The sequence below is a fragment of the Python bivittatus genome, unplaced genomic scaffold (assembly GCF_059951505.1).
Source record: "Python bivittatus isolate LINGU-HERP-01145 unplaced genomic scaffold, Pbiv_v1 ctg000480_np1212, whole genome shotgun sequence".
In the NCBI taxonomy this organism is placed as follows: domain Eukaryota; kingdom Metazoa; phylum Chordata; class Lepidosauria; order Squamata; family Pythonidae; genus Python; species Python bivittatus.
In genome coordinates, this window is record NW_028277075.1 from 29,309,452 (window position 1) to 29,579,582 (window position 270,131).

General features: G+C 39.6%; 6 protein-coding genes across 10 annotated transcripts; 2 read left to right on the plus strand and 4 right to left on the minus strand.

The window, feature by feature from the left end:
* Nucleotides 1–30,601: 30,601 nt before the first annotated feature.
* SRSF5 (serine and arginine rich splicing factor 5) lies at nucleotides 30,602–34,601 on the minus strand. 4 transcript variants are annotated; one of them, XM_025172222.2, is made up of 9 exons: nucleotides 34,461–34,562; nucleotides 33,997–34,299; nucleotides 33,705–33,852; nucleotides 33,273–33,343; nucleotides 32,921–33,019; nucleotides 32,765–32,834; nucleotides 31,575–31,648; nucleotides 31,332–31,442; nucleotides 30,602–31,246 (listed from the first exon to the last, which is right to left on the minus strand). In XM_025172222.2, exons 2-9 carry the CDS (start codon nucleotides 34,026–34,028, stop codon nucleotides 30,997–30,999), a joined length of 855 nt encoding a protein of 284 aa, XP_025027990.1. In that variant the 5' UTR covers nucleotides 34,029–34,299; nucleotides 34,461–34,562; the 3' UTR covers nucleotides 30,602–30,996. The 4 variants fall into 4 exon arrangements, with proteins under 4 accessions (XP_025027990.1, XP_007436791.1, XP_007436790.1 ...); XM_007436729.3 differs by lacking the exon at nucleotides 33,997–34,299 and having other exon boundaries at nucleotides 34,461–34,601; XM_007436728.4 differs by lacking the exon at nucleotides 34,461–34,562 and having other exon boundaries at nucleotides 33,997–34,451.
* Nucleotides 34,602–61,655: 27,054 nt separating this feature from the next.
* SUSD6 (sushi domain containing 6) lies at nucleotides 61,656–133,992 on the minus strand. 2 transcript variants are annotated; one of them, XM_007436726.3, is made up of 6 exons: nucleotides 133,641–133,992; nucleotides 104,913–105,089; nucleotides 84,613–84,810; nucleotides 77,006–77,144; nucleotides 69,378–69,805; nucleotides 61,656–67,523 (listed from the first exon to the last, which is right to left on the minus strand). In XM_007436726.3, exons 2-6 carry the CDS (start codon nucleotides 105,031–105,033, stop codon nucleotides 67,498–67,500), a joined length of 912 nt encoding a protein of 303 aa, XP_007436788.2. In that variant the 5' UTR covers nucleotides 105,034–105,089; nucleotides 133,641–133,992; the 3' UTR covers nucleotides 61,656–67,497. The 2 variants fall into 2 exon arrangements, with proteins under 2 accessions (XP_007436788.2, XP_007436787.2); XM_007436725.4 differs by lacking the exon at nucleotides 133,641–133,992 and adding an exon at nucleotides 133,307–133,517.
* An 18,691-nt stretch (nucleotides 133,993–152,683) lies between these two features.
* On the plus strand, nucleotides 152,684–154,866 carry CCDC177 (coiled-coil domain containing 177). The gene has a single exon (XM_007441599.2). The coding sequence runs from the start codon at nucleotides 152,684–152,686 to the stop codon at nucleotides 154,694–154,696; it is 2,013 nt and encodes a 670-aa protein (XP_007441661.2). The 3' UTR covers nucleotides 154,697–154,866.
* A 17,242-nt stretch (nucleotides 154,867–172,108) lies between these two features.
* On the minus strand, nucleotides 172,109–204,975 carry PLEKHD1 (pleckstrin homology and coiled-coil domain containing D1). Its single transcript, XM_007441598.4, has 13 exons — nucleotides 204,827–204,975; nucleotides 196,200–196,293; nucleotides 192,702–192,791; nucleotides 192,094–192,170; nucleotides 186,321–186,412; nucleotides 184,195–184,247; nucleotides 181,058–181,152; nucleotides 179,153–179,246; nucleotides 177,525–177,703; nucleotides 177,050–177,182; nucleotides 175,374–175,518; nucleotides 173,160–173,309; nucleotides 172,109–172,360 (listed from the first exon to the last, which is right to left on the minus strand). The coding sequence occupies exons 1-13, from the start codon at nucleotides 204,973–204,975 to the stop codon at nucleotides 172,206–172,208; spliced, it is 1,506 nt and encodes a 501-aa protein (XP_007441660.1). The 3' UTR covers nucleotides 172,109–172,205.
* Nucleotides 204,976–216,998: 12,023 nt separating this feature from the next.
* SLC39A9 (solute carrier family 39 member 9) lies at nucleotides 216,999–237,978 on the minus strand. Its single transcript, XM_007442446.4, has 7 exons — nucleotides 237,342–237,978; nucleotides 232,412–232,520; nucleotides 227,109–227,303; nucleotides 225,059–225,127; nucleotides 223,549–223,634; nucleotides 220,997–221,131; nucleotides 216,999–220,523 (listed from the first exon to the last, which is right to left on the minus strand). Exons 1-7 carry the CDS (start codon nucleotides 237,435–237,437, stop codon nucleotides 220,293–220,295), a joined length of 921 nt encoding a protein of 306 aa, XP_007442508.1. The 5' UTR covers nucleotides 237,438–237,978; the 3' UTR covers nucleotides 216,999–220,292.
* A 255-nt stretch (nucleotides 237,979–238,233) lies between these two features.
* On the plus strand, nucleotides 238,234–243,324 carry ERH (ERH mRNA splicing and mitosis factor). Its single transcript, XM_007442445.4, has 4 exons — nucleotides 238,234–238,361; nucleotides 239,177–239,264; nucleotides 239,974–240,094; nucleotides 242,897–243,324. The coding sequence occupies exons 1-4, from the start codon at nucleotides 238,359–238,361 to the stop codon at nucleotides 242,997–242,999; spliced, it is 315 nt and encodes a 104-aa protein (XP_007442507.1). The 5' UTR covers nucleotides 238,234–238,358; the 3' UTR covers nucleotides 243,000–243,324.
* Nucleotides 243,325–270,131: the final 26,807 nt, after the last annotated feature.

Sequence of the window (270,131 nt, forward strand, 5' to 3'; positions counted from 1 at the left end):
AAAGACTGCAAATTGGAAAATAAGAGGAGGGAATGGTAAAAGACATGAATTAACAAATGATATGAAAGAAAATAAGTATGTTGTCTGAGACTATATATGGAACAGATCATTATTTTGGTAGTGTCAAGAGTATATCTTGGGAAAAAATGGACATAAAAAAAGGAAAGAAATGAAACATGTAGAGTAAAAGTAGAATAACTGCAAGAAGAGAGTATCTTCCTATCCCAGGCAAAGAGGAGAATGGAAAAAAATAACAAAATTTGTCATACAACTTCAAAAGCATTCTTACATACAAGAGTTGCAATACTAATGGATTCAGGGAGGAAATTCTATTTATTTATTTATTTATTTTTATATATGAAATTTGTCACTGCCCATCTCGCTGTGGGGTGACTCTGGGCGGTTAAAAAATTTTTTTTTTAAAAAAGTTAAAAATTAAAAAATTTTAAAGTTAAAAACGTTCAAAAAATTATTTTTTAAAAAAATGTTTTATTTATTTATTTATTTTGTTCAATGTAGGTGCCACTAGAAAGAGTCCAAACCAACTCTTGGCAGCTCACAATATCATAAGCAATAAAAACACAATGCAAGACAAAACAGGATGGGATCTGGTTGCTCAAGTCCACAACAGACCAAATCCAACAAGGGGTGCCATCCACCTTAAGCCAAGGCCTGGGAGAACAACCAGGTCTTCAAGGCCTTATGGAACATCAACAGGGTGAGAGCCACACAGGAGGAACCTCATTCCAGAGGGTGGGCACTGTGACAGAGAAGGCACGCTTCCTGGGTCCTGACAGATGGGACTGTTTTGTTGAAGGAATCCAAAGTGTGCCGACGTTTACAAGGAAACTACAGTTAACAAAACTGTTTGCTAAAAAGTATAACATTGAGAAAAATAGTATAGAGATGGAGAATTAGCATCAGTAGAACAAAGGGCTACACAAGGGATCAACCTTTGCAGTACCACGACCATGACCCTAGTCTTGCTGGGCTTTTTCTGCCAGGCAGCCTGAAGGAAATAGGCTCCTAGAGTTGGAAAGGGCCATTTAGGCCAACCTCTTACTTACTACAAGAATCAAAACTAAAATATCCCTGGCAAATCTTTATTCAGCTTCTGCTTGAAGACATCCAGAATATTACTCATTCCACTGGCCCAACTGTTTCTATTGTTAGGAATTTTTTCCTAACATTTAACTGGAATCTTCTCTCTGTATAACTTAAGACCAATTTTCTGCATCTGGCAGACTGGGGAGATAGAGAACAGGTCTTGGTGTTCTGCTGTATGATATCTCTGGATATTTTCAGAAGTGTTATTATATCCCATCTCTGTCTTCTCTTCTTGAGGCTAAATGAACCCAGTTCCTTTCATTCCTTGTCTTAAAACTTAGTTTCCAGATTCTTTATCACCTTGTTACATTTCTCTGAATCTGCTCTAGAACTGAACATAATAAATAACATAAGCCTAATAAGTAGAATCCTATCTATCCCAAAGGAACTAGATGTATTACTTTCTCTGTGTTAGAAACCATGCTTTCATTAATGCAGCCTAAAATGATCATTTGGCCTTTTTTGCAGCTATATCACACTGATGAATGTCCATTTGCAATTAACTAGCCTTTCAAGATCCTTTTCACATGTATTGTACAACCTAGGTCATCTCATCTTATATATCTTGCATTTAATTTCTGTTTCCCACAAGAAGAACTTTGCACTTATTTTCTCTAAATTATGTTATCTATATTTTCAGCCTACTTTTCTAGCCTATTAATATCGTTTTGATTTTTAAAATGTCTTCCACTGTATTAGCTAGAGGTGTCACCTGTAAACGTGATGTTCTGCCCTCTTCTTTGCCTAGGTCATTAATAAGAAGTATTGAAAAGTACCAGATCCCAAACCAAGCCTGCAGCATCCCACTTAATAAAAGCTGTAAGTCATTTAAAGGCTCTTGATCCAGTAGTATCTTTACCAGCATTCACATATTTTATTTATTTATTGTTTCATTTCAGTGTATATGGCCGCCTGCCTTAAATTCATGACTGGGTGGCTAGCAACAATTAAAAACCATATAAAATATTTAATAATATAATATAATTTATTAATATAATATTTATTTAATATCTTATTCACGTTGGATGGAAAAGTGTTGCTGAGTCCACTCTGAGTTTGGTTTCGAAACCAGTTGTAAATTCACCTAATAGACAAGCCATCCAGCCAGTGTTCAATTAGTTTCCTGATCAAAACATTATGGGATATTTATCAAAAATTTTGCTGAAAACAAGATATATCCATAGTATTCCCCAAAAAACATTAAGAAAATTATCTACTTAAAAATGAATTAAAATTAATCTGATAAAATATTCTTGGCAAATCCAAGGTGATGCTTAGTAATCACCATGCTGTTTTCTAGAAGCTTAGTGAGCAATCTCTGTTTATTATTGGCCTCAGCTTCCTCTTCTATTTAGCTGTGCTGGAAAATTGTGCACAACATTGGCTGATGTTCCTTGAAAATTAACAGCTATATATATAATTATGATTCTAACAGTGAATCATTGATAAGTCCTAACTCACGTAGGACATGCTAGAAAATATCAATATTGCTATTTTCACTTGCCTTTGTTATAGCTAAATTAAGCTTAGAAGAACAGGTAGACAGTACTTGCGACCACAAACATCACTACACATTTGTCAGATTTGATTGATTATGTGCCATCAAGTTGGTGTTGACTCTTAGTGACCACATAAATAGATTTTCTGCATGACAATCTGCCCCTAACCTGGTCCCTCAGGTCTTCCAATAGTGCACCAATTGCCACTGTAACTGAGTCCATCCACCTTGCTGCTCTCATCCTCTTCTCTTTCCTTCCTCCTTACCCAGCATTAGAGCCTTTTCCAGAGAGCTGGGTCTTCACATAATGTGTCTGAAATAAGATAATTTGAGCCTGGTCATTTGTGCCTTAAGTGAGAATTCTAGATTGATTTGTTTACTTAGCTGGCCATGGTATTTTCACGAGTCTTCTCCAACACTAAAGTTGAAAAGTGTCAATACTCTTCCTATCCTGCTTCTTCAAAGTCCAACTTTTACTTGCATAGAGTGTCATAAGGAATACTAGTGCTTGCACAGTTCTGATCTTTATAGGTATAGACACTTCATAGTATCTGAATATCTTTTCCAAGGCCTTCATGGCTATTCTGTCAAGTGCTACTTTATGGGATGTTTTTTGGCTGCCTGTTCCTTTACTGTTGATGATCTTAAAGGGCAGAAGCTATCCACCACTTCAATATGTTCATTGTCAATTCTTAGGCCGCTTGCTGTACCTGTTGTCATTAGTTTGGTCTTCTTTATATTTAATTTTAGTCCTCCTTCTGACCTCGGAGTTCTTTGGAAAGATTGTCCTTGTTTTTCTATGCTCGTTTTCATCTTAAGTGTCTTTAGAGGTGTAATTCTAATACTGCTTCTTGTCTCTTCTAAAAGCTCTCTGAAAACCTTTGTTAAGTCTCTTCCTGAAATCTTTCTCTTTCTTGGTTTTGGCTCCTCTTCTCCACTTGGCAATTTCCACCATTTGTTCTGACATTCAATTTGCTTTATTTTGTTTCTTGTTCTTGGACAGGTTTGTTTGTTTGTTTGTTTATTAAATTTATGTGGCCACCCATCTCACAAAAGTGCTTTGGATGGCATACAATAAAATCAGCAATTAAAGACATTCTACAAAAACAACTTAAAACAATTAAATATAAATAAAAACAAGATCATGAGAGGGAATGCATCAGAATATTACATGTGATACAGCCAGCACATGGGCTCCCTATTACCAGGGGATCCTCAGGCCTGTTGAAAAAGCCACATTTTGAGGGATTTCCAGAAGGTCAAAAGTGTTGGGGCTGACTTCAGTTTTCACATTCTGGTTCCCTATCAATGAGGTTCAGGACTTCATAGGGATTTCTGATGTTCTCCATGAAAATATTGGGTATATGGTCAAGATCATATCATGGAAATTGGTTGGCTTTCTTCTGCTGCTTGAGTTTAACTTGGAACTTGCACATGAGCAGTTAATGATCTGTTCCACAGTCAGTCCCTGGCCATGTCTTTACTGTTATAACTGAGCTGTTCCATCTCCTTGTATTAATAATATAATCAATTTGATTTCTGTGTACTCCATCTGGTGTTCTCCATGTATTCAGGTATTGTTTTGTTGATGGAAACCTGAGTTGGAAATGAAGAAATCAGTGGATTGACAGAAACTGGTAAGATGTTCTCCTGCTTCATTTCTGTTTCTTAAGCCATGTAGTCCAACTACATTTTCCTCCTTTATGTTTCCAACTTTGGCTTTCTAGTCTTCAATCACAAGCAGCATGTCTTGCTTGCATGTTCTGTTGATTTCAAACTGAACTTGATCATAAAACTCATCAACCTCCTCTTCTTCTGCATCAGTGGTTGGAGAATAAACTTGGATGATCATCATAGTAAAGGGTTAATATGAAGTCTAATTTATATTATTTAGTCATTGATTGCATTGTAGCAAGCACTGTTCTTGCTATACCCTTCCTGACTATGAAAGCAACACCATTCCTTCTTTGCTTTTTGTGTCCTGAATAGTAAACATTGTTATCATCTGACTGAAAGTGATCATCTCAATTTTCTGATGCCTAGGATGTCAATGTGTAGTCAATTTGTTTCATTTTTCTTTGTGCTGATTTTTCCCATGCTTCTTACGTTCCATCTTCCCACCATAATTCTCTTTCTGCTGTGGATTTTTTTTCCCTTGTGTCAACGTTAGCACCATTAGACATCCTGCAGCCTTTAATATAGCCAAGTCATAATAACCATTAGTATTCCAAAAGATCCTCAGCTCTTCCTCAATGGCAATTGAATGTCATTCAACCTGAGGGCCCATTGTCCAGCATATATCACCAATCACTTTATATTGTCTTTCCATGTGGTTTTCTTGGTAAAATACAGGAATAATTTACCACTGCTTTCTCCTGCACAATATGAAATGATGCCTTTACCACTGTTACTAAAATGATATTCTGTCTCCAGGATCTTCCTATATTACTGCTGCCCAATATAGGTCCCTGCTTGCCCTCACTGAGCAGCTGGGATGACCTTCAAGCCTTGGGTAACCCTGCTGGGATTGTGTACTTTTGCCATGCACTCCTGGCATTCTTCACTCATCCCTCTCAGGAACACCCATCACCACTACAATGAGGCAGCCCAGCAGGACTTGAGAGGGTTACTATAGGACTTAAATTTTAATTTATTGAGTTGGTAAACTGTCCTCAATTAGAGAGCAAATCAATTTGCTGGTATTCTATGTTTCTCATGTTACTGCATTTTGAAATCCACAGGTTTGGAGTCAGGACAGTCATCTTAGATACTTAGCCTCTCCAGCTGGAAACCAAATGCTGGGAAGCATGCATGTTTATGTGCATTCCTCTTGAAGTAGAGGCATCACAGAATTCTTGTTTCTGGCATGTGTTCAGCAGCAACCAGTTTCACTATTGGATTGTACACAGTAGCATGAGAGCACCAGGGGTGTCTCCAAGGCCAGGAATGAAGTTTCCATGCACAAGGTAGGCCACCAAATAAGTGTTCACACTGTTGTAGGACAACATCATTCTATTTTAATACAACTTGGAGCTATCCAAGGTTCTGTTTCCTTTGCTGTTGCCTTTTCTCTCTTCTCGGAAGGCCTCATTAAGATCTTTCCTGACTTCCTTTGTGAACCTCAAGTAGCCATAAAAACATAGGATTCCCTACAGTCAAACTCAACTCCTGGTGACTGCATGGACATGACCATGTTTTTTAGTAGCAATAATATACAAGTGGTTTGTCTTCTAGGATGCTTTCCAACATTTTTGTCTAGCTTACAGCTTGGGAATCCTTGGTGGATTCCCATCCAAGTAATGACAGAGTCCAGTTCTCCTTAGCTGCTGAGCCCAGGGGAGGTTGGCCAGATGCTGTCACATGCTGAGAACACCAAGTAGTAGATCACACCAATAAGAAGTTTTCTACATTGTTGCTAAATTGTCTTTCTGCATTTACTAATGTACTCTCTTTTCATACTTTAGTTAATGAATGAATGAGAAATTTGGGCATTTGCATTGCTTGACATTACAGATGGGACTGAAGTGACCTAGCTATTCCAGTTGAGAAAGGAATATATTTGTGAATATATGGTGTGTTGACTCCCTGCACAGATCCTGTGATTGTAGGTGTTGGGGAAATTATAGGAAAGAATGTCACTTCTGGAAAAGTGTCTGCTGGGTGTGAATTATTTAAAAACAAAATGTGCTAATTTCTTCAAAAGAAATATTAACATATGAAACATGAATCAATTAACAGTAAAAAATATGAATTTAAATAAATAAAAGTATAAGACTGATTAATCCACATAAACCATGGCAGCAGCAATGTGAGAATATCCATATTGTACATGCAATGGAGATTTTACATTTCATGGATAAAAGCTCATTCCTGAAACTGATCCCATGACCTAACCCTGCAAGCAATATTGCAAACAAACTAAGCCTTGAATGAACTCCAGAGTTTTCATAAAAACAGATCTACAACCAAAATCTCTGAATCAAATATTGTGGTAGTATGAACAAGGATGAAGAAAAAAAATATGACTTTAAAATGAATACACAATTAAAAAAAAAAACTAAAGCTAGTCACACCTTTAGCTTTAGTGTTAATTTAAAAACATTTCAGTAAGCTTTACCAACCTCCTTTTTCCTACTGTCACTAACACAATGCAAGGAAAAGTACTCATCAAGCAAAAAATGATTATAATCAGCTTTCTGGAGTATCACCCTGTGGTATATATTAACCTTTATCTTTTGGTTGATAGACATCATCCCAAAAAATGTAACAGAATATATGTGTTTGCACAGGGGTATTGTCAAAGGAATTGAGGTGCTGTTCTCCTTTCCTTGAACCCTTCATTTACAAAATTATTTCCAAAAGTGGGGGGTGGGGAGTTTGGGAATTAGAAGACATCTGAGAAAAGCAGGATAAAGTTGCACTGAAGAAAAGGGGAGAGGAAGAACCTATAACCTTTCCTCCTACTTACTCCAGTGTCAACAAATATGTAACCAATTAATATAATCACAGACTAATTATGGTATATAGAGAAATAGTCAAGGATTTCAAGAAGTAAGGTTATGAAAATAGACGGACTTCCCCATTCCACTTTTGCAGAGCCTCACTGGTTGCATCCATGTCTCTTATAATTGGAGATAGGTATTTTGCAGGTGTGATTTTCCACAGGGAAGTGAGGCAGAGAAAGTTGAAGAGGAGAGAACAAAAGGATCATTTTCAAACTGTGACCAGATTATATAATTTGTTTTTCAGTTATTTCCCAATAACAGTTCCAAATAACACCTCCTAACGAAAGGTAAAACAAGCCATGGCTTATAGCACAAACATGAAAATGGGCCCCATTATTAAAATGGCACTGACTGTCAAGAAAGTATGCCTTAGACCCAAAACAAAGTCTTCTACAGTCCCTAAATTAAAAGCACCCAATATATTTGAGAAGAGTAACTACATCACAGCCTGAACAAAACCTCCCTGGACATCTTAAAAGTTTAACAGATTTCTTCTGATGTTCTTATGCTCTGTCCTTTTTAAAAAGACTTTCTCCTTTCCTAGTCACTTTCCACGCTCGCCACTTCTCCTCCCTCCAAGTGATTAATATCTACAAACTCCTGACCCCCTGAATGGTTTCCCAGTGCCAACACTAATCACATTTTAAGGAGCAGGTCAGCAGTGAAGGAACTAAAATTCATGTGAAAAAGTTTCAGGGATGGCCCTGGTGGCTCACACCTGCACTTCCTATTCATTGGCACTGTTTACATATTGTCACCCACAATTAATTCTTTCCCTGGACACTTGGCTGATTGCCCTCCCCTTGCACAGGGACCCCTTCTGAGCCGTTGTGGCTGTTAAATTGAGCATGGGGCACCATGATTGAATTAAGTTTTGTGGCAGCCCCTTTCTCCTTTTCTCTGTCCCTTCAATAATGGTGCCTATTGGAAAGTGATGGGCACTGAGGACCAAAGGTAATTATAGGCACGACATGTGTGAGGATTGTATTTTGAAGTGTGAACCAGGACCGCAAGGGGAGAAAGGAGCAATATATTTCTTGAACTACAGCCTTGAATTTAAATTGGAGGAGTAGAAGAAGAAAGCGTCAGAACCAGATCTGATAAAGAAGAGAAGCTGTATAAAGCACAGGACAGCAGGCACATGGACATGCTGGTTGTAATAAATGACATTTTCCCCCTTATGGTGATTGGGATTTTTTTTTTTAGTTATTTTTAGTTATATAGTGGATATATTTATATATATATATTTATTTCATGCTTTTCAGCCCAAAGGTTCCAAGAACTGCTAAAACGTAGCATTTAAACAACTAAGAACATTAGAAAATATACCTCATATCCCCAGAGTTGTTATGGGCTGGGCAGCCTTATAAATGTCATTAATTAATTCAAGGAAGGGTTATCTTATCTTATCTTATCTATCTTATCTTATCTTATCTTATCTTATCTTATCTTATCTTATCTTATCTTATCTTATCTTTGAAGAAAGAAAGAACATAAGTAATCATTGAGGTGATCTGATCACTTTTGGTGAGTGAATATAGGGGATGGGAATGGAAAAAGGGAGTATAAAACAGGATTTCTTTGTTCAGAAAGGACATACAAGAGTATGGTATGTAAGTGGACAAGAAGTGCAGAAGTCAGAACAGGTACAGAAAATTCTTTCTGAAAGTTTCAAGGAGAGAAATACAACTGCATTAGTATATGAGTATACTTATTTCAGCCTCTCTCAGTAATGGGTTATTTTGACTACACTGAGAATCTTTAGAAAGTTTCCTATCCAAGACTTTGGTAGTAGTTTATGATTTGGAAAATCTTTGCCAAGAGTTGGAAATGTAACTCATAGTCCCACCTAGTAACAGATCTTGCATGTTCCTAGTCACGTGTCTGCAAGCAGTGCACTAGCCAATTTAACCCAAATCCTTCTTGGTATGCCTTTTTTCCTGCCATTGTAGGTGTTTCCAGACAAGGCTTCTATTGTGAGTTGCCCTGCTTGTTACAGAATTTTATAGAAAGGGGGGGCAGATGATATGTCCCCTCCACTTCTTTTTTCTTCTTATCAGAAAATCTGTTATAGTAATAGCAAAAACATTGGCATAGGCTTCAGTGCCTTGAGACTGGGAGTGCCTTTCCAGACAGAAGGGTAGTTCAAGAGATTGCCCCCAGCTGATCACAGGATGCCATAACTGGGTACCTACCCAAGTCTTGAATCATAGCGTAATGCCTATCATTTGACTAGTACCAAATTTGGGGCAGCTTTATTGAGTATAAATTTCCCTTCCTGGGCCCTTTTAGGAATATTCACACATGGCACCTTTAGCTAACTGGACTATTTGGGGCTCAAAATATAATAGAGTAGACAGATCTCCTGTTTGACATTAGGGAGTGATCTGGAACAACAACAAAAAATGATTTTAAAACGTTATGTGGAAAATTTGGATGGATGCTGAAATTTTTTGTTGTTGTTTTTTTACTTTAGATCAGTTATTGGATTATAATAATGCATTTTTATCATTTCCTATAATAAAGAATATATATCATTTCTCTGTTGCTATCCACTAGCAGTATTTACAACTATAGAATCTCTTGATATCTGGATTTGGATCAGTATCATTTTCTGCTTCAGAGGCACTGAATTTATTAGAAGTGGTCAGTAACATTTATGAGACAAAAAACCTCTATTAGTTTTTACAAATACTTGTTACTGATAAATCAATTCTATATGCAAAATCTAACAACTGAATGGAACATGGAATTGGAGATCCCCATTTTGTCTAAACAATGAGAAACTCTCTTAACATTAGTATCAAAAATTTTAATAGATCATAGACTACAACTGGCTCAGTGAAAAGAATGTTTTGGACTTAATAGTCCCCAGTATTTTTGTCTAGAAAAGGAATGAGTAAATTACTATGTTTTTGGAGTTGTAATAATAGTTCATTATTTATATATATATATATATATATATATATATATATATACATACATACATACATACACACACACACACACACATGTATGTGTATGTATGTATGTATGTATTTTCGTAATGTCCTAAATCTTATATTCCGAGAAGAATTCATTACACATATTAATTTGACTTTGATACAAAGTTTAATGTTTTTGGACATCCATATTATTTTGAATTACATACCTATTACATGGAAATTGACGAGTGGACAATGGAAATGGATTCTTCACGCCCTTCTTATTTGTCCTTCAACAACAGAAAGATAAATTTATAGCCCTGGTTACTCAGTGACTGATGTTATTTGTAATTTATGAATGATTTGGTTACTGCCTATTATACATGGATGATAATAATGAAATATGGTCATCTGTTGTGTAAAACACTTTAGACCTATAGGCATGTGTAAGAAGCCCCTATATATATATATATATACCTTTGTTGCTGTTTTGCTTTCATCTTTCTTTTTTCTGATGAATTAAATAACTAAAGGCAAACAGAGTACTTCTATTGCCATAAGGGCATAATTATTTCTGTGCCAGTGGCATCCATGCAGAGACAAGGGCCTTGCATTTTCATGCAGTGCATATCAACCCAGAAGCAGCACTGGATCACTGCCTTATTTTCAAGGGGTGCCATGTGTACCATCAGTGGCAGCCCTGTCATCAGAGAGCACGTTTGACTTGGCTTGGCTCCCAGTTCCTGTAATCCTGCTGTGGTGGCATAAATGGTGCGGGCTCCAAATAAAAAATAGCTGTCAAATCACCCAAAGGAGCTTGAACAGCAAAGGATTTTTTTCCACAGAAATGCAAACGATTTTTTTTTTTTTTGCTCTTTTTTTAAGGGAAAGGAAGTGTGTCTTTAGCTGCACAATGAAAAGGAGGATGAGGCACTTAGTAACTGGCATCACATAAGCACTGATTGGCTGATTGTTCTGGTGCTCAGTGATTGGCTAGGAAGTTGAAATGCTGATTGGCTGTGGGTTTTCCAGGAGCTGTATAGACTTGGAAGCATGTGAACTCTCATGTTCATAGCATTGCAAGATTCATAAACTTTCCCAATCAATCTGACTTTAAATTTAAATTAGAATCTGAGCAGCTGGGAGACAGAAAGGTGGAGTATTTGGTGCTAGATTATATACGCACAGGACACTTATGTAAATTCAGATATATAAATTGCAGGAACAGTCTTCCCTCAATTTCACATGTTCAAGCTCCCGCTGTTCCCAGCTAACATTCTTCTAACCAGCATGTTGGGAACTATAGCTCAATGCATTTGGTGGACGCCCCTTTGAAGAAAGCTGACTAACTGGGTACAGCACCCAAAGAACTCTTATCAGTGAGCATTATAAATACGCATAACTAGTCTCAAAAAGCCAAAGAAATAAGACGCATGAATGTTGCAATTAATGTTAAAATCTGTCTTTTTCTGTGATTTTCAAGTGCCCAAGTATTTACACATTTGAATCTGCTCACAAACAAAATTACTTGCGTTGCTATTTCTGCAAAGTAGCCATGTTCCTCCATTCATATTTTTGTTTGTTGAAGAAGCTGAAAATGATGAAGAGCTTTTGCCTTTCTCCTCATTATCTCATTCAGAAAGTAAATAAATCCCACCACCAGTAAATAATCCAGCCACTTTCTTTTACCCTATTGGAGGATAATGTTTCACAACCAGAGGGGTGCACAAGTTGCTCCTTTACAGACCTGTAGCTTCCCACATGTATTCCCTCACATGGTGCTTAACGTGATTGTGGCCTCCTTGCCCTTGGCAGCAGATACTGTACACCTTTATTTTGACCCCTTTCATTCAAAGGAAAGGGAAAGCAGATCATGGTGTTTTTAATGTCATTGACAGCAAGAAGACAACAAATCTGACTCTCCTTTGGGGAGTCGTTTGATGACAGGCTACTGAACTTTGAGCGGCAATTTGATAGGGAGTATGAAGTGAACACCGAGGCATTATATAGCTTATACATGTCCAAAAGGCAGTGTATAGCCCATAGGCAATAAACTGACTACTACTGTTTAATACTTTTAGGCTGCAATTCTACATAAATATATTAGAAAAGATACCTCACTGAATGTACTAGAGCAGTGTTGTCCAAACTTGGCCACTTTAAGATGAGTGGACTTCAACTCCCAGAATTCCCCAGCCGGCTGGCTGGGCAATTCTGGGAGTTGAAGTCCACTCATCTTAAAGTGGCCAAGTTTGGACAACACTGTACTAGAGGTATTTCAGCCACTTCTGAAGTATCAGTTGGTAGAGGACTAAGTGAGATGTTACTATTATGTTTTGTGGGCTTCCCAGTGTTTCTGGTTGGCCACTGAGGACACTGAATGATGGACTGGATATGGCTTTGGTCTGATCTTCCAGGCTCTTGTGGTCTTAGTCTGCTGAGCAAATATGGATAGGATGGCACCGTCACATTCCTCTGCTCATTTCATGTTCTTCCTTTTTTCCTAGTGAAGAATAATGGACAGAGCTCTGTGCAACAAGCATCAACATTTATGGTATAAAAGCAGCCCTGGGAATGAAGAGCAATGAAATAATAAATCTACAATTGTGCTATAAAATAATCCATGTAAAACAAACAAACAAAAAAGGAACTGGAAGCTGAGATCAGGGAGAATCATAATTCTGTCACCACTGCTATTAAATCAACCCATATTTTCTAACAATGTTCATTTAGATCCAGAATATTTTTGTACGCAGCCTTTTAAAATTAATGCTGTTCTGGTATTTAAGCATCATGATTTTCCAAATTGGCAAGCTTTGGTCTGCACAAGAAAGAGGATAGAAATATCTAGTTTTCACGCAGCCATTGGGGATTTACTGCTGCCTCTGGTACTCTGGAGGACTGAAATCTAAAACCTGATGTGGTTACTCTTGACAGTCTTATAGCCTGAAATACTGTCAACTGAATGCTGCCATTGCCATTTCCACCCACCTAATCTCTTTGATTATCACAATGACGTAGAGTCCTCTGGCTCGAGAATACTGCAGAATCAATCAGCCAGGAATGAACCTGTTTGCCAGCATAAGCTATAAACAAAGAGCCCTTGGGCTTTTGAACTTAGCAATTGCTGAGGTCTCTTTTCTTATCACCTGATTTGAAAAGCCCACCAATCAGTTAGTTAACTATGTACCACAAAATAATAAATCCCACAGCCCTGTTTCTGTGACGGTGCATTAAGAGGAGAGAAAAACAGTAGGGACATTCACTTAAAGCAGTGTTTCTCAACCTTGGCAACTTTAAGATGTGTGGACTTCAACTCCCAGAATTCCCCAGCCAGCATGCTGGCTGGGGAATTCTGGGAGTTGAAGTCCACACATCTTAAAGTTGCCAAGGTTGAGAAACACTGACTTAAAGTATCAAATGAAGATGCCCTCTGCAAGTCTCATCACACTTAGCGTAGAAGTTCCATATTCCTTGAGATTTCTATATCTCTACTGCTATCTAATGGTTGGCCAGAATTTAGCAGACCGGATGTGGTAAGCCTAATATCCCTGATGACTTTGAAATTTACCTATGTAATCATTTCATCCCTTTGAAAGGGATTTAAAAAATTCAACAGCAGCAATAAAATGGAATGTGCTATGTTCAAATGCTGAAATTAAATAAAAATATTTAACCTACCATCAAAAAGACAAAAACCTGTCTGATTCATTTCCAAACCAGGTTCCATTATGAAAAGATCCATACTTGCACCCAACGATACCTCAGTCCAAATCTCTGCTGGAGATTTAAAAAGCCCTTTAAAACGCCTTACTATAAATGCCAGCAGCTGTCTTAACAGTCCCTTATTACTACTGTCTGAAACCGGCCTGCTAAGTAGGAATGAAACCAGCAAAGACAACACAACCCATCCCTAACCAGCAAGGTTGTCAAAAGGCTTCTGTGACTGATGGCATCCAAGGTCAATGAAAATTGAAATAGAATTAGCAGGTAGCATCTCAGCTATCTTTCTCTCAGTGAAAACCATTCATACAAGCACCCAAAAGAAGTTTCGATAGTAGATCTCACCTGAGACTAAAAATGGAAGACGCTGAATAATCCATTAAAAAGTGCCTGGACTTCACTGTTTCCCCAATCCCATTGCCAGGAAGGGGATATAGGTGACCATATAAGAGGTAACATCCATGTATCATCCTCTGGGACCAACAATGGTTTCTTGAGGAGCAGCTACATGAGGATATTAGGAACAATTACATGGGGGTGGGAGTGGATTACTTCTGAATTTCATTACATGATTAGAACCAACCAAAAACTCACAACCCCATTGACCCATCCATGTCCATCACTAACCATCCTAACAGGCCGATCATTTCTTCAGAGGAAGCATTCTAGTTACCCACCACTTCCTGAAAAAGATTTTAATCATGAAAACAAGCCAGTAAAAATTCCTCCAATTTCAAATCACCATCCATCCTACTGAGAAAAAATAGCAGGCTTTCAGAGCATCTTGCCATTGGCCAGGTGGGCTAATGACTAGTTGGAACAGATCATGGTTGTGATGTTGACCATAAAATCTAGAAGTGTACCAAGTAATGAAGGCTTCACCTGTATGTTAGTTTCCTAGAACAATGAGCTTCTTGGCTCTTCATAGTTAAATCCAACCCAATCTTTTCCAGCTCTCACAGCAAGACTGCTAGGCAAAATTTGCAAAATCTCTGAGAAAAATGGCAGAAAGAAATTGGTTGACTGTGCTGTTGGGGCATCATGGGAATTGTAGTCCAACACAACTAGAGGGCACTAAATTGAGGAAGACTCTTCTGTAACATTTTGAATGACAAGAAGCAATACATTCAAATTTATTTAAGGAAATAAATAGAAGATACCCAAACTATTCTAATTTGTATATTTATTTCAAACGTCTATTAATTAAGTTGCTGCCCGAAAAATGTGAAAAATTCACACAGGATACATATGGAAATGCTGTGTACTTCCCCTCCCAAAAGGTACAAAAAGAATTCTATCAGGTGTATAGGTATTCCATGCATAGGTATCAAATCTGGACAGGAAATTGCTGGTCATATTATTGACTGACTGTAAACAGTTTGATAGACATTTTTAGGAGGGGCTCTTGCTTTCTATCTCTTTATATATACATATACATATACATATACATATACATATACATATACATATATAATTTTTATTGAAAAAATTTATTATAATAGAAAAAGCAAATACAATCTAAACTCAGAGAAAGAAAGAGTAATAGAGAGAAAGAATAAAAAGTGCAAAGGAAGAAAAAAAGAAAAAAGAAAAAGAAGAAAGTAAGATAAAGAAAAAGAAAAGAAATATATAAAGAAGTGACTTCCAATCTTCAACACCACAAGTATAAACAAATTTGATAACTCTTCACTCCCTATAAGTTTACAAACAAATATCTCTTCTTCCCATAACTCATCCCTTATCTATTTGCAAATGCATAAATCATCAACTTTTCAGTCCTGGTGTCAGTAAAAAGTCCATAAAGGGTTACCAGAGCTTTAGAGAAACATGTCGCATTTTAACCTTGGTCAAACAAACCAACTTTGTATTCCTTTCTTTTATTTCTAACAATCTTGATCTTTAATTTATTGAGATATTGTCATAGGATTTGTTCTGTCTTCAATTTTTGTTTTTCCCATCCCAAAGGCTTCATTGAAGCTTTAGCAAACGTCTTTTGTAAATCCAATAAAAAGTCATTATCAAGTCATTCTCTTGGTTTATCATTTGATTTTCAAAGCTTTAAGCAACTTTTTGTGTGTATCCAGTAGAAAGTCCTTATCACAGTCATTCTCTTAGCTTGTCATTTGTATTTCCACTTTAGCTGCCTTCTCTATCTTGTAATCCACACTTTTTTTGTTATTCAGATTTCTGGTTCTACTATCTCTGCATCAGGTAAAATTTATTTCGCATCTGTCACTCCTTCATTAGCATATTTTGAATATTATCTGTCCATGGAAGCAGATATCATTGTTGACACTGCTGACATTGTAGCTACTAATTTCTGTTCCCATTCTTAGAAAATCTCCTGAAGTATTTCAAATGTTATAGCATTTTGTGTCATTTTTAAAATCACCATACTCACCAAAAACCAAAGGCAAGTTTTCACTTTTTTCCTTTTCCTTTTCTTCCTGGAATCTTTAGTCCCCTCTAGTGTCCAATTTCTGAAATCATAAAGTCTCAAATCTCTGTTATGACTTAAGATAGACAAAACAATTTGGTTCTCGTGAAAAGCCGTTTAATTATATAATTATTTCCAAAAACTTATAATAAAAGTCTCAATATTCCAAATTGGTCTGGACCCTTAATTCATTTATAACTTTCTCGGATCAAAGTCTTATTTAGCTTTTTGCTGTTTATTTCCAATTCTTTAAATTCTTTTCTGTTAAATTTAACTTATGGTTAAATTTTCTTTTGCTCAAGAAGGAAGATAAACTCACCAGGTAGCTTTTCAGACTTGTTGTTCCAAAGACTTCTAATAGCCTTAGAATATTTTAATAAGCAATTTCTGAAAGTGAGGTTAGCAAACTCAGTGTCCTTTAAAAGGCTCTGCTGTGGCTGTGAGCATGATGGCTGATCCTTTCACCTCCCAGTGCTCAAACCCGTGGAAGACCACTTTCCTGTGGTCTCCTTGTGAGGAGCAGCCATCCAGAGCACATGTGGGTGGTCTCTTGTCCTCTCCTTGTCTGGAGAAGTTCCAAAGAACCGGTCTACTTGCCAGTACTTTGGTCTTTGCAGCAGTCATCGTCTCTGCTCTTTCAGAGATGTGTTCAGTTCACCACTCCACCCCTGGAAATCACTTTCTATCTCTTCAAATAAGAATGTCAAACTATATGGATGAAGCCATACACATTTATTTTATGGCTCTGAAAATAGACATCCTTTCCCTTTTGGAAGTATATTATGAATTCATTAACAGCCATCGGTGCTGGATGCAAGGCTCATTCCCCATCTGCCCCCATCCTGCAAAAAGGTTAATAGAGATTTTAGACAAGAGAGGTGGATACTATTATTCTGTATCCTCTCCTGAATATACAGGATATTATATATACTGTATTATCAAATATAGTAGGAAAGGCATGCTTTCAGCTGTGTTTTTTTAATGTGCAAGGAAGAAAGACATGGATCAGAGGGACTCACAAATCCTGTTACGTGTTGTTTGGTATAAGAGCCACACCCTATTAGGGTTCACCTTTTTAGAGAACATGGCAGATATGTTTCACTTGGTATGCATTCTTAGCTGGTAGTCTTAAGTCTTTCAGAGATGGCAGAACTCTGCCATCTTTCAGATCCCATGTGACAATACAATCATTGCAGTGATGTGTTAGAAACAAGAACCAGAACAAATAATGTGGGCTTTACTGAGGATTATCTCTTCCCATTACTGAAACCTGAGATGTTGATCCAAAGAATAACACTGCTGAGATGAGTATAGCAACCTTTCCCCGCCCAGGAATCTTCAAAGATGCCAGATTGAGCAAAGCTGTGTGGAAGTGGATTCCTGTATATTACTGGAGAGTTTTCTGCTCAGTTTGCAGGCATTTTTCTAATCATCATGGGATAAAAACTGTTTGTAAGGATATGTTCTCCATAATGCCACTCTGAAGGCCCTAACTGGCTAAGATATGTCTCTGCAGTGGACAGAATATGCCATCCCCAATTTGTGCTAATCTTGTTCGTTCTGTTTACAATAACATTTCCCCAAAGACTCCTTTGAACGAATAATGACTTCCTTTGTCACCCCTTGCTGTCAGAATGAACAGATGGGTATAAAACAATAAACTCTTTTTGTTTCTAATGATGGTGGCCTTCAAGTGTAATTAAAACAAGTCAATTTTTCCCCCAAGTGACAGCCACTCTGGGGACTGGAGTGCACAGGCTGGATTCTCCTGAATGCCTTGACAGTTTCTATTCCAAGGCATCTCTCTCTCAAGCATTTAAATTAAGTTTACTGCTGAGGTTTATAACCTGAGGCCTAGGGCCACATGAAGCTCATGAAAGCCCCCTCTAAAAATTGCCACTAATTGTTGCTTTTAATGTGACAATTCGGAGAAATTAGTATATACATGATTGGAGTGTATTCAAATGGAATACATTTAATTTTAATTCAATTTAAGTGTAAACGGTATCCAATTTAATTTTTCTCCTAGCCACTCCAAGCATTTTTGGAGCATAATTCCCTTGAACTAAATGCAGCCCTTATCCTGGAAAAGGTTGCATAACAAACATTTTCCCCATCCTCCTTCCAGTAGCCCCAGAAGGCCAACCCATTCAGCTGTCAATTGATATGAAAAACATGCAAATAATAAAGCTTGATCATTGGTTTTACATCAACATACACTGTCTCAAACTAGATTTGTTTCCTAGATCCACACACTTTATTAGTCACTGTTTGCTGAATAAACCCCAATTGGCTGAGTTCACATAACACCCAGTTGTAAACTCTAACTTGCAAACTACAATGATTGGAGCCATATAACCCACTAATTGAAAATCAAATGAATCACGTTATGGCTTGGAGGCATGTGTGACTTCAGCAACTGCCCTTGGGTATAATGGAAGAATAAAGTGCAAAAAAGCTAGCATGGACATCGGCTGGGGTGGTGGGAGCATCATGTGGGTCCTGTTGCCCAGATAATTACTCTTTTGTTACTATAATCAAAATTATAGATTCTGATGCAAAGCCAAGAGCTTTTGGCTTCAGACCAAATTTGGGATCTTTCTTTCCCTTAGCAATAAAGTTTAAGATGAGAGACTCATTTATTCTACCCAGTTCTCCTGCCAGTGGGAATCACTGTTCTGCCTTTATCAAAAGTCACAATGGCACAGTTAATCCATAGAACCAATCTGTGCACCAGGAAACCAGCTTCTTCCCTTCACCAGAGAATTACAGGTTTACTCAGGAGATGCAGGGTGGGCAAAGTGACAGACATTGCTCTTCCATAGTTTCTGCTTGCATCCACTATTCTCTACATTTTTATTTATTATTTATTTATTTATCTATCTATCAAATTTGTCACCACCCATCTTGTTGAAATGGCTCTGGGTGGTTTACAGAACAATTAAAATCAATAAAATTTACAATATACAATCATCTTAAGTAAATAGAAAATAAATAGATCCAAGGATAGATGTTAAAATACTGGTAGAACTATCTGTTTTCTGAGCTTGCTTTGAATTTAATGTAACCATTTCTAGGAAGCCTCAGCAGGTAGCAGCACTCAGCCAATCTTGTCTGGCCTTGGAAGCTAACCATGGTTGCGCCAGGTTAATACTTGGATGGAAGACCACTAAGGAACCCCTGGGCTGTATGCTAGACTGGAAGTTGAAAAAAAATATCCTGGAAGGCCTTGGCAAACTACTTCCATACTGTTGCTATGGTCCAAGCAGTTACCAGGACCAACTCAACAGCATCTTTACTGTTAGCCATCTTAAATTTTGGTCTGTTTAACTAAATTTGCTCATTTCCCATGCTTTAAATATGTGTCTGGGAATCAAGATTGGGGAGAAATTTGTTTGCTTGCTTGTTTATTTATTTATTTATAAGACTTGTATGGATCTTTGAATCACAACCCTGGGCAATTCACAGAAGTTATATAAAACCAAGCATCGTTAAAAAAGATAAATGCAAAAAAACGATAAAACAGAAATAGAGAAACCTGATGCCACAACTAATTTCCCTTGACGCAACCAACGGCACTATCTTCCAGCTCTGACTTCACCCCCTCCCAGCACTTGGAGGAAGTGCCGGCCTTTCTGGGAGGTTAAGAGGGTGGGGGCCTCCCGGATCTCAAGGGGAAGGATGTTCCATGGGGCAGGGGCTGCCACAGGAAAGGCACACTTCCTAAGTCCCACTAGATGGCAACATTTAAAAGAAGGAACCCGGAGTGTGCCTACTGTATTTGATCTGGTGGAATAGGCAGATACCCTCAGGGAGAGGCAGTCCCACTAATAACCTGGCCCCATGCCATGGAGGGCTTTAAAGGTAATAACCAGCACCTTGAATTGCATCTGGAAGAAAACTGGGAGCCAATGCAGCTCACACAACAGAAACGTAACAGGGGCAAACCTAGGGGCGCCAAACACCGCACGCACCACCGCATTCTGGACCAATTGTAACTTTTGGGTAGATTTAGGGGCAACCCCATGTAAAGCCCACTGCAGTAGTCCAACCGGGAAGTGACCAAGACATGAGTGACCATGAGCAAAGCCTCCCAGTCCAGGAAATGGTACATTTGAAACACAAGATGAATCTCTGCAAAGGCCCCTCTAGCCACAGCTGCCCCCTGCTCCTCAGGCAGGAGCCACAAGCCCAGGAGGACCCCCAAGTTGCACACGAGCTGAGGTCGGGGCAGTGCCACCCCATTTAGAGGTGACATATAACCAGATCCTGGGAAGCCAAACCCAAAGCCATTCTGTCTTGCCAGGGTTGAGTTCCTCCCCATCCAGATCCTCACAGTCTGCAGGCACCAGGTGAACAGGGCAAAAGCATCATCTGCCTGGCCCAGGGTGCAGATGTACAACTGGGTATCAGCATATGGATGATACTGCACTCCAGTTAAAAACAACGAATATTTTTAGTTAAAATTATCATTTTAAAATTATCCTTTTATTTCCATTTATCATTTTGGTGATTCCAAATGAACATAGTGAGTATTGAGTTTGATTATCCATGCCCATCTTTAATTTATTAAAATAAATAAATAAAACTGTACATAAAGGAAGGATTTAGATTATTAAATGAAGAAGCTTCCTTATATAATTGACTCAGAGAGAAATTGTTTGGATGGGATGCTCTTTCTGGATCTTACTAATTCAGTCTGTCCCAATCTGGTGTCAGACTGGGGATTATGGAAGTCATAACACCACACATATGTAGGGAATTTGGTTGGAAAGATGTTCTAAACTTCCACAGATTGATACAAAAATGTCCATTCTTGACCATATTATAAATTATAAATGCAAATGTTCATTTTACAAATGTTCTGAAAGTTGGAAGTAAAGCCTTAACCGAAACTATTAAGAGATCCAGGATGATTCTGCAGATATTCTGCAGATATGTGTAATATCCAAGAGTGTGAGTTATGAAGCAGAAACCCCCTGGTTCAAATCTGAGTGCAATCATGAAATGTTTGGTTGGTCAAGAGACAAGCAAGAATATTCTAACTTCAACGGCTTGAAAATTGAGGAAAAATAGTCCCACACTGCCATCTGGTGGCTGCTGTGGTCCATCCCTTGGAGACTGACAGTAAGTTCAGCAGCTGAAATGAGTCTAATAGAAGAGAATATATGTAGCTCGGGGTTGAACTGTGGAGTCCTTGTGGTTCTCTGAACTTGGTTGTTTGCTTGCAAATGTTTCATTACCTGACTAAGTAACATCTCCTGTGCTAGAATGGAGTGATAACATAGAGATAAACAGCATCTACACACTATTCAAAAGAAACAATAAAAAAGAAACAAAAGACCAGAACATCCCCTCACCAGCAATCATCACCCAGATAAACACAAGATTATCACCAGACATACAATCAAGCAGTAAACAATACCCTAATCAAGGAACTACCAGGAAAAAAAATCCCCACCCACACTCACAGGGCAAGCCACTGCATATAAACAGAGAGCAAACCCCACTCCCTTCTAGCACTGAAGATGTCACCTAGCCAGGTAATGAAATGTTTGCAAGAAAACAACCAAGCTCTGAAATGAATCTGGCAAAAACTTATTTGAGCTAATCATTTGGTCTGGGATTTGCAATGGAGGCCCTCCCACAAAACAAGTTTGTGAAACAAATAGGTAGGGTAATTTTCACAATTGGAAGACATAAGTATTGTCACAAAAGGTGTCAATCTCCACAGCAGGTCAAGAGGAGACAGCTGTGCCTTGCTCTGTCAAGACATTTATTTCTCAGCATTCAAAAGCATTCAAGGGGGCTGAAAAGAATGAGCAACTATAAAGCCAAATAACCAGAATTTATTTCACTTAGCTCGGTCATGCATTGAGATCCTTTAAAAGGGAAAGGTTTGGAGACCAGTCAGAAATGGGGCTGTGGTATGGAGGGAGAGGAATGTAACTATCTATCCTATTCTGAATCAGATTTCAGGGCAAGCCATTTCCATTGGTGCCAAACCAAGAGGAGGGTGTACGCAAGTCGAGGCAGAAACAAGCATTCTGCCTCGTGCCGCTCGACAGCCAAGCACGTCTGACAGCAAAGGATGGGATGGAATTGTTCAGAGAAGAACGCAGGGTCTTCATCCACTGTCCTTTCAGGAAAAGGAAGGGAGGCTAGCAATGAACAGGAGATGAAAAGCAAAAATCTAGTAAGTGAGAAAGGATCGCTCAGAAGAAGCTTAGGATGGAGCAACCATGTAAAGTTTCCTTACCCTTTTGGGAGAAAACTGTAGGCAGCTGAAAGTGCATTGCCAATGGTTCTGAAGTGGTGAAGTCCCAGAGCTTTGCACTAAGGAGACTGCCGATGCGTGTTGTCAAGCAAAAACTTCTTTGGGTTGACCTCAGTTCCTGGGGCCTTCAAGGGCACAGGCTGTTTGTAACAATACGGAAATGATTTGCTATGTTCTACTGCATGATAGTATGAATTTCCAGGTCTAATCTACAACCATGAGAGTTCCTGATGGTTCCCCACTGAAGTACCAACTAGGTCTGATCCTGCTTAGTTTCCAGTACAAGGTCAGCCAGGTGCTGCTACGTATAAGGTATGTGTGCGCTGGGGCAATTTAGCATACCTTCTTATGTTGTCCCCAACTCTGAGGAGTGTCTGCATTTATTGCACAATTAAAGCTTTCTCTCCGTTTGTGTATCCTCTGATCCAATCCAAACCTTTCTACACAGTGGCTGAGCTTGTACAGTAGCTGAACTTTTGGCTTAACCCTGTTACCTTTCTTAAAGCTCAGAAGACTTGGCTGTTTCCACAGGCATTTGGGCCAGGAGGTTAGGTGAGCTCTGCTGGTGATATATGTTGTTGTTGTTGTTGTTGGTTTTGGGGGTTGTTGTTTCAGCCAGGGCATCATGGGTTATATGGTGTTGTAGTAATATCTATATGCCATCCAGAGTCACTGCTCTATAAATCATTTAAATAAATCGTGTTCAGCCGTAGCACAGTTTGGTTTAACTCAGTGTTGGACAAGCCCAACCAGTTGTGATTTATTTGGGAAACATGGTTAAGGAAATAATAGCTTGGCATGATTGGTGATCATAGCATAATCCCTGTCCCAGTGAATTTTTCCCACTCTAAATCAGCAGCTGCATTATTAGCATTTTTCTATTTTTCCCTTTTCTTTGTCATATTTTGTTTAGCGACTCCTGAAGGCAGTTGTCTCCAACGTGCAGTCTCCCACTGAGCTAAACTACAATTCCCACCATCCCCATATACCATGATTTAGTTGTCACAAGCCACAGCAATATAATCCTAAAATGGCTTTGCTCCTCTTTTTAACCTACCTTGATGAAAAGGAACAACTTACACATGCAAGTTGTGGCTATGAGAATGGAGCGGTAAGTTCTAGACTTCCAAGGAAGCAATGGCGGACTGAAGACAGCTCCGCAGAGAGTGGAGCTGATAGCCATGGAGGAAGAGGAGCTGGTGAATGGTTTGGTTCCTTGGAACTTCTCTCCAGATCAAGGAGGGGACTAGGATCACCCACAAGTTTGCTCCATACAGAGGCTCCCCGCAAAGGGATCATAAAATAGTGGCTTGCAGAGGGTTTTAATGCTCTGGGAACTGGGGAAAAAATCATCTTGCCTAAGCCACGGTTTGGCACCTTGAAAATGACGCTGAGTTCGCCCACTTCCACTTTTAATCACCTTGGGAAACTGCTTGTTATTGACTTTTTGGATGTTAAGAACCTTCAGAAGGGCAAATTTCACTATGCTGGGAGAGTTTCGTTCTATCCTTGAATGAAAGAAGTTTCATGTAAGTTTAAGGACTAAAAAGATTTTTTTTATTTTTGGAAAACAGCAAAAGGGGAACTAGAATGTTGATTTTGGAAAGTTAAGGGGCCAGATGGACTTGAAAAAAATATGTCCTGTGGGTTGTTTAAAATTTTATAAAAATATATACATGAAGACTGTGAAATTAACTGTAAGAAATCCTCCCATGGGAAAGTTTTGTTGATTGGAAAATAAACATATGATAAGAGGAGACTTTGAAGGTTGTCTAGAGGGAACCAGAGAGAACTGAAGATTACAATGAAAGGAGAAGAGTCCCGTTAATACAATGGAGCAATATTATTTGACTATGGAAGAAATCAAGACTTTTTGGGAGCAATGTACCCAGAAATTACTCTTAAGGCTGTCTGCTACTATAAAAATGGATTTAACAGAGGTTACAGAAGAGGAACAGATTTTATTGACAGAAGAGACTGAGGCTGATTTTAAAATGCCAGACTACAAGACTGATATGGAAAAAGATGGATTTACAAATGAAACTGATTGATGTCTTAATAATTAAAGGGGACATATGAATAATAAATCAGAAAAGTGACTTGGAGAGCTTTCTTATCTTGAATTTACAAAAGAGACTTGTTAAACTAGTGAAGGAGTTTCTGAGAGGAGACAAAGAGAAAATGATAAATCAACTTGTGGGACATTGTTTGAAGGAATTAAAGATCAAACTTTTATAAAGTAAACAGAACGAATATAATGTGGATTTATTCGATCAGGGTTAAGTATATATAAGTTGTCATTTCTGGTAGCTCTTAATGGAACTTTTTTTGACCAGAACTGAATGATGAGGCTTTAAAGATTTGTTTATAGATAACATAAAATATGGGGACTGATTTATATTTTAGAGAAAGTGATAAGTTGGAATATAAAATGGATTTATTTGATTAAGGTTAAAATATATATGTTATTATTTCTGGCAGCTGTTAATGGACTTTTGCTGATTAAGACTGAATGATAAGTTTTTACCATTTGTATATTGACAAGAGATGAGATATGAAGTTTTTTTTATTGAAATATTAGAGAAGGTGTTAAGTTACTGAAATTGTTTATACTTGTTTGGAGGGAGGGAGGAGTCATTTCTTTATATATCTTTTTTTCTCTTTTCTTTTCCTTATTATTTTTTTCTGTGCACTTTTTTTAAAATATATTTTTCTTTGTATTAGTTTCTTTATCTTTGCATTGGTAAACTTTAATACAATTATTATTAAGAAAAAGAGAATGGACTGGTAAGTTCGTATGCTGAATCGTATGCTGAATGGTTAGGCATTCAAAGGCCACCCAATAGAAAGTGATGCTGGACGTAACGTTTCCAACATAGGTGCTGCCAACGATCTTCCTTCAGTCTGAATCCCCAAAGGTACAGCTCTGCTTTGCCGTTCTGAAGATGGTCTTCACCCCCAAGATGCTGGGTCTCTCTTATTTACTTTCCCTTCTCTGAATCTCATGTGCTATCAGGAAATATGACAGAAATCAAATGGCAAGAACATTTTTTGAAAGGAAACCTTCTCAGGCACCAGGCTAGGATCCAGGAGATGGAGAGTTCTAGTCCTGCCTTAGGCCTGAAAGCCGGCTGGGTGACTTTCAGCCAGTCACTCTCTTTCTCAGCCCAACTTACCTCACAGGGTTGTTGTGGGGAAAATAGGAGGAGGGAGGAGTATTAGGTATGTTCATTGCCTTGAGTTAGTTATTAAAATAATAAAAGTGGGATAAAAAAAAAAAGGATGCCACATTTTGTTCTACAGATTTCTGTGGAGTTTTCTAAAAAGTTTATATAACACAAAGGCTGCCTGATAAATAAATTCCACCAGCGAAAACTTCACACAGAACTAAAATGTGTTGGGCATGGCATTGAGTCTCTAATTTAAGGGAGGGGAAAATAAATGGGTCTGCTGCTGGCTTTAACAGTAACCTGATGTGAAGCTTCTGACAGAAGTAAAATAAGCATCTGTAGGACAAGTTTCTGATAAGAGCACAGCTGTAGCGGCTGAGAATTGGAGAGGTGGGTAATTTACATTAACTTTGGTTTATTTTAACAACTCAAGTTGCTTAACAATTTCGAACCTGCTTTCTCTCATTTGAAACAAGCTCTCTTTTATATATATATATAACTGTGGAGTGATTACTGGAATTGTGCCAACAAAGTCTGCAAAAATGATTTTATGGTTAGGGAATAGAACTGAGGTGCCCTTACTACCTATTGCTCCATTAGAATTTCTATCCACATTGTCCCAATATTGTTCTTTAAGTCTTTTAATTATTTTGGTTTTAGTTTTTGCTTTTACACTGTAACTTGATTCAGAGCAGTAAGAAACAGAAAGATTAAAAATTCATGTCACTGTGTCCTTTAAAATCTGTGGTGAGTTTATTATATTGCTTTAATGACATAAAAGCAAAATCATTTATTTTTAATGACATAAATAATAGACCACTGCTTCATCACCTTCATCACTGAATGAGTAATCAACCTTCCACTAGAGCAGTGTTTCTCAACCTCAGCAGCTTTAAGATGTGCGAACTTCAGCTCCCAGAATTCCCCAGCTAGCATGCTAGGGGATTCTGGAAGTTGAACTCCACACATCTTAAAGCTGCTGAGGTTGAGAAACACTGCTCTAGAGTATCTTATGGTGGAAAAAAATAAACCTAACAAATAAAATGGAGATTGTACTTGTTCCCCCTCACTTATCTTTTGGATATGACCAAGGTCAAACGCTCCAGTAGTAATGTATGGCTGTGAGAGCTGGACCATAAAGAAGGCTGAGCGCCGAAGAATTGATGCCTTTGAACTGTGGTGCTGGAGAAGACTCTTGAGAGTCCCCTGGACTGCTAGGAGGTCAAACCAGAGCTCAGAGACAGGATTATTGCAAGGCACAGATCTGGGGAAGGCTACAAAAAAATTTCTGCTGCGCTGAAGGTTCCCAAGAGCACAGCAGCCTCCATAATTCTCAAATGGAAGAAGTTTGGCACAACCAGGACTCTTCCAAGAGCTGGTTGCCCAGCCAAACAGCAATCGGGGGAGAAGAGCCATAGTAAGAGAGGTGGCCAAGAACCCAATGGTCACTCTGACTGAGCTCCAGAGATCCTGTGTGGAGATGGGACAAAGTTCCAGAAGGACAACCATCACTGCAGCCCTCTACCGATCTGGGCTTCATGGCAGAGTGGCTAGACGGAAGCCTCTCCTCAGTGCAAAACACATGAAAGCCCACTTGCAGTTTGCAAAAAAGCACCTGAAGGACTCTCAGACTGTGAGGAAGAAGATTCTCTGGTCTGATGAAACCAAGAATAAAATGTTTGGCCTCAGTTCTAAATGTTATGTCTGGAGGAAACCAGGCACTGCTCATCACCTGCCCAATACCATTCCAACAGTGAAGCATGGTGGTGGCAGCATCATGCTGTGGGGTGTTTTTCAGCAGCAGGGACTGGGAGACTGGTCAGGGTTGAGGGAAGGCTGAATGGAGCAAAGGACAGAGATCTCCTCAATGAAAACCTGTTCCACAGCGCTCAGGACCTCAGACTGGGCTGAAGGTTCACTTTCCAGCATAACAACGATCCTAAGCATGCAGCCAAGACAACACAGGAATGGCTTAGGGACAAGTCTGTGAATGTCCTAGAGTGGCCCAGCCAGAGGGCTACTGACCTGAACCCTATTGAACATCTCTGGAGAGACCTGAAAATGGCTGTCCACTGACGGTCCCCATCCAACCTGATTGAGCTTGAGAGGATTTGCAAAGAATGGCAGAAAATCCCCCAGTCCAGGTGTGCAAAGCTTGTCACATCATACCAAAAAAGACTGGAGGCTGTAATTGCTGCCAAAGGTGCTTCAACAAAGTACTGACTAAAGGGTCTGAATACTTAAGTACATGTGACATTTCAGTTGTTTTTTTTTAATAAATTTACAGACATTTCTAAATTTGTTTTCATTTTGTCATTATGAGGTATTGAGTATAGATTGAGGGAAAAAAATGAATTTGAACGATTGTGGTATCAGGCTGCAACATGGTAAAATTGAAAAAAGTGAAGGGGGTCTGAATACTTTCCAAATGCACTGTATGTTACCGTGTTGGGCCTTGATAAAAGAACAATTTCTTAAGAATAGCACAAGTGATATAATCCTGATTTCAGATCTATTTTTTCATTCTTTATCCCAACTTTTTTTTTTAGATTTTTTTTGTCCTGCCTTTATTATAATTCAAGGTGGTGAACATACCTAATACTGCTTCCTCCTCCTATTTTTCCCACAACAACCCTGTGAGGTGAGTTGGGCTGAGAAAGAGTGACCAGCCCAAAGACACCCAGCCGGATTTCGTGCCTAAGGCAGGACTAAAACTCACCCTCTCCTGGATTCTAGCCTGGTGCCTGGACCAAATTGGCCCTCCTTAGCCTCTCCTAACTTTGCAGCTATTTTTGTATGTTTTGTTCCCGGTTTAAAAAATAGAGTATAGGAATTTCAAAGATTCTCAACAAAATTCATTTTGTTGGCAGCAGATCCCAAAAAGCCAGCTCTTTCTTGCTTTCTAGAGGCCGTTCGAATTTGCTCGGCTCCAACCTACTATCCTCAAAGTTGCAGCAAATACCAATACTGTACTTTTATTCAGCAGGTAGAAGGACATTGCTTACAACTCCTGCTCAAATACTTCAGGAGCGTGATTGATTTTCCAGCCATGTTCATTGTGCGTAGTTAACAATCATACTGAATCCTCCACTGCTGGGTCCCCTTCTTGTTTTTATATACCTGGATAGGGTAACCATAGTACCCACCCTTACACATTAGGCTCATAGCCATGCCTGACCTTGTCCTTCAATGCTAGGCAGATAGCACGTAGCCAGCCCTGATAAGGAGTATCAAGACCTGGGTCCCAGAGCATTAGGTACTGCCAAGAGACTCGCAGTGGCAAGGTTACCTCTGTTCATACAGTGGTTTACTGAATACACTGCAATTGGCTGGGCTAATGCACTGAACATCTTACAAATCACAAAAACTCAGTGTGGGTGAGTCCAGTTGAAGCCAGCAGTTGAAATGAGGTATCCAAAGAACCGTGTTCTACTTCTTTAAACATCTGCTTTATTTGCAAGCTCATAATGCTCCATTAATTTGTTGTTAGGCACAATCTTTTAAGTAATGTACAATAAACCACTGCAGCCCAAATGCAAATTTGGCTGGCAGTCACTTTGAAAGTCACTCCTATATTAGAAACTTATTTCTGAACTTGTGCTTTGTTGCAAAACCATTTGACTAAGTGCCAGTGAAAAGTTCATTTGGAAGAAAGGGGTAACACACCTAACTAGTCCTTTTTAAAAAAGGGCATGTTTTTAATGGTTTGCCACTTTTAAAAGTGCAACCAGCCCCCCCCCCAAAGGGAGGAGATAAAGAGCTCTATATCATCTATTGATTGCTCATCCCTTGCAACGGACTAGTAGTGCCATACATATTCCTTAAGAGTAGGCAGATTACAAGGCAATTCAGTTAACATTTAATTATTTAGTTTACCATAAAAGATAAATGGTAATTTACACAATGCCCTTGGAAAAAGTGGGCTTTGCATCTTTAAGGGTCCTCTGATAATGATTGGAGTGGCTTCTGATATGGAAAGTTACTAAGAGTTTGGATGACAGAACATGTTCAAGATACCATACTCCTTTTGACCCTGTAAAACATTTGCATTTAGCACAGTGCACTGTCAGCTAGTTTATTATATGAATACTAATCTTGAAAAAGCCTGGCAGAAGTATTTCTCACTGTAGCTATATTCGGAGCACATTAAACCAGAAGCCAAGGTTAGCAAACTACACCTCCTCAAACATGCCAAAACCAACTATACAATATTAGATTGTGTGACTGTGTGTGATCACTTGTTCACACAACTGAGCCACTTGAATCAATTAATTGAAATGACCTCAGTTGTCTGAATTTGTACAAGAGTACTCTAAATTAGCTAGGCAGGCTTTATCCTAGTTATGTCCTGCAAACTGGCCATAATAGTTTCTATTGTGGTTTGTAAATGCTGTTTTGCTGAGTTGTTCAAATATACCCTGTAATTATAATAATTACACTAAAACACCAGTAATTTGCCTAAAGATGCCTTAATCCTCACTCAGGGCTATCTGCAGCAAGCCAAGAAGCACCTAAGTTACATGTACATGTTGACATCAAGACATTTTTATGCCATTACTTCATGAACTTCTCATCACCTGCCCATCCTTTACTATTCCACCGCAGAGTACCAAATATAAGCAGAAACCTCTAGAGTGCACTACAGTAGAATGTACCACAAAATATGTCACTATAGGCAAGGAACATCTGGAAATATGCTGCATTTAGGTTACTATACCATCTCTAGTAGATTAAGAAGTGGCACAGCTTTCCAACTGTGTCTCTTCATGGGGAACTTATGGGGGACTTATAATCAATTACTGAAAGTCAGGATAACATCTTCTAAGTGGAAATAATGTAAAAGCAGCTCTCCCACAGCTTTGAAAAGGAAAACACAGTGTTTTTTTTTAAAATAGTTTTATTGTGAGTTTTGACCAGTATGTTTGGAAATATGGCCAAGGCAGCAAACAAATACTTGGGATTCATTCCCAAAACCTGAAATAAAGCTTTATTTACAGCTGGTGTAAAGCTCAATTAACCAATTTAAAACATTTAACATCCCAAATTCCAATTACTAGAGTATACTGAGAACAAAATGTTCAGTAGGATTCTCTTTAAATACAAAAAAATTAGTTTTTTTCAAAGAGCTCTAGCAATATACATAAAGCTATGCACTTCTGACTTAATGAAGTGAGCAGGAAAAAGATTTATCAAAAAGAGAATACAATTAGTTCAGTAACTTTTCTGATGGTCCACATTTACAAAGCTGTAACAACCCTCCCCCTCCCCTGGTTCAGTCCCTCTTTCCCAAAAGTCACATACTTACCACAACTATTAGCAAGTATGGTTTTAAAGTTCCAAGGCAAGCTGCACAATTCAGTTGCCACTATCTACAGATCTTGACCTTGAGCGCGATCTCTGGCGATCCACAGAAGCAGGAGACTTTGATCTACTTGAGGAAGCACGTTTCTGGCTCTTTTCAGGGGCAGGAGATCGACTAACTGAGCGTGATTTGCTACGGCTTCGGCTTCTGGACCTGGTGTAAGACTTGCGGCTTCTGGACCGAGAACGGCTACGAGATCTTGAAGAGCTCCTGCTACGGGAGCGAGACCTGCTTCTAGACCTACTAGAGAAGTTAAATATCCATTTTAGATTAGGTTTACACTGACTACAAATGTGCATACATAGCATTTCTAAGCTGGAATTCTTACCTGTGTCTTTTGCTGCCTTCAATTAGTTTGATTTTCCTTCCATTGATTTCCTTGCCAGAAAGTTTTTCAATAGCATTCTTTAGATCACTGTAAGAGGCAAACTCAACCACCCTAATTAAAAAAAACATAATACAATTTATATATTAAAACTAGCAACTCTTAAACTTTCAAAAAATCTACTTTAGAGATTCCTTCCCCCAAATTATCCATTACAATATGTTATGATTGCTCCAAAATACTTACCCTTCATTTAATTTGGGCCTGTGTGCATCTGCAAATGTTACTTCCCCAGCTTGTCTCATGAAGTCTTTGAGATCCTATCACAAGATTAAATATGTTAGATAAAGGAGCCAGACAATGTTTATGAATAATAAAAATTACTACTGCAAAAAAAGATGTTAACAATTAAAACGCGGCAGATGCCACACTTGTAGATAAATCTGTATTTGATAGAATATATCAGGGCACGAAATAAATGAAATCAGCATATTGCTTTAAGCAAAATGCTCAAACCTTAAGTTATTTGTCTATACATTTTATGCAACTGAATGCAAGACAGTTTACTTGTATGAAAGCATTCTGAAATGTCTTACGATTAAACAGTACATTTACAAAACAAAAACCAGTTATTTTGTGCCCCATATGTCATTAAAAATATAGTTTACTTTACCTTCATTAACATTTCCCTAGGCTAGCCAAGCAGCAAACTGCATTAAGCGATCGAAGATACCATCATGGTACATGCCCGACTGGCTCTTCGCCAACCATTTGAAGAGAACTACCCAGTCGATGGAAGCCTTTAATCGCACAGCCCTCCCTATTAGCAGACTACTGACGGATCCAGACATTCTCTAATCTTGTGAAGTTACACCAAGGACCACTTTACTGCGATCAGGATTCCAACGACCACCTAATGCGTATCTTTCAACTCTCTCGATCACGATCTCTTATTTCGAAGCGTTACAGGAGGTACAGTTCTCAACTTAGGAATCAGATCTCGTTAACTTTCGGGGATCGCTGCAACCCGGCACTTTAAGGAAGTGCATCGATTACGTCTAGACCGGCAAACACAGATCTAGAGGTGGCCAACTGATACACTGGAGGAGCTGACTGGAAAAGTCAACCAGGCCCAACCAAGAGTGACCAAGACAGAACGATTAGGATAACCCACAGGCACTCCTCGTCATAAGGCCAACGACACAGATAGGCTGGCAAATAAAATGGATTTTTAAAGTGGTTAAAATGGATTTTTAAAACAAGATAAAATTACATTAAAAATACTACTATTAAACTACTTTTGAACAATGCATTTAAACATTAAGTATTAATAATTTTGATAATGTTTTAAGCTTAAGATAAAAATTAGTCTTAGTAAAAAAAATACATATTACATACCCATTAAATGAAGTCTAAGATAATCATGTTTAACAAACCTGCCAGCTGACTCGAGAAGACAAGTTTTCTACAATGAGACGATTTTCTGTTCTTACAGGTGGTGCATTTCTAGTGAAAACAAAATATTCAGTTCATTAGTTTTGCCTACAAAAAGTTAAACTGAGCATCAGCTATGTTCGTTACACAGTATTTACCTTCTATCATTTCGTGGGCGGCGGCTACTAAATCGGTCAGAATAACGTCCTCTGCCTCTTCCACCTCTAGAGCGGGCTCTGGCATGTTCAATTGTGACTCTAGAAAGCAAAATAATATATCTGTTTATAACACAATAAGCCATTATTCCATCTATGTAACACTAATATGAGAATAATTAATTATGACTCCTTCCAAGGTTTCAGAAAAATTAGGCCTACCTGAAGAAACTGGAGTCCAATGTACTATTTGCAAAGGATGTGCTTTAGCACCGGCTACTATTGTCAAACATGCCATAAAACACATATGCAGCATCCAAATAACTATTGCTATCAACGGGATATGAAATACTACCTTTCACTGCAGAGCTCTTTTCCATCCAATTCATAGACTGCATCATCAGCATCTCTGGGATCTTCAAACTCCTGTTAAATAGTAAAATAATGCATCAGCAATTTACTGAACAGTATTGCTGGTTACTGTTTTCTGCATAATAAACTGTGAGTTTCTTAAGGACACTAAACAGCCAATTGATTTGTATTTCGGTCCTCTGAATTTATACCCAAATCCCGAGGAAAATCATTATGGATTACACTGCAATATTTCCTGACTTGGTATCAGTTATACACACTGTAGAGGGTATTACCACCACAAAAATCAGTCTTACATACTTAAGGACTGAAGTGGCTGCACACAAAACCACCTTAGGTTCTTTTCCCCATAGGAAGGAATCAACTTCATTGCTGTCAGGGGCTGCTTGTATTGAAGCATTTCTTTACTGCTTACCACAAATCCAAAACCTCTCTTCAGATCAATATCTCGGATGCGTCCATATCCCTTAAAGAATCTCTCCACATCCTTCTCTCTGGCGGCTGGATTCAACCTTCCGATGAATACACGACAACCACTCATGGTATCGCTTAAGGTAGAGTAGCTGTAGAAGAAAAAAGAATTAGAACAGAACAAAAATCAACGAAGAAACTCAAGTCCTCGGCAAATCAAGTCTAAAGAAAGATGGCCGCCACCCAAAAGGATCAGCAGCTGCTGGCATCGCCGGCTCGATTCACTGCCGCAGTACCTCCTCCACCCTTGGTTGCCGCAGTCTGACATCAAGAAAGGCAGAACCCCACGCAAGTCACACCGCTCGCTCCAACACGTCGCCGAGTTCCGCCTCCCCCTCGTCCAATTGGAAAACGCCACCTCGATTCCACCTTTCACGACGCAGCATCAACAGCCAACGCGAACTTGCCAGCGAGCTGCGCATGCGCCTTGCACACGATCGCCCGTCAATCCTAGCCCTCCTGATCGCTTTCACGAAATGGCGGCGCGGCCGCACCCAATGTTCCAGGCCAACGTTACCGCTCACGGCTTTCTTCCTTTACTTAAGAGGAAATTTAGTCACTCACACACACCACCCACGTTTTAAAGTAAGTTAAGCTTCTCTCCCACTTAACCACCAGACTTATTACAACGCGACTGTCTCTTTCTGAATTTGCTCTCCTGGCTGATCGCTGTACTAAATCTGAATAAACCGGCACTTACGATCGTCTGTTCTCGGTAAAAAAAAAAGGCGCAGGTGTCAACGGACACTGACACACTGCCAACCACCTCCAACGACGTCCTAACCTCGACTGGGCAGGTCGAACGTTAACTGCGCCACAAAATGGAACCTCATGCCACGTGACCGCAGAGGCACGTGATGTACTTGCAGTTCAGTGATAGGTGGAAAGCGATGGAAAAATGAGGTCAGTGGAGGGGGAAGGGCTTTCGGCTGGACTGAGACACTGGAGGAAAAGAAGCCAGATGCGTCAGAGCAGATGGGCGCGGGCGCAATAGAGTCTGTTTGCCCCTCCTATTTTGATGTATTTTTATAGTCCACCCAAACTTGAAAGAGGGTAGTAAGGCATTTTTCGGTCTTCCCGCAGAATCTTGTTCTTCACTTTGAAAATACACCCTGGCAGAGAAAGGGTGCGGGTACGAAACTATTAGTCCAGAACAAGCAACAACCATATTATGCAAGGGACGATGCCAAGTCGGGGCTGCAGCCATCCGGACGGCCGCGAGATGGCAGCAAAGTAGCGGCCGTCCGGATGGTTGCAGCTCATAACCAGTGGCCCCGCGGGGGGCGGGAAGTGGAGGGGAGGAAGTCGCGTAGATACCTACATACGAAACACCTTTCTGGCGCAATTTTGCCTTTACCTAAAAATCGGTCCTTCGAGATTCAGCGGAGGTTAACCGCGGGTGAGTGCGCGCCGCTGCAGCCTTCTGGCTGAGCGTCCTCCGGAGCTGCCCAGAGTCACCTAGTGAGTCGGGCCGCTCTCCTTATGAACCGAACAAACCAACACGCGGCTGCCGTTTTGTTGCGTGAAACGAAGGCGCCCCTTCGTGCTCTCTCCCTCGCCCTCCTTTCCCACGTTTTCCCAGCCGTGCAAGTCGCCGCTTGGCCGTCCGTCTCCGATGCGTCTCTTCCTGGCTCGACCTCTCCGGGTCCTTTCCTACAACCGCAGCTCCTTTCCCAGGCTGCGCGGGACATTTGGTGAAGGATCCTGGAGCTGCGGGGTCCTCTCGGGGGCTGAGAAACCTGGCGCTCCGGGCGGGGAGGGCCGCGCGGGCGAGATAATTCGCCTCATGGCTTTTCTTGGGTCTTCACGCGCGAGGCGCCAATATTAGGGCTTCATCGGTTTCCCACCTCAACAGGGCCGTCTTTTTCAGCCCTCGGGATCGGAGGCGGTGTCGAGGGGCGAAGTGGGGGGACTCCAGGGCCACAGGCTGCTTATGCCACCCTTCCTCGCCAACTCTTTTCAACCAGTATTTTTCCAATTTGTTTTAATATTCTGGGGGTGCACGTACATACTAGCGCATTCACACTAAGGAAAGAAGTTTGCGGCCATACTTACAGTAGGGCTGTAAACGACAAACTTCTCTACTCAGGTTCACAACTCGGCTAAGAAAGTTGCCGGGCAGCTTTTTCTAATTAATTTTGAACTTGCCTTTTGATTGTCTGATTAGATTCACAGTCAGACAAGGGAACTGCAGGATACATCCTCAGTATTCTCAGTATGCAGTACTGTACAGTATTGTACTGGAAAAGACTTAGTTGTGCTACTGTTTTCAAGTGCTGCTTCTCTCCGTATTTGTTTCATTTTCTTGTCTCCTTTCATTTTTAATTTTAAAAAGCAGGCAGCTTGTATGAAAATGCAGAAAGACATTATTCCAGTATATGTTTTTAATTTTTAAAAATTAGCACCAGTAAGATTGCAGCCATACAGCCATCTTAGCATCACTATGTAGTCTTAGCATCAGTATATATACAGTGATCTTGATTCACATATGTTGCTAAACTACAATGAGATTTGATTTTAGATTAGCATGTGTAAAATCTCCAGTTATAATCTGTGAACCAGGCCACTATCACTTCCTTAAATATGCCTACTTTAATACTATGAACAAAGTCATGGCTGTTTAGAGAGAGGTATAAATGAAATGAGACCCCTATCCTATGGAATTTACAAATTAATTTTTCAACTTACTTCTACATGTGAGAGTACTGTACTACATTTATTAGTAAATAATTTGAATGTGTTTTTGCAATATTGTCCATCACTTCCACATTTTGTCTTGTCTCTCACTATGTCAATGGTTTAATTTTCACCTCCATAATTTTAAATTTTAGCAACCTGAGCCAGACAGTGATTAAAGCAAACTAAGGTCTCTTTTAAGCATAGTGCTTTGAAGATAAACACATTATTTGGGATGAGAGAGAAATCAACATGTTTAGAAAGGAAGAGAAAGTTTTCATCACAAAACTCCTAGGCTCTAAAATCTTTTTATTTCTGGGTTTGCTGGCACTATATAGCCACTCCCACAGTTTTGCTCCTGCTTCAGACAGGAAAAGATCAACATTGGCTGAAGACTTGTATAGCACAAACCACAGGGGTTACAGCCCTGTGGATTCTACTGTATTGATGCAAAAAGGACCCAGAAAACCTGCATTAACTTTCAGTTTGTCAAAAAATACTTCATTTGTTATAGTCACAATCCAGCCATAATTCTGTAAGTTTTCTAGGAATAAGTCTTCCTGATTGCAGGGATATTTAGTAAATGCTTGAAATTGGAGATAAATGTATTTAAATTTGGCACCATAGTTTCAACTGGGAAACTCTCAGCATCTTAGACCAAGCTAAATCCAAAAACATGAGGGAATTTCTGGAAGCTTGGTATTGAGACAAGGCAGCCATCAACAGGCACATAGAGATAAACATCTACACGCTATTCAAACGAGATAATAAGGACCTCCTCACCACCAATCAACATCCAGATAAGCAGAGATTAACACCAGGATTAACCCCAGAAAAACAAGCAGTAAACAATACCCTAATCAAGGAACTTCCACCTCACAGATAATCAAGCAGTAAGCAATAGCCTAATCTAGGAACTACCAAGAAAAAAAAAAAACACCCCCTCCAGCACTGACAGGGCAAGTTACTGTATATAAACAGAGAGTAAACCCCACTCCCTTCTAGCACTGAAGATGTTACTTATCTGGGTAATGAAACGTCTGCAAGAAAACAACCAAGCTCAGAGAATCCCAAAGGCTTCACAGTTCAAGTTAAATTCCTGGTGACATCATGGATATATCCATGTAGTTTTGGAAACTATATAAAATTGGCTTGCTATTGTCTTTTTCCAGTTTGTTTTAAATTCCCACCTAGCTTGTAGCCATCCAGATACTAACCAAGTCCAACCCTGTTTAAGTTAAATATCACTTCCCACCTGATAATTCTCCACTGCAATTTCCTCTAGTGTGTTTGTATTAATCTTGTATAGCAAAATCCTGAGTTGGAAATCTATATTTACAGTGTAAGTTATACATTGGGGCAAAAAAGTATTTAGTCAGCCACCAATTGTGCAAGTTCTCCCACTTAAAAAGATGAGAGAGGCCTGTAATTTTCATCATAGGTATACCTCAACTATGAGAGACAAAATGGGGAAAAAAATCCAGAAAATCACATTGTCTGATTTTTAAAGAATTTATTTGCAAATCATGGTGGAAAATAAGTATTTGGTCAATATCAAAAGTTCATCTCAATACTTTGTTATATATCCTTTGTTGGCAATGACAGAGGTCAAACGTTTTCTGTAAGTCTTCACAAGGTTTTCACACACTGTTGCTGGTATTTTGGCCCATTCCTCCATGCAGATCTCCTCTAGAGCAGTGATGTTTTGGGGCTGTCGCTGGGCAACATGGACTTTCAACTCCCTCCAAAGGTTTTCCATGGGGTTGAGATCTGGAGACTGGCTAGGCCACTCCAGGACCTTGAAATGCTTCTTACGAAGCCACTCCTTCGTTGCCCGGGCGGTGTGTTTGGGATCATTGTCATGCTGAAAGACCCAGCCACGTTTCATCTTCAATGCCCTTGCTGATGGAAGGAGGTGTTCACTCAAAATCTCACGATACATGGCCCCATTCATTCTTTCCTTTACACGGATCAGCCGTCCTGGTCCCTTTGCAGAAAAACAGCCCCAAAGCATGATGTTTCCACCCCCATGCTTCACAGTAGGTATGGTGTTCTTTGGATGCAACGCAGCATTCTCTCTCCTCCAAACACGACGAGTTGAGTTTAGACCAAAACGTTCTACTTTGGTTTCATCTGACCATATGACATTCTCCCAATCCTCTTCTGCATCCTCCAAATGCTATCTAGCAAACTTCAGACGGGCCCGGACATGTACTGGCTTAAGCAGGGGGACACGTCTGGCACTGCAGGATTTGAGTCCCTGGCGGCATAGTGTGTTACTGATGGTAGCCTTTGTTACTTTGGTCCCAGCTCTCTGCAGGTCACTCACTAGGTCCCCCCGTGTGGTTCTGGGATTTTTGCTCACCGTTCTTGTGATCATTTTGACCCCACAGGGTGAGATCTCGCGTGGAGGCCCAGATCGAGGGAGATTATCAGTGGTCTTGTATGTCTTCCATTTTCTAATTATTGCTCCCACAATTGATTTCTTCACACCAAGCTGCTTGCCTATTGCAGATTCAGTCTTCCCAGCCTGGTGCAGGTCTACAATTTTGTTTCTGGTGTCCTTCGACAGCTCTTTGGTCTTGGCCATAGTGGAGTTTGGAGTGTGACTGTTTGAGGTTGTGGACAGGGGTCTTTTATACTGATAACAAGGTCAAACAGGTGCCATTACTACAGGTAACGAGTGGAGGACAGAGGAGCCTCTTAAAGAAGTAGTTACAGGTCTGTGAGAGCCAGACATCTTGCTTGTTTGTAGGTGACCAAATGCTTATTTTCCACCATGATTTGCAAATAAATTCTTTAAAAATCAGACAATGTGATTTTCTGGATTTTTTTTCTCATTTTGTCTCTCATAGTTGAGGTATATCTATGATGAAAATTACAGGCCTCTCTCATCTTTTTAAGTGGGAGAACTTGCACAATTGGTGGGTGACTAAATAATTTTTTGCCCCACTGTAATTCTGACCAGTGTAGTTATATAAGCTTTATGTTATAAACTGATGATAATCTTCATATCTGGAAGCACTTAAGAGGCTTTTTTTAATCCACAAAAATATATGCAGTGGTAAATGTGTTAGTCTTTTAAGATTTTTTGTTGGTTTTGCTGCAAGAGAATAACACAGTAGAAGTTTGGATATCTGGTTACAAATATAAGATACCTGGGATAAAACTCTTGTTGTGAGTGTGATAAGCACATAAATAGTTGTCTGTTGGGGAGTGGTTTGGATCCAACTGCTAAGAACTTGTCAAAAACAACTGGAGTTTAAATGTACATTTGGCACTCAGAAAGTTTTCATTTTTAATTCAGTCAAATATAAAAAGAATTGCAAGTAGCAGACTCTTAAATGTGGACTGCTCCACCAGAGATGCTAGACTAGACTGATTTGCTGTTCAAACCAAAAACAGAATAACATCACATGACAAGGAATATCAAACATTGACATTCTGATGGCTAATAGAATAAAGAAAGGAGAAATTATTCTACCCCCCCGGCAAAAAAACCAAACAAACAAACCCTGGAGGAGCAAAGGTAGACTGCCTCAAACAGATGACTTACTTTTTAAACTTAGTTTTAGTTACGCATTTGTCCTTTCAGGCCTTGAATTTTTGTTGTAACCTGGCTAAAGTGATTACAAACACTGTCCAACTTATATAACGGTTCCATTTGGGTACTTGTATAATTTCAATAGAGGTGAACCCCAAGGACTCCACAGTTGTATAACTTCGCGTGAGTTGGAATTGGACCAATTACCCTCCCCCAACAGTGAAGTTAAGAGTGAAATAACACTAAAAATTATGAGAGAAATAAATGTCTATTCACAAGGCATATTCACAAGGTAACTACCCCAATATGAGAAAGCCTTACCTTGTGAAAATGCAGCTCATGGTGCAATCTCACTTCACAGTATTCACCACATATCATATTACTTTGTATTGCATAAATAGCATAAATTGTTGTACATCTTGAAATTTTTAGATATGAGTTATGGAAACATTTGCATCAAGTCAAGTGTATGTAAGTCAGCTTTTATGTACCCCAGGGAGTGTCCATACTGGATAACAAAAAAATGTTTGAATGAAAAAACCCTCTGCCTAAAAAAAAAAATGATGCCCCAAATTCAGTGACATGCAGTTCAAGAAACTAATGATACGAAAACACCTCCATGTAAGAGAATGCTTTTGTGGAAGTACCTTTAGATTTTAATCCCTAGTGTAGCAAAGACCTATCTTTTTTCCTTGTGTTGTTTTATAAAACAACATGCATATTGATCATGAAATAAATAATATATTGTGACAGAATTATGATTACAAGCTGTTTGTTTACAAGATAGGAAGGATGTTTTGGATCCAGCACAGGGGTGCTTTCCATAACAATTAAAGGTCTGCTTATATTGGTCTACGACCATAATAAATTGAATTGAATTACCAATTAAAGGTATTGACACCTTAACTCAAACACATGTTTTCCTGGGACCTTATGGTTACCATGCAAACCCAGCAAAAGGTGCAGCTTTAAAGAATCACAGCTACAGCAAATACATACACACTGGATTTGAAGCAACTTTCCTGTTTTAGATCCAGATAGTTGCACATCAAATGTAGAATGCCTAAATGTACAGACCTTAAGTATCAGTGAGGAATTAGTGGGCCGTAAAGCCAGATTATTTCTTAGAATACTCTTGTCATGTTGTTACACTTGATGTTTGCACAACATTGATCTTCTTGTCTTCCCTCCTTGTGCAGTCTTTTTCAGTTCTTTCCTCTGGTTAATTGCTATCTGCCTATCTTTGATTCAGCATAAAAAAATAGTGATGTGAATTTTGGTATCTCCATTGCCAGCCCCAATCCTCCCTCTATTTGTTGCCTGACTTCTTGCCTATGTAATGAATGACAACTAATAGATTTTATATACCTTCAAGCTGCTTTGGACAGTGTCCAAATAAGGAGGTAGGAGTGTGTGAAATGCTACCTTAAAATTGGAATAGCTAAGAATGACTTAAGCTGCCTCATTCATGGGCTGGATTTTTATTTTTTTTTATTAAATTTATATGCCGCCCATCTCCCCCAGAGATGGGCTAGGTATGAAATGAAGGCAGCATCGTGGGGCATGGCAGAGAAATGATGCTACCAGGACATGCTTATATCTTAATCGAGTGAAATGGGGAAATATCCATAAAGTTAGAGGGGATATTTTGTTGTGTTTCTCTGTTTTATAGGTCGTACCATCAGGAAACTCCCAATAGTGAGCCTGAACCTCCATTTGTTTAATTTCAACTCTTTGGTCCTTCTCTCACTTTCAAAAGAAGACAGGCCCACCTCCTCTTGCACATGGCAGCCTTTTAGATATTTATAAACTGCTATCATATTTCTCCTTAGTCTTCTTTGCAAGCTAAATATGCTCAGCTCGTTAATCATTCCTCTTCTCCTAGGGCAGTTGAAGACGTGTGGACTTCAGCTCCCAGAATTCCCCAGCCAGGAGGGGAATTGCTGCCCTATGCCTTGGTTTCCAGGTCCTTTTTAAATCCTGATAGCTATCCAAGCCCTCTATGCCCACAGCTGGGCAGAGTCCTTCAAATGCAGTTTAGGTAATGCAAAGAACAATGGAACTGTAACTTCCCTGATGTGGACAGAGCCCAACACTGCATGGTCCTTTTTAGAAGTTGTATCATATGCTTGCTCACTTTCAGTTGGTAGCCCACTAGGACTCCTTTTCACATGCATTAAAACCAAGCCAAGTCTCCCCAGTCTTGCAGCTGGGGAGGACATCACCATAGCCACAGCCCTACATCCCTCGAACTAGATTGGCCCAATGTTAAAACTTGTCTAGGTCATTTTGAATTGTGATTTTGTCCTCTAAAGCAGTGTTTCTCAACCTTGGCAGCTTTCAGATGTGTGGCAAAGCTGGCTGGGAAATTCTGGGAGTTGAAGTCCATACATCTGAAAGCTGCCAAGGTTGAGAAACACTGCTCTAAAGTGTTTCCCAATTTCCTTAGCATAATGCCATCTGTGAATTTGTTAAGCATCCTTTCTTCTAGGCTCTTTATAAACGTGTTGAATAACACTGGGCCAAAAGAGATCCCATACCTCTCTTTAGAACAATGCAGAACTGTTTATGAGTATCCTTTGGGTGTGGTTTTTCAGCCAGCTGCAAATCCACTAGAATCCCTAGAAATAAATATATGTTTTGGCAAAGTGAGCGATACATAGTCTCAAACGTGTTGGCAAAAGAACGGTTTGTTCTGTAAAGCATTTGGTCCTGACAGACAATACTGCAACCTCTTTCTCACAGTTTGTACTGCTAAGGGACAATTAGATTGTTTCAGTCCATGTTGCTATGTTCCCTTGGGCCTAACCAGCTGGAGGGAAGCAATGGCTGATATAGATGTGTTTATCCACAGGCTGCAAGGGCATCTGTACCTTTTTAAGGAAAGATTCACTTTCCTGTAATATGCTTGGAAATGGATCCCAAATGAGGGATACCATTCTGAGGCAGGCTGGAGTACCAGCTGCTCCTGGGTCTAGCCTGGAAAAGTATCTGAGAGGTCTGCACCCCAAGGGTTTTTCTACAATATACATTTATTGCACAATGTATGTATGCTTGTTTCACAGGACATCTGGTTTTCCTTTGAGCTGATTTATGGTGTGGTGAAATTGCAATTTGCAACATTTTGTAGCTGGAGGAAAAGAGCATGTGATCCTTCCACACTGAAGTTATTTCAATAGGAGAGTTGCCTATAAGTTTCCTTTTCCCATGGTAGCTGTGTGTGTTAATGTGCAGCTGGAGCACTCACTGAAGTTCAAAGATCAGATAGGTTAGCTCACTACTGCAACACTTCAATATTTGTTATCCCTTTCTTTGCTTGCTGTGTCACCATCTGTTGTACACAAAGCTACTGAAGAAAGTATCATGTACTTGCTTACATTTACCCCCTAATACCATATATGGAGATAATATATTTTAAGGTCAGATCAAGGCTAATACCATATAAAAGAGGCGTTAAAAGTGTTAGAACGTGTTCAAAAACTAATCTGCGAGGATTCTGGTGCTTTCTGGCAAATTTTAATAAAAAGACTGAATATGGACATTTGGAGAATTACTGACATTTTCACTTCTAAAATTCATTGGGAAATGCTGAATGTTTGCCCACTTCCTAAAGTTGGACTCCGCTGAATTCAATGGGGCAGACATCTATAGGTTTGAAACAAGACAATTTCATTGTACAGTATTCTAAACAGATTGCAGATTGAGATGGAGAATATTTTAGACTTCAACTGAAAGGTTCAGTTTCAGAGAAAGCAAATATAAATGCAGAAATAGCATGCAGACCTTTCTAGCCCAGGCCAAGCTACAAGACAAAGATATCCTCAATTCTAAACAGTATAATCTGAATAAATAATGTTAAGTGAGTTTTCCTTGACCTGGTGCCCTGCTTATATTTGACTAAAGGCTCCATCAACCCTAGAGTGAATGACTACTGTAATGACACTGTTCTCTGGGGATTATGGAAATTATAGTTAGGCTTAGGCACATCTGGATAATGCCAGGTTGGGGCAAGTTGCCTTAGAATTTGGAGTGCTCTGTTGTGCCACAGCCCTGGACACAGAAGGGTAAGCCTACCCAAGGGGAAGGACTACTCTCCCCTCAGGTCTACAGCTCTTATCTCCTGTCCAAAGAATAGGTAGAGAGTTGGGAACACCCATTTGTCATCTGCAATTCTTCCTTGAAGCCGTTGACATCAACAACCCTTTTTAATTACGGATTATTGCAAAATTAATGTCAGTACCAAACCCAGGAAATAGGACAGAAGTCTTGGTTCTTGTTTGGTAAACTTGTACTGACTTGTTTTGAACTATCAGCTGCAGGTGTAGCAAATGTTGCAAATCTGAGAAGGCAGAATTTACTAAAGGCATGTGTACGGAATCCTTCATAACAAATAGATGGTTCCTTATTTAGGCTCATAGGCTGGGATCAGACTCTTGCTTCATCTCACCTGGCCTATGGGGAAAGCCTGGAGGAGGTGAGCAGTAATGAGGCCAATCTACCTACAGTTCCAAAGCTGTCTAGCAAGGAGAGTGCCCATGATTGGGCAGTCTCTTGTCTGTGGAGAATTTTGAAGGAGGACATTGACTAATAGCAGATCCGATCCCCATTTTCAAAGGTATCAAACTTTGGATGACCTATCTGAAAGCTGCTCCCAATCGGTGCTTTTGGAGGGCGTTGACCTATAGATAAAAATCTGTTTGGTGCTCCCAATTGACTTTTCTTTCCTCTTATAGGTCAGTGACCCATGATAAAAGTAAAAGTGTTAGGAAGTAGTATTCACTGTGTTGCCTGAATTCTACAACAATTCATTTCACTCAGCTTTGGGGGGTTGTTTTGAAGCAGTTTTTTCTTTAAACTTGGCTTCTTGGAGGCTAACTTTCATCAGTTAAGAGCAGCAAATCTAAAATGACAAAACCAAATTAATGCAAACGCTGTTGCATAGTATTGCAAAATTCTGAACTTGTCATTCTTAAAGCTGCTAACTTCTACTAGACAGGATAATTGGAATAAAAGATGGTACATGAAAACTAGTGGGTCATGATTAATTTGCCTTTTTTAATTTAAACCATTTTGTCTATTGCATAGTCAGTCCAGAGCTGGTGAACAACAAGAAGTCCATTTCAAGAAGGGAATTGGTCATTTAAATTCTAGAAATGAATGTTAATAATTATATGTGTCCATGGAAGGAAGGCAAAAGAGGGCAGGTCATGAAATATGCATCATGACACAAACCCCATAACTTGTGTCAGGCATTAGGATATAACTATGCATGGAATTTGCATCATGAAGTCAACATGTGTGTCATCATTTTGAAATAAACACAGTTTGCTGCAGATGCCTATAATCATTGAATTAATATATTTTCCTCTTAATATTTTTCACCCATATGCTCTCAATGTAGCTTAAAAATAGTTAGTGTGATAATTAAAAGGCAAATGTGCTTGAATTAGTTCCATGAACTAATAAAATGAGTTTGGATAAGTGATTATAATCTTACTGTTTCCTGCTTTGTGTGATTTTTAGGAGAAACTAATATCCAGGTGTTCTGTACAACCAAGACTACTAAAAGCAAACTTTTAAAAATGAAAACTGATAAGTATTGTGATGTAAAAGAGAGTCTCTTGGGAATTCCATGCCATGGGGACTACTGGCCATCTGTTGCCTTGTCAGTCATGTAGTAAATGACTGAATAATGACATTTTGTGTACTAGGACCAAGAATGTGTGTGACCCAATACATCTTCACATAGAAATGACAAAATTCCTGTAATATTACTGCATTTTAAGCATAAATACACAATGTTTGACAGAGATTAATCTTTGATTTTTTAGTAAATATTATCTTTGATACTGAAAATTTAAAAACCACATAAAGGCATTAAATGAGGTTGCTTTTACTGGAAACTGCAGTGATGTTAGATTCATATTATGCTTAGGTTCTGTCAGAGAATCCATTTCTAGGGTAATTCAAAGAGTTTGTAAGTCCTGTCCAGATTTAGAACTAGGTTATATGAAGGACTACTTGTCATCATAGATAATAATTTCTTACACCAACATCTTCAGTGGGAACGTCTGAGCTGATGTAGGTGAGAAATGGAGGAAAATATAGTAATCCATGTTAACTCCAGACCAAGAGCAATTTTCCACACCCTAGGACCATGTCAGGAAAACATACAATAACCAACATGGCATAAGCCTTCATGAGCTAGTGCTCGAGCCTCTAATGGTTTCTGATTCAGTAAAAGTCCTAGTTTTAGGAATCTACAGGATTCTTGTTTGAAAAATCCTTAAAGGCCACACTATGATGACTGTCTCCTTTATTAGGCAAGAGAATAGTAGTCTGTTCCTACCTGTATGGAAGGTAAACAGTAGATAAGTATGTATGAAGTTTATGGCACTCAGTCTTACTGCAAATGCAAGTTGTAGGAAGAGCAGACCCACCTTTATATTGGCCCAAATCTAAAGGAAAGTGCAGGATGATATTGCCTGAAGTTATCTATTTGGAAAATTTATTTATTTATTTGCTTTAATCTGCAGTGTATATACAGTATTCTGTCCAATTAGGTCTTTTGATTTGGGAAATTTGATTTTTTGCTTATGTAACCCGAACTATACTCTCAGCTCCGTGTTGGTTTACACAACCTCCTATCTCACTTTCAGGTTTTCAACAGACTGGTTCTTGGGTTGCAGCCTGCAGATGTTCCTGTTGATCTCTTGATTGACAAAAAGAAAGCTTTACTGAATTCTGTACTTTCCTTCTTGCAGTACTAATTTGCAACGCTAGATGGTGACATTTAATCATAATTGCCTTGATACATTTGCATAGCTATGCTTATAAATACATCAGCCACAATGTACTGCATAGTGTTCTTAGTTAGAGGATTCCAGCGGTATCCAAAATACAAACACGGTCAAGCAGAGGCAAGCTTGTATGCCTGGTGGTAAGGTTTATACATCAAAAACAAGGGTCTTATTACAAGACTGTAGCTGCAATTATACTTGGGGAAGATGAACAGGTACTAGAGTGCTTCATGTATAACAAGCCACTAGTGGTAACAGACCACTTATTTCCAGAAATGAGAAAAACAAACAAAATGATGTGCATATTTCAAGCTGTAGTTATGCAGCTAAGCATTATGGATAAGCTAACTTTGAACAAGACTAAGAAAAAACAACCAGACAAGATTAGTGGCAAGAAAACAGGAAAAACCAGCAGTGCTTTGGCTGTAGAGATCAAAGGAGACGTTCCCAAGAATCACAGTACCGCAAACACACCATAAGCATTGCAGTTAGCTGCAGAGAGTGTGTTCACCTTTCTGTTCTTAAGGCATTAGTAGAAAGCTTTTATATCTTCTTTTCCTTTCTCAAATTTCTTTTAGTCAGTTACATGGTCTTTTCAACTTCATGTTCTTTACTGACTGTGATGTTGGCTTCTGAGATAATGTTGCTATTTAGTTGGATTGCTCTTCCATCTCCACAATATTTCCTGTGCTTCTGGTTGTCATACAACTCCAAAGCCTAAGAGAGAGATGCCAGTGCTCTGTTGAAAAAATACTGAATATTTCAGCAAGAAAATGTTCCAACCATACCTCCAAATTAATTATGAAGTAGTTAAGGAAAGAAAGATAGAGACTTTGAAAGGGACATCACAATTCCTGGACTTGAATATTATTGAAAATGCCTGGGGAAATCTCAGACATGCAATGCATATAAGGATATTTCTGAGCTCCGAGTGTTCTATACAGAAGACTAAGTGGGAAAAAAACCAAAGACAAAAATAGGAAGACCCTTGGCTAGCTAAGAAATGTTTGGAAGCTGTTAGAGGAGATGTGAATGAAAGAATGTTCAAATGTCTGCACCTGTCATTGTCACTGTTTTCTTATTTTAAATCTGTAAACAGCTATACATTAAGCATGTATTCAAATGTGCAGAAAGGTGTCATTTAATTTTGTACCCTGGAAAGGTGGTGTCACCGTCTGTTCAGTTAGGGATTTATTGAAACGCACACTTTGACCAGGGGCTTCTAAACCTTTGCATATAACTGAATGGAGGAGACGAAGCATAAGCCACCAAGAAAAAGCTTTCCACTCTTTTTCCAGGTGGCCTGGATGTGTAAAGATGTCAGGAAGGCTGAAGCTCAGCATGAGTTGAGGTTAGTAAAGGAAACCAAGAAGAAAAAAGGCTTCTCCATGCTGCCTGGGTAATTCTGGGAGTTGAAGTCCAAACATCTTAAAGTTGTTGAGGTTGAGAAGCACCGCAGTATACTGTACCCACTTCTCAGTGAAAATTGCAAAGCTGTAACAAAAGGAAGAACTACTCCAATTTTGAGTTAGTGCTTTACCAGATAATTTGAAGAGAAGTTTGAAAAATCAGGATTCAGCCTGAGCTAGAATTTGCTCAGTGGAGAGACAAGACGTTGTATAGATTGCAAGATGTTATTGTTGTAGGACAAAACAAAGATCTTTTGAATCTCTTACTACACAGTGCTCTTCTACACTTAATTGGTTCCGGTATTTTCAAATAAGCTGCACAACTATAAAAAAATTACAGAAACATTGAGAAATTTATCTGAATTTGAAAATCTTATAACACATAATACCAAACATTTGTTAGGCACAATCTATAACTTACTAGTGAAATACAAATCAGAATCTGAACAAGTTAAAGATATGATTAAATGAATGGAGAATATAGAGATGCAGCAGTGGGAATTTCAGTGGAAAAGGAATTAAATTTACTTCAAATATTAGAACTGGGACAAGTTGTTTTACTGCTGGTATTGTTTATCACTCCAGTTTTGACTGCTAAATGAGTCATTCCTTTTCTGAAAAATGCTAGAAATGTAATGAGCAGGTTGGATCCTTTTTCCATATGTGGCGGCAATGTTTTAAAGTTGAGTATTACTGGAAAATTATTAATTGTTGAACAAATTCTGAAAGTTGTAGTCCCATTCCATCCTGAGAAATTTTTATTAAATTTCACCAAACCATATATTCCTTCAAAAGATAATGAATTGGCATGGTATATGTTAATGGCTGCAAGGATTCTATATGCCTATCTTTGATCCCCACTTTGGAAGAATGCCTAAATTGTGGGAGTATGCCTAGATGTCTAGAATAACTTTATATTTAAAAAGTAAATCTGATGTAGAATTCAGTTCTTTTCAATGACTTGAATTGTGTTAACCAAATACCTTTCGTTTAAAGTTTTATAACGACATGTTTTGATTAGAAAGTGGATATGAAATGTCTTTATCATTATAAGCTTTGAATGATGTGTTAAAATATATTAGTTGTGTGATATTTCAGATATTTCACTGCTTATATTTGGTTATCTGTATTATCTATTATTTATATTCTTTTAAATTTGTATTTTCTATTTCTTATTTATTTATTATTCAATAATAAAATAGCAACAAAAAGAGTCATCATTCAGTCAGGGCCCTGTCCTTTGAGCTAAAGTAACAAAAATCCATTTCTAGAGTTTCCCCACCATTTTCTTCTTCAATGCCACAAGTAAAATAGTATCAGCTGAATATTATCTTCCCCAGTGGAATGCCTGACCCTTTGTAGATGAAGCAGTTGCGATTCTCATTTGTCAACTGCATACCTGAGGAACCAGGAAAACTAGCTGGCCTCTTCAGACCTAGAAAGCATTTTCATAATCTCCAGTTGTATGGATGAAAGAAAACTTTATAACAAACTCATTACTCCCCTTTATCTAATTTCTAAAACACTCTACAGATGAAAGCATCCATCTCTGACCTTTAGTTCCTGAATATGAAGGCTGTAGTTCTGATGTCTGTAGCTCCATACTCAGTTCCTCAGCATTTTCCCCTTTCCCTTTAAAACACTGATTACTGTACACTCTTAACTGCACCCTGACTTTGTTCTGATGCTTTTCTTCTGAGCCCCATTTCTCTGTTCTTTGCCTTTCATCCAGCCTTCTGAGTACCCATCTATTTTCTGCAATTTTCTGCCTTAGCATCACCACTACCACCACAGCCACGACTTACCATTTTTCTCGTCAAGAATTCAGAAGTGGATTGATTGGAGTAATAGTCATAGGTTTCCTCATGTAGCAGAATTAAATAACCAGTTTCTCTCACTCACACTCTCACACACACATACACCTATGCCAATTTACTTTTTGCTTTTGGAAAAATAGACCCACTTTCTAAATCAGGGGTGCACAATTTCTTTTGACTCTAGGACTACAGCACAATTTGTGTGGCAAGCTGAGGGATGAACTCCAAAAGTAGGCCCATTTGGGGAATTACAGTGGGGCAAAAAAGTATTTAGTCAGCCACCAATTGTGCAAGTTCTCCCACTTAAAAAGATGAGAGAGGCCTGTAATTTTCATCATAGGTATACCTCAACTATGAGAGACAAAATGGGGGCGAATCCAGAAAATCACATTGTCTGATTTTTAAGGAATTTATTTGCAAATCATGGTGGAAAATAAGTATTTGGTCACCTACAAACAAGATGTCTGGCTCTCACAGACCTGTAACTACTTCTTTAAGAGGCTCCTCTGTCCTCCACTCGTTACCTGTAGTAATGGCACCTGTTTGACCTTGTTATCAGTATAAAAGACACCTGTCCACAACCTCAAACAGTTACACTCCAAGCTCCACTATGGCCAAGACCAAAGAGCTGTTGAAGGACACCAGAAACAAAATTGTAGACCTGCACCAGGCTGGGAAGACTGAATCTGCAATAGGCAAGCAGCTTGGTGTGAAGAAATCAACTGTGGGAGCAATAATTAGAAAATGGAAGACATACAAGACCACTGATAATCTCCCTCGATCTGGGCCTCCACGCAAGATCTCACCCCGTGGGATCAAAATGATCACAAGAACGGTGAGCAAGAATCCCAGAACCACACGGAGGGACCTAGTGAATGACCTGCAGAGAGCTGGGACCAAAGTAACAAAGGCTACCATCAGTAACACACTATGCCGCCAGGGACTCAAATCCTGCAGTGCCAGACGTGTCCCCCCGCTTAAGCCAGTACATGTCCGGGCCCGTCTACAGTTTGCTAGAGAGCATTTGGATGATCCAGAAGAGGATTGGGAGAATGTCATATGGTCAGATGAAACCAAAGTAGAACGTTTTGGTCTAAACTCGTGTTTGGAGGAGAGAGAATGCTGAGTTGCATCCAAAGAACACCATACCTACTGTGAAGCATGGGGGTGGAAACATCATGCTTTGGGGCTGTTTTTCTGCAAAGAGACCAGGACGACTGATCCATGTAAAGGAAAGAATGAATGGGGCCATGTATCGTGAGATTTTGAGTGAACACCACCTTCCATCGGCAAGGGCATTGAAGATGAAGCGTGGCTGGATCTTTCAGCACGACAATGATCCCAAACACACCGCCCGGGCAACGAAGGAGTGGCTTCGTAAGAAGCATTTCAAGGTCCTGGAGTGGCCTAGTCAGTCTCCAGATCTCAACCCCATGGAAAACCTTTGGAGGGAGTTGAAAGTCCGTGTTGCCCAGCGACAGCCCCAAAACATCACTGCTCTAGAGGAGATCTGCATGGAGGAATGGGCCAAAATACCAGCAACAGTGTGTGAAAACTTTGTGAAGACTTACAGAAAACGTTTGACCTCTGTCAGTGCCAACAAAGGATATATAACAAAGTATTGAGATGAACTTTTGATATTGACCAAATACTTATTTTCCACCATGATTTGCAAATAAATTCTTTAAAAATCAGACAATGTGATTTTCTGGATTTTTTCCCCCATTTTGTCTCTCATAGTTGAGGTATACCTATGATGAAAATTACAGGCCTCTCTCATCTTTTTAAGTGGGAGAACTTGCACAATTGGTGGCTGACTAAATACTTTTTTGCCCCACTGTAGTTGCAGGAGATTGAAGGGGTGAAATACATGTTTTCAGCATCTTCAAGGCTTCTGTCCCTTAAACCCACCAGCATGCCAACAGTGCCCAAACTGTTGGCTCAGTCGATAGCACTGTTTCTCAACCCTGGCGACTTTAAGACATGTGGACTTCAACTTCCAGAATTCCCCAGCCAGCTCTATAGTGTTGCTGTAGGAAGGAGGCTCTATTGGCCACAAAAAAGACGCTGACAAGCCCCATTCAGCTCCCAGGCGCAATGCACATAAAAAGGGCAATCAAAAGGTATTTGTTTATGCTTAATTAATGGTCAGCTCTTTCCTTTCTCCAACTTGATTTAAGCTGTCACTTTTTCTAAAATCATATTGTATGTTAAATCCCAATAATCAACACTGATGGTACAATAATCTACCCTATTATTTATTTTACATTTCCTTAACTAGGTAAAATTATCATTTACTGATATGCCTCAGAGCAGCCTTTTAATCACATCAACAGCAGCAGACAAGCAACTGCAGGCTCCCCTGCCTATCATGTTACCGTAGCAACACATGCAGTAATCATAGAGGGACATTTTGTTAATACTAAGGAATAAACCCCTCTGTTCTTTTTACTGCTTAAAGAGGATTCTCTATAGAAAAAGTGCAACCTTGACTTTGGGGAGATGCTTAAGTGCCATCCAGAAATGTTCAGATGTCAGTTCCCAGGATTCTCAACTGCTAGGAAACACTGGAAGTTGTAGCTGAAGCACATCATCAGGCCATCAGATTGGAGATGGCTGGGCTGGATATTTAAAGCACTGTAGAGAGCATGGCTTAAAATGGAAATAACATTTTTACGAACTGGACCCTCTAAGTATTATAAATGTAGTGGACAAAAGAATTGGACTGCTTTGTTTAATCAGCTTGACCATCAGCATAAAGGGGAGCTTTAGGAAATCCATTATCATTCTAATTTATATTAGAGGGACTCTATTCTTAGGAATTTTGTGAAGTGTTGCTAAATAGCATGACCTGGTTTTTTGTTTTTTGCTTTTTTTGTGTGATGTCTTTTGTGATGCCTAATGCTCTGACTGAGAAGTGTGTAGCTCTGTTTGGATAGCAACTGCAGTAGAAAAGAGTGATACGCTTTGAAAATAATCTCATCTCCGTATAAGGTGAATATAATTTACTCTGTGCATGTTCAGCCAGCTGTGCCCTGACTATAAAATGTGTTTTAAAAATAAAAAGAGGATGTTATGATGAGCAGTATCAGTCTCATGGGCTAGAGTACGCCTAGGACCTGATGTTGGGCCTCTGCTTCCGCTGGTCTCAGAAAACTATAAACCTCATGTTTCCTTGGTGGAAACTCTATCATACCTCTTCAAAACACAAACAAAACCAATTTTAATAGACAACTGAGATGCTTCTAAATAGGACTCCTGGCCTGATAAAAAAAAAACTTAGGAGAAATTAATGAACAGGGTTCCAATGAGGGTTCATAGATGAAGGACAAAACCAAGAGAAGATGCCCCTTCCAATAGGCTGACTGCAGACACCATGGAACAAATTAAGAGATTACATTAAAATTTAATATATATGACATAACACTTTAACAAGCAACCTGAAACATGGAGATTCACCGTATTGAAGCTTGATGCTGAAGACATACACTTAGAATTGAAGAATTCTGACTTCTGGAGGAGGTATGGTGAACTAGCACGTCTCTGAATGAGCAGAGATGACGACTGCAGCAAAGACCAAAGAACTGGAGAGTAGACCGGTTCTACAGAATCTCTCCAGCTAAGGAGAGGATGGGAGATTACCTACATGTGCTCTGGACAACTGGTTCTCACAAGGAGACCGCAGAACAGGAGTCTCCCATGGGTTTGAGTGCCAAGAGACGAAGGAAAGCCATCATGTTCTCAACCATAGCGGAGCCTTTTAAAGGACACTGGGTTCACTAACCTCACTTTCTAATCACTTTCAAAAATTATCTATTTAATTACCTTAAGGCTATTAGAGATCTTCGAACCGACAAGTTTGAAAAGCCACATGGTGAATCTACCTTTCTTCTTGAATAAAAAAGAAATTAACTACAAGCTTAAGAATGTAAAGAATTGGAAATAAATGGCAAAAAGCTAAATAAGACTCTGATCCAAGAAAGTTATAAATTAAGGGACCAGACGAAGTTGTTCCCTATATATTACATATTACACAGCAAGGCATATTCAAGCACCCGGAGTATGGTTTTTAAGGGAAAAAAGAATTTGACCAAAGAACTGAAATCAGAAAAACATGATAATTTTAAATGTTTATAAATTTTATATATCAGTTGGAGCATAACAAAGGGGAAGTTAGAAACTAAATATTTACCTGTAATGTTTTTAGTGGATTTTCTTCTTTCTTTTTTTTTTTTTTGTATTCTTAAATAACAAAATAGTGGAGATTCTGGCACTTAGCTCAGAGATTCAAAAAGTTCTTAAAATCTTTTTTCTTATTGTAAAAATAACTTAATGTATACTGTTTTTATGATTAATTTTCCATCACTGATAAACTGAGCAGTAACTTTATAATCTCCCTAAGTTCTTTGTCCATTCACTGATACTATATCTCTGCATCAATTATATTTTCTTTTTTCCTTTGTTTTTTTTTCTTTTTTCTTTTCTTAACCTTGGAGAAACCTTTTTTTTTTTTTTTGGTTTTAAATATCAAAAGTGCTGGAAAGGATAAATTGCAGTTCTACTAATTTCAGTTTAGGGGAGAGGGGAAGAATCCCACAGAATATATAAAAGTGAATAAAGAATTCTGGGAGACCACAAGATGGCACTGATCTGCTATTGCTGGCTTTGTAAAATGGGAGATGCCCCAATTTAGTAACACAGATTATAAATTAAATAATTTAAAGGCAAATTATTGTATTTATGCCTAGATAAGAGGAGCTGACCTTAAGCATCCTTTTCCAATTTAATCCAGGGACAAATAGAGGAACTGAAGCAGCACACAGACAAAGCGAGTCAAAAGATTTCAGTGAAGTTCTAAGTTAAAAGCTTTTTCTTATTCTTATAAAAAAATAACGATTATGGAAACAGACACTACTTCTGTTCCAGGAGTTACCCGGAAATTTCTTCTTCCTGGAAATTCCTCTGTGAATAGGGGCTGGAGGAGAATAGTCTTGTTTTTTTCCTTCTTCCCCAACACACACACGCTTGCTTCTCTCCATTTCCCCAGAGATCTGCCTGCAGTGCCCCAAAGAACAAAGCCTCTTCCTAACTAGGAGGGGAGAGCTGGGGGATTTGATTCTGCATACAACAAAGTCCATGTCACCTCAGAGTCAATGTTGACTGAAACTCCCCTGCTCTCCATCTGTCACTGAGGCTGATCAGCTGCGATGTCAGGCTCGGAGCCTGCCTTTCACAACAGACCGCTTCTGCGGCATACTAGGCTGCTTGGCAAACTGCTGGGGGATGGAGGGAGCGGCTGTCCTACCTTCTACTTCCTTTCCTCCCAGGACAAGGTTGGAGAATAGGGACAGGCCATGCTAGGGGCCCAGTTCCATGCTTTGAATTCTGCTTTAAGTCAAACCAGTCCATTCTGGTTTCAAAAGTGTAATAATTGCTTTATCTGAGATGCTGATACTTCCTGCCTACAAGCTTACTCAAGTAGCACTCCACTCCCTCTTCCAGGCATGAAACTAAAGTGACAGACACTTTGCAATTCAAGATTTTATAGATAAAATGCTGGAGGGGAAAAAAATCAGCAGCAATCGATGCAGGAAAGTCTGACCTGGTACATGTGGCAAAGGACAATTAAAAAGCTGTGTGATTGAAGTTGCGGTAGCCACCTACACTCTCTGCATGAAGCCCACCTACACAGAAAACAGGATCTTAAAAGCTCTGTCTTTGTTTGCAAGGTTTTCAAACAACTGCAGAAATGATGTCATAGCACCTTAAGATGTTTGAGGGAAGAGACTAAGCAAAAGAACAATAAAGATAACTAAGATTGGATTCTGTACTCTTTCAGGCACAACTGACAAAGCACCTTTGGCATTTTATTTGGCATATTAAACCAAGTGTCATAGCAGCTTCATTAATAAATCAGCTTAACCCAACTTGGCCTTCCAGATATACCAAGCAAAATTCCCATTCTGGCCCTTGGCTGTGGTGGCTGGGGATGATATAAGCTACATGAGGAATCCCTGGAAGACACCATGTTAGGAAAGGCTGATTTGTGCCACCAAACATCACTTTCTGAGTTGGGTAGGATGGTAACAATAAGTCTTCTCCATTGGAACAGGCCTGCTTTGTAATTTCTTCCCAGAGACTTTGGTTTGTTCCTTTAGTCTTCCCAGTGGCAAGAGAAAAGCTGATTTGGTTCCCCCAAGTTTTAAAGCTTTAGAACTTTAGTCTCATAAAGATAGATGGAGCCTTGTGGGCCATTTTGTTCCATCTTCTTTCTCTTACAGGGAAACCGGGCCTTGACATCCCTAATCATAGGCTGTGCTTGAAAACCAAAGTAGCAGCCACCACCATTCTTCTAAAGCAGGGGTCCTCAAACTTTTTAAACGGGGGGCCAGTTCACGGTCCCTCAGAATGTTGGGGGGCCGGACTATAGTTTGAAAAAAACATGAGGGTCCCTCCCGCGGAGTATGAGGAGAGGAGGAGAGCCGCCAGACCCGGCATCTCTGTCATGTAGAATAGTCCGGCTCTGCGATCTCCCTCCTCATGCATTGCCTGCAGCTCCCGACACAGCCCCGACACTTCTGCTTCTGACAGACAGCAACGGCGGCCAATCAGGCAGGCGGGCTGGATAAATGACCCTGGCAGGCCGTATCCAGCCCGTGGGCCATACTTTGAGAACCCCTGCTCTAAAGCAGTGTTTCTCAACCTTAGCAACTTGAAGATGTGTGGACTTCAACTCCCAGAATTCTCCAGCCAGCCTTGCTGGCTGGCTGGGGAATTCTGGGAGTTGAAGTCCACATATCTTCAAACTGCCAAGGTTGAGAAACACTGCTTTAAAGGAATTGCTTTAACTGACAAGACAGTTCTTCCACTATTTACCCAGAATCTACCTTCTGAAATGTTCAGCTCATTAGAAGTAATCCTGACTTTAAGAGCAGCTGAGAATAGCAACTTGTCCTTTTCTGAGTGACAGCATCTTCAGATATCTAAAGAATTTCCCTAGAATACTTTCTTCTTCCTCATTATGTTTATTGACTGTGATACTGACATTTATCATTGATGGTATGATTCATCTTTTGTCAGGAGCTTTAAAGGTATGCATTCAAAGCTGTAGTTTTAGTTGAGACCAAGCAGGCAAGCAAACAAATGGAATTAGTTTTATAATCCCACATTTTAACTAATAATAGCTCTCAGTAGGATCTATGAATGAAACTAGTGATAATGTATAACATAAGGAAATGGGTGTGTAGCTATAAAGTGAAGAGGAAGGGGAGGAAAGGTGAAATGAGTAGCTTACCTGTCCAAGCTCCATGTCTTGTATTTCAAGTTCCACCTGTTTTAGTGCCGGCTTGGGTAGGTGGTTTAACTTAGTTTACTGCAAGTTGTAGAAGCAGAGCAACTTGGTTTGATGTTGCTTGAATGTTGTAATTAACATAATATGAACACAACCATTATTGTGGAGTCCTTGGGGTTCTCTGAGCTTGGCTGTTTTCTTGCAGACGTTTTGTTACCTATCTAGGTAATATCTTCAGTGCTAGAATGGAGTGGGGGTTGCTCTCTGTTTATATACAGTGGCTTGCCCTGCCTCTGTGTGTGTGTGTGTGTGTGTGTGTGTGTATTTTCCCCCTCTGGTAATTCCTTCATTAGGGTATTGTTTACTGTTTGATTGTATGTCTGGTGATAATCTTGGTGTTAATCTCTGCTTATCTGGGTGATGATTGCTGGCGAGGAGATGTTCTGGTCTTTTGTTTTCCTTTTTATTGTCTCTTTTGAATAGTGTGTAGATGTTGTTTCTCTCTATGTGCCTGTTGATGGCTGCTTTGTCTGAATACCAAGCTTCCAGGAATTCCCTCGCATTTTTGGATTTAGCTTGGTCTAAGATGCTGAGAGTTTCTCAGTTGAAACCATGGTGAAGTCTGTCCATGTGTTGTGAGATTAAGGAGTTTTCATCATGTCTTCTGACTGCTAGTTGGTGTTCATGGATGCGCTCTGGAAGCCTTCTGCCTGTCTGTCCTCCATAGTGTTGTTGCAGTCCTTACACTGTATGTTGTAGATGACTCCTCTTTTTTCGTCTTGGGCTACTGGGTCTTTTGGTTTACTTATGATGTTTTGGAGGGCTTTAGTTACTAGTTACTTTAGTTTACATCTTAAGTAAACCAAAAGAACACACACACACACACACACAGAGGCAGGGCATGCCACTGTATATAAACAGAGAGCAAACCCCACTCCATTCTAGCACTGAAGATGTTACCTAGATGGGTAACGAAACGTCTGCAAGAAAACAGCCAAGCTCAGAGAACCCCAAGGACTCCACAGTTCAACCCTGAGCTACACATATTCTCTTCTATTGGTATAACCATCATTGTTTTGCTGTGCTTTTTCTAAATATTCGATGCTAGCCAGTCACTCTACAGTACAACAAAATATTAGGCTTTATGAAGGTCCATTGGCATTCTATCACTGGGATGCCCAAGTAATCTTTTCAGATCAAGGTGATTTGTCCCAATTGACATTTGGCATACAGCAACTATAACTACAGCAGAGGCACAGTAGCAGAGGACTGAATTGAACTGGAGAACACTCCTTGAAGTACATATTTCTCCTTCATCCAGTAATGTTCTGTACAAATATAGTATCTTTTTTCTTCATGTTTAGATTCTCACAAAAGTTAAAAGCAATGTTGACTTCTTATCCTGTCAATTTGGTATTTATTATACACAAGTTTTATAAGCACTCAAGTGTCTCATTTAATTTGCTCCTCTAAGGGCAGACTGCATTGCAAGGGAAGTTCAGCATGGCTGAAATCAGTGGGTTAGGGAGGGAAGGGAGGCAGAAACATGTATGTGAAAGGTTTAGAAGGGAATGTATTTATTTAAATTTATATGCCACCCATCTCACTACGTCTCTAGGCGTAGAGTCTAGGAATAGATTCTTTATGTAGGAAGAGCTTGTATGCAGACTTCTTAAAAGTTATCAGGCTGGCTTAGCATCTCTGGGACCAGATCTTTCAGAGAATTTTTGCCTGCTAAGGCTGAACAAGTGCTGTTTGTTTCCCTGGTTAACATATCTGTGTGATACCCTTCTGCACTGAAGCTTGAATGATAAAATATTTGGTCAGATTCTGTTTATTGTGAAATTACCTTTGTACTGAACTCAATTTCTGATGAGTTATGTGGACACATCTATAGAGTTTTCTTGGCACAACACAGAAGTGTTTTGTCGTGCCCATCTTCCAGGATGTTTTTTTCAACTTTACAGTCCTGAACTTTCACACTGATACATTAGTTTTCTAGATAAGCCAAAGTTAGCTATGCTCTCTGATTTTTAAAAACTTCTTTGCAATTCAACTTCCTCCCCAGCTGCTTTACTGATGCTTTTTTTTGTTTTACTGTTGGATTGTAACGTAAGAGTCCAACCAACCATGGAACCAGAGAGCCACGTATTATCACCCTGTGGGCCACTGGCACATTGAAATAATGATTTTCAGGATATACTGGAACACAAGGGAAGTTAGAGCCAAGCATACCTCTGGGGGCAGCATGATCCACACTTTGTGGGATCTTTCTTATGGCTATTCCATCCTTTGCCTTACATTTTGCTTGCAAAGGGCTTCATGTCCTTTTTAGGTTTCCTTGCCTGGATTCATTCTGCTCATTAACAATGCAAATGATTTCTCAGACCTGGTGGTAGGTTTCCTGACCTGCTGTGCCCATTTTGGCACAGAGATGGTTATAGTTTCAGTCAACCAAAATATTCTAGCATTGTGTCTTCTTACTCTTTTAATTTTTAATTGTCTTTTTTTTTTTTTTTTAAAGAAATTTCCTTTCTTGGGCCCTAATGCAATTGTGTTGTATTTCCTTGGCAATTTTTCTGCTCACATATAGATTAACCTTGACTATATCATGGATATATTTCCAGCTGACTAATACCATTCACAACTTGGAGTAAGTCCTGGACACCAGTTAAAGCCATATCCAGCATTGTATCCCATCTGGGCAGTTCCATCTGACCATTTAGAACTCTGGTAAGCACCTGCTGCTTCAGAGAGAGAAAATAAGGTATGAGAAAGACATATTTGACATGGGGAAGGGGTGTCCACTAGTTTCAGCCCCATCCACTAACTCTGAAGGATATTTGTAGAAAAACATTTGCTCACTCCTGTTCTAAAGCAGTTATTCAGGATTTCTAGAAACATTTATTAGTTAATTTATATACAGTCATTTGACCAGGAGCTCAAGGTGGCGTACATAGCACGTCATTCAATTTTTCCCCACAAATGTCTGAGAAGATTGGGTTACGAGTAATTCATGGCTGAGGGCGCACTTAAATCTGGGTCTCCCAAGTTAGTCTATTACTTTAACCATTACACCATGAATACACATCTAGCCAGTCCCCTTGAGGATCAGTTTGTTATTTAACACCTTCTCATTTGGATGCATCTCTGATTTTATTCTGTTTGAAAATTGTATGAGGACTTTAGTCAAATGAAAGGCACATTACCGTTTGTTTAGGACTTTGTATTGTCATTCCTTCTTTTGAAGTTTCTACTTTGATGTATAGAGAAAATCCCTGAATGCTCACTTTTATCCTCTGCAGAGTTTTATGCAATAATGCTACACACCACCTATTTTTTCCAGTCTGTTTTTCTAATGCTTACTGTATCTATGCTTTCTTCTCAAGCTCCAACAATCAGAATAAGCATAACAAAATATCAGCTCTTTTTTCATGTCTCTTTATCAAACTGAGTCAAGAGGCTATTCCCAGACTTTGCCCAGAGACTAATATTTTTCTCTTAAAGCTCTATTCTCAGCTATTTAGCTTCTCATCCTTGGCCACCCACTCATCAAGGAAGAGGGAAGTGCAAAGATTTTCTCCCAATCTGTGTCCAAGTGAGATGAGAAAATAAATAGATATAACCTCCATAGCAGTTGGTGGCTGCTTCCTAATTCCAGTCTCTTTGGATTGAAATACCTATAGACAGAAGAAACATGTAAAAGTGAAGGAAAATCACTTCAAGCTGTTTTTAAATACCAAACCAAGGACACATCATCAACTAAATCTACCAGGAAGAAGTTAAAGGGAAATCCTAAATTATTACTCAAAAGAGTTGGGGAAATCTAAGGAAAGATACCGAGTTTTCTGTCACATGCTCTTATTCTTTCTGTAATCTAGATTCATGCCAAGAAGGGAATACTTGAAGGGACTCTATCAGAATTAACAGAACTCTGGTAATGAACAAAGGCTGCAGGCAGCAAAGGCAATGGTTTCAGATTTTGTATATGTTATTTAAAATAGCCAAGTTCACAAAAGATGTTGAGATCATTGATATGAGGTTTGTCTGGAGGCAAACAAACCTCATATCAATCCTCCCCCTCCCCCTCCTCCTAGCGTAAGCTACCCAAAGTCATTCTGGAATTGGGCAGCCTCCAAATCAAATAAATAAAAAATAGTTGTTGCCTTGAACCTAAACGATTGCCTTGAATGAAACGTGACATGTCTATTTCACAGAATGGAGCAACAGTTTTTCTGTTCTATGAATCTCAGTAAAATGCCCATTATCCAGGTGTTCTTTCAAGAAATAACTTGAAAGCATCTACTCAAAATATTGCTTTGTATATGAACAGGAAAAAAAAGACACACCATGAACAATTCACTTCAAAAGGTGTTTTAATTTAGAAATGCAGTTATATACATAGAATTGAAATTAAATTAAATTTTGTACAAATATTAAAATACTATCATCACACCCACTGTAATGTACAGGATGTGTATATATATATATATATATATATATATACACACACACATATATCCATCCTGCACAGCATTAATCATAGAATCTTTGAAACCCCATATATATATATATATATGAGTACCATTCTGTAAATAAATTCCTTAGTGATGCAGTTCAGATTACAAACAAATAAAAAGCACTGAAGGCAACCAGGTTTTCCCCTTGTGTATCTCCAGCTACCTACAGCCTGTCATCTGCATTACAGTGTAAATGTGTGTCTGAATGTTTGTTCTAACAGGATGTTTGGTCTGAACTCTGTGAGCTTCCATGAAAAATCAAGTGCAACAGTCAAATTTCCAGCAGAAATTGACAGCTACGCTCCTTAGCTCACCGGCTGGAAAAAGCAGTATTCCATGATGTTAACACAGAGGTTTTTCATATCCAGCTGCATTTCTTCTGGTGTAAGCATTGGGATCTTAACAACATGACAGAGGTGATCAAATTCAAAAGCAATTAAAAGCATCTAGGAAACAAACCAGACATGGATTTGAGATTCATAAAATACCACTAAATGTGGTGTGCCAATTAAAGGTTTCCAACTTGCCCCTCTCAAAAGCACACGCTACTCCTTTTGGGAGTGTGTGTGATACATATACAATAGTAATAATGGAAACTGAAAACTGATTCACAGCATTGCAGTTGCAGCTACTGTATACAGTAGTTAGCATTAAAATGTTAAGGAAATGCATGTACTTCTCAGGGATTTGCAGAACACAAACCCTGGGACCTGAGGCTGACCACAGATTATTAGTTTATGTCTGTATGTTTACTGGCATATGATGCAGTAGTTGCTGCAAATCCAGACATCATCTGTCATGTAAAGTATGAGTCAGATTTGACTCATGGCCTGTTTCTATACTTCTGAACAATATCTGAAAATTGTATGCATTACACCATATTTGAAAACAATGTGAGGACACAGTAGTACTAATTTTTTGCACTGCAGACACTCTTACCTCACAATAATGAGGATATAGGATCACATACCACAGTTGTGTATGCACTATTACTCAACCTAGCACAATTAACAAAAACATCTTTGGTTCTGGAACCCCTTTCCACACACACACCTCTTGTAAGTATTCTAATTAGCATCATGGTTATTCTTGTGTTAGTACACTTGACATGAGTAAGCATTACAGGTAGCAAACAAAGAAAGAAAGCGTACATAGGTGAGATTGCTGGATACTAAAAGAAAAGCATTTCGTAGCAAGGAAGTAGAAACTACTAACCAAAGTTTGTGCAATTAGATTTTTCAAGCTGCAGGTCTAGCTGCCCACGTATCCAGTGTCTGAGGGCCAATAACACTCATGTAACCTTTTAATCAGGAAATGGACTTGCAGACCCCTCACATCTGCCACAAGTAGCAGGAAGTGATTATTATAAACTATTTACTTATAATAAGTAAAAACTGAATCATTAAAAAGTGCTCCAGTGTTTAAAAAAAAAAGTTTTGTGGGAAGAGGACTCAGAAGAGTGCTTAACAGGTGCAGTCTGCACTTAAGCATCTAGTATTGTTCAGTACTCTTCTGTACTTTCCTCTATATATTTTCTAGTCTTACTGTATTCATGCCTTAAATGTGCAAGTTTAAAATATTAAAAAAAACAAAAACAGATTCATTCTCCATCAAGCTTCTTCCTCCACTTCTTATTTTATATGAAACTTCAAAAGCAAGGGCATGAGAATAAAAAAGGAATCTGGTAATCCTGTTTGTTTTAACATGCATGGATTCTCAAGCTTTAGTTTTTCCTTCAAAAGAGGAAACACTAAGAAATATGTCTATTCTAGAGTGGCAGCTGTTTTAAGACACTGATGTTATGCTGACCATTAATGAAGGAGAAAAATGGGGTGCTCAGGCCCTACACCTTGTTAAATGGCAGCTTTCTATAGTGTACATCAATCCACTTGATGTGTATTCACCACAGAAAAGCAGCACTGCATTTTAACTTAAATATCTTGCTTTTAGCATGCAGCAGGTAGAAGAGTAAGGAAAAAGCTTTTCTCAGTGGAAGAGAAAAATATCCTGTGGTTAAGTTCTACACCTGACATAAGATGTGTATGTTCACCAACTCAGCCCAGCAATGACTACTGGAGTGAGAAAAACCTCTGTAATCAAAGAAAAATCTATTGAACTAGATGGACCAGTCTAAGTCACTTTAAGGCAGCTTCATGGGTTCATCTCCCAACCAGGATTTGTAATAAAATGGGGGATGGAATGGCAAGCATTCATTCATCAGAACAAGATTAACCAGGAGACTCAAGTTTCAGAAAAGGCTTACATTTTAAAAACCAGAACCACATTTTATTCCTGCAAGGCACAAATTGTGCTCTTGCAGCATCTGGTTCTCCCTATACAAGGCTGCAAGAAGTTAAATGAATAATTAGGCACCCAAGAACTGCACAGTGTTGGAGTAGCAGCCCTTCCAACCTAATTAATGCTCTTTGATGCTTCAGAATTTTAATGTCAATTAAAAAAATATTCTATTCATTTACATCTTAAGCTTTAGAACAGATACCCCAGCATATACTTAACAGCTATTGGTACCTTTGCTTTCTATGAATTTGCCAATCAGTTCAAGAACCTGAGAATGTAAGATTTTAAAGGGGAAAGAAACCTACAATTTTGAAGATGGTATCATTTTTATTGTTGATCTTCAAAATTCAGTTTCCCAGAAAGGAAAAGCTATTTAATTCTTGCCCTGAAAAATCACAAGATCCAACTATAAATTATTCAGGTAAAATATTAAGTTCCAAATTCTTTATAAAGGTTATTTATACGAAAGGTTTCCAGAGACTTAAGGATGCAGTACATGGAACATGCTGGCTACACATTAAAAAGGGAGGGTGCTAATGCTTTTATGCCCTCCTTGTGTGGTTCCCATTGGCATCGAAGCTGGCAACTGTGGGAACAGTGCATGACCTGCTCCACCAAAACCCTTCCTTCTGCATGTAAAGACTGGATTATAAATTCTGCCTGATGAAATGCAAATATGTTATTTCAGAGTTCTTACATAAAACACAATGGTTTAAAAAACTGCACAGCTGAGTGAGAAAGAAGACTGATATTCAAGGCCAATCCAGTCATATGAATCCAGAAAAGAAACCAGCATTAAACGTCACTCTATACTTTGCGACATCTCCATCCTGACCAAAATATTTACCACTGTACTAAGCCACAATTTACTTAATCTTGGTTTCTTGAATAAGTTCACAGACCATGGTAAACCACTTGTCAAGATTTACAAACCACAAGAGCTGGGTCTATACAGCATGATAAACATTATTATGGTTATTAGGTTGAGGAAATTATATGCCCCTAGCCATTAGGATTGTAAAACTCCTTCAAAAGAAGTGCTTCTAAATTTGTGGGGCCTCATTCAAAGCTCCTCTTTTCAAATTGGTAAAGCAGCTATAAGGGAAAAACAGGCAGAGATAGCTGGAAGCATCTTCCGAAGCAGCAGCACAAGCTTGGGAAAAAGGCTGTTTTAGCATGGAAAAAGTGTTTTGTGCACAGCCTTGTGTCTGGAAGCAGCTTTTTCAAAGGATTTGCACAGCCTTATTAGCCCCTGTATAATATTAGTTAAGGCTAGTTCTTCCTGAATAACTTTTGCTTGCTAATTGCTATTGGAACCTCTTCTGTGTAACAAGACCTCAAATATAACTGATACTTATCTGTTTACTTACAAGAGAGCAGAATCAAAGCCAAGGCAATATATATTGCTACCAATATCAGCTCCAGGAAAATCCAGAATTGTTTGCCTCTGTCATATTATTAAAAGCAAGCAAATTATTGGTTTACTCAGTACTTCTGCACATCCTGAAGGAGGATAAAGAACCATGCAGATTGCTAAAGTTTTGTCACATTGCCACAGCAAATTCTACTATATACCTTAAGATTGTCATATACATCACCCTACAAATTTGCAAGGCTATATTCACAAAGACTTTGTTTTTATTATTTGATAAAATGCAAGCTGTGGTTTTCTGAGTATTTGTTTTCAATACTAAACTTTTGTTGGAATACTCATAGGAATGCTCATAGTTCTGAGCTTGTGCAGACCATCTAAAGTCAGCGATTATGGGCAGTCGTCCAAAGAGGCAGAAGCTATTTCCCAGTCCCAGTTCTGGGACAAAATGGAGAACTGGTACTTAAGCTGCCTACTTCTGTTGTACAAATCTTTGGGAAATCACACAAAAAGTCTTGTTTTGGGAGGTTCACTTGGAAAAAAGCTATGGAATCAGTACTTCCATAATGTCATCAAGAAATGTTGTTCACAGATAGCTAGAAAAACAAGAGCAAAAGCAGGCTTGTGCGAGAGGATGTGAGGTAAACAAGCATGTTCCCTGCATAGTAAGAAGTTTCTAAGTGGAAGTAGCATGCAGAAGGCAACATAAAAAATAAAGTGTGTCGAGGAGGGGAGGATCTTGCATCTGGATAAGACAGCAGCATGGCTCTTTTTTAAGGCAGGCTATCACTAATTCATTCAAGGCAAATTGGACATACCAATTTAAAAAGCTAAATACTTGCTAACCATGATCAATACTTTAAATTGATAGTTGCTAGCTGAGGAAAGGGTTAAAAAGCAGGCCCTGGCAATACCTCCACAAGGACAGAAATCAACCACAGCAAGAAAATAAAGCAGCTATGCCAAAATTACTCTGTGGTGGACTGACACAGAAATGCAGTGACATGTGATAATGCTGCTCAAACACAACAATTGACACTCTACTGATATTTGAAAGAGACTAAACCAATCATATACTCAAAGACGGAAGGCTCTGGACCAACTGTCATTTGGCCAATGTATTGCTGACAGGGTGAGAACGTGGGCTTAGCTATGCAAGTGTTCTTAAATCTGGCTACATACAAGGGAATTACTCAAAGCTTTCTGCAGCAAGACAGCCCTAGATGTATGCCACAGCACGTTCAAAAAGATAAGGAAAGTCCTAGTGGGTGTGGTGGGAACGAATAAAGGAAAGAATGAATGCATATATATATGAGAGACTTCACCCTTGGGGAAAACAAAAAAACATGTAGCAGCCTAAGCTTTTTTTCTAAAATGGCCAGTAGCAATTCCCTTTAACACAGCCAGCACTGCTTATTAATGTGTTGATGTGCAGTTACATTATGGATTATACGATTTTCAACACCTGAGGTCTACAACCAGTATGTATGACTCCTACAAACACCCTCCTGCTCAGACCATCTCGAGGCATTCCATCTTGCCTTCATAATGTAGTTAATAAATAGAACAAAACTATCTGCACCAAACAAAGCAAGCTGTGGTTTGACCCTGCTTTCTGAGAAGTCCAGAAGCTAGCAAGGCCTATGAGAAGTTGCAACAAGCCAGTGTAAGAAGGAGCAAGGCACAAGTAAATAGCAACTCTCCAGAGACTGTACTCAAAATCATCTGGCTGGGAAAGAGGAGAGGCTGGAGGAACTTGAGTCTATAAACATCTCTGAAGCCCCCCCCTTTAATGCTTATAGAATGAGATGGAGAAGATGGCTGGCATTCTGTGCACCCCACTGATGCACTGAAGGAGGTGTCTTGGTAGCATCCTTTGGAACTTCAACTAAGGGATATTTTCTGGAAATATTCAGGGTGCAGCACTTCGGGGAAGGGGAAGCCAGCATGGAGTGCTCATCATCCCGAGAAGGAAAGTAGAGAGTGTAGACTAGATGAATGCCGTAAGGCTCATGCCTCTTTCAACAATGGAATATCTGAATCGAGAGAGAAGCAAAAAAAAAAAAAAAAAGAACGTTAAATAACCTTTGTGTTCAATTACAAGTTTCAAAAGCAACCCAGCACAGCCCTGATAAAGAGTCTGAGAAGTCTATGAAGTCCATTCACTTTACCAAAGTTCTTATTTAACCAGGCCAAGTTTCTATAACAGTTTGGCATTCTTTAAAACTTTCACTGGCTATGTTTTTGCAAGGCCTTTTCCTCAGAAAAGCCCTAAAGTCTCTAATATTAAGAGCTTCTTTGGATTGACTCAGACAAGAGAACAAAGCTTATTCATTCTTCCTAATCTTGGGATCAGACTAAGACTCAGAAGGAACAGCGAGCACTGTACCAGTCAGAGACTGATCTTGCTCTATGTCAATTAACTTCTGCTCTAGAGGAAACACTGTAAAATAATTGTGCAATATGTCACATGGAGCTGTAGAATAGGCAAATTTCCACTGGAGGAATTTCCCCCTTCTGTCACCTCCTGGGATTCCTTCTGCCACCCTCCTTGCTCGATGGAAGATACCATGCCACCTTGCCATCACCATCCAGTCATTCTGTGCGGTGGCTTTGCCACTCTCTTATACAGTGGCTGGCCGAAAAACAAAATTGTTTTTCCCCCCTCACTTTAAAAAGAAAATGAACCAAGGAAGAAAAAGAGCACAACTGAGGCGGCAGGTGGCTGCAGGTTTTTGTGCTTGAAGAAACACTGTCCAGCTCAACAAGCAGAAATGGCTCAGCGGTGAGGAGACACCCAGTAATGCAGAAGTGCTGCAGAGGGTAAGGGAGGAAGGCCTAAATAAAGCAAGCTGCCTTCTTCAACAGGTAGCAAAATATCCTTGAATTTAAAATGCATGGAAGTTCAGTTTTGCATTCCCAAACTTCTGTACCAAAATACATCACAAGAACTACAGCTGAAATCCAATTATGTACCTTTAGAACCCTGTATGACTGAACCCAAGATTAGGGTTTCTGTTTGGTTTGTGCGCTTATGTGAAATGCAGATAAAACTATAATTAAATCTATTAATGGGCAACCCTATTGGGTCGTTAGGGAGAGTATGTAATGAAGTAGATCACTGCATGGGGTGCTGCAGAGCTTGATACTTTCTCTGCTTCTGTCTACATGAAGCCCCTGGGTGAGATTATCCAACGGCACGGGGTGAGGAACCATCGGTATGCTGACGGCCCCTAGCTTTACATCTCCACCCCAGGCCAATTAAGTGATGTTGTGAAGGTCCTGTGTCAGTGTCTGGAGGCTGCAGGGGGTTGGATGGGGAACAACAGGCTGCAGCTCAATCCAAGCAAGACTGGGCGGCTTTGGATCTTGGGGCCCCCTGGCTCTGGGGACTTTCCATCTCGTTCTGGGTGGAGTTGCATTACCCTAAATAGAACCTCTGTGGGTCTTGCTCGCTTTTCACAAGGTCCTGAAAACATGGGTTTGCCAATGGGCGTGGGGACCCAGGAGTGTGGTAGAGCCTGTGTAATGGCTGTATTGATAGTTATGGATGGATGTGACTACTTCAGCTATGAATTTTATTATATGGTTTATATATGGTTTTATATTGTTTTTAACTTGCTGTATTGTTTTGGTGTTTATATTGTTTTTAATTGTTTGTGAGCCGCCCAGAGTCATATACTGAGATGGGTGGCTATATAAATTGGAAAAATAGCTAGATAGCTAGATAGATAAGACAGCAAAAAGGTTCTTAACAGTTTTTTTTTCTGAAGACAATGCTACTCTTTGTAATTTCTCAATTGAAGGAATAAATGGAAATAGCAGGATTTATCGACATTTTTATTCCAGTTATAGGAATCCAGATGCAAGACTTATTTCACATTACTTACCATCCATATACTCCTCTGAAGAAGCCAGCGATAAAAGGCTTTGTACATCACTGTTTTCTGAGTCTGAAGTCTCTTTGTGCCTGGGTTTACTACTAGATGTGCCAGCCACCCAGGAAGACGTGGTAGCCTGATGCACTAGAACAGTTTCTGAGTGGTGAGAGCTGCCAGCTTCACACAATCCAGAACGTCCAGGGATTTCATCCTCCCTAATAAAGCAGCTGGGACCCATTTGGTCTGGTGGTGGCTGTTGCATTTCCCTTGCCTCACTCTGTCCAGCTCCTTCTGAAAGGACAATCTGTATCCGCGTATCTGAGGATGGTATGCAGTTTCCAGCACTGCCATAGACAGCTTCTTCGTAAGATGGCAAAGCTACCTGAACTCCATCCACCATAATAGAAACCTGGTCCCCAGAAACACCTTGATCACGCCTGTGTTTGGATTTTAAAGAAATATTTAAGCACGATGACATAAGCAGCATTTTACAGAGCAATAAAATCTACAGGATTAGCAATCCTATTTGTTTTACTGTTCATTCAGAGGTAAAGGCACTAGTAATAAACCACTTCTTCACTTTGGTTTTGTCCAAATATATTAAGACCGCAATTTTCAGAATTCTTGAGCACCATTTCAAACCAGTAGCACCACTGGATATTTAGCAAACTGTAATGCCAGTGTGAGAGCCAGTTTGGTGTAGTGGTTAAGGGACCAGGCTAGAAACCAGGAGACCATGAGTTCTAGTCCCATGTTAGGCATGAAGCCAGCTGGGTGACCTTGGGCCAGTCACTCTCTCTTAGTCCTAGAAAGGAGGCAATGGCAAACCACTCTTGAAACCTTGCCAAGAAAACTGCAGGGACTTGTCTAGGCAGTCGCCAGGAGTCAACAATAACTCAAAGGCACGCACACACACACATAAGCCAGTGTATCTGTAGGATATCAGATAGGAGAAGGCTTTAACAAGCCTAAGGTAGATCAGGATATGGTTGATCTCAGGATTATTTTCAATAAGGTAAGCCGATTCTTTAATGAGCAGCACAGACTTTCCCTCTTAACGTGGATGTGCTTGTGAAATTACTGTTAACTGAGGTCTGGAACTAAAAGCAAATTCCTGCTGAGATGAACCCTTATTGTTTAATACTGAGGGGCTAGGCTCTTCTCTCTAATTCTGGTTGATATATCCCTAATATACAGTCAGGTCCAGAAATATTGGGACATCGACACAATTCTAACATCTTTGGCTCTATACACCACCACAATGGATCTGGAATGAAACAAACACAATGTGCGTTAACTGCAGACTGTCAGCTTTAATTTAAGGGTATGTACATCCAACACAGGTGAACGGTGTAGGAATTACAAGAGTTTGCATATGTGCCTCCCACTTGTTAAGTGACCAAAAGTAATGGGACAATTGGCTTCTCAGCTGTTCCATGGCCAGGTGTGTGATATCCCCTCAGTAGCCCAATTATAATGTGCAGATAAAAGGCCCAGAGTTCATTTCAAGTGTGCTATTTGCATTTGGAATCTGTTGCTGTCAACTCTCAAGATGAGATCCAAAGAGCTGTCACTATCAGTGAAGCAAGCCATCATTAGGCTGAAGAAACAAAACAAACCCATCAGAGAGATAGCAAGAACATTAGGCGTGGCCAAAACAACTGTTTGGAACATTCTCAAAAAGAAGGAACGCACCGGTGAGCTCAGCAACACCAAAAGACCCGGGAGACAACGGAAAACAACTGTGGTGGATGACCGAAGAATTCGTTCCCTGGTGAAGAAAACACCCTTCACAACAGTTGGCCAGATCAAGAACACTCTCCAGGAGGTAGGTGTATGTGTGTCAAAGTCAACAATCAAAAGAAGACTTCACCAGAGTGAATACAGAGGGTTCACCACAAGATGTAAACCATTGGTGAGCCTCAAAAACAGGAAGGCCAGATTGGAGTTTGCCAAACGACATCTAAAAAAGCCTTCAGAGTTCTGGAACAACATCCTATGGACAGATGAGACCAAGATGTAACAGAGTGATGGGAAGAGAAGAGTATGGAGAAGGAAAGGAACTGCTCATGATCCTAAGCATACCACCTCATCAGTGAAGCGTGGTGGTGGTAGTGTCATGGCGTGGGCATGTATGGCTGCCAATGGAAGTGGTTCTCTTGTATTTATTGATGATGTGACTGCTGACAAAAGCAGCAGGATGAATTCTGCAGTGTTTCGGGCAATATTATCTGCTCACATTCAGCCAAATGCTGCAGAACTCATTGGACGGCACTTCACAGTACAGATGGACAATGACCCAAAGCATACTGCAAAAGCAACCAAAGAGTTTTTGAAGGGACAGAAGTGGAATGTTATGCAATGGCCAAGTCAATCACCTGACCTGAATCCCACTGAGCATGCATTTCACTTGCTGAAGACAAAACTGAGGGAAAATGCCCCAAGAACAAGCAGGAACTGAAGACAGTTGCAGTAGAGGCCTGGCAGAGCATCACCAGGGATGAAACCCAGCGTCTGGTGATGTCTATGCGTTCCAGACTTCAGGCTGTGATTGACTGCAACAGATTTGCAACCAAGTATTAAAAAGGGAAAGTTTGATGTATGATTATTATTCTGTCCCATTACTTTTGGTCCCTTAACAAGTGGGAGGCACATGTGCAAACTCTTGTAATTCCTACACCGTTCACCTGAGTTGGATGTACATACCCTCAAATTAAAGCTGACAGTCTGCAGTTAACGCACATTGTGTTTGTTTCATTCCAAATCCATTGTGGTGGTGTATAGAGCCAAAGATGTTAGAATTGTGTCGATGTCCCAATATTTCTGGACCTGACTGTATGCTTCCAGATGCCCTTTGTGCATTTAACATCACGTTAAGTTTGATGAATGTGTTACTTTAGAACTTTACATCCCCATTGTTTCATTACAATTTTCCCCTCAGTATTAGGCTTTAAAAGCACTTTCCATGGTCAATATGCCACTATTAGCTGGTGAGCATGAGGAGACCCAGCCTTGTTTCCAGGTTGAAGCTGCAGAAATAGGTCGGGATCATTATAGTCACTGTATGGTGAGATATGTCCCATCCCAACTCTAAGTTCTGGAGGAAAAAAGGGAGTGGGTTGGCTGCTATCTTGTCAAACCAACTACAGTGCCATGGCAATGCCAGGCCAATCTGGGAGCCAAGAACCCCTTTGGGATATTTCAGACTTGTAGTGGGCAGATGAATAAACCCCATGCCTCTCTTTTCCTGAGAAAAAGGGAAATACAACAATATAACATGTAATACATTTCATCCTAAAAGCACCTCTTCTTTTCTTAGTAATTTTTATCCCAACAATGTAATATAGGAATAAAGGAGGAAATAAGAGACCATGTAAAATTTATCTATAACTACTGGCAAATTCATAACTGAGCTGGGGCAGAATTACAAGACTTCTACCTCATAGCTCGTAGCTAATAATCACTGCACTATGGCTAAAATACTGGACACAGATAAAAATACAAGTTATGGAAGAGAGGTTAGTTATGGTATGGGAATTACATTTCAATGGCAAATTACGCTAGTCTTAAATAGAGAGAGAAACAGAACGGCTTTATTGATAATTGATTTCCTCGTGCTATCATGAGGCCACAGCCAATGAAGGAGGCATCCGTTCTTTTATATCATTATAAATCGTTACATTTGTACAGATTAGCCATTTCTGCTGGAGTCAGAACAATGGGCTAACTTGACAGATACTATCTGCCAGGTAAACTGTGAGTCACAGATCTAATTCTGCTTAGACAGACTTCTTGACCAGAAATATTTAGGATTTTATCTTGCATCCAAGATAAATGGATGTATGTACCAAGCAGCTATTTAACAACAGCTAGAATGACTGGCAACCCTATCACTATATGCAGCCTATGTTTTTTGTCAAACAGTACAGAAAAAAGAATTCTAAAAATCTCCAGGCACTGATCTTCATTTCGTGGAGTCCTTGGGGTTCTCTGAGCTTGTTTCTTTTCTTGCAAACGTTTCATTATCCAGCTAGGTAACATCTTCAGCACTGAAGATGTTACCTAGCCGGATAATGAAACGTTTGCAAGAAAAGAAACAAGCTCAGAGAACCCCAAGGACTCCACAGTGCAACCCTGAGCTACACATATTCACCTCCATTGATCTTGATTTCCTACAACCAAACACATTTCACAAAATTGGGCAAGATTTGAAAATTGAATACAATTTATAAAAGTCTACTTCAAACAGGGTCATTTGATTTATGACATAGTGAAGTGTGTAGTGTCAGACATTTTGGAAAGTGAAGTTAAATGGGCCCTAGAAAATGTTGCTATCAACAAAGCTGCAGGAATTTATGAAATACCTGCACAACTGTTTCATATCTTGCAAGGATGACATTGTTAAAATGCTGCTGACAGTTCATAAGCAGATATGGCAAACACAGCAGGAGCCAGAGAACTGTAAAGATGAATCTGTATTTAAAACCAAAAAATGACAGTGCCAAAAGATGTTCAAACTACCAAAGAATTGCATGTGTTGCAAACATTTGATGGATAATTGAAAAGGAAAGGAAGTCCCCCAAAGTCACTGATTTTTGTTTTATTGATTATACTAAGAGCTTTGACTATGTGGACTACAGCAAACTGCACATAGCCATTACACACAAGTGTATTCTGGACCACTTTATCTGAATATTTAAGAATTCTTATGATGGCTAGGAAGCAAAATAGAATATGGAACAACACACTGGTTCAAAATTGGGAAAGGAGTGTAGTAAGGTTGTATACTATCATCCTATCTAATTTATATGAGGAACATAAAATGAAAAGTGCTGGACTGGAAAAAACAGAAGTTGGAATTAAATTTGCTGGAAGAAATACTGACAACCTCGAATAGGACAAAGTGACACCACTTGGCGGCTAGAAGTAAGAAAAGCTTAAGGAATTCCTTGGTAAAGTTTTAAAAATAGGAATGCAAAAGTCAATCTGATACACAATACCCAAATATGTCAACTGTCCATGACCACCTAATGCAAACAGGTGAGGGAGCAGCAGCAGCAGCAGCAGCAGCAAAAGACTATCTTCCAGGGCTCAAATATCTACAGGGTTGGTTATTATAACCATGAAGTAAAGGGGAACCAGCTTCTTGGGAGAGAGGCTATGACAAACCTAGACAAAATTTTAAAATATAGAGACATCACACTGCCAACAAAATTACCTACTGTCAAAGCCATATCTTTCCAGTCCTAATGTATGGCTGTAAAAGCTGGACAATCAGAAAGGCTGAACAAGAAAAACCAATGGCATTGTACTGTAGGGCTAGAAAAACTAGTTATTTGACATGGTGGAAGCTGAACCAGTCAGCACACTGGAAGGACTAAATAAATATTTTGGCCACATAACATGTAAGCAGGACTTGTTGGAGAAGACCCTAATGCTTGAAAAATCAAAGGTAATAGAAAAAGAGGCTAGCACAAGGCATGATGGCTAGAGACCATCACTAATATTGCAAGCACGAGCTCATGAGAACTCAAAGAAGCAGTTATGGATAAACAATCCCACTGGATCATGAAAAATTGGAAGTGACTGAACAACAGTCTAAATTTCATAGTTTCTTATGCAAGAGACTGAAAGAGAGCAAAGACTGCCTGGATTAAACATAAACATTACTTCTCTGTTATACTAGCTTAAGACAGCATACAAGACAGAACAGATGGGGCATACCTTCCATGGGAATGAGCCATCAAGAAACAAAGGAGTGCTGTTACCACAGTCTTACCCACCCACCCAAGGAAAAAACCAAAGAAGTTTTGATAATTTTATTCAATGAATAATTTCTGTGTGATATGATGGGCATGCCACCTTGAAGTTGTATGGAGAAGGGCATTACCTTCTTCACTGAGAGACACTTCTATCCTGAATCAATTTTTTTCCAGCTTCAGGTATAGACATAGGAGACAAAAAATACTATGTGTGTCTATTCTGTTTGAAATTCTCTTGTTTAAAAAATTAGACAAGTAGGATTGCAGGAAATTATTCCCTTTATCTCAGTGAATAATACACAAGTAAGGGAACCGAGGACTTGACCCAAAGCCCACAGTGTGTCACCTGGACTACAAAAATACCTATTTTCAGTGGTGATAACTGTTCATTTTAAATAACATCAATGAAATCTCCAGGCTAATTAAGTCTGTTTATGAAACTCCGTCATTCTTCAAAGTGCAATTTCCACATTTTGCTTGCCAGAGTAAACATACTGACAACAGTCTGTGAGTTCAAGAATTCCAGGCTTCTTCCCAGCCTTGGAACTATGAAGCAGGCAGGGAGCAAACAATGCACAGATCCCTTCTCCTAGCTCCAAGAATGAAAGGAAGGCTAGAGGTTCTTTTGGCTACTGAGTAACAGAGGTGACTCTGGTGGTGGTGCTTGGCTTGACCACACAGGAACCCTGGAAAACACAATCTTTTAGTTTGGATAATTTGAAACCCTCCAATAAGCCCTAGGTAAAATTCCTACTAGAAGAGACCTCCATAACTAGGATCTATTAAGAGCAATGCACTTTTATTTTTTATTCCACCTTTATTATTTTTATAAATAACTCAAGGTGGCAAATATACTAATACTCTTTCCCCCTCCTATTTTCCCCAGAACAGCAGCCCTGTGAGGTGAGTTGGGCTGAGAGAGTGTGACTGCCCCAAAGTCACCCAGCTGGTTTTCACGCCTAAGGTGGACTAGAACTCAGTCTCCCGCTTTCTATCCTGGAGCCTTAACCACTAGACCAAACTGTTTTTAAAAACCTAATGGTTCCACAAGGCCAATAAAAACAGAATATGATGAAATCTGTATTAGACCATAACATCCAGTTATTCCATCGCAATAGGATCCAAGATTATTTTCTTCAACATCAACAAGTTTTCCCAAGGAAATAAATGGATTCTTTGCCTAACAAAATTAGTTCCTGAAATGTAAAAAAGAGACTAGAGGAAAAACCTGAAAGAAAATAGCAAGGAGCAACCAGGAAAAGAATGCATGGCTCTGGGTCAACAAATTAATGAGACACATGCCACCATACTTGTAAACATTTACATCAAGAGAGAGGAATCTGAAGCTTTCTAGCTGTTACTGAACAACAACTTCTAGCATTCTTCATCTTTGGCTAGCATAGCTGGGGATGCTGGGACCTAGCAACATCTGAACCAGTTCTCCATTCAATTTACATGCACAAACATCTGCCCCTCAAAAAGCAGCTGATGATTGTATCATCTTCCCAAATACTATAGCTTCTACCACCAACACTAGGGTCTATTCCATTCTTTTAGCTGTTTGCAGCACAGTTGGTATAACTCTTATGCTATCTCTTAGCTGTATTGTGTAGTGTGTGAACGCTGGCCGTTAATGTTGCATGGGTTATGCTACTTTGGACGTAAGAGCTGAGTGTACACACTACTCTAATCCTAGCAGTTTACTAAAGCGAGCAGCGGCATTCACCCCAGCAGCTAACTTTGACTTTACCTGATACGCAAGTAGTCACAATAGCCTCTTCTGCTTAGCATCAAGCAAAGGGGGGAAAAAAACCCAAAGAAAAAAATCCCTCTAACCCTAACTGAAGAGATCCCCACAAATTCTGAAGAGCTCACCTGCTATGATGAAACGACTTCAGTTTTGGTTGTAGCAAAACAAACAATACAACTAGGAGAAGGATGAGAGCGACCGAACTTGCTGTAGTAGCCACTATGGATAAGGTGGGTACTCCTACGCTTGGAGGAGAACCTTTATCTGTAAAACCAACCAAACAAACAAAAAGCAGTCAATGGTTTCTCTTCAGGAAGCAGCTGTTTCCCATCACTAAGGCAGGATTCCTGAATAAACTCAGCCCTGGCAGTAAGCAGTTGGCACAGGCAGCTTTCTTCTCAGAGAAGCCTGGTTTGGCTGATGCCTGCTGCAAATACATTCAGAGAGAAGGATTCTCAGAAGAGACTGTACCTGGTAGTCAAGGCATTTGTCTCTTTATTTTTGTTTATTAAACAAATTAATATAGCCACTCATCTCAGAAGAAGTGACTCTGGGCAGTGTACAATAATCAAATAAAAAAAAATACATATATAAAAACAAGCATTTAATAATATTTAAAAAATCAACATTAAAGTAGAGATGAATTAAGACTAAAATATATACAAACCCCATGCAGAGACAGTGTACATCCACCTCAATAGTGGAGCCATTTAGACATGTCTCCGGTTCCCTGGGACCCCCAGGCCTGGTAACATAGGTCTTGAGGGATTTCTGAAACATCCAAAGGAATGGAGAGAACCTAACGTTGGGGGGCGGAGAATATTCCACAAGGCGGGTGCCACCAAATGTAGGTCCCTGGTAGATAGTATCCGCAGCATGCCCCCTCTGCCAGATCTAATAGGGCAGGCTGATATAATCAGGGATAGGTGGCCCCTCAGATAACCTGATCCCATGCCATGAAGGGCTTTAAAGGTTAAAACCAGCACCTTGAATTGGACCCAGAAGCAAACTGGCAACTCGCGAAGCAGAGGTGTAACGTGTTCGCAGAGTAGAGGTGTAACATGTGCTGTCCTAGGAGCACAACATAACTACTCACACCACTGCATTCTGCACCAGCTGAAGCTTCCAAATATTTTTCAAGGGCAGCCCCATGTAGAGTGGATTACAATAATCCAATCTGGAGGTGACTAGGGCATGACTGACTGTGAGCAGAGCTTCCTGATCCAGAAATGGGTGCAACTGGCACACAACCCGAAGCTATGCAAAGACCCTCTTAGCCACGAATGCCACCTGCTCTTTGAGCAGGAGTCATGGGTCTAGGAGGTCTCCCAGATTGCACACTGGGTCTGACTGGGGCAGTGCAATCCAGGACCAAAGATGGCATAGTCCTAGAACTAGTAAGCCACAAAACCCAGCACCACTCAGTCTTGCCAGGGTTCAGCTGATTCCTCCATAAACCACAGGGAGTGATGGGATCCCTGAGAGGGGAGAGGTCACATAGGTGCGATCTGATCCAACATCTCAGCCACCCCCTTATTCCAAGTGGCAACTAAGGCTTTGGATGGACCATGCAGCAGACCAACAGGAATAATGCCCAGTTCCCTTTGAAACCCATCTGGGTCCATCAGTCACCAGGGGTGGACCAATCAAATGGGTCCCGCTTCCCTGCAGTGGATAGTGGCAGAGAATCCCATGGAAATCAGGGCATGATCTGACCGTGACAAAGGAGACACCATAAGCTCCCCCAAGTTCAGATCACATAGCCACTGCTCCAACAGGAACATCAAATCTGGAGTGTGACCACTGTTCTGCATCAGGCTCTGGATATCTTCGGATAGGCCCATGGCTGTCATGGTGGCCATGAACTCCCAAGCCACCTCAGGCCCCATTCCTAGAGAAGGCAGATTGAAGTCCCCCAGAACCATAAGCCTGGGGAGCTCCACTGCCAATTGAGAAATGGAGTCAAAGAGCTCAGGCAGGGAGGTTACTATGGAGCAGGGAATACAACAGCAACAATCCCAACTGATCCCTAGAGCCCAGTTTAATGAACAGAGTCTCACATCTGAAAATGTGTTGTAGTGCTCCTGAAGACTGTAAGGGTTTCCCAGATCACAACTGCCATACCCCCAACCCTGCCCTGAAGTCTCGGCTGATGCCACACTTAAAACCCAGCTGGGCATATTTCCAAAAGGGCAACTCCCTCTTCTGGATCCAGCCAGGTTTCAGTGATACATGCCAGGTCAGTCCTCTCATCAATGATTAGATCAGGGTTTCTCAACCAGGGTTCCGTGGAACCCTAAGGTTCCGAGAGAGGTCACTAGGGGTTCCCTAGGAGATCATGATTTATTTTAAAAAATATTTCAAGTGCCCTTGCAATGATGAACAGAGACCAAACAAAAATCTAGTTACAACTCTTTCTGAGCTCTCTGGTGTTGCACTGTAGAACTGTGTTTATTTTGTTGAATCCATTCTTAATTTTTGACACAAGATAGGGGAGACCATTGATAACAGGTGAATACTATAATTGCAGGAAGGAAGGAATGTATTGCAGGAAGGGAGGAATATAGTGAAGGAAGGGGAGGGAGAAGTGTATTTTTTCAAGAAATTAATAGACTAGTTCAACTTAGCCTGTGACGTCAGTCTCCCTCTCCTGCATCTTTTCCCTGAGGTTTTCTTGTAATTATTTTATCCTGTTATTTTAAATAAATTTCATACATATTTATTCAGTCATGTCTGAAGGTCCGATGTGGCAATTTTTGAAGAGGAGGTGTGAGAGAGAAGTGGAGGATTCTAGAACTGGCAATACTGATAAATTTAATGATGATAATGAAGAATTTAAACCTTCTCAGGCATTTCCCTGCATTGGTACATCAATGGACTCAAAAAAAAAGTCCATCTTTACAATGAAAGCTATTTATCAATGGGTTTTACATGGACTGGTGATCCAAGTTGTCCTATTCCGTTGTGCCTCCTCTGTGGCAAACAACTTACAAATGCAGCAATGGCTCCAGCAAAATTAAAAAGACAGTTAACTACAAATCACAGCCATATGACAAGTAAAAGTTCCAATTATTTTAAACAGCTATTGGAATCACAGAACAAACAGAGTAAAGCTTTTGTTAATAAAATGATAGTCAATAAAAAAAGCCCAAGAAGCGCGTTATCTAGTAGCAGAATTTATTACACAGCAAAGTAAAAGTCACACTTTGGGTAAGAAAGTAATCATGCCAGCACATAAAATAATTGTGGGAAAATGCTAGGACCAGATACAGTACAAGAAATTGAAAAGGTTCCACTGTCAAACAGTACAGTAAGTCAGCATACTGATGACATCACATGATGCTGTTTTGTATGATAAACTGAAGAACAGCAGCTTTTCTATCCAAGTTGATGAGTCAACAGATTTCACCAATAAATGTCATGTTATGGCATTTGTAAGATTTGTAAACGATGGTGAAATTGAAGAAAACTTTTTCTGCTGCAAAGAACTACATGAAACATGCAAAGGCCAAGATGTATTTAATGTTTTGTCTTCAGATCTGGAAACAAAAAGTCTGTCTTGGAGGAACTGTGTTGGCATTTGTACTGATGGTGCTCCATCAATGGTTGGCTCCATAAGAGGCTTTGTTTCTCTTGTAAGAAAAGAAAATCCTGATGTTGTCACAACACACTGCTTTGTTCAGAGAGGTGTTGGTGTCAAAAACTCTTGGAGATGAAATGAAAAAAATTCTGAATGATGCCACAAAAATGGTTAACTTTATTAAAGAAAGACCAGTTCACTCAACAATATTTAAAAAACTGTGTGAAAACCTGGACAAACTGCACCTAAGTCTCCTGTTACAAAGAGAAATAAGGTGGCGCAGCAGAGGAAGAGTTCTCAACAGGATGTTTGAGCTGAAGGCAGAACTGCAAGAGTATTTTTGAGAAAACAGTATTCCACATTTTGTTGAATGCTTTGAAGATAGAGAATGATTGCAGAAACTAGCATACTTGGTAGACATCTTTCATCACATGAACCAGCTGAACAAGTCTCTTCAAGGCACTGGAGAAAATGTTTTGACTTCAAGTGACAAGGTTCTTGGATTTAAAAGAAAATTGAATGTTTGAAAATATGTTGCAAAAGGAAATATTGAAATGTTTCCACTGCTGCTTGGGCTTGAGAGTGAGAAAGGATACCAGAAAGTCTCAAATCTAATTGAAAACCACCTGTTAGTACTGCAGAATAAAACTGATCAGTACTTTCCCTCCCTTTCAACACAAATATATGACTGGGTGAGGGATCCTTTTTCTGCATCTTCTGCTCGGAAGGAAGGAAGGACGGACGGACTTTGTGAGCTGCAGACTGATTGTACACTCAAGATGAGATTTCCTGATCTGTCCCCAAGGACAAGTTCTGGATTTCTGTGAAAGAAGAGTATCCTGCCATTTATAGGAAGGCATTGAATGTTTTGCTGCAGTTTTCAACTTCTTACACGTGTGAGCAAGCTTTCTTATTTAACAAGCATCAAAAGCAAAGACAAAAATTGTCTTATTTCAGCTGAAGATGAAATCTGTGTGTGCTTATCTCAAGTTCAGCCCAGAATTGAGTATTTGTGCAGCAAGAAACAAGCACAGGTTTCATATTAAAGAGCTAAGTTTTATTCTTTAGTTTAAGAATACTGTTCATGCATCTCTGTGTGTGTGTGTGTGTATGTGTGTGTGTGTGTGTATAGATATAGATATATATAGGCCTACACATGAAATGAATATAATAATTGTGTAACTTCTGGCCTCTATTTGAGCCTGAATATGCAGAGGTTCCCCAAGACCTGCAAAATATTTCAAGGGTTCATCTAGGGTCAAAAGATTGAGAAAGGCTGGATTAGATCATGAATGAGGGAGGCCTTATTGCAAGCTGACCTGGCATTCAGTAGCAGCAGCCGGAGGCCAGGGTAGCTGAAGGTCTGCTGACAGGGCATTGGAGCTGAGATCAAGGAGCTGGAACGCAGAACCATTATGACACAATAGTTCCACGTTCCCTGAGGGCAGCCCGCTCCCTCTCTCCCTCCGTATCTCCCCATGTCTGACACCACCATGATGTTCTGGCCTGCCTCCACCTCCCAATGGTAGCCCTAACCCCAGAACCAAGCCCCCAGGTACCCTGAGGTACTTTAACTTCACAGTCTCTCAGTGCCAACAGGGTACCCAGCTGCCACCTCCCCACTCACTAGAAAATACATGCACATTACAACACATTCAAACATACAAACACACAGAGGCTCCCTCCCCTGCTGCTCCCATACGCTGGAAGAGGGCTTCCCACATTCACCTACCAGCAATTCCTCCCTTGGCTCTCACCCAGAGGAGGAAACAGTCCATTCACAAGGCACTTTTTTAAAAAAGAAAACATACGGAGCCATGTTATTTCTTCCTTTCTGCCTTCTCAGGGCTACTCAGGGGGCAGACAAGGTGGCCTCCATGGGGGAAGGGGTCCCCAGTAGCCTGCCACTCTACTGTTCCCCCCCATCCACCGCCCATACCTCCAAGCCCTGGTGTCCCACAAAAGAAGGAAGTCAATAGTACAGAAGGAATCAGGCAATGGCAAAGGCGTCCAGCAGCAGAGTCCCCAGCAAAAACACCAACTAAAGCCCCAGCAGCAAAAGCGTCCAGCAGCAGCATCTCACAGAGTCCTGCAGCAGTCCGCCACTCAACCTGCCCCTTGGCGTCTAAGCAGCCGTCCAGTCCTCAGCAGCAGCAGTTTTTGGTCTTCTGAAAAGGAGTCAGACCCCGGCCCCCAGTCCAAAAGACCACTACCTAACAAGATGGTGCAGCGTGACCAACCAAAAGCAGCTCAACAGCACAACGGACCAAATGTGGCCAAATGACAAGTGCAGCAAAGCCACCAAACGAAGCAAAGCGACAAGTGGAGCAAAGCCACAAACACTGCTGTCCTCCGGCATGCCACTCTCTGGTCCAGTCCGACCTGAACAGCCTGAACTGCCTCCATCCAGGTAACTGCCTCCAAAACAAAGAAACGTCACACAAACACAGCCAACTAAGAGGACAGCCCGAACATGGCTCCCTCTCTCTCCACCATCTTAACCGGAAGTTATAAATGGTGGTGGTGGGGGGGGGGGACAAACAAACCCAAGTCCTTTCAACTGAAGTCCCACGCTATCTTAATTGTCTGATAGCTCCCAGGCCTCTTGGTTTTTGTTAACTGAATTTAAAATCATATGGATACAAGCCAAAACCATAATGAATATATTCAAGATTACATTTTGAAGTTTATTTTATTCCAGGGGAGAAAATAAGCAGCTGAATTATCTTTTTGACTATAACTATGTGACTAAATCAGCATCACTGGAAACTATAAGTAGAATGTTGTGGGAAGATTCCATTGCCAAGTCAAAGCTTGACAATAAGGAGATTGGTATTTTTCCGATTATGTTAAACCTTTTTTTTTTTTTTTTTGGAGAAGGTAAAAAAATGTATACATCAACATTTCAGCTTCACCATTCATCTGATCTTCAGAGAATTTGTTTCTTCCCATAAATTTCTATTAAATGACATACACTCCTCTCCTGCTGCTGCTCCAGTGCTCCCTGGTCAATTAAAGCTACATGGGAAATATTTTTATTTTTTTTGGCTTCATATCATGGGAAAGGAATTCTTATCTAACTGGTGAAAAATCTTGCAAGACACAATTGTTAAGTTGCTTTTGAGAAAATTCTTTTCAAGAGAGACAAGATGGTGTAAAGAAGACTCTTCTGCAGCAGGCGATGATCAAGTTGTATCAAAAACTCCCTTCCTCAAAATACTTCTACAATTAAATTGCTATGTGCTTGCTTTATTTATCTGTCAAATTTCTAAAGCCATCCAACTCCAGAATGGGTGGCATACAATATTAAAATAATAAACATACCATAACCTACCAAAAAGATATACAAATTTAATTTAATTTATTCAATTTACTATGGCCATCCACTCTAGAAGACATCCTAAGGGAGCAATAGAAACATAAACCTCAATCATCCATATTCCCAAAAGGGGGTCACCACACACCCTAACCCAGGGTCTAGGGGAAGAGTCAGGTCTTCATGGCTTGCTTAAACAATGCCACGGTAGGGGCCATTTGACTCTCTGGGATGATTTTGTTCAAGAGGGCAGGCACTGCAACATATAAAGTTGAGCCATTTCACTGTAGCCATATTCAACTACTACTAGGCAACAACATACAGAATTCCCAACCAACATGATCTAAGCCTTTCCCAGTCCAAGAAATGGCTACTTCAAAGGGCTGCACTTTAAAAAAAAACTTGGTTAAAAAATCAAAGCATTCAACATATATGTGAAATACCCTTTTATTACTTTAATCTAGTTTAATAATCACCCCCTTCTTGAAATGTTCTCTGGAAATTATGTTTGTGTGTGTGTGTGTGTGTGTGTGTGTGTGTGTGCGCGCGCGCAGTATCGGATATGGGGTCAGAATAGCTGCAAATATTAGGCAATATTTTCTGTATCTCTGCAAATTACAGTTTCCTGAATTACATGGGGAATATACTGTATGATAGCTAAACTGGTAGAGGACTGAAAGAAGTTTGGAATGAAGATTTCTCTTTAGAGAAAATTTATCCAAATACTTTCCTGAAGTGTAACTAGATACTGACTTTATGTCAGTATCTGAAAACACTGGACAAAAACAGCAGCACAGAAAGGAAAAGTGAGCATATTCACACTCAGACACACTGACCTTGGCTAAGTCTACAGGTAACCTCCAGTTCTGGATTCCACTTGCCATTCTTGCAAGTCAAATATTTGTAATCTCCTTTCAACAGGTAGCCTTTGTCACAGAAATACTCTATGACACTGTCAGATGTCAGTGGATCTTTGCAAGGTGTTGGGTGACATTTATAACCTCCATTCTCAGGTTTGGATGGCTGTGGACAGACTGCAAAGGAAAACAGAAACTGTGATTCCAGCTTTTAAGCAATAAATCCTATTAAAAGATATAATAAACCAGACCCACAGCACTACTGCATTTCAACAAACACCAAAATGCAACAAATATGTGCACTCTTGTCTTGCTACTATGAAGGAGATTAGTAATAAATGGTGGGGCAAAACCTCAATCTTCACCCCCAAAAGTGGTAATCTAATATACCCTGTAGCAGGTTCTATTTTTTTTAATGTATCTTGCTTTTAGACTGATAACTGAAAAGCCAGAAATCTTTCCTAAAGGAGCTGTTGCTGCTGAATTTTTGTTTGCAATCAATGCTTCTGGTGACCATCACAATTATCTGAACTCATTCCAGAGGTTTGTTGCACTAACAATATGCCCATTCAAAGTCACTAGGAAAATTCTCAAGTAACAGTAAGAAGACATGGCAAAGAATAAAAAGAGGACATGACAAAAAAGAAAGTTCTTAGCTGATACATTCACCTTCCATACACTACTGTGGGTATATATCGATAGCCCATTTTACAGTCTGTCACTTGTAAGCAAGTATTAACTGCTAGGAACAGAGTTAGTGAAGAGAACAAAATTCTAACTATGAATGAGCATTCAACAGATTTTGATATTGATTATGCTTATCCAGATCTTCCCCCAAGGCCAAGGTAAACAGGAATTTGAACTTGTTGTTTTATGTAGCTGAAAACATATACCTATCCTGAACAGCACAAGCCAGAACACAGTTGGTTTGGGGCAATTTTCAGCAGAAAAGGCAGGTGGTTGTAAAAGATTGAAATCCATTCATCCATGCTATTCCACTAATAATTCTCACCAAAACAAACAAACCTACCAATAACCAAGAATAGGTATTTACTGTATGCAGTTTGTTCTTCAGAAGACCATCCACAAATGATGATTTTTTTAAAAACCAGCAGCTCAAAGTAGACTATATCTATTCATAAGCTTTTTAAAGGTCCAAATAGGAAACTATTTTATTAATGCAGAGATAAAAACATCTGCAATAGTTCATAAATCCAGCCATCTCTGTTAGTTTGTCTAATCTTTCCTGCCCAGCCCAGCCCAGCCCAGCCCAGCCCAGCCCAGCCCAGCCCAGCCCAGCCCAGCCCAGCCCAGCCCAGCCCAGCCCAGCCCAGCCCAGCCCATTCTATTCTAGGAAACGTAGCAAAAACTTCCAGTGGAACATAAAATCTAACCACATATTGGAATGCAGGTCTATTTCTACAGAACCATTTAGCTTATTGTACCACTGATGACTTTTATATTTCATTATAAAAATACTTGTTTCAGCCTCATCTAAGCTATCACAACCTATAAATAATCTGACTACATATGTCCCATCTCACCTATGAAATTGAAATCATAACCTTTTCATACTAAACGAAGCTATTTTCCTCCTTGCAGAAATCTGAAAATGGCCAGATATTAACAGCCATCTCCCATCAATATTATTATAAATATGAAAATTCAGGTAACCTTGCAACAGTAGAAGCTAACAGATAATAAAACTCTGAAGAATTAAAAACCATCAATTACTATAAGAATAACGCCATAAAGCATCTTCTGGTCCATTAAAGGATAAATAGAGTGTAAGCATCATGTACTACAATAGAGGTCACCAGATGCATTAAGAGCTTTTTTGCACGGCAAGTATATATGTACCCCTGACATACAACAAGTCAAACACCCAATAAACATGGTTGTAAACTAGAAAATGTTACACCACATTGTATTTGCTAAGGTACCACCTGATTCTGTTGTTTTTGCTATAAATTAGTAAAATGGAATAACTTGCATTCCTCCATCTAACTCTCCTTGTCCCCTTGCATTTTCACAGAAGTTCAGGTGAATTCAGCATGGTAACATCTGTCCCAAAGTGTCACAATAATAGCTTGGATAGATGTAGCTCAAGCTGCTTTGTGATGAAATCAAAGATTTACCTAGAGATGTCTTTTTATGTACATTGTAATGAGCTTTAAATATAACTTGTTTTAGTTACTACTGCACTTTTAATGGGAATTTCTGCATTTTAAATTTATTTATTTACTTACTGTATTTATAAGCCAATCCAATCAACTAGGATTCCGATTACAGTAACCCATCTACTTAACAGACAAAATCGACTGGATCCAATTTCAGATAGTAACGCTTTACCCTGAACAATGAACAAAATCCACTGCTTAGCAGATCAGATACTCTTCACTGCTTCTGCTTACAATGGGTATTCACAGTTATAAGTAATGCAGTTTTGCTCATAAAGGAGTGTTTTTAGACTTAAAAAATCCCATTTGCCATTTAACAAACATTTGGCTTTAATGGACTCTTCCACACTGAGGGTGTACTGTAGTTTTATTCTGAACACTGAATTTACAGTAAAGAATCAAGTATTAGTTGCTCCACTGTGGTCTTCTTCATATTCAAAACTGATTGAAAAATTACTGTTTCTCTATCAAGAATGCATAATGAAGAAGAGTCTTCTTTAATAAACTAAAATGAATAAATGAGATCATACTCAATGAAAAGGGTTTGTCTATGTAATCATAGCTGTACATTTATGTAATTAGATTCAGTTACATACACAGGATAAAATGTGCCTAATCATTCCAGGCTTCTTTAAAACTTTTTTAAACAAAAGACATCAAAAGGGAAATAAAGACTAATTACAGTCTTGCGCCAATGCAATCACCAGCTGGAGATTCACAAAAAGCACAGAGTTGAATTACCTTAATTAACATGCAACACTAGGATTACCACGTGCTCATTAACCCTCTGCCACTAACACACCATGGAGGAAGCTATGCTAGACACAAAACTTTCTATTAAAATGTTTTTCTGTAGCATGTTTATCTTGACAAGTTAAGACTGTATTTTCAGCAATAGAGCCATCCTTTATAATTTCATATCTTATTATAATTGTGGAATGTGACAACAGTAACAATACTTTCAGATAAGTAACTTGGTAATAATTGTAAGATCAAATCTAGAAAGCCAATACTATATAGTCACATACAGAGAAAGAAAATGTACAACATTCATCTCAAATGCAAGCAATAGGTCAGTATAGACAGGCCTTTAAAAATATCTGAACCACTTGCCGGAAGAGGCACTTTCTGAACCAGCAAGAATTGCCTCTCTCCCAAATACTCTTTCCACCAGATCTCACTGAAGATGAAGTAATGTTATTTCCATTAAGTGTCAACAGGCTTTTAATGCTAAAGAAGAGAGAATAGCAAAAATGAGTCTCACAAGCAAATGTAGCAAGTGGTGGATATTTGTCTCCTTAGTAATTATTTGCAATGCCGAACAATTCTATTTAATGTAAATCCTTCCATATAAGATAATACATTGTCTAATGAGCTGTTTTTCCTTCTACCACCATGGATGACTTCTACATATTTAAAAATGAAGTACGGCAATGCAAACAATTGTTCCCATTAGGATGAGAGTGGTTGAGGAGATTATGTTATATGTCATAAAAAATGGAGAGAATATTGCTGGATTATATTTACTGAAGCCTCTATTGCTATTATAGAATGTGAACTGATTATCACTACAGTACTGAAAAGATGGCCCTTGGATTTCAAAGCAGGGTGAGTGAAGAGATGTTTATGAAGGCTTTGAGTTTTTCTCAGCACACTGATTTCCATGCTTATTATTTTTTGTTGTTCTACTCAATCCTTGTTCTGACATAGGTGATCGTTTACAGAATATTGACACTACTGCAGCAATGGGAGCAAGTTGGATGTGTATCACCATCTTTGAAACTCAAATTGCAGAACTGAGAGATGTATAGTTTCTGAAGTCAATGTAATAGAAGGAGAAGAAACTGGCACTGGAAAGGTAATGATTTGAAAACTTGGGTGTCTCGATGAAAAAAACTGGAAGAGCAGGATGAAAAGCTGCAAAAGACAGGGAATAGTTCTGATGGAGGCAGATGAACATCACAAAAGATTCTTTCAACTTTGCTTCCAAAGCACACCTGCACTTAACAGCTGCACACCAGAGCTGTTGCATCCTTCATTCATTTGTTTCCTTAGTAATCCTCAGACAACACTGGCAAGTCTCAACATTAACCTTCACTAAAAACAAAAGTGGTAAAAATTATGATAGATTCAGGGATTTTGTTGCCATGGCTACAGTAACACCTTTAACTACAATCTCAACATTTGATATTGCCAAGTTTTGAGTTACAACCTAATAATTAATAGGGATACCTAGTTAAAATTGAGGAGGAAAACATAGCTGGACTATATGGCCTAGTAAACAGAAATGAAACAGGAGAATGACTTGCAAGTTTCTACCAATTCAGTGATTTCTTAATTGGTAACACAGTCTTCAAACAACCAAAATGACATCTATATACATGGACATCACCAGATTGAGTACACAGAAATCAAATTGGTTATATTATTGGTACACAGAGGTGGAAGAACTCAGTTTTAAGAGCAGAAATGTGACTGGAACTGATTGTGGAACAGATCACAAACTGCTTATGTGGAAGTTCCAATTTAAGATCAAGTAGAACAAAGCCAACCAGTTTCCATGATATGATCTTGAGTATATGCTCATATTTTCAAGGAGAACATCAGGAATCACTTTGAAGTCCTGAGCCTCATTAACAGGAACTGTGGAATGAAATCAAAGACATTATTTAGGATGAATGTGAAAAGAGACTGCCAAAGATCAGGAAACAGAAGAAAATAAATTGTATGTCAGAAATGATGGCAGACATTGCACAGAAGAGAAGCCAAAGTGAAGAAAGACAAAGATCTCAGGAAGGAACTTAACAAAGTATTTCAGAGAGCTGTTAGAAGAGACAAGCAGTAGTATTATAATCACATCTGTAAAGACATCAAGATGAAAATAGACACAGAGAAACAAGGAAAATCTTCCATGAGATCTCTGAACTCAGAAGATAATTCCATACTTCAATTAGTATGCTAAAGGACACCAATGGACAGAGAATAACTGATTCAAAAGAGATTAAACAAAGATGGAAGGAGTATACTGAAATTCTGTACAATAGAGATATCAACATCCAAGATATCTTAGATTTTCCCTATTTACAAGAATCTCTAGTTCTAGAACATGAAGTTAGATCAGCACTCTGGTTATTACCAAGTTGGAAGGCTACAGGAATTGATGGAATATCTACAGAAATATGGCAAGCAATAGAAGATGAATCTGCAAAGATTCTAACCAAACTATGCCAGCAAATCTGGAAAACAAAACAATGGCCAATACATTGGTAGATATTAGTCTATATAACAATACCAAAGAAAGATTTAACACAGTGTGCAAACTATCATACAATATCCTAAATTTCACATGCTAGCAAAATAATGTTTAGGATTATCCAACACAGATGAGAGGCCTACATAGAAAGGGAGATGCCAGACATTCAAACTGGTTTAGAAAAGCCTGAGGAACAAGAGACATTATTGCTGATGCATGCTAGATAATTGAGAAAGCCAAAGAATATAAAAAAGAGGTCCATACATGTCTCATTTATTGTACAAAGGCCTTTGATAGTGTTGCTCATGTCAAGTTGTGGAATGTACTTAAGAAAATGCCAGAAAAATCCCGGAATATTTTATACTGTTCGTGCAAACCTATACATAGCAGAGGAAATCACAGTCTGGATAGAACATGGTGAAACAGATTGGCTTCAGACTGACAAGGAAGTGAGACAAGACTGTTTATTCTCTCTTTTTTATTCAACCTATATGTTGAATGTATACTGAGGGAGGCTGAACTGGAAGAAGGTGAGTGTTGTTCCAAAATTACAGAAGCATCCCTGTGTTACGCTGATGACACTGCTCTGATAGCTGAAAATGCAGATGATCTGGAATCTCTAGCAGTAAAGATCAAGGAACACAGTAGAGGGGAAAAAAACTGGGCTAAATTTAAATATTAAGACAACCAAGTTAATGACAACAGGTAGAACAACCAGCCTTAGAATTGGCAATGAAGATACTGAAGTGATGGATAGCTTCTGCCTTTTAGGATTGACTACCAACAGTAAAGGAACTAGCAGTCAAGAAATGTGCTACAGACTAGCATTTGGTACAGTAGCAATTGAGAATTTGGAAAAGATATTCAAATACCATGACATGTCTATACCTACAAGTGCAAATAATGATTTCCCTGTGACACTCTATGGAAGTGAGAGTTGGCTCTGAAGAAGCAGGACAGAAAGATTTACTGACATTTTTGAACTTTGGCACTGAGGAAGACTCCTGAGAATACCATGGATAGCTAAGAAAACAAGCAAATAGATCACAGAACAAATCAATCCAGAGTTCTCACTCAAGGCACAAATGACTTAGCTCAAATTTATCATATTTGGACATCTTATGTAAAGATCTGGCTCTCTTGAGAAGTCTACATGCTGAGAAGGGTGGAAGGAGAGATAAGAAGAGAACAACCAGCAGCAAGGTGGATGGACTCAATTACAGAGGTAATGGGTGCACCCTTGGATTATCTGAATGGCCAAATCATTCTGGAGAAGATCTATCTATGTAGTTGCTAAGAGTCAAACTGACTTGATGGCACATAATTAAACCTAGTTCAATTAATTAAAATTTCCATCATATTCATACAAATTTAGATTCCACTATTTTGTGCTAGTTTTATTTTATCCACAGTTGAATGTATAAGGTTTGCACAAAATCAACCTTACTTAAAACAATTTTTGAGATGCACTCTATTAGCTAAAATAGAGTAAGCAAAAAGAAGTGTGTTCTAAGAGAGCATTCACAAGGCTCTTGAACAAAGGAGTGGCTATTTCTTTCTGCTGCAGGATCAGAAAGAAATTAAACAAGATCACCATATTTGTTCTTGGGTCCCTACAGGGGAAACCAGCTGAATATGGGCAAGATGGAGCAACAAGAGTGCTAACCTATCTCCTAGAACAGCCTTTCCCAACCTAGTACATTCCAAATGTGCTGAGGACTATAATTCCCAGAATTCCCAATACATTCAGAGGATACCAGCTTGAGTAAAGAAACTTTTCAGAACACATATGCACCACCTGCAGGGCACTCTTAATGACTTACAGCAGAGTACTTGGGAAAAACAGCTTGCCTTCTATTTTTATATTGTATTATAGGTACTGTATGTTTCCAACACAAACAGCTCAAGTATCAGAAAACTTTTCCTCTTAAACTCACTTTTCTCATCCTTAAGTCTCTCAAACTGAGTGGAGGGAGCCCCTGGATTTTAAAAACACAAGGGAATTACATCCCATTTAAAGATGACACTAAGCTATCTTTTACAAGGGAACAGGATTTAGATTGATCAATTGTTAGAATGAGAGACTTTTGCAACTCTATACATACGCTATTAGATTGCTAACAGTTACACCCTGGAACAACTGAAATCATAGCAGAGCAGGTCTGAGTGGGCTCCTCACAATGCAGTGCATTGATCAGTCTTAAGACTATCACATGAAGTCATACTGTCTGACTGCTAGAAAAAAAAATCCCACTCAAAGCAGCCATTTAGTGTTTTAAGAAACTTTCTGCAAGATTTTATGCATCTTTACCACAGCCATAAAAATGAGAACCTATTCTTTCATTAAATGAAATCTCAGATTCTAAGGATTATACAATGTTTATCTGAAGATCATGCTTATAATTTAAGTCAGACTTCCCCAGCCTTGCACTTTTCAAATGGGCCAGACTACAACTCCTGACTCTGCAGTCAGTTGTATTGTTTGGGAATTGTAAGGGCTATAAGATGAATCATCTAGGATGGAACTTAAGGTATGCCAAAGATTGTCACCAGCACAACAGAAATAGCTGTTGCCGATGTTTGTGTCCTGAGACAACTGCTTTATCTCAATCTAGGCATTGGGGAAGCCTTGCATGGTCTTGCGAAGGGCCAGCAGCTGTCTCAGCCAGGCACACCTCATCAGCAGCAGGAGAAAGATGACAGAGGTCAGCTGGGAGCAGCAGTGGGTGGCAGGGGCGGTGGAGTGCAGGGTGGCCCAAAGGGCAGGGATGGGGAGGGGAGACAGATGGGTGGGGGGAGTTGAAGTGGAGGCAAGAGCAGCAGGGCAGGAGAAGTGTGAGGTCCTTGCCTAACGATGATGCGGTCCTTGCTTAGTGACCGCAACCTGGACTACCAGAATTGCTGACACTAAGTGGCATGGTCAGGGGATGTTTCGCCTAACGACCACTTTGGTTAGTGATGGAAATCCCGGTCCCAATTAGGGTCATTAAGCAAGGACTATCTGTATTAAAGAACTACATCTTTCTCTTAGTCTCTGCTCAGTGTTGAACCATTCACTAAGCATTTAATTTCTTCTCACACATGCTCTTCTTCCATCATATACTGCCTTTACTACATTTAGCAACAAACTTCAACTATAGTCATGGAAAATTCCATAATTCTATTTAGTTTATCATACACATTCACTGAATGAACAAACATACAATAAGCTTTTTTTCTCACATTCTTACACGTTTCAATGACCTATTGAAAAGTAAAAATTTGGTTTGTATACCTTCTGCCCAGTACGAAGCTACACTGCACTTTTTAATTTGGCTCATTGTCATTTTTCATATTCTTTTAATCAGAAAACTGCCAAACACCTTCCCAAAACTCTTAACAAAATTAGCCCTCTGCAGTTCTTGCATTCACTTTGGCTATCTTTTCCTCTGTACAGGTAAACAATAGCAATGTACTCCCAATCATGAGGTATGGATGGAATCTCATACACAGTTAAATAACTTGCATGGTTACTCCATAAGCAAACCCTATCTTAATGTTTTTCCAGTTATACTAGCTACGCTAGCTACCACATACCATTTTTTAAACATTCTCACAGTATTTATTTTTCAGGGATACTTAACCATTTGTAGCATTTGTTGAGTTCCATTTTTCAACATTTCACAATACTCCCATGCATATGTGTAAAATACTCCTCCCAACATTCACTCACTTTACATTCATGACAAAACATTCCACATTTTAAAAAATTCTATTCTCTCTGCAGAAGTTAAGGATATTCCTAGGACATTTTAATAAACACTGCATTACAAGCCCTTCACTGATAATTTTCAAAAGTAGTGAGAGTCAGTATGGTGATTAAGGATGTGGGATTAGGGAGACCAAGGTTCTAGGCCAGTCTTGTCCATAGAAACCTAATGGGTGGCTTGGGACAGCCACTTAGCCGTCACTTATCTCACAGGGATGATACTGTGGGAATAAAATGAAGGGAAATGCCCATCTAAGTTGCTGGGAGCTCTTGGAAGAAAGGTGATGTATCAATCTAACAAGCAAACATGTAAACAATAAAACTGGGAAGCATACTTCTTCACTGGCACCTTTATATCCATACACAGCAAGGTACAGAACTTCTGAAAAACCCAAAAGCCATCAACTATCTCAGAGCTATAGAAGACAACATTTCCATTGATAGAATAGAACTGTGATTTTTATATTTCCAAATGTTGCATTAAAGAGGATCTTATGAAGACTTGAAATGTTTGTCTTCTTTTAAACACTACCTTTCCCCACCTCTAATTTTTAGGAATTTGAAGAAGGCTCTGTGCAGACCACACACGCAGAACCTCATACAGAGCCTTCATGTGAGTGGAAAATAGCTAACATTTGAACAGGTGAAAAAACACATTAATTGGCAGAATACACTACTGGATTAAGCTACTGGCCTAGTAGATGAATGTTTCAGTGTTTAAAAGTTATTTCCATTCCACAGCTATATCGCAGCTACACTGAAAAGATGACTTAGAAAGTATCATTTTACCAAAGGTCCCAGCAGTACAGTGAAGATGGATATAAAGGAATATCTTTTAAGCTGACACTACAACATTTTTGCTCTCATCAAACAAACTGCAATAGTCAGAAAACTAAGCAATATTCAAAGTTAAGTAGAAATGCAGGGAGCAATCAGCTAATTGGTTTTGTTTACATATCAATTCTATAATTAAGATCTTATTTGACTTCATACAGAACAGCACATTACTTAATTGTAACTTGAGTGGCTATTTTTATATTCAATGTATGGATGATGGGACTGTGCAAACTCCCTGTCAGAATCTTTTAGAGCTGCTGGTGATTTTTGCCTCTAGAGCACATGCTCCTGAGCAGAGTTCTTATCTGTTCTCCCACTGTCTGAAGAATGTCTAAGCAGCCTTTGAAAAACCACAGTGTACCTTAAACAGAAGAGTCTGACAAGAGGATTGTAGGTTCGGTTATATGTGAATCAGTGTCAGCCCTTCAAGGTAGACCAAACTAGGAAACCAAAGTTATAAATGCTAATGTTATATTAACAGAATATTGCAAGTCTGAATACACTTCTCCCCTCCCTCCCTCCCTTTATCTTTGTGAGAACTAGGGAGGGTCCTGCCTGAGATGCTTTCTTAAATTACATTTCTGCCCTGGAATCAAGATTTCTTTTATCCGACTGTTATCTTGGTTGCAGTAATTCCTGCTGTTCATCAAGGTTATTCCTTCTGCCAATTGCAATCTGTTGAAGGAATGTAGAATATTCAGTTTGGAGGAAAGAAGACTGAGAGGAGACATAATTGCCAGGCTTGAATACATAAAGGGAAACCACAGGGAGGATGGCCAAGAACTATTTTCCATAGCCATAGAAACAGAAAAAACTGGTATAAATTCTGTGACACTGTGAATGCAAGGATGTCATTTAAGGAGCCACAGTTATATGTAAGGAATCTGTTTTTCTTTACTGTATATGGGCATCAAACATGTGGATAAATAGCAAGACTTATCTGAATGGAAGTAGGACAGGTATCCCATTACATAAGCATAGGTAAGAGAACACTCCTGCCAAGCATTACTTCCATCCTGCTTCTACTGTTGAAATGGTTATGTTGGATAAATGGGGAGGTTTCCAACCAAGCTGGAATCCTGCACAAGTCAAGGAGAGATATGCAAAAAAGAGCTCTGAAGAATCTGATGATCTGGTGGAATGACAGTAGATTTGTGATGGGGGTCTTATTTGGTAATCAAATAATCAAGATGTATCACTGATGGCATCTACTTCACAGACCCGTGTTAGAACTGGCAGCAAATAAAGAAGTGGCTTACACTAGGTATGTACAAAATGTCCTATACCAGAGAATTCTGAAACAGATTATGCCTACCTAATTTACTTGTACAGAACTTTCAGATCATCCCGAGAATGGCTAAATCAGTGTGGCTGGGCAGAGCACTGCAATGTTCTTCATTGGAATTGGATCCTTCCTAGTTCATACTATGGAAAGTCTGTGTATTCTCCAGTATTCCAATATTGTGATATTGTAAAATATCAAAAGAATGCTTCAGAGGCATAGCTGATGGATAAAAAAGGCAACATTTGAAGAGAGTAATGATTAAATAACTCTCACAATGAAATAATGACACCAGCTTAGGTTATTATCATGAAATAACCTAAGATACCACCTTAGGTAGGATATTATATCTGGTCAAAGTAATACTTTATTAAGATGACAAAGGCAATCTTTTAGGTCAACAAAGACCCATAGTTAACATGGAACTAAATACAGGCTTATTCAAAAAGCCGATAGGCAGCACGTTAAATAAACTCCAGGGTGGTATTGGCGGCTTCACAGGATTATATAGGTTGGATAGTTTTTCAACTAAATATATCATGAGTGGAAGAGGGAAAAAAATCAAGGGAAAATGACAAGTAATGAGAAAAAGATCAAGCACTTAGGAACCCAAGGATAACAACCAATATTTTGTTGTGGGTGGGACAGGTAGTGCAATAAATGTTCAAATCAGAAACAAATATGAAATGCTTAACCCACTTCAATATCAGCCTTGCTGGGTCAGGCCAAGGTCCATCACAGTTGTAGAGGAACACAGAGATAGCCTTAACAAAGGTATGCAACAGCTATTATAAGCATTGTTATGAGAAAGTAGACAACAACTCAGACTTGAGAAAGGAGAAGGCATGAGAAAGAGACTCAAAATAATCCTGCCTTGAGTGTGTGTGGTATAAGAGGGGGCAAAGGGAAACTCTGGCAGACTTTCAAGATTCTGTTGTTATATCCTATAACAATGAAGTACACTTGGGTAGTCTTGTAGTGTCTGTTTTCTGATCTGGCTTACCTTGCAGGGCTGACAATAGTCCAGCACTTATTTCTCACAATAGTTCACCAGTTGCTTCTGGGATCCTGACAAGCAGGAGATAGAGAAACGCCCTTCATCCACTGTTGCTCCACAGCAATTAATATTTGAAGTCATACTGCCTGCAACCCAGAGGTAACACTGAATCTTCAAGACCAACTGCCTTGAAAGACCAGTTCTCCATGAATTCTGAGAAGTGACAACCTGGGCAATTGATGGTAAACACCAAGGAATCTGTGGTAATAGCCTCCCATTTTGAACTGAATATAAGTTGATGAGTTGAGGAAGACTGTTAATGTCAAACCCAGGATTTCTGGGAACTTTCCTAGAGCTTTCACTACTGTCACTATTATCCATGATATCACATGGATTCAGATCACTGGAAGAAATGGATTTGAGGCTGCCTGCCAAACCTGAAAAACTAGTATCTTCACTGAAATAGCATTTTCACTAAGAAATGGATAGCTGATACACGTGAGGACTCTGCACTTTGCAGTCATTCTTATCTTTTGCATCTCATCTGAAGTCTTGGTCTGGACAGATCATTACTTTCAGAAGTTGGAGTCTCTATGTGACTATGGATTTAATATGACAACTTAGTGGATCTGACCTAGGCATTTTTATGCAATGTAAAGTATCTGGCTATAAGCCTGACTGTGCAAACGCTTTGGTGCTTTGCTAAAAGGGCATAAGTCTCACAAAGAAGGACCTTTGCTGTCTCTTTTAAGATGGGAAAGTAAGAAAACTCTTTTCTCCCAGAGGAAATGCTAGCAGGTTGATAAACAAGCCTGATAGTTTGAAATTGTTAAAGGAGATGACTGTCGTCAAGTAGCTCCATTACCCCACAACAGTGACTTCCCTTCCCTCATAACCCACAGAAGTTGACTGAGGCTTGGCTCTGGGTTTAATCTGGGGGGCAGCTAAAACAAGGGGATTTGGAAGGGATATTGAAAAAGGAATTTACATTCTTCCTCATGGACCTAATAAAAATTTTCCAGTCTCTTGGAGGTAAGCAGCTTTGCAGATGTCTGCCAGACATCTTTGGCATTGGTGCACACAAACCAGTACTTATTTTAAATTCACAGACACTTTTGCTGTAAAATAGAGTAGATGATCTATGTAGAATCTGGTATCCTCAATAGGCTGATTGATCCCTGACTACTTACTTTGGCTATGATAATAGAAAACAAAGCTTCAGAAGCCTCAGAATTTGACCTCAAACAATAGTCTTACAGATCAATGCCCATTTGTTACTCCAAGAAAGCTGAGGGAGCAGAAGAAAACTGAGCAGGCTTGGAAGCAATCAGCGGGGAAGGAAGAAGGTAAGGCAGCCTGAACTATCAGTTTTGAGGGCATAGTACAGAGGGTCCTGCTACCCTGTACCTGAAGTTCTGTATAATTCCTGTGTAACATACTACTAACAATATTTCATCACTTTACAGAAGATTGACTGTTTAACATAGTTCTGCAAAAAACAAAACAAAACAAAAATGATCAATACTCATTTTATTTTTCTATATGTTATGCTCTATTATGTTCTGTCTTTATCTTCTCCCTTGCTCTCTAGTGGCCACTCTCATGAATATCCTCAAATCCATAAAAGGAGAAAAAATATGGATGAAATACTGATTTAAACTACTGCAGAGTCTCACAGAGGACTTTCCAGGAGACTTCCCCCCTTTTAAAAATTCTTCTCCCAAGGGGAAGAAATCATTTTTTTTCCAGTCTGTTATAATTTCAAATCAAGGAAGAATTCACTAGTCATTAGTTAGACAAACCAATATATAGGACAATAAGCACAAAGTCACATTCCCATAATATTACACACATCTGATAAAGTAAATTGTAGTCCAAAAAGTGTATAATAATTTTATAATAATATGAGTCTAAATTATGGTCTTCCTTTTTGTGAAACCTGCATTGTTTGCGACTATAAGCATTAGATCCAGAATTGTTCTTCCACAAACAGAATGGCTACTTCCATTCACAGAGATACTGTGGATGTCCTCACTGGCAGTAGAGGACAGAAATAAATTCCCCCCTTTTTTCCCTGCAAATTTCAGTACCATCAATAATGCATTTTCAAAAGTTACCCCACCCTTTGTTAAATTCTTCCTTCCAGTGAAAAAGTAACAAAATCTTTCTCCTTCACCAATGCAGAGATATTCTTGATAAATGTAATTCTACATAACACTTTTATTAAGAAGGAGAAACATACTCAGTGTGTTTGCATCTTAAGCACTTCAAATATTGTAATATCTTGTTTGTGCTTTAGAACTGGGTATTAGGTAATACAGCATGAATAGGTTTTTGAGGAGAATTTATAAAACCTAGACATGGGATTATAAAACAGCCCTGAAAGCGACAGTTCCACTAGGATAAAATACAGAGGGGGAAAAATGTCTCTAATACATGGAAAAATGGGGATGGTGAGAAAAATGTTCCATTTTCCCCCCAAAGCTATCTCTTGCATTTCCTATTCTGTAACAAGCATGCATTCATTCTACAAGAGCTGCTGAAACATGTTAATGGCTGTTTTTTGTAAACAGATCAGTGTTCTAAATACATAATTCTAAGGACAAAGTCCATCATCCATTTGTCATAGTTTATATACAATGCAGCAGGACTAAGGCTGGATGGTATCAGCAGTTTAAGCCACTGTTTCCTACAGAATAGTATCACAAAGTCATTCAATTCAATGGAACGTATAAAGGTACATTCTGCTTTGGAAAACCATGCAAGCTGACTTTTCCTTTCTTTTTGTAAAATGCAATGGAAAAAGCATCTCCAAATGATTAAACCTACATTAATCTTAAAAGCTTTGGAATGAAGAATAAGAAGATAGCAGTGACTTGAATGAAACTGGTATCAGTAATAATATCTTACAGCAATGATTAGCTATCTGTAGATCAAAAATTGTACATAAGCTCAAAATATAAGCATTGAAGAAGTAATGTGGAATTTATAGCATGCATGTTGTTAAAAGTGACTTTCATTGGGAAGCTACACACATGTAACTTAATTTGACTCAAATGGAATTCACACAACGGCAAATAATTGTTAATTACTTTTGAAACTTTGGTCAGGAAATTCCTCTTCTACCTTCTTTATGGCAGCTCAGCTCTCAATGGGTTGTCCCAGATCATCAAATTCTGCATATTCCTACTCTTCAAAGAGAATATATCTCTGATTATGAAAGAATTGCAAAAGACTTTAAAGTCTTGATGTTAGCCTTATTTTGGGAACAGCTACTACCAAGCTTTTAGGTATTCACCATTCCACAGAATTTTGTATCACTATAGTATTTTAGTAATACAGATATCCAGGATAATTGGACAATTTTGATTCACCATGTCTCTCTTTTACTGTTTCATTAAGGAAATGCCTTATAGTTGTTTCCAGGCGAGGAATGGAGAGCTAAGACATCTCTGAATGAATGGAGACAATGACTACAGCTAAGACTGAAGAACCGGCAAGTAGACCGGTCCCACAGAACCTCTGGATAAGGAAAAGACAGGAGATAGCCCACTTCTGCTCTGGACAGCTGCTCCTCATTGCAAGACTGCAGGACAGTGGTTTCCCACAGGTCTGAGTGCCAGGAGATGAAGGGAACCATCATGCTCTCAACTGTGGCAGAGCCTTTTAAAGGACACTGAGTTCACTAATTCACTTTCTAATCATTTTCAGAAATTACCTATTCAACTACCTTAAGGATATTAGAGATCTTTAAAATGACAAGTTTGAAAAACCTGATGAGTTTACCTTCATTCTTGAATTTTAAAAAAATAACTATAAGCTTAAGAACTTAAAGAATTAGAAATAAATGGTAAAAAGCTAAATAAGTATCTGATTTAAGAAAGTTATAAATGAATTACGGGACCAGACAAACTTGGAACAATCGAATATTAGGACTTTTGCTATCAGATTTTGGAAATAATTATATAAGTAAGCAGCACATTTGTGGGAACCAACATGTTTAGTCTATTCTAAGTCAAAAGAGAAAACTGAGACTTTATGATTCAGAAATTGAGCACCAGACGGGACTAAAGATTCCAAGCAGAAAGGGAAAAGGGAAAAAAAAGTGAAAAGCTTGTCTCTTGTCTTTGGTCAACGCTGGAACTTGCAAAATGACAGAAAACGCTTTTACATTTGAAATACTTGAAGAGATGTTTGAAGAATGGGGTCAAAAAATAGCAGCTTCAATCTTGGCAATGATGCATGCTTCTATGAATAGATTATGTCCCAAAAATATTAAAGAACAAATTACTGATGCGAAAGAGAACACTTTGGAAGATTTATGAGATAAAGAGATGAAACAAATTTTGCCTGATGCAGAAAGATGAGAACATAAAGAATTTGCAGAAGTACTGGAAAATTAAAAAAAAATTATAGATTATAAGACAGAGAAAACAACTAAAGTAGAAATACAAGTGACAAGCCAAGAAATTGACCTGGATAAGGACTTTTTACTGGACTTACAAAAGAAGTTGGTTAAAGTCTTGAAGAAATCTTCGAGATGGGAAAAAGAAAAATGGAAGAGATAAAAAATCCTATGACAGCATCTGAATGAACTAAAGTTTAAGATTGTCAGAAGCAAAAGGAAGGAGTACAAAGTTGATCAAGGTTAAAGAAAGACATTTTTAATCTGGGATCCCTTTATGGACTTTTTGCTGACATTAGGACTGAAGTATTAATGATTTATGGATTTGCGTATGGATAAGGAGTAGGTTATGGGAAGAAGAGAAACCTGCATGTAATATAATAGAGTGATATTTTATTAAGTTTGTTTGTACTTATTGTGAAGATCAGAAACTACTTCTTTAAATATTTTTTTTCTTATTTTCTTTTTCTTTCTTTTCTCTATTTTTTCTGTACACCTTTTATTTTCTTTTTTCTTTACTTTTCCTTCTGAGTTTAGTTTTTATTTCTATTATTATTATTATTAAAAATTTCACTTAAAACTATTTTTTTTAAAAAAGGAAATTCCTTATAGTATGACCACTGATAAGTACTATTAGATCTTTTCTGAAACCAGTCTATTCCAACAGTGTCTACTGAAATTCCCAAACTTCTTATGCCACCAAAAATTTATTTCATTCAGTGAGCATCTGGTAGGATTCTTCATAATTCTGGTGGCATCAAAATAAGAAGCCATCAAATACTCTTGTATTGTTTTGGCATCCCAGAACTAAAGCTTATCTGAAATAGTTCATCAAAGCCTTATGTCTCTAAAAATAATGTCTCCTTTGTTGACCTTCACACCTTGCAATTTCATGGGCACTTCCATATAACTTTCTTGGCAACAAAACAGACATCATTTGCCATTGTCTACTTCCAGCAGGTTTTCCTGAATACTCAGTTTAGCTTGTAGTCCTGGGATTTACTCATGATCTCCCATCCAGTACTAACTAGGTCCACCCTATTTAGTTATTTGACCATCCAAAGTCAATTGATGATGCCACCATGGTCTTATGTCTATCTGTTTTCTAAATATTCCCATTAAGAGGATTTGAAACACAAATAAAACAAGGACATTATTAAATAAAGTCCTTACCCACCTATTACCTACCACTCCACTCTCACACATTCAGTAGCTTTCATGGTGAAAATGTACAAAAATAAACTGCTATACAAGGGAAAAAAAGCATTTTCCCAAGAAAACTGACAAATTTGGTATTTATGTGGTACTCAAAACCTTATGCAGATTCACTCATTAGGTTACGTGGCCCAAGTTCTTGCTGCAGGTCAACTTTGCTGCTTATATACCTAGAACCTTCAACTTCTTTCTGAACCTCAACTAATTCCCAACAGACTCTATTCCACTGAATTTCTCCACTCAGCACCAGGGGGAACCTCTAAAGCCAATCTTCTTTCTCATGAAGAAACCTTTTCTCCCCCCCTACAGTGTATCATTTTCCTGCAAGGAATTATGCAATATATACAGGAGCTTATGAAAACTATGCTGATGAGCTCTTGAATGAGTCATCTATATTCAGGTGGAGTGATTATTATCAATACTATTGTGAAGGAACAATCTTGATTGTAGATATTGCAGCTAATTTGGGGCATTTCAACCACTTGATTATGTGCCAACAAGTCAGTGCCAACTTTTAGTTGGCCACACAGATTAACCTTCTCCAGGATGATCTGTCCCCAATGGGGCTGTTCAGGTCTTCCAATGCTGTTTCCATCACTGCTATAATCAAGCCCATCTACCTTGCTGCTGGTCGTCCTCTTCTCTTTTCATCTTTCCCAGCATTATGGACTTCTCAAGGGAGCAGGATCTTCATACAATGTGTCCAAAATACAGTAATTTAAGTCTGGTCATTTGTGCCTCGAGTAAGAACTCTGGATCGATTTGTTCTATAATCCATTTACTTGCTTTCATGGCTATCCATGGGAGTCTAAGGAATTCTACCCTGTTTCTTCAAAGTCCAAATTTCATTTCCATTATAAATATATTATACATATATATTGTCAGGCCTAGCCCAAGGAACTCCAAGAGACCATGTAAATTCAGTCCAGCTATGTTTATTAGCTACAACCTCTAGCAAGAATCTTCCCAGACTGAAACCCCAGCTCCCAAGTAATGCCAGCCACATTGTGAATTCCTCAGGGAGGTGCCAGTCTCATCCTCTTGTATCTCTCACGCTCCTCAGGAGATGTAAGAAAATGTTTTTCTCCCTGAGCCTGGCCTTCATAATTCCATTCCATCACATATAAGTATGTGTGTGCGTGTGTGTGTGTGTGTGTACGGATGGTTTTAGGACAACCCATAGTTAAGAATGGAGCCTACTGTAGCAAAATTCAAGTTAAATACACAATGGTTTGAGTCAATTACATAATACTACTTATACAGTATTATACAATAACACTGTTCCGGCCTACAAACAAATTCGACTTAAGGACAGACCTTGGGAATGGAACTCATTCTTAAACTGGGGACTACCTGTACAGTGTGTGTGTGTGTGTGTGTGTTACATAATATATACATATATACAATATAATCCTAAAAAATTCTCCTGCTGTTAAGATTCTTAGCATTATCCTAAATGTTATCTACGTAAGAGTGGATAATTCTAATCCATCTCTTTCCCATGACATTTTCCTCCCAATCCATTGGACAATGAGCTTCTGGCAGGGGAGTTCTGAAAGGAAACTTAGAGACTTATAAAAGATGGCAACAAATAAGTTCCAGAAGGCAATGCAAGACACACTGCCCATTGCATCTAGTTTCTGTAGTAGAAAGTAAGGAGCTCTTCACTGCAAAGACATGCTGAACCCTACTATGGAATACCCTCATCAGGCTCAAGACCTAGCAACAGCAACAACGACAACAACTTTCGTTTACTACCTTTCTGAAGTAAGTGAATTTATATGGGGGAAGATAAAGAAGTATCCTTGGAAACAGTATTTGGAAGGAGGGTAGGGTTTGCTCCATGCAGTCCTACTGACTCTAGCCTCTGGAGTGTGTGCATGGAAATATTTTCACCTTTACCACAATTGGCCTGCCTTGTAAAACTTAATGATATGCGTTGGTATTACCTACATAGCAGATTCTCTGGATCACATGTAGCAAATAACAAGATCCACCCTTAAATATATAGAGTAAGTGGTTGTTTTAATACAGGATTTGAAAATGTGTTTTCCTCAGTATATCTAATGCCACAGTCTTGTATCCACACTCTTACTCAAAAAGGTTAGCCTTGTCACTAGCAGAAATCAGAATCTCCACTTCATGTACAAGCATGCAACCCAGAGAAAACACCCCCACCCCCAAATGCTGATGAGTACACACGTTTTTTTAAAAGTATGCAGCTGCCTTAAACGATGGCTTGGTTTGGTTCATGAACCTTTTAGACAAGAACCCATTTTTCAAGAGTTGTTGTTAGTTGCCCTGAATTATTGTAGAGAATGATAGAAATATGCTTGAAACAGATAGGAAGAATTTTACTTACATGAGTCCAATCCTTCCACCATACAGGAACTAAAGATAAAGAATGGAAAAAATATCCCATGACTGATCAAGGCAAGCAACGATGTTGTCGTGCTCTTTGCTCCTACCATTCCATGGCACATCTTTTAGACACCAAAAGTTTTTAATGTTTAAGGTGTGTTGGTGAGCCCAATTTTACCTACAACAAAAAGAGAAAAATAAAGGTTAGATAAAACATCCATAGTGCAGAAAAGAAAAGAGAAAGATCATCAGAACATTTTGAACCCTTGGAAGTGGATATGGCCCTGTCTTGAATTACACTGGGATGGTGAGGAACGCAGCAAGATAAAAGAAATATTTCAAAGAAACACAGAAAGAGCTAGGAATCCACAAAAAAAGCAACTATCTTATCTGAATGTATTAGGCAGATTGTACATAAACATTTTTTTTTTAAGTGGAACTTGGAAGACTGATTTTGTTTTGAAGAAACAAGTAGTTGTCACAAACCTGCCTTGTCTCAAGCCTTTGCTGAACCAATTTTGCTTCCGTCTTTAAAAAAAACTCAATGAGACAATTAGGATTAATAAATCAAAATCCTTCATGAGCCTCCTGGAAAGAAGAGAAAAGACTGATGGCAAAGCTCTCAAGAGAAAGAAGTGTGCAGATATATGCTACACGGAAGAAATGACTGTATACAAGAGGTAACCAGGCAGTAATCAAGCTGAAGTATCAAAACATCACAACTATGAATTCCAAAAGGATATAGCTATTTAAATTCAGGGAGTGACATCATTCCTTCTTGCCTAATGATAATTAGATACAAGCCAATGGTGTATGTCACCTTCTATATTCAGACATGTCCTAGAGTAGTATTTCTCGACTTCAGCAACTTTAAGATGTGTGGACTTCAACTCCCAGAATTCCCCAGCCACCCATCCTCCTAGTTGGGGAATTCTGGGGAGTTGAAGTCCACACAACTTAAAGTTGCTAAGGTTGAGAAACACTGTCCTAGAGTAAAGAGCTTCAGGTAGCCAATCATGTATTTCACACAACTGTAAGTAATGCTATGATGACTTCTTTTGATAACCAAAACTGTATGTCAAATCAGAGAGTTATTTTCTTAATTATTAAATATGCACATTGGTCTTCTTTCAAATACTGTGATATTGTAAAATAGACAATCTCCGAGGAGATGGCACCAATCTGAGGACCTGCTGAAACCTAACACCAAGAGGATGCCAACTGCTGCCTAGGGTTGTCAGATGACATTCAACCCAAGGGAGCTCGGGCAAGAGGAAAAGAAGAGACTTTTTATCTTGCTTGTGGAACCACTAAACTGCAGGTTCAGATTTTTTTTTTTTCTAAGAATGAGGAATGTAAGATCAAGGAAAGTTAAAGCTAATCTCCAAATGATCTATTCAAACCAGGCAATGGGGATTTTTTCCCCTCAAGCAATCATTACAATTCTAATGTAATTATATATAAGCAAAAGCAAGGTGATTTCTGCCTTTGTGGGAAGAAAGATGGGAAAAGGCTAGGAATTCAGGGAGTTGAATTTTTTTCACAAGAAAAGGAAGAAAGCTAGGAATCTACAGCAAACAGAGAGCCTCTTTATTGATATTATCTCCCATCTCCACTGTGAATATTGGTCAAGAATTAAATGACTCTTTTAAAGACACACATTTTCAGAATATGCTCAGTGTGGTTTCCCCTTTTCACATATACTAAATAAATCATGATTTTGCATACATTTTCATATACTGAATTCCAGGGGAACCACAGTGGGGGAGGAATGCTGTCTTCATGCTTTGGGTTTGGCTGGCCAGTATGAGAAGAGGATGCTACTAATGTTTTTATATTCTCCAACAGTGATTAAGTAGAAGCAAATGAGGAACTATAGATAATAATATTACATGGAAAGACTTTCAAAAGTCTTGTTATTATCTTTGTTTGTTTCAACTCTAAAAAAAAGAAAAGAATTTCCATGGGTGGTTCACAACCATGTGTGCCATATCCTTCTCAACATGATTCTTTTCATGTTCTGAGTGCATGAATCTGATTTGAATTTTTTTATCCCACAGTATAAGTGTCTACTTTTGCAGACAATAAATAAAATAAAATAGACGAACAAATAAATAAATAAATAAAATATCACGTGCTGTTCTAAGTAAGCCACATGGGTATAATTCACAGATTCCCAAGCCAAAGAATTCCCCTCCAAGCAATTCAAGATTATGAGAACAGCCCAGCATGAAAAAAGAATTCATCCCAGAGCTACAAGGACAATTTAAACAGAGTATGACAATCCACCAGGTTAGTCTGGAAAGCTATTTTTTAGTTCATAGATACTGCTTAGCTTTAATTGACTATAATTCTTGAAATAAATATTTATCAAACTTATATACTGTGCCTTGTACAACCCATAACATTTCTAAGGGAAAGCATCATGAAAAGGTCTGCAAGCTAAGGTCCTGGTTTTGAAAATTTTAGGTTGCTGAACAAATAGCATGATGTGGTATGCTACTGTAACACAGCGCTTCTCAAATTGTGGACCACAAGCAAATTCAAGAAAGGTTGTAAATTGGGGGGGGGGGGGGGCTGCTGTCAGAATTTGCTTACACTCTGATTAGATAGCCAGAGCCAGTTCTGACCAGGCTTACTTCAGCTGCGCCTGGACAAGGAAGCAGTAGCACTATCAACACACTCTCATTTTATCTCAACTTACCTAGGCTTACCTAAGTGAGCAGCAAACCCACAGTGAGCAATTTGTCACACAGAGTCAGAATCACCTGCCAATTACAGTAGCATTGCAATTGGGTGATAGATTCCAGCAAGCTGGTGACTTCCAAGGGGGCATCTAATATATCAGTGATTTTTTGTACGGCTGTGGAAGTGAAGTTCAGCATTACTGGTGATACTGAAGTTCAATGTTTTTATCCATTATTTTAGATTTCCAACTTTCAAAAATGAAGAAAAAACGATTAGGTCATAAAAGGCAGATCTCTCAGGAAAGTCTAAGTTGCATGCAGATATGCAGACAGAACACAGGCTGGATCAGGCTGTCACAGAGGACCTCAAACTTTAATATGTCAAAATTCTCCTGGTGCTCTGTGGACGAACTATATGATTCATGAGCAAGCTCTTTCTTAAGATTTTAGCTCAACATGGGAAATGTTCTACAAACAATTACAGATATTGTGAATTATATAAAAACCAAGCCTGGGTGCTAAACATATTTCTTTAATATTTTACTGTGAGTTAAGATGGTAAATATTTTGAAATGTGTTTTCGAACTGAGAAATGAACTTGATCAGCATTTAGCTGAGGAAAGGTGCAGTATTGCACACATATTTATTGACTGTGATTTTAATGTGCATTTAGCATATTTAAGTGACATTCTGATAGGTGGAACATTTTGAATTCCTAACTACAAGGTGCTAATAATATCCTTCAATCCAATGACAAAAATCATTTAAACTTCAACTATGGAAGAATGAACACAGAAAAGGCAAGTCTAGAGATGGATCCTAATTTGAAACAATGTACTGAGACAGTAACCCACAAATTTAGTGAAGCTTTTTTATTTCAAGTCACCTTTCTTCTCAGAAATTAGACTTTCAGAACTATTCTCAAAAGTGGAAACAGAAAAATTTTACTACAATATTAGGCAGGATACTCAATTCGGCCAAGGAGACCAATTTATCATAATTACCAAACTCCCTCATCAATGAAGTTACCAAAAAAAATGGATGTATCAAGTGCACTTTTGACTCATGCAAGACAAGAATATGAGTCCATAATTGAGTTCAGACATTCACCCGACTTCATAAAATATTGTTTATGAACCTGGAGGCAAGTCATAGACACAGATCTCCTTGCTTCATTCTCCTAAACATGGGTACCATTATGCCAAAGTACCCTGTTGTTTTTACTCTGCCTTAATATCACTTAAATCAAGTAATAATCTTATCCTGGATTTTTCTGCACATTGCAGAAGGGTGGATTAGATTATCCTTGTGGTTCTTTCCAATTCTCCAATTCTATTACTCTTGTCCTGATTTGCTAACTGGAATTAAGACCAAGTTTCCTAATTTGGATGAATATAAATTCATAATAATTCAAGCTTGAGCTTCTACATAGAAAAAGGAACTTTGTTCTTATATATGATAACAGCAGCAAGGCTTTTATATGCACAGAGATGGAAAGGTACATTACCTACAGTGGAAGAACGGATGGTGAAGTTGATGGAGTTGGTTGAGATGGCGAAATTGACGGCTTTGATTTGAGAAAAGACACTGTGTAATTTTAATGTTAACTGGCAACCTTTTTTGGACTTTTTGTGGGAAACAGAAAAAAATGAAATTATGTTGTATGGATTTGATGATTAGGAACAAAATGGGTAAACGGAAATAATGAAAGTTACGTTCTAAACTTAGAGGAAGAGTGGGATGTATACTGCTACTTATATCTGTTGTGAAGAGGGTCAGAAGTCAATTCTTTGCTTTTCTTTTTCTTTTCTTGTTTTTTGCATTTTGATCTTGACTATTCTTCTAATCTTTCTTTTTACTTTCTTTCTTTAATATTACTTCTTGTTAGTTTTTACTGTTTCTGTTTTAAAATTTAATGTTATTAAAAAAAAGAAAAAACAAACACACCCAAAAGAGGAGAAAGAAAAGAAGTAGAGCTTCTTCATAAGCTATGTTTTATAAAGTTTTAGATAATAAAAAAATCAAACTATGCCTTAAATAAACCTTATTTATTTATTTATTTACAAATTATCTGGTGGTAGAAAGCTTGAAGTTTCTCCAAAATGGAGAAAGCATGCATCTCCATGTTGGAGAAAGTTCATGTAAAGGCTGTGATAAGTGAGAGGGGAACCAGTGATTCCCAGGCCAGAAATAATCTATGTAAACATATGCCAACCATCAAGAAACTAGCCAAGTATTTGTCAACTTGGAACCCATGAAGAAAAGGTCTCTCTCTCCCTCTCTTTCTCTCTCTCTGTCACACACACACACACACACACACACACACATGAGACTTCTTTGTACTATGGAGGTTAATCAACTGTTGAGTTAAAGTTTCATTCTTTAATCTAGTCAAGTTGTGTCTGAGAATCTTCTGCCAAGTATTGAATAATGTCTGAAGAACTGTAATTTATGCTGAACTCTGGCAGAAAGCGTGATGGTTCAAGCTGTAAAATATCCTTGATCATTATGACAGAGATTATGGGAGCTGTAATCTAACATTAATTATGTGCCATCAAGTTGTTTTTGACTCCCAGTGACCACATAGACAGACATTAGTCTGATATATAGATAAATAATATATAGATAATTTATAATATATACTGTAGATAATATAGATAGGTAATAGTCTAACATACGTGGAGGGTAATCAGGTGGTGAAGGTGGCCTAAGGCAATGGGTCAATGGATCAACTCTTTGTACAGGAAGAAAACCAGATACACATACAAGTTTCTTCAGAACTCTGGACTGTACTAATTATGGCAAATATATTTAACAAAAAGACACTGAAGCTTCACAACAACTGCTTATACCACATAAGATTAAAGCCACAGTCATTTTAGCATATTCAAGAGGCAAAAACCTTGAAGTAGGCTAATGGAAGAAAGACTAGCTCAAACCAGGCTACTTTCTAGGAGTTTATTTTAGCAGTTGGATCAACTGAATTTAGTTTAAAGCTTCCTGAAAATGTGAATGTAGAACTTAATTATTACTCCTGTAAGTTATATTTCTATGTGCTTAAGATATCCTTTATAAAATCTGTGGCAAAACGATCTTGCTGCTCTTTCTGTAAGCCTTGATAAAGAGTTTCTACTTTGGACACAGTCTCCCAAATCTCTGGAAAGAGTTATAGAGGAAAGAAGCAATAAAAGGGAAAGAGACCCTGCATTTAAAAACTTAAGATTTATTTATTAAATGTACCAATCACTTTTCACTGTTAAAAGCAAGGTATAAAACACAATGAAACAATAGAACCAAATAAAATTTCAACCATTAAAAAAGCATATAAACATGACAACTGTTCAATGGCATCAAGAAAAGGCACAGCAACACAAAGACAGCTTAAGGCCCGATGAAAAAAGAAGTCTTCCGAGGTCACCCAAAGCTTACTTGAATCAAAGCCAGTCACAACTGAGTAGAGAGTATGTTCCACAATTATGAGTGTTACTTCACTTGATGCTAATAGTGAGGGAGGGGAAAGGACACGTGGCACACTGCAAGAACCCAGCTAAAAAAGCTTTTTGAAATCTTACTGGGAAAGGGTGAGTGGATGAAAAGGATGCTAGGCTTGAGTCAAAATTACAATTTTTAGCAGCTAGGCACATAATATAGTGTTACTTGAGATTTGTGGAGAGCAAATGTAAACTGTCTAGGTATCAGCATCAACTTCCAAGGTGCTAAGATTTGATCAGATACTTGATATTTTTCCAACAGGGAACAGTATTTCACCAATTTGCAATTAAATACTTTTATGGCAGTTTTTCTCTACCCGGCATCTTCCAGATGAGCTGAACCGAATCAGGCTATATGCTTGTTGTGTTGTGTGTTGTGCTGAAGAAGCCAGCTTTACATCATTAGTTATCCTAAGCTCAGGGCTGGCAGCTTGATGTCCTCCAGATATTTTGGAATACCTACCATAAGTTCCAGGCACTGTGGCTGGGGATACAGGGACTTTTACTCCAAAATATCTGTTTGGCACCAGGCTGGGGAAGGCTGCCCTAGTCATCTGTAGGTTAGTACAACTGCAACTGCATTAGATGGAAAGGACTTTTCTTTTTTTTTTCACATTTTGATGCATGCATTTTGTGGCTTGCTTCCTGGTCCAAGCAAAAAAAAATAAATAAAAAAAAATCAGGCAGCTGATAAAAAATGCTGACCCTGGTCAACCCAATAAATGGTAAAAACCAACCAATAAGGCTTAAAAAGACTTTTAAGATCATGAGTTCCCATGGCCAAGTACAATGTGTCATTTTAATATTTGCCTAACAATGCTGCCCCAAAATAAACAAATCAGAGTCAATTTCTAACAGCCAGCAAGAGTCCCTTTGAAAATGTTGTCTTCTTCAAGTGATCCTTTTAATAGCAAGAGATCAGCAGATTTCTTTTTGTTTGGAAACAATGCTTTTTTGCTTTCAAAGTCATGGAGAAAGTATACAGTTAAGCTATTGCTACTAATGTTTTCCCCATTACTCAAGAATGCACTGTAGTTTCTTGGTCACAAATAACTCTGGAGAAATGAATTTAACAATGTACAGGAATTATTTACCAAAGCATCTTATGAACTTTCCTTCATGGAATAATGTTTGTCAGTTTAGGTAATGTTTGGCAATTAGAAGAAAAAAGGGGAAACATAGAATATTTCAATTAATATAAGTTCCACAATTTTCTTATTTTTAGGCAAAAAAATGTTGCTGAATGGAGTCAGAGGTCTAGATTCAAAAATTCTTCAGGGAGGAATGTAATCATCAAACATTCAGCAACCATCTGCATAAATTAAAGTAGCTGTTCAAAGGCAAATTCTACCTGGCTGATTTCAAAGGTTAGGGTGGATCATAAATGATATCATGGGCTTTATTTAATTGCTTTAGACTGGGGGACTACCCCCAAGCCCCATTTCAAGATGGGAAGCCAACAAAAAACTATAACATAACATAGGTATACTGCACTTAAAAATTTTTTTAAAAACCCCTCCCAAGTATGGGTGGTGCACATATTCAAGTACAAAACAACCTACATAAAGTTGCAAACATCTACAGATTTAGAAGCTATTTTGTTTGCAGTACTGTGTGGATTTTACAATACTATGTCCCTCTTGGGTTTGGGAACATCCTACAAATCCTGACTTCATAAAATAAATGTACTGTAATAGACTCTAAGAGAAACATGTCTTTCATGTCATATGCATGAGAGATACTGCATCACATATGTCTCTCTAAAACATATTTACTGTTTGCTAATTTAGAATAGCAACTCAGCACTACGTACAAGTAATGTATGTACAAGAGCCAGTTTGTTGTAAAGATTAAGGTACCAAGCTAGAAATGAGGAGATCATGAGCTCTAGTCCTGCCTTGGGCACAAAGCCACCTTGGGCCAGTCACTCTCTCTCAGTCCTAGGAAGGAGGCAATGGCAAATCACTTCCAAAATCTTGCCAAGAAACCTGCAGGTACTTGTTCAGGCAGTCATCAGGAGTCAACAGTGACCTGAAGGTGCAGACACACATACACACTAGATACAAGAGATCAATAGAATGAAAACCACACATAATTGATTCCAGTAGTATAGGTTTACTCAAATAGTTTATGTCACTCCTTCCTGTAACATACTCAAAGCCACACAAATCTGTACAGATGCTAGACACATTATAAATGAAAGCAGCAATGGATGGAAATTCAACTTTCTATTAAGAAATTAGTTGATTCTGAACAGCAGCAGGCAGCACACAAAAGAGAAGATATTCAATTAAGAATAAGGTGGTAGAAGTCATGATCTAATCACTGAACTCTTTGAAAATACAAAATACGTTGCAAGCAGCTCCTTTGTCCATGTTTTGTACTGTTAAATGCACACCAATAGTTTGAAGCATATTAACAATTTCTGCCCACACTGCTACTCATAGACTCATACAGGCAGGACATGTGGGAATAAAAGAAGACCAGGAGGCAGCAACAGAGGAATGGGCACAGAGCAAGAAAAACATCTGCTAGTTTTGCTAAAAATACTGTATGACTTGTACTAAATACATAATGACAACTGACGTTTAGAGGAGATGTTGCCCCATCATTTCTGTAGAAAATGAAAAGTTCAGATACTTCTTCCACCTACTGCCTGCCATGTGATGTCACAGGATCTCAAAACAGACAAACCAGAAACAAATCAACAGCCAACAGTATTTCCCTCTTAAAACCCCAACTTCTCTTCTCTTGGTTCCATGTTTGCAAGGCTTTGTGGAACTGACTACCCAGCTCCAATCAAGGTTTTTTTCAAATGCAAAATCTTTCAGACACCACAAGAATGGTTTATATTCAATATGGAAAGATTTTGAAACATCTAATTTTTCTCCAGTTATAAAACAAAGGCACATAAATTGTCATATAGTAAAAAGTACTCCATAATTGTTGTTCGCTAGTTTACTATTCTAGACATTACAGCTGCTACCTAAAGCTCCTGTTCTCAAAAACAGTTCCATCATGGCCCCAGAAACAAGCAGAACCCTGTCACCTGCACTTAATAAAAGACAACTTTGTACATACAACCTGATGTTACTTAGGAGGCAGAGCAATGGATTTCTATTTTTGCTCTTCAACCAGCATGATAAATCTTACAACTATGATAAGAGCACTCAGTCTCTTTACAAATTCTTAATCTGCTGAGCTGATTGATGGCATTGGGGGCAAACGTGTTTGTAGTTCATTACAGCTATTCCTAAGGGCCAATAAATTTGCAAGTTTGGCTGTGCAGTTGTTGTTTTTTTTTACTATGTAACAAAGTCTTTTCATTGCTTTTTAAAGCAACCCTTCAATGCTGCTATACTGAAAGCAAATCAGCTACATCACCAGAATAACAGATGTCACACGACTACTCAGAATAAACCGCAAAGACGACTCAAAATAAATCAATGCTAGCTTTCTTTCAAGCCAGACAGTGGTTCCTATAGATAATTAGAAGCCTGAGAAGTACAACCAAATTCAGTGATTTAAGTAAAAACTTTGGAGTATTTTCAGCTCAAGTTTAAAACACCAGAGCACCACTGAAGTCAGCAGTATAAAGACATTCTTTTAAAAAAGCTGGTTATACTGTACTAACACATATGTACAACTAATTTGCTTTGAAAATATTATCCTTTCTTAACATAGGACATTATGAAGAAGACTGCTAGACCTTTACAATGGTTGAATCAAGACCATGCAGACTGAACTCAAGCTCCCACTGAAATTAAAAAAACTTCAGTTCAACTAATTTAGTTTAGACTCAATCACTGCTTTGCTGAGGAACAATACTGTTTTGAAACCAAAGTGATCAGTAACCATTTTCCTATGCATAAATATGTTCCAAATCTTCTTGTATAAGTAAAATATGAACCCCCAAATGCAACACCAGTTTAACTGGAAGCGAAGCCAAAAGTAAATAGAGGGTGGTCTACAAATAACATACATGCAATGCTCCTAACATTAATAGCTGATGATACAGACTAAGTGGGATAACAAATAGAAAAAGTAAACATCCAAGGAATTTTAACTGTTAAAAGAAATGGGTGAAAATCAGAATTATATGTAACAGAGACAAATGCCTTGGTCTTCAATTAGGAAAAATAAATCAAACGCACAAGTATCAGATGGGGAATACCTGTAGTTGATGTAACTGATATCAAGAAAAGGGAGGAAGTTATTGACACTGGGTATGTTCAAGCAGAGCTTGAACAGCCATCTGCTGCGGATGCTTTAATTCGGATTTTAACTGAGATGGCCTCTTCCAATTCCATACAGATCATACACAAGACCATATATAATGACTATACATCAAACGTGGAGAAAAAAAGAGGATATTTTTCCAAATAATGTTGATGAGTTTACCAAATCAGTCTTTCAAAAGCCAATCTCCGTTTTATGTCAAGCTAAAGAAGTCACCATGAAATATCCCACGACACCTAAAATGTGTACAGTCATATGAAAAAGAACACCCCATAGAAATGTTTGACTTTTTCAACATATTTCAACATACAGTTATTTGATCTTCATTTCAACAATATTAATGAAGGAGATATAATAATAAGAAACATGCACTATTTACATTTTGTAGTCCATTGTATAATTTAAAAAAACATAAATGCAAATTTCACATGTGGAAAAAGCAAGCATGCCCCTACATTTTATCACTACCTCAAATATTTTAAATTGGTATTGGTATGGGAGGAACCTATCTTACTGAAACCTCAGTCTTTTAGTTTGAATTGCACTTTGTTGTTCAAGTGTTTGGTATCACCATGCCTAGATCAAAAGAGCTCTCTGAGGTCTTTGGAAAGAAGTTTATAGATGCCTATGAGTCTGGAAAGGGATTTAAAAAGGCCGCCAAACAATTGGAAATCAATCATTCCACTGTCGGGAAGATCATCTACAAGCGGAGAAGATCTCAAACAACTGCCAACATGACCAGGCCAGGTTGTCCCAGCAAGTTCAGTCCAAGAGCAAGTTGCTGAAAGAAGACTTTAAGAACCCAAGAATTTTATCATATACAGGTAGCTCTTGCCACTACTGATGTCAAAGTGCATGAGTTATTTGGCCACAGTACCAGAAGACATGTTGGTGAAAACGAAAGACAGCATTGCACCAGAAGACTCTAATACCAACTGTAAAGCATGGTGGTGGAAATGTTATGGTTTGGGGTTGCTTTGCTGTATCAGGGCCTGGCCATGAATCCACTTATGAATTCTTCATTGTATCAGAGGGTGCTTGAGGATAATGTGAGACCATCTGTCAGAAAACTGAAGCTCTATCGAAAGTGGACCTTGCAACATGACAATGCCGCTAAACATTCCAGTAAATCCACCAAGGAATGGCAGGGGGGGGGGGAAGGAATGGAGGGTTCTGGAATGGCCAAGTCAAAACCCAGATCTAATCCCATTGAGATGCTGTGGGGTGATTTGAAATGAGTTGTGCATGCAGGAAACTCCTCAAACATTGCACAGTTGAAAACATTCTGCATGGCGGAGTGGGAAAATTTTCTCCCAGTTGATGTCTGAGGCTGGCAAACAGTTATAAGAAATGCCTGTTTCTGACAAAGGGGGCAATGTCAGGTATTAGAACCAAAGGTCTACTTATTTCTTCCACAGAAGGAAATGGCACATCTGTTAATTTTTTATTGAATAAATCATTGCAAAGTCAATTTTTCATAGTTTTTTTCTGTTCAGTTACATTATCTTTATCTTTATATACTGTTTGAATGAAGATAAATATTGATATGTCCACACATGTCAAAAAAGAAAAAAACTTTACATGGGGTGTACTTGCTTTTTCATGTGACTATATGTAAAAGCATAATGTTTCCTTTTCAGCAAAAATATTGTGAGCACTCCCACAAAATGTTTTATCATGGAAAAACCTGCTGATTCACAGAGTAGTTATCTTTGGTTAAAAAGCCATTTACTGTAATGTAAGCTGATAAGGTTGCTATCCACTATCTTTTCTAAGCCTGAGGATGCTCTTTACAGCCCAGTTTCTGGGCAGATGGGCATGCTTCCAGACAAGCACTGAACTGTAGTTACCCAACAACATAAAAATATTATATTGATTGTATCATGTTTTTATATTGCTTTACTTACAATATCTTTTACCTTGACATGACTTCTGGAAAAATAAGTCCTGTCTCATTAAACTTTTAAGAGTGTCAGTAAGCATGTGGATACAGATTTATGTCTGATAAAATGCATTTTGGAAGGCTTTTGATAAACCCTCCACCAAAATTTCTGAGCAACCTGAATCATCATGAGATAAAAAGAAAGGGTCTCATAAAGATTGGTATCCTGTTAAACACTGAATTCTGGTAGAGAAGTGGTTAACCACTGCCTTCTTTTTGGATGTTTTTTGACTTCTCAGTCTAGACTTGGTTCCCACCTAAGTATTAACCCACCTAAGTATTAACCCAGCCAAATCCTGCTTAGCTTCCAAGCACAAGTGTTACCACTTTTTTTTTTAAGATTTTTTATCCCGCCTTTATTATTTTTATATAACTCAAGGCGGCGAACATACCTAATACTCCTTCCTCCTCCTATTTTCCACATGGCAATCACTTCTGAGAATGCCCTGTAAATAGGGAGATATTTTTCCCCCTTCTCTCAACATATTAAATCCAGGATGATCCAAAGAAGGTGAACAGTGGAGGATTAAAGACAAAAGGAAGTACTTCCTCATATTATATATAATTAACTAGGATAATACACTACAAGGTAGAGTGATGCACAGTAACTTGAATGACTTGAAATGGGAATGAGAAAAATGCATGGACAGCAAGATGATGAGTAGCTATTGGCATAACGATTATATATTTCTCCGTATAGAGAAATATATAATCGTTATGCCAATAGCTACCATATAGAGAAAGTATTTCTTTTAATACTGTTTCTGGAGAACATGATTACAGCTTGAACACATTGTGTGTCACACTGGAAACAGAACAATGGAGTAGAACATTCTTGTCTGTGTTCTGCCATTCACAAAAGCATGCCCTATGCAACTAGAAATATTCTTTGATTACACTAATTTGTGGTTATCTAATGAAATGTCTGAAACCTTACATTAAAAAAATATCCTGGGAGATGTAGAGGCAAGATATGTAATATTCTGAGTATGCTGCTAGTTTCAAGGAGGCAGTGAATAATGGATTAATGCTGTGAACCTAATAAATACCTATGGATTTTTAAATCGTTAATGATATTGGTCTCTATTTCCTGGAAGACAAAAGAGTCATTCATTCATTCATTCATTCATTCATTCATTCATTCATTCATTCATTCATTTTTAGTCATGTCTGCCCCAATAACCAGACCTTTAAGAGAACAAGCACCTACCAGGAAAAAAGATACTGGTGCTTTTAAGGAGGCCAGCTGACACTTGGGATCAATACTCATTTACCTGACTTTTGATAATATAGGAGCAGCAGGATAATATGAACTTTGTCCCTTGAGCTGAACAAGGAAGTTGGCAAATAAACCTTGTGCCCTGTACCCAAAGGACTTAGGCGTTCCATATTAGGGAGAAAAGGAAATCTATTGCAAAGATTACTGTCTGTCAAGGAGGCTTTAGGTATGTAAGACATATGAAGCCATTTAAGCACTGCATATATTTATATATATATAAAAATAAATGCAATCTCAAGTTCCACCTGAGGAAAAAACATGCACATTCCAGAGTCAGCTAGCCTTATCACCCTATCACACTACGCCTGGGTCAGAAACACAGTCTACCCTTCTCAGAACTAGCAGTTAGCAAAAATGGACCAATACACATTTCCCATCAAATCCATAATGCCACAACACTAATTCATTATAGGTAGCAAGCTGACAATCTGATTATGACTCTGAATAAGATTTGCACTAATCCAGAAAACGATCCTCCAGAATCAAGGAAACATACTGTCTAGGATGTTAGATTATATCCTATATTTATCAAGAATAGCACTAGTTTTATAGTACTCTCCATTCAAGCCTTTGAGTATTTAATTGCTACAGATTATTTAAGGAAAAAATCAAACGTGTTCTACTTTGTTTACCTCCTTCTTTTGTGTATTTAAAAATATACTTTCAGCATAAGGGTTCAGAACAACAGTTTGTTGTTTATCTACACTTGAGAAGAAGTCGAAGTTAGCTATATTGGATTGCTGTAAGGTAAAATCTCCTTTGAGTTGAGTTCCATTCCTGGAATCTTCATGCAGAGAGATGATTTTCTTAACAGAATACATCAGTGCTTGGCCACTGCCTCTTTCCAAAACTTTTTTTAACTTCCTGGTTTAACCTATAGCCCTAGATTTAAATGCTCATGATTTTTTCACATAGTTGAATCAAATGATACCAAAGAGCATGTAGATTACAGAAATCAAATTGCCATCTGTATCTTTACAGCTTTGGCAAAATAATGGCCCTCTAAATCATAAACTACGGAAATCTGTTAATATTTCCATACTTTGTGAAATATGTTAACATTATGAAATATGTTCATCATTTTGTTGAGGTATAGTCCATATTACACAGTCTTACCACAACCTAGTAGTTAGAGCCAAATTTGAAGCATAGAGTTAATATGTTTAATGGATGTGATCAAAGGAGCACAAAACAGCCAGAGAGGTAAAGATTAATAAAACCCCCACAGATCTTCAAATATACATGTGCTAAAAACGAAAGGCAGAAACTTTAGGTATTTATGACAGGATTTGACTAAAATGAAGTGTATCTTCTGATTTAAGATATGCTTGTCCAGGAATACATATACAGAAAAGCACCAAATGTACGTGACTTCAAAATGTCTAAAAGATCATGCACACATATACATTTTTTATCATTTATTAAAATACCTCCCCATACAGACCACCTTCCTGCTTCACAGTCTTCAAACTGAATTGGTTCATTTGAGAAATAATTTATGTGCTTCTAATCTCAATGTCACAGTATGGAGAATTACAGCAGGTAATCTTACTTCCCACATTACTACAGCTATTCAGTTTCTTATTCCAGCATCCCTCATAATTAGCTACAAAAAATCCAGGCAGGGTAAGAATAGTTTTCAATTATAAAAGTGCAAGGTAACATTAAAGAGCTTACATTTGAACATCTGGACTGTGGGACATTAATTCACTGCTACCAGCGGTTCACATACTTCAGCTGACAACTGAAAGGATAATGCACCCCTATGCCTAAGAATGTTCACATTTCCTGCAACCAAGAACAATGTTTATACCAACGCAAGTCATTTCTTCAACTTTTTAAAATTTGCTGCCCAAACTGATAATCTGATATGAAAGCTACAATATATAGTCTACGTAATGTTCCTCCATAATTAGCAACAAGCTAACTAACAGGAACCAGTCAGGTGTCAGCTGAGGCCAAGTTGAAAATAAAAGTGAGCTAGTATGCTCTTTTTAGCATTGCTCCTGAATTCCCACCTCCTCACCATAAGCTAACTTTGCTGGCAGAACCATATTAGAAAGTCTTTCCATGGTGCACAAAATGTATTTACCAACTCATCACAGAAACAAAGGATGCACCAGATTATTCCATAATAAGAAACCAAATACAAATACAGAATCTGAACAATCTTGGATGCATTTATAAATAAAAGAACACTCTATACAACTATTTTTCTCATTCTTCAGATGGTGTACTCTAAGTAAATACGGATAAAACAGAAGCATTCCAGCTATCTCAATATTCCAGATTTTTTTTAAAAAATGCTGCAGTGAAAAGCTAAAGGATTTCCACAACCCTGTGAGATTTCAGATTTAAATTATTTTTAAAAATTCTATTACATATATCTATCGAAGTTAGTTTCCAAGAGATTTGCTTCAGGGAACCAACTCAGAACCAAAAGTTTACAATTAACATTTTCCTGATTACAGTTTGCCTATATATTTTCACTGGCACAAATGTTCAATCTATTCCTCAGAATCTTCTTTCCAGAGAACTAATCTGTATATACCAAATGAAGCAAATCGCTGAAGAATCCAAAGATTAAAACCTGAACTGCCACAGACTCTTATGGAGAAAAGTGAAATTATTGCTTTGCAATATTACCCTGCATTAATTATCCAAATTTACATGCTATACCAGCCAATAGGCACTAGAATTTCAGAATTCTATGGTTAGTCTTTCCCCGTGTAATGACTGCAGTGTGACTGTATTTCATGCGGTCTGACAAAAACGTATTATGCCTGACGAGGAAGACAAAGTCAAGTTTAAAATTCCCAGTCAGCCACAAAACTCACTAGATATCCTTGGGCAAATAAGGATTCTTACAAAGTTAAGTGGATTTACAACCTCAAGATCTGATTTATTTTAAAAGCATATACATTACACTGTGAAATATTAAGGCTGCATCAATGTAATGGCATTGCAATCTGTCAAATTAAACTGCAAGGACAGCAGCGATGATGACTTTTTAGGCAATACAAAAAAAATTAAAACTGGAAAAACTTAATAAAGATACAGAAAATGGTTAAGATACGAAAGAAATGGAATTATTTATCAATCTGTCATGTATCCAGGTGTAGACTCCAGGTGGTCTACAGAGATACACAAAATAAAAGTACACAATCATAAAACTCAAAAAGCTAATATAGGACAACTTTCTTGCTGAAACAATATAGGCTTGGCCTGCTTATAGAATAGTAACAAGGAAGGCTGCACATACTTCTGCAGGAAGAGTTTTATAAAGTGTCAACCTTGCAAGGTAGTCCAGATAAGAAACACACCCAGATGAACTAATTCTACTTTATTGTAAGGTTACATTAACAGAATCTTGCAAGACTGAAAGTACATTTCTCCTGATCACCTTTACAGCCCAAGAAACTAGGGAGGGTCCCTTCTGAGATGTTTGCCAAGCCCACATTCCTGCTGCAGGATAAACTGCCTCTTATCCAACAGTTGCCCTGGCTGTGGTTCTTCCCCGTCTCCCAAGGTTATTCCCACACACCATTACGTAAGGTGAGGGCTGCCACAGAGAATGCCTGTTGTCTAGTCCATATCTTATGAACTAGAGTGACTTTCACTAGGTCCTCTTTCAGTGATTGAAAGGTGGCCAGATTCAATTCTGGGAATATGTTGTCTGATAAAATCCTGATGTTGAGCTATATAGGGCTTTAAGGTAATCACCAGCCCTTTGAACTGGACTCAGAATTCTTGCTACCTGTTGTATCAGCTGTAGTTTCCAAGTAATCTCCAAAGGCAACCTCATATACAACATGCTACAAGAGTCTAATTGGATGCTGATCAGGGTCTGACTTACTGTGAACAGAGCACTGTGGTTCATTGTGGTTGTAACTGGAGCACTAACCCAAGCTGAATGAAAGCCAGACTGCCATGATTTCTAACTACTGTTTGAGAACGAACTGAAAATCCAAAAAAACTCCCAAGTCATAAATCACCTTCTTCAGACAAATGCAGCACCATCCAGAGTAATTACTAGGACTGATGGTATTGGATGCTTACTACAACTGCTCTGTCTTGGTATGATCTGAACTTATTTTGCCCCATCCAAATCCTCAAATCCTCCAGATACTGGTTCAGGACTACCGTGGCATCTCCAGCTTGGTGCATGTTAGTAATGTATATCGGTAGCATACTTATGATGCCCTGCCCCTAACCAATAAATTTCCCTCCTCTGGTTTCATGTAGATGGTAAACAGCATGGCGGAGAGCACCGAGCCCTATGTGACTCCTCACTGGAGTTCCCATGGACTCAAGCACTTCCATTTTTTAAATTGATTTTTTTATTTTAAAATAATAACAAGAAAAATGAAAAAACATAAAATTATAATGCAAATACACACATACATATTCTGGTTTCTCATTTTTCATAAGCACTTCCTTCCATAACAGCTGACTGGAATTGCCCACTTAAGTAAGAGTGGGACCATTGCAAAACTATGCCCTCTACTCCCAACCCTTGTAGGCTGTCTAAAACAATACCATGGTTGATAGTATCTATCATGGTACATGAGAATGACCTTGGGACACAGGAGGAAGTGCTGCAGACTAGGCAATGGTCAGATAAGAGGAAGCTGAGCCCACAGAAGGAATGGGGGTGTGGCAAGTATCACAGAAGGGACCCTCCCTAGTCTCTTGGGCTGTAAAAGCAAGGGGGGAGAGATGTATTTTCAGACTTGCAAGATTTTGTTAATGTAACCTTATAGTAAAGATAGAGCTAGTACTTCTGGATGTGCTTGTCTGGATCACCTCGCAAGGCTGACAGTATTAAAGGCCTCTTAGTTTAACAAAACCAAGCAGGGTATATTCCCCGCATTTAAGTCCCGATATAAGTCATCTACCACACCAACCAATTGAGTGTCTATTCCATGACCAGGCCTGAATCCTAACTGAAAATTATCCTGTTTTCTCTAGGAGCTGTGGAGCTGATTTCTCACCATCTTCTCAATACCCTCACAAACAGGGCATGTTGGAGATTGGGCAAAAGTTTCCAAACACAACCGCATCCAAGAATGGCCTCTTCAAGAGAAGACACAGCAGCACCTCCTTCAAGGTGCAGCAAGTAGCATTACTCCCTTCCTCAAAGAACCATTCATTGTCCCCTGCAGCCAGCTACTCACATTCTGCCTAGATGCCCAAAGGAGCCAGGACCCCCAAAACTACAGCAATTGCTATCTACTTCCTCAGGTACCCCAAGCTCCAAAACTACCAGATCACACCATAAGACCCTGCCTTGTGCATTACTATGGCCTGATATCCAGCCCAGAGCAAAGATGAGTAACTTTATCTGCCAAGAAACCCAAAACTCATTCCGTGAGCTTGCAGAATTTATATCCTAACTATCTTTCCCCAAAAGGACCCTTGGTAATCCTGAACAGGGCTGCCAGACAGAAAATTGAGAATGCAACTAGCGTAGAGATGGACTGCTATTTTACCAGATTTATTGCCACCAGGTAGGCTTGAACATAAGTACTTATCAGTGCTTGGTAATATCTACTTCTGGATTTTCTTCACTATCACTATAGACAACTTTTTGGGGTTTTTTTCTTCCACTTCTGTCAGTTCCTCAGTAAACCAAGGAGCCACCTGGGATCTGCAAATGGACAGAGGCCTCACTGGAATAATCTCATCAAATGCTCTGGTGACCTTTCTGTTCCACAGATCAACAAGGCAAAAGGTGGAACTGCCCACGAAATTACCATGGAACTCCCCAACAGCTCTCTGGAAATCTCACGGATCCATTAGATGCCTGGGATGGACTGTTCTAATCAGTCCTCTCCCTCCCTCCCTCCTCAAGTCAACCAGTGTGGCTCTGGGCTGTGTACAGCTTAAACACAAACAATAAATCAAAGAAAAAACACATAAGAGACAATACAATATATAACTACCAAATATAAAATGGCAACCAAGCACATAAGAAAACAATCACGGGAGACTTCCACTCAACTGGCCCCTAATGCCTGGGGGAAGAGCAGGGTCTTAAAAGCTTTCCTAAAGGCACTTTGTTTAAAAAAAAAAAAAAAAGCATTTTCGCAACCTTGTGAGATTTCAGATATAAGTTATTTTTAAAAACTCTATTACATACATCCGTCTGGTTAGCCTCCAAGAGAGTTCTTCAGGGAACTAACTCAGAACCAAAAGTTTACAATTAACATTTTCCTAATTGGAGTTTGCCTATGTGTTTTCATCAGCACAGTCTGAATCCCTTTTTTTTAATAACAGCTTTATTAAATTTTAAAAAGCAGAATAAAAACTAATACAAAGTAATAATCAGGAAAAAAAATACAAAGAAAGAAAGCTAGAGATAAAGAAAGAAAGCAAAAGTGCTGAAAAATAGAAAAGGAGAAGAAGAAAAACAGAAATACAAAAAGAATTAATCCTGACTGGAAAGGGTCCAGCTAATCTGCTTCCTCTTGGGCCCTCTGAAGCTGAAGGCCAACTATCTTCTCTGAAATGAAAAAGTTGGAGATTTTATGAAAATTGTCCAGATCAGCTGGATCCAAGGATGGTCTCTTAAGAAGGGGACGCACCACTGCCTCTTTCAGAGCCAGAGGGACTACTCTCTCAGAGAAGCATTTATCACGGCATGGATCCAGCCACACACTCCCTCCCTAGCGGCCTTGACCAACCAGGAGAGGCATGGATCAAATACACAGGTGCCCACTTCCATTAGCCAAAAGAGCTATGGGAAGACCCTACCCACTTCCTCAGGACAAACAGGCTCAAACTCCTCCCAAATAACATCACAAGACCATGCCTCCATCACCTCCACAGGATCTCCCCAGCTGGAGTCCAACTCAGAGCAGTCCAAGTGACCACCAGGTGTCAAGAACAGTCATCACAGTGACCCTGCAGGTGCTCTACTGATCCCTCCTGACCCAGAAGGAGCCAGGTTGTAGTGGAAAAAAATAAACCTAACAAACAAAATGGAGACTGCATACACACATGCATCCTTTCCATATCACCAGGGTCAAACGCAGTTCCTCTTCGCCTAATCCCATCAGATCCAAACTGACCCTCCCCAGCCCCAGACAAAGCCTCCTGCAATCCCATCTAAACCACAGAATAGAAGCCTCCTCACAAGCTCACAACACAGCCCAAGGGCAACCTTTACAAGGAAATTGCAACCTAGAGAAACCTCAACCTTCCATCCTCCATCAGCCTGATTATCTCATCGTTCCATCTCCTTAACAAGGGACTTCCCCAGCTTTGCTGCCCTCCTGAAAGGCCCATTTTGCCTAACAACAGAAGTCACCCTAGGTACAGGGACAAAGACCTGCCCAGCTTCCCCAAACTTGCCAGCCAATCAGATCCCTACAATTTCCTGCCTTGTAGCAACTATAAAAATCTTTACTTTTCCATTGTTCAAGGTCCCTCTTCTACTTGGAGTATGCAATAAGGGGAGAAAATAAGCCTTTCTCACTGCTATAATTACCACAAGGTAGGCTTTACCTGTGTCTGATCAGGTTCACTTCTAGTTTTCCGCAAGCAGTGCTCTAGGAGCCTCTTCTGCCACTTCATCTCCCTCAGGCCCTCTCAAAACCAGGAGCGCTCTTGTGCCCAAAGAGAGTTTGCATAAGGATCCATGATACTCAATTCGATGAGGAAGTGATCTGACCACAGCAAAGGACTGATTAAATGTCCTCAGTTTATGCTTCATCTGTCCCAAAGTAAAGAACAGATTTAATGTATGCCCTCCTGCATGGGTTGGAACCATAATTACTTGCAACAAGCCCATGATCCCCATAGAGGTCATGAACTCACAAGCTGCACTGAAACCATCCATCAGAATGTTGAAATCACTCTTGCTCCGAGATGAAATTCAGGGGCTTGTGGAGGGCTACTATGGAGTAACTAGATGGTTGGTACATCTACAGTAGAACAGCCAAATTCCATGCACATTTCTGGAGCAGCACTTCCTGTAACCGTTAGAGTCTTACATATAATCATGGCAATCCCTCCTCCCCAATCTTCACATCGTAGTTGCTGCAACCCAGCAGGGCAGATTTCTGCCAGAGTAGCATCCCCATTGTTATCTAGCCAGATTTCAATAATATGTGCCGGATCATGAATGGATGCCATCTTCATGATCTATGCTCGGAAATACACCAAATCCGAAAATAAATATCTGCATTTACAAGTAGTCCTCATTTAATACCCACTCATTCGGTGACTGTTCAAAGCTATGCTGGTGCTGTACTTATGATGGGTCCTCACAGTTGCAACCATCAACAGCATCCCTGCGGTCACGTGATCATGATTTGGCCACTTGGCAAGTGGCTTAAAATTATGACATCACAGTGTCCTACAGTCACATGATTGCCATTTGCAACCTTCACTTCTGGCTTCCAACAAGCAAAACCAATGGGGAAGCCAGCAAGAGGTCACAAATGGTGATCACGTGACTGCAGGACACTGAGACCGCATGGGATTCACCTAATGATGGCAACTGGGACTCCTGAAACTGCTGTTTTAAGTTGGTGCAGTCACACGGCATTGCACCTTACAATCACGTTGCTTAGTGACAGAGTTCCCAGTCCCAATTACCATTGGTAAGCAAGAACTACCTGTATATCTATAAAGAAAATTAAAAGCATTGCATATATTTCCATATTCTTCCAAATTTCCAGTTTTTTTCCCACGAACCTGTTTTTAATCACTGCTTCAAAATTTCTGGAAATTGTTTTCCCGTACTAATCTTAATTCACAGAAAGAGGGAAAGTTATGTTTGGTTACATCTTCCAAGCTTAGCATGAGCTCTTGATTCTTTTGGAATTTTACTTTTTCAACCAGGAGGAGTATTTTAACAGTTCATAAAATAATAGAGAGTGGAGTAGTGGTGGTAACAGTAGCAAAAATGGGAGGGGATTTACTCACATTGGAAGCAAGAGTCAAATGATTCCCATAGCATTCACGGAATATACAGTAAGAAAGAAAATAAGCAAATGAAGAACTACAGTTTCTCAAATGTAAAAGTACTTCAAAAGTTTTTGTGTTTCAGGAAAACATTGATGGTTACCTCCTTTCAGTTAATGTTGAGCTATTTTGGTTCAGTAAAAGTATCCTGTTTGCAAACTTTAGAATATGGAACAAGTACTCATGACTGTTTCCTGTTTTCACTCACTCTTGTGCTGCAAAACAATATCAAAACAGTAAAAGCTGTACTTATGTTTGTCTATGTGATTTTGGAAAAATTAGACTCAATATTTTAGACACATAATAAATGTATAAAGCATAAATCTTTCATGGTAATAAATAACTCCTACTAACAAATATTGTCACAAATTCCTCTTCCCCTCCTTATATACAAAAGAACAGAAGCAGAGAGAATTAGCATTAGCTAAAGATATACAACCACATGGCAAGTTTATCAAATGTAATTGTTTGTTTAAAAAAATTCAAACACAACAGATTTAATTACAATGAATGGTAATTACTTCTAAACACTAAGCCAGCTGTAGAGTCAGCAACAACTGTGATTCTTTTTCATAACCTGTTTTAAATATCTGTCCTTCCCTCATTACAGTATACAAAGAATTTATTTTCAAATGCCCTGTACTTCTTACAGTCTCCCTGCTTTCAACGTAAAAGCAGCAATCAAAGATACAAAAAATGAAAATATATTAAAGCTATTACTTAACATTTGGGTGCATGGAATGGTTCCAAACCCCCAAAATACTGAAGAAGGAATATTTTATAGACAATTTTCTGATATCACTATTCAACTGTAGTACATTACATATTCAGCCTAGCCGTGAAGCCTGCCATCTAAACACAACAAAAACTCCTTATTGTGATTACTTCATATTGGAGTAGTGGAAGCAAAAGAATATGTATGCTCTAATTTTCAACTTATTAACTGCCTAACAGTCAAAACTTTAAGAAATGTTAATGGACAGAACAGGAACAGAACAGAAAACTCCACGTAATATCTGTCAGTATGCTATCCTTGAATGATGCACTGTGTATGTCAGAGGCACTGTCAAGATTTCCATCAGAATAAGGAAGTTTCATGTACACTGTGTCTACATTAGCAGTGTCTCAACAAGAATGGAATACTAATAAACAGAGTAGTGATAAACACCTGGTTATTTCAACTTTTTTACAAAAAGCTGTTTTAAAATGCATAGAGCCAACGTAGAGTTACAATACAATTGCAGTGCATCAGTATCAAGCTATTTTATTCATTATGTTAGATTTATATCCTGTCTTTTCCACAGACAGCTTACATGGGAATCCCCTTCAATTTTACTCCAACAATAAACTTGTTGGACAGGCTTGGCTGAGAGAGAGTGGACTTGAACCTGGTTCTCCCAATTTGTAACTCAACAACTTAACCACAATACAACATTGACTGTTACTTTAGAAATGATGTGCAATCCCAAGAAAAAAGCATGTTGGGTTTAAAGTATTCCTACAGATGTCAAACACATGTAGGCTAAATCACATTTTGCCCTTGCAATTCCTAGCTCCGCACTGCTTTATAAAATAAACATAAAATGTTATTCAAAGCTGAAAACCAATCTGAGTTTTTCCAAACTATCAAAAGTGATATACTAAATGTCTCCATGACCATTTGACTTAGACTAGTAGTCCACAATTCTTTATGCTTACTTGATTTTTCAAATCAGAAATCAGAACTCTTTACCCACAGTTAAATCATGCTTTTTGTGCTTTTCAAAAACACAGTATTAATAATTACTCAGCAACTATGATAGATACTTTGCTCCAGTTTACTGTAGTAGATAAAGATAAGAAGGAGTTAAAAGTTTTAAAGATAAGGAATTACAAGTTTTAAATATTAACACATGAATTTAAAGTTTGAGAGCTACTCTTTTTACAAGTTAGAAAAGGAAAAGCAGAAGGAAAATAGTCTATATAATGTTTGATTAACCTATATTACCTGACTCAAATCATTCACATCCTGCATATACATCACCATTTATGGGTTTCAAGGTTCAGGCATTGAAAAAAGCAAACTGCTTTTGCCTATAACAGTATAAGGACAGATTCTGCCTGTTATTTTCTTAAACTTATATCCCATATTTCCACTAGAAGTAGGCAACTAATAATAAAATAAAAAACAACAGTGCTTTAATTAGAAATTAGAATTTTAATTTAGTTGGAACAATATAGTCTTCTGAAGCTTAGTTCAATACTTCAGAGGACCTTACACATATTTCCATTTATTTATTTATTTTCAAATTTATATAGCCGCCCATCTCACAAAACAAGTGACTCTGGATGACGTACAACAAAGCTAAAAACAATAATTTATAAATAACATTTAAAAAGTGTTCAAAACTATAAGCACAGCTAAAAATGTACAGTGAGATGGGTTGTGACAAATTTGAAATATAAATAAATAAAATAAAAAGAATGGGTGAAGGGATGTTAATAATAACGGAGTCACCTCACTAATTCACCAGTTCCCTGGGGTCCCCAGGCCTGATGGCACAACCAGATCTTGAAGGACCTTCGGAAAGTCAAGGGTGATAGTGCCAGCCGCACCTCAGGGGGGAGGATATTCCAAAATGCAGGCCCACCACTTAGAGGCTCCCAAATGTAGCTGCCTAAATGACAGTACCCGTAGCACACCCTCTCTACTAGATCTGGTGGGATGGGCACATGTGAATGGGGAGAGGCAGTCCCTCAAATAACCCAGTTCCATGTCATGTAGGGCTTTAAAGGTCAAAACCAGCACTTTGAATTGGACCCAGAAACAGACTGGTAACCAATGCAGCTCGTGGAGCAGAGGTGTAATGTTGTTCTACAAAAAACACACAGAACTGCTCACACTGCTGCATTTTGCACCAGTTGAAGTTTCTGGATACTCTTCAAGGGCAGCCCCATGTAGAGTGCATAACAGTCCAACCAGGAAGTGACCAGGGCATAAGTGACTGTAAGTAGGGCCCCTTGATCTAGAAATGGTCATAACTGGCACACAATACAAAGTTTATCTCTCATTCTAGTTCTTGTACAGCCAAGTATATTTAATTAGTAAAGCAGCCATAAAGTATCATTACCATACTGCTTCAGGACTAAAGCAGCAAAATGAAGCTACTATCCTTCAAGTTGGCATTAATAATCTTGTCCACATATAACTGAACTTTAGAGGCTGAAAACTTGCATTAAAAAATTACATCCTCCTTAGTTAGAAATACAGATTTGGAGCATCTCATCAAGTATCTACTAACAGAAGAGGGGAAAGGCAATTTTTGCAGATCAGCTACACTCCCTTATACTTCTGAGGATCAGTCCCAAGAAACTGTGGAATGCTTTAGAATAGTACGTGAGTCAAACAGGATAGCCAGAGAGAGATGGAATAGACTGAAATAAAATCATTGCTCATTTCCTCCAGTGGAAACCCTTGTGAGAACCCTCTCCATGATGAAATGAAGTTGTTCACCTATGGAGCACGTGTTAGGATCCAATTCACTGTTATTTTTAAGAAACAAGTGGTGCTATAAAACTTCACTCTCTAAAATAATTTACAATCTTGAACTACAATGACAGAAAAGATCCTGCCAAGCACAGCCTTATTACACAATAAGATTTACAGGAACACAAAAAAAAGCACAAGGAAACAACTTGGCAACATTTCTGAGTTACTGAGAAATTCAACAACTATTTCCACATTTTGCTTTTTCCTAGTTATGACCAATACTTGATGCAATACTACAATAAAGGTTATTCAGAAAGCCCCAAAAAACATTTCCTAAGGACAAAAACATGTCAATTTAGAGCCTATTAAAGGACCTCTCCACAGAAGATCATCCACTCCCAAATTCCACATGATCAGCCAAAGCTCCTCAATGGGATATAGGTGCACTGCACTTTGGGTCACAAGGAGGACAATAAGAGGAAAAATCCCCACTTTGTTTCCACCTTCACCATTAAGAATGTGGCAAAGGCTGAAAGCAAGATGGATAGCCTTAGTCCTTCATAACTGACAATTACAAATATACAACACAAATCAACATCCTGACAAACATTTTGCTGTCCCTACTCAGTAATCAAGTTTAAAACCCAGCTGCACTAAATCTGCAGTAATCAAGTTTAAAATCCAGCTGCACTAAATCTATATTAAATAACCATTTTGAAAGAATCACAGACCAAGTTCCAAAATCACTGACTGCTTCCTTTAAAAAAAAACAACTCCTCCTAATTCTGTCACTAATTTCTGTACTGAAGAGGTAAGAAGCAACTGAGTGTTCTTGCTAACAGGACATGACGCATGTATGCTAGCATAATATTCTTTCAAATAAAGCAAAGCCTCAGAGACAATATGGAAAGTCCCAGATGCCCGTTTATTTAGTCTTTGGCATAAACTGATTTATCTAAATCATATAGGAACTTTAACAGGATATTGCAAATTCAATGTAAAAAATTAGCATGAATATATCCAAATTAATATTTTATATTAAATTTACACTATCATAGATATAAACCTACCTACATATACCCAAACTGTTTTTAGATGTGACTTTATGGGACACAATACAGAAATATATTAAAGAAATCAAATAACGAGAATGTGAACTGCTATGAAAGAAACCATCAACATACTACAACCAATGAAACTGTTGGGAATTAAACATCAAATGCTAGGCCTTAATATTACTTCTTTCCCATATATTAAAGTAGAACAACTATATCAAAGAAGTTAAAGCAGTGAGATGTAGAGTAATACTGTAAGATTAATTACCAATGTAACACTACAAATGATAATGGTACTGTTTAGAACAAAAAGTATAACATATAGCTTACAATTAAATGTTCAAAAGAATTCAAGAGATTATCACCACTTGATATCCTGATGTTGTCTCTTACATATGTTTTGTAAATATGGATAAAAACAGGCTTTTCAATGGGAAGTGTGAAGAAGCAATGCAACCTTTATTCATGTTTACACAAAAGAAAAGTCCCATTGCATCGTGTGACTTGGCTCAGGCAAGGATAGATAGAATTGCAACTTAAGCAAATTAGAAAATATATTCTACCTGCTACAGGTTGACATTCATATCAAACAACAGTATCATATAATCACCAAAACAGACTTCCTCTTTTCCACTTCCACCTTCTTTTATCTTTTAGGACTTATTACAAACTGAAACCAGCATATGAATTATATTTAGAATTTCATTTTTAAAAGCTCAAATATTTTTGCAGCAGCTACTGCCTAATAAAAATTATGGTTTGCTAAGGAAACAAAGATTTCAGCCAGAAATTTTCTCCCTCTCTCTTTTAAATAAAGAATGAAGCGACTGCATATAGCCCAGCTTTCTTTCAGAAAGCCCACGTTACTAAAATATCACCCAAAGCAAGCTGCAGATGAGACACAAAGAAACTGAAAGCTATTCCACTTCCCACTCCACCCTCTACTAATATACTTCGTATAATACTTGTTCTGTTAAGTCACCCAGCCTAAGGTTTCCCTTTAGCCATGGCCCAGGGAAACTACTACAACAGCGTTAATTCATCTCCGTTTCAGAAACCATGGTTGACGCTAGACCGTCCTCCAGGAAGTGCTCCAAATTTGGTTTTCCACAGCAGCTTTGTCCAGACAAGTTTTCAAGTTTCCCAGGCAAGGGGATTTCCACCACCCCGGCCTCCCTTTAAGGAAAGGGAAGAGAACTGCGGCCTGTTTCCATTAAGGACACTCCCCACGCCCAAATACAGGAATTCACAGATGTTGACCTTCGCCTCGACTCTCAAATCCACCCTTGACCTTTGCAAGCCATCCTCCGTTGCATCTGCTGAGAGTGAACCCTGCAGGAGTCTCGTCCTTCCCAGGCTCTGCAAAGCAGGTGCGAGCGCCTGGCAAGGGAACAGCCGAGCAACTTTGACCAAGCCCTGCCGGTGGAGGCGCCCAGCAGCCGTCCTCCTCGCTCTGTCTTGCCCGTTTGGCTAACAAAGAGCCAAGAACCGAAGGGGGGAGAGGGGGAGGCGCCTTCAGACCCGTCCACCCCCGCCGCCGAGACACTCCTCCTCCTCCTCCTCCTCCTCAGCCAGTCGCCGCCGAGGTACTCACCCAGCGGCCGCGGCAATTCGGCGGGTTCCAGAACGGGGACGGCTGGTTCCCCAGTTCGGCTCCTCGCCCCACGGAACCGGGAGCCCGGGTTGCTGCAAGGCCTGCGTGCCCTTGGCTGCCTGGCGCTGGGAACGTCGGGGGAGGGGAACGGAGCCGTCTCCTCCTGCCGCAGGGCTCGGCCGCTGCAACCACATTCACGGCAGGGAGAGCCCCGCGCGCAACGGAGGCCGGGCACGGATCGTCCCGTGGCCGGCTGCAGCCCCGCGCGCGAGAAGGCGCCGCTTCCCCCGCTGGTCGCCTTCGCTGCTGCCGCCGCCGCCGCCGCCTGCTCTGCCCTCCTATTCCCCTCAACTCTGCTGCTCCGGCTTCGCCGCTGCCAGAAGCAACAGCCGCTCCGAGGTGGCTCCACCCACCCTCTAGCGCGAGCTGGCCTCACGCGCCGGGCCTGCCGAGGAGGAGGGGAAGGGGGCGGCCCTACGCGAGGGTTTAAAAGGCCGGTGAATGGCGAGCGGAGGCCGTGCCGGGAGGGGGAGCCGTGCCTGAGCCGGGGCGGGGCCTCGCCAAGTAACCAGCCAGCGCCTTGCTGCACGTGGACTGCCAGCGTTGCTGCGCTCGGTCCCTTCTCCCCCGCCCTCGGCAACCGAGTGGGGAGGTCCTCGCGGCAGCGGTGGGCGGAGGAGGGGGCAGCTCTCCTTCGCGGGTGTCGAGGATGGCGCTATCAAGGTAAACCGAATAAGGTGGTGTTTTCTACTCGGCGCGACAAGCCCCGTTTTGCATTTCTTTTCCTTTGGAATGTTCTCATAAACATTCCTCCTCCCTTTTCTTGTTAAAGGTATGCAAAACCTGAAGATGCGTTACGTGGATTAGCACCGAGACAAAGGAGGGTGCTTTTCAATGCAAAATAGCATGGTACAAGCTGGCAGTCGAAACTTTATTTTGAACTCTTCCTCTTCCCAAGGATGTCTCCTATATCCTTTGTATCCGAACCCTATTTTTACTCCTATGTCACTTCCATTCCCCAATGAAAACTCCCTTTTGAGAGAGAGAAAACTTCCTTTGGTGAACTGTGCAGTAGTTTCAGGAGCAGCAATTTTTACTTGTTGCAGCAAAAGCAAAATTGGGTTTGGAGCACCTTAGTTGTTAGTCTTTCAACTACTAGAAATCTGCGGTTTTGTTTTTCATGTAGCCTATCTCATATTGAATTGTTTTCAAGGAGAAGTGGGCATAAAACAGAAAATTATGTTTTGCTCTAAACCTGGAATAAACCATTGCAAGAAGTTCCACTGCTCTGCTTCAGATGAGCAGAAAAGTTCAGCCTGTTCCAGATTTTGGCTAAGCAAGATGGTCTTAGAGCCCCTCCCAGTGGCATCCACTGCAAATAATTAGGAAACCAAGGTGATATGTGTGGTAATGCCATCATACAGATGCCTCCATTACATACGTGCATCCTGACAAGTACGTAAGTTGTGGCATTGCATGATGATATCGTACACATTTCATCATGCTGCCCCTCCCCCCGTCCTGCCTCAACAGATGCCCATAACCCCTCCTCTATTTTAATAATATGTTCATCTCCCAAGAAACAGCAATTTGGATGGGTGGGGGGAACTAGTCTTTAAAATCAATAGAAATAATGGTCCGTTTTGTTTATTAACTTTTCAGTTTTCCAGCCAATCAAGATGAACGTGAAACAAATGCTAGAAATTTTCCAAACTCTTCTCTAAATTGGAAAAAAGAAAAATCATTTGGGTGCTGAACTCTGCCACGTTCTGGGTTCATTACGTAGCCTTAGCGTAGCCTGCCAAACTAGCCCCTCCAGCTCACGGGATCCCAGTTAGGCTCGCCCCTTGCCTGATACTGGCCACAAGCCTCATTGCTTTGGCTGCCCTGCATTTTTCCTATGCTCTGTCATCATAAAATGTGCCTGCGTTCTTTGATGCAGGATGAGCTCCCTTTCACTGACTTCAGTGGGAAGACAATTTCTTGTGTCACATACGGGTCTCGTTAGGCTACCATGAGAACATGATCTTTGATTAGAGGGATACAAGATGCTGCCCGAAACGTGTTCGTCTGTGCGCCTCTCATGTTCTGCCTCCGGCTCCACCCTGTTGCCTGTCTCAGCTGACAGAATGTTCCACCAGCATATGTGGGAATTTACTAGTGGTGATGGTGCCCTATCTCAGCCTCCATCTCCTTTCTCCCCCTCCTAAAGTTTTTCAGCTGGCAGAGCCTGGATAAATCTGAAACTTCAAAATACGAATGAACATACCCTTTTCAGCATGTGATGATTTCAAAATAGTAAATTATGCAGATATTAGCCAGGTGTGACATCAGCCTCTTGTGGAGAAAGGACAATGCATCATAAGAGGTGGTAGAAATCAGAATGCGGAACTATCTTCTGATAAACTTTTGTTTTTGTGGACCATTTGAAAAAAATTGAAAACTAACCATCGAGAGAAGCTAAGACCATACTGTATCCTATACTGTACAATTCTTATTTGTCAACATCGAGTGAAAAACTATCTAAATGGACCAATCAACTGAGTTCTTTCTGTAACCACAACCACTAAACAAGTTTATTTTTAACAGTGTGCTCAACAACCACCAAGATGCAAGTATTTCTTACCTGTGTAGATTTGCTTAAGATAGTATCTTTGAATCGCTTTAATTACTTAAATGAAGGGTGAGTCCTACCAAGAAAACAAGGGTATTCATTAAGAAAGCCACATCTGATGATAATATGGCAGATTTATTTTTCGGTAACATTTTTGATTTTTTTTTTCTCTTTCCTCAATTATAGTTTTTATGAGCCAAAACAAAGCATAAAACACAGTTCTGAAGAAATGGAAAATTATTGTTAGAACAGTACAAATGAGACATGTGACATAAGCCAATTATACCTTTCAAGGCCATGAAAACTTATCCCCATTATATTATAGACTCTAATTTTTCAGTGTGTGATAAAAGGGGATTGTATAATATAGGGCTGTAGTGCCTACAGCCTCCTTTCAGTAATTATTTCCTTTGACCAAAGAGTGGAGAAATAGGACTGTGAGACATCCATGAGTCAAAAAATGATCCAACCAATAGGCTGTTTGCAATTGTATCTCTTTAAGAAGAGTTTAGGAATATAAATTGATACTTCTGATCTAGGGGCATGAGCAAATTACATTCATGAAAACCTGTGGTGTTATACAGTGTGTCAGTTATATTGTTTTTTCATATTTCAGTCTTTACCAGGGAAGCAGAACTAACCCTCTATAACTACAGTATAGGCAGCCTCCAGAAGCGTTTCTTTCATTCCCCAGAGCACCTCAAATTAGTAATTTGTAATGTGAGAAGGAAAAATATTAAATACATGGAGAATAATTGTAATTAATATTTAATTGTCAAATTGTAGATTAAATAAATGAAATAAAAACAAAATTTGTTTTTGTCCTCATCCAACCTTCTTTGTCTTGATTCCACCTACTTTTTGGGATACAGCCCGTAGCATGCTACTGGAAAGCCAAGTATGGCCTTGGAGAGAAAGAACTTGCACATATCCCTTATCTATAAGAACTGACAGTGGCCCACCCTGACTTCTCTTTCATTCCTGTTGGAAGTTGCTAAGAATCCAATTTGGGGCCTTTCATATGCAAAGCATGTACTCTACCACTGACCTGAAACTTTTCTCAACAGAGCCGTGGAGTGCTATGTAGAATGCACTTTTGGAATTCATTTTCTGACTGCAATCTGCAACTGAGGAAATAAAAGTGTTTTGAGTTTCAATCTGCATTTTTTAATCCTTCAAATTACCTTGTTGATAATGGTAAATATACACACAATACATACATAATGGGTATTCTTAATTCCAGCTGTAATGCAAGAATTATAATGAAGCAGTAGTTTACAGGACTCGGCAACCTAGTAGGAGGTCTTTGCTGGACTTAGCATAAGACAAGCAGGCAACCACCCAGTGATCTTCCCCCCTCCACACCTCCACAGCCTCCAGACACTGGGAGAGAATTGCAGTGGCATCACTTGGTCCACGGAAGAGATTTATAATTGGGTATCATCAACATACTGATGACACCCTACTGCACGTTGATGGATGATCTCCCCCAGTGACTTCATGTAGATGTTAAATAGGAGCAGGGGGAGAGTAGAAACCCCACAAAGAAGGGATTGTGGGCTCGATCTCTCCCCACCTACCAACCCCAGCTGGGACAAGGGAGAAGAATCAGTGCAGCACCCATTCCCAAACTCCTGAGCTGGTCCAGAAGTATAGTTCTGGTTAGGAGGATTTCTTCCAATAATTTTTTGCTGTTGAATATCTATGGTCTCAAGAACACTGGATCTAAATAAGGGCCTATCTGTTTCTGTTAAAAACAAGGATTTTTCCTACTTTTCATACTGGCAGGCAGTTTCCTAGGCTCTTGATTATTATAAATTGCACTTCATATGTATTCAGCAATCTTTTATACACCAGCTGCTCTCTGGGTACCACAAACACTCACCTGCAAACATAAATTCATAGCTCAATTGACAGCTGCAGGGCAGATGGGCACATGGAGTCTTGTGAATCTGGAATTGCTACCTTTTTCCTAGCAGAGTTTGTATCTTTAATGTCAAAATAACAGAATTTTTACAGACCGCTTCCAGCAAGGAAGTACCATGTGGGGAAATTTGCTGAATTTCAACTTGTTAAAACTATAAAGGCAAAATAAAGGTAGCTTGCTTTTCTGGTAGGCTCCATAAATATATGTGATACACAAAATGGCACAAAAAGATTTATCTTACGTGTCCATACTTAGCAGAAGACAAAATGGAGACGATCAATAAATAGAACAATGGAAGACACAGTATGTGTTCAACCCAAGAATGTGACTTCACTCTAATTATGAACAAAGTTTTATCTATTGAAAATGGTCCCAATATAAGCAGAGTCTGTACAGAGGCAGGAAACAGCTGTATTATCAGCTAGACAATATGCACCAAGACAGGAAAGTAAAAGTTTAAATATTGTACAGCAAAAGAGCCACATAGGATTTTGATCCTTTTTATCTTCTTTCTGCCGCAAATGTCATTCCCAGTATTAATCTAGTGGGGGAGGGAGAGCTGGAGAGGCCCTCTACAAGAGTGGACTCTTTAGAAATAGACCAAGTTTCAGAACACAGCTAATTCTTGCCCTGCTTCCTAAGCCAACAGAAGCCGAAAGATGTGCACGTGTACGTGGCGCTGTCGTGTTGCCAGGGGTTTGTGGCAACAGAAAATACTGGTAAAATCCTTCAAGGAGCTGGCCTGAAAAGATCCAAGGAAATAGGCTGGCCTTTCGGCCTGTGGCTTAAAGGAGCATGTCGGTTCTAATATAGTGTTTCTCAACCTTGGCAACTTTAAGATGTGTGGCTGGGGAATTCTGGGAGTTGACGTCCACACATCTTAAAGTTGCCAAGGTTGAGAAACACTGTTCTAATAGCTAATATCTTCCAAAACCTAGTTCCTATCTTCATGATTTTCTTGCCCAAATCAATGCCTTGCAGATGGACACCAACTCCTATAATTCCCAGCTGGGGGGGTGCTGCTCTCAGCTGTGAGAGGGATTGTTGCTTTTGAAAATACTACCATTTGGTAGAAGTGGGAAAACTAAGTTTAGAATACATGCTTGAGTATTGGAATCCTTCAATCTCAGCTTTTCTCACCAGGATCCTGCTGAGTCAATTTTTGGGTAATGAGGGGCTGCATTTTTAAATATTTTTTCCTGTGTCTAAGTGCCATGGTGGATAAACCCTGGGGAGTCTAGTTGGGGGGGAGTGTCAATGCCCATTTTGTACAGGCATCAAGCATGCAAATCCATTATATGTGTGTCTTTGGTATAGGTTTTACATGGAAGATTGGTTGAAAATCAATCTCTGTAATTATGCTTTTTGCCAATACCTTTTGACAAGTGCAGTCTTTAGGGAGTGTGGGGGCTACAGGCTTCAGGAGGCAAAGGAAGTAGGCCCTGAATTTGTAAAGAAAATAAAATCTCTCACAGATACCATTATTCTTGATAATTGTTCTTTCTCACCCATCTACTGCATATATTTGCATACAAACCCATCCATGGATAAGCTGAACCTGATTTTTGGGGTGTATTTTGGCACCTAAAATTATCAGCTTATCCGCAAGTATATACAGTAGATTCCTTCACATTTAATCATGCCCAATTTTTAACCATACCCTTTAGAACAAGCAAAATGTGTGGGTACACATTTGGCTAGGCTAGAATGTGAACTAGTTCATTAGTTAAGTCATAATATGGTATATTTGTTTGGGTATTGCAGCAACTGTTGTTTTGAAAACCCAGCTACAATGCAAATGTATTGTACAGTACAATGTTACATTAAAAGATGTCACTATTTGCAAAACATTTTCCTTAAGTAACAGCAGTTTATCTCAACCGCATCCTTAATTCTTGTCAAGGATGGATTGGAAGAGAACATGACCTTGAGCCCTGCTATTTGTCTTGTGGCAAACTAAACTTTATTCATTTTTTAAAAAAAGATTTATATGGCTTTCACTCTACAATTGTCTGCTTTTACATTGATAATCCTGATAGAAGACATGGCTGTGGGTCATAGCAAATGGTGGTGTCTAAGTCAGCTTTTGGAGAATAACTCAGTGGTTTTCAGAAAATCTATGTGTTGAGGCCTTCCCCATGCCTGAAGTGTGCATTTTATATATAATTTATGTGTAGGTGACCACTCTTTTCATTTTTATTTAGGTTTGATTTAGGGGTTGATTATTTTCTGTTTATTTAAAACATCAGATGTTTTAACCTGATGTAGCTGCCCAGAATAGCAATTTGCTAGTTCACTGCACAGCCCATTCCTACTGCCACAACTGGACAGCTGTTATTTAGAGTGATCTCTCTTCATAGCCAGGTCTTCAGACTAGGAGACTATACGGGTACAAAGAGATGGCCAGTTTGAAAGACCTGTATTCTCCCATTGCATGGTGGTCTTGCAGCACAGGAGGCAGAGGGGAAGGGAGCTGCCCAACTAACCTAAAGTGGCCAATACCTGCTGGGCTGATCCCACTTCCTACAAGCCACCTGACTGCACTACCAACAGGATGGCTAGTGAAGCATGTCAGATTGTATCCACAGCAATAACTGTGTCAGCATAAGAGAAGAGACATTTTAACACCAGGACAGCTAAGGACGTCTTAAAAGGCAGTCTCAGATATGGGCTGCGGGCCAAATGAAGGCAATGTCTCAAAGACACTTAACCTTCAGCAAAAAAAAAAAAAAGTTGTTGAATCACATCTGTGCTATGGTTTGGAAAGTGAGAAAAGGCCCTCCTACTCCCCTGCCCCCTTTTCTTGCATAAACAGAACGCAAGAGTGCTGCTTTAACCACAGAACTTCCATTTTGCCAGTATACCAGTTATTTTTATCCTAGAACATACAGACTCCTTTAGACATTTGCAAAGCAATTCTGTACATAATTATGGGCAGGAAGGTAAGAAAAACACATTTAATCTCAGCAGGGGAGAAAGTTAATTTGACTACCAATTGGTGGATGTGGGGAAAAAGCAACATTAAGCTTTCTTTTTATAGCTGAAAGATCATTGCCACACTTTATCCTGTACTGTTAATAATTGCATGGTAAGTGAAAATTCAGCAAGTGTAACTGTAATATGAAGAGGTCAAAAGTAAGATCGGCAGAATTCTTCCCTTATTACAGCCATCAGCTGCCACCATGCATAAGTAGATAAGGAATAAGTACTGAAGAGCTTTAGAAGGAGGAATTCTGCTCAAGTCTCTCAGTGGTGCTCATGGATGAGAATAGGTGATCAAAGAACTGTTTGATTTTGTCTTGACTCCTGTAGGGTGGCCACTTATCTATCACCTACAGAAGCCAAAGATTTCCATAAGTCTTTATATGTGAATGTGTTGGTGCAAATCAAGAAATAAATAGAAATATACTCATGAGGAAGACTAACTCCTGGTTCTTTAGATGAGACATGAACTGGGCAACCTTCAAACAGAGGGTTGTCTTCTCCAAAGAAGCCATCAGTTCTAGGTCATGGGGTGAGTGAGTGAAGAAAAAGATGTTAGGTGCGCATATTAAAATGCAGTGTTCCTTTTTTTTATTTTTATAGCTCCATAGCTATGAAAAGCAATTTTAACTATACATTATAATCATAGTGTACTGTAGTAAATCACTATTATTGTGTGATTCCTACTGTACATTATTTTTCTTAAGACTTTATAAAGTGTTCTTTATTCTGAAATTTTTCAGGAAGCAAAAAAGGTTTGTGGGGTTTTTTTTCCCCAGGTGAAAATGTAGTTTTCCATACAGCTCAGCTATTCATCAGAAGTATAGTTCTTCTAGTTTATCCTAGAGCCAAAGTAATCCAGTAAAATTTGCCTAAGCAAAATCCATAGATGCTGGGAGGAGATACAGAGATAAAAAGCTCAGAATGTTGCTACTGTGTAGGTAAAAAGAGGTTTTAGTAGACCAATAAAAATAGATAGTAGGTTTCGCTACAGAATGCCTGGGACTGCGGAGAACTAAATAGCTTACATATTGACAATTGCTGGTTCATGTTTCAAGCTGGGTAGTATGAATTGGGGAAGTAGTCATAATCTCCATACCTGACCAGCACCTGGCAAGGCAAGTATGTTAACAGAACTTACATATTTGTAGCTTCTTCTGTGCACAAGTGTGCATACAGTAGCTTGTATAGTAGCCTATACACTACTGTATACATGGTCATGTATGTATAGGCTCCTGGTGTAAGTTCCATTGAATTTATGGGTATGAGAGATGGCCCTGATGGACCAATAGATGAACATGGATATGGTCTTTTGATACTTTTGCTTTCTTTGAAACTCAAACATCAAGCATTTGTTGCATGACTTTGTATGCAATATGTTGTTTATCCTTTTAGTAAAGATGGTAAAGATTAGAAGAGATCTCACAAGACCAGCCCTAGGCTCTTCCTAAGCGTCTTGTGAAAAATCCAGCCATTCTTCTCCCTCCTACTAGAAGGTGTCTCTATAGGAACCATCTTTTGCATCGCTACACATCCAAGGCTCCTCTTTGATTTCATACACCAAACTGTGATACATTACATGTAGTAATCATTTGGAGGCTGTATAAGCAGATGTTCTCAGGCTTAGTCAGTGTAAATATTCAGTTCATCTCTGGGCATTGCCTTTGTCTGAAAACACTTCCTTAGTTGCCAATCATGTAGTGAGAATAGGTTATACCAGGGTGGGATAAAGTGCTTTTTATTTGCAATCTATTTTACTGTATGATTCTGAAAAATTTTATTCCTGTTAGTAAATTTTTAGCTAGTTAATTCTCTGTGCTATGTTATTATAGAGACAATTTTTGAATGCATTTTTCTTCAGTTCTCTTTTCTATTTCACCTGTAATTTGTCTTATTCATGCCTAAACTACTTCTTCTAAAGTTCTTCCAAACTTATGCCTATTGTTAACTAAGCCTTGCTGAATCAATACAAAATCCATTTGGATCCTAACTTGCATCCCACTATATTTTGTCAACTACAGTGAGTGGAGAATGCAAGGGTATTTACCATTCAAAAAGATGCATGCTACCACCTTCCACAGAATCCTCTTCTGTAACATCTGAACATGTGAAGTCCTGGAACTAATGCCAAACTCTTTGTTCCCTACAAACAAATGCAGCAAGTTAATGGGTAATAATAATAATAATAATAATAATATTATTATTATTATTATTATTTAAGTAATAATAAGTAGTGAATACATCAGAAGAGTGAAGAAGATCTTAAAGTCCAAATGCAGTGGTGGAAATACCATCAAGACGATCAACACCTGGGCAATTCCAGTCATTAAATATGCAGCTGGAATAGTGGACTGGATTCAAGCTGAACTAAAAGGCCTGGATAGGAAGACCAGAAAAATAATGACAATGAATCATGCCCTTCATCCATGCAGCAATGTTGACAGACTCTACTTAGCAAGGAGCATAGATGGGCGTGGAATGCTGCAAGTATACCAGACAGTTGAAGAAGAAAAAGGGGCATTAGAAGAATATCTGAAGGACAGTGAAGAAGATGCACTAAAGCTAGTACACCATGAAGGCTTACTGAATACTGAAGAGACCAAACTGGCCTACAAGAAAGACCAAATGAAGAATAGAAAAGGCTGAGCGCCGAAGAATTGATGCCTTTGAACTGTGGTGCTGGAGAAGACTCTTAAAAGTCCCCTGGACTGCTAGGAGGTCAAACTAGTCAAAGGAAATCAACCCCGATTGCTCATTGGAAGGATTGATAATGAAGCTCAAGCTCAGATACTTTGGTCACCTAATGCGAAGAGAGGACTCTTTGGAAGAGACCCTGATGCTGGGAAAGATTGAAGGCAAAAGGAGAAGAGGACAGCAGAGGATGAGATGGTTAGATAGCATCACTGAAGCAATGAGCATGAAACTGAGCCAACTCAGGGAGGCAGTGAAGGACAGGAAGGCCTGGTGCGATATGGTTCATGGGGTCATGAAGAGTCGGATACGACTTAACGACTGAACAACAGCATGGCAAGGCAAAGTATTACATGGCCAGTATGCAAAAAAACTAGCAGGCAAAGCAGATAGCAACAAGACCAGGCAATGGCTAAGAGCAGGAAAATTGAAGAAAGAGACAGAGGGGCTAATTCTGGCTGCACAAGACCAAGCCTTATATTCTGTGACGACACCATCAAACAACATCTGCCTATCCCAGGTCCTTGGGAAGGACTCGATAGGTGGATAAAAATGCCAAATCCAGTCTAAACATCTGGCTGACTGTGCGACCAATAATAATAATATTGTTTTATCAAAGATCTGAGCCCTGAAATTACTTACATACATACTTACATACTTACATACTTACATACTTACATACATACATACTTACATACATACATTGTGGAATAATAGAGATGGGGAGGAATCCACTGTAGCTCCTGAACATACTTGGTGGTATCTATTTTATGAATAACTCTTTGGTGTATTCTGCCTGTAGACAAAAGTCTTGCAGAGAGATTGTTCAATGAAACAGGAAGTTAGACCAATAGTAAGCTCCTGTAAAGAAACTATCTTTAAAGCAAAGTTTGGCATATGACTTTCTTTCTTTTCCTTCCTTCCTTCCTTCCTTCCTTCCTTCCTTCCTTCCTTCCTTCCTTCCTTCCTTCCTTCCTTCCTTCCTTCCTTCCTTCCTTCCTTCCTTCCTTCCTTCCTTCCTTCCTTCCTTCCTCTCTGTTGGGTGGGTCACAAGGCTACTTTCAAGGTTAGAGAAATATTGCGGAAGTTCTGGATGTCAGACCAGTAACTGGCCAGTGGACTTTCTGCAGAAAAATATAGGCAAAGGATATAGAAACATCAAAATCATAGGGTTAGAAGGGGGATTGTATCCACTCTTCTGCTCTGTGCAGGAATCCAAATTAAATCATCCGTGACTGATGCTTCTCTGAGCTTGAATGAATCTAGCAAAGAGGAACTCATTACCTCCCTAAATCATTGTTTTTACCATCAAACCACTCTTGCCATCAATACATTTTTCTTAATATTCTAGCTGAGTCTGCCTTCCTGTTACTTACATCTGTTATTCCATGACCCGCATTCTGGAATGCTATATAATAAGTTTATAGCTGCTTTTTGTCTGATGTCTCTGAAGGTATGTAATGCTATCATATCCTTTCCAGGGCTTCTCAAGGCTAAACATTTCCAGTTTCCTTAATTTCTGCAGTTTCCTATCCCTTGATCATATTCTTTGACCCTTTTTATACCCATCTGAGTTTATCTGAATTCTTTTTAAAGTATGATGTCCCCTACTTGAGGTGCGGTCTAACCAATGGAGAATAATGGTGATTTAGAGATTATACTGCTATTGAAGATATGATTTTGGGTAATAATGATGCTGCTGTAAAAAGCCTGGGAGGCTTGGAATCACGTACCATGGTTTTAAAAAGGAGATAATTAGATAAGGCTCTGGGAAGGGGCCTGTCTTCCATAGCTACAAGTCTTAATCCTGGATATTTGCATGTTCAGACTATGCCCAGGAAGAATAATTATTATGCGAATCTCCTCTCAGAGGTGAAATTATCTGTCACCTGCAGAGTAGCTAAATGTTGTGTTGGTGCAATGAAAACAAAACAACAGCAGATGCGAGTCTGAGCACTGCTGTATGTCCTTTTTAATTATGTTTTTAGGTAATTTACCGACTGTTGATCAAAATAAAGATTGCAGGTTCAGGCTAAGGATTATTTTGAATTGCCTTAACTGTGGCAGTTCTACATCTGAAATATAAAACCAAGGGTATCCAGTAATCTTCCATAATTCTCAGGTAGAATGGGCTCTCTTTGTCATACTTATCTCTTTATATACACTTGGGCAACAGGAAGAACATTGAAGGCACAGGCACATTTTCCTACTGCAGGGTTTTCAAACTTTTTTCAGGCTACAGAACTGGTTATTTATAAAAGAAATTCTTAGAAGCCCTGACCAAGAGCCAAAATTCTTGTGATTAAAAAATGGCTTATGTTCGAGGGAGCTTGTTTTTTGTTTGTTTGTTTGCTCTTAGACTCTGATGGATCCACATCAGATTCTTGTGGAACACTATGATTTGACGGGACACCTTTGAAATGCCCTGTCCTCCTGTATCTTTCCCTTCCTTTCCTCCCACATGTGTTGCTTCCCATATAGGAGCAGTTCTGTTGCCTCTGTTGAGAACCGCTACTATCACCAATGGAAACTGGACTCATGAGATAGATCAGTGTTTCTCAACCTCAGCAACTTTAAGATGTGCGGACTTCAACTCCCAGAATTCCCCCAGCCAGCCATACTGGCTGGGGAATTCTGGGAGTTGGTCCACACATCTTTAAGTTGCTGAGGTTGAGAAACACTGAGATAGATATTTCAGCTCACATTGCCTAAAGGACTGTAACAGAACTATATTATTTCAACCCATGTGTGGAATTAATGGATTTATTGCTCTCTCTTTTAATTGCATTGTGTTATTAAAATACATTTGTTTAATTTTAACCTTTGGATTTTGTTGCCATTATTCTTATTTCAAGAAGATGTCTCACAAGGTGGTGGTTGTGGGGAAAAATAGAAGGGATTCTATGAAATTCCCTCCAATTCTATGTAAAAAAAAAAGGCACACAAAATACCAAGTTTAAATCAGATCAAATGTTCTGATCAGTGAGTGCCCTCTAGTGATGACAAATAATTAAATCCAGTTCTGTAAACTTTCTATGGGGTCATCATCACCAGTTCCTGTCTGGAAAGCTGCTCCTGGCATATTTGGGGATATATTTCTGTATTTAGTGAATGCATTTTCATTCTATTCACTGTCCAGAAAAGGCTTCTGGAATGGTTAGCACAGATCATGCATCTATAATATGGCATTGCATTTGTTAGGAAGTTAGAGGAGGCCAGGCACAGTGGTCCAACTAAAGGGGAAGACTTCTAGGTGCCAGTCAAAATGGTGTTATTGCTGACCTGAATGTTTTGGAAATACTCTTTTACTGAGGGCTCTCTAAAAACAAAATTAAAAACACACTAAAAGGAATGCAGCAGCTTAGAAATATGTCCTAAATGTGTGCATGTTATATTCATGCTCTTAAAAAAGACCAGATTGATCGTATCTTTTTGGTACAGAGATATACATACTAAAACTTTATTTGAAATGAATGATTGAATTGGAAAGCAGATCCATGAAGGAAGAGTGAGTGATCAAGAGAACGGGGAAGACTGAGAAAGTCACAGTTGGCTGGACTTGACGTGATCCTCAAAAAGAAAGGAGTGAAAAGCTTAAGGAAGAAAAGGCAATGTAAGAAATGGTGTAAGGACTTGCAAGCAAGTTTGCAAGCCTACAATGAATGGAAAAATATACAGCAATGGGGCTGGTGTAAACTAGTTTTAGTTTTTTACCCCCTTTTAATTCATGCCTTTAATTTATTTGGTGCATTATTTCTTACTCTTTTCTGGCCTCTGCATAATATTTTTCCTGAAAGAGAATTGTATGATCCATGTAGCTATGTTTGCGTGGATGTAAATTAAAATTTAATAAATCTACCATTCACTCTAAAAAGGAAGACATGTTTTTATTTGATTCTCTGTTGTTTGTGTTGGGTCCACCAGCTATGCATTCCACCCTGGCAGACTTCATAATCTTCTCCGCTGATGCCACTCCAGCACCTTTTACACACAAAAGCCATCTTGCTCAAACCACGGTTGGTGCCTTTCAAATGACACCAGGTTCACATACTTCCTTTTCTAATCACTTTTGCATATCGCTTGTTAACTGCTTTTCAGCTATTAGGAATCTTTGGATCAACACATTTTAGAGGACTGGGTGAGTTTCCCTCAATTCTTATTGAAAGAAGTTTTAAATACAGGTTTAAGGACTTAAAAAAATTATTTTTGAATAAACAGCAAAAGGGTGATTAGAACTTTGATTTTGGGAAGATACAAATGGACTAAGGATCCAGATGGATTTGAAATAAGATTTTGGAATTAACTGTAAGAATCCTTCCCATGGGAAAATGCTTTTATTTTGAATTCTCTTTTAAAAAAGACATGATAGGATGAGACTTTGAAGGTTGGACACTAGAGGGAACCAGAAGGAGCTAACAATTAAAGGAAATTTACAATTTCCTTTACAATTACAATTAAAGGAAAAGAATGCTTGAATTTGACTTACTAATACAAAATGAAGCAAAATATTTTAACACTGGGCATTTTGAAGGAACTTTTTGAACAATGGACCCAGAAGTTAATTTTAAGAGTGTCTGCCTGTATCGATAGACTGTATTTCAAAGATGTTATGAAAAAGGAACAAGTTTTACCTGACAAGATTGAGATTGATCTGAAACTGGATTTAAAAATGACAGGCTACAAGAATGATATGGAAAAAGATGCTGCACTAGACATACAAAAGAAACTGACTAATATCTTAATAATTAAAAGGGATATACAAATAACAAACCAAGAGAATGACCTGGATAATTTTGCTATATTGGATTTACAAAGAGACTTGTTAAAGCTTTGAAGAATTTTGTGAGAAGGGACAAAAAAAAAAAAATGAAAAGAAATCAAGTTCTAGGACATTATTTGAAGGAACTAAAGATCAAGATTGTTAAAAGTAAAAGGAAGGAACCTAAAGTTGGTTTATTTGATCAAGGTTAAAATAGATATGTTATCTCTGGTAACCCTTAATGGACTTGTGCTTATCAGGCCTGAATGATGAGGCTTTAAGGATTTGTTTATAGATAAGAGATGGGATATGAGAAGAAAAGATCATTTGTGGTATTTTAAGAGAAGATGATAAGTTACTAAAATTGTTTATACTTATGATGACGGAGGAAGTCATTTCTTTATATATCTTTTCTTTTTCTTTAGTATATTCTTATTTTTTCTTTCTTTTCTATTTTTCTATTTTTTCTTTTTATTCTTTTCTTTTTAGTTTGTATTAGTTTTTATCTTTTTAACTGTAACTTTTAATAAAATTACTATTTAAAAAAAGGAGCTGAAGGACAGGCAGGTTCCCATTGGCAAAAAGTCCTTCAGTTCCCCTCTTCCAACTGGGATTTCCGCTTTCCTTCTAAGGGGAAGGAACTTCGTGTTTTATCAGGGGCCCTCCATTCTTTAGGAACAATTGGAGAGGTGGAGTGCCAATAGAAGAGAATATACTGTACGTGGGGCTTTACTGCTGTTCTGCACAATCAGTGGGTTTTTTTCTTCCTTGCTACAAAAGCAAACATACTGAATAGATAAGCAGAAGGGGGAGTGGGGGTAGGATGTTGGTTGAAGTGCTAATTTTTCCTTTCCACCCTTGGGCAGCTGGGTGGCCTTTCTGTGCTCCTCCTCTTTCATTCTCCCAAGCCCCAAGGAGCAGCAAATGGGAATACTAATATGATAATGTGAATCCATTGCAGAAAGAGGACAAGGATAGCAGCTGTATAGAAGTTTACTCAGAGGGTATACAGGGGGACCCCAGAGGATTCTTTAAAAGCTGTGTTTTAGCTTAAATCCGGTGGATTAGGGATCGACATCGTGTGGTCCTCTGATGCTGCTGACTTTTACTTCCCAGCATCCCTCACCATTAGATCTGCTGGCAGGAGCCTCTAAATTATAGTTCACTGGTTCCAGAAAGTGGAGGATACTTTTGATAGTTTTGCAAGGACAACTTCCTTGTCACATGGTGATCTCTTTGATCAAAGTCAGATTCATGAATTAAAATGGCTAGGCATTTGCCAAGGCGCAGATTCCAGTAGGGCCTCAAGAGCACCCCAGATTTCAGGTTCATCATCTGCATCTAGATCAACAGATTCCTCCTCATGGAGGTTCAAGACCCATATTAGACTTCTTGTGGCAATGGGAAGATCACACTCTAAATGTTCATGGAGCCTGAACCCAAAGTGGGTTAGACTGGAAGTGTTTAAGGGATAAAATTGGTGCTTTATACCCATTTATTCCTTCCAAACCAAAGCCAATTCTTTTGGACATGTGCATTATGGAGGGGTTCTAGGAGCTCCACTGCCACCTAGTTTTTACTCCCTTGGGTATCAAGTGAGCAGGTATAGCTGTACTGAGAAGGAGCCAACATCTGATAACAACACCAGTGGGCTTGAGCTAGGCCCACCAACTGGGATTCCATAAAGGAATTCCATAAAGGAATCCCATACTGAAGACAATTCCCCCAAACCTGAGCAGTTCCTATAACCAGCAACAACTCCTGCCACTTGTCTGTAACCCAGGAACTCAGCTCACAGCTGGCAGGAAAACCAGGTCTTAACTTCAGGCCTGCCATAGGCAGGTGGTTTCATGTCTTACTAGGATGCTGGTAGGATGTCCAAATATTAGTGTTAAAAGAGTCGGACACGACTTAACGACTGAACAACAAAATTAGCATATTTGTTTTATAGATTCTCCTATATGAATGTAATTAGTACGTAGTCTTCAGTGGGGTTCTTTCTTCCCATAGGCTTCTAGGGCTTTCTGTGGTTCTATGGTTCTATGGTTACCTCCTCTGTTCTTTTCTGAGCAACTGAGCTGCCTGCTGGAATATAAATATCAATTATTTCCATAAGACGAATACAAGCAAATCTGGAAAGTACCATTTAATATCAATGAAGAGGGGGGCTCTGGCATACTGTATGCTTGTAGACCACAGATTTAATAGGTCTTTCCTCCCCAAGATTAAATTTATACATCACACTCAGCCCTAAGTTTCCTTCATTTTGCCTTATGTTATGTGAACTCAGTCACTGTAATTTGTACAGTAAATCATAATTTACATCATAGCATGTGGGAACCCAGTCAGTTCTTGCTTATTCAGTAAACCACAGCTAATCAAAAAACGCTCCTTGTCATATGCAGACCCAATCAGAACTTATTCACTTGATCTGTGCTTGAAACATGATGTAGCAAAGTGGCAAGTTTATGACCTGCAAAATCCCTTTAAATCCCACTCATTTGGAGGGTCTCAGGGAAGCTGTTTGTTCTGATCTGCAGTCCAGAGGAAATTATCATTGATCAGCCAGCTAATTTGTCCGAAGGGTTCTTGAGAAAAAATGTGTTAGAAACTGATTTTTATTTCTGTGTTTTGAGGAATGTACGGCATTAGCAAAAACAGGGATGGATGAATCTCGTGAAGATATACCATTTGCTGGTGGTGTGATCTATCCCCTCCGCTCAGCTAAAAATACCAACCCTCCGTGGCTTAGCGACTCCTCATCCTTTATTCACACCCCTCCTTTCCATCCCTCCTCCCACATCAGCTCCTCACTGTCCCCACGATGTTGCGGGAAGCGGTAGATCAGGGGGCTTGCGGTAGTTCGGTCCCCCCCTCGCCTTCTCTCCTCCCCGGGAAAGCCACGCGCTCATCTTCACATTGTCAGCAGGAGGAGCTGCGAGGTAAGCCGCGAGACGGAGGTGGGTCTTCTTCGCGGGGATGGGAAGCCGTTGACCTCCGCCAATTTCAGCCTGGGATGGGCTCCTTGAAATGCTTGGGACCGCGGAACCAAATCGCCAGCGAACTGCGTCCTCCGGCGGGGCTGCAGGAGAGCTACTGCGCGGGGTTTGCCGGACGTCATGCAGAGGCCGCCGTTACTACAGGTTACCTGAACTGACCCTGCAGAATTGCAGCCTGCTGCCTGACAGATCTGCTGGCTGCCTCCAGCTCTCGCCCCCCGCCCCCAGAGGACGAAAGCAATAGCAGCCCGCGGCAGAAGGGGTGAGTGGACGGCAGCCCCCTCTGCCAGCGGAGAGGGGTTTGTTTGAAGCGTGATTCCCGGGACCACCGGGGTGGGTGGGGGCGGAAAGCCTCCGGGAAGCTCCCCGTTGAGTACCGAAGGCTGTCAAATGAATGGCCCTGGGTTGCCTTCACCAGATCGGGGGCATTTCTGGGGCGCGCGGATTTCCTGCATCCCCCCTGTCAGGGAGAGGCTGTTGCTCCCAAATCGGGGAAGCTGCAGCGAGTGATTCTGGATGCACCCAGAATTCAGGAAAGGTGGCGCGATAAACCCCACGACGAAGTCTCTCCTTTGCCTTTCGGGAAGGTGATCGGGGTTCCTGATGCCATTTCCGCCCACGCACCCACCCGATCTTCCCCTGCTAGAACTTCAAAGCCGCTAGACAACAATATGGGGGGGGGGGGTGAGAGAGAAAAGAAAGGTGGGGTTCTTTCCCCGCCCCCGACTCGCGTGTGCATGATAGGGGAGGAGGGCTTAGAACTCCCGACGCAACCAATCATGCCGCCCGGGACAGTGAATGGCAAGGGATGGGGAGGGGGAGGCTGAGATTTGCAACCTGCTCAGCCTCTCCTAGTGCTGCTTGGCGCCCCTTAGGAGTTACTAGGAGCTTCCACTTTTCGCCACCGCTGCAGCACCCACCCAGGAAGACCTGGCTTCCTTTTGCGCGCATGGAGAGGCAGGGGCGACGGCGGATCTTAGCGAGGGTGTTTTTTCAATAAAATCCACCTGATTCTTCTGCCTGTCCTCTGTAATTGTCTACTTCTGTTGCAGATTCTGGAGGGAGCCAGGCATGGTGGATCCGGCGGCGGATCCTGGCAGGGGAACATGCCCCGATCCCGAGGGTGCCGCTGGGGAAGAAGAGGCTGCGGCAGCCGCTACCTCCGCGACGACCGAGGCTGCAGTTCAGCCGCCCGTGCCCCCTCCAGCAGCGGCGCCTCCTCCAGTCGGAGACCCGGAGAAAGCTCGCGAGCAGTCGCCGATGCTGCACCTGGATCTGTACAACTTCGACTGCCCAGAAGCCGAGGGCAGCCGCTATGTGCTCACCAGCCCCCGCTCCCTCGAAGCCTGCGCTCGGTGCGCCGTCAAGCCGGTGGAGCTGCTGCCCCGGCCGCTCAGCGAGCTGGTCAAGGAGGCCCCCGGCAGGTCTATGCGCGTGGCAGCCGGCCTCTATGAGGCCTACGAGACGGATCGGCAGAGGAAGCTGCAGCAGTGCCGCGAAGAGAGGGAGCGGATAATCCGGGAGGAGAAGCGAAGGCTCTTCGCGCCTGTCGCGACCGGCAGCCTGCCTTCCTCCCCAGCCTCCAGGACGGCCTTCAGAAGCACCCTGGCCAATGGGAGCTGTCCTCCTGCGGGCAAGCCAAGGGCCGCGGGGCCCTCCCCTCCTCCCCCCCTCAGTGGCCCCAAGACCAAGAAGAGCCACTCCCTGGATTCCCTGCAAAAGAGGAGAGAGGGCTTCTCCACCAAGACCTCCTCCGACTCAGGGGCCTCTTCTTCCTACAGTGGAGACAGTGCCAGGGACAAATGGCCCCAGGGGCTGCCTAGGACTAAGACCGTGGCCACCATGACCTCCCTGGTGGGTCGGAGTTTCAGCTTGAGTGACCTGAGCCACTCCCCACAGACCACCAAGAAAGTGGACAGGATTGTCAAGGAAGTGAAGCAGAAGAAAGGCTTCAAGGAGGTGTCTGAGAGAGACCGGAAGATTGCGGCCCTGATGATAGCGAAGCACCAAGAAGACAGCCTGTGGAAGGAGCAGCGGTACAGTGCCCACCTCCAGTGGGATGTGCAGAGGAGGCTGGCAGAGCAGAGGAGGGAGCAGGAGGAGCGGGAAAAGCAGCGGGCTTTGCTGCAGGGCCACAGGATGTGGGAATCTCGGCTGGAGAAGCGACGCGGCAGGCTGTCCCACACACGGGAGGAGGCTGTCCAGATGAGGCAAAGGCAGAGCTTGATGGAGGATGAGAAGTGGCGGGAGCACCTGGAGAAGCAGGAGCGAATGAAGAGGGAGAGGCTGGAGAAGGCTGCTCTGGAGGACAAGAAGAGGAAGCGCCACCAAGAGCACAACCTGAAGGCTCAGGAAGAAGGCAAGAAAGAAGCCAGGGAGCGAGAGGTGCAGCTACTGCAAGAGAAGCTTACCTTGGCTGCTCAGAAGAAGCTTATGAAGGAACAGCTTCTGCAGAGAGAGAAGAAGCTGCTCAATCAAACTGAGAAACAAAAACACGAGGCCATTCTCAAGGGACTGGCTAGGCAGGAGGCCGAAGGGAAGGCAGTGCTGAGGGCATCCATGGAAGGGAACCTGAGCAAGGCTCAAGAGAACTATCAGCAGGTCATTGAGAAGAGGAACCAGGAACTGAGAGAGAGAGGCAAGCGGGAAGACATGCAGATCCAGAGGGCCAAGCTGGCAGCAGAGCGCAAAGAACGGGAACAGAAGGAGCACTTAAGGGCCTTAGCCCAAGCTTCAGAGAGGAAGCTCCAACATGCTGCTCAGGTGGCCGAGGAAGTTGTCCAGCAGAAAGCCCGTAAGGTGGTGCAGAGCCGTCTGGAGAAGGAGAAGGTGCAGAAAGTAAACAAGAGAAAAGTCGAGGAGTGTGAAGATATCCGCCGGAGGGAGATCCTGTTGTCTATTGAGAAAAAGCTGGAGCGAAGTGAACAGATTTGTAAGGAGAAAAAAAGTGTCTTGGAAAATGCAAGGTCTGTGGCTCGAGCATCATTCCATGTGCGGGAAAGAGTCCGGGAAGAGATGAACATGCGCACCTTTGACAAGATGGCCTTGGAGGCAGAACTGCAGGCCGGCCTGGTTAAAAAATGAATGTTCTTTTCTATTTGGGATTCAGTGGGTAGTATGTTTTGCTACCTATTGTCAGAACTGGGAGATTTTAAAAAAATCTTTATTATTTTGTGGAGCACAAAAACTCTGGCATATACTACATAGACCTTTTTCAAATGTTCTTGTTATACGTATTCAGAAAACTATTTCAACCATCCATGCAAAGAAAAGATGTATTCCTTGCTCTGTTGAATAAAATACTGTTTTCCTGGAATAAAACCAAGACACATACATTTTATATAATAAGAACAACTATTCCCTCCCCTACCCAGGGGCAATTTCAGTTCCCTCATATTCAAATGAAGTATTATCATATTGATATATCTGAGTCTTAATTTGAATGTCACTCACTTTGGATCAGACTGCAGTGGAACTTTGGGTCTCTTATAATATGTATCCATATTTGAGAAGAGTTTATTCTGTATGTCTGGCCCATGTGGTGCACTTTATTTATCCTTGCTGTTGGGAACTCTAGGCCTTGTCACTTTTTTAAAACAAAACTGAAATTCTGATTCGTGACAGGAAAGCATGTTGAAAAACTTGTTCCAATAAAATTGCAAACATGTAGGAAGTTGTCATTTATACAGTCCCTTTCATTAACTATTTATTATTTATTTATGTAATAATCCAATTTATATGGCCATCCATCTCTCCCAAGAAACTCTGGGTGGCAAGCAAAAGAAAAACAAAGCCTTCCGTTAAAACCAAATGAAAACAAAACAAGTCGAGGTCCAATTAAATCTCCACAGTCACGAATCGCATGGGCCTGTGCTTGAGCTCCCATAACTAATATCCTGGCCTCAATGCCTGGGGGAAGACCCAGGTCTTCATGGTCTATTTGCAGATGATTGGGTTTTCACTGTTACTTTTTGCAAGATTCATAATGGAAAGAGTAAGCCTTAGGTATACTGTTACCAGTACTGATCTGTTCAAATAATTGTCCCAAATATACTGGGTCAACTTGAAAACATCATCATCTTGTGGCATTCAAATGTGTCCCAGGTATAGTGTACTTGCATAATAAAAGGCCACTATTTTTGGATAGAAAACAAAAAGTATAATACTGCAGAGAAAGGTCTATGGACAGCCTATAGATTAATAATACACTTTCATCAGCTCAACTACTGTATAGTTTAAGTAACTGTATGTCGATGTCTCAATTGGTGCTAATAAGAAAATATACAAACTTGTCTTGGAATCAATATGTTTTGTAATATCCCTGTTCAACAGGCAATCACATTTTTATTTAGTTGCGGAGTCTCTTAATGAAGTGTGACCCCCTGAGAATTCTTCTATGCAGAAACAAATTTTCACATTTATTCTCTGCTTAGCTGTTAAAATCAAAGCATCTCACTTTGCAAGTGGTGTCTTAGAAATCTGTGGTTCAGAAGATGTTTGCTTTCAAAGCTCCAGGCAGATCCTATTTTTAAGCAAGGCAATCATTTAGGCAGCAGATGCTGAAAGTGAGGTGAGAATGGAGTAGCACTGAAGTATTAGAAAACAGGGCTGGGTGTGTTATGTAGAAGCAGGAGATGCTGTCCTGCTGCCAATGTGGACGTAATCTCCAACTCCCAGCCCTGTTGGCATCTATACATGGATATGGCAGGATAATGCGATCTTGTCCTGGATTTAAAAACATGTATCATGGTATGGTATTAAAAATGGCTATTATGAAAAGGATAATGTCGCAAGCAAAATAATATCCCTTTAAAATTTGGCAGATGTATCAAAAGCTTTTACCCTTCTGTTTTCATACAAAGATCTAAGCAGTCAGAATTTTCTGGCTCATGAGGCTATGTGCCAGATACCTTTTGTAAAAAGGAGGCCCCTTGAAAGGTATCTCTGGAATATTTTTATTTTGTTGTTGTTGTTTAAAGCAGGGTTACTTAACCTCAGCAACTTTAAGATGGGTGGACTTCAACTCCCAGAATTCCCCAGCCAGCCATGGGAATTCTGGGAGTTGAAGTCCACCCATCTTAAAGTTGCTGAGGTTGAGGAACCCTGCTTCCAAGGATATGATAATAGTGATATGGCATTTGATAGTGTCCATTCAAAATAGGGGAGTTTTCAGAATGTGTAAACTTGCAAATTGCTGAGGACATTCAAATAAAAAATAATTATTATTATAGATTTGGAAGGGGCCGTTAAGGCCACTGAGTCCAACAGACTACTCAGTCAAGACAATCCATGCAGGAATCCAAATTAAAGCATCTACAACAGGTGAACTTGAGTGAGTTCTGGAGGAAATTTCCTAGCAGCTTTTAACTACTTCTCTAGGTAATTGGTTTCACTGCTGAAAGTTTGTCTGAAGTGACTTTGTAGGTGTTTTATTAAAGGCTCTTTTTCCAAAATTCAAGGAATGTGCTTATTAATACCAAGGTCATGCTACTCTTAAAAATGCAGCTGTTTTTTTTTAATGTGTATAATATGACTATAATGTGTACAATAGCATTGTGAACAAATATCAGTAAAAGTGGATACATTTTACTGGTTTTAAATTCCTTTGGACCCAAAGTGCATGTTGCCTGTTGGAAACTGTATTCTGACGCAGGAGCAAGTTATTCAGTAATTGAAAAAGAATCATGTAAACTATGTTGACTAACATAACTTTAATTCAATTTAAATGTTAAGCCAAACTTAAATTTTATTCTCACTCATCTTTTGGAGCGTGGTCCTTAAGCATGCCGTTAAAGACCAAGAGCAGCCTCAGACTGAAAAAAAAGTTCTTAGAACATGGCATTTTAGCTGGTCAGAATGGCATGAGTTCAGTGGGATGCATTCTTGCATATATATAAGTAGGATTTAGTGGGACACTTGAAGTGAGACTTGTACAAGTCTATATCTCCACCTCCTATTGTCCAGATATGTTGACCTCATTTTCCAAAATACCTGGTCAGTGTGAGAAATGCCATGATAGTTGGGAATGATAAGAGTTGAAGTCTAACATACCTGGAGGGCACCAAGCTACAAAAAAGCAGCATTATTTTATGGAAGAAATTCAGTGGTGTGCAGGCAGAAGTGCATTCACGGGATGGCTCCATCCATGGGGAGAGTTCATTGGCTTCCCCCATGTGCTTTTTCATCCTTTTTAAAACTGCAGTCTTGGGTGGAGGATCAAAGGGAGTTTTTGTATGTTTGTTTTTAATGATTAAAATAAACCAAATGTAACAAAAAAATAAAAATAAAAAGGCAAAACAGATCTATATGATATCCATTCAGTAGCAATATAAAATTAATTTGGTTCTGAAGCAACTCATTCAATCTAGAACATATAGAAACATACCATCTTCTCATTGTTAGAAAATAAAGAAAATAGATAACAGATTCATATTCTGCATCCATTCTTTAATAACATGATAAGTTTATTTCCATTTACATAAGATTATCTTTTTTGTGGAGCCTCAGGCTTGAAAGAGCCAACATTCTCCATTTGCAGGACTGCTGACTCCCTTGTGGATCTGCCCGTCCTATGCAGTCCAACAGGGAGGGCAGACTCCAGGTCCCCTCACTCAGATGATGCCCTGTTAGGAGTCTTCAGAGGCAAGCCTTCTTGGTGGAAGCCCCTGCTTTTGGGGCAACCTGCCCCCTGATATATGGTTGCCCTTGATCCTGCAGGCCTTTAGAAAGGCAGTTAAGACCTGGCTCTTTTCCCAGGCCATGGGGTCTGGATGAGTAAAGTCCCAGATGGTTGAGCTGCAGCATATTTTAATCTGGTTGCCATTTTATTGTTTACTTTATTAGTTGTCTTTTAATGGATTGTGCTATTTTTGCGTGGGTTGGGTTTATGGTGATTTTTCATTGATACTAAATGGATATTATATATTTGTTTTTATTAGGGTTTTTTTGGTTATGTAATCATCTGGAGAATCATAAAGTGCCTATTTTAATGTTAAGTACCAATTTTGTATCAACCGCCCCCCCCCCCCATGGCGTTGATACTGGCAGAATGTAACATGATTAGTAAATTACTCATCCTAGCTGATGTGACCTCCCCCACAGAGACTTCTAAATGGAGCATCCAGATTATTTCCATTCTCTTATTTTGCCATCTGCTTTGTGCAGCTATGCAGGACAATGAATGCTTAAAGATTTATAGTATTGAGCCTTTTATCTTTCCTTTCCCTGCAATTTCAGGATATCCCTTATTATTTAATCACTTTGTTTGAGTTGTGTGGCCATATTTTTTTTTTAAAAACCCATATTTTAAGACTATAGTATAACATCACATTTACATCTTTAACTATTGTTCTTTCCAAAATTGTATTAACTTACGTTATAATGTGAAACCCAAATCAAGTTCTGGATGAATAAGAACAATTTATATGAATTAGGGAGCTCCCAAATTTCTTACAATGCCAACACAAAAAATCTGATGTCCAAACTTTTTTTAAAACACACAGAGACAGAGACAGAGACAGAGACAGACACAGACACAGACACAGACACAGACATATATATATAGTGTTTATCCTGCAGTATGAAAAGCATGCTGTGCCAGGCAAGACCTTTAGGTGATAAATCCATCCAACTCCTCTCCTGAAACTAATAATCTCAAAGGGTACCTTTAATTTTTTTAAAAAGGATACCTATTGCTGTATGGGCTGCATCATTTGTTCATTTAAATTGGCACATCTTTCACCCAAAAAACTAAAAGGCAGCATTCACTAACAGGAAAAAAAAAGGCCAACTTATTAATGATGTTTTTTTATTTGTTTCATTTTGAGTTTCTTGTATCTGCATAGAGCATTTGCCTTACGTTTCATATTCCTTGTGCATATATTCATTACCACAGTAGCAGCAAACTTCCTTTATGAATACAAATAAAGGATGTCCTGCAGTTGCAGAGAAAAGAAAGATAAAAGACTCAATATAGTCACTCTTCACGCATTCATTGTCCTGTGTAGCTGCACAAAGCAGGTGGCGAAATGAGAGTAGGGAAATAATCTGGATGCTCCATTTATACATCTCTGGGGGGCAAACACACATCAGCTAGGATGTTTAATTTATTAATCATGTTACATTCTGCCAGCATCAAAGCCACTGGGGAGGGGGGCAGTTTATACAAAATTGATACTTAGCACTAAAATAGGGGTTGGAGCTAGTGTATATGGTCCTTCAGATGTTGCTGACCTCTGATTCCCAGCATCCCTCATTATCAGAAGCTTCTGAAGGAACATGAGTTCCTCCTATCTCCCGTACCTTGCCAGTACTTGCAACAACAGTTAATCTGGTGTTTTGCAGGGGGGGGGGGGGAGGGGTTTGTACCAGAACAGCAATTTAGTAGAAGTAACTAAAAAGGTCTCTCATTATACTTGCTAGAGTATGAATGCATTGAACTGCAATAGGCATGCTATCCTGCTTTCCCATGGTGCCTGTTCCCATCAGGAACAGTAAGGGAGTTATAGATCTAGTTCAGAGACCCAAGGGCTATTAGAGCACAGTCAAAGGCTTAGCCATTCTCATTAAAATTATACTTGAGCATATGCACAAAAAATGTTTTCTTTCTGATAAACAGAACATACTGACCCAAAGAAGACACTGGGAGTTTCACTTCCCATCTAGGTAGCCTCTGTCAATATGTTATTAGAAAGATGAAGCAGAGGAGCACAGGTAAATTCTAAATAAACAAGTGAGCAGAAAGGCAAAAAGATGTGGAATAAAATGTGAAAATTATCTTTAGCTGGATGAAATGTACTGTAGGTTATAATGTGCTTCCAGAAGAAGACAATATCTGTAACTCAGAGTAGAACTGTGGAGTTTTTGGTGCTCTCTGAGCTTCATCGTTTGCTTGCAGACATCACATTGCCCAACTAGGTAATGTCATCAGTGCAAGTGAGTGTGGGGTTTACTGCCTGTTTATATGCAGTAGCTTGTCCTACCAGTTTTGATGGGGGTGTGGTATGTCAGAAAAAACACAATGTTAACTTAACACAATGGGTATGGATTATTTAAGAAAGCTGAGTGGCAAAGGAAGAAGAGATAAGGTCAACAGTGAAGTATTATGTATTGAATACACAAGTGAGTAACCAGTAAAAAATAAGTAAATTGAGGTGGTTTTGTCATGTAGAAAGAATGAATGAGGGTCAAATTACAAAACAAGTAAAGGAAGGAAGAGTTAATGGGCCAAGAGGAACAAGAAGACCAAGAACATGGTCTGAAGGACCCTGAAGGAACTGATGAGTTCTTCAAAGGGTGGAGAAGTTTAAAGAACAAGTGGTGCCTAGAGATGGTGGAAGCAAGGATGGGTTGTAAGCCTAGAAAGGTATGGGGAGATACAGTGCATGGATGGTTTAAACTAGAATTAGTTGTATTTCTTTTTCTTACCTCATGCCTTTCATTTCTTTGGCTTACTATTTCTGACTTCTTTCCTGCATTTGCATAATGTGGCTTATTGCAGAAGGGGATAGTGTGATATAGCTGCTTGAATATCTCCAAAAAAAGAAATATTAGAAGAAAAAAACCTGACTCAATTACCTTATCTTCAGCTAATGAAGACAGTTCTGTTGTTTCAAATGTAGATTCAAGTAAATATATAATTATCTTTGAACTCTAAATTTCTTCTTGGACAGAGAAAAAGAAATATTTCCATGTGTTAGCTTTTATTTGTATAAATATGTTATCAGTTTACACTACTGTCTACTTTTTCAGGTTGTGTGTGTGTGTTTGAATCTATTAATGTTTAATTAAGTAAACATCCCAGGATGTTTACTTTATTAAATTTATTACATCCCAGGATGTTTACTTTATTAAATAAATATGTTTTGAGTATAAGGCAAGTTGATTATTCCAATTTTTTCTCAAACTTTTGGGACTCCCAAATGAAAGTTTGGGGACATTTTGAATAAGTCTTATACTTAGAACATGTTTATTTAATAAGGTAAGCTTCCTGAAAGAATGGAAAGAAGGAAAAATAATGTCAAAATAGGAATTTAGATTAGCCATCTTTTGAATCAATATACAAAATTCTTGTTGAATACTGATGTGCTTAAGGATATACAATGTTGTTGTATGGACCATCTGGTTTTCCCATACAGTACCCTCAAAATTAAAACGTCCTGTTTGGACTGTAATGTCTCCAGGGCAGGCTGTCATCAAAAGATATAATGACAAAATCAGTAAGATTTGAGGATAACAGGCAAGTTTTTTGGGGTGGGAAAATCCCTTAAGAGATATGACTAAAGGTACAGAAAAGATTGCCGCATTTGCAGTTTAATCACAAAACAAATTTTCTTTGAGCTTGGTTTCTGACAGATAATAAAGTCTTGGGCTACCACATGTTGAGAGGCTAAACTCTCCTTATTTGATAGGAAGGGAGGGATATTCTCATAGTTTCTGGCTTAATCATTGTTTCTGGAAGCTATTTATACTAAATATTCATATGCATAATTGGGGAAGTAACATGTTTAAGTGCATTTTTTTGTTGTTGTTTTCAACAATTTTGACCAATTTGATGCCCATATACACTATTTTTGGCAGGAAAGTGTCTTTGTCATTATGCCTTGAGGGATAATGCTTCAGATAGGAAAAAGACCATGGTTAAAAGCCAAACAGTAAGTCTGTCTCTTCTTGGTAAGTGAAGAATCACAGATAATTCTTTTGAGATTAGCACAGATGAGGGCTACTTTCGGGTGATTTTTTAAATGTGCAATGTATATGATTTGCTAAAGCTATTTCGTGGGCCATCTTAACATCTTACTTTAGTCATTAATGTTTTATTTGCTTTTCCCAAAATGTGAAAGTTCAGTGGTGCTGTGCTTCCATCTGTTTGGGGGAGTGGGGATTAGTATCAGCAATGATACTAATATTTCCTCCCTCTGTCCCTGTTAACAGTAGGTAGGCAGGTATTTTATACACCTGTGAGTGCATCTTTTTTTACCAGAAAAATTAAACACCAGAATTTTAGCATTTTGAAACATTATGATTCTGCCTCAATGGGTTTCTTTTTCACTGCTCTCCATAGGAGGGAGTTTTAATTTTTAAATTATCATGAAGACAAGGCACTACATATTGTCATTATAGAGGTTATAATATGGTACAATTTGGCGCCAAATCATAGCATGCCAGATCCTGTGTATGAACTCCACATGTGCAGGCCATAATTCAGAGGAATGAAATTATTACTATCTGGACTTATGCCACTTATAGCAGGCACACCTGAGAAAGACTACTGGCAATGGAAACAGAAATAACAGGAATGTTTGCATATAAATAAAATATCAGTGTAGTCTTCTCAATGCATATGAGCATTTGAGTGCTAACATTTATTCCCTAAAACTCTAATGATTCCCTGAGAGGAACATCCTGGCTTTGGATACAAAAACAAAAAGGAGATGGGGATGAGAAAGCGTGCAGCATGTCAGCATCCATTTAAAGAAGTGGCATCTTTTCCTGGGCTTCATAGTAGTTCACCGTACCAGGAAAATACGTATCTGAGTTAAGGAGATGCCAACAGCTTGTGACAAGGTACTTTAGAGCGGGCATGGGTGCTTTGTTGATTCCTTCTAATCTCAAACATGTTTTCCTGAGATTGTGCAGTGTGGTGTGTTTGCCCACACCCACTCCAAAGCACTTTTGGGGGTTAGGATCAGGACATGCCTAATTCCTGACCTTAAAACTTCAGACACAAACACTTGTCTGTCCAAACAAATGGAATGCCAGAACTGAGCACTTTAAGCAGGAAAGCATAAGAAAGCAGTTCTTATGTTCTACAGCACAGCTGTAACCCTTGCATCGGGTATCTGCTCCACCCTTTTGCAACCTGCAAAGGTCATGTCAGAGTGACTTTGCTCAAATATCTTTTGGCTGTAAGAAAGGGGACGAAGGCAGGTTGAAAGAAGAAGAAATGGTTGAGAAGGTATGTTGGGTAGAAGAGGCAGAGGGCTAAAAAGATGTGGGGAGTTTGAGAATAGAAAGGCCAGGGGCAAACATTTTTGTTTGAGCTGTGAAGAAGATTATTACAGCTTCAAATGGTCTCTGAGACAGAGCACTTTGAGCAACATTTCCAAGGGGAGAGGGATATGCTGAATGTCAAAGGAGAGGCTGCATTTCATTTGCTAATTAAACTGATCAACCCAAACTTTAGTTTTAGTCCTGAGTGTATATTTGTAATCTAATACAATATAACATGGAAAGGTTATACATTACTTAAAGCAAATGTTGAGTTGGTCCAAAGCTGGGTTCAAGGAAAGGCACTGGGCTAATTATTTATGTCCTCTGTTCCAGTAAGTCAGGGTTTACACCATCCTTACTTCTTACAACCCCCTGCTTGTATTCAGTAGCGCAGGTGTGTGATGGATACCTCCTCAAATAGCAATAGGAAAAGAAACACATCTTACTGAAGCAGAAGTAAACATGCTGCCATCACATTTAATGTCCATTCTGGAGGAGGTGGGTAGGGAAAGGGGTGAACAAAGAGCAAATGCTGCTGTTCTGCCCTGCTTCAATTTATTGCCCCTTGGGGTCCCACAAAGGCTTCTGAGAGCAGCTGTTCTGCGCCACTTTCAGATTGTCTGGCAAGGTAACGAAGAAGAACAGATGGTGCCACTGTCTGGCCTGGAGCTTCATTTAATATGGCCTTCCTCCATCTAGAGATCTCCAGATGCATTGGCTTGTAGCTGTCATCTTTCCCAGACTGGCTATGCTAGGGGTTGTGGTCCATAATACGGTTGGGTTGGGTTTAGTTGTGGGTGTGAACACAGACATGATGGCGTGCAGACCATGGTTAGCATTGTGGCTTAGCATTGTGAGTGAGCCAGACCACTAGGGCTTGTTTAAATATAGTGGTTTAAAACAAACAAAAGCTTAAACCAATATGTGGATGCAGAACATGTTCGGTACAGCATGTTTGCCTTTTGCTGTTCTGTTTTTTCCTTCTTTGGAAAAAGCCACTCCATTCCCCCAAAATAAATAGTTATATTTATATATCCAAAAGTAAATTACATTGCTATTTGATTTCAGCAGGATTTACTTTCAGACATTTATTTATTTATGTAACAAATCAGTTGTCTAGGCCTCCCAACTCAGTGACTCTGGGTGTGTACAAGATAAGAACAGTCCATACTACACAAACAGAAAAAGGTGATAACCCAGAGATTAATATATCAACTCATGAAGTCTTCCTGCTTAGCTTTTCAAAAGCCTTGATGCCTTTATAGTAAGACTGTTGGCATTGTTGCTATGGTAACCTAAGAGTTATCCCTTTTATCCAAACGTATTCATCCAATTCTTCTTACCCGCACCCCTCCCAATCATCTTGCATTGTATTCTAAATCAAATTCAGTCTAGCACAAAAACCCTTAATGGCTGCACGATATATGATCTTTTACTGATATTTAATGTTCCATCACAACCTCTTTGAACGTACAAGAAAAATAAGTAACTTTTTCCTTGTAAGTTAGCTGGGTAAATATAACATGGACAAAACCTGCTGGTTTGTACAGACCTGAATATTCAAAAGGTCATTTTAAAACCTTTAGGCAGCTCATGAAGTTCTTCATTTGAACAATGTTGCTAATATACATACAAGAATCTTGCCCTTAACTGGGAAAGTTAGTCTTTAAAATGTATTCTCTGGTGCTGCTATGCCATCTAACAGATGGATCAATTACTACTTTCACTCACTGATATAAAATGTAGTCACTTGCTTGTAAGCTGTTATTAAATAGTGCATGACTTATTTTTTTATAAAATGTATCCAAACGAAAATAAAAAAAGAAAAATGTGATCTACTTTGTGTTTGCAGGTGTTCAGTAACAACATTTTTATTTTTATTTTTATTTAAATTATATATTTTTCCATTAGACTTTATGGCCAGCCATTTAATATGATAGCTATCCAGGTTTATGCTCGAAACACTAAAAAGAAAAAGAGGTTGATGAGTTTCATGGTCAAATTCAAACTGAAATGGACTGAACATGCAAGCAAGATGTGCTGCTTGTGATTGGAGATTGGAATGCCAAAGTGGAAAATAGTAAGGAGGAAAATGTAGTTGGACTATATGGCCTAGGAAACAGAAATGTAGCAGAAAAAATAAGTTTATCACTCCATTTTTTTCTTCATTGTTAACACTGTCTTAACCAAAATGATGTATACATGGACATGATCAGATTGAGTACACAGAAATCAATTTGATTATATTATTGGTACAAGGAGGTGAAAAAGCTCAATTATTACAGGCCAGGGCTGACTATGGAACAGATCACAGACTGCTCATGTGTAAGTTCCAAGTCAAGCTAAAGCAGCAGAACAAAGCCAGTCAGTTTCCACATTATGATCTTGAACATATTGCCACCATTTTCAAGACAAACATCAGAAATTGCTTTGAAGTTCTGAACCTCACTGATAAGGAACCAGAGGAACTGTGGAATGACATAAAAACTTAAAGTTAAGGATGAATGTGAAAAGAGACTGCCAGAGACCAAGAAACAGAAGAAACTGATCAGAACAAATGGTGAAAACTGCCAAGAAGGGAAGAAAAGCCAAGGCCTAGAAAGACAAAGATCTCAGGAAGGATCTTAACAAAGAATTTCAGAGAACTGTTAGAAGAGACAAGAAGCAGTATCTTAACAACAGCTGTAAAGAAATCAAAGATGAAACAGACTCAGAGAAACAAGAAAGTCTTTCCAAAGATCTCCAAACTCAGAAGAAAGCTCCAACCTTGAATTGGTATGCTAAAGGATGCCAATGGACAGATAGTAACTGATTTAAAAAAGACCAAATGAAGATGGAAGGAATATACTGAAATTCTGTATAATAGAGGTGTCAACATCCAAGCTACAGTACTTAAAAGATCTTAGTTACAGAAGATTATGTTAGATCAACGCTCCAGGCATTACCATGTTGGAAGGCTACAGGAATTGATGGAATATCTACAGAAATATGGCAAGCAATAGAATAAGAATCATAAATAGAACTTGATTTCTTCTCCAGTTTAGGCTACCCAACCAGATGATTTAGAAAGATGCTTTCATCATTTCACAAGTACATGTGGAATCCTTGGAGATGGCTCTTCTCTTTTACCATCTGTCTCTTTCTTTGTAATCACTCACTTTCCTATTTACTCTGTCTCTCAAATGTAATGGGATTAGTTATCTACAGTTCTGTTTTCTGTATAACTCTGTGTTCTTCATGGTCTTGAATGGATCTTTGCAAGAGTCTCATCTGTTACAGTTCCTTTCCTTTCATTCTTGATCTGAGTAAAAAAAATCATATCTAAAGCTTATTTCAACTTTGAGCTACATTTAAACTAGCAAAACTCTTCTTCAGTTCTGACAGTTCTATGCCTAAATCTGACCACCATGTCCCAGTAGAATTAGCTTTAGTTGACAGATCTCAAAGATATTTTGAATTTTCATCTCCTGCTTTGTTCCTGCCCATTGTGTCTCTCTACTTTTCCATTTGAAGTTGAACACAGTACTGTCTCCTTCCTGTGGCAGGAACATAGCCAAGGTACTTGAGCAAGCACAATAGAACAGTGCTTCATGACTGTTAATTTTGCCCAACTTTAATTCCTGATCCTGAGGGCAACTTCATTTCTTTTCTACCAGTTTTTCTCTAACAGTGACTAAGGCAGCCAGGTGGTTCTTCATGTCTTAAAATGTTGCTTTTAACATTCATGCAATGTGTTTACACAACCGTTTAGAGGTTGCTGAACTTGAAGTCCCAGCAGCCCCAGCCAATGTTGTCCATAAGGGAGTCTAGTGTAGTATTTCAGTAAGATTTGGAAAGCCATAGGTTACTCATTCAGGATTTAGAAGAAAGCCAGTGAAAGCTCTTTTCCTCGTTCTACAGAATCATGAATCTTTTCTAGTTCAGAGATTTTTGCTATAGTGTGCTTGGAGGTGGTGTTCTTGGAATATGTGAATAAATGAGCTCTCTTATCAGACTTAGTGAGTCAGTTAATTAGATACATCTTTTTCATGGCTGGGTTCACATATTATGCTAACCCAAACCCAAGTCATATTATGTATGATTAGCACACATGAGGGAACCCAACTAGCATTATCTTGCTCTCAACAGGTTTCCCAGTCTTGCTTTGTCCCACTATCCCAGACTTTTAAAAGTAGAAGCTATATTTGAACTTGTGTTTTGCACATGTAGAGCATCAGTTTTGCTAACAAGCAATACTGTAGTATGTTCCCTGTAGGTGAGGACTGATTGGAGTCAATATGAAATAGAGACTCAACTGGGTTATATAGCTTGTCAGTGTTAGAAGATCTTCTGAAAGTGGTTTCAGAGAGTTGCTTAACCCACAATTCCCATAGTTTGACTTGATATATCTCTGATATCAGGATACTGATAGGACAATTGTTGAAAATTTTGGGAAGCATAATTTATTTATATAATATCTTCTTTTCAAAACCATGACTGAGTTTAGTTTTTCCAAGCAGTAATGAATTACCTTGCTTAACATGTTACCTTGCAATCAAAATTCAATGGATGGTATAAATACATTGTCCCAGCCATCTCAGATATATATTCATCAAAATAATGGTGTATTATCAGAATTTCAATTTGTCTATATACATATCTAATTATACAAACAAATCTTAATGGAAATACTGCATGAGAAAAAAAATTCAGAATCCTCTGATTTCTCTTCAGATCATAGACTGTAAATCTTTCGCCTTTTCATAATGCAATTTTGGAAAGGATAATGGAAAATTGATAGCAATGGCAGAGTGACGTTGACTGATTTTATGAAACTGTAAGCATGTAGAGGAAGAGATCGGATATTTATTTGCATCAATAGGAGTATTATTTCAAATTCATTCTAGTTCTTGACAATACTGTTAAATTATTCTGTTATATAACTAATGCTGCATAGGGAAGAACCTTAATAGCTATGTCCAGAGTACATCTCTGTTAGATTGATATTAAATAATTCTATGTTATTCTTTATTTGAAGCTGCAATTGAGTTGTCAACTTCTGTCAATCACAAGTGTTAAGAACGGAAATGCTACAACTCAGGTCTAGATATGATGCTTGGTTTTTCATCTGCTGTCTAGGCAATTGGCAGACTGAAGTGAGAATTAAAACAGGGAAAAAGTTGTAGAATGAATCCAAACTCAAGAGGGCTAAGTGTCTCTGATGTAGCCTGAAAATTAAATGCAAGGAATGTCTCCAAAGTGATCATGGTGCTATTCATATTTCACAGGCCAACTCCAATCATAATTCATCCTTTTGGATTGGGTATCAGTGGGTTCTCTCACATGCTTCCCCTCCTTATAAATGCATCAGTTCCCTCTTCCACTGATTAGTTATCTGTTTGGTGATTCCATGGTTTAGCTGAGATATTCAAATATACACTGTGGAGTTTTTAGAACAATCTTTCTGTTTGATTGTGTGTAAGTCGCATATGAAACTCTTGATATGATCACCACATACATGCAGAATGGGAGAAGAATGGAATTCAATATTAAATGCAAAACAATACCAGTCACACAGAAGCATTTTCATATCCACCACTGTATTCGTTGTCATAAGCGATTATTTTGAGCGTCATCACTACATCTCACAGAGCACCAACTTACAAAAGTGCACATTCTGAGCATTTCATTGAAGCAATTGCAAACCATAAAGGAGGATCAGAAGTAACATAAGAGAGAAGGAGAGAGAGAAAAAAAAAAAGGCTAAAGGCCCCCAAGCTTATCTAAGTAATTCCAAATCATGGTTTGATATTCAGTTGAGTGAGTCCTCTAAATGGGATATTCAGATGAAATGCTAAATTCTGTAAGGATCTTAGCACTGAGAAAGGCAATGCAAGGCTGAAAACATTATACACATTTCATTGAGTGCTCTACAAAGAGGTACGCTCAACTTCACAACTCCACGCTCATCCTATTTGATGTTTCACCACCAGTCCTCTTTTAGGATCATAGAAGTCTTGCTCAACTAATTGTTTTGGTCATCCTTAAGGATGCTTCAGCCAGTCAATAGCAATAGTAGCACTGTTTAGCTGTTTCAAGAAATATACTTAACTGTCTTCCTTGTATAGACACCCAACTCATTTTCTAAGATATAGTATTATACAACACCAGCTACACTCATGAAAATATCTCTAATAGCCCATGAGACATATCTAAGATGAAAACAAAAGAAAAATACTCCCTCTGCTGACTTCATATCTATTAATGATGGCATTACTTGTTTTTCACAGAAGTTTTGATGGTGGGCGGGTGGGGGGGGGGAGGCCTGTTATTAATTAGTAATACAGTAGCTAGAATCTATGCATTGTTATTGGGTTCCACTAGAGGGAGCTAATGTTCCTTAGTTACATTTGACCTCTATCTTCTTATGTTAATGGCTAACAGAAATTCTGGGAAACTTCAGTATCTTTGCCTTTCTTTCACAGGGTTATCCACCTTTACACCTAGTTAGGTTTATTTTGTTTGGGGAAAAAGGCTAATGAAAAGTGGAAGATCCTTTTAAGGGAATGCCCTTCTATTGCGTCAAATGAAGAGAATATCTGTCCAGGCTTTAGGCCAGTGTTGTCCAAACTTGGCCACTTTAAGATGAGTGGACTTCAACTCCCAGAATTCCCCAGCCAGCATGGCTGGCTGGGGAATTCTGGGAGTTGAAGTCCACTCATCTTAAAGTGGCCAAGTTTGGACAACACTGCTTTAGGCTAATATAACGTATGCTTAGTGGCAACTTCAACACATTGTGATCTGCAGATCAATTTAACAGCCAGTGTGTGATCTGAGTTCAGTAGTTGGCTGTTTGTGTGCATTGAAGGAAAGGCTCACAAGGAGCAGCAGCCTGGTTTTATGCATGAAATAAAACAGGTGTACCACTAGTTTCCAAGAAGCTGTCCTGGGAAAGCTACAAGGTTATACTATTATTTTAAATAGCGCTAAAATGTCATGTAGGCTTGGTTTGCCCAATACACTTAAACAGATCAGTTGAAGATCTCATAATCTGGATGTTCCCAGCTTGGGATAATATTTTAAACATTCTAAAGTACCCAATGGATACTTCATCTTAACCAGAGCTCCTTGTGACATCTGACCCTGAAAGAAGATACAGTAAAATATTAATTTAAGATTAATTTCCATTTTGGCACCTGCCAAGAGAGGGATACTGAGATAGAAACCTAGGGCAGCCTTGCAAAATTGGAACTCCTCTATGCACCTTCTTTTTATGGTTTTTTTTCTTTTCAGCCCTCCCAGATACACAGTATCTGTGACTTAGATACAAAAAAAAAAAAAAAGAGTTTGGGAGTCGGGGTGGGGGGAACTAAGCTGCTTCTTCATCTCACCATGATGATTCTGATCCTAGTCAGGCCCCGATCATTTTTTTAAACAATAACTATCAGGAGCTGTTATTTACAAAAGAAGCTGGGATACTAGCAGAAATTGTTCCCTGTTTAATCAGGACAGCCCTGATTTTTTTCAAATGTCTGTCAACAGATCAGTAGATATATATTATTTTAATCTGGAAGTAGTCCAACTAGCTGTGTGGATACAGGAATATTATTAACCTGCTTCTGTCCTGTCCTGCTCTGTTTTCCACTCTACCCTCCATTCTTAGGTCAGATCACCTCAGATGCTCCGTTACTCTACCACACCTTTCACTGACATTGCTCTTGCTGCTCAACCTTCCAAGAAACCTCTAGGCTATGCTGTGAAATGTGTTTGAGGGGCAGGGGGTTCTTTTCTACAGAAAAAGCCCACAAGCATCTAAGCAACCCAGAAGTGGACATGTTCTCTCCATATGAGAGGAAGAATCAGAAATGAAGCTGATTTCCTGGAGTTGGCAGCTGCCAGATTGTAGCAGATGCCATTTGAGGAGAAGTCCCCAAAAGCAGACATGGGGTATTCTCTACTTATGATAGACATTATATTTGCCAATAGATACCATAAAGGGACAGTTAGGTCATTAATTCTCTTCAGACAAGTTGGCTGCCCTAGAAACTTCCTTCAACACAGAGAAATGGGGAGCATAACATAAGATATTAGAAGCATGATGTCTTTTGCCACCAAACTAGAGTGAATACAGAACACTGTCCAGTAATTGGCTATCTGAGTATTTGGAGAACTGTCTGCAGATAAAGCAAAGAGAATTTTAGCCTTCATTAGCCTCCAATCAGAAATATAAAAAAAGCAAGTTGTAGTATCTTTCCCTTTAAAGATGATTTACTCCTTGGGCTTATCACTTAATGTACCTATTTTGTATATGTATTTCTCCCTGGTATGAAAAGACTGGCTGGACATTTTCTAAACCATGGATCTTGATAACATTGAGAGAAAAATGGAGTGAGTTAATATGACAGGAATGGGCAGCCAAACAATTACAGCAAGCTATACGGAAACCTCTGATTAAGAATAATGTTCCAACCACACTGCTCTACAGTGAAAAGTGTTCCATTCACTACCTCTTGAAATTGCCACTGCTATCTTACTTCTGCCTCTAGACAAATCAATTTGGCTTTTGCTGGGTGAAATGACAAGCTGAGTCTAGAACTTCCCTGACAATAGGGTGGGCAAAAATTCACTTTTTGTTGTCTGAGGAGGAATCCTGATGTGACACCATGATTTGATAGATCGTTTCCCGGAAGTGATGGTCCTGGGTTAGCCTCTTGGCAGCTTGCTTCAGCTCCTCTATGTTTTCTGCTTCTGAGTACATGAATGACTGTGATTGCCGCACTGAAAATAAGAATGGTATACCACACTAGGAAACTTTCCTCATTTGTAATCCTTACAGTGGCAAAAGAAAGACTTATAGCATAAAGATACCCTGGTCTTTCCTCTTATTTATGTTTTGTGGTTGGTGGACATTTTGCATTATGGAAAACAGTGGGATAGGTCTGTGTAAATCAGGCCTGGGAATAAGAAAAGGCCAGTGTTGTGGGAACAGGAGGTCAAATTAGGGTTATCAGGGCATTCAAGTAAGCACTATTGAAGTTCCAACCTATGAGGAAAAAAGATGGTCAACAAAGGTACTGTTTAATACAAATAACTGAGGCATCACAGTGAGCCTTTCCCAATTAGATATCCTCCAGATGTGTTGGATTATAACTCAGAATTTCTAGCAACCATGCAAGTTGTAGCATGGGCAGCAGACTGGGGGAGGCTGACAAAGTTCAGAGCTAAGACAAAAGGACAATGGCCAATTGACCCATCCATAAAGACACATAGATTCCCCAATATGTGGACATCACCAGCATATTCAATATGGGATTGATTTTGCCCCCAGAGATCAGCTTCATATTAAGCCAGTAAACTACAGTAGTAGATTTAGAACTTTCATTAATGTGGAGAATCTTGTCAATCAATGAGTGCCTTATTACCACTTCAAGATTATCACTATGGGAAAGAGGAGTCAAAGCTGATCTCAGTTTTTGCACCAAAATGGCTACAGTTTTGTACTTAATTGCAAGATAGTCCTGTCCCAAACCTCAAATTATCCATAAATTATAAAAGAACAGGGACAAGTAGTACCTACAATTATTCCACGAATTGCTGTATCTCCTACGATGAAATCGACAGCTTTTTATCCTGCGAGTGGCAGCCTTGTGAAGGTACACAGCATTTTTCATAATTACTGGCATCTTGGCTTCTAATTCAGCATTCCGGATACATTCTTCAAAGAATTCTACAGGATGATCAGAGACAGGGGAGATGGGGTAAATCTTAGCCTTAGATCATTCTTCCTCAACCAGGTACTCTCCATGCTTCCATGACCTCCCAGGATTATAATAAATGACCATATTGGCAGGAAGATTCTAGGATTTCAAAGCCACCTTACTTGGAGGACATCAAGTTGGGAATGCTCCATACAACATTCTGAAGATGAAGATACACACATTAACTTACATCTTAGAATTTCAATTCTAACATTTCTATATTTTGCTTTTTAATCTGACTATGCAAAATATTTTTATAAAGCATTACTCTTTCTCCTTTGAGACAATTTAAGGCAAAAATATTAACTATTATGGTACTTACCACTTTATATTCTATGATATTTTATTTATTTAAAAAACATGCTCACAACAAATGCTGGGGGAATAAATGAGGCATTTTTGAAAGCTTTTCTGATCTAAAGCTTGCCTGCTGATTGCTAATTGTCTCTTAAGAGATTTCTGCGACATGATCCCAAGAGCAGGAAATAAGTTGTATTGCTAATCTTGTGCTTATTTTATTCTCTCAAGATAATTTGGGTAGTGATGGAGGAGCATTCAAAGCTTGGTTGATTTTAAATTGATTATGTGCCATCAAGTTGGTGTCACCTCTTAGCAATCACATAGATAGAGTTTCTCCAGGGCGATCTGTCCTCATCCTGGTCCTTCAGGTCTTCCAGTAGTGCACCCATCGCTGTTATAATTGATGAGTGCACCACTGAAAACCCAAAGGAGCAAGCTGTCCTGAAGAAAATCTATATAGTCACTAAGACTCTTGATGGCACATAATGAAATAGTTCAAAGCTTAATGTAATTCAAAACTTATCCAGAACTTATAGAAATATGACAATCATTCTATAATTAAGTATACAGGAAGTTTTGGCTGATGTAATTCTGAACAGAAACAACTTAATATCCTATACTATGTGTTCACAGGATATTATTGTTAAATAAAGTTTTAATTTTTCATAATCATCTGGTCTTCTCAGTAAATGAGAGACAGAATGTAATACCACCCCTGCCTAAGATACCACATTACCAGAAAAAAAGAATGAATTAGAGAAGTGATACCATCAACAGAAGAATGTTATCATGTTGGGGTGATGGCAGCAAGTTTCTAAAATATAATTACCCCCAAAATAAACCAAGAAGAAATTATGCTACTTCTGACTATATAAATCATTTCACCACACCTAGGAATACAAACTTAGGCAAACCAAAATGAGTCTTGAGGGCAAATCAGACATTAGCTGTGCCTTTGTACCTTGGCATTGATGAGAAGGTTGAATTATCCCTTCTTGCCTGCTCCAGTTCTAATAATCATCACACACATCTGTCAACAGCTGCTGCTTGTCTTTTAAGAAGGTAAAGTCCTCTTCAAATAAGTTTCACTACTGGTGACTTTATGGACACTTCTATATAGTTTTCTTAGGAGCAATATGGAAGTGGTTTGCCAATGTTTTCTTGCAGGATGCACTATAGTTTAGTCCAGTGTTTCTCAGCCTCAGCAACTTTAAGATGTGTGGACTTCGACTCCCAGAATTCTCCAGCCAGCATGGTGGGGGGCAGGGAAGGATTCTGGGAGCTGAAGTCCACACCTGTTAAAGTTGCTGAGATTGAGAAACCCTGGTCTAGTCTATAGCCCTGGGATTCCCTTTGCTGATTCAGGTACTGCTTGCTTAACTTCTCAACCCAGCTACCACTTGCTGAGGTTGCATTTTTTTTTAAAAAAAGCATGGAGATGAAATGCAAGGATACATTTCATGCTTATTTAGGTTGACCCTCCTTCAGGAAGTTCCCCCATGAGTTTTTTCCTCCTAGACTTTGATAGCTTATATTGTGATGTTTTTAGAATGCCAGAAGTGCCATGGCAACCTTCCTGAGGACTAAACAAATTCACAACTCACTGTCATGCAAGGACAAGCTGGCTCACTGGCTGATACTTCCAGCTGGAGGCATCTCCAAGGTGATACTTCTTTTGAGGTGGAAACTTCATTGTAGAGACTACTTAGCAGCAGTGGGGAAGGTCCACTTACTTTTCAGATTGCTGACATCTGCTTTCATTTTTTCCTCCTTCTCTTTGTTGCGATGCTTGCAGTTCAAGCCTTGTTCAAGGCTCTGCAGGGCCTCTTCAGCCTCCTGCAAGCGTCTCTCCAGATCCATGCGCACCTTCACTTCTGCCTGAGCCGTAAGGAAAGGAGGCAGTCCCCCCAAAAATCCAGAAAAAGAAATACAAAAGCAGATTGCAAACAGACGCAAGAAATGTATTCCTTTCTTTCATGTTTGAGTATGGGCTGTCCTCTCCTAGAGGCATGTTTGTAGCCTCTCACTCCTAAATGACAAGTAAAAATCAAATATGAAAAATATTTTGAAATGGTGTTAGCCTAACCCATTGAAACATTGCACCAAATAAGATGGGGTAAGGGGTTGTTCCCTGAGGGAAAAACTGCAGAGTTGAACATACACATTCTTAACTGTTGAGTTTTCTGGTTGGGATTGCTCAAATGACATTTGATTGTGTTGAAATAACATCTCCAATATTAAAGTCAGTGGAAAATATTGAAGAGCCAATACATACCTTTCATGCTATTCCCTTTTAGGGGAAGCAACATTATGCAGAAGATAGAGAAGGAGTAAAAAGTAAGAAGAGGACAACAAAAATTCAAAGGAAAGAGAAAAAGAAAACATTGCTAAATCTAGTTCACACCAAAACCATTCACTATATATTTCCATAGCTTTCTAGCTTTGCAAATCATCCTTACTTCTACCACATGCTTACATTGTTGCATACATTGCCATTTGTTTTTGAAACTTCTCACCTCTCTTTTTGAGGATCTCATCAACTCCACCCCATTTCAACTTTCTTGATCTTCTAGTTCCTCTTGACCTATTCACTCTTCCTTCATATATCTCTTTTGCAATTCAATCCTCATTCATTCTCCCTATATGACCAAATCAATTCAATGTACTTCTTTTGTTATTCACTTTTGTATTCAATTCATAAGACATTGCTCTTGACTGATCTCTTCTAGTTTTACCTTTCACATTTCTTAAATACCCCATTCCCAGTGCATACAACGTGTGTGTGTCTCCTGACATACTCATCTCTGACTTCTATATAACCAAGTGGGCAGAAGCATACTCTTATACACAGTTATTTCCTTTCTTTTCTCAAACATTCATTCCTGACACAGACCACACATTACTTTTTACCTTTCTACTAGCAATTACACATCTTAAAATATGTGACAACTTTGAGTGAGGATGGATCTCCTTTGTAACAATTGCTACGCTGCCCTAGGTTGCTTCAGTTCCCTTCTTTTGATGTTATCATTTTATTTTCTGTCATTCAGCAGTAGAAGAAGGGGAGATGAGACTGTTGGCTGACCCTATAATACAGATTGGGCCACCTTTTGTTGTCTAGGGGACACATTGAAATTGTTTTGGTGAGACAAAGAGCTCAATGAAAGGATGAACTGGAAAACTGGTAGGACCAGGTCTTGCATATTCAGGGTCTTCTCCCCCCCCCCTTTTTTTTTAATGTGCTAAGCAGTAGGGTGGTGGGGTTACTGTTCATCTTCATTAAGCCTGTTTCATGTGGACACTAGAATTCATAATGAAGTCATAAGGAGTTCTGGAAATTGAAAAAGGGAGTGAGGCAACTTTAGGCCTAAGGACCACCTCTACCATAATAGAAACCATATTACCATACCTTGAGGTCTCTCTCAGTCTTCTGCTTCTCGGCTGTCAGCTCAGATAGGGAATTCTGTAAGGCCTGTGACTGGGAGGAATAGAACTCCCTCTCTTCTTCCAGAGCTCGGGAGCGTTCCTCATTCTCCTTCATTCTGTGAAGCAGCACAGGAAAAAAACATTCAGGGATGCTCTCCTCTCATTTCTCTTCTTCCTGCCTTTAGTTTGTGGGGCTGCCAGACTGCAACACCCAGGTTGACTTTCTTCTCCAATGGGGAACAAAGGATTCTTCTTGCAAATTCCACTTGTCGTTCCTGCTTTTTGTAAAAGAATAAAAACAACAACCATAGGAAGGCCAGAGGAAGGAAGGCCAGAGGAAGGAATGAGCCAGGGCTGTGGAGTCTCTACTTTCATTCTAAATGTGAAAAGTCAGCTCCCCAAGTTGTAATAGTCAGGCAAGGCAATATTTTTTATTTGGAAGTCTCTCCCCATCTCACCTTTTCTCTGCTAGGAGTTTCTCCTTGAGCAGCTCGTGCATTTTCTCCTCGATCTGGTGAAGACTGCTCTGCAGGTCCCCAGCAGCACTAGGTTGTTCCGAAGGACTGTTCTGGGCCTGCAAGTGACTTCCATCTTCTTCCAGCCTCTCCAGCATGCTCTGTTTTTCTAGGGAGAGTTCCTTGGAGCCAACCCAGACAAGTTAAGTAGTGGGCAGGGCTTCTTCCTTTTCCCCTTCCCATGGCTGACTTTTAGTTTGGCTACCCTTGAAAAAAACACTTCAGGCAAGCTCTCCATCAACAGAGTTGTAGGATCAAAAGTATGCTTGTCATTACTGACTTAGCAAGATGTCCATGCTTTAATACAACATTTATCAAGCAGAAACTTAGATTAATTTTTTTATCTAGAATGATACATTTATACTGGTATGAGATGGGGACTTTTCTATCTGTCACGCAAAGTTAAATACGCAGATGCCATACCAACAGCAGATACCAAATTGTGAGATTAGACAGAAAATCTATCATATTCGTGAACACAAAATAAGCAATAATTTTGTGAGAAAACCTGCAAGACAGAAGAAAGCCAGGGTTCCTACCCCCAAGAAAGGATCATTTCACATTAAATTCCAGACACGACACGAATGAAGGAGACATCTTACATTGTATACTTCTGCCACAGGCACACATGAAGAATCAGGGAAAACAGGCTGGGCAAGCCTGGCTTAATATATGTGATAATCTGAAGTGAATAGCCAGGGGCAGCTTATTTACTAAACCAAGCCAAATGATCTTCATACCTCAGGCAAAAAAATCTCCAAAGATCTACATATATCCCTGATAGTAAAAAGACAATGACAATGAAATCCCTAACCATCACCAACAGAACATTCCCAGACAGCTACAGGAAGCCACTTCCTCATTTTAACTAAGCATTAGTTTGTCTTTGAGATGGTTCATTTCCCATGAAGAGGAGGAAATGGAGAATTTATATTAATGAGCAGCATCCTTTGTTACCCTCCCCTTTAGCTTAGAAACCAAAAACAGCAAGGCACTGAACACATAAAAAGCAAACGTGAGACGAAATCCCAAGATGCCTATTTCACTGAACAAGCCCAATATTTCTAGAAGGTAGGAGCTCATACTGTATAAACTATTTCTTTAGGTGCCAATGCCTATGTAGCCAAAGGAGCACCATTTATGCAAAAGAGTAGACTGGGAAAAAGCATAAGGTTACAGAAGTATGACAAGATGGGTGAATGGGAGGGAGGGAGGGAGGGAGGGAGGGAGGAAAGGAAGGAAGGAAGGAAGGAAGGAAGGAAGGAAGGAAGGAAGGAAGGAAGGAAGGAAGGAAGGAAGGAAGGAAGGAATCCTTAAAAGTATGTGTGCATGAAGGGGTGAGATCACATAAGATTGCCTAACAAGGATGCTCAGTGGGTCCAGAATGCTGGTGCTCTCATTTGGGATGGGGAGATGAAATGAAAGAGGGCACGGCTGATTAGAATCCTGAAAAAGCTGCGCCTGGCACCTCAACATTTCTTTACAGCTTTTATTCAATCATTTAGTTATTTATAAGGAGGCCATTTACTAGGTGTTGAAGGCTGCCATCAGGAGAAAAGCCAAACACCTACTTCCAATGTCTTCTGTAATGTTTCTGTCAGACTTCGTAGTCCTTTCTTTTCTTCTTCTACCCCTTTGAGGGACTGGGCAGTCATTTCCAGCTCTCTGTGAAATAACCATGCAAAGGCCATTGAAGCATATTTTTCAACTCCTTTGTGCCGTAATACAAGACTGAGGATGGGCAACCTTTTGATCATTTAACTTTTCAAAGAGGAGGCATTCAAGATCGCAACAGGCAAGGTGGAGATGGAAATGAGGGAAATTTTATTTATTTTATTTTTAGAATTTTGAGGGCATACTTGAGTGTTTCATTTTTTAAAATTGTCTCCAATCTATTTTAAGGCCTATGCTACAGTTTTAATCTGTTTCCTAACTCAAAATGGCAAGAAACCACACCACCAAATGTTGACATCACAATTACAGAGAACTCCAGATGGGGTAAAAAAAAGAAATCAACTGGCTGCATGCAATCCTAGCATTGCAAGTGGTGTATCTTTTTTTCTGACAGGGCTCATACAGTTATAATGCCAACATGATGTTTAAAATGAAACACAACAGATAAGGTGTTTTTCTATCTCTGTATTACATATTAAGAAAAAATTCAGCTACTGAAAGTCTAGGTCATACATAGCTCTTACAAGCATACAGATTTTTTTTTTTCATTACAGTGAGCTGATTTCATGATAATATGAGCAAGCACCAACATGTATTTTCTGCTGCTGTATCTTTAAAGTAGGGTAGTTTAAGATATGAGATAGATGTGGTGCAGTATTTAGAAGGAAGTGGGAAACACAAATGCCTAGTACTCCCTGTCCTTTGCTTTCTCTGCCTTACTTGAAGAAGACAGTCTGTGTTTCCTTTTAAATGGAGGTACAGTATTCACAATGTATAGATATACAGTGGTACCTCTACTTACGAACACCCCTACTTATGAAATTTTCAAGATACGATCAGCTCCGGCCCCAAAAATTTACCTCTACTTACGAATTCGCCTCGACTTACGAGCCATTTTCCGCCCGTTCCACGTGGTCCGCGGCCATTTTCCCGCCCATGCCACGTGGTCCGTGGCCATTTTCCGCCCGTTCCACGTGGTCCGCGGCCATTTTCCGCCCATTTCACGTGGTCCGCGGCCATTTTTCCGCCCGTTCCACGTGGTCTGCGACCGTTTTTCCGCCCCTGACACGTGGTCCGCGGCCATTTTTTCTGCCCTGCCGCATGGTCAGCGGCCGTTTTTCCGCCCCTGATGCATGGTCCGCAGATGCCGGAACGGATTAATGGTAATTACATTGAACCTTATGGGAAAATTTACTTTGACTTGCAACCAACTCAACTTGCGATCAGAGTCACGGAACGGATTAAGTTCGTAAGTAGAGGTACCACTGTATTCTCTTGTAGGCAGGAACTTTCCCACTGGCAGGAATTGTCATCTCATTCCATGTCCTGGATTTAGGCTCAGGCAAGCCATTTCTATACCCCTTTCCTCCATAGAGTTTCAGCATCCTATTCCTGCATGTTTAGAACTTACCCATCCAGTGATTGCAGCAGCAACGTGCAGACAAGTATCATGCACTCTCCCATTAGTCAGCTGGCGTGACAGAGGGTAAGCTCTCATTGGTTCATGATGCTTTGAGGTCAGAAGAAGTAAAGATGATTAAGGTTGAGTTTTAAATGATGGTATGGAATGAGGGAGGGAGGATGAAATGTTGGTAGTGTGGAAATGTCCAAAAAGAACTGATTTCTCCTGAAGATGGCACTCCCTCAAAATGTAATTTTGTATCAAATGTGGAAAATATTATCTCAGCCAACTCACAACTCAAGGTGTGTAGATTTGGCTCACAGCCTAGTCAGCATTATTTAAAGTTTATTACCATTAGGTTCAGCTGTTATTTGGTTCTCTTGATAGCTAAGAGGATTACCGTTTAATCTGCTCCTGTTCCACTCGAAGGTCTTGTACTACCTCTTCAAACTGCTGCTTTTCTGCCTCCAATACTCGGTTGAGATGCTCCAGAGCCTTAAGAAAAAGACAATAAATGTAGAATTCAAAGGACTGCAAAGTTTGCTTTTCTAGTTAATATTTGAATATTTACATAGCTATGTAATAAAGGTAACATAACTATTGACACTAATCAGTTTTGTGGGTCTGCGCATATGCACCTTGTTTCTTCGCATTTTGCTTTTTAAACAAATACTGGGAACTTTTCTAAAACACAAGAGTGCGGCGGGACAGGAAAGACAGCATCTACTTCAAAGTTATGCAACCACGTCTAACAGAGCTCAGTCCTAAGAGAAAAAATAAGCTAAGAAATTAAACAGATAACAGTGCACTCTCAGCATTGGAATGACATGACTCTCCCATCACACAGCATAATCACTAGGGATTAAGTCTGTGATCAGATGTAGCTGTTTGATCCTCAAAGAGGAAATTGCTATTTCAAAGCAGTGGCTGCCTTGAGCTTCAAAGAGCAGCCTGTCCTCCTGTTCCAGGACTGCCTTCCCCTACCACCTGCCTCCTGGGCTCCCACTGTTAACAACCTGGTGGGATTATCTGTGTGTCAGGTAGTGGGCATGGAGAGGTACATGGGGTAAAGCATGAGGGAGCACTCCCAATGATCCTGCCCAGTACAACTTCTCCTCCAAACCTGTGACCTATCAGCCGGGCTATTTCTGAACATGGGCCTAAGTGCTCAGAAGGAATACTGAAGCCATGTTCAAAAATGGGCCTAGGTGCTCAGAAGGAATACTGAAGCCATGTTCAAAAATAGGCAGCTGACAGGACACAGGGATGGAGGAGAAGCATGGGGTGAAGAAGCCAACAATAGCAAGCAAGTTCTATCCTCCTTGAGTAGAATAAAAGACAATGGCAGTGATGGTAGGGAGAGACCAAGAAGTACAGTGCCAATTTCATGGCTGGTGTCCCCCCCTCCCCCGCAACTAATAAAAGCAGTCAAAGTACAACCACATGAAACTTCTTGTCTGATTAAGCAGCAGAAAAATTGTAATATACCCAATGTCTGAATTAGACAGCAACCTGTTCAGATGGTTGTGCTGCTGAAGGAGACCCATAGGAGGAGAAAATGGAGGAGGCAGAAGAAGGTAGTGCTGGTGGTCATCAGAGCTGCTGCCATAATTGCAGCAGGGGCTAGACTGGCATCCCAAACTGTGCCAAGATATGCCACTTCCTCTACATTGATGACCATCGAGAAGTGCCTGGCTAACCAAATACTGATGGTGCAGTGGACCTGGGTTGCTCCATCTTAGCCAGGTAGTTGCACAAATAGCTTAGAACCAACTATCCTGCGGTGGTGACAGAACTAGCAACTGGCAGAACCTGGCTCTCTTTTCTCATCCAAATTGAGCTTCTATGCAACGTGGGACTAGTACTTTTACTAGGAGTGATAAACTCAAGCTTAAAAATAACAAATCTAGTGTTCTTCAGAAGCACCCGACAGGCATTACACTGGCAGATGCTTCTACAGAAGCGAAATGTCCAGTCTGTCCTGCAACCACAGCCAAAATGACCATGGAGGACAGTTCCCAGCCACTGGAAGCAGGCTATGTCAGCAACCACATCATCGGTGAAGCAAGCTGGATTTTATTCATGGCCAAACTGTATCAGGAAAAGAGGGAAAATACTACTTTGAAACTGGAACAGCAAAAGACAACTTTAAGTTGCCTCATCTATGATCTGATGATAAAACTTGGGTTATTATCTAAATTAGGCAATAACTGATTCCAATGATAATTCCAACATGTTTAGGTCTCCTCAGGAGAAGGGACCTATGAGATACTATAGGATTTACTTCCAGGAAAGCATAGGTAGGATTGCAGGATGCTCAAGAATTGGGAATACCTATATCCTCCCCCACCCATATCCTCCCCCACCCTTGGCACTTAGACTTCCCCACCCAACTTTTCTCTTCTGCATGGTTTCTGCATGTCAGCCCCACTAGGTGGCCAGACCAGGAAATCAACTCCATAGGAAGGCTAAAACTACTTTTACTGAGATTGTATATAATGTAATATAAGCAGAATCTTGCAAGTCTGATTGTGCTGTATCTCCTCCCCCTTCTTACACTCCAGCGAATCAGGGTGGCATCTGCCTGAGGCACTTCCAGATATTATTTCATTTCTCTGGACTTAAAAAAAAAGTTTCAGTGCCTTTTGCCTAGGCAACTGTTCCTACCTATCTCCCTCAAGATCGCCTTCCTTATTCTCTATACTGCAGGCCTGAACTGCCCCTTCTCCCTTCCCACAGTTGTTCTTATAATTCTGATTGCTCTCCCCACCCTGCACTCAAGATACTTAGCAAAAGACCAGTTCTGACATGCATCTGTTCTGTGAAACGTAGAAGGAAGACAGTGGAGCAGCAGAAAGGTATGCTTCCAGTTTCTTTTGAATGACAGCTGAAGCCATATTTTAGAGTGGGAAAGGAATCACTCTTGTTTTATCACAAGGTCTCAGCATCAAGGGTTCACCAAGGTGTTGCTTTCATGAAGAACTAGAAATGTTGCCCTTCATGGAATTGGTGCATGTTGAGACTGTCTTTCCCCAGTCTCACTTCCTCCATCATGACTGTTAAACATTGTCAGGCTCATACTGTTAGTAACCTACAGTACTTGCAGAAACCAGACCAAAACAGTGAAGTAATACCTCTGGATGAAACAAAGGCAACATTAAGAAGACAATGCAGGGAAAAGTAGTTACCAATGTATGTTAGTACTCTAATTTGGAGAACATGAGGAAAAAACCCTAGTCTTACAAACATAGAGACATCATGTTATTTCAGTTGACTGGCAAATAATATGTTGACTGGTAAATAGTCTAATGAGAAGTCCCATGATGCCCAACCAGCATATTAATGGGTAATGGGAATTATAGTCCAACAGCTTTGGAGGGCAACAGGTTGGGGGAAAGCTATCTTAAGTCTGCAGTAAGCTTTAGAAATGGAAAAAGCAAGCAGAGTCTAACTGCACTGTAATTCAGTGAAACTATTGAGATGGATAGATGATAGATATTTCAGTATGTAAGTTAAATAATTAAAATGAGAACAAGCCTCTCTCTGCTCCCTCTGTAGGCATAGCTCCTCTGTCTCTTCCATCAATTTATCTGCAAATAGACAAAGAAAAATGAAAGCTATCACCATGGAAGGGATAATTGAAAATTATCGGACACAGGTTACATGGATCTTGAAAAATGCAACTTTGCTTCTTGTGTAGCATAATGTGTTGATTTGAATCTTATGAAATAGGTTCAGTGAACTTGTCTCTTTTAGTTGCCTCCATAAAAATGACAACAAACAATAGCTTGCCCTGCTACTAGTGATTTCCCCTGCAGAGTTTTAGGTATCACCTAATATGCTACATTTTACAATTCACCAGCATCATCATCTTTATTTAACAGATGAGAGAAAAGCAACAGGGTACATGCTAGACGAGGCCAATGGTAAAGCAGTGGAGAAGCCTTAAACTTATTAAGAGGTTATAATTTGGTTGGAAAATATAGGATAAAATATTCATTAAAACAATATATAGTGTTCCTAGCAATAATGTGGGTGTCAAAGGATTTGGCTAACATTCTACCCACCAGATTCTTTTCTATAAATTCTGTATGAAGAACATCACTGTGCTTGGAGTCCAGATGCAAGAAAATATGTGGGGCAAAGGGAGAGATACATATAGGGAAATATTGATTGGTACAACCTTCTAATTGCTTTCTCCTACAAAAGTTCTCTCTTTTTTTTCTTCATAGGAAGGCTTTAGTTGAAAATAGGAGCCTGTCTTAGACTCTGGAAACAATCTGCATCCCTGAGGTTCTCATTAACTTTGTCCTCCTTTCGTTTGGCCTCCTTACTTAGTAGATCATGCTGCTTAATTAAGGTTATTACTTATACCAGCTTAAAGATATACAAACAAAGCCAATCCCTCTCAGCAGCTATAAAAGATTGCTGTATGAACTCACCAAGATGTTAAAATCTAATTTTCCTTCAGAGATTTTTAACTACAACTCCCATCATCCTTATGGCTGGCCATTATGGCTGGAGCTGTTGGAAGTTTTAGTACAAAACTTCTGGAGGGCATCAGGGTGTCTATGCTTGGAGTAGACTTAACTTTTTAAAGTGGTGCACGTCTCATATTTTGAACTTCACTTCAGATATGTGGTCCTCTCATTTCCAGTTCCTCCAAGTTGATTGGGGGGGGGGGGGCTGCACCAGCCTTCCAGTGCTCCAGTGTTAGAACAGCAGCTTCCAGGATTTAGAGCCAGCATGTGAGGCCAGGTTAGGGGAGACTGCTGTATAGTGAAGACCAACAACTGGAACAGAGTTACAGCACTTGAATAGGATCAGGAACCCTGCTTGCGCTGGGGAGGGGCATAATTATGCTATGGAGGACTCAACCTAATGCAGTTATCTCTCTTGGCAAATCTTCCTAATTCACATGGGGAGGTTAGGAGTCTCCAAATGCACATCATCCTCATTGCCCACTTGGCATAAAAAACACAATGAAAGATCAGCAGAGATAACTAGTCCACCAGACTTACACCAGCAGTGAATACAAAGGTTAAAAATAGCTGACAAGAACAGGAATTAACAAAACCGTAGGGATTGTATGATGCAGATGTGAAAAAGCTTGGAAGTACAGAGTAATCCTGGCCAGGCCCTGAAGAGACTGTCATGTAGGAGAGGGAGGGTTCCTTTCTGAGAGCTTCCCAGGGTTGTGGGGGGGGCACCCCTGAAAAAGCCTTCTCTATCAAGACCATTTTCTAAACATGAAGAAGATTCCAAAGCAGTTCTCAAGACTCTGGCACGTTCCTATTCTATCAGCTACCAGCTGGGTAGAAGCTTATATGTCCAACACAGGCTGCACAATGGGAAGCAGTGAATGTGAAACAAGAGGCTTCATAGTAGGGCTGTGAAGCATTTCAGATTCAAAGGAAAAAAAGTTCTTAAATTATAAGGGAGTGCCCACATGGCGCCTATCCGCAGCCCCCTGAAGTCCTGTCCTGGGACTGCATGACTGCTCTCTAACTGGAGAGCGATTCCAGGAAAAAATCTGTGAGGAAATCTCTGGGCCCCGTGAAGTACCTTTTTGGCTTTGCATCTGAAGCACTGCACTGCCCCATTTAATACATTCGTATACAAATGATAATAATCTTTAAATATATGCTGCTGTGAGTTCCAACCTAAATACTCCTGTTTCTCTTTGGCCAGTTGGAGTCCCTGAGCTTCAAGGCTCTCAATCATGGCTTCACCCAGCTGAGCATTTCTCCAGGTCCTTTAAAAAAGGGAAGAGAAAAAGACATCAAAGAATGAAAACAACCTTCTTTACTCTTTCCTCCTTTCTCAGGTGTCAAACAAGGGGTGAAAGTCCTTCTTTCATTTTTCCCTCAAAGACAAAGAAAAATAATGTTGAAAACAGCTGGCAATCTTGCCTTCCTTTTGTGCTGTTAAGTTGAACTTATAAAGTGGGAGAAAATGAAAATAAGTTACCAGCACTATGAAGGAACATGGAACTAATTTCCCTCCAAAGAATTAAAGGGCCATAACAACATGGTGCCTAAGTAATTCATAGCATAACTTTAATTTTCTCTTTCTCTATTGGCCCAGACTCTACCTCTTGTTATCTGTAGCTTCAAACCCACACAGCACGTCACAAACCACAATTCTCATAATGTTTCACTGGCACCCTCTTGTTTGCTAGATGTTTAACAATGTAAATATTCAATATTGCAGTGCAAATTGCTTCCATTTCTTGCAAGTCTGCAAAATGGGATTTGGGAATCCCAAAGTACATATGGATCAGGACACTGAGGATTTAGAGCAGGCTTCACCTCAGATGGCTACAGACCTCATATTTATGTTGCAGGCAGGTGTGGCAGCTCAAGATGGATTTTTTTCCCTTACAATGAGTGTTGGAAGAACTCCCAAATGATTACTGCATTGGGATATAACTGGCTGGTATGTCTTTGCGCAGTTGTGTGAGTGGGTGAGAGATATTACATTAACCCCTATTCTGCTCTCTCCCCAGGTTGAAAGTGCAATAAAAAAGGAGATAGATCTGCTTGCTGCACAGCTCTGTCACAGATGGCTAGTTTGCTTCCGCAATCCTACTGAAGCCACATTTTTCAGAATGTTCTTGACCTTCACTGTCAACCTACCTTCCTTAACCAAACAATTGCATGACTGCTGAAGCAAGTCTTCAGAGCTATTTTAAGTTGTTCCAGGCAGTAAAGATGTTCTTCAGTGCTTTTGCCTTGAAGCACAGGTGGGAGAAGATGGTGGGAGATGAGCAGGACAGAGCAAGTTATGAAGAAGATAGTTGCGATACTGTGTAATTTCATGCTAGCCTTTGTCTTTAGAGTTCCTAAGTAGGCTTAAATGCAGATATCCACCTGGCAGTAGGCTAAAAACCAGAAACCGGATGGACTTGAATGGTATCATTTACAATTATATTTTTAGGGGTGAGGTACTATTGCATCAAGAGATGGAGTGGAAACAGAGTGGCCATCAAGGGCAGATAGGTAGTAATGTAAAAGCAGCAAAGAAGAGGACTGGAATAGACACTCAGATGAACTCAGGTAGTGATTGAGAGAATGAGCCACATCAGATCATCCAGGCCTCCCAAGAATTTGTAAATGCTGAGAATCAAAAACCCAGGCTGGGAGCTAATAAGGAACTGAGGATCCTGTTGTAGTTGAGAAGGTTGATAATGTCTGGGGCCAAGCTATGTGAATTGTGAAACTCTATCCTTGTTTGTCACCAACATAAGCATTGGGGGAGGAGGGAAGGGTAAGAGACCACAATCCATTGCTCACTCTGGTACTCTCCATTTAAGCCCTTCTAAATGTAAATTAGCCTTATCCCCAAAAGTTCCTGTTGAAATGAAGGGCAATGCAAGTGGCAAAACTAATACTGTAGCAGGGCCAAAAGGTGAGAGCTCCCCTCTTAACCTCCCACATTAGGAGACCAGTCTGGATTGCTTTCTCTGTGCAAAGCTGGCAATTTGGGAAGAAGGACACTGCACATAATGGCAGAAATATGTGATTAGATTAGTGGGTAGCCTGACCCTCAGTGCTTCATAAGCTTTCCATCAGCAAGGAATTCAAAGTTATTTTAACAATAGCCCATTGGTTGACTATTTGGGGCCATTCACAGTGCACTGCCTTTTTGATGGGATCACCAATTCCACTCACCCCGGTTACAATAATCCCCTTTTAAATTACATTCTCCATTTTTATCTGAAGGTAGATGAGAGAAGCAAGTCAAGAGCCTTTGAACTGAACAGGTCCTGCTGACTCTCTTCCAGCTTGTTAAAGCCAGATTTGCTCATCCATTTTGCATGCGGCTTTTCCCACTGTTGAAATGAAGTGTCATCACCCCATCCCTGAGGTGACAGAAAACCATTCAAGAACAAAATTGACTGTCCCCATTGCTGATCCCTACCCTGCCTCTGTTCCCACAGTGCTAGGCACCTAATTTCCTTCCAAAATAATGGTGATAAAGCCTAATGAATTTTATATACTGTGAGGCTGCAGTTGGATGGTAGCAGAAGTGGGGGAGGGGGAATACTATTTTAGTACAGGCACAGATGAGGATGACTTTGGCCTGTCTCACGCATGGGCTGGGGATGACACGAAGGCAAGGTCAGAGGGACATGGCAGAAAAAAGATGTCGCCAGGGCATGCTTGTGCCGTAGGTAGAGCCAAGTGGAGAAAGGCTCATAACCAAGACAATAAGCTTGAGTCAAAGATGACATTTCAGACGGGCAGAGATAAGCCATCAGCTGGGACACATTCACCCAGAAGTCAATCCCATTGCATTCCATGGGATCTAGGAAGTGCATTTTTTGTGGCTGTCTAGATGTCTGATGTAACATATTAGGGAAAGAAGCCAGTGTAGACTCCATCCCACAGTTTCTCTTCAGAATGGCGTTTCTTTTCTAGGAGCCTTTTCCCACTGCTGAGTTAAAATGATATTTAGTCATCCTTGAGCCACCACAAGACAATGCCAGCATAGCCTTTGCTGTCCCCAGTCCCCATTACCAACCCTTCTCCTGCCTTAACTGAACCTACACTGCATTGTTGCTGAATTGGGTCGTTCAGATCTGCATGTATGCCACTCCTTGGCTTGCCCCTTAGGACTTCTGCCACCCACTTTCAGCAGAAGCCAGCAGGGAAAACATCACTGATCAGAAACGAGAAGACCTTCACTTCAGGGCTCTGCCTACTCAGTGATGGTGAACCTATGACACACGTGCCGAAGGTGACACCTCACAACATTTTGGGTGACCTGCCAGGATTCATCAACACCTGATAACAACTATTCTCCCTGTCTGAATTACCAAAGACACTGAGTTTGTTTTACTCGTATTTCATTTTTGCAATCATTTGATGTTTCTTTATATAATACATAGCACTACACATGATTGGACTGCTTTTAAAAAAAAAAAAATGTAAAGAATTGTTTCTCTTTTGTTCAGGGGTGGGGGTGAGGGTGGTGACACACCAGCAGAGTCAAGTTAGGCATTTCCCGAATTTTTTGACATGCCGAGCCCAGAAGGTTCACCATCACTGGCCTAACTTCTCTAGGCTGGTTAGTCTGATCTTCTTTTTACATCATATTTGCACATTTCCTAAATTTAAAATAATGGAAAATTTTTTAAAAAACTGTTGGAAGACACAAGGGCTGATGGAACTCCAGAGCGGAGGGAAACTCTGTCATAACTGTACAACCAGCTAGGTTCTCTAGAAGAATTGAAACTGGCCCATGGGCAACTTGCTCTCTTACTTGGAAGATTGTGGGAAGGGAAATATTGAAATTAACAAATACAGGGAAAATAGCAAACAGTCACAAACCCACCACCTTGTGTTCCTCAGCTGAAATGGTAGAGTTCTGTCCTCCTCCCTCTATTTGTTGGAAGCCTAAAGAGAAGGTGACATGAGAAACAGAGAGGACTAGGGAGGTGACAGATTTGAAAAGAACTGGGGAAATGAAGTGTTAATAGAGAGGGCAGAGACACAGAGAGTAATATATGAAATGAAGGTTGGTTATTGGTCAGAAGAGGTACGCCCATAAAGGTCAACTGACTTTGCCTCTAAGAGGTTGGGTGATAAAGTATAACAGATTTGACACATCTGGAGACTGTAATTGGATTGTGTTGAAATAATGCAAAAGATAATATTTTTATGCCAATCCAGCCAAGAATGACATCCATCAGCCTGTCTCCTCCCATGGGCTGGGAATAAGGTAAGGATAAAGGCAACACTGTAGGGGCAAGGAGGGAAATTCTTATAGCATGATTTTGTCTTGATTAAATGCAAGTGGGGTCAGGGCCTGAGATGACAGGAGACAGAATAATCCCCGTGGGATGAAGAAACTGTTTTTTAATTGTTCCCTGTGAGCCTCAATGGAATAAAATCTTTACAGCTGACTCTAAACTACTGGTCTGAAGCAAGACCCCAATCTGAAGTGGCTTAGATGACTATTAAAGGACTCTGAAAGCATCCTCTCTCTTTGCAGCTTCTTGTTAGCCATTGAATGGCTACCAGCTCTGGGCCTTTAATCACTAATGCCTATTGTAGCCATAGTACAATGTCCTGGCAACTTCCTTTTTCTCCCACATCCCCATGATGTTGCCAGCCCATGACTGCTGAAGTGATCCTGACTGTGCCTGTGTAAAACTGTTTTTCCCCCCTTCATTCTAATACCATCCAAGGGTCATCTTGCCACCTTGGGGGAAGTCAAATGACTACAGAAATTCAGACTTTGGGAACGGAGGCAGCAAATTTTCTGCCAACTCAAAGATGGTGGAGAGCATCTCAGATCAGCAGTGGGAAAGTTTCTTAGAGTTCTCCAGCTGTCTTTGTGCCAAAATTACAGTAACAAAAACAGGATATATAACACCTCAACAACGACTGGATGATACTAGAAGATACTATAAGTTATTCAGGAAATGCTCTTGTGGAATTTTAAAATTAGACACATCCCTACTGGCCTACTAAATGCATGAAGTATCATCCCAGAAAAGAAGGAAGAGAGAAAGAATGTAAAGAAACCCACACCCACATTGGGAAGTGGGGGATTGGAAAGAGGGTGGTTGGGAGATCCAGTATCATCTCTCCTTACATTTGCGTGCGTGACTTCTATCATCTGATGAAGTGAACTGTAATATATGAAAGCTTATGCTATAATGAATATGTCTTTAAGGTACCACAAGACTCTTGTTTTGTTTATGGATCTTGTAACATATCCGTCAGGGATTAGCTTCTAAAATTAAACAATCATAAAACTATTGGTTCTACTCAGAGCAATGTGAATATCATCTATTCATTAAGCATTTACCAAGTTGGACACTTGTAGGATCCAACCACTTTCTTAAAATCAAGGCCACAGTCCCAGGCAATCTATACACAGTAGCATTCTGTTGATTTTGTTGGGAGAATAAAGCATATGTCTAAAAGTGCTTATGTGCCACCCAGAGTTGGGCAGCCTTATACATTTAATTAATAATAGCAACAACAACAATAACAACAGCAGTGATAAATAATGTGCTGCACCCATGGGTATCCTGAGAGAGCAGGAAAAATAAGTGGCGTCAGTAAGAGCAGGGCTTACTGGAAGTACTCCATGGTGAATTCTTCCAGGGTTCTAATCCTTATGGGATTAAACTGTTGATATTAAGCAAAATATTTGCAAAATCAAAGAGCACTTCCAGGTAAGGCTTGCCCTGAACCTTGGTTTTTCCTTCATGTTGTCATTCTCCATTTATAATCCTCCCATTTTCCCTCTATCCTGACAGTTGTCTTTCTAGAAAAACACTGCTAAAGGAAGAAACATCCAAACCACCATACCACACGATGCCTTTTGGTTATGAGAGCTCCAGACTGGAAATAATGGTGGCTTGAATGCATTTCAAAATCAAGACAAGCAAAATGGAGTGATTGCATCCACACTTACACTTTTCCAGACTCCTGAAGCATCTCCAACCACCGGGCTTGCTCATATTCTGATTCTGCTGCTAGCACAATGTTGCCCTAAAACAAAACAAAACAAAAAAACCCCAGAAACAAAAAACATAAACATCACCATGTCTTTCAAGAGAAGCTGGCAATGTAAGCACAGTTCATCAAAGTGGAAAACAAGCAACTACTTCTATTACAAAAAGAAGACTGGAAATACATCTATCAGTTTTACTTTCATGACTTCCCCAAAGGAATCCTGGGAATAGTAAATGTTGCAAGAACAACAATTTTCAGAGATTCCTGGAAAGAGGTAGTGAAAATTAACCAATTTAAAGTGATGGTCTACAAACAGATGAAAAATCTCAGGGACTTCTAACGTCACAGCTAATAGTTCCCTTTGCTGGCAGTTGCACTTATGTAAAATATCACAGGTTACTCAGTCTGTTAGTGAATAAGCTAGCAAAGAGAAATCAGACTGCTTTGCTGCTTGGGTATCTCAACTGCATGCTTATATTAGGAAATCTATTTCATCCTGTCTAATTTGCAACTTGCTGCAGCATTAAAATACATTAAGTGGAACAAGAAAGAAAAAAATCACTTTACATGGAAGTCCTCATGGGAGATTTTCATTGCATAAGGCATGCTGGGTTCTTCTTTGGCTTCTACGATGCAGCCACCAAGAGGTATGACACCCTGAGGAGGCACCAAAGATTTAGGACACTTGGTTAAAATCACTACTGAGAAGTGACATGATGCAGTTAGAACCAGGTAAGACTGAGAGATGGGCATCCAGAATGGTGGTCCTCATAGAGCTAATGATAACAGATAAATGTATACCTCAAAGTCTCTGGTTCAAGGCTCACTTTGGTCACAGAGACCAGTACACACTCTCAGCTGCAACATCTCCACAATGTGAGGGTACTTTATAAAGGAAATTAGTTGAAGGAAAATAAGGCTTATTAAAGGTAGATATTTCCAGACAGATCAGTTCTAGCTCTGTCTGTCTGAATATTGGCAGGTTTATTTTCTCAGTTCTTCCTTAATGTTGTCATTATGGAAAGAAAATAAGTAGTAGTGATAAGAAATCATAAGCTGGTAATGACTGAAAGTTATCATCATCTGCCCCCTCCTCTGTAAATGAGGTGGGATGTTTACACAAAGACTTTGCCTGGAAGCCCTCTTAGCTTCCTTGATCCATAAGAACCTCTTCCAAATAGGAAAAGGAATACTGTACAAATAATTCAAAACATATTGTTGCTAGTTGCAAATTCTCTTGGACAGAGATCGTTTGGACACTATTGTCCATGCACTGGTGACCTCTAGCTTAGGCTATTGGAATGCATTGCCTGTGGATCTATTCTTTAAGATTTCTTCAACATTTCAGTTATTGCCAAATCCAGCAGGTAGGTCATAAACCTGGGCCAGTTACACTAAACATATTTTGCCACTCTGAGAGAAGAGGAACTCTTCAACCATGGGATCCTATTGCTAGAATGCCCTTAAGGTGGCTTATCTAGAGCTATCTGCATTTTTTCCCAGTGCCAGGGAAGATGGTTCTCTTGACCCAGAACCTCCAGCATGGTACAAGAACTGGCTGATCAAGGAGATTTCATCTTCTGTGCCAAATTCTCTTGCTTTGCTTTGTGCTTATTTTAAATGAGCTGAGTCATGAGCATTTCCCATGAGAAAAATGCTGCTGATGACAAAGGAAGAAGGAAGGGATTTTCATGGATTTGTCATTCCCCTATAGCCTTCTGAAACCTGCCTTGCTCAACATTTGGTATGTGATACTACAGGAGCCAGTTTGGTGTAGTGTCTAAGGCATCAGGCTAGAAACTGGGAAACTGTGAGTTCTAGTCCCACCTTAGGCACAAAGCCAGCTGGGTGACCTTGGGTCAGTCACTCTCTCTCAGCCCTAGGAAGGAGGCAATGGCAAGCCACTTCCAAAAAAACTTGCCAAGAAAACTTCAGGGACTTATGTTTATGAAGATTCTCAGTCATCCAGGTGAAATTATCTGGAGGTTGAGTCATGGCAACTGGACTTCTTTTCTTTTTTGGTAGAGACGTTTCACTACTTGTCCAAGCAGCTTCTTCAGTCTGTAAAAGTTGGTTAGGGGGACCCCATAAAAGTCTTCCAGGATGGCTGTGTTTCTTACTAGCATGATAGACTCCTTGAGGGACAATAGGAGATGTGATTAGTAGAGTCTTTGAGATGTAGATGTCTACTCCTAATCCCTCACTCATCCCCAGGGGGATGTTAATTGATGCCTTCCTGGTGAACTTTCGAACTGCTCTTAATTTTCTTGGGGACTGTTGAAAGGGCAGTCTGGAAAATGGGGGACAAGTTGTGTCTGAGGCCTCCACCTCTATTGAGGGAAGGATTTTCCACTTTGGCATAAATGGATTCCTTCACTCCTCTCTCAAACCACCTATCTTCTCAAACCACCTATTATGTTCCAAAATGTGAACATTATTGTCCTCAAATGAGTGTCCTTTTTCTCTTAGAATAAACAATCAAACAAACAAACAAACTATAGGAGAAAGTGGAATTGGTGAAAATCATGTTACACATCCCCAACTCCACTGGAGGAAAAGGAGTCTTTCAAGTCTAAAGCCAAACTGCTGTGATGTTGATATTTCATATAAAAATATAAACATGTATATTTTGTACTGGTGTTTTTACTAAATTGCCAGTTGTTAAAATTGTTTTATTAAACAAGTCTATTAAACCACAAACTATAAAAATGTATATAAATGAGTAGAGCGCAGATCAAGATCAGCTGGTAAAGCTCTAAGTTACAAGATGTAGATGAAAAAGGACTTCTGACCTCCAATTAACCATAGAGAGAGAAAATACACAGATGTCTGTTTTCTAAATGAAGCTGCTGAAAAGAAGAAAGCTTGGGCAGTAACAGAAGCACATCCAGAGAACTGCATACTTTGCTCCCAGGCTGGGTCTATGCTCAGTGGCACCTTTTATTCTAAAGGCATAACAACCTCCACAAATTATTATTTTACAAATGAGTTTCTGAATAAAAACAAAGTGAACGTCAGAAGCCTGAAGCCAGTCTACCCTGATACATAGCCCCACAGGTGTCTTCTGTTTCTGAGATAATGTTCATGGTGATCAGAAAATGAGTAAAACTTCATGAATAAGCAGTTTAAACTGGAGAAGCTTTATTTACTTATGGGCAGTCCTTGGTTAATGACGGTAATTGGAACTCTGTTGCTAAGTGACGTGGTCATAAAGTGTGATGTCACATGACTGCACTGACTTACAATGGTAATTCCAGCAGTTCCAGTTGCAGTTGTTAAGCAAATCCCATGCAAATGTTAAGCGTAAAGTCATGTGATCATCATTTGTGGCCTCCTGCCAGCTTCCCCATTATCTTTGCTTGTCAGAAGTTGGCTGTGAAGGTCGCAGATGGTGATCATGTGACCACAGGATGCTGCAACCATCGTAATTGTGAGCCAGTTGCCAAGTGCCCAAATTGTGAGCATGTGACCGTGGGGATGCTGCGATGGCTGCAGCTTCAAGGACTGGCTGTAAGTCTCCTTGTTCAGCACCATCGTAACTTTGAACGGTCACTGAACAAATGGTCGTTAACTGAGGACCACCTGTATTTATTTACTTGCTGAACCTAGATTATATGCTGCTCAGTTCCTAATGGCTCTGAGCTGCTTATCTCAAGCAACAAATATCATTAAAATAGAATCAACTCAATCAAAACAATCTCTCCAAATGGCCCCACACAATCCTCATTGTCCCCAAATGTTTTCCTGAACAGCCACAACTTTAAGGGTCTTTGGAAACCCAACAAGGAAAGGGTGGTCTGGATCTCAAGGGGATAGCTGTTCCACAGAAGGAGGACCATCACTGAGCAGGATCAACAGTGGGGTTCCTGCAGACAGCATTAAAAATGCATGCTATAATTGATTGTTTATTATCCAGGTAATATTAAATTCACAGTGTAAATTCATTTAATTTTTATTAAAGTTCATTTCAAGTACACAAATACCTTTTGTGAAGCAAAGATCCAGTCATTTCTAGACCCCCTTCTCATGAGACCCTATCTGAATGTTTTTGGAGATGTTGCTCACCTTTGGATGGATATTGAAGTACCGATTATTTTCAAAGTTCTTCTTTTCATTTTCAGCATAGTAAAGCAGAAAACTTTCCTTGATGATAAAGAATCTGAAAAAGAAACATCTCATCTTTATGTAAAATTTTAATTCCCCAACAGGCAGTGGTATCAGGTAGTCATTTGAACCCTGATGGATGCCATGGGTCCACGATGTAGTAGAAAGTGCTGATGTACTGGAACATGTATGAATTGGACTTTCAGCAGCTCTAGCCATTTTCTTATGACATCTTTTGCTAATCTACTAGCATCACTTTGGGAAAACTTGCCTTTTACTGAGTTCCCTGCACATCCTATTTTGCATCTCAGTGATTCCAGCCCATAGATTTACATTTTTAAGCCTAAAAGAAGATAGTTGAAATTACCTTTTCAGTAGTTAGTTTTTCAAATCTAAGTATTGCTACATACATGCCAAAGTCCCATAAAAATCATATATGTCTGCTACTATCATACACTGAATCTTAAAAATAACTGAATGTGGTACTTTTAAATATTTATTTATTTGTAAAAAAAAACCCTTCTATAGCACTAAGTTTGGAAGCAGTTAACTATAATTTTGAATTCCTTCTAGAATAAAAACAATTAAAAAGGAATACAGGTACTCTTCATTTATTGGCTGCTTTGTTTAACAACTGTTCGAAGTTACGACAGTGTAAAAAAAAAAGATCTGCGACCAATTCTTGCATTTATGACCATTGTAGCATCCTGTGGTCATGTGATTGCCATTTATGTGTTTCGCACTGGCTTGCAACAAGCAGAGATAATAGAGAAGGCGGAAGTAAAATCGTAAATCGCAGTCATGTGATGTTTTGCTTAGTGACTGCGGCACTTGGTGACAGAGTTGCTGGTCCCAATTATGGTTGCTAAGTGAGGACTACCCATTTTGGGAGAGTTAGTGGCTTGGGAAAGTCACTGTGAAGAGGTGATTTTAAAAAAACAAACCCTAAAACATATCAAGGTTGTGTAATGGTGGTACATGAAAAGATTCTTCACATTATCAAATTCAGCCTAGTAGTTACATCTAAGGGAGTATATATAAATATACTCTCTTGAACTTCTCTGTGTAATGATTCACCCGAGCCATTATACATGTACAAACAATATTCACCGAAGATATATTGTACATAATGTACCAAATGAATACAGTAATGAGCTCTAGAAGATTTTTTTTTGTTTTTTTAAATATGCTTTAGATTCCCAAGGATAAGAATGCTAATGAAATATGTCAAAATAAATCTTAGAATCCACTGGCGTTGCCTTTGGAATGGAAGACTAAAGCAAAATATAATTATCCAGACTCAAAATGTCTTTCACAAAAGGAGCTTAAGATGAGGGATGTGTTTGTCTTGAGTTACAGACATATTTCAGAGCAGTTCCAATTCTCAGTCTTAGCAAAGAGAAAACATTTTCTGTCTAAACAGAACAAAGGCACCTCTCAACTTACATTCTTGTAAATTCCTGAATTTTTTTTTTTTTTACTTCCTCATAATTCAGCCAAGAAATATTTATATCAACAATGGCGTGGCTAAGCATCAATTACTTTACCACCCATATCTCAAAGACAAAACATCAGCTCTGTAATAGAGGTACATTAAAATCAGAATACATGCAAATTTTAAAATAAATGGAAAATAAATTATGTTTGAAGCAGTAAATTTACAGAAGGGTTATCTTGAGAGTCAGAAACTCTGTGGACTGAGTATTCACAAATCTGGAAATTGGGTGACCTGCGGGGGAGGTGCTTTCTTCCTGAAATAACAGGCACAGCACTTGAATGTTCTCCTAGATTCATCCTTCTCTTTATAGTTCAACTAGTTTCAGTATCCTGGAATGTTTTGGGACAGCTTTACTTGGACCACCACCTATACCTGTTCCTGGACCGAAATAACCTGCTTTATGTATTCATGGACAGAAACCATAGTTGATACTAGATGTCATTCCTAACACTTCCATTGCTTCTAGAGCAGCCCTTGCCAACTTTTTCCTATATGTAGACCCTTAGATCATCTCTTTATGGGACCACCCCATAAATCTGGGATCAGCACTATAGCACCTGCAAGCATCATAGCACACACATCTCCTTCAGATTAATTTAATTTAGCCACTCCCTGACTCTAAATGACTCTGTATGCAAGGCTTCAACATTTTGTAAGAAAAGCTAAATGGACAAAATTTTGCCCAAATGCCAAATCAGAAAAGACTATGGTGTTCCTGCCTGAAATCTTCTAAGATTTTGAATGAGAAGGCCCCAAACTCACAAGATTGGCCATCTCTAGAGATGTCAATCATTGTGAGTGTGTGTATATGTGTATATAAGGGGGAGAGGGAGGGGGATTTTTGTTATCCACACGAGGGATCACCTGCAGTGCCTTTGCAGTCCATCAGTGATTCCCAGACCACAAATCAGAAATTTGTGTTTCTGTATTTGGATAATTACATTTGCTACTAGGGCTGCTATATCTGGGCTGCAAAAAAATCTGGACAACCATTAGATGGCAGCAAAGAGTTTTCTAGATCTCTTTGTTCCCATCCAGAATTTTGCAATTTGCGAGTATAGGTGGGCGTTCCACTATAAAATCAAGAGTGAACTGTGAGCTGTTTGTTACAAAATGAGTTACGCGTACATCTGGCATAGTTGAGAAAAATATATACATTCTGTGATCAACCCTCAGAAAGTCTGTTTTCTGCAGATAAATGCTTCTATGGTTTCTAATATATGCAGTTAATGAGATTAGTTAGCTAATATTTATAAAAATCTTTGAAAACATAAAAGAACCCAATTAAGTACTCTCAGAAGATTTTTAACATCATTCTTGGGTCTAAGATCTATACGCAACCCTTTTTTTTTCTCTTTTGTACTGTTCTAAAACCTCCAGATACTAAGTACTGCATGTAATTGAAACAGGAATTATTGTCATCCTTTGGGGGATATATTCTGGTAGAAATGGAACAAGAAAGTCTCCAGGACTCTCCATATTTGAAATGTTCCAACTGGGAGGCTAGGATAGCAAGCTTTTCTGTTACACGTTTTGGCAACAAAAGCATGGGGAAATGAGCTGCCTATTAATGAAAAAGAGAGGTATTTAACTTGGGGAGGAAAAATCCTTCAGTGTGGGTGATTCTAAGCATCTTTTGATGCCTAGCTTCCAAATAGAAGTTGAAGGTTTATATTCAGTGATCTTAGAAATATGGTGGAATCCAACACTTTGAGAAACAGGAAACGTTTTTCTATTAGTGAGATAAAATTCCTGTCAATTTTAGTGTAGGTTATACAAGAGAAGAAATGTTAATGATCAGTAACATGATATATTGTCAGCCCTTTGAGGAAGTCCAGGTCAAAAAACAGGCATGGCGGGATTCCAGAAATGCTCTTTATTGTAGTAAGGAAGAATAAAAGTCTTGAAAGTCTGTCCAAGTTTTTCTCTCTGCCCCATTTTACATTAACCAAAATCAAGGTGAGATTATCTTTCTCAAGTTTTCCTCTCTCCCAGGACTGACTCTTTCCTCAAAGTCCACCCTTAACTACTTACTCATTCCTTCCCTATTCCCAAGATCAGTTCTACACTCCTTCACATATATGTATGAGCATTTTGGGATTCTTGATCTTGGACTGGCTTATGGCAATGCATGACGATAAAATTTGTCTTCTCCAGCGTTAGAAGGTCTTAGGAGTTTACCACTGCACTCTCCAGTGAGGCTATTATTTTCTCATTGAAAAAAAAATCTCAATTTTCCATGCTTATCAGATTTCCAGATGATGCAAAATGAGAAAACTACATTTGGGAATATGAAATAAAATTAAAAACAATCTGAATAGGTTGGAGAAATGGGTTGAGAATAATAGAACAACATTTAACAGAGGTAAAAGCAAAGTTGTCTAAAGAGATAAAAATCAAATGAAGGATGCAGGGTATCTAGCTTGATAATAGTAATTGTAAAAAAGATCTTGGAATAGTAGCTGTTTGCAAACTAAATATGAATCAGAAGTATGACATGGGTCCAAAAACTCTACCCCACTTTTAGTTGCATCAACAGAAGCATAGTGTCCAAATCACAGGAAATAATAGTTCCGCTTCATTTTCTGTTGGTCAGACTCCACTACACATATTCTGTCCAGTTCTTGGTGCCAGGCTTTAAGAAAAACTTAATGCAATAGATTCAGAGAAAGGCAACAAAGTTGTTCAGGAGACTAGAAACTCAATTGTGTCAGGAGAGACTGAAGGAGCTAAGAATGTTTAGCTTGGAGAAGAGAAGACTGGAAGATATGATAATGTTCTTCCAAACCCTGAAAAAAAGTTGCAAAAATTGGTCAAGATCTGTTCTCTTTTATTTCAGGGTGCAGGACATAGAAAAATGGATTTAAGTTACTGGGAAGGCAGATTGCAACTGAATGTTGGAAAACTTTGGCAGTGGACCCAACTATCCAAGCATGGGGTGGGTGTGTTCAAGCAGAAGTTATCAGTCCTCCATCAGGGATGATGCCTTAATTTGGATTTTGGCACTGAGAAAGTAGTTGGACTTGGTGCCCTAAATGGCCCCTTCTGATTGTATGGTGCTATGTAGAAGGGAGTCATGATGGAAGCCTCTACTCTGTGAACAGGATTCTCCACAGGCTAAACAGGAAAGAGGATAGAGAGCGAGTTTGCAAATTCCCTTTTCCCTGACCATGTCATCTCCCTCACTGTCCCAAAGGACCAACCAGTCTTTTGAAAGAGATTTTTATGAAGGTGGAGGAATGTAGGGAATTCACAAAATTTGTCCTCCCATCCCAAACATCTAATTGAAAGAGTTCTGCTTTACACAGCTGTGAATCTAACCATTATTTAATAAGACATTTTAAGGCATCCTAGTTTCATCACTCTATAGTTAAAAATGGAGCCGTTTCAACTTATTTAACCAATTTGTATTGTGTATAACCTGCACTTGGATCTTTCATTTCAAAATATGAAGCAATATTGCTGGCTGGGGAATTCTGGGAGTTGAAGTCCACACATCTTCAAGCTGTCAAAGTTGAGAAACACTGGTCTAGAGGCATTATTCTTAGGGTGTGAGAGGACCTGAGTTCATTCAACATCTGAGAAAAGAATGTGCCTATTTTTAGAGAAAGGACTGTTTGTCTGTAGCAGAACACATTTCAGTTAGGGCTTCTGCAGAATGGGTTAGGAAAGAGTCCTGTCTGAAACAGTGAGTGGACCAGAGATAGCTAACCAGGTGTCTTCCAGATGTTTTAGATTACAAATCTCATAATCCCTTGCTGTTGCCCATGTTCACTGCGATGATGAGAATTGAAGTCCAAAGCCTCTGGAGTGTACCAGGTTGCCCACTTCCAACCGTATGAATGTAGATGAGCTAATAGTCTAATTCAATGTAAGAGAGGTTCCTATGATTCTTTTAATGCCATTTCTAAGGTCAGATATTCTTCATATTCTAATATTGTATCACATTCTTAAATTATGTATGTAAGTATTAGTAGTTTTGTCCATGGGGAGATCTGCTTCTTCCAGTGACCTTTGTCAAGGTTTCAGTGAAGTTTCATAAAGGCTAGTTCAATGCTTATACGCAGACTGTTTTCTCTAAATGCCTCAAAATCCATTTGGCAGTTAGATATTATTTACCTTCCAGTTCTTGGGAACTAGTAGACAACAAAAGCCGAACTACATGGAAATGCATTACAAAATAAGTTTTAGTGTTGCAGGTTAAAGAGAATGGTGGTGGGGGGAACATCTAGATCAGGACCCTGACATGTGGGGTAGGAGGTTTTAATATTTTGCTCCTGGTTATCTGCAGCATATGTTTTTTGGGGGGAGGGGTTTGAATCAAAATCACGTATAGGCAAAATGTTTAATCCTCCCTTTCATATTTACTTAAATTGAAATCACTCCACATGCAGGAAAAAAAAAACTTTTTTCAAATAAATGGCATGGCACGGGGTTTGTTTCTGTTACATGACTTTGATGCCAATCTAGGGGCAGCTTAAGCCCTAATAGGTTTGCCACCTAGGTGTCCCTAACACAGAGGCTTTCATCCAAGTGAGTGGCCAGCACGGGGACAAAATCCAGGTGGGGATTCTGCCATGGAGAACAAAGGAGTGGTGCATTTCTCTGGATCCCATCCAGACTGGCTCTGCGCTTGCTATTCTTCAAGTTAATAGGAACAGTTATCCCTGTGCAAGGAAGTTTCCTTGCAAAATTGAAATATCTTGGCTATTGTTTCTTACGTCTCATTACAAGTTAGTAACCCTTAAACTGTGGTAAATTTGTGGAACAAAAGGAAAGATGGCAATAACCATACATCCCCTGACAGTAACCCTTTCTGCACCAGCACACTGTCCTTGAGGGAATAATTCCTTAAATCACGTGTAAGTACTGTTGTTTACATTTCATGTCTACATGCATCTGTTAGCTGAAAACACAACTAAAATGGAAATTCTAGCCAACTTTTTATATATTGTGCTAACATGATACCAGAGGTCTCTTTTTAAAAGTCCCTTCTGTTCATTATAGGTTAACAACAGAGAATGAGAGTTTCCTCTGCTGCAGTGAGTACCTGTTGGACTTACTTTCCACAGAAGTGTGACTGGAATTGAAGGAAAGAAAAGAGGATATTTCAGCATCTCTGTTTGGGCTGGCTGGCTGGAAATAGGTGGCCTGGGGGAGCACAGATGACAGCCATCTTGCTGCCAGACAGAGGGTCCTGCTTTCCTTACAGGGCATTTAGTTCTCTAAGAAGGAGGAGCCCCAGCTCAGCAGTGCCAGAGAAGATTCAGTTCTCTGAGAAGATGACAGCTCCTCATTGCTTTTTTTGGCCACCTGCTCACCTTGCAAATTGTTCTATGACTTGCATTTTTACTGTGTTTTAGACATATGGAGCCAGTGGGTCGAGGTGCTATTCTGCACAATGCCCTAATACTGTGGTTGAAAAACATTTTAAAGAACCACCACTATCCTTATTTATTCAGGAATCAATTCTGTTTGATTCTGTACAGCTTGCCAAGTCTTGCAACTTTCAAATCAACACCTCCTCTGCTTCAGAAGGGTTATGCCATTAATTCTTGTCTCTACTTAGCTGTAGAAGGCCCACTGATTTCTATGGATACAGGCTGAAATATCTTCTCCATGAGTTCACACACACACATTGGTGGGTGGAGAGAAGAAATCCAGGTTGAGTGGTATCTCTGCCTCACCTCCTCTTTCTTTGCTCTGGCAAACTAGCAATGAAATGCATATTTTAATTAAAAGGATTGATCCAGACCTTCATTTTACGAACAGATAAATTCACTGAGTGTGCCATACCCAAGGAATAGCATTTTAGAAGTTCTTCACAGGGGAAGAGCAGGGGGAAACTACTTCTACAATGTTTTCCTCTCTGCAGCTCCTCTATGCTGTGCTGGAATGATGAGGCAAAAGGAGAAAAGGAGGGAGGAAGGATCAGCAAAAATTATCTCCCATCTTTGCTTCAATGGAAGAATCCTGCAAGCAGAATTTCCTTCACAGCAATCCTTGATCCAAGTTTCTTGTTATATTTATCCACTCTGCTTTCATGTTGAGCTGGGTTATATATTAACTACAGGTGTAAAATATGCACATAGCATTCAAGATGAAGAATGCAGAGAGGCAGATTTTGCTAGAAGGAATGGTCAATGTAGCTGAAAGATTAAAAAGAAACCTTGTACATTAAATGTTTCTGGCAACAGAATAGTCACTCCTGATTACCAACATGGCTGTTAATTCAAAAATCAGTATAATTAGGAATGGGATCTTTATTATGGGGTGGCACTTAGTTCTTAGCACTCAACCCATAATGTTTTGTGACTGAGAAACATTCCCTATTTGTGCAGCAATTCTGAGAATGAGCGCAAGATAAATATGTGCGTAGGATTAGATTGTGATATCATGTGATATCATGAACAGTTTGACTCCTCCGTGTTGTGTTGGCACCGTGTCATGTCTTCAGGTCGGGCAGCCAGTATTCTCAAAAAAGCACTTTGGAACTAAGTTCACACAACATTCAGCAAAAAAAAAAAAAAAAACAGGTGAAACAATAACCCCTTTACTTCTTGGCTAAACTTTCCCTAGAAGTGGGTGATCTCAGCTTAGCCCTACATTCTGTTAAAAATACATGGCACACGAATGGAAATGTTACATGAGTTTTCACGGTCTCTTATATACAGTTGGTCTAATACCAGGTCAGCTATGCCTCTTCTCTGAGGAGTACAGAGAATTGCAGGCAGAGAGATTGTGCCAATCTACAAAATGGACCCACAACACAGAAATTGTGGTTGCCCAGATGATTAATGTATAAATTCAGTACATAATGATGATGATGATTTTTATCCTACACTTGAACACAGCACCCTTTCTGGATTTTCTATTTTGGAACCCATCTGTCTGGACATTTTAAGATCCTGCCTATCTTGAACCCTGGTTTGAATGCTATCCCAAATTTTCTGGCTTTCCCTTCCCATTATGAACTCTATTATCACCTTCTCTTCTCTTCTCTTCTCTTCTCTTCTCTTCTCTTCTCTTCTCTTCTCTTCTCCCTTCCCCTTTTGGCTCTGCAGCTCTACCCAGACACCTTCTGCCTTACCTCCTGGACCATTTGGCTGACGGTCTCCCGAACGGTCTCTTCCAGAGTACTCCATACAGCTGCACTTTGGTGCGGATATCTAAGGCGTCCAGATCTGCAGGATCCATGGAGGGGGAAGGAGAGACCGAGTTGGATTTTGAAGTAAACATGATTAAGAGACTAAAAAAAAAAAAAAAAAGCAACTCCTAATTCTCTGCCTCTGCTCTGCAGCTGTAGGAATCCGATTAAATGCAATGAACCAGAAAGACGTAACTGCTTACTCGGGAGAGAGGGGGAGAGAGCGAGGCTTAGCTCTGAATCAATAACTGTGCAGCCAGTGCTCGATATTTGTCTCCTGATGCAGAGATGATGTGAGCTTCCTCGTTTCATTTCACTTCCTGATGCCCTGGACAGAGAGGGAACATTCCAGATGAGCAGGGAGAAAAAAATCTTTTTCACAAAGCAGAAGGAACCCTCAGTGTAACAGGCCAAGGCAAAGTTTGCATGACAAAGGAGCATTCACGAAATACAGTTGCAGTTAAAATTAAATGGCCCCCCTCTGCTTCTATCCTGGCCAGTCCAGTATGATGGTTAAGGGTCAGGGCTAAGACCACAGAGATCTGGGTTCAAGTCTCTAATCCATTCACTGGGTAATTCTTGGGCTGAGAGACAGTAACCAGCCCAATATACCTTGTCAGGTTATTGTAAATATAAAATGAGAGGAGGCTCCAAGAAGGGACCTTGTGCTCCTTGAAAAAATATGGGATAGTTATCGAATAAAGATTTTTTTTTTTTAATGCATAAGCTGGATGGGACTGAGCACCTCTGAACTTAGTGAGGATTGTATGACTGTGTGTGTGTGTGTGTGTATATATGCGTGTGTGTGTGTGTATTTGGTCTATCTCAAGTTGACCAAAGAGATAGATCAAATATATATAGGCACTAAACACCAGATCCATAGAAGCAGGGGTCTACCACACTAGAGAGGACCCAAGGTGCAGGTTGTGCAAAGAGGCCTCAGAGACAGTCCAACACATAGTGGCAGGGTGTAATATGCAGGCAGGAACAGCATACACTGAACAGCACAACCAAGTAGCTGGCATAGTGTACAGAAATATCTGCACAGTGTATGGGCTAAACCCTCCCAAGTCCAGATGGGAGATTCCACAGAAAGCCATAGAGAATAACAGGGCTAAGATCCTGTGGGACTTCCAGATCCAGACAGACAGGCAGGTACTGGCCAATCAACCAGACATCGTGGTAGTAGACAAGGACCAGGAAACAGCGGTGGTGATAGACGTAGTAGTGCCAAGTGACAGCCACATCAGGAAGAAGGAAGCTGGAGAAGTACCAGGGCCTGAAGGATGAATTAGAGAACATGTAAAGACCAAAGTAAAGGTCAAAGTGGTCCCAGTGGTAGCAGGAGCACTCGGGGCTGTGACTCCTAAGCTGGGAGAGTGGCTCCAACAGATCCCAGGAACAACATCAGAGCTCTCTGTCCAGAAGAGTGCAGTGCTAGGAACAGCTAAGATACTGCGCAGAACCCTCAAAATCCCAGGCCTCTGGTAGAGGACCCGAGATTAAGGAAGACAGACCACCCATAGGGGTGAGAGGGGAATTTTTTTATTTGAACATGAATTCTACTAGTGTACAAATTATCCAAGTTCCCTTTCAGATGTGAGATTTAAGGCTGAAAAGACTTGATTCAAATTTGTGGTCCAAGTCATTTTTAAAAATTTATTTTAATATTCTCTAAACCAAGAAAAAACAAGAATACAAGATAACAGCTCAGAACAATATATCTCAACATTCAGTCACAGGTTACATGTAACTTGTGATCCAAGATTTGAAGACAAGATTCAATTTAAACCAATCAGAGATGGGACTTGAAGATTTTAATGATAAGCTACAATGTGGAGGCATTCTTTGGCAGAATGGGATGGAAACAGTCAGGCTTTTAGAGGACATAAACCCTGTGAAATCTCAGCCAGAGAGCTCCAACATTTTTTTTTTTTTTAATTCCACCTGCACTCTTTTAAAGCAGAAATAGATGAGATGGGGAAAGGATAATAAGCGGAAATTGTCTTATTAAAGCTTAACAATAAAAATGTTCAAAAACTATTTAAAAAGTAAGCTCTTACTAAACCGGTCACCAGCTTTTCTGGGTAGTTTGTTACAATGGCACATTGACATGGAACGCGCAAACAATCCTTTGAGAAGTGTGTGTTATCGCTATGGTGTATATAATACCCCATGATATAAATAAAAATCTGTATTATACACAATAGTTTAACCACAAGCATAGTATGTGAAACCTACTCACAACATGTATACATTTCAGCCTCTTTCTCCCTTAAAGCAAACTGCCTAAACAAATTCTAGCAGAAGTGTGAGACATATTTAGCAGCGCAGTAATAACAAAAAGACACTTAAAATCCAGGCTTCTTCTCGTTCCTGCATTCCCTTTCTATCCCTGTGGGATATTGAGGACTGTCCCATACATTGTGGATTGCGGTCATGGAGGTTTTTAGAGGTGCTGCTGCTTGATTGCATCCATCAACAAAACCACCTGATTCTCTGGACAGAGCTTCTAGGGTTCAGAGGGCTGTAGGAGAAGAAATTGGTAGTCACAGGGTGTTTTTTTTGTTTGTTTGTTTTTTGAGCATTACAGTGTGGCAGTTGTGGTTAGTTTATGGAATGCTTAATGTCCTAGGACTCATCCTTGGACTTCAACTTTTGCCTTGTCTAAAATTTCAGATGGGATTACCATTTTGTAATTTTTCAACTTAAGTTTCTAAAACCTTTGGACATAAGGGTTACGTTTGAACATTCGTTTGTCCTCCAGATTTAATTATTTTTAAACTGAGGCTCTATGGCTGAACTTATATTATTCAAAGTTTACTGGAGATCAGAAAGCAAAAACAAAAAAGCAGACATGGAAGGAAAGTCAGGTCACCAAAGAAGAATACATATAAGGGAGTCCAGAACTATAAAGAGGTATCAGGAAAATTAAAGCTCACAATGAACTGAACTTAGTGAAGACTAACAAACGGCTTCTTTAGATAAATTTAGAATAAAAGGAAAAGAAAAGAGTCAGTATACCAGCTATTCCGTTTGAATGGCAAAATGCTGATGCATAATTCGCAATCGCTGCAAATAAGTAAGAGTCCAATTTTGGTTATCAATGTCCCATGGTATTTAGATCAACTGCTGCATCCTTGGAAATCACCTTACGGAAGTTCCTTCATTCCAAGTCAAATCACTATGACTTGTTTTGATCATTGTACAAAATACATAGCAGAAATAAGATGTCCTCAAATTCCCCTTGAAAAGGTTTTCTCACCAACTTAACAGAAACTTTGTTACCTGCTCCTGAGAAACTGTCCCATCTCTGCATTCTATGTTATAAGAAAAGAATCTATCCATCCAAAATTCATTACAGAGTAAAGCCTTTCATTAGTCTTTTTTTTCTTCATATTTGAGAGATCACATTCAGTAGCTGCTATATTCATATCCTTCTATCAAGACAGTAATCAAATGCAGCCTTAGATGTTAACGGTACTTGTTACTCTTTCTAAGTAGGAGTAGTCAAGGAAGTGCCATAGCTATGAGGAAAAGAAGAGTCGGGAAAAAAGAAAGAAATACTGTAACTAGCTTATTCAGGACATTTCTAATATTATCATTATGTAGATTTTTAAAAAAGTATTGGACATTAGCAGCTGTTCTTGAATGCAAAGTTCTGTTCCACAATATTTTAAGTAGATAATGTCTAAAATGAGTCATAAAAATATAATAAAAAATCCAATGCGCTCACATATACTCATTTAATAGGACAGTGGCATCAAATATTTAGGACTAAATATTTGCTGCTCCTTTTACTATAGATATCTATTTCTGTATCTGATATATAAAGAGGCGAGTGTGTCTCAACTTCAAGAAATTTGTCAATCCAATTGCTATGAAAGTTTGGTAAGGTCAACCATTTAAAAGCCTTCAACACTTCACAGAAACATCATTCTACACATCTTGTCTATGACATCATTTTCAGAAATATTATTTTGTCTGGACTCCTTTAAATGTTATGCTTTCACATGGAACAAAACAAAGCACTTATAAAACTAAAGGTTGGTTCAAATTGTATGGCAATTCCAAGTATTTTATTTTTGTTGTTATAAACCTTTTCCTTGTTTTCTGGAAATTTTGTTTGTAGTTAAGATAGAATGGTTTAATGCTCCCTCACCTTTTGTTTCAGAAGGTGTGTTGGAACTTGGGGAAGCTCCACTTCCCAGAGAGTTGGGTGGGGATTGAAAGAGTCATGCACATACTTTGCAAACTTCAGAAGAACACAACCAGGTAGCGCATAGTTGGTAACTTTATAACTAAGCAAACTTTATCCAAGGCCACGCTATACCAGCAGCAGTCCCAGCCAACTCTGCCTGCTTTCTCTTTAGTGAGGTATTCAGACCTATTGGTGTTTATAGCTGGAATAGGGCCCATTTTGCAGGGCCTTCGTTTTCCTCTGAAGCAGAGCACCATATATCAACTTTGGCTCTTCCCGTTTTCATTACAGCGCTAGCTCTTTGCCGCCTGTGGTTATAACATCAGCCTCTGCCACACTTCAAACTCTTTCTTGAGACTCAAAGGTCATCAAAAAGGGCCAGCATGGTTCTTAGAGGAAGTGCAAGCTATTAAGGTGTTAGAAATCTATGGAAGCCTTTTGGTGTTTGCTTTAACACTAACACACTTTGCTTAGATCTAAACAGAATTGGGTTCATCAGGTAAACACATGTACATGTGGGCACAACTGCAGGTCACCAATTTATCTCAGAACAACCTGATAATATAGGAATTCCCAACTGGGTCCAGATAAGGATTATGGAATTGTCAAGGTTTGCCCATTCATATTTGATGAAAGGCCACACAGCGTTGTTACCTATATATAATCCTACCACATTTGTCCAGTGTTTCTTCTGACTCTTTTATTGCAGAAAGTCATCTGTTTTGAGATCGGATGATAATAATAATTTATTTATTTAAATAAATAAAATTAATCTCTACAAGTCTAGAAAGACACTTCCTGGTGTACTCTCAAGTTATCCTTGCTTCAACAATGTTATATAGAAGGGAGAGTAAGAGACAGAAGAAATACTAAAGTTATTGAACAGTTAGAAGTCAAGAGCCCTTGTGGGGCTATTGCAAATTATCCAGATCAGGGTTCCTCAACCTTGACCACTTGAAGATGTGTGGAGTTGAACTCCCAGAATTACCCAGCCCCATGCTGGCTGGGGAATTCTGGGAGTTGAAGTCCACACATCTTCAAGTGGTCAAGTTTGAGGAACCCTGATCCAGATTTTCCTTCTGCACAACTTGATACTATAACATTTCTATTTAAGTGATATTACTATTATCTTGATACATTTTTCTAAAACATATTGATGGAAAAGTATTCATCAACTTAAAACAGTGATAAAAAACAAACCAGAAAATGGCATAGGTAAGCAAGTGATAGTTTGCGTGTGTTTCTCCCCAGCTTTGGTTCAGCTGCAGATTTCAGCAAAATGCTTGTATTCTGACAATGAGTAGAGTTTAAAAAAATAGAAAAAATATTCAGGATTGTGTGATTTAAGATGTATGAAAGAACGTATTAAACAGAAAATCCGAAAATTGCTTTACTTTTGAAGAGGCTTCTTTTTTTAGTTGCCCTCTTAATGACAAAATGGGCTGTGTTAAAAAAAAACAAAAGCTGGTTGTGAATAGATTATTCTTTAATTATAGGGGGGAAAGAGCAGTTATGCTGACAGGATTGTGAGAGCGTACTATCCTGTTTGGTGAGGTTTTCAAGTCCTTAGTTTGGCGCTTCTGTGTTTCTGTGGGAGGCCAGTCCCAGAAATAGAATGTGTATATATATATATATATATATATATGTATTCAAATAGCTGTTAATATATACATATACATACACACACACACACACACATATTAACAGCTATTTGAAAGCGAAACCAAGGCGAAAAAAGAAATACACCAGTGATTTACAAGCTGTAAAAAACTGAATAAGATTTTTTTGAAGTAACATTGGATTAATATATACAGATGATCTTATATCAGTTTGGCTTTTTAAAACCATTATTAAAATCAAATCAATATTCAGAGGTAGCCAATATGAAACATTTATAAATCAGATGAACAATTAGCAGGAGTTTAATCTGAGAAAGTCTGTCTTTCTTATAACCGATTAGGCACACATTTGCCACAGAAACAACATCTTATATTTTAAAGTCTTATGTTAAGAGAAACCCAAACTTTAGATGTACTACAAGTCCATGTGCAAAATTTTAATCCATACATTATTTTCAGGTTACAGTAAATTCCACATCACACTTATTTTTTAAAATGTGAAGCAATTCTTGATACTGATGCATACCCCAGAGCATAGTCTCCTTTGTGGCCTCCTGCCCACTTCCCCATTGACTTTGCTTGTAGGAAGCTGGCAGTGAAGGTTGCAAATGGCGATCACGTGACCGCAGGGATGCTGTGACAGCCAGAACTTCAAGGACCAGTTGTCAGTATCACTCGTTTAGCACCATTGTAAATTTGAATGGTTGCTGAATGAGTGGTCATTAAGTGAGGACCATCTGTATTCAAAGTTGTATCCTCATACATGCTTGTTACTTTCTATGCTGTTGCCATCTTCTTGATTCTTTGCTTAATGGATGTGGCAGCTGGCCAGACTGAAAAGCAGTCAAACTGCATTCAATAGTGATATTTAAAAAAAAAAAGAAAAAAAAAGCAAGTTGAAAACTGTTGCCAAACTGAATTCATTAAAAAAAAAAAGACACACAGGGAGTAACCTTTTCGTTTGAGCCAAGACAAGCATTGGTTCCTTTCTACCTTCCTGCTAAGACCTCTAGTTAGTGTTAGAAGGTTGGGACATATAGGCATTTTATATATATGTATATAGACATTTTAGATATTTTGTAGACATTTTGGATATTTGGACATTTAGATGTTTTAAACACTTGCCTTTACCTGCTTGTGTAACATGAAGTAAAAGCAGGCCCAGCAATATGCCAATATTCCCTTTCCTGTATGTATGGTTGACCTCACAGTAATTGACCTTATTTAAATTATCAAAAGGTTGCATTCTTAAGGGTGTGACCTTCAACACTTCTCAATATCTCAAGGATGTGATAATTGCTCTCATGGTTTGTTTCTTCCTGACTGGAAAGAAGACACTTCATGTGAGCAGATAAACTATCTTGACTTGATAGTTCTTTCCTGTTCAGATGACCCTTCACAAAGAGAGATAAGTGGTCCTGACCTTGTTTCTTAGGGATGTAGATCAGGACAGCGCCAGGTGAACAAGCAGAGTGATAAAGGATACTTTACATATGACTGTAAACAATCAAGGTGATAGAAATTAGTTTACATACAAGAAGGGAGAATCTTAATCAGGACCAGAGAAAGGGGTCCTGGGTAAAGGGAGGAGTATGGATCAAGGTAACTGGCTTTGATTGGATCAGAGGATCATGACATCTTAATGTAGGTCTGAATGTAATGAAAGGTATATAATATGTTGTATGGTGGGGGTCCAGTGCGGCCGCCCACCTAACTGCTTGCTGTCATTGCTTCTGCTCTTGGGTGAAGAATAAATCTCCTAACTTCATGCAATTCGTAGTGTCTTTACTCCCAGCTCAGAAACGGACTTGGTAAGATAACTTTTTCTTCCAACATTAGCATAATCCTTGGCAGAAAGTCATCTTGTCCACTACCTACAGGTATCCAGTAGGCTTCCACTCTTCTAAATCAGGTTGGAGAAAAGTCCAAAAAAGGACACCTGTTTTAGTTAGAATGATCTGAAAATCTCCTGCAATGTCTACCCTTTGGATTTACTCCTTTTAGTTCTAGAATCAGACATATATTTACTTGTATCATGACCTGCACTTTTGTACTTATTGATCCCAATTGATCACCCCAGAATTGCAGGTCTCTGAAGTGTAAGTGTAATACATCCCTCAACCTGTACTGGCATGATAACCCGGTGGTGACGCTCTCACAGTTTACAGGACACCAAAATCTGAAGAGAGTGAATAGATGAGTTAACAGCTAAACCTCCTTGAAAAGTGGAATGTGTTTATGAAACCAGGTTTTAAATCAAGCCTTGCTAAGCTTCCTAGCAAACTATCTGGTTACTAGGTTCATTTAGTTAGGTTGTAACTGAAAAGAATTAAAGTCTTCTAGCAGAAACAATCTTATTACTCTTATATTAAATACGGCCTCTACAATGGGATGAAAATGATGTAATTACATAACTATTATGCCAAGCAAGAATACTACTCATTCCCAATGCCCATGCTTCTTAGGATGATAAGGATTGTAGTAACTGAAAGTGATGTAAGATTGAAAGATTCCAGATTGGAGGAAGCACTTTGTGTCCCATTATGATCTCCGAGATACAGTAAGGATACCCTCAATATAAGTGTCAACTCTTCGAGGTTGTCCATATAAGAAAACCAACTCCATGGGAAGATTAGAACTAAGCTTCATTGAGATAACAGAAACTTGCAAGCCTGTGTTTTTCCTCCCCTCCCTCTTATAATCCAGGGAGTCAGGAAGGAGTCTGCCTGAGTCTCTTCCTGACACTTCCCATGGCTCAAGAAATGTTTCTGCCCTTTTTCTTTTAGTAATGGCTTCTGAATATTTCCCTCAAGGCTATCTCCTTGGCACTTTAGAGCAGTGTTTCTCAACACTGGGAACTTTAAGATGGGTGGACTTTAACTTCCAGTATGCTGGCTGGGGAATTCTGGGAGTTGAAGTCCACACATCTTAAAGGTCCCAAGGCTGAGAAACACTGCTTTAGAGTAAGAGATTATCAGTAAGATGGGTACAGATATATCTTCAGTGACTCATCTTTATAAACATGCTGCATCTCCCCATTATAAGCATGTTATATCTAAACATCTTTCAGGAACAGTATTAAGCTTTATTTGGTCTGGTTAATGGGCTCAATATGGTGGGGAACTTTATTTAGTACACTGTAATTTTATTATTCCTTTCAGTCATCAACAGGCACACAGAGATAAACAACACTTGCACACTGTTCAAAAGAGACAATAAAAAGGAAATGAAAAGATCAGAACACTGACTCGCCAGCAATCAACACTCAGATAAGCAGGGATTAACACCAGGATTAACACCAAACATACAATCAAGCAGTAAACAATACCCTAATCAAGAAACTACCAGCTCTGACAGACAATCAAGTAGTAAACAACAGCCTAATCTAGGAACTACCAAGGAAGAAGCAACACCCCCACCAACAGACAGGGCAAGTTACTGTTTATAAGTAGAGAGTAAACCCTGCTTCCTGCTAGCACTGAAGATATTACCTAGATGGGTAACAAAACGTCTACAAGAAAACAACCAAGCTCAGAGAACCCCAAGGACTCCACAGTTATTTCTTTCCCAGGCTTAGAAGCAGTTAAGGACTACAAAAATGGGTTCTTCTCAAAGTTATTTTAAAATTTTCCAAGATAGAAATAACCTCTTAAAAAGTAGGGACAATGGTTTCAGTTACATGGTGACGACCTAACAGGTAACCTGAATAATCATACCCTTTAAACACAAATGTAGGTCTTTACACAGTTAATGGCTTCTTTTATTTATTTAACATAATTCTACGCCACTGCAGTCAAAATGACTCTCGGCATTTCATATAGAAAAAAAATACAAAAATAAAAACACAAATAGCATTTCCACAATACAAAAGGAGAAAAAGAGGGCAACTTCAAATCAAATCAAATCAAATCAAATCAAATCAAATCAAATCGGCATTTGAAAGACCAGCAAAGAAGGAGCCACACATCCATCACGGTGGCATTATTTTGTGGAGGAAATGCAGTGTAACAAACAGAGAAGTTTGGGCTTGCTTAATTAACACATTTCCCCCCTAAACTAAGATTCACATGGACATAAGAAAGACAGCAATAAGTTAGGCTCTAGGTTAAATCTGGCCAGATATCAAGGATCACCCAAGACTGTTATGCATTATATTTGCTCCTGCATATGGAGCAGAAGTGTAGGCAGAAAACAAGCAACACCTCACTTTTTTGTGGGGCGTGGGGGTGGGGGAAGAACTCCATCTTGTGGCTGCAGAGAATAACAGGCAAGCTAATCAAGTCAAAAGCTTAATCCTGCCAAGCTGCACTACAATTGCACAGCTTTAAAGTTAAAGCAAGGGAAACTTCTTCAGTTAAAATAAGTTTTTTGGGGGGCCAGGAGCTATTCTTTGTAATATATCTTAGCTTGACCTATAAAGAAAAAGTCATTTTATTTAAAAAATGTAAGTTTAATACATATATTCACAGCTAGCCAATTTGAGCCAAAGAAAAAGCAGTCCAAAAGCAGATGGACAATTAGATTACAAAAGCCCCCAAAAGTGTGCAATTGCAATCTGTTTTGCTGTCAGTGAATGAGTTCCTTTCCAGTGTTGGTTTGGCAGTCATAAGTAGTCATAAGAAGGGAGTTACTGTATTGTCAAACTGCTGCTGCAGAATGCTCTAATACAGTGTTTTTCGAAGTTGACAACTTTAAGATGTGTGGACTGCAACTCCCAAAATTCCCAAGCCAGCATTCTGGCTGAGGAATTCTGGGAGTTGCAGTCCACACATCTTAAAGTTGCTAAGGTTGAGAGACACTGCTCTAATAGCTCCAAATAGTCTGGATCAGTCACTAAAAGGAATCTTCAGTCTTCAGTCCACACCTGCCTGCTTCAATCCTGTAATTCCCTGTTATCTTGCTCTCCAACTCCCATAATAGTCTTTCGCCAAAAGCATGGGAGTCCAACATTATAGGGCAACAGGTGGGGAAAAAGTGCTGTATACAACTGCTTCCTAAGATTGTGATCTGTACTTGGAAAGGCCACTAGAGATGGACAAAACCATCTATTTCCTCCTGATCCAGGTCATTTTGCACATATTCATTCACAAGTTTATCTCCCCAACTTCCACACTTACCTGTAATTTGTTGTTTTAAAAAGATGCACAAAACTGGCACTAGTAAAGGCATTTTTCATGTAAAAGACTGGATAGCATGTTCCTTAAGTAGGATTCCTATCAGTTGGAAGTTTGAGAGGCACAAGCAGCTTTCATTAGAGAAAATAAAGGGAAAAATAATTTCTGATTAGCCTTTTTATATTCAGCTGGATAGGTATCCAAGCAACTTTCCAAGATGTTCCAGCTCCATTTAAAGATTTAACTTTTTAAAATTAAATAAGCACGGATTCTCCTTAGAAATGTATGGAGCTAATGTGTGGCATACTTGTGGTCATTTACTGATTTATGCATTTACCTGGCTGCCCAAATCAAACCATGTAACTCTGGGTGATGTACAAAAAGAAGCCCATAATTAATACAAAACAACAAATTAAAACATACTAAACAATGAAAGGGCAAAGAGAATTGAAAACTTCTCACTTATTCATTGTGGATTCAACTCAACCTGAACCCAGAGCTTGGAGAAAGAGCCAGGTCTTAACTGCTCTTCCTTCCTAAAGGCCTGAAGAGTTGGGGCCAACCTTATGTCTGACGAAAGATAGTTCCAAAGGGCAGGGGACCTCCTGGGCCTCATAAGATGACATTGTTTCAGTGAAGGAACTCAGAGCATACCTTCTCCTTCAGGATGTGTGGGATGGGCAGATACCCTCAGGAGCAGGTGGTCCAACTCAGTCCTATGCCAGGTAGGGCATCACCAGCACCTTGAATTGCACCTAGTCTGTAGCTCACAGAAGAGTCATAATGCTGGCATAATAAACAATGTCCCTAACTATCTGGGCTACTGCATTCTTGACCAATTGACCAATTCCAATGGTCTTCAAGGGTATGTAAATCCCCAAGCCAGCTTCATATATATGTGTATGTGTGTATGTGTGTGTATATAAAAATATAAGTATAAGAACATTTAATACCTTACTATGTTACATATGGATGTGTGAGTGGACAAAGTATGCTGATGCATTATGCTTTTCACTGGGCTCTTCTAAAATTACTTTATCTGATTTTTGTCTTGGAGTGAAGAAAAAAATAAGATAAAGCAAGCTATAAACCATTTTCCCCTTGAAGAATCCACAAATTATTGCCATTTTTTTTGGTTTTTTGTTGTGAACATTAAAAATAATGAGGCAAATTCTTTCAGCAATGCAGCAAATAATTTTTAATATAATAAAAACATATTTAAACTGTTCACAATTAAAGTGAAAAAAATTAAAAATAAGGCAGCCATCCATGGAATGATCTCATGTGTACAAATGATTTAGAAAAGACATTAAAATTACACTTTAGTACACAGAATCAGGTATACAGCTGTGACCAGGGAACACTACCCATAAATTCATAGCTGGTCAGAGACATAACAGAAACACATAAAAGTTCATATCTTTTTGAAATGGATAATCTCCTTCCAAATGCTGCTGCAAGGGCCTCCCATTTTCAAAGTTTCCTATGGTTCATCATAAACAGCACAGCAGCACAATATATTGTTCAAGCTTTCCCATTCTGGTACAACTGGATACTAAAAATGCCAACTTATTTTCACTTAGGATACTGGAAAATCACTTTTGAGTTTCTCTGAAGATTTTTCCACTGTTTCAGAAATTCCAAGATATTTCCTTCCAGTTGAAGATACTGCATTTCCTTGTTATATCTGCTCTATCATTCTGTCAAATATTGCAAACTGAAGTGTCTCCAGCATAGGCAAAATATTGTTTTATGAATGGCAATTAAGTGACCAAATGTAATGTTGCATTCAGACACAGATTGTGAACATTTCCACTTTCAACTCAGTCCACAACTGATGTGAATGGTGGAAGTGTTGGAATTTGTGAAAATGTATTAGTGATGCATCTTTATTTTAGCAATCCATGGCTTTCAGGTTTACTGGGAAGCTCAGATTACAGTTTGGATGTGATTAGTAATACGAGTCAAGAAGAGTAGAATTAGATTACAAAAAGCAATGATTTTGTATTGATTTTTAAAATCTGGGCAAAGTCAAAATCCATGTGCTCAAATCAGAGGATTCCTCAAAACTGGGATTCTCAGTATTACAAGAGATCACATTTCTGGAATTCTGCTACAGGATTTCTTTCATCTAGATTACAACTTCCCTTCTATAATAGCAGTTAGCAATTCAATACTGACAAAGCACTCAAGGTGCCTTTGTTCCCACAGGAGCAAATCAGCCCCACAAGAAGTTCCTGTGACTGCCTTATGACTTCTTTCATATTTATTGTATAAAACATATCACACATTGAAGCCTAATCACTGCCTTACAAATCACAGATAATAATCTAGTTCAGGATACTGGGCCCAGGTTAGTGAAATAGAGAAGAATGAATTAATAGACTTGCTTTCATAAATTTGATTTAGGTTAGGTAGCTTCCAACTAAGTTTTGCAAGTAGCAATAAGCACCTAAAACTGAGTCTGGCTTAATGCAGAATTCCTGAAGTGCTCTCTCAGTTACATACAACAACCCAAAATGATTTTTAAAAACGTGTGGCTTAATCCCAAAATTAAATCCCAGAATCCCAATTCTTTTACTATGACATTTCAATCAAGTTTGGTGAGTTCTCATTTTGCCACTATTTCCCAACCTGCTAGTTCAGAATAGACATTCTTGTCATTTTTCTCAGCAATGGAAACTTGGCAGTTCATGACTTTATTTTCAACCATTAAGTATGCAAATGTGACAGGCACATTAATCACCTCAGTTCATATATCAAATAGTACATCTGTTTTCTTTGTCCCATGTTTAGACAGGTGTGTTTCTACTTTGTAGCACAGAAGAGAAGAAAATTCTTCTAAAATCGTAATATTTGAAAGGTATAAATGCTTTCTTACAGAACAACTACAGCTGGCAGATACCATTTGTGATGCAGTAGGCATTTGATAACACCATTTTATGATGCTTGACCCACACTAGCACAGGTGGTTTATCCCAACTACAGATTATATAAATTTATGTAGCTGATATACACATGTTGGAAAGGATAACAGTGGATAGGTCTGTTGAGTATTAGCTTTAAAAAACCCTTAGGAATGATCACATTTATATTATTTAATGTTAATCCTCTTCTGGTTCTAACATTACGCCCTCTATAAAAGGCAAGATTCTTAATGAAAAACTGATATTGCCTATTGCTGCACAACCAATAACTACTCAGTGAGTAGGAACTGCCAGTTAAAGCATAACTGTCCTGAACAATCTTAACATTCACTGCCAAGGAAATATAAAATGTGAGCAAAAGGCAGGCATGGAAAAGAAGTTCCATTAATTACTGAACTGTAAAAGATGCTGAAGAAAGGAACAGATTTATCTCATGAAATAACCAGTCCTGTAAAAACCATTCAACTCACACATTTATCTTGTTTACAAATAAAATTTTAACTATTAATGAAGGACTTTTGACAACGTGATTGAAAATTTAAAGCATACGCAAAACTGTGCACCAGTAATCAACATGTATTTTTAAATGTTTTAGTTTTTTTTTAAACCAATGGCTTTTACAGTTTTTTCCCCATAATTAGATAACTATTTGAAAAAGAAACCTATGATTTGTAGAATTGTGTTCTAGAAGTTTGGGTTCTAGAATTGTATTCTGGAGTAATACCCAGTTTTAACAGGCTTCAGACAATTCAGTACAAGCTCACAGCCTGGAATGATTTTTGGTAAAATATCAGAAAAAGGTTTCAGCTTTTGAGGTTGGTATTTGCTGACCAAGGTTTACCTTATTCTATTTGAAAAGAAACATTCTTTGTAAATAAACTAGCATCCATTTCAATAGACACCTACTCCTTAGAGCTCAGAACAATCTAGCCTCCTGCTGAATGTGGCTCTCCCCCTGTATTGTATAGAGTGTTAAAATCAAGGGGCAAAACAAATGTGCTTCCGTAATAATTCAATGCAAGAATTCTATTGAACTGCTTTATCTAATACAAATTTTGCCTACAGCTTCATCCTCAAATATTTCTTCACCAGATGCCTCCTTCTAAGACAGCCCATGCCACTATTAATGCATGAACATTTGAAAGATGTAAACAATCTTCCCACATGTTAGAAGGCTGCATCATAATGTCAAGAGATCAGCTCTGAATGCTGACATACAGAATACTTGAATTATGATTTCATGATGAATTGCAAGGATCTTCCCAGATAATATCCAGTTCCAGCTTCCCTGAGAATAGGTAGGAAGTCATAATTAAAATATCTTCAGAAAAGGGAAATTATGCAGGATTCATAACTAGCCGTCAAAGAGTACTCTCTCTCTCTCTCTCTTATATTGAGTTTCCCCACAGTTTTCTTGTGGCAATGATGATCCTCTCCAACTCCTTAGTATAGATGGGGTGGTTAACAGGATAAGAGAGACAGCAATAAAAAAGCAACTGACTGCTGCTTATACCAGATTGAGGGGGAAAAATGCTGGTCTTCCAAGTTTTAATGTTGGTGTCCAATAGATAAAATCAGAGGAATCAAGCAACCCAGAACCAATGCAGCCACCTCCAGGCGGCTGAGTCCCTTGCCTCCAGCCGATTCAGGTTTATGGCTATGTCCCATTCCACCCACTTCAGGAAGAACGTGAACTGTGGCAACATATAGAAAAGTCCCAGCAGAGAACAGCATGGCAACTCCAGTGGCATTAACTTCTGAAAGTGCCTGTTTACTGCTCTGTAAAACAAAAAGAGGCAACATGCAGATAAAATACAAAGCTCGTCCTTCTTTAATTTAAAGTTGCTACTCTACTGAAACTGCAAAATTATCTTTGGATAGTATTACACCTTTCCTCAAAGGAAAACCAATGTTCTGGAGATCTAACATCCTCTATCACCAGTGGAAAATTTACTCAGCAAACATTTGTCAGTGCAAAAAAATCCAGTTGCTGTCAGATGACTTACATAATACCCATAATTTGGTGTTAGTAAAGAAGGTCAATGCAAGACCAATTGATTGCATTTTGTATGCACTATTTTCACTCAAAGCACAATTCAAAATCCAGCAAAAATGCTCTATTAAAGGAAATACCAAATATTTGAGCATCTGCAAAATTATTCCCCAACTTATTGATGCACAACTGATTGGTAAATATGATTAATGTGAGTTAAGTGATTATTAAAACTTTTCATGTTCCCCAGCTGTTTTACCTTGCTTAGTCCCAAATAAGTCACCATTGACAAAACAGGTGCTGCCAGTGCAAAAACCAGCAAGTGCTTCCTGATTCGATTCCGTTCAAGACCGGCATGCATAAGAAAAGAGACAAGCCCAAAAGCAGCAGGTGCCTACAACATAAAAGGAATAAACATTTAATGCTCAAGTATAAAACAAATTGCACTCCCTTCATTTGCAAAACGGGACGTTTAGTCAGCTAACTACTGAGCCCTTCCTTCGGTTTTCTGGTAGTTGTATCAGTAGTATAGCACTTCCTTAATGCAAGATGTATATATCAACTAGTAGAGTTGCTACTAGCTCATTGTATCTAATGGGGAAGATGGCACACTTCTGGTATAATAAAATACATGCTTCTTTTTCCTTTATAACACTATATGCCATAAAATTGAAAATAATACTACTTACTAAAACATATGCAGCTTTTTGTGGCAGAAAGCATCCTTTGACGTTTGCCTTCTGGGAATTTTGTGACTAGACTCATTCACCATGACAGTCATGTTAGGAAAATACAATCTCTATGGCAGCCATTTTCTGAAAATATCCACAACATGCTCTCAAATTTCCAGTCCCTATCCCTATTCGAGATTCCTAGATTTATGAACCCGTCACAAGATTTCCGTCCTGTTTTCTAACAAAACAAAACAAAAACATAGGGCAGATGCACAGTACACTGCTGAACTGGCTGGCTAAGAACCTTGGACCAAGAAAATGAGAGAAAACATGGGGAAGTGAACCCATTTTCAGGCTACTGAGGAGGAAACATGAAAAATCAGATGGGAGGGGAGGGTGACTTTAGAAAAACCATATCTCTTCTTCTCAAACTTGGAATTTTTGTCTCCTATTCCATATTTCATGTTTTTCTTTGCTTCAGCTCCATGCCCACTAGTCTTTTTTTTCCCTATCACTCTTCCATGAAAAAAAAATACATGCACAGTTTACCTTTGTTTAGGGTAGGGAGCTATATAATGATTTTTAATACAGGTAGTCCTCACTTACTGACAGCAATTGGGACTGGCAACTCTGTTGTTAAGCAATGTGGTAGTAAAGTGAAACATCACATGACTGTGCCAGCTTACGTCAGTTCCGGCTGCTGTTGTTAAGTGAATCACCTGTAGTCATTAAGCACAATGTCACATGACTGTGACTTGTAACTTCCTGCCAGCTTCCCCATTGACTTTGCTTGTTGGAAGCCAGCTGTGAAAGCCACAAATGGCAATCATGTGACCATGAGACGTGTACCGGTTGCCAAGCACCCAAATCATGATCACGTGACCGCGGGGACACTGCAATGGCCGCAACTTTGAGGACCAGTCATAAGTCTCCTTATCTAGTGCCACTGTAACTTTGAACAGTCACTGAATGAGTGGTCGGTAAGCGAGGACTACCTGTACTTAAGCATTAAGGTTATTCAAAATGTTTTGAATTTCAGTAAATTCAAAACACCTTGTTTCAAATGCAAAATGGACTGCTTCAAAAATCTGCAACAAACAAGGTCTTCTAAATTAAAAATGGTTTGAGTTCAAAGCATTTGTATGTTCCTATTAGATATGCCTCGGGATTATCTTCCATGAGCAGAGACTTCCTGAAGGTGCCTGAACAGTATCAATCTAATTACATGAACCTCAGTACTCTATGCAGAATCTTACAATTGCGCCTGCCACTAGAGGGCACAAAGACTAGAATGTAACTGGAAAATCAGAAGGGATTCCCTGGTCCTGTTACTGTAACAAGAAACCCAAAAGATAAAGTGTAGTATAGTTTCAGGACCAATAATGGCTCAGAATAAGCTATCATTTCCTACATAAGATCTACAGGTAATCCTCACTTAATGACCATAATTGGGACCGGAATTAAGTCACCACATGATGCAGTCGTTAAGCGAATCATCACGTGACCGGACCTGATTTTATGACCTTTTTGTGGCAGTCGTTAAGTGAATCACATGGTCATTAATTGAATCACACAGCTCCCCACTGATTTTGCTTGCCGGAAGCAGGCTGGAAAGGTTGCAAATAGCAATCATGTGATCCCTGGATGCTGCAATTTAAGTGTGAGTGGTTGCCAAGCACCCGGATTGCGATAATGTGACTGTGGGGGTGCTGCAATGGTCATAACTTTGGACACTGGGACAAAGCCCCCTTTTTTAGTGCTGTCGTAACTTTGAATGGTCGCTAGATGAACGGCCATTAAGTGAGGACTATCAGTGATTCTGATGCAAATTAATTGTATATAAAGTACCTTATAAGGATATTAAATTCAGGACAGAAACACTGCTGCTTACTACAAGTCATTACTGGGATAGCAGAAAACTCCCACATACACAGTATGTAACTGCATATCTCTACTTCTAGATACAATCCTAAATACAAAAGCAAATTGAAATGCTTAAAAATGTGCATGGATATTTTCTTAAAGACACACCACTTTTAAAAAGAGCTTTTGCCCTTCACTGAAGTCCATGATTCCCAATAGTAAATACCATTCACTGATGCAAGAAGCATAGAAAGGTTTTATACTCAAAGCTTACCTTATGCAGCATAATTGCAACAAACACTATTAGCTGAACACTCGTTTGAGATGTAGAAGCAGCTGCACCCAAGGCAACACCATCGGCTTAATGAGGGAGGAAGGAAAAACAAGCCACGTAAGAGTGAATCCATCCATTGATCAAAGACTTACTGGAGCTAAATTATACAAGAATAAGTCTATCACATAATTCCCTTATCTTAACCTGCTCTTCCATTCTTGATGATAGTTCTAATATTTATGTTTTGAGAGTAGATCCATGGCAACAGTTTTGAATCAGTCTTCCAGCAGTGAAACAGCCAACAATTCTGCTTAGCCCTTTACAACATCGTCCTAAGCATATGCTTTGCTCCTATATTTTTGGCTCTTCTGGTCCTAGTGAGCTTCCATCTTTGATTCTGAGTCGGGTTGTATTTCCCCATTCAGAGGTGGTACACAATTTGGAGGTCATCCTGGACTCACAGTTCCTTCTCAATTAGCAGGCAGCAGCTGTAGTTAGGAGGGCCTTTACACATATTCATCTGGTGCACCAACTATGCCATTTCCTGGACTGGAAGTCCTTTGTCACAGTCATTCATGCCTTGGTCACCTCACATGGGGCAAATTGTTCACCTCTCTGAGTCAGTTTTGAGTTGAGGTGGCCTTATAACTCAACATTATGAAGAAATAAATTTACAATAAATAAATTTGCTCCTTAAATTATCTGCAGATTCATCATGAAGTCTAGATATATTCAATGTCAATTTTTCTTTACATTAACTGAGGATTTACATTAACTAACTGAGGATTTCAAAAGACTCATTCTAAAAATTGAAAAGGGAATGTATGTTTGAGGGCAGAGGATTAGGCTCTAAGAGTTCAGATATATTGGTATGGTGTTTAAAACTAATGTATAAAGTAGCAGTAGTAAGTTTATTTATCATTCACCTATAGCTACGTACAGTACAGAAACAAGATTGAAACAGTAATTCATATCATACTACAAACAATTGTAAAACCACCAAATAAATATTTTTTTAACTCTACATTTCAATGGCTTCACAGAAACACAATAAAAATATTTTTTAGTTATTTTTTAAAACTTTAAAAGATCTGTCTCCAAACATAATTCTAGAGGGCTAATATTTTTCATTATGAATAAAAGCTCCAGAAATGTCTCCAACTTACAGCCTATAGGCTGGATCAAACAAGTATTCTCCTATTAAAATTAGATGTAGAACTCCTGGCTTGCAGGGGAGTTCTTGTGTGCACTATAGCCCTGAGCTGCACAGAATCGTCAGACCCATATCCCTGCAGTTCAGGTTAGTCTCCTCCCTCATCTCTTATCTCAAAGTGGACTAAACTTGGGGAAAAGAATAGAAAGAAAGTCTACAGCATTATTCCATTATTAGCAGCAGTAACTAGTGGGATCGTGTCATGCAATTGTGGCTTAATGCTAACTCACATAACTTGACAATATGTCTGGCATTTAAAAAAAAAGAAAACATAAATGACCAACAAAATTGACCTACCTGCTGCATGGACAACTAGTCCTAGTGTAGTAGTAATTTTGGAATTGCCCGACCTTGCTGCTTCTGGGTCTGAAATAATTAAGAAATCTTAGCCAAAAAAATATAAACAAGAGAATAGAAAGAGAAACCTAAAAGAAGAAATATTACAGAAGTTAATAATTAATAGGAGTTAATAGAAGTTAAAGAGCCAGTTTGGTGTTGTGGTTAAGGTGCTGGCCTACAAACCAGAAGACTGAGTTCTAGGCATCCCTTCGGCATGAAAGCCAGCTGGGTGACTTTGGACCAGTCACTCTCTCTCAGCCCAACCCACCTCACAAGACTGTTGTTGTGGGGAAAATATGAGGCAGGAGTATTAGGTATGTTTGCCACCTTGAGTTGACATACATACATACGTACATACATATAAAAAAGACAGGGTAAAAATATAATAAACATAATAATAATCATAATAACAATAACAATAACAACTTTTCACCAAACTAAGCTATAGTTATTAATAGTTTCTCAGTGGCCTGCCTGCCTGCCTGCCTGCCTGCCTTCCTTCCTTCCTAATTAAGGGGTGGAATATTCCATGAAATAGAATCCTTCTGAAGGATACTGTCTAACATTCACATTTAACCACAATTAAGCAATGAAAATACCATATTGGAGCTTCGAAATGCATCTGTTGGCTGGAGCAGTCAGAAAAGCATGGCTTCCAAATCACCTGTACTTGGTTTACCAATGATTTAAGTCATCAGTTCAAGATATATTTTTTCTAGTTTCTGCCAAATAGAATGTAACTATGATTTGCAGCAGGTTAGTTATGGGTTAAATCAATTTATTGGAGGTAGGGACTCTGTTTTGTGTGACATGCTTATTATACCAAAACACTGAGGGTTGTTGTGGATGCCTCTACAGGTATTTGCATAGAACTAAGCACAATTCATTTAATGCTCAAGTGTTTCTCGTTAAAATAAGATGTATGAACACTTTCTGCCACTTTCTTTGTTTTATAGCAGAAATCTCAAGCAATACTACTACATCGAATTGAGTCATCAGAGTACTAGTTTGTGTAATGAGTTAGAAGGTTAGTTTACTCAAGGGAAAAAAAGCGCTCTTGGGTTTAGTAAGTTTCATTTAAAGCTAGAAACTTACTAGTTCATTTTTAAAAAAATCTCTAAAGATCCCATTTAAAGTTCTTCCAGTACAGGTAGTCCTTGCTTAATGACCATTCATTCAGTGACTGTTCAAAGTTAGGATGGCACTGAACAAATTGTAGTTATAGCTGGTCCTCAAAGTTATGGCTGTTGCAATGCCCCTGTGGTCACAATTCAGGTGCTTGGCAGCCCGCCCGCATTTACAACCGCAGGGTGTGCTTCAGCTCCCCCCATCCCCCCATCTCCCCCCATTCTCTGCTCTTTGGGCCACCCTGCCTTCTGCTGCCCCTGCCATCCTGCATTCCACCGCCCCTGCCCCCCACTGACCTTCACCATCTTCTTCCTCCCACTGCTGATGAGACACACTTGATCTGGCCCTTCCCAAGGCAGCTGCTGGCCGTGCAAGGCCTTGCTGTGCTGGGGCAAGTACAGTAGAGTGCAGGGTGTCCAAAAGGGCAGAAATTGGGGGGGGGGAGCGGATAGGCGAATAAGGGGAGCTGAAGCGGAGGTAAGTGTGGCAGGGCAGGTGAAGCGTGAGGTCCTCACCCAACAACGGCACAGTCCTGGCCTAACAACCGCCACCAGGACTACTGAAACTGCCGTTGCTAAGTGGCGCAATCATGTGATTTTTCACCTAATGAATGAATCATTTAGTGATGGAAATTCCCATCCCAATTAGGATTGTTAAGTGAGGACTACCTGTATACCACTTGCTTTTTTTCACTGTTAAGAGTGTGAACTTTTGAGTAAATGTTACGTTGCAAAATCTTAAGGCTACAATGATGTTAATTTTGCTTCAAAATCTACCCACCCACCCCTATCCTTTCTGATTACAGCAATTATTCAGTTATTTGAATATTTCTGAATAATTGTTCTCACTTTGGTTGTTTATTAGGAAAAGTTTGACTTACCATCTGCAGGGTGGACATGAGAATTGCCAATCTGATCTACCAGCAGCATAAAGACAAAGCCAAGAACAAGGGAAACACCAATGTAAGCATGTAATCTTGAATGGTCATGGCTGTGGTTATGATCATGCACATCTGGAACATCTGCTTTCTCAGATCCAATCACCTTTTGACTCTCACTGACTGGGTGGTGCTTTGCTAAAGGAAACCAAAAAGAACAATTGAAATTAGAGTTGCAGAAGTCTCAATTCCTAACATATTAAAAGCCAAATCAAAATGTGCTCCAGGGCATTTTTAATTTTAAAAGGGACCATTCAGTTTTCAGATCTTGTAATTTTTTTAGAATAAGATTTATTTAAAATTGATCAGAAACATATTTTAATTAAAATGATTTCAATGTAACATCTTGACATTTGTTTTAAATTCAAATAACTGAATAAAAGCAAAAGTGTACATCTGCAGGCATAACAAGCAGATAGGAATCTGAATTTCTAAAGACTAGTAATAAGCATTTTGGGAAAAATGTCTCCAATGTCTAATGGAAGCCCTCTTTTTATTGTACTCACTTTCTATTTTTGGCAGAATATTTTATGGTTCAGATGAATCTATAGCCATGTGAAAAAGTAAGCATCCCCCATTGAAATCTTTTCCTTTTTCAACATATAGATATTTGATCTTTATTTCAGCAATACTGATAAAGGGGATATAATGTAAGAAATATCATGCACCATTTACATGTCGTAGTCCATTGTGTAATTTAAATAAACATAAACGTATGTGGAAAATGTAAGTATATCCCTACATTTATCACTACCTCAAATACCTAAAATGAGGACTGGGTGCACCAGATCAGGTACAAATGATTAAAACATTGCCAGAGAGAATCTGGGAGGAACCTGTCTTATTGAAATCTCAGACATTTAGTTTGATTTGCTCTTTGTTGCTGAAGTGTGTGGTACAACCATGCCTAGATCAAAAGAAAGAAGGTTATAGATGTCTATGAGTTTGGGAAAGGATTTAAAAAGATTGCCAAACAACTGGACATCTATCATTCCACTGCCCAGGAGATCATCTACAAGTAAAGATTTCAAACAACTGCCAACTTGCCCAGGCCAGGCCGTCCCAGTAAGTTCAGCTTGAGAGCAGAACACAAGTTGCTGAAAGAAGTCTCTAAGAACCCCAGAATTTCATCATGTGACCCACAGATCCCTCTCACCACTACTGATGTCAAAGTGCATGAGTCTACCATTAAAAAGAAGCTGCACAAATTAGATCTAAATGGGAGGTGTGCCAGAAGGAAACCTTTGCTGTCCGGAAAGAACTTCAGGGCAAGACTAAAGTTTGTTCATGAACGCCTAGACAAAGACCAGGACTTCTGGACAAACACGGAAAAAATAGAATTATTTGGCCACAGTTCCAGGAGACATGTTTGGTGAAAACCAAAGACAGCATTTCACTAGAAGAACCTGATACCAACTGTAAAGCATGGTGGTGGAAATGTTATGGTTTGGGGCTGCTTTGCTGCATCAGGGCCTGGGCAACTCAGCATCACAGAATCCACTGATGAATTCTGCATTGTATCAGAGGGTGCTTGAGGATAATGTGAGACCATTTGTCAAAAAACTGAAGCTCAGTCTAAAGTGGACCTTGCAACATGACAATGCCCCTAAACATTCCAGTAAATCCACCAAGGAATGGTTGAAAAAAAAAGGAATGGAGGGGTCTGGAATGGCCAAGTCGAAGCCTGGATCTAAATCCCACTGAGATGCTATGGGATGATTTGAAATAGCTGTGCATGCAAGAAAAAACAAAATGCAAATCATGCATATTTGTTATTTATATAGCCACTCAGCCACTTTGTGTGAGATGGGCGGTTATATAAATGTAAGCAAGCAAGCAAGCAAGCAAATTCCCTTTATCAATATTTTTGAAATGAAGATCCAATATCCATATGTTGAAATATGTTGAAAAAGTCAAACATTTCAATGTGGTGTACTTACTTTTTCACATGACTATACTTCCCATATGGCTAACTGAACAATTATGGTAGTGAACAACAAGAGCCCACTTTTTTTTAGATATCCAAATTATAAGAAACATGATAAGAAACACAGAATGAATGCTAGAAATATGCTTTGAAATGGCCACTATTCTCAGTTATCACATTGTGAATCAGCCACTATGCATGGCCATTTTGCATGACTGCTCCAGGGAGCCTGACAATTTAGTCACAGTTATATATTCCATCTTCAAATATACCAACCAGAGTGCCTCTATTAAATTTCAAATTTAAAACTTTATTAAAATGCATAAAGGTAGTCTTCGACTTATGACCACAATTGGACCGGAATTTTGGTCACTAAGTGATGCAGTTGTAAAGCGAAACATTGCATGACCGCATCACTTAGCAACCACCATCCCAGCAATCCCAGTTGCCGTTGTTAAATGAAAATTGTGGGTTGTTAAGCGAGTACCCACCCCAATCCAAGCCATTCCAGACTTGGTCCTTCCCAGCCCCAAGCCTCAGTAAGGTAAAGGACTGTCTCCAACTCCCTCCATCTCTGCCCTTCTGGCCACCCTGCACCCTGCCTTGCGGGGTAGCAAGTAGCCTCAGAACACTGCAGCTCTGGGGCTGCTTGCCACGCCCTGGAAGCCACAGCCGCAGCCGCCCCAGCCCAGTCACCCTCACCACCCTACACTCTGAGACCCCTGCTGCCCTGTGCTCTGCCGCCTCAGCTGACCTTCGCCATCTTCTTGCTCCTGCTCCTGACAAGGCATGCCTGGCCTGGCTGCTGAGCCAGGCCAGGCCGGGCTTCAGTTTCAAAAAAAAAAAAAAGCCAACAGCAGCCCCAGAGCAGTGGCATGCCAAAAAGTCCCTTTGCAAAAAGCTCCTGGAGTGTGACACACCAAAACGCCCCTTTGCAAAAGGCTCCTGCAGCACAGTGTGTCAAAAAGCCCCTTTGCAAAAAGCTCCTGGAGTGCAGCATGCCAAAACACTCCTTTGCATTGCGCTCCTGGATGGGGCTGGGCTTTTGTTTTGTGCTGGGGGGGGAGCCAAAAGCAGCCCCTGAGCAACAGCATGTCACAATGCCTCTTTGTGCCGCGCTCCTGGGCAGGGCTGGGCTTTTGCTTCGCGCTGTGAAACAAAAAAGACCACCAAAAGCCCAACCCAGCCTGGCCCAGGAGTGCAGTGCAAAGGTTTGGTGCTCCGCCCTCCAGGAGCTTTTTGCAAAGGGGCTTTTTGGCATGCCACGGCTCTGGGGCTGCTTTTGGCTTTTTTCTGGCACGCCTCATCAGCAGCAGGAAGAAGAAGACAGTGAAGGTCAGCTGGGGCAGCAGAGTGCAGGGCAGCAAAAGGATATAGATGGGGGCCCGGGAGATAGATGGGTGGGGGGAGTTGAAGCGCACCTGTGGTCATAAGTGCAGGTGGGCTGCCAAGTGCCCAAATTTTGATCACGTGACTGCAGGGGTGCTGCGGCCATAACTTCAGGCACTGGTCATAAGTCACTTTTTTCAGTGCGTTCGTAACTTAAAATGGTCACTGAACAAATGGTCATAAGTCAAGGACTCCCTTTAACATCATTCAAAATTCAGAGAAATGTTCATTATAAAGTGTAGAGTAAACAGGGAAATTTGCTGGTCTATTAAATTACACAAATGCATAAGTAGCATTTGCTCATATTTTCTTTTTTTCATGTCACTGGACCATGAATCGAGAAACTTAGTCCTATTAATCTACTGAACTCCTTTCAAGTGTAGGAAAGAAACTCTTAATTGTGTATTTGTGTTTTCTCCATCCCTTCAGAAACAGCCATCTACTGTATCTGATGCTTTGGATGGCCCCAGATTATTTTCCTCCAGACAAATCCAGCTCTTCCCTAGCAATCCATCTGATACAGGGGTTAGCAGAACAAAAGAGATAACCATGGAGAAGGGACAAAGAGTTAACATTTGACAGGCTGTAATACCCTGATTGCTATTTAGATGCTTGTCTCTCTTGAATGATTGTTTTGAGATGTATTCCATCTATTCGCATTACATTAACAATGGAATGCAGACCTGAGATCTCCCTTGCGATTGCACAATATCTTTAAGAAGAGATTGCGTGTATGGTTTACAGTAGCCAAGGTTATTAATTCCTGCAGACAAAAATAAATATCACCAAACTAAGATGACACAAAAACATTTTCCTTTTCTCATCTACTGCTGCCCCCACTCACTGAATTGTCAGAGTATCAGACATCACCTGTTAAGGATAAGGGTGCAGTTCAGGACACTAAAAAGGCTTCAAGGTATGCCATCAAATAATAACCTTTGCTCCATCTCCCCAATTTGTAAATACTGCTTAACAATCATGTAATGTTTGAACAAAGGTTTCAAACCGAAGTTATTATTAACAGGGAATAACAGCCTGTAAGGGAGCCACTTTGGTGTAGTGGTTAAGACACCAGGCTAGAAACTGGAAGACTGTGAGTTCTAGTCCTGCCTTAGGCACAAAGGCAGTTGGGTGACCTTGGGCAGTCACTCTCTCTCAGCCCTAGGAAGGAGGCAATGGCAAACCACTTCAGAAAAACAGGCAGTTGCCAGCATTCAAAAACTGACTTGAAGGCACACACACACACCAAAAAAAAGCCAATAACACTGGAGTTTTATTGGGGGGGAAGGGAGGGAGAATACTAGTCTGCTGACAGAGAGCAATATAAGCACCCAAAATGTTCTGTTGTTACTCATTTTTTTTGTTTTTAAAAAAATCCAAGCAGTATTTATTTCTTTATGAAATTTATCTGAATGCCTGAACTCTAGGCTCCTTACAGAATATACTTATTAAAAAGAAGGTACAGAATCAATTGATTAAAACAGTAAGAAAAATACAAGCTAAAACACTATAAAAGAAATGTTATTGCTAATACAGTTAAACCCCAAAGCCCTCTAGGAAATCCATGTTTTTCACTTGCTTCCAGAAGGCCATGAAAGTTGGAGCCATCATAATAAGCCTAAATATTTCTGTGGCCAAAATAATCTGCTGTCCCACTACTGAGAAACTCTAATTCCCTGTTTATCCAAGTTCCACCAAACCTATATTTCACTTTCTTAATGCCTATCAGCACCCTGTTCTATCCCTCCCTCATCAACATGAAAAAAAATTTCAAAGAGGCAATATATTATTAAAGGCTACATAAGGCCCAGCCATTTGCTGTACTCTAAGACATCTTGAGACAATGTAAGCATTTGGTAAAATATGGTAAGTGAAGCTGGTAAGTCATATACAGTTGTCCAACTGTATAAGAATAAGAGTTTTTTCTTACCCTCCAAAAGATCTTCATAAAGTGCATGTACTCCTTCAGGCACAATGACAGCCAAGGCAGTTCCACAAAGGAGCCCAGCACCAAGAACTGTGACCAACTTTAATCTTTCCTGAAAATAAAATGTAAAATAATTAATCAAAGGAAATTTGAAGATAAATATTGTATGTGCATGAATGTAGATATATGTGTGTGTCATACATATGGAGAAAAGCAGCCACATCCTTCATCTCCAGTGCCTACTTTAGTGGTGAGTAGCTGAAGTGTTGTACCCCTGCTGACCCCAGTTCTCCTCTCCAGCTTGGAGCTGGAAAAGGCCATAGACCTCTTTGCTATCAGACCTTTGAACCACTGCATTGCACTCTCTGTCTCATTTCCATTCCAACACAGACGAAAAAACTAGGTCTCCCTTCATTATCCTCATCCTGAATACAAAGAATAAAAATGTGGATGTTGACTCGCACAAATAAAAGAGATACAGTAATTTATTGTTTATAAGTGCATGTATCTGAATTGGTATCTCATTGAGGGCTGTTTTACACTGATATTTACATAACCCATTTGATTCTTCTTATTTCAGTAAGATGACAAATCTCAAGAAAGTAATCACTCAAGAGATTTCTGGAGTGCATATGCATAAAACACACATTTTTAGCCTGTACAATAAAAGCATATTGTCATCTTAATATATTGTACAGCTGTGAACTGTCTGTCAGAAAAGATAGATTTCTTACTTTTAAAAATTAATCCAAAGTAAAATATTTGATCATGTGAAAGCCACATAATCCCAGCCTTTAAAGATTAAGCAGACATTATTAAAAGTAACAAAAAACACATTTTATGCTTTACAGTAAGTATAGAGACACTTAATTATATACAATCGACAAATACTCTTGGAATGCTTTGAGCACCTGATGCAGTTATATTTTATTAAGGAAGTTAAGCAATACAAATCTAATCTATGCGATACATGCATTTGGGGCTTTCACAATAAGTGATTATAGCTGTTCACCTTATATTTTTTTATTTTACATGTATAGTCCAGCATTCATCTTCCTTTACAAAAGGTGAAGGCTGCTCACAACATGCTGAAAGTCTCTTTTGATTGTGGCAGCAAAGAAATATGTTTAATAAATAAATATTTGATTCATTAACTCTGAAAATGTAAGAATACTACTCAAAGAACTGGACAGGAATTTTCCATCTCAGGGTGAAACTGTTCTTCCAATAATTAGCACCATCTGTTTATGTGAAATTCTAGAAAAGTGTTACTGCATACTCTACTTTATTTAATAAATATGCGTTCAAAACTATGCATATGCTGCACTTGTAGCCCTCTGACAAGTGACTGATCTCTATCATGGCATGTTTATAGTCTGGGGGCAAATAAATCTGAGAATTCTATAACAAAAGTTTTGGATTAAGCACCTAAATAATAGAAAAACTATTGATAAAGTAATCCTATCCTCAGGCACGGTGTGGGAGAATGACACCCACTCAGAAGCCTTTGTACATTTATGGTACAGTGGGGCAAAAAAGTATTTAGTCAGCCACCAATTGTGCAAGTTCTCCCACTTAAAAAGATGAGAGAGGCCTGTAATTTTCATCATAGGTATACCTCAACTATGAGAGACAAAATGGGGGAAAAAATCCAGAAAATCACATTGTCTGATTTTTAAAGAATTTATTTGCAAATCATGGTGGAAAATAAGTATTTGGTCAATATCAAAAGTCCATCTCAATACTTTGTTATATATCCTTTGTTGGCACTGACAGAGGTCAAACATTTTCTGTAGGTCTTCACAAGGTTTTCACACACTGTTGCTGGTATTTTGGCCCATTCCTCCATGCAGATCTTCTCTAGAGCAGTGATGTTTTGGGGCTGTCGCTGGGCAACATGGACTTTCAACTCCCTCCAAAGGTTTTCCATGGGGTTGAGATCTGGAGACTGACTAGGCCACTCCAGGACCTTGAAATGCTTCTTACGAAGCCACTCCTTCGTTGCCCAGGCGGTGTGTTTGGGATCATTGTCATGCTGAAAGACCCAGCCACGTTTCATCTTCAATGCCCTTGCTGATGGAAGGAGGTGTTCACTCAAAATCTCACGATACATGGCCCCATTCATTCTTTCCTTTACACGGATCAGTCGTCCTGGTCCCTTTGCAGAAAAACAGCCCCAAAGCATGATGTTTCCACCCCCATGCTTCACAGTAGGTATGGTGTTCTTTGGATGCAACTCAGCATTCTCTCTCCTCCAAACACAACGAGTTGAGTTTAGACCAAAACGTTCTACTTTGGTTTCATCTGACCATATGACATTCTCCCAATCCTCTTCTGGATCATCCAAATGCTCTCTAGCAAACTGCAGACGGGCCCGGACATGTACTGGCTTAAGCAGGGGGACACGTCTGGCACTGCAGGATTTGAGTCCCTGGCAGCGTAGTGTGTTACTGATGGTAGCCTTTGTTACTTTGGTCCCAGCTCTCTGCAGGTCATTCACTAGATCCCCCCGTGTGGTTCTGGGATTTTTGCTCACCGTTCTTGTGATCATTTTGACCCCACAGGGTGAGATCTTGCGTGGAGGCCCAGATCGAGGGAGATTATCAGTGGTCTTGTATGTCTTCCATTTTCTAATTATTGCTCCCACAGTTGATTTCTTCACACCAAGCTGCTTGCCTACTGCAGATTCAGTCTTCCCAGCCTGGTGCAGGTCTACAATTTTGTTTCTGGTGTCCTTCAACAGCTCTTTGGTCTTGGCCATAGTAGAGTTTGGAGTGTGACTGTTTGAGGTTGTGGACAGGTGTCTTTTATACTGATAACAAGGTCAAACAGGTGCCATTACTACAGGTAACGAGTGGAGGACAGAGGAGCCTCTTAAAGAAGTAGTTACAGGTCTGTGAGAGCCAGACATCTTGCTTGTTTGTAGGTGACCAAATGCTTATTTTCCACCATGATTTGCAAATAAATTCTTTAAAAATCAGACAATGTGATTTTCTGGATTTTTTTTCTCATTTTGTCTCTCAGAGTTGAGGTATACCTATGATGAAAATTACAGGCCTCTCTCATCTTTTTAAGTGGGAGAACTTGCACAAGTGGTGGCTGACTAAATACTTTTTTGCCCCACTGTATCTATGAACATTAATATGCTGCTGGTAGCTTTATACTTGACAATAGGCCCCAAATTATTAAGACACTCCAGGAATAACTTGGATTCAAAAGATCTGTTGAATCCAAAGCTCATTTCTTCATTGGGTCCTCTCCACACCCTCTTAGAACTAGCATGAATAACCCAACTGTTAGGAATAAAAAGCAAATATCTCTATGTGAAGAAAATGGGAAATCTAATCCATGTATTCTTCCACCAGGCTAGTGTGATCCAGCAGGGCTTCAAAATGGCAGAAGAGCTGACATTCACACGTACACAACTTACCAATTTAGCAATACAGTGCCTTTACAATTACAATACACAATACTGTAATTATACTTGCAGTCACAGTATATACTTATTCAGGAATCATAGGAATTTGCCATTAAGAAAACAGATTTAAAATTAATATTTTCATTTACATCTGTTTAGCTATTTAAGGTTACCTTGATTTAAACCATCCTGAGATTTTCACAAATATTTTCAAATCCTTACAGCAATTTTAGTTTAGGAAATTATTTTCTCACATAATTTGGAAAATAAAAAACCTATATTCTCTAAGCAGGCAGACCGATGATATAGCATATGCCAGTTTTATACAACCATCCACAAGAATAAGGAGTATTAAGTATAGGTAATAAGCTTGCCAAATTTTGTAGCATGCAAGTAAGTTTATATGTGTTTCTTTTTTCTGTGAACAGACAAGGTTAGGTTGTACAGGATGGAAAAATAACATAACTAAAGTTTCTTCCTCAAGCTATTTATTTTAACCTGGCAATACGCTTTGTTATTTTTAGACATGTATATTCATGCACTAAATATTACCAAAAAAAGCAATTCTATTTTGTACGTATTGTGCACTTGCTGCTTATTAAATAAGCCTTATATCATATCCATATGCTTCACTGGATTTGAATGTTACTTTTGAATTGTGCAGTAAATGAAGTTACATTTGGTTTCATTATTAAAATAAGTTGCTATTTTTGCAGACATCTAATTTGTATAATCAGAGTAATTTTGTATAACAGTGAATCGGTGTTTTGGGGTTTTTTTTGGTCACATGCATAATCTAAGTAAGTAGAATGACAATTAATATACAGAACTGCCTTTGTCTTGCTGGTTCTTTTAAAATATATTGTAAGGTATTTCTTCCAAAAAGTAGAATATTTTACTACCTCATGTACAATGTGGGCATATATTTCTTTTTAAATACTCATTTTTAAATGACATATGCAAGAGAGCAGAGAAGAACAACTCCATGAAATAAGTTTTCTTTGTTCAAGTTTTAGTAAATGGTACTGAAAAAAGGACAGGGTAATCATCTTAAAACTCAGTATTTTGCATACAGCAAAATAATTCCTTATATCTTAATTAAAAAAGAAGACTGATTCTCTCAGACAAACTTTAAAGCTACTGAACTGATTACCCACAAAAGGAAACTGAGCTTTGCAGAAAGAATTGCAGAGGGGAAAAGCCTCCAGTTAAGTAATCAGAATGTATCTCAAAGATGACATGGTCTTTAATTTCTGCCATTTTATCTTTCATGCTGGGCCCTAATTCTGCAATACAAGTATCAAGGTGAACAAGCGGGAACCTAAAAGCGGAACTCATTTCAGACAGTTTATTTACAAGGATGTTTGTTTCCCATTGTTTGTTAATGTATTTGTTCTTTACAACACTTCCATCTCCATATTGGTTCTCTGAGAAGTTACACCGTTGCTAGCCCTGCTCTTCGATACTCGCATTCTTTTGCACACCTGGATGACAGGTATTCAGAACCTTCCTTACCTCGGAAAAGTTTACGGCCAAAGGGATGATCCCGGCCACATAGCAGCCAATCAGCATAGCTAGAGAGAGCAGGCTAATCGACAAAAAATCATCCATGGCCAGCTTCTCCTCCTGGCTCAGCAGTTCAATGGCTCGCCCCGGTTCAGCAGGGAATTCGCCCTCGCGGCTCCGAATAAAGCCACATGGGCCAAAATCTGGCTGCGCTCCGTAGCAACAGACAAGCCGGCGAGTCAGTGAGGGACACCCCCTCTTCACGCCGAAAAAGAGAACCAAGTTTAAGTGCTTTCCTGGTGAGACCCGCGGAAACCACCGAGGAAGCCGCCTCTCAAAGCCCCGCTCGGGAGGGAACAGCGCCCCGCTTCTCCTCTTGCCCGCAGCCGGGCTCCACTCAGCTCAAGCAACGGGCTCCCCTTTCTTCAGAGGGAAGGCAGGCGAACCAGGCCTCATCACCCAAGCGCGCTCCTCAGCCAATAAGGAATTATACCCGTGGAAACAGAAGGTGGGAAGAAAATCCGCCTGTCCCCTCCGCCGCCTACCGCCACCATATCGCCATCTCCCTCCGCTGGTGCCGTAAAGGCCAAGTGGCAACCCCCCTCCACTTCCTTTCTCCTGCTCAATTTCCGGGAGACTTGGCAGTTTAAGGGAAACGTATGAAGTCACGTTTTGGTTGTTCTTCCCCTTCCTGTCCAATTTAAGATGGCAGACATAATTCCTAGGCGCTATTACGCATTCTGTGAGCAGCGAAGCCCTTATCAAAGATGGACGTCAGGAGAGAATTGCCGCCTCCTGCAAAGAGGGAGGAGGAAAATCTCGCGGGACAAGCGTTGAAGCCGCTCTATCTTCTGAAAGTCGGCAGGAAAAGCAGCGGCGTCTCTATGGTTCAACCCAAGATACTGGAAGGGGGAGTTACAATTCATGGAATACTAGGTGCCGTGTATCCGGTGGCCGCGGTGCATTGTGGTAGAGGCGTCGTTGGGAGTTTGTGCTTCGCGCCTGAGCCGAACGGAACGAGTCGCCATGGTGAGTGAAAGGAGATAAAGCGTGAGCGGCCGTCTTTTTTTAGACTGAGGCATGAAAAGGCGGCCGAAATTGTTTGCCAGAGAGTAAGGCAGTCTGTGAATAAACGGCTTCATCCCGTTACTCCATTGCGGTGGCCCTGAGATGGCCATGGCGGAGAAGGGGGGGGTCAGTCAGTTAACCACTTGCGTTTCTGGGAAGCGGACCCCCCCTTCTCTTCCTCTCTCCCTCTGTTGAGAGACCCTACAGTATCTCCAGAAGGACGAAACTTCTACAGTTTCGACCCGCCCTCAAATGGGATGCCCCGGACTATTTGGGAGACTCCATGTGGAGTTCCTTCGAAGACGACTTTTTTTTTTTGTTTCCGGGCAAACCAAAGGAAAGTCCCGCCTTGAGCGGAGAAGTAATGGTCCTTTTAGGTAGATGGAATTTATTGAGACATTCATCGCCTGGTTTTTAATGATTTAAAAAGTGAATTGTAGAAATCAGTCGAAAAGCAATTCTGCTGATAAAACAAAATAAGTAGGAGTAGAAACAGTACAATTATAATAAGGAGGCCCTTAAGATGATTTTTAAAAATTCTAATTATTCTGGAAAAAAATAGATTTAGAACCCTGTCAGAGGCTGGTTGCTGAAATGCAGAGGCTGGTCTTGTAGCGTGTGTGCATCAGCTTAAAACTTTACATTGGTCTTTCAGTATGTATAAATACTATGTGTACAGGAACAGAAATATTGATGTAACTTTTCATGGGACTTTGGCACTTCTGCAATATTTGTTGATAAACTTTAAAAGTATAAATGTTGTATTTTCTTTTCAGTCTCATACAATTCTGCTTGTTCAGCCTACCAAACGACCTGAAGGCAGGACTTACGCAGATTATGAATCTGTAAATGAATGTATGGAAGGTAAATATTTTTTTGCTTTAAATGAGTTTTAAAGGGCAGTTCCTTATGAGAATGAGCGCAGTCATTTGGAGGAATAAGTCTTGTGCTCTTGCACCATCTGCCAAATAAGATATAGCTAAAATTTGGCTGCTTTAAAGAGTTGCAGACAAGCAGTAACATTTGTGCTGCCATGTGCTCAGAAACAACTGTTTGGAATCAAGATGAAAGTATTGCACCCTTGTAATGTCTCTGCCTTTTACCAGATTAATAAAGTAAATGTCACTGGCTATCCCTACTCTAGCAATTTGTTGCATACAAATCTTATGAACCCTGATTCCCATCAGCTTTGGGTAGTAGTCAGAGATGCAGAATAATGAGGCAACAACATCTGGATATTAATTCCACCCCTTACTAAAGGAATATGGAAATGTTTGATTCTGTAAACAGTTTAATGCAGAAACCTGAAAATGAAGAATGTAGCATCTTATTCATTCTTCACCTCAGTTTTTTATTACAGTTCTTATATAAAATTGTAAAGATATTTTATGCTGTGTTTGTACATTTATTCACCTAATGGGTGAATCTGTTCCTTTTAAGGTTAACTTCCTAGTTTTGGCATATTTCTGTTGTGATTGCCTGTTTGTGTGTTTCTTAATGCTCAAGTACTCTAGGACAACTAGGTCATAAGTGTGCAATGTAACTGCTAAACATCATCCTTTTTTTTTTTTAGGAGTCTGTAAAATGTATGAAGAACACCTGAAGAGAATGAATCCTAACAGCCCTTCCATTACATATGATATTAGCCAGTTATTTGATTTTATTGATGATTTGGCTGACCTTAGCTGCCTTGTGTAAGTATCCCATAAATTAGATTCTACAATTTTACTTCTACTGTCATATATATGGTGGTTTGCACATATACAATTAGACTTTTAATGTTGTTGGTCTGTGCTTCTGCCTCTCCAATTAATGTATGACAGATATTTAATGTGTGTATTATTTTGAATGTAATGTGATTTTGAGGCAAGTATAATTTATCCAATACTGCTTTGGTTACCTAGTACATAGATCTTCTCTAATTTTCATTTATTGTTGTAGAACCAATGCTTAGGTAGTTTATAATTGACTATAAGCCTGAAATTAGCTGGCAGTGTAGTACAAAATCCTGATTTGGAGCAGTTGCATTCAGTATTAATTGGTTGGGACAATTATCAAAATACCAGAATTCCACAGCTTATATCTGGCATGTGGTGGGAAATAGTGATTGCTGCTGATGGTTAATGGGCAATTAAAATTTTTTTGGAGGGTGTGCTTTTGATTCCTGGCAACTGCCTGGACTTTTCCTGCATGTCCCTGCAGGAAAAACCCTGCAGCAAAAACCCTGCAGTTTTCTTGGCAAGTTTCTCTCCCTCCCCTGTACCCTGGAAGTGGTTTGCCATTGCTTCCTTCCCAGGGCTGAGGGAGAGTGACTGGCCCAAAATCACCCAGCTGGCTTTGTGTCTACGGCAGGACTAGAACTCACAGTCTCTCAGTTTCTAGCCTGATCCCTTAACTATCCCAAACTGGCTCTCCAAAGAATGTTTAAATGAAAGGAATGTCCAGTTTACAGTATTTATTACTAACCTTAATTTCAAGAATGTAACAAGAGTTCGTGAAATACAATAGGATATAAGGAAAGTATGGAGGAAGAGTTAACAAAAACTCGTGTGAACCAAAGATAAGTACATCTAGGAAGTATATCTATCTGCTATGAAAGAAAAGCTATTTGTGATTAGTCTTCCCTCATCTTATGTAGGTTTTATAACTGTAGTCTAATGGAAATATTAATGGTTCTTATTTTATTGAACAATCTCAGTATAAAGAGAAATTACAACAAATATTTGAACAGTGGAATTATTTAGGAATATACCTGTGTTTAATATTGTACTAATGCACTGGTAAAACTTCTTTATGAGGGAGTTGATTTTATGTACTAGTTTAAAAGTAGTGGCCAATATAATATAACAATGCAAAATATTGTAGTCTTCAGAAAAAAAAAGGATGACTTCACAGAATGATGAAAATGGTGCAATTTCATCAGCTGAATCAAAAGAATCCCAAGAGGGAGGTATCATAATTGAAAAAGGCCTTTACCTGGTGGTTACATTGATGTCTCCTAGTGTAGACATTTGGACTAGGTACTCTGAAATAGTTCTTAGATTTTAGGCAGCTTCATATTGGAGGAAACATTCTTTTGCATAAGCCTTTTAGTAGGGCTGTGCAACAATCCAGATTCAGAGAAAAAAAGTGATTTGGAGGACACATGTCACATTTTTTGAAATCTCCTTAAAATAAACACAGCTTCTTTAAGGAATTCCTGGCAGGTATAACATAACTGTCTCTGCAGTCTGCAAATCTTCTTTTCCCTTTCAGGTCTAGATTACTGCCCAATCCTACTTTTTAGTTCTTTAATGTACGACTAGTACATTAATTTGAGCCCAGGAGCTCACTGAAAGCCAGTGCATAGATGAACTGTATATTCAGAATGATATACTGTTAATATTTCTGTCTGTCGTACTCTAAACCAGTGGAAGTTTCCAAACCAGGTTCAAGGAAGTTACAATAATATAATCTGCATGCATGCTATAAGACCATGCATAACCACAGCAAGGCTATCTCTCTTTTGGAGGAGCAACAACCTAAAACTATAAGCTGACCTATTCTTGAGCATCCATATTAAGGTCAAGATCAGGTAGCATTCCCTGAGTAAGAACAAACAATCAAGCTTCACTTCCTTGTCTGTTGAGCATCTAACATCAGTACTTCCATCTCATCTATACTGAATTTCAGTTTTCCAGTCCTTAGACCTCTCCATTATTATTAGTTCAGCACTTCCATTGTCTTACTGGATTCTCTTGTGAAGAAGAAATAGAGTTGGGTGTCATCAACATACTGGTGATACTTTATTTTGAAGTTCCAAGCAACAGTATACATTCATTTAATAATCTAGATCATAGTAACCATGGACCAATCTATTGGAGTATACTACATTGCCAACTCCAGCACTGTGGCAATGGACCTTTCAGAAAGCATTCTCCTTGTAGGAATGGAACAATTATTAAACAGGACCTATAGTCCCTAAAAAGACAGCTAGTATTATTGTGATTTTTTTTTTTTTGTCACTGAGTGTTCAGATTTTAGGAAACCACCAGAGGGCATGCATGGAATATTGTTATGAACTGCCAAGAGTTGTGTTTTACAAGATTGGGCAACTATATAAGTCTTTTAAATAAGTAAATAACTATATTTTTCCTCTGTGGCCATAAAGATCTAAATGATACCTCTGGTGCTGCACCTTTGATGACCTACTATAGTATATTGATGGTATAGATCTACAATAAAATTTAAAGGGCTTAAATTAAAAAGTGTTGGTTTTATATATTTTGTTACATACTGAAATAGAATAAGGTTTTGTGTTTAATTTCTGCCTAAATTTTGTTATAGTGCTATATTTGAGGAAATAATTGCTATTTCAGAAACACAGGATAATTGTGTTTGGAAATGGGGGATTCCAAAATGTTAAGGCTTACTGGTTTTAAGAAACTGTTTTGCAGAAATGTATGATGAAAAGCAATATTAAGCAATATTAACTGCCTTATTTTTTTTCCTACTAGCTATCGTGCTGATACTCAGACATACCAGCCGTACAATAAAGACTGGATAAAGGAGAAGATCTATGTTCTTCTCCGCAGACAAGCTCAGCAAGCAAGCAAATAATGGGGCACTGAGGGAGGGTGTGGACATCAGGTGTGTACAGCATTCTGTAGTGAAAGTCTTGTATTGTAGTCCTCCTGTTCATTCTTATAAACCTATGACTAGGACTGAGTCAGAACTGTAGGAGACTGTTCAATTTCAGAAGAAAATGTCTTTTGCAGGAGTTTAGTTTTAATTTTTCACTTAGTTTATTTTGTTCAGGATCCCCAAGGTTATTCACATCTCTTTCACCATGGTTGCTATGTGTGCTCCTCGGAGAGGGGGAGATAAATAGTATTACTTGGAGAAAAGTCATAGTGAAAAATAAAATAAATGCTCTTTAGTTAAATATGTTGAGTGGTGGTTTTATAAGCTGTGTGTATAAAATATAAGCCGTTTACTGAAAAAGAAAACTTTCTTAATATATTTTCCAGTTCATACCATATTCTGAGTTCACGTGTTCAGCCAGACTTGGTATAATGATAATTTGTTGAATAGATTCACAATTGAATAGATTCATACAACACATTAAGTATAAACCAGGAATGGGCAACCTGTCACTTCTCAGCATTCTGCACTGCCAAATTTTGTGACAAAATGGTCAAGTTTGGGTATTGTGATTTTTTTTTCTTCCTTCCTAAAAATTAGGATTAGTATGGGTCACCTTAGGCTTCTGGATTCCATCTCTGCTCTTAACCCTTGGCCTCCAAAGCAATCCAGAATTGATCTTTGGAGCTGATTTTACTTACCCTTGCAGTTTGGCAAGATTTAAAGATGGAAATAGGAGCACGTTTATCAGAGTCATAGTGCTGCCATCCTCACTTTACATTAGGACTACCAGCTGTAGAACATTCTAATTCTTTGCTGCCATCCAGTAACTGTCTGAAGGTTTGCAGCCCAGATAGCCTTAAATTTCTCAAAAACAAGTAACTATGAATTATTTCAGGGGGTGAAAGTGGTTTTAGGGATGATAATGGAGGGGAGAATTTCAACCTTAAAAAAATGAAAAAAGCCCAAAACATTTTGGCTCTGCTCTTTTCAGTGGATAGGTTCCTGCAGTCCCTACCTACCCTTCAGACATTGCCCATTCTAGCCAGGACCAAAGGTTTATGCATTGAGATAAGTAAAAATCAAAACAGACCACACATCTACTGTTGAGCACAACATACAAATCCAGCTTTTGAGTTGCTGCATCATAACATTTCATGTTAGCATATAAATGCAAATGAACAGGCTATTTGGACTCTTTGTTCAGTGCTTTGAACTAAGCCTGGGTCCTCGCTGGTTGCTCATGGTTAATGTTTCATTGGAAGAAAAAGGGGTATTTTATAAATCACTGCAGTTGAAGTTCTTGTCATCTCCTTACTGACTTGGCTCAGAAGCAGGTGCTTTCTCACTATACAATACAATCCAAACTGTCGCTTCAAAACTAGTAAGCGAAGGATATGTATATCAAAACATTTTATTATATCCAAAGGAAGCAAGCCAGGATGAAAAATGCTGCTCTTGGAGTGATATATGTCAAATTATTGTCAATATAAATGTTAGAAGTTTCTTTTATTAGACTTAGCATGACAGATTGTAAAAAAAAAATTAATTAATAGGACTTACCTATCCATTAATGGAGAGGATCTAGTTTAGACTAAGGTCAGCAGACATTACTGCTTGTGGAGAACAAAGTGTTATTGATGATGATATTGTTTGGCTAATTCCCTTTGCTGCCCTCACTGTTGCCTCTCACATTCCAAAGGATCTCCCAAATTTTCAGGACAGGATTGCAGGGGGCAGAGTGGGAATCATAACAAATTAATCCTACAGATACCATGTTCTGTGAGTAGAGTACTACTACGATCGTCTGTATTTAATTCAGTATATTTAAACCATGGAGGATATAACATTTTTTAACTAAGCAAAATGGAGTTGCAACTTTAGTTCACATTTAATTTGATTGGATTTCTGTATTGGTTTTCAACCTAGAAGCATCTCCGATAACTTAAAGAAAAGCCAATTATATTGGGATGTTCTGCTTCCTCTGATATGTAGCATTGCTGTATGTCATTACCCACTCCATTATCACAAAATCTCATTCTCATTAGGTTGTTTTGGCTGGCTCCCATCTGCTTTCATCTTATTGCACTCCTCTGAATGCTGGAGGTTAGGTGTAGCTTGGCTGTGTTTTATTTACTCCTTGTCTACATACATATCCTTTTACTGTACAAGGATAGGGAAGAAAAAACCAGGTCATTATGAATTTTTTTAAAAAAACACATGAAATGTATTGGCATGGTGGCATATAAAAATGCTGATTTTGGATTGCAGCACTTATTAATTAGTTAAGGAAATTGAAGAAATATAATTTTCCACTCACTACTGAGAAAAAAACTATATGCTTATGCATGCGTGTAGTCTTTAGTCTGGCTGAGAGATAGGCCATAATATCCTTCCCATGAATTCTGCAACTGGAAGTCAGAAGAGAGAAAAAAATCTATCCCTATGCAATCGTTGCTGCTTCATTTGGTGGGTAGAACCAGGCTATCCTTTCCCTTCTGTTTAATTTCTTTACTGGGCATCTTAAATAACTGAAATAGGAATGAATGGGAAGGCCAGAGTAAAACGGTTGTGCTCTAGACTTGCTGTTCTGCAAACAAAAGAAGCCTGTGCAGAAAGACATGGGATTGAAGACTAACTCAAACACCTGCTTAATTAGAAATGGCTGGAACACCTGAGATTCTTGAAATGACTAAGTGGGTACCTGAAAGAAGTGTCTAAAATCAAGTGTGATATGGCAAAAGTGGACATGGAGAATTCCCTTTCTCAAAAGCCTAGGCCAGAGGTCATCCAATGAAGCTGATTAGAAGGAGAACTCAAATGGAAAAAGTATTTTTCACATGTTGCATAATTAACCTGTGGAATTCATTATCGCAAAACATGGGGATGGCTTTAAAAAGGGACTGAATAAATTTATGAAGGACAGCTGTATGAAGATCTACCTCTGGGCCAGGGTCAATATGCTTCCAAATTCTAGGCACAGAGGAACAACCACGGGAGAGGGATATATCACCATCTTCTGTTTATGATTACCCGGAGGCATCTGATTAGCCACTGGAAAAATAAGATGGTGGATTAAAATGGCCCTTTGTTTAATCTAGCTGGACTATTTTTATGTTCTAAGCTTTGAGGTTTCATCAGGTGGAATTGTCCCCCACTATCACAGGCAAACTTCTACAGAGTGTAAATCTTGATTCAGTCCAGTATGCCTGAGTGGGACATTGGCTATTTGTATAGTATTTATGTTGTAAGCACATATATACATACATACATACATACATACATACATACATACATATATATATACACACACTATAAATATAATAAACTCTGTAAAAGGAATTTGAAGCTTACAGCTCAAAAGTTAAAATAAGTATCTGATCAGCTGTGATTAGCTAATTCATGTAAAACGAATAATACTGGCTTATGCTTCAACTTGCATAGAATGTCTATTAAGATTTCATGGGTATTCTGCATGTGGAATGGATTATGAACACCAAAAATAATAATTACCTAGACTTTAGACCTCTGACTTTATCAGAAATGTTTCTATAATGACTGCCTGCAACAAAAAAAAGTTAAGATACTTGCATAATCCTCAGTTGAAGTAAACGGTACTTACAGTAGAAGGAAAGGATTCCTGATCAATTCCAAGAGGTTCTGCACTGGATAATGTGGGAAATTTATTTTTCTGCTCTGCATTCCATGATAATACCAAGTTAATATTGTGGTGTCCCTTCCTCCCTGTGCTGTTCTCTGCTCAGTAGTTCTGCATCACAAACTGTCTCATTAAGACAGTAAAGGTAGCTGAATATTACTCTCAGCTTTTAAGAACAGTTTCACATCTGTACAATCAGGCCTTTTGGAATTCAGAATAAACGTGGAGGTGGAGAAGGTTTTAAGCAGTGCATAAATATACTTTAAACAAAAAAAATGCACACATACTAATGGATATGTATTTACTAGGGCTGTGAAAAACTACTTGGAGAAATTGAATAGCTACAATTTCTTAAGTGCAGCATTTGTTACCAGCTAAACCATTACTTTGCTGTTCCTGTATAAACATATGCAATGCAATCATAGAATCTTACAGTGCAAGCAAATATCCAGGTTAAAAGAGTTCATGTAAAACTGAAATGTCAAAAAAAAAAACTTTCCTGATTGCAGCCCACAGCACAGTTAAGTATGCAGATTCACATCTATCACATCTCAGCACTATGAGTTTGCTTTTGTTCTGATTACATTAAAAAATACAAAAGATTTTCCTAATCTCATAACTTTGGTAACAATATAGGAGCAAATTCTATGTTCAAAGAGGGAAAGTGAAGAACCAGTGTGGTATAGTAGTTAAGGTGTTGTACTGACTGTGGGGACACCCAGGTTCTAGTCCACCCTCAGCTCCAGTAGCTCAATGAGTGACTTTGGGGCAGTCATTGTCAGCTCAGGCTACCTCATGGGGCTGTTCTTGTGGGGAAAATAGCACTATGTGTGTGCCCTTGCTCTCTTGAATGAAGGGTGAGATATGAACCTAATAAAGAACTGAAGAGCCATTTTGTGTAGACCTTTCACTAACAAATGTAGTTGTCTTTTCAATTTTGACAAAGAAGTAAATTTTGACATGTCAGTAAATTCTGTCATCTTCACAACCATTCCTCCATTGTGGGTATTTCAGACCTTTTCCAGCTTGTACAATTGCCATGTACAAAAACAATCTTCCATAAGTCTTTTCTAGTTGTCTGTCCGTTAGTTCCAGCAAGAACAGTTCTGGTTTCAGTTGAATATTAATCTTTAAAATTCTTTGTATCACTGTGTATTTGAACCCAAAATTTTCTAACCCTTTTCAAGTCCACCAAGCATGATAAAATGAACCTTCATATTTTCCACATTTCCAACATAGATTTGAAGTACCTTTGTATATTCTAGAAAGTTTTTCTGGTATATACCAATGGTCCATCATTTTATAAAAATTCTCCTTTTATTTCAGTTCTTTCAGCCACATATTTTCTCATTGATCCATCTGTATGTTATAACCTGAGTACTTGGCCTATTTTATCATATGCTCTTTAACTTGTTCTTCTTCAGTTTCGCATTTCAGTAAAAGCTTATATATTTTAGCAAATATGTGTTCATCATTTGCAAATAATTCAGTTTCAAAGTCTGTCTTAGGTCGTTCAATTCCAAATGTCCTTTTGTCTACTTTAAATCTTTCTCTTATGTAGAGAAAGTTATACATATGAAAACCATTGAAAACTAAATCCCTCTGTATCAATTGATCTTTTAACTTCATCTTATATTCTCTGTGTTCTTGCTGTAACAACTCTTGATATGTTAACCATTTCTCTTTGCCTGCTGTTCCTTTTCTATAAAATGCTTCTTGTGCTGAGATCCAAAAAGGCATTTTTGGGCACAGCCTGGTTTTGTATGTATTCCATATTCTCAATATGGCCCTTCTAGCATAATTTTTAAAGTCTAAAACCTTAATTTTATCATACCATAAAAAACCATGCCATCCAAATCTCAGGTTGTGCTCTTCTAATTCTAAAATTCTCTTGTGTCTCAGTAACACCCATTCTTTCATCTAAACCAAACTGCAGGCTGCAAAGTACAATTTCAAATCAGGCAATTCCAATCCCCCTTGTTCCTTTGTATCTTGAAAATTTTAAATTTAAATCTTGGTTTTTTCCCCTTGCCATAGTCATAGTAATACCCAGGTATTTTACTTTTATCTCAATCTGAAAACCATTTTTTCCATTAATTCTTTTTGCTTTTCCATCCTGATATTTTTTTGTTAATATCTTCATTTGTCAATTTTAAATTCAGCTAACGCACCAAAACACACCTTTAATTTTTCCATCAATATTTCTATTCCTTCCAAAGGTCTTCCAAAATTACCACAAACTCATCAGCAAATGCCATTAATTTATATATTTCTATTTTAATCTTCACTCCAGTAATTCTCTCATCCTCTCTTTTATCTCTATTCAGTACTTCAAGAGCTTGAATTAACAAAAGTAAAAGTAAAGGGCATCCTTATCTTGTCCCTTTTTCTATCTCACAAGGTTTTGTTAATTCTCCATTGACAATTATTTGTGCCTTTTATAAGGTATAAATCAACATCCATTTAATAAAATTCTCTCTAAGGTCTATATCTTCCAAAATGTTAAACAGAAAAGTCCAGTTCAAATTGTCAAATGGCTGTTCTGCATCTAAGATCAGTGCAGCTTGTTTTTCATTGTGTTGTTCTAGGTATTCCAAAATGTCCAATACTTTTCTAATATTATCTCTTAACTGTCTCTTGGATAAAAACCCACACTGATCTTCATGAATAAAATCCTGTAAAACCTTTTGTCCTCTTAGCCAAATCATCTTAAATAGCTTATAGTTATTGTTCAGTAGTAACATCAGTTGATAATTTTTTGATAAAGTCAAGCCTTGGCCTTCTTTAGGAATTAATGCTATATTGGCCTCTATCCAGCTAATCGGGTATTCTTCCATTTTGTAAGATAGAATTCATAACTTTTTGCAATGGTTGTAATAGTTCATCCTCAAAATATTTATAATAGGAAGCTGGGAGACCACTGATCCATGCGCTTTCCCTATTTTTTTGTTTTTTGTTTTATAGCTTTACAAATTTCCCTTATTGTTATAGATTCATTCATTATTTGTTTCTGTTTATCAGTAATCTTCGGTAAATTTTGTTTCTTTAAATATTTATCACCTTTCACTGGGGGAATTTCTTCTGCTTTAAATAATTTTGAATAATATTGATGGAATATTTTTCATATCCTTACATTGTTGTCATAATATTTCCATCTTGTAATTTCAGTATCATTTTTTCTCTTTTTCTTTTCGTAATTTATATGCCATCCATTTCCTTGACTCATTTGTAAATTCAATTTTTTTTTGTTTTACATAATTCATTTTTATTTCCATTTGTCTTATTGTTAGCATAGACAACTGTTTTTGTAGAAGTTTCTTTCCTGGAAATTTCTTTAATTCTGCCCTCATTTTTATCTCATCTAAGACTGCTTATGTTTTCTCTTGTCTCTGCTTTTTTTTACTATTATGTTGTATAAAATGTCCTCTCATAAAAGCTTTACTCGCATCCCACAATGTCCTTATATCTGTACCTTTATTAGAATTGTTCTCAAAAAATTCTTTCAACTTCTTTTTACAATCCTCCACTATTGTTTCTTTTTGTAATAATGCCTCATTCAACCTCCATCTAAAGGAACTAATTTTCCTTTTAAATGTTAAAGTCACTGGATTATGATCTGAAAAAGTATTTAGAAATATATTTACTTTGTTAACACTAGTAGGTAAGTTCTTAGAAATCCAGAACATACTAATTCTTGAAAAAAATCTGTGTCTTTCAGAAAAATAAGTGTATTCTTTCGAATCACCATCTTTATGTCTCCATACATCTATAAGCTCTAAATTGTCCATCATGTCAAAAAATACTTTTGTTAGTTTACCTTGTGGTCTCTTGATATCTTTCTCAGAGGTTCTATCTTTTTGTGGACAGACCACTCCATTCCAGTATCCCATTAGGCACCAATTTTCAAATGATAAGTCCAGTAGTTTATCCATAAGTTCTTTATAAAATGTTACTTTATCTTCATTTGGGGCATAAATTCCTAATATCAAAGTCTTAGCCTCATTTACATTAACTTCCACCCCCACATATCTGCCATAGTCATCAGCCAATATCAGCTCTGGTTGTAGTTGTGGATTTATGTACAAAACAAGTGCATTTCTCTTTTTGGTTCCCACTGAAATAAGCTCTTCACCTAATTTTTTTATAAATCAAATAGTTTTTGTCCTTTTTTCAAATATGTGTTTCTTCTAAACAAATTACATCTTGTTTCAATTTTTTCAAAAAATGAAATAATTTTCTTCTTTTTTGAGAAGCATTTGCTCCATTTATATTCTGCATTAGGCATTTAAAATCCGTATTTGTGCCAAAAATTTAGAAAAGTCAATACCTGTAGCTCCTGATAGCCTCTTCCTCAGTTTCCTCTTGTGTCTGTTGCATAGTTCCTTCTGTCACATTTGTATTTCTTCCATTTCTTTAATTTTTTCTAGGAAATCTCTTGCTTTTGGAACTGAATTAAATCAAAACCTCTGCTGTTTAAAAGTAAAAATCATACCTTCCAATTTATCCCAATGAAATGGCATCTTTTTCTGCTTGAGTCAAAAACACTCTTTTCTTTTATTCAGTATTCTGATCAGAATTTATTTAAGTATAATTATATCTGCATTATTAATCTTCAATCTGATGTTAAAATATTGCTGCAAAACCTGGTCTCTGGTCTTCTTCCTGACAAAGTGTACAAAAATATCCCTTGGTATATTTCTTAGTTTTGCAAATTGTGTCTTGATCCTATAAACTTGTCTATCTCTGCATCCATATCATCTTCATCCCATTCCAGAAATTTTGTTAAAAATTGAACAACCTTTTCTCTAGTGTCTTCTCCAGGGTCCTCTGGAACTGCTCTGAATCTCAAACAAAATTCTTTCTCTTGCAATTCCAATAATGCCAAATTGTCTAAACCATTTTTCATCTCTCTTATTGTTATTCCTGTTTTATTTTCTAAGATTTCCACTTTGTCTTTAATTTGTTTTACTTCTCCAGTCAATTGACCTACAGATTCTTCAATTTTTTTTTAACCTTATTTCTTTTCCTCCTTCCTCTTTACAAATCTTTCTTCCATTCTCCCTTCAAATGTAGCCAAATCTTTTTTGTGAGATTCAGATAAATTCTTCCCCAATTCTTCAAACTTTTTTTGGTAATATTTCTGGAGTAATCCCCTTTTCTGTTGGTTGCTCTAATGATCCTCGTCTCCTTTCTCCAGGTTTTGCTGCTTTCCTAGTAGTTGCCATTCTTTTATTTGTAATCGAGAAGTGAAAGTGAATCAATCACAAAGGTGAAAATAAAAGGGAGGCTTTTCTCTCTCTCTCTTTTCCTCTTTTGCCTTTTCTGTATTCTTAAGGCTTTAGTCCTTTCTTGCACTCTGTAGTTCTGGTCACATAGTCTCTCTCAGACTTCTTTTATCTCTTTATTTTGTAAAACCTACCAGTTGTCTCTTCACTATAATTCTAAACAACATTCCCACATAAGTATGGTTTATATATTTAATTATTTCAAAAGTATGCCAAAAGCACTTTTACCAAAATGCTAATGTTTCAGATTTAACTATCCCCTTTGTCTGTTTAAAACTGTCTTAGATCAAAGTCTTGTTAAGCTTTTTGCTGCTATTTTTAAATTCTTAAAGCTATTATTTTGCTCTTTTCGTTAATCCAGAATGAAGGATGACTTACTGAGGGGTTTTTTTTTTTCTCCTGCTGGTCTGAAGGTCTCTCTTTAACTTTAAAATTATTATATATTCTTATATGTATTTAAGAAAGTGAGTCCAACTTTGGTTGAACCCAGTGTCCTTAAAGGCTCCATGGCAGCTGTGAGCTAGATGTCTCTTCCTCATCTCCCAGCTGCTTCTCATGAGCTGACCACAAGCACCTTCAAATCCTGTGGTCTCCTCAAGAGGACCATCTGTCTAGAGTGCAGGTAAATGATCTCTTGGTCTCTTCTTGTTCAGAAAGGTTCCGCTGCTCCAGACTTGTTGCCTGGCCACCAGTCTGCACTGCAACATCATCTCCACTCCCTTGGAGACGTCTTAGTTCATCATAGTCCTCACTCAGAAGCCCTTCCAAACAATTGTTTTTGTTGCAATGTTGCAAAAGCTTTCTTTTGAAGATATGCACTATTGGAGCAGATGTGTTATATTTTCCTCAGCATTCAGAGCAGAATACTGTATTGTGAAGCAAAGTATTTTCCTGCTTATGCAATCTTTGCTGAATGTCAGTGCTGCATGGAATGTGATTGAAAGAATGAAAGAAATAACAATCAGATATTTGATTCTCCTCCCATAACCTCCATGTCCATCTCCTCTGTATACTGTATATCTTGCTGTCAGGCCCAGCCCAAGAACAACAGTGAAACAGTCCAGTTGAGTTCAGTTCCTTTATTTGCTTATACCATATAGACAGAATCTTGCCAGACTAAATCTGTACAACTGCAACTAGTGAATATACCTTGGGAGATTCTAGGGAGTGGCTATCCTGCACTTCTTATGCTTCCCACACACCACCTCTGATCTATGTTGTCTTTTGTCTCCTTGCTCTTCCTGGAATGCACCTTCTTGATAGCCTTACTCTCTGCTGCAATCCACCACATCACCCGCCCTTTGTAGATACATTCCATGAAACTGATGCAAAGAGAGTACAAAATCATTTAGTGTATCCCTAAAGTACAGGGATATACTTTAAATGAAATATATTCTTTAAATGAAATAACTACTTCCTCCATGTTCAAAAGTGCAACCAGACAGGAATTTATGAATAACATATTGTGGATATGAGTAAAATATGATAGATTAACAGCAAGCCTAGAGTTCGGATATAATATTATAGAATTAGCAGAAACCTCAGACTCCACTTTCACTGCCACCCATGGAAAAGCTTGCTCTCTTGTGGGAGCTGAAAGCAATATTGGGAAATATTTGTGCAATCCCCAACAACCTTGATGTCCAGTTGCACTCTTGTAGTAACAGAATAATTCCTAAATCATTGGCCTCTACTCCCCAAATTCAGGTCACCATTGGCACTGGTAAAATGGTGAAGGATCTGTAAGACATTCTGCTGACTGTTGTAATGGAAAAGATTTTAAGGCCCAGAATAGTGAATACTTAATGGGTGCTATGTTTGGCTACCATCTGTTTTTTGCCTTAGATATCTGTAGCACTGCATAAGAAATTACTTTCTATTTTTCATCCACAGATTCAAGGTGTTGGGGATTTTTGTGTTTTGTTTGTTTAGGTTTTTGCTTTTGGGGTTTTGTTTTGTTTTTTTTGGTCGGGGGGAAGTTATTATAAGAAGTGATCCTGTCATTGTGCATTCTTCATAACCATTTTGTCTCCTCAGTGGTTTCAGAATTGAAAATAGTTGAAGTAAAAGCAGACTCTATCCGGAGATATTACAAGGAACATGAGCATTAGTTTCTTCTAATTAGTGTAATCTGAACTATGCTTGTGCAAAAAGCTTAGATAGCTGGGCTGTGGGCAGTGTTCCAATTTTTACCCTTGGATTTTTCCTTCCTAGCAAGTGTCAGCTTGCTTCTGATTTTTGCACAGAAAACAACCCAGGTTCCATATCCCAGTTCATTGCCATGGCTTCTTGAGCATCAGCAGGAATCTAACTGGCAATTTGAAATTCCTTTGTAGGTGGGTGGATCTCATTTTCAACCCCCTGTTATGTCACTTTTATAACTCAGTCTTGTGAATAGAAAGAAGATGTTTACCAAATCATTAAAAATGTCAAAATTTCTTAAATCCTATCTCATTTTATGGCATAACCTAGCTCTATAAATGCCATCCTTCCTGCTGACCAATGCTATTTGCAGTGGGCTACTTAGCCCCGCCTAGAGCTTAGAATTTACTACTTCCTGACAATCTTATGAAAGGTTGTCATCCCAGTATTCTCCTACGCACAACTAACAACTCCTTGGTAATTTTCTTGTAGTCCTAAAAGTGCAGTTTCTACTTTTTTTTTCTTTTTTCTTTTTGGCACAGCTTTTGCCCTTAAAGCTTTCTTGCCTTCAACCCTACTTGGAATTTCAGCCCCTAACCCCTCCACCTTGGATCATTCTTATTCTTACATTCACCTTACCTTGTCTTTTTTCCTCTGAAACTTTAAACTGCACTGTCTCAAAGACCTGTAAAGGTACACAACTATAACAATCTAGATGCAAAAATACTCTCATATAAAAAGTTATCTCCGTTTCTGCAAGCCACTCTCCCTCCTGAATTCTATTAATCTTATTGTAGTTCCATATTCCTCCATTCTACACAATTTCAAAGGAATTCTGGACACCGAAACAACTGTTTAGGACACACTAGAATAAGGGTGAAGGACATACAGTCCATGTTGCATAAACTACTTGCACATTTTAAACTCCAGCCCAAATTTTTCTTTGCAGGTTGGAGAGTATTCCACCATCCATCCAATTTTAAAAGTGGGGATTAAATGCAATTAGTTGTCAAGGGTTCCCTGTAAATGTGAACCACAGTTGCATATGTCTTAGATGCGCCACTGTTCGCAGAGTCAAGCATGCTTGAACACACTCTGTATATGGAACTTCCCACCTCAAGAGGGTATGTTGACTCTCTGTGTTTATGTGCTTTGCTGGGAACTAAAAACATTTCTTTTTTAAAGCAGGCTTGTGATTGCTTTGTGTTGCTTAGTTTTATTTTTACTTTTGGCTCATTCAGATTTCTGTTCCAAATGATGCTTTTAGCCTGGGGATTTTGTTTTAATTTTAGATCCTTGGGGTTGTCTGTTTTGGGGTCTGTTTTTATATTTTATTAACCACTTTCAGTTATTGTTTTCTGAGGGAAAAAAGGTAGACATCCAAAGCAACAATTTAACAGTCATTGTGCTTACCTTATAGTCACACCCAAAGGAATACTGCAGTTGTTTTTCCATTATTAAGATATTCTACTACCCTAAAGAATGACATACTGTGATTTGCCTACCATAAAGCCTCTGATATGAGGAGTTATGACCCATAGAGAAGTTGCTCCAGGACTTTTTGATTTCATTCTTTCTCCTTCAGATGTGTGTGTGTGTGTGTGTGTGTGTGTGTGTGTGTGTTCTGGGAAAAAGTTATTGTGACATCATGCAATTTCATGTTTTCTTAGCAGTTGGCTACTTTTATGCAATGTATACTAGAAGTAGAATGGTGCCTTTCGCATCATCAAAAGAGACTGATATGGTTTTGCATACACAAATATAGTGTATGCAAATGTAGAAATAATTATTATAAACAGAAGTACAGTATATCTCACCATAGTGAGAACACAGCAAGAGAGTGCCCTGGTCACTTACTCAAGCTGGTAGTCCTGTTGATGTGAAATGCCAAGGCCTTTTCTCTCCATTTGTATGGTTTTGTATCTTGAACATGGCCTTGGTAGAGGACTCATCAGATAAAGAACATTCTCCAATAGAGGACTTTCTTCTGACATAGCCACCTTAACAAGAACAAAGTGAAGTGGAACACTAAAGTTGTTTCCATGTCATGCTGAAGGAAAAATCTTAGGTAACAAGAGCTCACTCAGGGTCATTCCCCCCCTCCCACACACACACACATTCCCCACATGTTACCCAAATTTCAGACTCACAATATTGTGTGATTTCAAAATGAAATACCTTCCATTTGTTGTCCAGGTTCAAAGGTTCCTAGATGGAAGCTATTTTGAGATTGCAAGGCACAATCAGTCTGAAACGTTGGATAAAACATTGCATCTGTGGATTAAAAATGGCACCACGTGTGTTCTTTCTTTCTTTCTTTCTTTTTTCCCTCTCAGTGTTTTGTGCCAACATAGCCTAAGCAAGTATGTATCTTTGGAGATACAGTACAAACTGAGGCGCTAGGGCACATTTCTCTCTCTCTCCCCCTTTTCCCTGGAGAAATTAAAATGGTCTGCTTTATTACTGCAAGTGTGCCAAAAATAAGTGGAAGTGGCCACTACAAGCTTTTGGTGGCTTTGATTGATCTTTTAATATCGCATGCTGGGGGCTTGTGCAGTCAGCTAAATGCAATTAATAAAAATGAATTGGTCACAACTTTGTCTTGTGATCTTCCACTGCTTTCTGTTTGTGGAGCTGGCAGGGCTTCATCAGCAAATTCTAAATCCCATGTCAAGGGAATAGAGAGAGGGCAATATGGACGCTTCATCTGGTTCCATTTAATGAACTGTAAGAGTCAGAGACACATGTCTTACTCAGTTACAACTAGAAGCCCAGAGATGATTGATCTTCATTTAGAAAGCTTTCAGAGCTTTCTAAGTCCCAGAGTTCATTCATTCGTTGTGCAGAATGCATTTGAGTGGTGGCTGCCATCTCACTTTAAATATGTAAAAAGAAAGACTGCATTACTAAAGGGGAAAAAAAAGGTCAAATACACCTTAGCAAGTGAATTAAAACCTTTGCAAAATTGGTTCAAAAAGAAGAAAAAAATAAGCTGAATTTGTGGTTAGCCTTGTGAATTATAAAGCTAGGTATGTTGCTAAGGAACTTGGTTGTGTTCCTGCAGTATTTTATTTATAATTTTCTTTTATCTTTTATATATAAGGGCATATCCTGAAGGTTAATTGGATATTTTTAACAGCAACTGTAAACTCGCTTTAATCTGCAACTGCTGGTGTGCTGCTACAATGGGCACTGTATCTAATAGGTGCTCCTCTTGGAAAAAAAAAAAGATTGAAACCACACAGCCAGAAATCACAAAAATGCCAGGAAAATAGCAGACGTTGTGCCTGCATTGCCTTTGGAAACTCGGTAATGTTTCAATAGTCAGGGACACATGCAGAGGGAAAGCCCATTAACTCATTGCAGCAGGGACGTATGCCCTATCTTGTTACCAAAACAACAGGTGAGATAACAGTGTACTTGCTCCATCCAGCCCAGTGACACAACCTACAAGGATTTACTACACAAGCTTCCTCACACATTTAGACTAGCACATCTTTCTTTTCTTTCTTTCAGTAGCTGTCTAAGGACCAGGTCAAAAAGTGAGTGGAGAAAAAAAAAATTAAATAAATTTAACTAAATATAATTATTTAATTTCCTCCCAACCCACTTCACTGAGTTACATTGATCTCCCATCTTTAAAGAACATTGATTTTTAAGCTTTGAAATTAATCACTTCTTCCTGCAATGCACTTTTTTTTTTTTAAAAAAAGCCAATTGGAAAGTGAATTAAGTTAATCATGTTGAATGAACTCAATAAGTTGACCTCCTTGCTCTCCATCCAAACCAAACCATCCCATCCCATCTTCAAATTAAATTGATTTCTCACTAGAACAAGAACTGAGAAATGGTTTAACTCTATGACTGTGAAACTAGAACATCTGCTTGAAAGATATTATAGCATTCATAGAGGTCAGAAAGCATATCTAAAAACAGAGGATAGAAGCATACCACACAATAAAATACCCATCTAGCTGGGCAAGGAGACCTACAAAGAGGAGTTTTAGCCCCCAGATATGAGGTTCAAGTTCTTTTTAGGGAGCAAAATATTCCAATCAGCCAGAGGGAAAGACCAGGATTTTTGTTCTGATCAGGAATGGGACAAAGACTGGGTTCATCTGTTTGGATGGCCAAATTTGTAAATGTCAAATGGTCTGTCTTTTATGCCTTTTTTTTTTCACAAAAGAAACAAGTTGCTGCTGCTTAAGCAAGTGACACAGCTCAACAATCAATGAACTTAACAATCTTGGTTTCTCCTTAGAATGCCCAGTGAAGGCTAGCGTGAAAAGAATTTCAGTCTTCCAAATTCCTAGAATTCATCTACTTCTCAGATGTTGCAAAATATCACCTAAGGGTGATGGACTAAATCCATGGCTAGTAACCCACAAGGAGCATAGGTTAAATCAGTCTGCTGCAAGAGATTGACCTCTTGTCAATTTCCAATGACTGGGAAAATTCCAAGCAGGCATGACCAACAAGCTGAGAAAGGCTAGGGTATGTTGTAAAATCCATATTTGATAGTTGTATACCCAAAGCAGATGATAAAACTATAGAAAGAGAGATCTGTGCTCAAATAATAATTTAAAAGCCAAGTGGCTATACAGTGGTACCTCTAGTTACGAACGCCCCTCCTTATGAATTTTTCGAGATACGACCAGCTCCGGCCCCAAAAATTTACCTCGACATGCGAACTCCGCCTTGAGATACAAACCGGATCTGCGGCCATTTGCCCTGCTGCCACGCAGTCGTGGCTTCCTGTGGGTGAGATCGCGGTAGCAAGGAGACGTTCGGTGAGGCTTGTGGTGTGTTTTGTGGCGTTTGGAAGGTTTTTGTGGCGTTTGGAAGGTTTTTGAGGTTTAAAAATAAAATGCATATGTTTCAGAACTGTTTAGCTGTATTTACATTGAACCTTATGGGGGAAATTTACCTCGGGGTGCAACCAAATTCGGAGGGCGGATTAGCTGTATTTACATTGAACCTTATGGGGAAATTTGCCTCGTGGTGCGACCAAATTCGGAGGGCGGAACGGATTAACCGTATTTACACTGAACCTTATGGGAAACTTTACGTCGACTTGAGACCAACTCGAGTTGCAACCAGAGTAACGGAACGGATTAAGTTCGTAACTAGAGGTACCACTGTACCTCTTTGACTTCACAAGAAAACAACTACAGAGAAAAGGCACATGGTACATAATTTTGCACATAACAGGCTTGGGATACATGTGGAAGTTTATGCACATTTCTCATTTTTTTTCAGCCTAGAACCTTCATAGCTACTTTTATAAGGACTCCAGAAATTGCCCTTCATCGCAAACCCTTACCACCAAATGGGGTGTCAAGGTGAAGTACCATATGTTGGTAAGTAAAGGAAGGAGCAACTCACTACTCAACATAATTACTACCCATATTTCCCATCCACTAATCTGGCTATTAGTGATATTTACATGACACATCCATGTTTAACATGATCATGGTTCACTAAACCCAGTTTTCTAGATTTGCTTTGCACAATAATCCTATGCAGGCATTGCGCCTATGCATTTAATCCAATCCAGAAAGAGCAGTGATCACTCCCGCCTCTCTTCTAATCATTCTGTGCCATAAATGAAGACACGATGTCTACATGTCTGGCATAATTGTCTATAGGCAGCTTGCATGGAAGCAAGGAAGGTAGAACCAGTCTCCCTTTTGCAGACAGCTGTGTCATAAGCATCCAGACAGCCTCTTCATTGATATCTCCAGTTCATCAAGGAGAGGGAAGAGCCTGCTCACTGTTCCTTCACAGGCTGAAGAAAACATATCAAGGTCTCCTTAAAAGGACAACTGACACCTAAACCAATAATACTTACTGGATTCACATAACACAACAGGCTAAAAAGTGGTTGGTTAGTTTGTGGTTCAGTGTAGTGCTACCAAATCTGGGTTGCAAATATCTAAATATCCCAACAGAGTTTTGTGTATCTTTTTGCTGCCCTATGGGTTTGTTTAGATTTTTGCTGCCTTGATCTGGTAACCTAATTTATTGTATTCTGAGAAAGCTGTTATCTAAAATGAATTCTTCTAAAGAATTCTCTTGCCCTTCAAGAAGGAAGAGCAGGATCTCCCCTGTTCAAGAGAAGCAATATTTTCAGCTGGAAGTGAGCTCTCTCTGGGCAGACTAAGAACTCTCTTCCACTATTGGCTCAACACCCTTGAATACAGGGTTCAATCCCAAAGAGCTTATTCCCAGGTAAATGCTCTCTAATTCTGCTATCTGGAGAGAATAAAATATCAAAGCACCATCCTCTGATCTTCTCTGTCTTTTCTCCCGAGCATACACTGGGCATTCAAGTCAAACAACTCTATGCCTCAGCTGCTATTTGTTCTCTCTCTGCAGCTTCCTTCAGTCTCCACAGGCCCAGCCCATGCACCCACTTCTGAGCTGACCACTAGGAACCCCCTTGGCTAAGAGCAACAGCTCACAGGCTGCCGAGCTGTGACCTCTTTACTCCAACAGGCTCCAATACCTTTGAGCATCCTGCAGTGGACTATTATGTGACAGGTTAAATTCTAATCATGCAGATGGCATTATAAGGACACTGGACCTGCTACCCTGGTGTCTGTAGAGTCACTGGCTGGGATGGAACAGCTGCCAAGAGAGCCAGTTTGGTGTTGTGGTTAAGGCACCAGGCTAGAAACTGAGAGACTGTGTGTTCTTGTCCTGCCTTAGGCATGAAGCCAGCTGGGTGACCTTGGGCCAGTCATTCTCTCTCACTCCTAGGAGGAAGAATATGACAAACCACTTTTGAAAATCGTTTCAAAGAAAATGCAGGAACTGCTCCAGGCAGTCACCAGGAGTCAACATTGGCTTGAAGACACACACACGCACAAAGAGACGTTATAAATTATTCTTTTCTTTCAGGAACTCCTTTATGGTACCAGTGCTATTATTGCTATATGCTGGAAGCGAAGAACTGATGGCTTGTAAGACGTGATTGAACTCTCACACCCAGCACTCTCACTCTGCACGTCCAATGGCAAGAAGTGCTGGAAGTGGTCATCTGGGAACATTTGGAAGGCCACAGGATTACTCACTCTGTCCTATGTGAGTTTCCCTCCTTTTACTCTCTTGCGGGGGAATAACAGAGGGAGTTACTGTTCCTACTCCCTAGTAATATTTGGCCACCATGAGTTCTATCAAGCACCAATTGGCCTCAGAATGTCAAAGAGAGAGGGAAAAAGTGGTGAGATGGGTAGAAATGAAGTTTGGGAACTTCATTCTTTCCCTGCAATCAGTGGTCAAAGGTTTGTTTGGTGGCTTTTTGTGTTGTGTTGTGTTTTGTTTCGTTTTTTCTTTTTTCAGCACCACAGAAGCAAATGTAATTGCTCAGTGCGATTGCCAAGCTGAGACCAGGCCATATGAAATAAAGGGCACAATGTGTGCCATACTAAATATTGATAATGAGCATCAGGTGTTTGCAAAGAGGAGCCTCGCTCCTCATCCTCTGTATGGCAATTATTTTAAAGATCTACTTAGCATTTAGATTGCTTGAGGGAAGAAAACCCAGCAGGTGATTGCCTTGAGGGGGAAAAAGGCTCTGTATTAAATAGATCTCCTTGAATGCTGTTTTCATCTATCCTGACAGAAAACAGAGCTGACAGTTTAGGTTGTGATAATTAGAAGGGTTTTGACATCATGGGGCTGCCCTTGCCAGTGACACTATTACAGGTCCTCTCAAGATTAAGCAAAGAGAAAAGCATTGGTGGGGAAGCAGAGGGGGATAAAAAAGCACATCGTACAACAAACACTTAAGTAAGCTAAACACCAACAGCGTTAAAGACTCCCCACTGAAGTCTAGGTGGGAGGTGAAGGGGGAAAGGCTGCTTTGAAAACCACTGATTTGAATTGGTCATTCTTTATAACTTGTAATCCAAAGGGTACACTACATTTACACACAGCTACCTCTGTCAGGATTTAATTATTTTCCTTTCTCAGCCATTACTGCACTTGGTTGTGACACCATTTACTGTGGTCAGGCAATGCATTAGGCCAACTCAAAGCCAAAAAATACAAGGTCAACTCTAGTTTTCTCCAGAGCTTCTTATCAGGCAAGGTACTAAGTAAAGCAAATAATCAGATTTTTAACCATGTAGTAAATGGTTAAACCATGTAGTAAATCTGAAATGAACTCTATTGCTTCCCTTGTTACCTGGCACGCTCTCTGTCCCATCTGACTTTTAAAATATTGTTTAGTTTCTTTTTCTTTTCTTTTTTTAATGATAATTTGGGATCCAGGCAAAACAAAGGACTTCTATGTTACCTTTATTTCTGAGTCTGTGTCTGGGCCCCACATGGGTTCCTTCTGAAAATAAAATGGTAGATGACTATAGCCTAGTATTTGTCTGGAAGTATGCCAGTAAGGCAAGCGAAGAGCCTCCTGGAAAGTTGGTAGAAAGGGAGCATCTTGACCAGTTCACCTTCTGACAAGTTTATGTGTTGTGACTGTCCATCCCCATCAGATCAGCCCTTTTGCGTGACCACCCTCTGCATACCCTCAAAATTCCTAATATGCCCACTGGTTCCAAAAATTGGGACCCCCTGTTGTAGTGAAATATAGATCCGATCACTTTAATATTAACCTTTTCTCTTTCCCTTCTGATTATTTATGTTCTTTCCTGATGAGTGCTCTGTCTGGAGAAGTTGAAAACCTGCACACTATTTTATGATGTAATATACATTATGATTTTTTTTTTCTTGTGGCAATGCATCTGCATTTTTGGGGGGAGAGGGGTTCATTCAAGCAAGCTGCATGTGCATGTCTCTGTGTTAGAAAAACTCCAAAATAAACATTACAGTAAAAGTGAGCTCTGAGTTGTTACAGATATTAAGACAAAAGGTTACTTTACTGCTCTTGCCCAATTGCTTATTTTCCTTCAGTGAAAAACAAGGGCGATGTAAAGGTGTAAAGTGAAATCTTTGTGGCGAGCATAAACAGATGGACACCAATACTGGATAAAAGTTAACTAAAATTTTTACTGAAGTCAGCCACAGAAGATTGCTGGGGCAAGCATTGCATAGAATGGAAGACATGAGAGGGTTGTTTCTTATCTTCTGCATGTGAAAATCAAAACTAGCTGTCCATGCTTCATGTATCACTCAGGGATCATGCTTGCACCTGAGTCTGAAGGCCTGGACTTAACCTTCTAATGCCCTAAGCTAGCTTTTCTCCAGTCTTCCATGTAATTGCTCATCTCACATTCTCAACCCTGGAAAGCCCCTCCTGACTCCTGCCCAGTAAGACAGAAGTATCTAACCAGTCTATGGCCTAGGTTCTCCCCTCTGAACTTCCCCATTTACCAAGTATCAAGAGAGAATAGTAATGGGAGAAGAAACTTTGCTATGGCTTCTGACTTCTAATACCTCTTGAAACAAATTAACATCAAAATAAATATAAAAGTATACCCCAATGAAGACACAAAATCCAATCAGAATGCTATGGAGGAAGAAAAAAAAATCTTTCCTTGGCACCCTCGAAAATGCCTGAAATAAACCTGAAACAAAGGTGTTACAGCTGAAATAACAGCTTCTTTCCGGGACACTTCTCCCTGACCTTTCGAAGGTGACAGGGACCAGGTACACTTCCCCACTTTACATAATCCTGTCAGTCTCAAAGGAAATATTCCTACCCCTAAACAAAGCCCCCCTCCCCACACTAATCTTTTCCTTGCTGAAACGAAAGAAGCATTGCTCACCATTAACAAAGGCAGAATGAAATTGACTAGAGCCAGCAAAAATCCAACCAGGAAAATCCATTGACTAAGGCAAACCTAATAATGAAATTGCACAAAGTAACTGGGTGATAGACACCTAATCCCATCAATGTTTCTCTGCTTGCTAACAAGAAACAATGGCTATTTCCAGCACCCCTGCGGTCTGTGGAAAGCACAGCGTTTCTTAACAATAAAACGGCTCTCCTAACCGGTAACCGGTTTTCTTTGTATGGCCCCAAGATCCCGACAGCAGATCAGAGCCCTGGAGCTTCCTGCCCCACCATTCAAAATCATCATAAAAGATCTTCCTTTTTATTGTTCTCTGTTCCTCTTCCTTTGTAAGCTGGAAGCCAATTATTGTTTCAATCAAGTGCAATCTTCCTCCTCAAAGTTGCGTTCCATCTTTCACATCCACAGCACAAGGAAAGAGTCTGAATTGCATGGCTGTCTCAACACAGGTACAGGTACAACTCTACATGGCCCAGAACTTTCCAAGTTCTGTGCCCTTGAAATCTCATGATAGGACTGAAATCTCAGATCTCTCAATATTTCCCTTTTTTAAAGTATTATAGTGACTTACTGCAAAATAGCAGGAGGTCACACTGCTGCCTTCTGTGTCTACTGCCAACTTTTCCTCCCATTACCTTAGTACAGGGAGGGCTTAACGGTGTCAGAAAACGACAGACACGGGTTCGGTTGTCCAGTAGACAGAAGTTTTTATTGGGCACGTTTGCAAAGGTGGGTCCCTCCCGCAGCAATGGAGGAACCCCGAAGCAAGGTCTGACAGGTTTTTTATACCCCCTATCTGTCCTTCCCCTCCTACGAGGGCTTGGCTCACAATCTCACCTTTTTTACTGCCCCGGAGCGCCGCTAATTAACCGCAAAACCGCAGACATTCCACTTTCCGAATCCAATCAGCGTAATACACATTCCAATCCCCACTTGACCCGACAGCCGCCCCCTGCCGTTTCTCTTCACTCTGGTGCGAACGTGCCTTTTGCCTGAAGTCTTTCCTCCCTCCTGCCGTCCCTCTCCACTCTGGTGCGAGTGTGCCTTCTGCCCATCCTCCCTCCTGCCGCCCCCCCCAAGGCTGCCCCATGGTGCACAGCGCTCTCCCCTAGCAAACATGGTTCGTTTGAGGCCCTCACTTCTCCCTGCCTTCTCACAATCCCCCCTTTTTCTTTTCACGCCTCTGTTGGGCCTCAAACCTAACAGGATTGCTCCCTCGTCCCGGACCCGGGGCTTCACACACTGGGACAGGTAATTCCCACAAGCAGGGAGGCATTGCATTAAGCAACATACTAGGACCAGTAAGGCAATGAAGCCAATAGCTAGCACAGAAAGTTGTTTTAACCAAGCAAAGTTAGGTAACCAACTAGTAAGCCACGACCAATTCCATCCCTCTGGATCCTCGGATATGCGAGAGGCTAAGGTCTTCAACTTGGCTAGTTTTGCTTCAGTATAATTCTCATTGTTGGTTAGGTTAAAGCAACAAAGACCTTGAAAAGATTCACAGCCTTGTCCTGCCCTTAATAGGAGATAGTCTATAGCTATCCGATTTTGAATGACCGCCCTCCTGATTTCAGTGACTTCTTCAGTGAGGGCTGCAATGAGAGAGGATGTAAGGTTGACACTTTTAGCCAGGAGGCAGGCCACCTTCCTTAGGTCCAGGTAAGCTCTTCCGCTTAGTGCAGGAACCCCTACTAAGGAGAGGGCCAGAGCCATGGCTTCTGTTTCGGACAAGAGTGTCACATCACTCTCACAATCAGATGGCAGCTCCCTTTTTCTTTTTCTTTTGATGGGTGCGCTTGCATTGGAGGCAGGGCATATAGAGAGGTCAGGCGCCCTATGGCACAAGGGCCCCTGAACTATAGGCTGGAACATAGGTGTAAGCTTCATGTCCACATAACAAAAAGAAACCTTTAGGTAGGTATAGAGGGGTTGAGGCGTAAGGGATATTATAGATCCCTCCACAAGTGAAAGCAGGACCTTTTGAGGGCAGTGGGTGGGTACGGTTCTGGGTATTGTTGAAATATACACACTGAGTTGCATTGGTTATCCCCAAGAGATTTAGAGCCATTTGCCTTTGATTAGTCCAGGGTCTTGGTGTGGGAGAAGACCCAAAATGATAGAACATCCCCCCCCACGGGGATCATCCCCAGTGATATCAATATTCGCTATCTGAGTAACATTCTTCAATGCTTCCAAGCTGATGGGCATTCCAAAGAAACAGGTGGAGGTGACACCATTCACAGTCAAGAGTTGCCCCACACAAAAAGTTGTGCTGTTCAAAGCTGTCTGTGCCAATTCTACAAAAAAATTGTTGTTAGAGCTGTGCTGTAGAGCATCTAAGCAGTGACATAACAGAATAACCTGGATGCAAGCCTTTATGTTGGTCATCTCCTCCCCTGCCTTAGTTCAGTTCCTTTTAAGTTTTACTTTGAGTCCGTCTCCCAGTTGGGCAGTCCACGGTTGGGGGTCGGGAGCTCGCTTAACCCGATGGTAGTGGGTCCAACCCCCCTGTCGGGTCCGAACCGCTGATTCAGTTGTCAGGAGAACTTGGTATGGTCCCTCCCAAGACGGCTTCAGCTTCTCATCCTTCCACGTCTTTATCAGGACCCAATCCCCTGGCTTGTGGGGGTGTTGATCTTCCAGCAAGGAGGGCCGTTGAGCGAGGAGTCCCTGTTTTCTTAAAGATAAGAGAGATTGTGACAGTACCAGGAGATACTTTCTCAGGAAGGCATCCTTTAGCTCGGGGATAGGCTCTCCCATTGGAGCCAGGAAAGGTCTTCCCATCATCAGCTCGAATGGGGAGACCCCCACATCCTTGCGAGGGGCTGTCCGCATTCGAAGCAGGGCAACCGGAAGTGTCTTTGTCCAAGGTAGCCCTGTTTCCAATCCCAGTTTAGTGAGATGTTGCTTCAATACCCTGTTAGCTCTTTCCACTTTCCCACTGGATTCAGGATGCCAAGGGGTGTGGAGTTCCCATCGAACCCCCAGGCTTTGCATGACCTCCTGCAGCACCTTGTGGGTGAAGTGGGTCCCCCTGTCGGAATCCAGACTCTCTACTATCCCATACCGGGGGATGATCTGTTCCAGGAGAACTTTTGCTACTACCTGTGCAGTCGCCCTCCGGCTGGGCACCGCTTCCACCCAGCCAGTGAGGTGATCTTTGAGTACCAACAGGTACTTCAACCCAGCCGCAGGAGGGAGTTCCGTAAAGTCCACCTGGACTCGCTGAAAGGACCACACTGCCAAGGGCCTTCCTCCCCTCTCCCTTCTCCTCATGGCTTTGCGATTGGTTTTCTGACAAATCAGGCATTTCCAGCACACAGCCTGCGCCTCTTTCCACATCCCCAGGCTCCAGTACCACAGCTTTACAGTGTCTATCAAAGCCTGCACCCCCCAGTGAGACCCTTCGTGCAGTTTCTCCAACATCCCCCTCATGTCAGCACGGCTCACTACTGGGGTCCCCTCAATTGTAACCCAATGACCTGCTTCCTCCCTGCAACCTTCCCTTTCCAGCAGCACCTCGTCCAACTTCCCCGGCGTCCAAGCCGGAGGTTCTTCTATCTGGGGGATTGCAATCATGATGGCAATGGGGACACCCTCCGCTGCCTCCTTTGCTACTCGATCAGCAAGTCGGTTCCCTCTTGCCTCCATCGAGTCCCCCTTCTGATGTCCCATTATATGCACCACTGCAATCCTGTCGGGTTCTTGAAGAGCTTCCATCATCCCCTCTATCAGTTGCTGAGCTTTCACCTCCTTCCCAGCAGTTGTGAGTAAACCCCGTTCCAGCCAAATTTTCCCGAAAGTGTGCACTACTCCCCAGGCGTATCGCGAGTCTGTGTAGACGGTGAGGGACACTCCCTTTCCCAACTCTAGTGCCCGTTTCAAAGCGTGCACTTCACACAGCTGAGCCGACCAGTCCGCTGGTAGTGCCCCCTTCTCTATTGTCTCTCCCTCCGCCGTCACTATCGCGTACCCTGACTTCCTTTGTCCCTGCTCTACTCGGCTAGACCCATCCACAAACCAGACCTCACCCTCCTCCAGCGGGACCTCCTGCAGGTCCTCCCGGGTCTTTGTTTGCAGCTGCAACAGGGTGGAGCACTCGTGCTCCGCCGGCTCCCATTCTTTCCGCTCCCCCGCAAGAAATTCCGCTGGGTTCAAATTCCTGTCTGTTCCTACCACCACATCAGGACTTATCCGGAGAACTGTCTCATATTTCAACATCCTCCCTTCTGTCATCCAAGCAGCCGCCTGCTGACTAAGCACACTTAAGATCTGATGGGGTGAATGGACAATCACGGGACTCCCAAAAGTGAGTTTTTTCCCTTCTGTCACTAGCACAGCAGCGGCAGCCACTGCCTGCACACAAGTCGGCCATCCCCTCACCACTGGTTCTAGGGCTTTGCTCAGGAAGGCCACTGGTTGATATTTCCCAGCCCGTCTCTGAGTCAGCACTCCAATGGCGGTTCCCCCATGGGCTGTGACGAATAGGTGAAAGGGGGGGCCAAGTTCGGTAGAGCCAGAGCCGGGGCCGTCACCAGGCTCCTTCGTAATTCTCCCCACTTCTCTGTGTCCCCGTCTGTCCATTCTACCCTGTCAGATGATCCTTTCAACTTCTCATACAGAAACTGAGCCTTGCTCATGTACTCATCTATCCATAGCCGGCAATATCCTACTAGACCCAGAAACCGCCGCACCTCCGTTTTAGTATGAGGGGGCTTCAACTGCATTATCCCCTGTATCCGAGAAGGATCAATCAACTTCTTGCCCTTCCAGAGTACATGTCCTAAATACTTGACCTCCCTTTTCACAAATTGGACCTTCCCTTTTGACACCTTCAATCCTTCCTCAGCCAACCAGTTCAATAAAGCCACTGAGTCTTCTCTCACCTTTACTTCCTTCTCTCCAGACACCAACAAATCATCCACATACTGCAGCACCCGAGAACCCCCAGGGGCCCGGAACCCCTGGAGTTTCTCTTCCAATGCCTGTCCAAACAAGAGGGGGCTCTCGGTGTACCCCTGGGGCAGCACCGTCCATCTCAGTTGTTGCTTCCTCCCAGTCTCCGGATCTTCCCACTCAAAAGCGAACAGATCCCTACTTTCCTCTGCCAGAGGGCATGACCAAAAAGCATCCTTCAAGTCTATCACCGTGAACCACCGATCCCCGGGAGGGATCTTCCCCATCAAAGTGTAGGGGTCAGGCACTACCGGGGTCCGGGCCAAGACCAAATCGTTGATCCTCCTCAGATCCTGCACCAGCCTGTAACTATTGTCCTTCTTCTTCACAGCTAAGATAGGGGAGTTGAAGGGGGACATAGCCGGTTCCAACAGCCCTTGCCGCCTCAGCCCATCTATGATGGGCTTCAGCCCACGCCTCCCATCCCGGGACAGCGGGTATTGGGCTTGCCGCAAACCCGTCACCCCCGGTTTCAAGGGGATGCTAATTGGGGCGATGCGAAACCGACCCGCCCCCCCTTCTCCTGCCCATACCTCAGGGTTCACAACCTCCACGTCCACCTCCTGCAACAAACACATCCTTTCTGCCTGTTCCACATTCCACAACTCCACTCCTAGACTACCCATTAGATCCCTTCCCAGCAAGTTCACTCCTGCCTGTGGGATCAGTAACACATCTGCAGTTACCTCCTTCCCATTCCACTCCAGTCTCACTCCCTCCAGTACGTCTGCCTTGACCGGAGAGCCTCCCACCCCCATCACCGATACCGACGCGCCCCGGGATTTCGCAATCCCTGGGATCGGTTGGCACAACGATGTTCGAGAGGCTCCGGTATCCACGAGGAACTGCCGTTCCTTGCCGGTGGGACCCACCGTGATGTTTACCAAGGGTTCCCCGTGGGTCCCGGTTGGGGAACCATGACCCCCCTAGTCATACAGGGGGAAACTCCTCTCACCCGTGGGGCGATCCACCTGGCAGTCCCAAGCAAAGTGTCCTACTCGCCCGCAGCGGAAACAACCTTGCCTATCCCCAGTCCACCTCTCCCTTCTGGGGTCAACGCCACCTCTCCGGGGCCAAGGTCCCCGGACCAGATGGGGAGAAGGTCACGCCTCCCTCAGTCCCTCCCCCTTCGTCTCATTCTTGGCTGCCGCCTGAACGGCTGCCATCATCATTTGATTTTTCTGCCTGGTCTTCGCCTCCTCCCTCCCCACATAGGTCTGTTGAGCAATCCTTAGGAGTTCCCCTATCCCCTGTTCAGTCCAACCCTCCTGTTTTTGTATCTTCTTCTGAATGTCTGGCCATG

Coding starts and splice junctions, on each gene's coding strand:
- SUSD6 (XM_007436726.3), bottom strand. CDS start 105,033: ATGTGCCATGGAATGGTAGGAGCAAAGAGCACGACAACATCGTTGCTT. Junction 84,811..104,912: donor GGTGGAAGGATTGGACTCAT/GTAAGTAAAATT, acceptor TTTCCTTTGCAG/TCTGTCCACAGCCATCCAAA. Junction 69,806..77,005: donor AAGTCGTTTCATCATAGCAG/GTGAGCTCTTCA, acceptor ATCCAAACACAG/GCGTGATCAAGGTGTTTCTG.
- SLC39A9 (XM_007442446.4), bottom strand. CDS start 237,437: ATGGATGATTTTTTGTCGATTAGCCTGCTCTCTCTAGCTATGCTGATT. Junction 221,132..223,548: donor TTGCAATTATGCTGCATAAG/GTAAGCTTTGAG, acceptor TTTATGTTGTAG/GCACCTGCTGCTTTTGGGCT. Junction 220,524..220,996: donor CTTATTTGGGACTAAGCAAG/GTAAAACAGCTG, acceptor TTTGTTTTACAG/AGCAGTAAACAGGCACTTTC.
- PLEKHD1 (XM_007441598.4), bottom strand. CDS start 204,975: ATGTTTACTTCAAAATCCAACTCGGTCTCTCCTTCCCCCTCCATGGAT. Junction 192,792..196,199: donor ACTTCAATATCCATCCAAAG/GTGAGCAACATC, acceptor GTGCCTCCTCAG/GGTGTCATACCTCTTGGTGG. Junction 175,519..177,049: donor AGACTGAGAGAGACCTCAAG/GTATGGTAATAT, acceptor CTTACGGCTCAG/GCAGAAGTGAAGGTGCGCAT.
- CCDC177 (XM_007441599.2), top strand. CDS start 152,684: ATGGTGGATCCGGCGGCGGATCCTGGCAGGGGAACATGCCCCGATCCC.
- SRSF5 (XM_025172222.2), bottom strand. CDS start 34,028: ATGTCAGACTGCGGCAACCAAGGGTGGAGGAG. Junction 33,344..33,704: donor AGAGAGGTTTTGGATTTGTG/GTAAGCAGTAAA, acceptor ACTATTTAACAG/GAGTTTGAAGATCCCAGAGA. Junction 31,443..31,574: donor AGGCCCAAATTAAATGAAGG/GTAAGTATTTTG, acceptor TTTTTTAATTAG/GGTGGTTGAGTTTGCCTCTT.
- ERH (XM_007442445.4), top strand. Junction 239,265..239,973: donor TGTAAATGAATGTATGGAAG/GTAAATATTTTT, acceptor TTTTTTTTTTAG/GAGTCTGTAAAATGTATGAA. Junction 240,095..242,896: donor GCTGACCTTAGCTGCCTTGT/GTAAGTATCCCA, acceptor TTTTCCTACTAG/CTATCGTGCTGATACTCAGA.